The following is a 288,358-nucleotide window of genomic DNA, read 5'->3' as shown; positions in this document are numbered from 1 at the left end:
TTTAAGTAAGAGACATTCAAATATACATCAATGAAAATAGAGAGTTATCAGCCTATGATGTGTCCATGTCAAGACATTCAAAATCATACATTAAATGCAATAACAAAGTATCATTCCAAGCAGAATAATATTTGGGATATGTCAAATTGAGATCTTTACTGTACATTCAAAAGAAACATATATTCCTATCAAATATATTGATGATGATAGTGAGGAATGTGTAGCATGCAAAAGAAAATACATTGGATCAGTTAATTTGAGTTAATTAAAATCTGCCAATTACTTCTTTGTTTTGTATTATACATATTCCACTGTGACCTCAACTGAGCAAAAGTCATTTAAAAATGATAGAATTTATTCTTTGTAGCATCATATGTTGCCTGCAACAAGGCCACAACCTCATTCAATAAATCAATCAATTCCATTAATAATTAAACAAATAATACATTCTCAGAAACAAAAATATGGCCAAGACCTGGGGAAGACAAAGCTTTAGAGTTTGAACATTTAAATCAATAACAGATAAATAAATTTTGATTGAAGAAAAAAGTACATATTTTACAAAAAAAATATTCTTTTTATTTTCATGGCAGTTATGAGACAAATTGAAAAGGTTCTACAGAACAAATATTTAAATTCTAATTCCTCCTGACTTCCAAAGGAAAACTTAATAAGTTGAATACAAACTGAGAAAAAATTCCACCATTCCGAATATCTATTACACTTTCTCTTCAAATTGTGATCATAATGGAAGAAAAGTTAGATTTTTTCTTAAGGGCTGTTATTTCTACTCCTATTGATTCTAATCATGTTTACTATTTAACCTAAAATTTCATTTTTTATGAAACAGATGAGGGCTACTGAAACATGCATATAGCGGTGTGTATTTTTTTTTGGGGGGGTGGGGGTGAATCACCCCTAACCTCCATATTTTTTTTCCATTCCATCTTATTTATCACTTTTAGCACTAAAGAATATTTATAACCAACAAACATTTAGAAAAAAGAAAACATCTGAATACAAGGTGTATATGTAAATGAAAAAAAAATATTCAGCTAGCTTTTTAACACTCATACTAGTAATAGTCTAGTAAAAAAAAAGACAGGAGGCTTCAAATAAAAATATTTCAAATATCTAATGGTAGTTACCCTTCAGCATAACATCAGCACAGAAAAAAGAGAAAAGGTTTAAAAGATAAATTAATACACTAGAAACTATGTTTGGCATTAAAATGCAAAGAAGTAAACCTAAGCTAGCATCCTGGAAGTCAATGACCAAAACTAATTCAGCAAATGCAGTGTGTAGCACACTTCAAAATGGAAATGTGTGTTTCTTTTATACATAATGAAGCAAGGTGTATTATCAACATGAAAGGAGCATAAACAAATACGACAAATGACGATGTATATTCAATGAAAATGGATGGTGGGGGAGGGAATTAATAATAGTAAAAAAAAAACCCAAAGAGTGGAGTATCATCACATAAATGCGCAAACTATGGGTGCAAGTGTCAACCGAGCTTTAGCTTCTTGATTAGTTTTTTAACTATACATGTACGTGGTTTATCCATGACTATACTTTCAAAAACAAAAAATACCATGGATCTTAATTGTATTTTTCACAATAATATACACACGTAAACTAAATGATAAAGTCTTTCATGTATTTCTTTGAGATATCTGTAATTGTCAAAGATTTTTATTCAATAAATTTTACTTGCACACTGTATAAATATCAGGTCAGGTCAATTTGATAAGGCATCAGCATACAAGTACATGTATTGATCAAACTACAATGTTACACTTATCACTTCCACTAGATTAAAGGTGGTAAAAAAGGAAACATGTGCTAATCTCTTCAGTTTACCCATGTTTAATACTGAACAAGCATTTTAGTTCACCCTTTTACGGAAGGCTAGCTTTCATCTCCTATAATCAATATCAATGGCAACAGATGGTTATGAATCCAATAATTTATTGAAATTCTTTCGTACACATACTTTCTGTTATTCTAAATGGATCGCAAAATCAATTTAAGGGGAGGGGGTTGAATTTTTCACTGCAGGAATTAATTAATCAGAACCTGCTGAGTAAGCTACTAAAATGTACTCTATTAAGATTAGATTAATCCATGCACTAACAATACCAAACAATATATCCTTATGTTAAGTATTTGGTCCAATTTTATAATACAGCAGTCAAGGCCCTTTTCTCTAAATGATCTAATCTAATCTCATCTAGTCACTGAAAAATATCATCTATCCATAAAATACACTATTTTCTTGTGGCATTGTTTCCTCTAGCAATCTTTTTCTTTTGGCAAATTTGACTCAAGATTTGAAGGATCCACAACTATGTACATGTATAAAAAACTGTTTTAAGTACAAAGTGGGAAAATATCTTACAGAGACAGGGAGTTGCAGAATATTGGATCATAATAGTAAGATGGAAATATGAAGTTCAATATGGGCACTGAGTAATGAATGAATAACTATCACCCCACCTCATTCACACTCCCATAGAACATACATTACGCACATTACTTACAATGATAAAATATCTAGAATTAAAGTCGGTTATGTATCAGCCTCAACGCCTTTTTCGAGAGGGTATTTTCGCCACATATAGATTGTCAAATATATACATTTTCTGTGTACAAATAAGTAAAATACATTGCACTTCAATATTTGGATGATGTACATAATGATTAGCAGTATGTCTTTAGAATGACTGTGATAAACCAATCAACAGTGGAGACATATATCAAGTTGACTTGGTATTGCAAACATCTTCTACTTCTGGTAACCCATCAGTTGCTCCTGGGGCAATTGCTCTCATTTCTATGATGTCCATTTTCTATCAGAATATGGATCATGGTGAGTTCCATAGGAGCAATTTTTGCTGGATTCACAGTACTTTCCCATCTCTTTCTATCTATACTTGATTTAGGAAGAGATTCACAATCCGCAAAGGGCTGCCAAGAAGCAGAGAATCCTTCCTTTACAAGATCAAATTTCAATCAAGTTCAATAAATCAAAATCACCAATGCAGTCATATCAGTGGTCAATAGGGCATTGGTCATACCATAAAAAAGAATGCAATGTGTAACTGAAACTGTCCATAGTGTGACCTGGGAAAAAAATGGCTACTAGACATCGGGAAACCTCCAAACGTGTCATCTCGCTGGTGAGCATAAGCAAAAGCTCTTGGCGATTCAAAATCTTTCAGAACCGAGCTGAGCATTCTGTGACACTGTACTTTCCAATCCACAATGGGATACCATGGGTAACTTCCTTTGTCTTCTGAAAGTACTTCACTCTTCCAGATGTTGGTATAGACTGTACGTAATCTATGACAGCTTAGTGAATCCTCAATTAAAACCAGGGTATCCAGGATGCACTCTTAAACATCCACTTTCCAAGAGCACTCTGTGATGTTGACCGATAAACAGCATTTCTCCAGGAATGGTTTATCAAAATGGCAGCAAATGGTTATCGTCAATGACAAAGAGGAAAGTCTTACAATAGTCATCATTTTCAACAATCCTGACTTTGATAGTTATGTACGACATAAATTTGTATCCAGGATCTGCAACAATATCTACCTTTGGCTGACTAGTCAATGTTGAATATGACCACAAGAGTAGAGTTACAAGAAGCAATGTTGACATACATGTACTCCCTATTCCCATCACCTCTGGTAATTATGTAATGAAGTCAAATGTAACATAGTTCATCCTTTGGCAAACTTTGGTTGACTATGATCAGTGTTGACTGTGAAGCGTCAGCTGAATTCTGTCTGGCTTGACTAACTATGGTCGACGTTGAAATGGAGTCACATCCAGTATCGGCAACGATGACTAAGCTTAGTTGACTATGATCCATTCTGACTTGGACTTGCATGTAACATCAGCCTAACTCTGACTAGCTCGAGTGACTAGAGGCAGTGTTGAAATGGGTGCGCATGTAACGCTGGTGACTAACTCTTTCACTGACTAGGGTCAATGTTGAAATGGAGTCACCTGGTACATGTAGCATCTATTACACACTCTAACTGGCTTGGTCTGACCGAAGCGGGGAAGGGGAACAGAATTGGCTGAACATCTAGCACAAAATATCTGAACAGAAAGAAAAGAAATAAGATATGGTAAAAATAAAGACTTTCTTTGTTTAATGTTGGTATTGAAAGCACCATTTTAGATTGGCATCACAACAACAAACCTGAATGAACACACCCACAATATAGATTCAAACCACATTATTGGAAATTCAACACATAATGAAATTTATCCCAAGACCAACTTCATTTCTGGTTTGGTGCTATGCTGATGTGAAAAACAGCCCAACACCATAAGGTCAACACCTTGAAAACATCCATTGTAAATCTATATATTTCTCTATCATACTCAACAAAACAATATTTTGGTCATCAATGAGAACCCTATGACAATATTTGGCATGACAATATTTTACGATGTCAACTAACAACAAGCATACTGGAGACTTTGTCATGTCTTAATCAATTCACAAAATAAGATTCTTCAAAGAGAAGTGACAATGAGAAACTAATGCAGAAGCTTGTGACAGATATTACGATGAAAAAATAATCAGTGGTAATACTTGTGGTGACATTAGCATTGGTGGTAGTACAGTTGAGGCAGTGACAGAGATGGAATTTTTACTGGTGGCGATAAATGGTGTTGGTTTTAAAGGCTACTGTTCTATTTATGTCATATTATGGAAGTTGTATTGGTGATAGTGTAGTCACAGGTGGTGGGGCTGTGGCAGTGTTGTAGTTGTTCCTTTGCTGTGTCAGTTATCATGGCAGTTGTTTTGGGGTAAACTTTGAGAGGTTATTGTTGTGGTGTGGTCAGAGTGATAGCATTTCCTGTCACAGATCATAGTTACTGTGAAGGTGGTTGTTGTGTTAGTAAAGTGATGACTGATATAAATGATAGCTGCATTGTGATTGGTTATAAAATTGCAAAGACTGATATGATTATCAACGTGGTAGGTGTTGAGATGAACTGGGCAACACTCTCCTTACCTGACCGCAATTCCTGCAGTGGTGTTTCCTCCGTAGCACCGTAAAGGAAGATCTACAGGCTAGGCACTCATCACTGGTCTCATCAGGCATCCAGAGCGGAGGGTCTGATCAGGAAAGTAAAACATCCTTGGTAAGGAACATCCTAACCTATCATTTAATAGAGGTGCAGGTACCCAACGCTTAAGCCAGACCTTGCCTCACACTACACCATCAATTGGATTTAGTTACTACAGATAACTTTGCCTAAGAAAGTCAAATCTATGAGGACCATAGAAATCTGTTCTACTTCTGAAATTAGACTTTGGAGAAATTTGACTGAGAAGAGGTATATATAACACATGCACTGCATAACCTGGTCTTAAAAGTTACTTTGACTTTGGTGAATGTTTGAATTAATATAGAAGGTTGACTTATTCAAGTTAACCTGAATTTCGAAATAGATCTATATTTGCTATACAGAGAACCTCAAATATGTTTGTTGATGCTCTCAATAGTCATCCAGATATAGCAAATAGTAATTATAGCACCATAAGCCTTCTTGTTTAAAAAAAAAAGGTCAAAGGTAATTGGCGCCGAATCACAGTCCATCAGAGCAGTGTATAATTTTGATTTGATTTGGCCTTTATTTCAGATATGAGACTAACAATGCACAAAATCAATATGTAGTGCATCCATAGTATTAATTCGAATCTGAATCAGGTAGATATGAATGGTCGAAATACCTAAATTCATCAACATAGTATGAGGCGGCTTAGGAACTTTGTTGGGATTGTATATCATCAGCTGCACCACATTCATCTCAAAGTGACAAACCTATTGCCCAATGACAATACATTACATGATAATCTGATGCATGCATAATTAAAATAATGAGAATTAATCATTTGGTAGTACTTATTGTTCTATGATCATAATCAAATTTTAATGTTAACATGATGAATGATTTACAAATATGCAAAATTGAGACCAATGATGAGAATTATGTACTTAGAGAGATGCTTTATATATTAATGATCTTAATCAAATTAAAATGTTTCCATGGATGAATGCTTTGCAGATGGGTAGCAAAATGCAATATTGTTGAAAACATGCAGCTCAAGTTCTCAAGAGATATACATGTACAACTCACCATCATAATTTGACCTCCTACTCCTGTGGGAGGAGTTACTCCTATGCCTGTGCCTCTCGCGACCCTCTGATCCTGGACCCTGTCTGCTGCCTTCTGCAGTCCGGACTGATCGATGACTTCCACTGCTGCTCCCCGCTCTGTCTGGCCTCATTGATACCACCGAGTTGCTTGCTGAGGTCGGGGGAGAAGCAAACTGTTCGTCAGGGTTAGCAGTTGAGGTTGACGACGTTGGAGATGTAAAGACAGAATCTTCTGTAGCGAGGGGGTTGCAGGCACTCACTTCAAAGACTGTCTTGAGGATGCTACGAAGGTCACTGGCAAAGTTGGTCTGCAGCTGATCAGCAACACCTGTAGGTCAAATGTCAAACAATACGTTAGGAATGGGTGGCAATTTTGGGGGGAAAACAACCTGTTTTAGTCTCAATGACTACATAAATGAAGCCCCTACACCATGTCAAATTTCATGAATGATAATTTAAAAAAAAATGTCAGGTGTTCACAAGAATTATTCAGTGCACAAGGATAATACTGGTCTCTCAACATTTTCTTTGAAAGCTGAATGATGCAGTAATAAATCACGTGGCACAAAAATAGCCAACATGAAGACAAAATAATAGCAAAGTGTGTTTGGAGTTGTCATTTTGACTGTTAGAACTAGCAATTTGATGACACATCCTAGATCTTTAGTTTAATGATCCAATGCTTCTTACCTGCAATGCAGACAAAGAGTCTATGGACTAGATCACTTGAACTCCTGAACTGGGACCTGACCTTCTGCCTCGCAGCCAATTCTGCTGCTTGAATTGCCATTTTGATCTCCTGCTCATCATTGGTCTCAGATATCAGCGAATTTGTGTCACTACTGTTAATGAAAGCAATGAAAGAGATTGGAGGAATGATTTGTGGATTATTTCAAAGCTATTGGTGTAAGTACTGAAGGAAGAATGTTTACAGATAGCTTGTCATGGATGCATGAAATTTGAATAAATAAATATTTTTCCTTTACCAGGCAGATAAGAGCAGACAGATTGAACTGACCATATACATGTATATGTACACTTTTTTATGAGCCTATTTTTATTGTGTAGAGATTAATGGAATGGGATGCAAAATTTCGAACATTACATTTTTCTATTTCAAATACTTTTGAAGCGGCATTGTTCTCTTACCTATCATCAGATTCCCATTTGTAGTCTGTATCCCTGTCTCCATCATCAAAAGCATGTCCAGAGGAACAACAGGATGAACAGCATGAAGAGGAAGAGGAAGGTGAAGAAGACAGATCACTGGAGTCTTCCCCATCTGATCCAGACGTCACCGGAGGGCGAACTATGCCTCTACTACCGGTGACACGGTTCAGGGCACTGGGAAGAGTGTCTCCGGAATGAGAGTGGGGTGTCTGAGGATGTGTTCCAAAAAGCGGCAGTCTGAATGAAGGTTCGCTACGAGAAGGTCTGACAGTCACATGCGTCTGGATGCTAGGGTCAGTAGGGATCTGCACCATGGGGTCAATGGATATGCTTGAATCGCTGTGACGACTCACAACCGCTGGGATTTGGGATGTTGGTTCCACTGGCTCGCCGGATATCCTTTGGGTGGAGTTTCCGACAATTCCTGTCGTATTGAGCTCAGTGCTGGGTTTACCCTTTCCAAACATGGGGAAACTGGTGTTGAAGTCCATGGCTATCCTGGAAGAATTGCTTTGATGGGCACTTTTAAGGGGGTTGTTCTCTTTGGAGATGGGAACAATGAGCTCACTGTGTTGCATCTCAACAATGAGCATGTTATTCTCACTGATATCGCTGAGTTCTTCTTTAGAATTGGCTACTGATCCATGGATAGGACTGGCTGAAGGTGTTGCAATGTCACTCAAAGGGTAAGAAGTCTGCAGTTCTTGCAGGTATAACTCCATCAAATCTCCATTAGGTGCTGAGCCAAGACCACTATCTTCTCGCTTCAACACTCTAGGATTACTCTCAGACAACCCTTCTCTCCTGTTGGGGGAGATGGAGGTATTGTCCGATGCGGCTCTTTCGCGAGACATCCTGCAATGTCTTGAAGTTCTTTTGGACATTCTTGGAGACGAATCAACGCTACGTGATGCAAGACAGGCATCATGAAACTGCCCACTGTCCTCTAACCCTCCATCACTTGGCTGACTTGAATTCCTCCTACACTTCATGCATTCACGGGACTCACCCCCGGCAAAACCATCCAAAGAATCGGGACTCATCCTCGGCGACGTCACCCCCAGTGAATTTCGCGAACACTTCCTGATGCGGACAGCCCTGAACTCTCCTGAGCTCTCAGTATTGACTGCCCCTGGAATGTCCATCGCATCCTCCATGGAACATCGGTGACTGGAATCGCTGGCCTTTCTTCGCACACTCATAACTCTTCCATCTTCTGGCGTGAGTGAAAGCATGCTACTACACATGGTATCACAGTCTGTCACACAGCTACTGCAAGGTGATAGTCTACATGCAGCCTCGTCGTGGTAGTGACTGTCTGTAGTGTGTACGGGTCGGTCACGGAATGAAAGCTGGTCTAGTTCTCGCTCGATGTCTTCCCATGATTCCTTGGAGCTACACAGCCCCCTCTCTAGAAGGTGAAGCTCCTCCTCTGAAAGAGTTTGTAGCAGCTCACTGTACACCATGACAAAGAGAGAAAAGAAAAGTCATTATTTAATGATTATTCTAACACTGTTTCAACATCTTCTAACTACTCATTCTATCATGTCATGGATATGTCTTTTAGACAAAATCCTGACAGACTGGAGAGACAAAGTTCAGCCATATTTTTAATAGCCTACACACATGGTAAGACAAATACTTATATTAATCATTACACTTCAAGTATCAAAAATTTGAAGGAAAAAATTCAAGACATCAAAATGACTTCATTATGATGGCACAAGCTCATTGTGAGGTCATGAATATTCTTGATAATGTCATGATTTTATCTGCAAAACCTGTGCAACCTGTGTCTTTTTCATGCCAACTTTATAGGGGTCTGAATGGACAAGAGTACGCAGACCGAAGACATTTTTTTTACACCTTACATATATCCCATTGACTGTGCACATAGAATGTCGCTGAACATTGTCACATTATGTCTGAACAAGGATTTCAATGCAACCACTTTCACAAACTGCTCTGATAATATAGAGTATGTGAATCAAGTCAAATGTGAACATACCTGATTTTGATAAGAAGATTCTGGAAGGGTCTGAAGAGTTCTGAGATCTGTGAAGCAGGCTTGGCCATGTTGAGGGGACCATCAGAGAACGTCACCAACCCACTGGGGAAGGAAAAAAAGTCAGGAAGCAAGTAAACCAATTTAGTCCTACGTTCAAGAAATCAAGGTTTTGCTGTATACATTTATCTCATTCAATCTTTCTGATGATGACAATGCACTATGAATTAATTCAAAATAAATTTAAATCTTTGATATCTTTTTCTTCTCATGCCATAGAAAGGTATTTGGCACTTTGTATTTCAGGATTAAAACAATCTGTAATTGGTGTATGAATTTGCAAAATGACACTCCGTATTAAGGGTCTATATTAACTGAAGATGAAAATATCACCTAATATGATTGATTTTGAAATGATGATATCATCATTTACCTGACAATGGCAAGCCTTGGTATAGTAAACATCAATCCAGGATCATAATCATCTATCTGATCTTGGGTGAATAACTTCTTAGACAGAGCTCTGCACAGATGGATAGAGGGAGTGGGGAGATGAATGGATAGAGGGAGAGGGGAGAAAAGAGGAAAATAAAGAGATGGACGATAAGGGGAGGATGGAAGAAGAAATGAAGGATTGGTGAATCAACAAATGTAAAATTTCAGAGATAGCAAGACAGGACAGAGAAGTGTAAAACATACATGTAAGGTGCAGATGAAAAAAGAAGAAGAGAGAGAGAGCGAGGGGGGGTGGGTATCATCAGGCCAGAGGAAGGGGGAGTTAAGGGGAAACAGAAAGAGAAGAACAATAATTAATGATAAAATCAAAATCACAATCAAAAGCAATATCATAAACACTGAGCAATACACATTGATCAGTCCAATGTACATTATTGTGTTTAATACCAATACAGTATTGAGATGTATAGTATAGCATATGGATTCATAGTAACATGGATGCATGCATATACTGTAATGCACATGAAGGGTGGCCTTTAAAATTAACATTAATAAATTATGATACTGCCAACAACATGGAACAGTGGTATGACATTATCAATGCTTCCATTACTTTACACTGATATCCTGACTGTAATAATATACACGACAGGGATAATAAGCGGTGCTTTGCGCCAAAGTATGACCTACAAACACAGACCGCATCACTGCTTTAGGTCATTAATATGAGGAAAGGCAGGGTATGGATGAATGCATGGATGGTGATAAAACCCATCTATGTAAGCTTGGTAATGGTCCAAACTGGATTCGGTCTAGCTATTAAAACTAAAAGAGAAAAAGTCTCTTTTTTTTTAATCTCAAAATATCAAGTGTGATTTCTTTTACATCTGGTAATCATGACATATGAAATTACATTTTTTTTATTGTCAAACCATAATCATTAATGGTATATATGCTGCTCAAAGATGTGATGCTCTAATTCAAAGTACACCCTCGCATGAAATAAATAGAGAAAAACAAACAATGACACTGAAAATTTTAATACAAGTTGGATGCATATCAAGAAATTTATCTCTTTCAAAGTTTCACTTTAATGAAGTGTTGCAAAAATTATTTGCAATCAACTGCAAATTTATGTAATGAATACACCTGTACAATTGATCAATTATGAATTCTTGTTTGTGTGAAAAAATAGGTCCTAAAATTTCCTACCTGATTGCAGCAAATGAGCACAAATTTGCAATTAAATGCAAGACTTGTGATACATGTACATGTATATATGTATATTTGATTATTTGGGACTAAAAATTGAGTTGAAATTGATTGTAAATAATTCATTGCATTTTAAAGATATAAAAAACAAATAATTTAATTGGAATCTTCTACCTTATCTAATTTATAAACATTGATAGATTGGAAATGTTAAGATGTACTCTGATTAGTGAAGAAACTTCATATAAATTATTGTAAGTTCCATATATGTGAATTATGAATACCCCAGAGATTTTTTTTTAGAGACAATTCACATGCTATATACAGTGCGTATCAAAAAAAACCGGGACAGATTTGAAAAGTCTAGTAAAATTTTTGTTTGAAATAATGATGTCTATATTTTGGTGTTAATAGATGCTCTGAGGTCTTATCTTTGAAATGCAATTTTAAAAAATAAATTTTATTCATGCTTGAGCGAACACGGGACATTTTTGTTGGAGGTTCAAAAAGAGGCTTGCGCCAGAATTGCAGAATATGTGTAATACAATGATCAGACTTCTTGCTAATCAGGAGACTTCCTCTTGACCTTTTCATTATCTGTGCCATAATTTTCGAATTATGCTCTCAAATTTCATTTACAAAGTTATTTATTTGATTGAATTATTTCGTTTTTCATTTAATCTTCTCTTACCTTTTAATTTTCCTTCATAAGTAACTGAGAAAAGAAGATTTTTTGTCAACCCAAGCAAGAAGATTTGAATGATTAATTGGGAAAACTTGTGATTATTAAAATCGTTTTATTATGTGAAAAAAATAATGTTATGTACCTTTAAAAGACATGAATCTATTTTTCAATGGGTCATTCATTCCTTGACCAAGTTTAATTGCTTGACAGGAAACCAGGAAGGGATTCATGTCTTTCAATGACAATGGTGTATTGAGTCAATTTTGAAGGAGCTTGATATGGCAGATCGGGTAAAATGTATTAAAAAGTTGTGAGCGAGCGAAGTGAACACGCAAATACTTCCACTTTTTTAATTACAATATCAAATTTTGTGATAGATTTTGACATAATATTCAGAAAATAATATCATATTTTACTTTCTATCTGTACTTTTATTTCCTGTCCACTTTTTTTGGTCATGATTTTTTAATGGGGGGGGGGGGGGGAGAGCAACCCAAGCGCCCACCCATCTGTGTGGCTTTGTTCAAAAGGCACCATAATCTTTGTAGCACATAATGAAAAGATTTGAAAAAAAATCCATGCTCTCCCATAATTCGGTTGAAATTTTTTTTTTTAGCTTGAAGAAGGAATATTCAAAGCTAACAGAGAGCATATTAAAAAGAAATAACAGAATAATTCAAGCAAATAAATAGATCTGAAAATGAATTTTGACCGCATGATTTGAAAATTATGGCAAAGATAATGAAAAGGTTAAGAGGAAGTCTGCTAATAAGCAAGAAGTCCGATATCATATTACTCATATTCTGCAATTCTGGCGCAAGCCTCTTTTTGAACCCCCAACAAAAACGTCCCGTGTTCGCTCAAGCATGAACGAAACTATTTTTTTTAATAGCATTTGAAAGACCAGACCTTAGAGCACCTATTAATACCAAAATATAGAAATAATAATTTGAAACTAAAATTTTTTAGACTTTTCAAATCTGTCCCGTTTTTTTTGATACGCACTGTATAGCACATGTCTGTGGCAAGGACAGTAGCAATCAAACACATGGTATATTTTGAAAAAAACACTTCATTGTACGAGCTGCCTGAAACAGTAGTAAGCTCTTCCTTTCAATAACAAAGTCAGAACAAAGTTATCAAGTGATGTCATATTTGTCTAAAAAATATATTCAGTTGTTTGACTGAAGAGGCTGGCTATCGGTCTGTTTTCATTATCTAAAGTTTGACAGAAAACTATGGATTTGGATTTCTGTAAAACAGTAGTACAAATTTATAGACCTATCAACTAGATCAATTTCCTTTGCAGCAAAGATTGAAATGTGCATTAAATTGAAATAGAGGTAAAGTCCACTCTGGTAAAAATAGACCCCATCAAAAACATAATAACAAATGAAATAAATAAATAATAAATGAATAAATAAATAAAAAATAAAATAAAAAAATAAACAAATAAATACATACATGTAAATGAATAAATAAAATAAATACCCCATAAATAAATACACATATAATTAACTAGCTAAATAAATAAATAAATGAATGAATGAATGAATAGATAAATTAGTTAATCAATAATCAATTAATTAAAAATATAATAATCAATTCTGTTAAGATTCAAATACAGGGTAAACTTATATAGCCTACATGTATATATGCTCAGTGGACCAACTTTTTTTTTTTTTTTTTTAATATCACTCATGTCAAAACCTTCACATTCCTAGCTCTTTCTGTGTATTGTACCAGATTCACCTGAACATACACTATACATGTACATGCAATTTTATGTCATAAAAATTCAAGTTGCACAAAGTTATCTCAGCTTCAAACAGACTTCAAAATGAGCAATAAAGTAAAAGTCAGCAAGTACTGTACTCACAATTGAGCACAGTAATGCTATCCAACTAATCAAATGCCCATGCCATAGAGAATTTCTTACATTTGCGCTAATTAAAATGAACTCCAAAACTCAAATGTTTTGTGTTCCTCACAATTACTGATCAGTCTAATGATTACATTTCAGGCTAATGGAAATACATGTATACCTTATGATATTTTAACTGGTTTTGTACTCCAGTACTTTATCAGATTATAACAGCATTGTTACATGGACTTATACCGTGTTTACACATTGACTCGGCTCGAGGGTTGAACACGAGAGCCGTGCTCAACACGGCAATTTTATGCTGTGTAAACGCGATCAGAGTGATCCGCGAGCCGTGTCCAACACGGCTTTATCGATCCTACAAAATCGAAGGTTTCAACCCGCGACCCGAGTCAGACTCGGCAATTTTTTCGTGTGTAAACAGAAAGCCGTGTCGAACTCTCTTGACCTAGGTCACTGCGCGGGCTTTCACTTTTGGCATTGTTGTTGTTCGCACGGACAAGATTCGATTCCGGCGGTGAATTTCCCGCGTTTAATTTGCGACGTCATAATTCTTCTTCCGTTCGAGATCCGCGAGCTGTGTTGAACTCGCCTTTTTATATGTACGTATGAACGCGATCTCTGATCCCTTCTTCGCAGTGTTCAACCCGGCTCGCGGATTCAACACGCGAGCCGAGTCAATGTGTAAACACGGTAACTGTGGGTTTGTGGTTTTGGGGGCTTTAATCAATATCACTGTTGATACTTTTGATCAGGTCTATTATGAATTGCTTCAACCGCAGCAGGCATAGCACTTTTGGCCTGATTCTACTATTAAGTACTACCGGTACTACTATTACATGTACCATCAAATTAATATAAATTAAGAAATGATATTTATATTCGAGTAAGATGATGCTACTATTGATGATGATGATGATTATGATAATGACAGTGACGGTGTTGGTGGTTGTGGTACATGTATGATGATGATGATTGTGATAGTTTAATACTGGGGTAGTGTTTATGATGGTAGTGGTATTGATGAGGAGGAGGAGGATACAGACTTGTATGGCACCATGAGAGTGTAAGAACAAACACCATCCGAAAGGTAAACATGCAACCATCCAGTTGCAAGAGATCATTGTTATATTCCAGCACTCGCATTTACATTACATAGCTTGCCTCCACTTGAGTGCGAGACTCATTTGACTGAACGAAGCAAAGGATGTATTACAATCTAATATTGATGACATTTATACTCTTCATGCATGCCTGGACCATCATGATACATCAAAGCAAGTTAGAGTGACAATGCTTGACAGCCAAATGACAAGCAGTAAAGTTCCCATGACAGTTACATGTACATGTATTTATGTTTTATTTAAATATTGCAAGAGATAATCTTCATTAAACGACTATTTTTAAAACAGTCCCTAAACTTCAAAGGCCACACTACTCACTTGTTATTTACTTTATTTCAAGATCAACAAGAATATCTTAAGTTTTAAATAAAAAAGTTTGAACACTACTTTTTAAATTTAGATAATAAATAGGTTCTTAAAAACACATCTTGACATATAATGCCTCAGTCACATTTGCTCTATGGTGGCCATGCGGCGAGACGAAAACAGCCATTTTATCATTTCTGTAATAGCTACATTGCAGAAAATTCTCTGAATGTCTCGGGTTAATTTTTCAAAATTGAATTAAAATTGGGTTCCGCTTTTAGACTTTAATATGAAAGTTGTTGTTGTGGAGTAGGCGCCTGCATGTATTTCTTGATTTGCCCCTTCAAGTTGAAATAAAATGTTTGACAATGCCATATGAACACAGACAGTGGCACGCCTTGACAGCCATATTGCCAGGTGATAGAGGGAGGATTTCAACAACTTTCAAAGCCGAGATGAGAATGATTAAAGGTCATTCATTAGTATACTATTAGACAGACGAACAGACAAGCAGGCTTTATAGCTAAGTGCATTTGACTTGTGTTTAGTCATACATGAGTGGGTCACAAGCAATGCATTGTTTTCATTTCCACTCTAACAAAAGGGGAAAAAAGTATTAAGTGCATTTGTAAAAAAATGTAAAGTGCAAAGCATGAAGCAAATATATAGGCCTACATACTACAACTGTATGTAGCACAAATGTGTTGAATATAGTGAAACACTATTTAAGTCTAAAAATAAGCCTATATTCTATTCATCTACTATATGCATTTTTTCTGTTTTATCTTATTCATTCAATCAATCATAAATTCATAAATCTACTTTATGGTATGTTTTCTTTTTATTTGTTTCCTTTGTATAATTCAGAAAATTTATACTTGACTCTTAAAAAACATAACACATAATCACATGCGAATCTTCTGATAATATGCCAACATCATAATTTTATGCATAAAAAACATTCACTTCAATACAGACAGGTTTTAAGATCATTCAAAACATTGATTATGACAGTAATACAAAAGCTTGCATCCAAAAAAATTGAGGTTGAACCAACTAGGGGTGCGTTTATTCGACACTTTTTTACCCTAGAATCATGATTAGAATCATGATTCAAATCACGATTCTGCAGAATCACGATTGCGTTTAGTCGAAAGTGGAAATAAACGTCTTTCAAATCACAAACATGAAACACGGAAAAAGGGGCGTTTGGAAAGACGTTTCTGTAGAATCACGAACGAAAAGGGTCGTATAAACGATATCGTGATTTGAATCATGATTCTATGACGTCATTGTGTCGTGCTTCTTCCGGGTTCGACTCAAAGGCGCGCGCTGTGTTTCGTGCAGGTTAATTTTCGTGTAGCAGATTGCCAGTGTACTAGTACCGGTATATGCCAATTGTCATGTGCATTTAGGAATTATCATTCTGTGTATTGTACCCCGGGGTTGTACTGTAGCGTCATTTGTATATTTCACTCAGGGTGACCAGATTTCACAAAATGAAATACGGGACAATTGACAAACGAAGATCACCAAAGAAGCCCACACAGTGTGGGCTTCTGAGAATCCATAGTATAATAATAAGACTTTTGAAAAAAATATAAAGAATTAGAAGGAAAGGTGAACGAAAGAATGAAGGAGAGAAAGAAAAGAGATGATTGGGAAGGAAAGAAAATAAAGGAAAACAGAAAAAATAACAGAAAGTTAGAATAAAAGGATGAAAGAAATAATGAAAGAAATAATAAAAGAGATAAAAAAGGTTTCCGTCATTCTTTGAAATGAATATAGAAAGAAAGAAAGGAAGGAAGGGAAGATTAATAAATGTCTCGCAAAATAAAGGAGACAATTAAAGGGGGAAAGGTGAGAAAAAGAAGGAGGAAAGAAAGAATGAAGGAAATAAACATGTTTCCTTCATTCTTTGAAAGAAAGAAACAAAAGAAAGAAAATAAAAATAAGGGAAAAGAATAAGAAGGGAAAAATGAAGAAAGGAATAAAGAATGGAAGGGAAGAATGAAGGGGAAGAGAACGAAAAAATATAATGGAAGGAGAGAAAGAACGAAAAGAAACAGGAGACGAAGAGAGAAGGAAGCCAAGGTAATTATAAGGAAAGAAAGAATGAAGGAAATAAAAAATTGGATAAAGAAGGAAAGAAAGAAAAATGAACAGAGAGAGAGAGAGAGAGAAAAGAAAATGTCAAGGAAAGAAAGATAGGAAATAAAGATAGATGGAACAAAAAAGGGCAAGCAGAAAGGATAGGGTATATATAAAATAAAGAAAAGGGAAAAGTTCAAACTTCAAGTAAACAAAAAATCCAATCATCTAATAAAAATCATAACTTTATTTGGTGTTTTTTTAATGTATTTTTAAAATTTTAAACATAAAATGTTTTAGAAATGAATAAAATTTCAAAGTGAAACATATTGTCAAACTTAAAAATTAGATGAAACATCGCGGCATCGTGCGCACCAAGACTCAAAACGAAAGCTGAAACAACTAGATCTATGAAAAGCCAATAACATTTTCCTCCGATTACATCTCCAAATCATTAAACTGAGAATCCATAGTATAATTATAAGAATTTCCCGCCGATTTTGTGATTATTTTGGTGGAAAAACTGTTTATCATGTGAGGTGTTTGCACCATTGAGAATTTGCTTCGATCCTCCATGCCTAGCCTAGTAGCCTGCCACACACACAGGCAGGAGGCCAGTTCGTTTGCAATGTATTAGCAAGAAATCATCGCAGAACTTGCAAAGGTTTACAGTTATCGATTTAATTATTGTTGTCCCTGCTTCGTCAGCTGTTGGTTATTTAATGAAAATTCGTCACTTTTAAATGTATTAACTACATTTTGTTCAATATTCTGAAATACGGGACAATCCCGGGAAATACGGGACGTCTGGTCACCCTGATTTCACTGTTTTCATCAATCATGTCTTCAAGTTCCAAAGGCACAAATTGGACTGACGACGAACTCAGGGCTCTGCTTGTGCTTTGGGCTCAGCCTGAAGCACAAGCATCCCTTACCGGGATTCACAGAAATATAAGACGATCTACGAGTCCCTTTCAGCGGCGCTTGCGAGGGAGGGATTTCAACGGAGATGTGGCACCGCCTGTCGAGACAAAATTAACAGAATTCGTGCCCAGTACTACGGCTACCGAACACCATTTTTGATGAACCGACAAGATTGAATACAAGTAAACAAAAACAATACGAGGTACAATACACGGAATTCTGGAAGTAAAAGATTTATTTTTCGGAAGCCGAGTTGCACTTGCACAAACGATCGCGCGTTAGCTCCGGTGGCAGCAAAAATCTAGCAGCCGACGTGAAGTTAGAAACACGCGCGAAAATGTTGACCTATACTTCCTGGGTCAAACTGCGCACTGTGATGCGCACTGGATCGGCCCGAATTCAGGGAGAAACAGCGTTAGAAAGATGGTCGTATAAACGCTGATTCTGTCAGATCGTGATTCATGTTGCTGTTTTGAATCATGATTCAAATCGTGATTCCAATCATGATTCTGGGTTGAGGTCGCATAAACGCAGACTAGGTGACATCTTCAGAATGTGACCCTGTAAGGTCAAGCTTTGAGAGCAACATTTCATGATGCAACAGGTGTGATCTTGATATGTTAAAATTCAAAACTGCATCCAAGACTCTGGGGTCGGGGTATTGAGGGTCATTTAGGGTGTGTTTATGCTCCATTGCGAGGACAGAATCAGCGTTTTCAAACGTCGATTCAAAACGCCGATCGTAAACATGGTTCTGGGAGTGCTGTTTATGCTTAACTTTTCAGAGGCGAAATCACCATCTCCAGCTGGCTTCGCAGGAAAGCAGGTCAAATTGGGCGCGCCTTTTTTGAAAGTTTTTTTCCGAGGGTTGTTATTACGTGGAGATAACATGGAGCAATGCGACTGTATTTGCCCGCGGATTTTCATCTCACCGGAAGCATGTACCAAATGACGTCATTTAAACACGTTTACGATCTTGGTTCTGTTTATACTTCCCCAGAAAGCCTGATTCTGGTCAAACGACGTTTTACAAACGTACCTTTTTGTAAGTTTACGATCGATGTTTGAAACAGCGTTTATATGAAAGTAAGCATGGACGCAACCGTGTTTTGGACTAATCACGTTTGGAAACGCTGATTCTGGCCTGAAAAGTGGAAGCATAAACACGGCCTAAGTTTTAAGATTGTGATCAAAAAGCTTTTTCCAAAGTTGAGCAAGATTTTCCCAACAATTTAGAATATAAACTTTTTAAGTGTGAATCCAAAGCTTATTCTGATGTTGTGAAATATAATCCATTTTGAATGTACATGTACTTGAATTCAGGCAAATTTTCTTTGCCTAATACTGTAGGTCTACTGTGATAGCAAATTTTAATAGCCATCTTCCCATCTCAGCTTGGATTGGAAAATGATAATGAAACTAAGAAACACTCTCAGATTTGAACACTGACAATAGAATGTTTCTTCTATTTTGTAAAGCGGATCTTAATTAGGCTTGGGACTTTCGGGTTTTTTTCTTTTCGGGTACCCGTGGTAATTTTCGGGCGGGTACCCGAAAATCATGTCGCTCGAAATATGACTGGTGGAAAAAACCCATAGGTGACGTCATCAAGCCAATGCGATGGAAGCCAAATTATGAATGAAAATATAGTAAGCATGCGCATTGCAATCCTCCCGTGCGCCACGCAGTATTACATCGAAACAAGTCTGCAATACTCTGTCACCTCGTACCAAAATCGACCTAGAATTCCACTTTTCTATATTTTATATGAATTATAAAAGGTATTCTCAGAGGATCTGTTTTCTCACCGATACCGCACAGGTAAGCAAATTTTTATTACTTCTTGCTTTTCCGTCAAAATCTTACGAAGTAGCGTCGATATTACATCGTGTTCGTAAGTTTGTAGAATCTATCGCTACGTGAACAAAGTCAATTGATTTCCGGGTTTCGGAGCGTCAAATGCGCCAGCCAGCCAATCACCATCGTGTTACCATTTTCAGTTTATGATGAACTGAAAATGATATCAAGACCGTGATTGGCCGGCGCCTCGTATGCTCCGAAACCCGGAAATCAATTGACTTTGTTTACGTAGCGATAGATTCTACAAACTCACAAACACGATGCAACATCGACGCTACTTCGTAAGATTTTGACGGAAAAGCAAGAAGTAATAAAATTTGCTTACTTGCGTGGTATCGGTGACAAAACAGATCCTCTGAGAATACCTTTCATAATTCATATGAAATAAAGGAAAGTAGAATTCTAGGTCGATTTTGGTACGAGGTGACAGAGTATTGCAGACTTGTTTTGATGGAATACTGCGTGGGGCTGAGGCTTGCAATGCGCATGCTTACTAGGCCCGTTTCGGGTACACGTGTACACGCACGGTCAAGTCAGTGCACGTGTACTAAATTCCATCACCGTGTACACGGTAGCATCTGCATAAACAAGCTCACAGCCTCACATTAAATCTTAGTTCTCAGACACTGCACATGTTTTAATTACTAATATGTCAACATATTTTAATTAATCCAGAGTGAGTTCACTTCCAAAATCGCCAATTTAATCCACATTCTTTCTGGAGACTCACGTTTTTGTACCACGAAATCGGCACGAAATGGGTCTGCTCCGGTCTCAAAAGCTCGAAAGTGTTGCTCAATCACACTCAGAGTCAATTTGAGAATCACAAATTGCGATAGCGATCATCGCTACAACTTACGTGTTATACGCTCGCACACAAGCCTACAAACAAACGCTCTTCAAATTGGCAACATAATAATGAAAATTAATCGATAACTTCAGTTACACTTATTCTGCAGCAATCTGTGCATGCATGTACGGTACAGTATACAAAATGCGCATCCACCGAGCGTCGGCGATAGCTAGGGCCCTGCACTGATTTTCTTTTGCATTCTTTATTAATTTAATGCGCTGCTAAGCCGAGTAAACTTTTAATTTGCACCAATTTTTGTGGATTGATACTTCAAACTTCTCAGGTAAGCTTTAAAACCATGACTTAGGCTATATAGACCCCTTTTTATGACATATTGATGCGGGTCTGTGTCGACATGAAAACAGAACTCGCTCTCACAGTGTTTACAACGTGTACACGTGTACACGACCGAAAAACACGCCGTGTACACGTGCATCAAAAATGGACTTTCAAAACGGGCCTAATGTTTACTATATTTTCATTCATAAATTGGCTTGCGTCGCAGTGGCTGGATGACGTCACTGCGCTGCTAAAGAAACATGGCGACGATTGAACGATCTCAACTAGTATATTTATGGATATTTCGAGGGTAATTGGTGAGATTCAAAATGAGACTTGTGTACTTTTGTAATGAGTTTACAATCATGTCTTACACTACGCAATACAAATCAAATGTACGTTTATACTGGTGTGCAATTTTCGGGTATCGGGTATTGACTTTTCTATTGGTTTTAGTCCCAGCCCTAATCTTAATTTTGAGGATTTGAATGGCATTAAATCCAGCTCGTCTCTTTTATACTGGTTTCTACATTTGGCAAGCCATCAGTTTAAATGTAATAGGCCTGCATTGTACATGGCTACATGTGGCTCATTAGTAGTTGAATTGATACTAATTTCATGTAAAATATGTTTGAAATTTAGGACAACTTTGATTTCATTCAAATATTGAGCAAGTTCGTACATGTATAAAGTTTATGTCCTACAAATATGTAAGTTTGCAAGTAGGCTTAAATTGAATCTGCTCCAAACATAACTGTATTTTTCATAATACTGAATGTTTATCTCCAAAACATTTTGGCAAAAAACCTAGCGACAGATCTACTGGCCAGCTATAACAACTTCCATCTCTGGGGGTGTCTTATGATAGAACTTTTCCGCCAATTAAGGGGTCAGTAACCAGTCTATTTTGGGCTGGAAGGAACCTAGGCCAAGGTTACAGTAACTAGTTTTTTATTGGCCCAGGAGTGTCAGTTTTGACCTACTGTATGTATAGTGAGTTTGGAAACTAGAATAAAAGCACCGATATTGTAACTATTTGCAGTCTAGTACCTCTACAGATTTTATCCTCCAAAAATCTACCAAAAGCAAGTCTTTCCCATGCACTACCCAGATTTGGGAAAGCTAATACTACGAAAGCTTTTTCGGCAATGCTACATGTATATAAATTGTGGGCTGTCAAAGCAGCTATTGCAACTGATGAGAAAGATATGTGCAGTACAGTATATCCTGAAATTCATCAATACAAAAGGGACACTTTTGACACTGGGTATGTAGGCCCACAGGTGCAAGTTTCGTGTGCTGTTTAATAGCAAGGACTAAATTCTCACCGCTTATTTAATTATCGAGGACAGTAGGAAATAATCAGCTTTACCTAGGTTGTATTGGGTTTGATGACCCTGCAATGGCTCCAGGGTGGTTAAAAACACAAATTATTGGGTTTTCCTCATAGATTATGGCTTTCTTCATCACATGGTCATATACAAATCATGTGATTTGTCACATGACATACTCTTTTCACAGCCATGTGTTTCCTGTTTTCCTCCTAAATCTACAGATTAACAATGAAATGAAAAGCAGTTGATTAACAAAACTTTCTCAATCAATACTAATAATAATGAGAATTAAACAAAATAATGATAGCGGTAAATTATTCTATACTTATGAGAATTAAATAATAATAATAATAATGAGAATTAAACAAAATAATGATAGCGGTAAATTATTCTATACTTTTGTGACATGTAGGCCTACATGTAGTACACATTAGTAAAGTAGCACAAGTTGAACCAACAACAAAATCATCATCAAGATGATCATTGCTCTCATAAATCGTCATCATCATCATCATCACCATCACCATCACCATCATCATCATCATCATCATCATCATCATCATCATCATCATCACCATCATCATCATCATCATCATCATCATCATCATCATCACCATCACCATCATCATCATCATCACCATAATTGTTATCATCATCATCTTCGTTGTCACTGGTCATCACTATCATCATCGGCATTCTCTTTGTGCTCAATTCTCTCTGTAAAGCCCTGAATTTTTTTATTACTGAACCATTTCCTATTTAATACTCATGTACACCTAGGTGAAGATTGGCAAATGAGGATTACTTTCTGAGAATGTCATAAGAAGTGTCACTGTATGATTTGAACCAACACTATTTTCATCAAACATGGAGATTACCCCTATTTCATGTATTATATCAATCAAAATGTTTTTCAATTCTAAATTTATCAAAGGAAGTTGGCCAAGTCTCATTTCCTTCTTTGATACTGAACACTGTTTGACAAATTAACCACACAAAAATATATAAAACTTTAAATTCCCTGAAAAAAGACAGCTTTTTTTAGCTCCATCAACGACCGAGAGTTAAATGACCACATGCTTATTTTCTTTTTGTGTGCAGAGATTCTATGGAAACCTTGATTTTTGTTGTTTACAGACAAAAATACAGAGGTGAAAACACTTCCAACAGTTCAGGTTACTTCAATGCATTCCACATGGCTCTAGTATACTAACTTAGGCTCGAAAATATTTTATATGGCACTCAATCAACATGATCAATAGGTTGAGTCATTGTACCAATTCTTGAACTTTACAAAAGAATTAAGGAAACAAACTGTGGTATTCCGAAATCCTGAACGACTAATCCCACCACAAACAGTCATAAGTGACTAGATCCAAGTAAAACCACTTTGTGATGTGTCATTTGGCACATCTTTCAGAGCACATGTAAACTGATGTCATTAATCTTCGCAATGCAGTATTTAATGGGTGTGTGCTTTAAAGATACATGTAAATTCCAGTTTTGGTAATGATCTCAAAATGACTTTTTACAGAATCTAATATAATGACCACCCAAGTGTCTGTTTGTATGAATAAAAAATATGTGCCAAAGGATTCTGGAAGAAATTGTGTAATTGCTGAGAAATAAGCAAAATAAGCGCGGATTCGGTCACTTCCGTCGGGTCTTTATCCAGCAATAATAATACACTGTCCAAAGTGTGCCTATCTGTGTTGGTGATTTTCAGTGTGAACATTTTCAGCGTAGATTTTAAGATTTCACAAACTTCAGTTTATGTAACAGTATACCAGATCTAGATCTTCGATGATAAACTGACAATTAAGCCTGGTTTTACAGATTTTCTCATGAAATAAGTGTTTACTGCAACTACTGGTATTTCTCTTTAAGTCAGAATGATAAATCCTCAGACTTTTTAATAGGACTCAAGAGATTCATTTTATTGAACTCAAGAAAGAGGCTTATGGAATTAAGCTCTTGCAAGATACAAAGGGGGAAAAAGACAAAGTTGCAATTCTCCAGGATTTACACATATCAATTACCAGATATTCATTGTTAATATGTCAAGGCAATAGCTATATGTACACCCCACCCCTTCAAAAATGGTAATACTGCAAGAAAATAGGTGTTGAATTGTACTAAATTAATAGAAACAATGATTCATTTTGAAAGGACCTACTTAATACGTGGACCACTTCTGCCCCCCCCCCTCCCCTTGCATATTAATGTCAATCAATAAAATACACGTACATGTACATGTAACTGGCCACAATTCTATCTTTGAATAAAAAAGGAGAAAAAGATGGAGATGTCAGCCCAAACAATTTTATTCAAGAGTCAAGACCGACATTCTTTGCCCAAACTTTCTTTCTTATTCATTCTGATATTTCATTAACTTTTTTCACTCAGTAAAAATTAAGCAATTTATATTCCTAGGCAGATGCAGACAAAACATATGGGAATATTATCTTTTACTATGTCTGGCTTATTCCAGGCTTGCATCCTAATCTTCAAGAACAACATCTGGCTAACAAGTTACCCCTCTGAAAGAATTTTGATTGCGTTGCATAAAACTCATGAAGACAGAAAGCTTGTTTTCGGACTTGCTCAATTTAGCATTTTATCTTGGTGGAAGAGTGTATTGTGTCACTTCACGTTTCGATACAACCCCTTATCAATATCCAGTCAAGAAATCCAAGACACTGTTTACACATACATGTAGACTTGGCTGGGTTCCAGCAACCACTGCAAATATCTTGTCCCTATCAATTATACTGATAACTGATTAAATATGAAAGACAGACCAAAATAGTAAGGGAAGGGATTAAGGGAAGGAGTTATACCTGATAAATGTTAATATCAGATTATAAACACAGCAGATGTCCTACTGAGACTTACTTTCATAATAGATATCAGGGTATATGATTTTAGCTCTAACATACATGTAAATGTTTCAAAAATATAATTCTACATGTATCATAAAAGCTTCATGATTCATAATCACCAGAGAGTATACATATCTCATGAAATTTACAATTTGATTTAAAATGAAACATAACACCAATTAATTATTGTTCCACTGAGTTAAAATTGTAAACACGTACTGCCCGAAATGTGAGGTTGTGAGCACATGATATTTACAATGCACTTGGTTTACATGCAGCTGGGTACATAAAGTGTTGTTTAGGTAGGGTTTATGGATCTAAAACCAGACACACTGTTTCACTTGACATTTTCTGTTTTGAGGGACTAAGGACACTCTGATTTGCAGTCTATAACAGACTTGTATGTTACATGGAGAAAGTTTACGGTTCACCATGTGAAGAAGGGAAGGAAATACAGGCACAAAAATTGAAATGGAAAGACGAAAAGATTTATAGGTTTGTTTGATTTTTTACTGAAAAAATTGCACTGCAGCTCAGCCTACCTACTTGACATCATTTTCTATAAGGTATAGTCCAAAGCATATGATAATAAGTGCTCATACCCATCTTGCAGACTGCTCAGGGTGCTAATCATTATTACCCTACATGTAGCTATGACCTGTCTGCCATTCAGGCACAAACACATTTTTAACAATCAATATTCCTTGAAACAACTACATCAAGATTAAATGCAATACAATGCAAATGAATTTCCTGTGAAATCCAATTATCCCACGGCTAGGATTTGAACCCATGACCTTTCAGGCAAATTAGAACCACTAGACCATGATGCTACCTCTCCTATTGTACATACACGTAAATATATCCTGCATCAAGCTTTCCAAAACTTGGACGGATCCCAAGTTATGATTAAAATTGTCACCGAAAATCTTTAAACAAAAGCAAACTGATAAAGAGTTTAAATATTGAATATGTATCTTGGGCAATTTTTTTACCCGCAAGAACAAAAGCAAATCTCTGGGAAAAAGATCTTGACAGGAAAAGCAAGAAACATGACTAGATTCACACGTTCTGTCTGGCTCTCACGGTAGATACCACGCAGACAGGGCATGCACCTGTTGACACTCTTCACTGCCATTGAGTAAAGTTCATGCACGTATGACTTAGGACGTGAGAAGTGTTGTGGGAGCTAAGTGACGGCAAGCATTTCATGAAAGGACTTGTGGGATGATTTACCTGTTTTAACTGATAGTTACCATAGTAACCGTGCTTCCCATTCAATCAAAATCATGGAAAGTTGTCTGATCTGACAACTTGTCTGACAAGAAATGTAGATGATGAAATGCTCCCCACTTATGGGGTTAGGGTTGGATTAAAAACTATTAAATACACGTATGTCAACCTTGATATCATCTGTATCTGAAGCTACTTCTGCTTGACATGTTTAATCTCATTAAATTCATTAATCAATAAATCGATAATCAGGAATGATGCTTACCTGTTAATAGTCTCACAGAAAAGTACAATGACATCCTGCATAGTATCATACTCCAGGGCCGACTTCACAGGAACCATGGCACTCACATAACTCAGCTCAAACTCAGCAAATACATGGTCAAACTTCTTCAAAGCCTCTTTCACCTGAAGAAATAAATGAATATACATTATAAAAAAAATACATGACTGTTGTATTCAACACACTTTTTCCACAAGTTTTATTCTCTTAAATCGGTCTTTTTTGTTGCAAGTTTGGTTCATATTGCCATGAGCAGACATCTTAGTATTAAGCAGTAGTCAGCTTGTCACAAACCTCTTGGTTTACGATAAACTTTTCCAATGAGTATTTTACTACATGAATACTATTCAAATCTCAACATAGCATTAACATAATTTCAAGACACTTGTCTAAACTTGCCACTCTCCACCCAGGTCTGAATGGCCCATGGGTACCTGATCTGATATGCTTTGGAACTAATAAATATACTACATCCCGGTTTATGACATAGGTAACATGGTTTAAGCGGCACGAACATAGATATGAGTAATATATTTAGCAAACATTAACGTTATGATAATATACAAATCTTACTTTCTGTGGGTAAGAGTTGAGATTTTTATAGCTCTGATCTCTCAGCACAGCCCTCAAGCAGTCCAGACTTCTGGTCAAGCACCGAGCCAAGGGCCGCAGAGCTGCACTCTCTATCTCCCTGTTCATGATGGTAGATCCTGCAGCCAAGCACTGTTAATGTAAAAGAGGTTACCAATTTTAAACCCAAATCAGATCAAGCATGATGTCAGTTATCAACAGGTAATGTACAGTAATAATATCATCAAAGATTCAAAGTGACACAATTCAAGACTTTACAAAATTGCATTTTTAGTACAATTTTAGCCGTTTAAACTCAACTATTCAAGCAAGTTTTTGCCTATATTCTCAGAGGCATTAAAGAACAACAAAAATATCATTCCCCATTTGAGGGATGTTTTAGGATGCACTTTGTCTATGATTTTCACCTACAACTTTTATAAACTACTGAAATCATTGAATCTGAATGGCTATTAAAGACCAAATTGGTCACTTTTAAAACAATCAATGACACATATATAATCATAATGAAACACTCGCCTGAAACAATTTTTTTATTCAAGAATATGACTTTGAGTAATACATGTATGCATACCTCGGCTCCAAACCAAAGCTGGCCAGCCAGGCTATCCTGAAGCACATCATCAGGAAACTTAGCCCTGAAGTCACGGCTGGCTCTACCCTCAGCGATGGCCTCATTCATCAACTGCTCAATGATACCTGTTCATGAAAAAGAAATAAAGAATTTGTGTTTATAATAGTTTATAATAAAGTACAATAATAAATTTGTAAGTATTCGATAAACTTCATGATTAACACCCATCACAGAGATCATAGATATTAGAAAAAAAAATGTTTGGGCGTTACCCCCCAAGAGCTGTTATTTCAATTTCCCTTTTTCCGTGGCTGAAATGTATCCACAATGAATTATGCACATATGTTTTAACAAAATAAATATATGTAAATGAAAATTAAGGAAATGTAGAAAACTCTTGTTAAGCCTAGGAAGAAAAGGAAGCCTATAATCAAATGGTTCAATGCAGTTTGGGTGTGTGCACTTTAACAAACTTACTTTTGGTGTTTCCATCTACTTTTATTACATATATTGTTTTATGTTGATTTTAAGTTTCATTTGTATGCTCTTGTACATGTACAGTACATCATAATTTGTAAATATGTAGAGGGTTTTTTTTCTTTTATTAATGAATTAAAAATTAATACTGAATTTGGGCATTGGTCAAACCTTTTTTTTCTGTTTGCTCTGTAAAAACCAAAATCCTTGCCAAAATTATCAGACTTAACAACTATATTCATGCAGTGATCACTTCACTTAATTATTTAAAAAAAATACAAGCAGAATTACAAGATAGGAAACTTCCATTAACAAAGACTATGCTACATGTACAATTTAACAATCATAATTCAGAGTAATAAAAAAAAGATTGTAGTCAGGACATCGATTGAGAGTTTCATTTTTTTCTATATGTACTTGTATGTCCATATGGAAAGATACACAATGGCAGACAAGATATTAAAGTCTGAACTGCATAGCATCTGAAAATAGCCATTTGAATTTATGTTGATCTGAAACAATATATATAGGAAATATAGCAAAAATCAATACACCATGATGACAATCTTCATATTGAGGAATTCCTGTAGACATCTAAAAAATCTTTTTCAAATCAGATGAGAAACAGATCTTGTTTTCACATCATTTCTATCGATGTCATTGGCACAAACAAATTCATCCTCCTCTGACGCAAGCTTGTGTGATAATGATCGAATTGTTATTGGTGGGTATCAAATTTCTTGGCTATCTTCCACAGAGCTAAGTCAGGTGTTAGAATTTTATAAAAGTTTTAGATTAAACTTTGAATATTTTCATGGATCATGTGAAATGTGGAGAAAATGTAATAAATGTAGCAATTAAAGGGAAAGCTACATTTAAGTTGCTGAGGGGGGGGGGAGTGAAATCTTTCATCAGAGAGCGATTTCAAATTTGTACATGTCTCTTACATTGTAGGACAAACTTTTCAGCAAAATGTCCACTGTAGTATTATGAATGTTTGGAGTCCAATGATTACATGTAAATATACTCCCATAGTACATGTATGCATTTACTTGTATGTGTACCACACATGTATTATGACACTCTCAACTCTCAAGTGTCAATAATACAGCTATTCTATTATCATGTCAATATCAATTGTTCATTCTAAATTCTTATGGAATACTACATGTATGTACATGTATACAAATTAGATGCATATTAATCAACATTATCTCAGTCATCTAAAAACAAGAACTTCTTTTCATCTCAGCGCATGGAGAAGCAAATATTTCCACCCTGTATCATCTCTCAAGAAATCTGCAGTGATTTGAAAATGGAAGGTCATCATGACGTAAGAACTTCCAAATCGAAACTTAATCTAAGAAAAACAGGTCACCACCGCTTGTCATGATACTAAAACCCTGGGCAAATGGCCCATTTCCAATATCTGAAGATTAGAACATCATCAAAAACTCACCCCCCCCCCCCCATTCAGATTACATGTAATTTATGTTCATTTTAATTAATACCAGCCTGCTTAAAGAGTTATTCAAAATTCAAATTCATGGGTTTTCTTTGAAATTCAAATGTGTGCAAAATAAATAAATTGGGAAACCGGTCTATTCAATTCCTACATTGTACATTGTACATCATAATAAATCAATATTATAAGGATTCAAAACTGCAGAAAGTCAATAATCAACTATTACCTTCATTTTCTCTCACAAGATTGAGTTACTATATACATGAACATAGCTCACTTTAATTTTGTAGAAAACTTCTGCGAAAAGATTTTTTTTTACAAAATGAAAATATGAAAAAAAAACCTTTGTAAATTTTTTTTTTAAGTCACTTCATATTTATTGTATGACTCCATAAATGTTATCACATACTGTACTAATGATTGCCTTCATACATGTACATAGATGTATGTACCAGTAAATGTATTATGAACAAGCAAAATTTTGTAGTCTGAACGATGGGAAGGGTATCGTAGATCCGGGAGTCTGTCACCGGCGATAAGCAGGCAGCGATTGGACTCTTGATGATATCTCTTGGTATCCAGAGGATATTAAGAGCAGTACCTGTCCTTCCTGGAGACCCTCCAGACAGGCAACACTCTTCCTCCAGCAATGACACCCTCACAACTCTTTATTTGTACAGGCGTTTCCGATCTCCCTAAATTGCTCTTTCGTTATTGATCTTTGATTAATCTTGGTTACTTTATATTCATGTCAGGAAATTTTCCCCTTTTTGGAATGTTTCTGAATAACATTTCACAATTTTTTGTAGATTATGAAATAAGAGCTCACAATTTGAAGGTGTTCTTTTGTTTGACAGATACTCATGAAGGAACACTGAATTACCTTTTCTTTATATTCTGGGAATAATCAGACAATTGTAAAGCTTTTAATACTTCTTCTTAATCTTAGACCTTGCTCCAAACTGCATTGATTATACTATTGTTGTTTAACCAAAATCATTGATTTCAAAACAGAGACAACCACCTGTTTGTATGGTTGCTTAAATAGTTCTGGTATGAGTTATTCTTAGAAGAAACAACAGGGGTAAATATCAGGTACATGTACATACCTACATGTACATCTACATGTACATGTACATGTAGACCTAATGTACATGTATGTTAAAAAGGGGGGCTCATTAATTAATAGGGAAAGCAGCATGGGTAATACAAAATTACTGGCTTGTATTAAAGCTTGTTCAGAGAGATGTTACATGTACCCTGGATTCTGTATAAAATATAGCACACATTCAAACTGTTTGTATTCATAATTAATTTATTGTCCATTATTGTACTTGTACAAGCATTTGTGTCTGTATGGGCAATAAATTATAGAACTTAATTGTACGATTAATGCATTTTGTCACAGGGAATTACAATAAATTCCTTTGCAACATGTATGGTAGGGGGTCCTAAAGCTACGCGAGTCCTAAAGCTACACACCACTCATCACGCATGCAGTTTTTGATGGCAAATGCGAACTCTGTGTGTGGAACTTGGACTGTAGTGTGATGAACGATTCCCATTCAATTTTTTCTACATAGGCTACAGTAAATCTCTATATGCAGAGAAAACCCACAACTGTTTGGAATTTTTAAGTTATATGAATCGATTTAATTTCATATTATCCTATAACAATTTGAGCATATTTTAAAATTAAGGCGCAGGAAATACTTTTTTTTTTGCATGATAAGTTGAATGCGTAGCTTTAGGACCCCTTCTACATTGGCGGCGAAATCAAGAGGTGTTCGGAAAACACGTTGGGATTTTCTTATAAGTGAGTTTTGTGATATTTTCTTTTTGGTTAAGGATCTTTAGAATATTTACCACAAATTAGTAATAATTTGTTCAAATATCAAAATTGGCATATTTAATATCGTTTGTAAACAAAGTGCGTAGCTTTAGGTCCCCCCATCATACAGTGTATGAGGAGCAATATAGAATGCTGTCCTGGTACATTGTATTATGAAACCCCCCCTGCAATGCGAATGAAGTCCAACCATGGACCTACATTGTACCGGTCCATCTAAACCCCAAAACTGTACATTTACATGATTATATACTGTACACTGTACATATTGTGTCCATGGTAATGACATGAATTTGTAGAATACATGTACTTGGAACCTCTTGCTGGAACTGGCATTATGTTTCTAAACAAACATTTTAATAATATGTACTATAAAATGTGAATATACAGGCACCATTCTTATTAATATTATTAGAAATGGTTTTTAATTTGGTAAATCCATCAATGCACAAGTAACGTTTCCTGCATTTCTTGACCCTGTTTCCTGTGGTAGTCCAATTTTTTTCTCCTCTTTCCATGCTCTGGCTTCGTGATCAAAGTTTACTCTTTCAGAAATGCCTGGGAATTCATTTCACCCAACCCTTTTGCATTGATCCCAAAATAAAATTGTAAGGCCCATTTATACGAAAAAGTGTATTAAAAAATATGAAAACACCTGTCTGTATACATACAGAATTTGTTTGATTTTAACAGTATCACTATTTTGTACATACATGTACATGTATTTCTCTGAATTCCATACAACTGCAATAATTAAGTAACACAAATTTTAGTCAAATTTGAATTTTTTTCATGTACATGTACAGTAATCTATTAAGGTCCATGGAAAAGTTAATTTGTTTTTAATCATGGTCTGACTTGAGGGAAGGGTGGAGTTCTCGCAAATTTTAAGAGAAAAAAAGCAATAAAGCTCATTTTACCTGTGATATTTGCTTGCAATGTAGGTTATACTTTACAAGTCATTACGTCAATTTATGGCTTATACTGTACATAAATAGTCAAAGAAAGCAACAAAATAAAGATACATGTATGTTTGCATTTACAAGAAGTATAAACAAAAACAGGCATGCATGCACATGTACATTCCCATATTAAATTACATGCACATACATGTATGAAATAAAGACAAAGTTATAAATGAAATGAATACATGAAAAGGAGAGGAGAAATTTGAAAAACTGCATTGAGCGAGAGTGTAGCAGGAACATGAGTGGTATCTAATGACTTCCTATCAATACTGCTGGATTGTTTGTTCTAGCACCAGATGTACATCCATAGGAAAATCGTTTAGTGACATCAGGCGCGAATTCTTAAGTCTGAAATAACAAACATGAGTATGTGTGGAAGTCGCATTTGGAGTAAGGTTTAAGTGAGGTCATCCGGAGTTGAAAGAGTCCCTCTTTCTCAGAAAATAATAGGCAGGCCTGGATTCAGCATGGCACTCATACTGTACATGTACTTTGTATGTTGAGTAATGAAAAAGGTTTCAAAGGGATGTTCTGGGGATCTGGGCTGAAAATAATTATATCTAAATAAATCAGAGTAAAGTTCACAGAGCAAAATGCTGAAAATTTCATCAAAATCTGATAATAGCGAAGTTATTGAATTTTAAAGTTTAGCAATATATTGTGAAAACAGCTATATGCACGTCATCATGAATATTCCTTTGATAGGCTCATGATGTCACTTCCATCTTTACTTTTTCTTACCGGTATATGAAATCATAATTCTTTCATTTTTTTCATAATGTATTGTGTGAATGATATGTCTCCCTTGTAATGAATTAAGTTGCCGCGATGAATATCTAATGCACTTTAATCAGTTGTTCTTCCAACATTTTTGGTTCTTGAAGGAAATTTTTGAACAAACCTAATTTCATGTAATAAAATACAAAAAAAACCAAGGCAAACGCCAAGCGTTGTCTCGCCTGCATATTGCAGTCATGAAGAGACTGCACGTCAAAACTATAGGTCACGTCATTAGTGTAACAAACAGATAAGCATAAGGTCATGCCATAGTGGAACAAACAGATGCAAAAAGCATCCAAACATACAGTACCAGTCAGATATCTTTAATACCTGTTTCGAGGCTATAGAAAGTTATTGGCCCGAATTCACAAAGACGGTTTTGAAAACCCACAGTCGAGTCCATGGTTTATGCAGATTTCCTGTATAAATTAAGCTTATTTTAGCGCGTATCGGGTGCGTGTACATAAAACATGTCCAATGCTGATGAGCGCTTTTGTCACAGTGCGCCAAATTGACGCCTGTTACCACGGTTAGATACGCTATTTTATTCATGAGTCCACTGTTTTTATTCATGAGTCCACTATTCAAACAGTAGACTCATGAATAAAACAGCGTATCTAACCATGGTAACAGGCGTGAATTTGGCGCACCGTGACAAAAGCGCGCATCAGCATTGGAGACGTTTTATACACGCACCCGATACGCGCTAAATTAAGCGTCATTAATACAGGAAATCTGCATAAACCATGGACTCAACCGTGGGTTTTCAAAACCACCTTTGTGAATTCGGGCCATTGTGTGTACAACATAGCACAGTGCCAGTCATGGAAAGTTCATTGACCTTTGACCTTTTTCAAATTCAACTCACATTCGAACTTGACCTGTGCCTTCAGGAGATGGACCTCTGGTATGAATTTAGTGATCCCGCCTCGAAGCTATTGAAAGTTATTGGGTGTACAACACAATTGTGCCAGTCATGGAAAGTTCATTGACCTTTGACCTTATTCAAATTCGACTCATATTTGAACTTGACCTGTGCCTTCAGGAGATGGACCTCTGGTATGAATTTGTTGATCCCACCACGAAGCTATAGAAAGTTATTGGGTGTACAACACAATTGTTGACGACGACGCCGGAAATAGTGATACCTATGTCTCGCTCCGCTACGCAGGTGAGACAAAAACTAAGTGAAGATATGACATCATGAGTTTGCTCACTGAATATTCACGAAGACATGCCTAGAACTGTTTCACCCGAATAATGCAACTCTTTAATGCCATTAAAATTTGTTTAAATATTCTTTGTCCGATTTTGATCAAATTGTCAATTATGTTTTGTTTGTCTGATTTTTCTTAATCTGTTAAAATCATATCATTTTCAGCCTGGAGTAGGTACATGTACCCCTTTAAGTACATGTAGTATCCAAAGACACTATATGCATGTACATGTATTGTATGGGAGAGGATGTCTCCTACTACTGTATATATGCAGTTCCCACTGTATCAAACTACACGTAGGCCTACATGTACATGTATGCATTTTTTGTACATTAAATGACATGTATGCAACTATTTTCTCTCCATGTGTTCCTACATGAGCCTTACACATAAAGAATCAACTACCGTACCGATACTAAAAAACAATCCACCCCTCCCTTTAAATCATAGAGGCTATTAAACTGGTACAATGTACATACACATTCATTTATACTGGATACATTTGCTCCCTACTAAAAAAAAAAATCCCTCATATTCCTAATTAAACTGAGTATAACCATGTACATGTACATACAGTGGTTATATTACTGTTCATAAATTCCAATTTTCTGAGAATCTGTTCTATACATAGAGGCAAGGCGTGGGCGGGTTTGAGGACAGACAGCTACTTTGATCATCCGCATCTTGACTGTCTGCCTGCCCTCAATCATATATAGTGTCAAGTCAACTGCACAATGTACATGTATGCATGCTCGAAGCGATGTAGTATGTAAACAAACTCTTACTTAAAAGGTTTCTCATCAGACAAATCTCATCAGTACAGAAGAACCTGTGACATGTACATGGCTTTTACAAGTTTTGTCTATTTGTATGGTACATGTACATGTAGGCCTACATTTTAATACAATATTTTGTTTCAGTAGTCACAAATTACTGTAACCCTATGGAATTATACACAGAATATATAGATTGATAAAAGATGACTTTTACAAATTGTTATTAAATGATTTTTGCTAATTTAAAAAAAGTGTGATTTTCATATTTTGTACATGCATTATTTTAATGTGTATATGTACAGTTGTCCTCAAAATTATTCATACCCCTTGTGGAAAAACATTCTTTGGTAGATTCTTTACTTGTAAAAGCTATTATGATGTAACTTTCTTTGTATCTTTTGTCTGCTTGTTGCTATGCATGATTTGACATATGAGCTGGCAAGTCTTCATTAGCATAATAATAGATAGGGTCGAAAGTTATTTTTTGCACTTGTTCAGAATTATTCATACCCTTGCCAATACCTAAACAAAAATGTCCTTTTATGGCAATGCGCATTATTTTTACTGTCTGGGAATGTGCTATTCTTTGTCCTATAGTTATTTCAGGATGTTCCAATGAATTAAATACCCTCTTTGTTAAACAAGCCATTGAACAATGATGGAAAATAGCATCTTTCTTAAAGGGTATAAATAGAGGAAAGCATTCTGGATATTCTCAGTCTCTGATAATCATGGCCAAGAAGAAGGAGCTCAGTGAGGACCTACGGCAACGTCTTGTGAATGCCCACATAGAGGGAAAAGGTTACAAGGCCATTTCAAAGCAGTATGATGTCCCTGTGGCAACAGTCCAGAGCGGAATCAAGAAGCACAAGAGGTACAACACTGTGAAGAACCTTAGTGGGCGTGGCAGGAAGTGCAAGGTGTCCCCTAAACTTGCCAGGAAAATCTGCAGAGAGGTCAACAACAACCCCCGGACCACAACCAAGGCCCTACTTGAAACGCTTGACCGGGCAGGGACGAAGGTGTCCCGGTCCACCATCGAGCGAGTCTTGCACAAAGGAGGTCTCCATGGACGCAGGCCTCGGAAGACACCGTTGCTCAGGAAGAAACACCGGAAGGCTCGACTGGCCTTTGCTAGAGGTCATCTGAAGCAAAATCCAAGCTTTTGGTCAACCATCCTGTGGTCTGATGAGACGAAGTTGGAGTTATTTGGCCATATGGATGTTGAATACGTCTGGAGGAAGAAAGGGGAAGCATACAATCCAAAGAACACTGTGCAAACCGTCAAGCATGGTGGTGGGCACATAATGCTATGGGGATGTTTCTCTTCCAGTGGCACAGGGAACCTCGCTAGAGTCAAAGGAATCATGAAAAAGGAGGATTACATCCAGATCCTTGATGATAACTTGAAGGAATCTGCCGAAAAACTCCAGCTTGGCCCCAACTGGAAGTTCCAACAAGACAATGACCCAAAGCATACCGCCAAGCTGGTGAGGAAATGGTTCAAGGACCATGATGTCAACGTCCTAGAATGGCCAAGTCAGAGTCCTGACCTGAATCCGATCGAGAACTTGTGGCGAGACCTGAAAGTCAGTGATGGCTAGGAACCCGACCAACCTGACCCAGCTTGAGGCCTACGCCAAGGAAGAATGGGCCAAAATCCCGCAGGAGACGTGCAGGAAGCTTGTGGACACTTACAGGAATCGTCTAGAAGCAGTCGTAAAGAACAAAGGCTATGCTATTGACTATTAATGAAAGACATTGGACTCAGAAAACCTAGGGTATGAATAATTTTGAACATGACATTGTTTGAATATCTATGAATAAAATACCCCTGAAAAGAGAAATTTCTTGAATTGTGCATTGTTGTTATTCTTTCACTAGTAGGTCACACATAAATCTTAGAGAAACTTGATAAAATGCATTCATTTCATCACAAACATGAAAAATCACAAATATCAACAAGGGTATGAATAATTTTGAGGACGACTGTATGTTTCATAACACTAAACATTGAACAATGAATGCTCAAGAATGCAATAAATATGGACACAGTTTGTATAGAATTTAAAAACCTTTATTCTAGTGTATACAGTATTTGATTTTTAGGGCTTAGCATCAAAATATATTTATTTATAGTGAAATTGTCCGGAATGGGTTTTAAAATGCGAATACTGACCAAGAACTTTATCTTGACATATCCTGAGTTGGTTAACAAGTACAGTACACCGGTCTGGATCTTGCCTCCCATCAAAGCTATCAAGCTCATGAGATACACTATTCAGCTCTTCATCAGCATAATAAAACTGGGCTAGTAGCTGACTGTCATTTTTCTGTAAAATGAAAAAGGAAGAAAGATAAGGATTAATATTTACAAGTATCCTCATTCTTTATACACTAAAGAGAAATCATCACAATATGCACTACTGTACACATAATTAATGCAATTTTGAGTGCATTTATCATTTTCCTTTTATATCATTATCCTATTCATCATCCCCATCATCATTATCATCATCACTGTCATCATCATCATACATGTATTCATTATCATCATCATCTCCATTCTCATCATCATTACAATCATTTCTTCATTTGTACACCCTTGAAACTGGTATTTCTAGCTGCACAGTACAGTGTATGTACATGTACACTGGTATTTTAGATTTAGAATATGGTTGGAAATCATACACATTGTACAATATACATTGTTTCTGGTATCATGGCATGTACAGTGTTAAAACGCCCAATGCTAATTTGCTCTCTTTCTTTTTCCCACTCAAAGATATTATCATCATCCTATTTCCCATCAATCAACAAACAGATAAACCATTATTTCAAAGTGACTTTCACTCATAATAAAGTTCAATTTGGCTATCACACAGATGCCGACAGTGAATAAGATGGAAATTTCCCTCTGTTATGTGTGTCTGCGTGTGTGTACTGAGCCGATCAAAGTCCGGCATGACCAAAGGCACTGTATTATCTCCTGTTGTCTTCGCCAGACCTTTCTCAATGAAATATTCAGTGGCCATTCATAATTTACAAATCGTCTCTAGTCTGCAAATCTGCACTTTTCTGCACTGTACATTTACACATGCTCAGCCTTCATGTGAAGAGTACAGGAAAAAACATCATCCCAATAATAACAACTGAGACGGGGAGATTTAAAAGTCAATCCCATCCTTTACAAGGGTCATAAAACAGTTATGCACACTTACATGTGATATTTTAAGTTTTTTAACATTCTGCAATTGACTGAAGCCAAGTTCACTATTAAGTGAAGGAACTTTATGCACATGGGAGGAGGCCACAAAGGGGATCATATTCATCCATCCATCATTTGTGTAATTGTGTTGATATCTTTTTTCTTCAACTTGTTACGTTATACATGTACATGTATTTTTACCATAATTGCGCTATAATTACTTGCCTTCCCTTGTACATTATGTAGATGTACATGTATCAACATGCAAGTAAAAGCCTATTACCTACAGGGGTATAGAAAAAAGATAAGTATTCATAAACTAACAATATAACTTCAATATAACTTTAATTTAAAATGGCATCCATATACAATTTTAATAGTCAGAGAATTTAATATGACCTCTGGATAGTGCAAGTTTTAATTACCAAATAACTGTCGACTGGTCAACAAATTCTTACACAGTGCAATGATTCAAAACGTAGCTATATTTAATAATCAAAGTAGTTTAATCCATATTATCTTGTCATGTATGTCAAATAGAGTCCACACAGATTAGCGAGATAATCAACAAGGTGACAGACTGAACAATCCCTCATTTAGTAGAGATTACCAGATGACATTGTAAAAATGTGTTCAGTAGCTCAGGGCCATATTGTATGTGCATAATACTCCAGTATGAAAATGACACAATTTGAATTTTATCAAATCAAAGAAGTGAAACCCTATGATTAAAAGTTTGATTATCAGATAAAAAAAACTGTTTTCTTCATCTGAAATTTTTTTGTTTTGCTAGTTCAATTTTACTCCATCGATATAATTTCAAACTTATTTCAGAAAAAAATATATTGGAAATGTAAAAATAAATTGAAAATATAACTAAACAAATGTACATGTATCAACTATCATGTGCAAGTCCCTGTACACGAGGATTGTACATGTATGATGCAACAGCTTATCTGAGTATCTGAATATTGAATAATTAATGTAACATTGGAGTAGCTGACCCATAAATGATCATAAACAATTCCAATTCAAATGAATTTCATCTCAAAATGCAATTACATTACATGTATGATGTATTACATTACTACATTGTAGGGTCTAGCACAAATTTCAATATGAAGCAAGTCCAACAGCCTCCGCAGGCAACGAACCATGTAATTACAAAGCCAGGTAGCGGTGGGCTTTATGAATCCATAATAAAGGATAAACATTCATGGAGGTGTGGAATACTCAAGCATTGTGCTTTAATATTAATGAAAACCTAGCTGCTCAAGGCTGGGTGGTGCACCTATTCTCAAATGTGGGCTTGTATTGCACACTTTACTACAGGTACAGAACTACATGTACATGTATGCCCCATGATGAACAAGTAGGCCTACAGTACATTGTAAATTTCTGTAGCATCTCTACAGTATACATACATTGCACATAGTTTGGTTAGCACAACATCAATGTACATGAGCATTGTGCAAACTAAAATACAGTAAAATGTACATGTAGCTATCACATTCATGAGACAGGTGTACATGTATGTACAGTGTAGTCCGCTTTTAGTTTCTGATGCAAATCTGAAACTGTGCAGGATTCAACTATAACTTTTTTTTAACTGTCGGCACTCAGCAAGTTACATGTATGTACCTTTGGTAACCATGCAATAATTATGTATGCCAAATTTCTTTAAATAATTGATTTGTTGAATATCAAAGCAATACATGTACATCTGTATGCAAAATAAAATTGAAATAACTTCAGACATACTGTACATGTGCATACTACATGTACATGTAGATACATGTAGGCCTTTATATACAACATTACAAACTTGATTCAATTACTTTAAGTTTTAGTTTTATTACCCCGATTATTTTTTTTTAACCTTGGCTTTACATGTAGGTCTTGGCAAAAGCTGGCTGATAAAGGGGTACTCTGCGGAAACACAGTTCCTCTGACTCATGGAATATTGCTGATACAGTAAAAAATCTATCTCCTTTTCCTTGAACCACAGCCTTGCCATCCAAGAAACCATCAATATTCTCTCTCTTTTTTTTCTTTCCAGATTTGTAGTTTTAACCTCTTTCGTGTATGACTACATAAATAACATGTACATGATACGTATCACCATTGATACTAAGATAAAAAATAATGATGATAATTTACATGTACATGTATACTGATCCCAGCACCAATGATGCTCATTATTAAACCAGAAACAATTTTTTAAAGGGGAAAAAATGTCTGTAATTAAAATACATGTATGTACATTGTACCATACAATGTCGCTAACACTGTATAAAAATTAACTGATAAATGTGTAGTGACAATTTTAAATCACCATGATGAAGTATGAGACTTTGTTGCTTAATTATATTATTAAACATATTGGCCTTAACTTTCAAGTTTTTGACTGTTACACATAAATACAAACATACAGTATTTTGTATTAAAATTAAGAGGCTTTTATAGGAGGAAATTATAATTTGTTTAACAAATTAATTAACCACCAAACCACCACATTAACCACCAAATAACCTGGTGGTTGAGTCGCTGCCCGGGAAGCAGTAGATGGCAGGTTCGAATCCCACTGGTTCCAATTTTTTCTGACTTAAATATGATTTATGATTTTCATACAGATCGAGCATACTGATCTTATGATTTTCATTACAGATCGAGCATACTGATCTTAAACAAATAGGAGTAATGCCGAAAATTTGTTACACAAATTATACAGTATCTTGTCTACTGATCTACAATTTACTCACACACACCTGTATTGTGATGTCATTTTGAAGAATAAATATTGTATGCTTGCTGAAATCAAACCTGAAGCAATCTTTTCATCAAGATGTACTATACAAGTACAAGTATTATTAAACTTTATCAAAAATATGCTTTTCAATCCTTGAGCAATGACAGGTTCATTTACTGTCAAAAACATTGTGTTGGAAGAATTATAGACTTATCAAAAGCTGAATCATTTTTATCAAATGATTTACTTCAATAAAAATACTAATGATTACAAGTAGGAATTTAATTGGCAAAGACATCAGAATGTAGGTCATCTACATGTAAATTAAATTCATGCCAATATGAGAAAATTGGCATACCGTGTATCATTATTTTTATTTTAAAAGATGACAAACGATAAATTCAACTGAATAGCATTCCATGACATGATCATCAGTCATAAAGTACAAAAATCAAGATTGAAATTTATTTGCTGGCACCTTTTACCCAGCCATACCAGAATACACTATGCACACCTACATGTACATCTGTATATTTAACTTAAGTGTCACAACTACAATGTAGGGTCTATGGTTAATAAAAAACATAATTCTTTAAAGGTCAAGTCCACCTCAGAAAAATGTTGATTTGAATCAATAGAGAAAAATCAGACAAGCACAATGCTGAAAATTTCATCAAAATCGGATGTAAAATAAGATATGACATTTCAAACTTTCGCTTATTTTCAACAAAATAGTTATATGAACGAGCCAGTAACATCCAAAATGAGAGAGTCGATGATGTCACTCATTCACTATTTCTTTTGATTTGTATTGTTTGAATTATACAATATTCCAATTTTTACGAATTTGACCATTAGGACCTCCTTGCCTGAAGCACAAAATGTTAAAATATTGGAATCCCATGTGTTCAGGGAGGAATGAAACTTCATTTCACATGACAATGAGAAAATAAAAATATTTCACATTTCATATAATAAAATACAAAAGAAATAGTGAGTGAGTGATGTCATCAACTCTTTCATTTTGATGTAACTGGCTCATTCATATAATTATTTTGTTGAAAATAAGCGAAACTTTAAAATGTCATAGCTTTCTTATTTTACATCCGATTTTGATGAAATTTTTAGTGTTATGCTTGAATTTTTCTCTTTTTATTCAAATCAAGTTTTTGTTGTTGTGGACTTGTCCTTTAATAAAGGATAAAACCAATGACCAAAATTGCTAAGACTGCATATTTATGGCCCAAGAAGGAGGAAAAGGAAGCTCATAAAAGTCTGCATCCATGCCAAATTCTTGTCCTAGAAACATGACCTCTCGCTCTCACAGAGAAAACTACTGTGTCAACATTGGTAAGAAGTGGAATTTTACCAATAATGACATCATACCTGTACATAGATCACTAGGCCTTGTAACTACACAGCGATACAATATACTTTTCAATGCACCGTATTGTCACTATTTGACAATATTTAATAGTAAAAGATCTAGAATGAATGAATGATTCAATTCAACATGTACATGTACCTGTAGTTTACTTTTGAGTGCCTAAATTGTACATGTCATCAAGCAATCTGAAGATATACATGTACATTGTACTGTAAGTTTTGATTTATGTTCATGTTCAGAGAAGTGAAAACTGAGACTGAGAGGTCCATGGATCAAAAACCTTTGTTGACCTCAAGCCTCTCAGCTACATGTATGGTCAGACAACAAGTGGAAAGCCTCTGGCAGTCCTACCTGCATTTACATTACCTGATTCAAATATATAGCAGCAGTGCTGAATTCGATAACATACAGGTATTCACAATAAACACCATTCATATGATAATAAAATACTACAGTACATGTATGTTCATTGATCATAAATTACTTTTGACCTTGATCATATGACTTAAGACTTGTGCAAGACTATCATCAATACTTGATTCCCCTTTACATGTCCACATTTCATGAACTACATGTACGTACATGTCAAAGTTACTTTCGAAGTTAGGCTACATGTATGATGCCAATTCAAAAAATACCCACAACATGGCCAACGTTCTTTGACCTACACTGAACATTGTAAATGGTCATTGACTCTAAATGACCTTTGACCTTGGTCATGTGACCTGAAACTCAGTCAGAATGCTCAGTAGTACATGTACAGCTGATCATCCTCATGTCCAAGTTTCATGAATGTACTTTCAAAATACCTTTTAAAAGATTTTTTATTTACCCTAATAATTGACCTTTGACCTTGGTCATGTGACCTAAAACTCAGTCAGTAATACTTCATTACATGTGCCTTATGTCCAAGTTTTATGAACTACAAGTACGTGTACTAGGTCCATATCACATACATTGTAGTTTCAATGTTATGACATTTCAAAAATTTAACCTCTGGTTAAAGGAAACCAAAACTCAAGAAGAGAAGCAAATGTTGGAAAAAATAAAATGAGAGGACCAATTTAAAAACAGTTTCATCAAAATCGGTTATGCAATATTAAAGTTTATATGTTGTACTTTCTATGGGGATCCTCAAATTGACAGACGTGCTTCATTGCTGATTTTGTGGACAAATCTCCATTTGTTTTGTACACAAATTTTCAGATTTTCCTCATCTTTCTAATTGCATCTTGCCTCCTTCTGAGCACAACATATGTCATGGGAAAATACATGTATAATTCACACCATGTCAAGGTCAGGAGGAGATAATGTGAAATATGTAACACAAAGGGTAAAATCTAAAAATTTGTGTACAAAACAAATGAAGAGTTGTCCACAAAATTAGCCATTCTGAAGCATGTTTGCCAATTGAGGATCTCCATAGAAAGTACAAGACTTTAAATGTCCATAACATTTCTTAACTGATGTTGATGAAACTTTTTTTTAGTTGCTTTCCAATAAGCTTCTCTTCTTGGGTTTTGGTTTCCTTTAAGATTTCAATGTTTGGCGCCGCCATCGGTAAAGCGGCGCTTAATACAATACAAAGAAAAAGAAACCCTCTCTCCCCAGCCCCACTTGCATGATGATGATGTTTCAACTTGGTAAACTCTGAGAAAATACCCAATTATATGAAATAGAGGAGACATAGAAATGTTTTTGAAAATTCTTTTAAAATTGCTTACTTGTAGGAAATGACAATAACTCAGTCCCTTTTTACACAGGACTTTCTTAACCCCGGACTATCGCTAACCCCGTACTATCCTTAACCCCGTACTATTTTTCTTCCTTTTCACACATGCCAAATTGTTATTGCTAACCCCGGATAAGGAATGCTTGCTTTTTACACATGAAACTCGCTAACCCCGGACTAGTGGTTTTTGTCGATCATTCGTAGTACAAGTACTTCACTCGTACACTTTTTACACGCTAAAATTTCCTTAACCCCGTACTATAGGTGGGGCTAAATTGCTATTTAGCCCCACCTATAGTACGGGGTTAAGCTTAGCCCACTTTCGTTTTACACATGCGATCTTAACCCCGTACTATTGCTCTTAGCACCGCAATCGGTGGGATAACCCTGCTTTTTTGCAGGGCCAAATAATCCCGTACTATAGGTGGGGTTAGCCCACTTTGCAAAAACGCTGTGTAAAACGAAGGTGGGCTAAGCTTAACCCCGTACTATAGGTGGGGCTAAATTGCCATTTAGCCCCACCAATAGTACGGGGTTAAGGAAATTTAGCCTGTCTAAAAAGGGTATCAGTCTCAGTGAAACATAGCAACAGATAGAGACTGAAGTCTTCAGTCTACAATGAATGTTGCTTCAAACTGACATATTTTGTATTTAAAATTAAAGTAATGTAAATTTCAACTCTTGTCCCCATTTAAAAACTCACATATTTTTCTTTGCATTCTGGCAATTCCCTCTTTTAAATAATAGCTATGGTGACTAAGCTGAAAATGGGAAAGGAAGATAATGTACTTGAGCCTCTATCTCTATCAAGTAAATTCGCTAATATCATAGTATACACATTTACATAACAATTCATAAAACGCAATTAATCATTAGGTCAATTCCACATATTATAAAAGAGTACAAAATATTGAACATTGGTGAGGAAGAGTCTATTGTCGTGGCTCACCTTTTTTTCAATAGGGATCTATTTAATTGGTGGCATTCTCACAAATTCAATTAGGATTTTACATAGTTCAGGGCTGAATTTGTAACATGTATAATAAGACCAAGTCTAGGATGAGAGTAGTAACGATCAGCCCACGGAGGGAAACCAAAGTCAAGGCTTTTATTTATCCAAAACTAAATAACAATTAAGACGCAAAAAGGTAGGCATGTTACACCTAAAAAATCAATCCTGGCTTACCTTGACTCGAGAATCCAATGTCATGAATTGCTCGTGTGTGTGATGTCTTGTTCGCGTTCTAACAGTACACTACACTATAGTATGTACATAAATGCTGTACCCAATGAACATGATGAAGACATTGGATTGTAAAGTTACTCCCCAATCCTGTCATTTTGGCTAGGCCCTAATGCAAACTTAAATAGATCTAGTAAGTATAGGTCTAGTCCACTCACACGTATTACATGTACTAACCTCTAGTCTAGAATTTGACGATTGTGATGAGCCGCCTTTCACGATATTAAAGCCATGATTGGTCGACAATGCTGACCAATTTTGCATCATAACCCCCAAATAAAGAATGATTTAAATAGGCGTAATGAATGGTAAGTGCCTCAAAACCCAAGATAACAACTATATCAACTTCTTTTTTGTAAATTCCCAAACGCAACCACTGGCACTGGCGAGGCCACAGCCCACACCACACGTCCAGTACAGCTTCACTTTCACTCAATTTTCGAGATTGCCCAGTCAGCAAAGTATCTGGGCCCATATGGGCCCCATATGGATTTCAAGTGGGCAATATGGGGCCCATATGACCAATATGGGCCCCATATGGGCTGGCCCACTTAGAACCCGCGTGGAAAAAAACATATAGGCCCCATATGGGATATATATGGGCAATGTGGCATCGTTAATGGTTCTTTTAACCCACTTACATTCCACATGGGGCCCATATGGGCTGACCCACTTAGAACCCACGTGGCAAAAGCCATATGGGCCCCATATGGGATCCATATGGGCAATGTGGCATCGTTAATGGTTCTTTTAACCCACTTACATTCCACATGGGGCCCATATGGGCTGACCCACTTAGAACCCGCGTGGCAAAAGCCATATGGGCCCCATATGGGATCCATATGGGCAATGTGGCATCGTTAATGGTTCTTTTAACCCACTTACATTCCACATGGGCCCCATATGGGCTGACCCACTTCGAACCCGCATGGCAAAAGCTATATGGGCCCCATATGGGATCCATATGGGCAATGTGGCATCGTTAATGGTTCTTTTAACCCACTTACATTCCACATGGGGCCCATATAGGCTGACCCACTTCGAACCCGCATGGCAAAAGCTATATGGGCCCCATATGGGATCCATATGGGCAATGTGGCATCGTTAATGGTTCTTTAACCCACTTACATTCCACATTGGGCCCATATGGGCTGACCCACTTCGAACCCGCATGGCAAAAGCTATATGGGCCCCATATGGGATCCATATGGGCAATGTGGCATCGTTAATGGTTCTTTTAACCCACTTACATTCCACATGGGGCCCATATGGGCTGACCCACTTAGAACCCGCGTGGCAAAAGCCATATGGGCCCCATATGGGATCCATATGGGCAATGTGGCATCGTTAATGGTTCTTTTAACCCACTTACATTCCACATGGGGCCCATATGGGCTGACCCACTTAGAACCCGCGTGGCAAAAGCCATATGGGCCCCATATGGGATCCATATGGGCAATGTGGCATCGTTAATGGTTCTTTTTAACCCACTTACATTCCACATGGGCCCCGTATCCCACTTCGAACCCGCATGGCAAAAGCTATATGGGCCCCATATGGGATTCATATGGGCAATGTGGCATCGTTAATGGTTCTTTTAACCCACTTACATTCCACATGGGGCCCATATGGGCTGACCCACTTCGAACCCGCATGGCAAAAGCTATATGGGCCCCATATGGGATCCATATGGGCAATGTGGCATCGTTAATGGTTCTTTTAACCCACTTACATTCCACATGGGGCCCATATGGGCTGACCCACTTCGAACCCGCATGGCAAAAGCTATATGGGCCCCATATGGGATCCATATGGGCAATGTGGCATCGTTAATGGTTCTTTTAACCCACTTACATTCCACATGGGGCCCATATGGGCTGACCCACTTAGAACCCGCATGGCAAAAGCCATATGGGCCCCATATGGGATTTATATGGGCAATATGGCAACTTAAATGGTTCTTTTAACCCACTTACATTCCACATGGGCCCCATATGGGCTGACCCACTTCGAACCCGCATGACAAAAAACATATGGGATTCATATGGGATATATATGGGCAATGTGGCATTGCTAATAGTTCTTTTAACCCATTCACATTCCACATGGGCCCCATATGGGTTGACCCATTTAGAACCCGCATGGCAAAAACCATATGGGCCCCATGTGGTCTCTTTCTGGGTAAATATCAATTTAGGCCCCATCATATTATTGCCGCACCTCCCCCAGTGTCTAATACATTTTCACCCCCTCCCCCAATTTTCAGACCGATATATGCCCCTGTATAAGTTTGTATGTTTTTTTTTTTCTCTCTCTCTCTCCTTGCTTTATTCTGTTATTTCCTTTTTTTACTCTCCTTTTCTCTCTCCCTCCCTACCAAGATTATAGGGGTATATAGGCCTATTACCCCCCCCCCTCCTGTTTCAGATTCAGATTCATTTTTTATTTATTTACTTAATTATTATAATTATTTTATTTATTTATTTTTTTTGTTTTTTGGGGTCCTTTCAGGAAAGTCAGATTGTCGGCATGACATAGAATCGACATAATATACAGAAATATACAATTTCCTTTTCCCTCCCTGCATGTCAGGCCCGTAACTATGGGGGGGGGTTCGGGGGTTCGAGGGACCCCCGCCCCCCCACCGAGCGAGCAGAGGTCCGACCAAAAAAAAAAAAAAAGATAACATTAAAAATGAAAAAAGGTGACCCCACGCCACTTTTTGGCAGAAATGCAAGAACCAAACTTAGATACATACAGTATAGTTTCAGTCCTATACATTAAACTTCTTCAGCTCGCGCTTTGCTAGCAAATTTTATTTTTAAGAAGGTGATGATATAGAAATAGTATACGGCCTTGTTGCAAAACTTTGACACTTAATTTGCCTGCTTTCAGGTCTTTCCGTCTGAGGGGTAAAGAAGGCCATCACTCATTTACGTTCACGAGCTAGAGTTTGAAAACAAAAACAAAGTAGGTCTATCAGAGGTCCAGCTTTGCTGCGCATTTTAATTTTTTATTTATTATTATTCTTTTTCGCTACGCGCTCTCATTTTTTTAAAGGGAGATGATCATCAGCCTGTGAAAATTAAAACAAAGAAATATGGGGCAAAATGTGGGAAAGCCCTGCTTTCATGTCACTATACGAAAACTTTTTTGCTCGCGCTTCGCGCTCGCAATTTATTTTTGATAAAAGGGAGAGGATCGTCACCGTTTTGTTATAAGCCAAAATTTTCGGCTCGCGCTTCGCACTCGTAAAGTTTTCTTAGAAAAAGCCCATTGACAAAAGTAAAATTTTCGCTCGCGCTCGCAATCCATTTTTGATTAAAGGGAGAGGATATAGTCACCATTTAGAAGAGAATAATAATAATAATAAAACAACATTCGCGCCTTAAATAGGCCCCTACCGTCTCAAAAGTAAATTATATTCAATGGGCTGGCGCTTCGCGCTCGAAACATCATTTCCTTAAAAAAAGGTCAATTTTGGCAGATTGTAAACCTCCCCCCCCCCCGGTAAAATCCTTATTACGGGCCTGCTTATACTTTGATACTCTCCATCCACCTACCGGCCCCCTCATTGTACCCCCCCCCCCCCCCCCCCCCCCCTGTCGCGCGCCCTGCCGTTAAATGCTCGAATATGCCTGCATGCCGTACGTCAGAACAATCTATCGCTAGCCGCGCGCCGAGGCATGAGCTAGCTAGCTAGCTAGCTGACGCCATATGCCGCACACCCGCGCACGTGCGTACCGCATGGTACTATACACTCACGCGGCCATTTTACCTGATTCAAACGTTGTCACCTCTCACTCACGAAATTGCCTGTTCCAATTCATCTTTCTGCGCTCGTATTCCTCGATAGCTCTTTGCAGATCAATCAGGTAATTTAAAGCTCTTTGTAGTTTTTGATCAGCCATGAATATTTAAGAAAAATTCTTTGTTGATGCATTATAAGAGGTTGTAGCATTCAATTTTGTTTTATACGGTCGGCAGGCCAAATGACATGGACAGGTCTAGTTAGATGCTATGTATGGGGGTCCGATGACCGTATGGGGGGTCCGATGTCCGTCTTTTAGATTTGCTCAAATTTTGTGCATTAAATAGCTAAAATAATTGTTAATATTTGTGCTTTGTGGCTATAATATATCTCGAATTTTATCTCCTCTCTTGTGTCTGTATGCGAGTCCACGGTTGTAACTAGTTACATACAAACTAAGTTAAGTCAAACAACAATGGCGTGGAACGATGTCTCCGCCACTGACTAAATCAGTAAAATGAACGGGAGTGAATGAACTGGAGACTTATTCCAGGATAAAGCCCGCTTTGTTATGTTGTGTATTTTCACTTTCAATCAAAATATTGATCACAAAGTTCCTTAAATTAGGGTAGTACTAGTAGTAGAGGCTACTGGCATGAATGTGACAGGCGCATGCCTTTTGATGTTGACGGTGCATTGTGGGTACTAAGCTACCTGTGTGTTCGTGATTGTGTTGTCTTGACTCAAGTGACGGTACAAGTGTAGTCATGTCATGGTACTGGTAGTAGGGTGTCTGGAGAAAAAAATTATTTTTCTTATTTCAAAAAAATATCACATTTTTTTGGTGAATTTGGAGAGAAAAAACCTTCAGACTGACAGAAATGTAAGATTTTATGAAAAAATGTGTTTAAATGTTATTCTGAACGTGTATGAATAAAATAAAACTAAAAATTATGAATTTTGAAGAATTTTTTTTTTTCGCCAAAAATTTGATTTTCAGTCCGTTCAAATATTTCATTCCAAAAGGGACTAAATCCAAGAATATTTATAAAATTCTTAAAAATTAATCAAAATTATTCAAATTTTATTTCAAGATCTTAGATCAATATCTACAGCCTGTGTGCAAAAATCAGAATATATATCCGAAGGGAACATTGTTAAAGTTAAAGCCCAAGTATAGTTGTTGTAGAGAAAATTGCATTTTTCAAAAACTTACTCAACTTGTCCTAATATTGTCCCAATAACATATCAATACATGGGCAAGTAATATAACTATGTGCCATGCATGTCTATTCATGATATGTTATAGTTAGCATAAACATGGGGAGATATTCATCAAAATGAGGCCATACTTCCTTCACTCTCACCCCAGAACTCTGGGCATGCCACACCACTGCTGACTGGTATGGCGTGTGGGCATACTGTGTGTATCAGTCTGTGTATCAATAGCATATACTTTGCACACAAACCACTGCACATTGCACTCTCCCCAGTGTGATCCTGTTTAGGCACGGCCCAGAAACAAATCGATTTACACAGTTTTGTTGCTAAATTCAGGTCTCAGAGTGGATTTTATAACAAATAATTTTGAACACAGAGGTTATTTGAGGTATTAATTCATATTATTCTGCTATGGAAGTAAAACAAAAAATATGTTCTCCCAATACTATACATGAGCTTTAAGATGTTTAGAATCCACAGACTGGATTTAGTCCCTTTTGGAAACAAGCTCTTCATATATTTCATGCAATGACTGCTATTGACTTATTGTTTTGATAATTTTTCCACAAGAGAGCACATGGCCCACCCCAACGACATCTACAAACTGTAGGCCTAACGTGACACATCACCAAAGTTCGAGGCCCATTCAGCGGCAATCTGCAGAGACACCCCAAGAAAGCTCAAGTGCTTCAAGTGAGTTCTGTGTTTCCATGGTTTTATAGATTGTCCACTCTGGACATATTGTGTGAATACAGAGATGCCGCTAAGTATATTTTATGAATGCCTTTGGATTGATTATATGTGTCATATATGAAGAATGTGCTCAAGGTTGTAAGAACATATTTTATGTCCATACATCATGCAAAATCTCTGTAATAGGAAATATTGAAGCATAATAATAATTACAAAGATAGTTGCTGTTCATTTGAGATAACCTGTTCATAAAAGCTTGAAATATCAAGAAAAGCGGTTCAAATAAACGTTCAAGGATCCATTGAACTTCATTCCAATTTGAAAATAACCGTTATTTACCTTCTATGCACTGATTGGCTATTCTTGTGTAATGCATATGTGAGCTTTATATTCATTTCACATATTAGAAAATGTGTACTTACAGTATTGAATGGACTATTATCCATATTTTTTGGAGAAAAAATAAACAAATATGTGAATACATCATAAACGTAAACGGTTGATAATCAATTTAATCCATTTCATGTCTGATATCGTGCTGAAGCAGTCTACAGTTTTAAATCAGTTTATAAAACTGCTAAATATTTTACTTCAAAGATACAATGATAGCATGAGGTTTGAATGAACCATTTCTGAATTTGAAACAATTTTTTTTTTTCATTTTATTTTATGCTTGTCAATCATAATACATTTAGTACATTTTTCTCTCAATGAAATACATTTTTTCTTGTGTATTTCAGATGAGACGATTTTTGGTCTACTGGAAACGGCACTTCAAAAATTAGACCGTCATGAGCAGCTGCTCCTGGAAATTGCAAGGAGGCAGGCGGGGGCAGGGCCAGTACAAGCTGACTCGGAAGAAAATGATGCTGTGGATCTTCCACGCTTGCCATGTGAGTCACGGAGGATCTCCAGGAGCTTAACACACTCCTGGAGAATTCTGGAGCTGCCCGCAAAAAACTGGTAAGCCAAATATTCTTCATAACATAATTGTTTGTGTTTTTTTTTTGTCCTTTGTCATCTATAAGAGTATATGGCCATGCCTTTTAAACTTGCCCCATTTGTGTTACGGCACTGCACTAAAATCCAAAATTGATGCACCTATCAGAATGAAGGTGTTATTTTTGGAGAAAAAAGTCATCTTTGTCCCCATAAAAGTATACATTTCGTACAAAGAAATATCCTGAGGATTTCAATACCGGTAGTATTCAAAATAAAGTCAGGTGAAGTGGTAACACCTTCACCCTGTTGCATAAAACTTCTAACCGGAGTTTTTTCCGGTTAAAATCTGAAAACTCCGGTTAAAGTCCAAAAACTCCGGTTACAATATTTTTCTGGATTTTTTACTGTTTTTTCCATTGCATAAAAACATACCAGAGTTTTCAAAAGTATTAATGCAATAAATTTTTAGGGCGTTTTAAAACTCAGGTTGAATAACCTAAGAAATAGGTCTACATAAGCTGAGTTTTTTAACCCGAGAAAACTCGGGTTAGAAAAAGTTTTATGCAACACCACCCTTATGTGGGAAAATGTTTGACTTTTGAGGGCCATATTTGTTCACATTAATTTTTTTTGGTAGCCCCTGTATCTTTCCTCAAATCGCTCTGACCTGTAACTTTTCACCATATTTGAACATATGGCTACATATAGGGTGACGCACATAAGTATGCATATCCTTGGCTGGGTTGACATCTATAGATCTATTCGGCTCCGGTATTTCGGCCCGATTTGTAAGGGCACACAAATAGCAAAAATTGAACATGCCGCATTCACTGGCTGAACAATGCCATTTCCAAAAACTGGTTCACATTGGAGGGCACTACTTTAACCCTAATAGGCTTGGGGGGGGCCGAAAAGGCCCCCACCCCTCGACATTTTTTGCGATAAATTTTTATTGGAAGAAGCTGTGGCCGCGATTTTTTATGACTATTTTCTTTGAAGTCCATTTTTACCTTCCCAAAGAATTCCATTTACTTTGTACATAGAACATTTTTTCCGTCCCATCGCGCGACAGGACGGAATTGACGTGCCCTGGAAATCGTCTTTAAATCGTATCTATCGTATTGTTATCTATGGGACACTACAGTAACAAATAGACACCACCTGACATGGTCAGTCTTGCTTATCAACTTTGATAGAATTCTCTTTGAATCTTAAAAAACCAGTGATATTTTCATTCCGTCCCATCATGCGACTACAATTCAATGTTGCCATGAAAACAAAATGCATTTTAATTTTTTTTTTTGCAGAATGATACTTTCACGTGAGAGTCACATATTAGTGAGGGTAAATGGCAGCTAAAATATTTATTTTTGTGAGCATGAAACTCTGTCAAATTCCGTCCTGTCGCAGTCCCTTATTTTTGGCTTTGACCCTCGTGTAAAATACATCGATATATCTTTCAGAAAAATAATCAGCTCAGTCTTTTTTATTATATGGCACACTACCATCGTGCAAATTTTTTGCCATGCCCCCCCCCCCAGTCTTATTGCGGGTTAAAGGCATCAAGCATTTTTTTTAATACCAAATGCTAATGAATGTGCTAATGAACCATCTGATCGAAAATCAAGAGTACAATTCTATTTTATCTCTTACAGATCAGGATCATCAGCCTTGTAGGAGGTACTGGAGCCATAGTGGTCAATAATACTTTGAAATCCATTGTGGGACACAATGTCAGTAAGACATTTAACATGATCGGGACGAAGGGAAAGGAGTCGTTTGCGGCTCTGCAAAGCATCAACTCCGTTATCAAAAGTAAGTCTGCTTTGCTCTCAACCAAGAGTTTTTTTCATCCTTTTATATTTTCATCATGAAATCATTTTTTTTTTCTTTTTCATATATGACTACTTTTCAGTTCACTTTGCCACATTCTTCATTATTTCTATTATTCCTTGTGAATTTTAACTTCTCAGAGATTTATTTGATACATGGAGAATTACATTCAATGAAATTGTTTATGCTGGAAGATTAGCCTACTCCCGTTATAAGGAGTAAGATACAAGATTTCATAATAAGGCAGTACTTCCAGTCTTAAAGGGGAAGCTCACCTTTGAATTTCACTGGTTTTGATAAATGTAGAAAAAGAAAAGAAAAATATTAGTGAAGGTTTGAAGAAAATCACCCCCAAAATAAGAAAACTATGAATATTTGAATTTTTGGTTCAGTGACGTCACATGCGAGCAGCTCTCCTAATTTATTACTGTATTGTTTTATGAAATAAATATCTTATGTAGTTCCTCTTATTGATGATTTTTATCTTTATTCGTCAATATAGAGGGTGTCCGTGCTAACCGTGGCATGAAAGAGAAGACGGACAAGGACATTGTGTCATGGTGTGGACGATGGTTCACGAACGCGAGAGATCGCAAAGGAGACCGGCTGGCCAGGAGGCTGGCGAAGCCGCAAATTGCAGAAGATGTGCTACCTGTAGAAGATGTGCTACTTGTAGAAGAGGAGATTGTGGGAGCAGATTCCCACTGAACAAAGATTTAGAAATGAAGTTTATAAAGAAAGAGTATAAATTTCTCTACAGATTGGAGCTAAAATGATATAATTGGATAAGAAATTTAAAAAAATTTCAGGCATTTTGAAATTTTACATATTTCCATGTCATAACTAATTATTTTGATCCAGTTTTCATAACTTTTGCTCCAAAATGGTAGACATGTTTTAACTATTACTTTTATGAGTATGTAAAATCTGGACTGGGCATGTTTTTAAGTGCCTTTCCTATTTGAATAAAAAAAAAACATGAAATGGCAAAACCTTTTTGTTCATGTCCATCTCCTACTTTTAGTGTAATCTTATTTTTAGAAAAAAAAATAACAATTTTCAAACTTGCCTAAAAAAAATGTACTTGCCACAAAATAGTGCCTATGATTTTCGGTGCTTCACATTTTACTCGAGAGTAAACTATTACTTGCCAAGTAACAAAAAAAGGAAAAGAAAAAAAATTTTCACTTCTTGCCCAAAGAATTAAGTGGGCAATTATTGAGAACTGAGATAAATGATTTTCAACAAATTACAGTACTGCCATTCCATTCTTGCTCTATTTGTTTTGCAATATTTACAGGGTATTTTTATTACCAAAAATTTCATGAAATTAGGCTAAACAACTCATGTTGCCAGAATTCCATCACAGCTCGATCTTATTTTCATTGTAAGACAGATTTTGGAGCTAAAAGTATATATATATTTTAAGGAATTCGTGTTTTCAGCACACATTGGCTATAAGGTGGTACAGTCTACCCATGTTGTACAAGCATGAATAAATTTCGTTATAACAAAGGGATTTTCCAGGATCCAATTCGTGCAAAGGTATATGTATGTGTTCACTGTCCTGTATATTATAGCAAGTCAATTACCTTGTTGAAATGTGGTACTTGGCTTAGTCCCAAGTGCCTCGTCATATAGGGAGTAGACTGTACTTTGTTAATATTCCACCAGCTATAAGTTTTTGTTTTATGACATCAAAAAGTGTTTTATTTTTTTCTGAAGTAGGTTAAAATGGTCGTCAGCAGTTTCATTTGCTGTGAGAAACATTGTGTACGCTGATGTGATACACTTCAATTGTGATACCATATCGCTAAATGTGAACTACGCATGTTCTTTGGGGATAACTGCAGTGCACTCTTTCAAACATGGCTGCACAAACTTTTCCGACTTGAAATACTACAGGAAACTAGGCATATGCACTGAAATCTACACTTTGTGCGGATACATGACAACCTTGTGATTTTGTTTTGAAAAATATTTCCTGTGCCATCTTTGGCAGCAGAAATATTATGCACATTGTACCTTAAATAAATTTTAGGTACCATCATTTCTCCAAGAAGTTTAGTTACAAAAATTTACAGATGAGAATACTTTCTACATCATTTTCTATTTTAGTTCTTGAGTATTACCACATATGTGGTAATTATGAATGCTGGGTTAACTGGTCAGTTACTTACAGTAACAAATTTTTGTTTTTTTCATTTAAGTTGGTGCTCAGGAATTTGTATGTCGATTTTATTTCTTGATGGCGAATAATACTCGACAACCTTTTTTGTTTTAGTAAATTGTTGTGTTGACTTCACTGTTGTCCCACTATTAGTTATCTGTAGCTTTTACAATGCTAACTTTTCAACTATGCACATAAGTTTTAGTAATTTGTATAACCTGTAGTTAATATCTTTCATGTATTTTTTTTTATCTTAGTTGTAGAATATTTTTAGATAAGTGCCTAATTGCTGTTTGTTTGCCAATTTATGCTGCAGGTATTTACGATACCTTCTGTACTTGTATTCATATGCTGAAAGTTCTTATTATCCAACAGTTGTGTGAGGAAAAGAAGTGTGCTTACATGGTATTTGCAATATTTAAAAACTGTCTTTCTCATGTTGTATTCCATGGGTATCGCTGGCTGTAACGAACCCATCATTTTTCAGGTATTCAGGTATTCCAGATATTAGCTTTGTTATTGTGATAAGCCCAATGACTGCTCGATGACAATGTTTATCATTCTAAGAAAGACGATCTGATTGGATTTTAGAGTGTGTAGGTCTAAGGTTAAGGGTCACAGAGGTTAAGTTGGGAAATTTGCCTTGAGATATGAACTTTAAAAACTTACCGAGAGCACCATAATATATAGCAATACGATCTATTAAATCTTTTTTTTTTTGTAATAAGATGATATGTCAGAGGGGTTGTACTCTGGAATTACCTTTTATAGAAGACGGAGTCATATCTTTGTTGTATGTTCACTGTTAATGTTAGTGTTTTTTAATTCCATAATAAACCTTTAAAAATAATGTAATGTTGAGCTCTCTCTGTAGTTTCATTCTCTAGATAATACTCTGGATTGATGATACATGTAGTCATGATGCATAGAACTCCTGTCCATTTTGAAAGGTTGATTTAATATCTTAAATTTGTTCTGGGTTAATTTAAAAGAAAAAGAGAGAGAAAAAAAAGAATGATTTTGAAAAATGCTAACATGTTGGATATGTATTTCCATTCCAGATATTCGATTTGCATGCATGGTTGTATAGAATCCATATCTGCAGCCCTTCCAACTCCATGTGCCACAGATATTTTGCTCCATACAGTCCATTTGGGGACTGTATAGGCTATGCGAGTTTCATGTGGGCTTAACATGGACTGCTGATATGGGTCCCATATGGGCCATGTATGTTTTATGTGGGTTTAACATGGACTGCTGATATGGACCCCATATGGGCCATGTATGTTTTATGTGGGCTTAACATGGACTGCTAATATGGGCCCCATATGGGCCATGTATGTTTTATGTGGGTTTTATGTGGGCTTAACATGGACTGCTAATATGGGTTGCCCATATGGGACCCATACATGCAGCTGATATGGGCCCCATATGGGCCATGTATGTTTTATGTGGGTTTTATGTGGGCTAAACATCGACTGCTCATATGGGCCCCATATGGGCCATGTATGTTTTATGTGGGTTTTATGTGGGCTTAACAAGGACTGCAGATATGGGCCCCATATGGGTTGCCCATATGGGGCCTATATCGGCATATCCGGGCCCGTATATCCCATACGGGGCCCATATGTTATGTACGGTGCAGATGTCATATGGGTCCCATATATCCCATATGGGCCCAGATATGCCGATATAGGCCCCATATGGACTGCCCATATGGGCCCCATATATGCAGCTGACATGGGGCCCACATACGGAGCCTATGTGGGGCCCATATGGACAGCCCATGTTAAGCACGCGTAAAACCCACATGGCCCATACGGGGCCCATACGTTATGTACGGTGCAAATGTCATATGGGTCCCATATATCCCATATGGGCCCAGATATGCCGATATAGGCCCCATATGGACTGCCCATATGGGCCCCATATATGCAGCCGATATGGGGCCCACTTACGCAGCCTATGTGGGGCCCATATGGACAGCCCATGTTAAGCCCGCGTAAAACCCGCATGGCCCATACGGGGCCCATACGTTATGTACGGTGCAGATGTCATATGGGTCCCATATATCCCATATGGGGCCCGGATATGCCGATATAGGCCCCATATGGGCAGCCCATATGGGGCCCATATATGCAGCCGATATGGGGCCCACTTACGCAGCCTATGTGGGGCCCATATGGACAGCCCATGTTAAGCCCGCGTAAAACCCGCATGGCCCATACGGGGCCCATACGTTATGTACGGTGCAGATGTCATATGGGTCCCATATATCCCATATGGGGCCCGGATATGCCGATATAGGCCCCATATGGGGCCCATATGTATGCCCAGATGAACCCACATGTAGCCCATCTGGGCCCCAGATACTTTGCTGACTGGGTGAGTTCAATTCAATTGACACAAACACACTCAACAAAGAAATTATTCGTTTTGAAAAAAAAGGAAAGCAAAAATAACAAGGCAACACTAGTCAAAACAGACTGACTAGTTTGCCAACAACAACTCAGTCACAACACATGATGATGTACAGCACAGTACTGGCTGCATTGGCACCCCGGGGGGGCCACTTCCATTCACAAGTGGATACCATGCGCGACCATGGGGTCTCGAAAAGCACCCTAAACACGTAATTTCTATATTCCGAAAATGCACCCCTTAACAAGTATTGACGTGTGAAACCCTACCCTTAACAAGTACTGGAAACAAAACGATACTCTTGGCAAATATTCCCTGAAATGAACCCCTAAACAAGTACAGGAATGTTTTATTGTTACGGGTCCTTCGGTCGTCGGCTTTACCTTATTTGGTTTAGTACGACCCCACATTTTACACCTCGCGCAAATCGGACTCTAAACACGAAGTGTTGGGGCAAAAAGGACATCCTTTATAAAACATTTTAATTTTGTTTTATCATTCCCGCAAATTCGACCCTAAACACGTAATTTTCCTAGCGAAATAGATACCCTTTTTTCATTATTTTTGTGTTTTTGACACCCTTATCACGTTACGTACGTAACGTGCCCTATCGTGAAAAAGACATCCTTTTTACGTGTTTTTTTGGTCGCGCATGGTATCCACTCGTCAATGTAACTGTAAGTGGCCCCCCGGGATTGGCACTCAAGATTTTGTCACGCCACCGCTCACTTGTCAGCTCAGACTTCAGCCTCAGGCTCAGTCAGATTTAGCAAAATTACATCTGATTAAATTATTTATCTTACCTTGGGTTTATAAAACCATTTTCGTAAAGCAAGCATCCTGATTCATCAAATAGAATAAAGATACGCAAGTCGAATAAATCTCTTTCCCTGGGCCAGGCTCGGACGGTGTAATTTTATCCTGATTTGTCGTCTGCGAAGCTAGCTCAGCTAAAATGATCTCGCACTAAGTACAACTACAAGCACAAGCACCGGCCGTATACACCGGTACCGTATTCGTGAATGAAATTATTAGCAGTGCTATGCTGCTAGCTATCTCTGCATGCGCATGCATGCGATATGCAGACTCCTTGATGCAGATGATGTGTGTTTGTGTGTACGGTATTACGCGGTACCAATCAATTATACACGCAGCGCAGCCAGAGTTGTCTATTGATAACTAACTCTGAGCGCAGCTAGCTGGCTCGTCACAACAAAATCGGAAAGAATCTAGCCAATTCCCCCAAATAAATTTCAACCACCTACAGAAGAATATTTCGCCATTTACAGCTATATATTGGTAGATCTTTTTCATTTTTATTATCTTCCTGTCGAATTTCATGGGAAGCCATTTGGAAAGTATACGATAAATATATTATATTTTAGTCTGCGGATAACATTAGAATTGTTTTGGGTTTTTTTAAGTATTATTAAATCATGATTCCCTTTGCTCTCCGAAATGATGTTAGAAGCTGACAATTGAGGCGAACTGGTGTCAAATGAATTTCATAATGTAGAGGTGTACCAGATCTGTCTGCACCGGCCGTGCGTGGGGAGTGTTAATCGGGGTCATTGTTTATAAACACAGACTAGAGTAGGCCCTAATTAAAAGTCCTTTCTTCGAACACTCAATCAATGAAAAAAAATGGAGTACTGTACGTTGGTCAATTACAAATCCCCCATCCCCTCCCCCTGATATGTGAAAATTGAATTTGAGGGGGCTTAATTTTTACTCTTTCGTGATGGACTGGGGGCTGACTTTGTGGGCACAGGACATGTGTCTGTGCTAGCTGGGCGGTTAGGTGGGCGGCGGATGGGAGTGAGTGGGGCGATCGAAGGCTTTAATATAGCTTTAAAAAATAAATCTGAACCAAAATAAATCGATCAGAATGAAACCAACAAATGTAGATCATTATTTGTTCATTTTGTCTCAATTCCATCAATAATTTTTACAACTATCCTGGCGATGCTCGTCCCCAAAATTGAGTAGATAATTGTATAAAGTAAAAAAAAATCATGAATAAACAAATAAATAGATAAGTATAGACAGACAGACAGACAGATAAATAAATAGATAGATAGATAGATGGATGGATGGATGGAGGGAGGGAGGGACTGAGAGGGAGGGAGGGAGGGATGGATGGATGTATGGATGGATGGAGGGATGGATGGAGGGAGGGAGGGATGGGAGGGAGCCAGGGATGGATGGATAGATAGATAGATAGATAGATAGAGAGAGAGAGGGAGGGATGGATGGATGGATGGATGGATAGATAGATAGATGAATATGGATAGATGGAAGATGGATTGAATAGAAAGATAAACATATAAATGAGTATAAGATATAAGAAATATTTGAAAAAAAAGTAACTTCGATAAACAGGATTATTTGATGTAATGCAAAATCAGATTTGAGCCAAAGTAGGCCAACCTCAATTCATGAAGATTCACAGGCCTATTGAATAGGTGATTACTGAACAACTCTTGATATTATGACTCAATCACGCCTGATTCGGTTAATACAGACCTTATTATAACTTGAACAAATTAATTGTTACACAACAAAGAATATCACCATGCAGGTATCCATTATCCTAAGTGATATGAAATTATAATGGAGAAGATCGGGGCATAATTATAGTAATAATTTAGTTTTCACTAGAATAAAATATTGAGGTGTTGAATTATATTTTCCTCCATGCACCGCCCTATAGTTCCAGGTTTGGTCGGTGGAAGCATTAATATAAATTCGCTTTTGACGGGTGCTTTAAGTGTAAAAGGTTACTTCATCATTACAAATTTATACTTCATTGTCAACTGTTATCATGATTTTGATCATATCTAACCTAAAAACTTATATTTTCCCTCGTTTTCAACCGTTTTTCCTCCGGCATGTCCATTGCATTGATTTTGGGGCCCGTGAGATCTCACCTACCCTCCACTCTCTTTCTCTTTCTCCACGTGTATACATGTATGTCTCTCTCATCTATCCTTTCCCCATACGCGATATATATATTAATGATCGGATGACTTGCAATAAAAAATAATGTACATAATTAGTATCCACAGAGGTGTATCAATATTTACTCAGTAGTAGGCCTATTTGGATTAAGCAGTGGCCCGCAAATTGCTGATAATGTGGCTGCATGAATGGTATTATTGACAAAGCCTGAAGTTTGACCTTTTATTTATAGAAAACTTTATTGAAGTGTATGGGAACTTATACGAAAAATTCCTCTTTTTTTATAGCACATTCTGAATTGCTTAACACAATAAATGGCATCAGAGGATGTTTAAAATCATAATTAGCGCCGTGTTCTAGCCTATATAGGGGAGGGGGCTCTCGTATAGCGAATGTTGTAGAGCAGCTCACAGGAGATGGTCATCTCTCTTATTTCAGGAAATTAACGCGCATAATTGATGAGGAGCAGAAGAAGGAGAAGAGGAAGAAGGAGGCCGAGGAGGAGGTGGAGAATGGGGAGGAGGCCGAGGAGGAGGTGAAGGAGAAGGAAAATGGGGACGGGGAGAAAAGGGGGAGAAGAATATGGCAATGGGAGAGGAAGATGAAGAAAAAAGAGACAAAGAAGAATAAGGAAGAGAAAAGGGGGGGGGGGAGAAAATGCGTATGACCATGGGAGAGGAAAATGAAGAAGAGGAAGGGGAAAGGAAGGAGAAGGGGACGGAGAAGAAAAACATTGCATACAAATTTAGCTCTTACGTTAAAAATCATCTTGTTCAACCTATTCTTTATTTAAACAGAGCAGCAAAATATTCAGTCATTTTCCTTTAATACAAGAGGAACACCTCTGGCTGTCTCGCCTGCATAGTACGCGATACAATATGTGATGACTATTGAATAGCTATTGAATAATTACTCAAGAAAACACTCATATGATTAAACTTTTGAAGTTCTGATGACAATTCAACAAATACCCCCAACACGGCCAAAGTTCATTGACCTTAGATGACCTTTGACTTTGGTCATGTGACCTGAAACACGCGCAGGATATTCAGGGATGCATGATTACTCAATATGTCCAAGTTTCACGAACTAGATCTATAAACTTTTTAAGTTATGTTTTAAGTTATGACAATTCCACAAATACCCTTAACATTATCAAAGTTCGTTGACCCTAAATGACCTTTGACCTTGATCACGTGACCTGAAACTCGCAAAGGATGTTCAGTGATACTTTACTGCTCTTATTTCATGAACTAGATCCATAAAATTTCAAAGTTATGATAATTCCAAAAATACCCCCCCCAAAAAAAATCAAAGTTCGTTGACCCATAATGACCTTTGACATGGATCATGTGACCTGAAACTCGCACAGGATGTTAAGGGATACTTAATTGCCCTTATGTCCAGGTTTCATGAACTAGATCGATAAACTGTCAGTTATGATGACAACTCCACAAATACACCCAACATGATCAGAGTTTGTTGACCCTCAGTGACCTTTGACCTTGGTCATGTGACCTAAAATTCAGGCAGAATCTTCAGTGATGCACTATCACCCTTCATTCCAAGTTTCATGAACTAAGTCCAAATACTTTCCAAGTTATGACATTTCAAAAACTTAATCTTGGTTAAGATTTCGATATTGATTCCAACACGGTTTAAGTTCATTGACCCTAAATGACCTTTGACCTTGGTCATGTGACCTGAAACTCAGGCAGGATGTTCAGTAATACTTGATTACTCTTATATCCAAGTTTCATGAACTAGGTCCATATACTTTCTCTAGTTATGAGGACATTTAAAAAACAACCTTGGTTACGATTTCAATGTTGACGACGACAACGCCGCCGACGGAAAAGCAGTGCCTATAGTCTCGCTCTGCTATGCAGGCGAGACAAAAACACGATTTCCTTGAGGCTTAAATTTGTAATTTTTTTAAATATTATATTTCGTGAATCAGTTTACAACAAATGCAATCTCACAGCAGCAAGCGATGTATGAGAGCTATATTCTCAACATTGTGGCTCATTGGATACAAAATGCAGATTGATGCGTTCAAAGATGCAGTATGCAGATATGATTCTAACGGGAGTTAAATGCTTTTCATGAAACATTCTTTTTGAAAAGATATTTATACTCGATTGAACATCCCCGTGCTTCTTATTAGCGGTCATTGCAGACAAGAAATTAATGCAAACTAGCTTATTCCAACTGCTGCCCTTGAAGACATCTACTGTGTTTTATCTGGAGTGAAAAATAGTCAAACATGTTAGACTAAATAAGATTAGACAATCCTTATGTAAAGACATACCATAATTGTTATTTTGGCGTGGAAAATGGACAAAGTTGTGTGGAGAATGCAGGTTGTATACAAAAAGTGAGACCAGGGCCTCATATCTTTAAAGTTACTATTAAATCATAGTAATTCGGTCGTCCAATAGTAACTGTCATGGTAATAATACAGTCAATCAAAATCAAGTTGCTATTGGATGTCAAAGTTACAATTTAATGAAACAGGGCCCTGGTAGAGTTTGACCAATTATTACCTATAATATACAAACAGAGCTAGATTGCACCAAATCAGTTGAACAGAAAATTGGCAATAAAAACAAATGAATGCATGACACCATATATAAAATATGTACACAATTCTTTATTTACAATGAGTTTGGTAGCTGGCAAACTACAGCTAATAAGGCTGACATAAATAATTACAGCACTTTGAAAGCACATACATAATAATATAGATCATTAACACTTATACGTTAACACTTGCATTCAACAGTATACTTTATTTGGCCCTAGCTTCGGTTGTACTTTATACTTAAAGACTATTTTTTGTGATTCAATGGGGTCCGTTACAAAAGGTAGATTGCATTGCTGTATTGTGCTTTACAATAAAATATCACAGCAAGAGGGGGGTATTTCTGAGGTGGGAGACACTGTTAACAAAGGTTGATAATAAACTTGTTAAATTAGGGATAATTATAATGATATTCCACTTTCATACAGCGCTAAATAATAAGACGTCTCCAGGTATTTTACAAATACATTATCCCGTTCATCGAATCCTGGCTTGCTAAGATACAACTTGCCGTTTCTGAGCAAGAGGGACCTTCTGTACACAAGTCACTGTAGGCTGAGAATTCAGACCACTTTCCTTGAGTGAAGAGTTTGCACAGCAGACTACCCTCCATCTAGCAGCAAGCAACAGCTTAAGATAGAACACCATTTAGGGTGTACATTTATCCAATACATCTCTCAATGGGCACATGGTCATTTTCAATACAAAGGGTAAGAACAACATCTTGGGTTCTGATATATCTGGCAACTCTTCCTAAAAAAAGACTCTAAGCAGCATGACAATAAAATAGTGACTTCAAAGTCAACTAAAATTTACCCATAATGCACGTGCATCACATGCGCAGCATGTATTCCATTGAGAACGGAAAAATGTAAAAAAAATGAAATCAACCAATTAGAATCTCATGTATTTAAATTTTGACCAGGTATGTCGATCATCATGCCACAAAATGAAATCAGACCTATTACAATGTAAAATGATAATAAAACCAGTGTAGTAATTACATATATCTCTGCCCCTGTTTAAGAAACATGAAATCAATAACAATTGCTAAATCTCTAGCAAAGTCACTCTCTACATGTATCATTCCCTAACAGGTAAAACCATTTTGAAATGCTGCAGTATGTAGACCAATGACATATCAGATAATAGATTAAATGTCTAAAAACTGATTTTAGCACTTTCAGTGAATTAGTCCCAGGACATACAATATATGCCTAAGAAGATTTGATATCCCACTTGGTGCACTAGTGCCCTTTGGTAAGGAATTTACCCTCATTACCAGGTTCCTCAGAGAGGACATTAAGCCTTCAGTCCTCTGGTTGCTTTCTTACAAGCATTCACACAATAGCAACCAGGTAAACAAAGAATCACCAGCAAGAAACAGAATAGCCGGATTCAATCATAGAATTCATTGATACAACAGACTACCCGGATAAAAACTCATGAATATATATTTTTTTGATACATATTCACTGAAATAGAACATGTCATAATATTGATTGTGCATTCATTACATTGATATAAAAGTGTGACAAGTACAAAATAACATAGAATAAACAAACTTCATTGCATGATATTTCATTGTACATATGAAAGGGTGGATCTATACAGACGTAATCTGGACTATCCTACTGGAATACACTTGAGAGAAGATCAGTCATAGAAATTATATTTCAATCATCACAATGCCTCGGAGTTCTCTCCTCAAATTGGCAACACCAATATTTACTTTCCATTCATATTCAATCAGCAGTCAATATATCTAAAATAAAACTGGTATAATAAATATATTACATAGTGCATTACAACCTGCCAAATTTAGTGGAAGATTCTTTTTTTGCATCTGAATGAATTGGTTGCCAATTTGAGGATGTGAGAGTTTGTTTGCATTGGATAACTTAAATTTGTTTCATAATTGAATTACCCAAACATATAATTTCTTATACTAAGAATTCAAATCAATATGAACAGTTTTTCAACAAAGTGTGATCCGGGGTTTAAGAAATAGAGCATCGATAGTAAAAGTTTCACAAAATATATGCTACTAATCATATGCTACAGTCAGACCAATGAAACCAACTCTAGATCAATCAAAGCAAATACGTTACTTTGGATGGTATTTGATCAGTTTTGTTGGTTTGACTGTGGCATAATAGGCTTCTGGGAAGTGTTTAAATAACCATTTCTTAATGTTATAAATGGCTTTATGAATGAATTAAATATGGATTGCTGAATGGTATGGCCAAAGAATTTCCTCCTAATTTCTAAGTGGGACTGCATTTCCAGATATCTAACTTGAACTGAGGGAAAAAAAAAATCTTTGCATGAAATATCAGTGTTTATGATAAGATAGTTACTCTGCATCTGCATACTTCAATTTAAGCTGAAGTGATTATGAAATGATTGACCACACCCATTTGGCTTGTCATATTTCAATTCATTTGTAAAGTCATGCATAAATTTCCAACGCATTCATCCGACATACCCCTGGACCTAACAGCCTAAAGTCTGTTTGCAAAAGCCTCTGGTCCTTAACTGACTTTCTTCGAATTTAAAGAACCAGAAAACTTCTGACCACAGATTTAGGTGCTCATGGATTAAAGAAAAGGACGTTCAGGAATCTTACATAAAACAGTTGTCAAGGTGGGCAAGACTGATGAATCAGCAAAAGATGGAAAGAACACAATGGGTGATATCAAATTTGGTGTTGACATTAGTGCTGGCTGGTGTTTAAGTCGAGAGTATACATTTGGACACCTAAGATACCCCCAACACCAAATGCAGATTTACACCAATCATCAACAAAACTGACACCATCAATGGCTCAAAAGGTCAGATCTTGCATTACCTTTAATTAAAATGATGTGGCTTGCGTAAAAATCGACCCAACACCTATACCAGCTGTCAACACTGAAATTGAAATCACCATGTACATTGGAGAAATAGAAGAATGAACAGGTTGGAAGAAGGGGATCAACCCGATAAGTCACTTGAATCAAATTTGTCTTGGTCGTAGATCTCTGCCCGGACCATCCTGCCACCAAACCATCTACTGTTGAGAGCATCAGCTGCTTGCTCGGCTTCTGTTGAGCAAGAATGCAATATAAAAATGAGATTTAGAACAGGTTATGTTATGCATTATTTTTACGCCTTACCTGATCAATAATTTTGAAGTTACTCATAAAATCATATGACTTGCCAGTAATATATTTGGTTGTGTTCCAAAAGGCTGAACATCATTGATGTACAAATGGCTATATGAAGTACTGAGGCCTGTTGCATTAACAATTTGCCATGAAGAAAACTCTGGCAAAAAATAATGTTATTGAAAATAACACATTGAAAAATTCTATCAAAAAAAAAAAATGTAAAGTGTTTTTATTTCATGCAATATGCCCCTGATGTATGTATGAAGTGCCATTATGACAGCCCCAAGTTTGCTTAGATAAAAGCAGAAGAAATCAAGGAATATGTTTAGAGTAGTGAGTCTGTGTGGCACAGGCATGAGATATGTTCAAATGTAATCAAATTATGGTAAAATGATATCCTTGTTGCAAGGTCATTTCTGTACAATCAAACCAAAAAAAGGAAATTAATTCGGAATAACATGTTTTTTTAACAACAATTGCAACCAAATCATTTTTTTTTTAGGTGAGCCATTTTTCTGTAACCAGCAAACTCCACAGAGCTTTCTCAATCACACTTGGCTCGGCCATTCTCTGTTATGGTACAAGGTTCACATGTTTTCCGCATCAATTTGCTTATCTTGTTCAAACATGGCTAGGAAGTTTAGTCATGGTCATTGGGTGACACCGAAGGACACAAAGGAATTGATAGCACAGGGGGGATCTGACGCAATGTTTACAAACAAACTGAAATCTACATCCATCATCAATGGAAATGTACATGAAGAAATTGGATTGTGCACTTTGAAAGTAACCTTGAGCTGAGAGGAAAATGAACTAGGCTGGGTTACAACATCTCATCAACTATATTTGATGATTTAGGAAGTTCAACAGAGCTTATTCAAATATTGACTAAAATGACCAAATTCTTGAGATGAAAAGTGAACTAGTAAAGCTAATCAGTCACTGCAGACTGGTCAGTGAATAATTGTTTTTAATGAAGTAGGACAGTTCAAATGAATTGATAGCAATATATTTTATACAGCCATACTTTTATTCAATATCTACGATATAAATGATCCAATAAACAAATCGTAAATTAGATTCTTGCTATAGAACGGAAGATGGGTGTTGTCAAACAGAATACATCAAAATGAGATAAGCTCCACCTGTTGCATTAGTTGGGCATGTCCTCAGCACGCCCCTCCTGTTCCCCTTCCCATCTGGGTATACTCATTCCACCGTGTGTAAATTATACTATTTTTAGATGTTAACTTATCTACCACTACCATTGGTAAACATTGACAAACCAAGAGATAATATGCACCTCAAACAAGTCAATGTTTGTATTGGGAGTTTTTATTGCTCCAGGCTAAAGGGCAGACATAATAACTAACTGATTAAGTTCATTCATAACTTTATATTTCCCTGCATATAGTAAGATAGATATCAGTGTTTCTATTTTGATGTGAGAATTCATAAAGCTTTGTGATTGGCCTTTGAACAGCATAACTAAATACATCTGCTTTTTTGAACAAGCTAGACATTGCTTGTAATATCGTTTAAACATATTTTTTCATCCATCAGTTTATAGAATGAAAGAAATTGCTCTTGAGAAATCATCAAAATAATCATCAACTAAATTTGACTGCAAATCATTTTGATGAAATATGAAGCTTGTCCATCAAGCTAATTCTGTCACTACAGAAATGTGATAGATGTGTTAATATAATATATATCATGCTTTGGAGAAATTTTCTCTTCACTGAAACGTTACAGAAAAAAAGTATTTTTTGGGGGGTTCCTTGTTGTTTCTTTAATCTGGTAACTAACTTACAAACTAAGTTTACCTTGATTTAATTCTTCACAAAGTAGATTTACTTTGAACACATTTCAAAAACTCTTTTAAAGCACCTCACTGGTAGCTTTGATACACCTGGGATAATAAATATCCCTCTCAAAATAAGACAACCCCCAACAATTGAGTTCTAGGAAACTGCCTTTATTTCATATGTCATTCTGATCTTTTGTTTGTATAAATAAGTTAACTGAAATTGTGAGCGCTTTGGGCTATGTGAGAAAAGCGTGTTGTAAATAATGAGCATTATTATTATTATTAAATGTAGAACACTTAGGTTGCCATGTCTGAAAGACAAGAGAGTTATAAAAATCATCTATTACTATCATTATTCACAGATTATTTTGTGTATTTAAAAGGGATGATAATTTCTTTGCTTGTTAATTAGAGATTAAAATTTATGTAGACATGCTTTCTAATAGCATTTCAAATGGTAACAGCACATTGCTCAGACACAAAGCCCTTTTCATATCAAAGATACACTCATAAGGTGTCCTAAGTAGTAGCTAGGTCATCATTGCTGTGCAAAATCAATAAACTTTCAAAGTGTCGTTGTTCAGTCATAATTATCACTTTCATTCTAAAATGGCCAGGGGGTTAATCAACCCACTTATTTTCCCAAACATTTCCAATGTTGGAAATTTTTCTGACCAAGCTGTTCACAGACTTTTAACTTTAAATTTTGCATATCTTTTGAGAGGAACTTTAGGACACCAAAGAATGTTATTCAGAAATTACAGAATATTTTGTAAGTGTACGTTAGATCCATAATTGCTTCAAAATGAGATTTTTTTTGTACAAACTCAAAGCAAATTGCTTTTTTTCTCCTTATTCATAAAGAAATGACGATTTTCACTTTCACTAGCTGAAATTAATTGAGATTTTTATCCCGATGTAGCTGAGCACCGTAAAATGTGTTCCATGCTTAAAGAGTAAAGTCATTGATAATTTACAAACAGCTTTACAAAACATTACCCTAGTACTTGCAACAGAAAGTATAATACAAATATTATAAATTTGTAAGAACAATTGACAATGGTTATCATAATATACCTTACTTCCAGAATAAACCCTATGAGAATAATTATTTTTTTTTCTTACCTGCTGGATCTCCAAATTCCACAAAGATTTTGACGATGACCTCCGCATCTTCCTCCTCTCCCTGTCTCTCTTGGTAGATGACCACTCTGTTGACCGTTCCAAACTTGCCGCATTCTTCCGTCACCTCACCTTCCAGGTCATCGTCAAGGTCCTCTACGCCCACCATGTTGCGCAACACCATAACACATGACTGAAATGTGAACAATATCAGTAACTTCATTATTATCTATTGTAGAAACCAGTATTCAAGAGTATAGGCTGTTTTCAAAATCTAAACTTATTCAGCATACTCAAAAGTTCTATATTCACTGTTATAATTATTCCCATCATCAGCAAATGCAATATGCAGGGAGAAATGATTTCATAATGTTGAACTTGAAACAATAGTGAAAATACAACCAAAGAATTTTTTTTTGACAGGTACAATAAGATGGAATTTGTTTGTTAATGTATGAGTCAACTTTGTGTTCATTACAGTAATACATGTTTGAATGAAAAAAGTATGATTTATAGTGTTTAACATGCTTAGTTTCCAAGTGGTATTTGATCAAGGTTTGTATGCAGACTGCTCAGTTACAATACAAAGCTATTTCCATATCAAAGATACACTCATAGGTGTCCTAAGTAAAGCTAAGTCATCATAGCAATTTACTGCATTATTCATAACTTCACACAACCCCTATATCATACATGTAATACTTGGCTCGATCCATTTTAACAAACTGATTACACAGAGGAAAAACAAAAACAAATAGATGCTGAAAAAATTTCATGAAATTCGAAAGTAGAATCCACTTGGTCAACTAGAAATTTGGTCTATTGTTTTCTAACCATCACTTTGTCTAAATTTCATTAAGTTTAATGCAAAGATGGTCTAATTTCCACTTTTATCCTTTTCATTGGTGTTAGAACTGAAAAGGCAAAATAGCATTGCATACCTAGAAATAAGAAAAGTGGTAAATGGATTACATGCCAAATTAAACCAAATAGTAGATAAACTGGTTATAGACAAGTAGGAAAAGTGGATGTAGCCAAAGTAGCAATTTACTGCTTATATCACTCAAACTTACGTCTGATTTTCTGAGTAATTTCTGCATGACCATGTGCCTTGCGTTGCTGCCTGATATCGTCATGTTCTCCTGCTCGCTGATGGTCTGCGGAAGCTCTGCATCTTTCGTCTCCACCACTTCCTCCTTGGGTAGTTCCGTTGTGATACCGGCCGTTGCTGCGACTGCCATGGTGGGGGCCATCAAGCCAGCGGTCATCCCGGGGGCCGTCGTCAGGACACCAGGAGCTGCTGTGGAGATAGGGATCGTAGCAATCTGGGGTCTGACGGGTGTCACTCCTGCGAGGAGGCATGTCGATTTGCATCAATTAACTACTAAAGTCACATCACATGGTTATAGTGCATTTGAAATGCATTATAAAGGAACATGATGCATAAGGGTATTCTAGTTCTTATTGTTGCTTACATTACTTACATTTCTCTATCATTTTATCTCAATAATCAATTCAATTTTGTTAAAAAAACATACTCTAACAGGCTTTCTGTATGGTTCTAAGGAACTTATTTATTCATTTCTATCTTTCAACAGAATGGCCTCTTTGCTGTACATAAGAAAATATCTTATTGAGAGACCTTGGCATTAATAAAAAGAAAATATTATAGATGAAAATGAGTAAGTGTACATAAAATTCAAGTCCACAGAGTGAAACAATAGTTTCAATTCCCTTATTTTACAACTGTGGCAAATAATGGGTAGAAGCAGATTGCTCAGACACAAAGCTATTTTCATATCAAAGATACACTCATAGGTGTCCTAAGTAAAGCCAAGTCATCATTGCAAAAGTGCTGAAATTACATTCAATACAAATATTGTAAAATAATTTGTTTACTATTCAACCAGCTCCATCCATCTGTCTATCTATCTCTGTCAGTATGCATTTGGTGTTTACAATTTGCATTAATGGCCAAATAATTCCAATCCAGGTGCCTCACAGTAAATACCAATGTTACAAAACCCATAGCAGTGTTCCATAGGATATTTTATTTTTATTTCTTTTTTTGCAGAAGAAAACATTCACCTTTCCTCCAAGGCTCCAACAAACATAAGAAGCCAATGAACTTTGACAAAACTATAATATTTTTGACAAAAAGCGTAACAAACTAATGCAAAAAAATAACAATTTCAAATTTCTACCCACTCCTAAATAAACTACATTTGAACTATGACGAATCACAAGACGTGCATTAAGCATGAAAGAATTGAAAGATTAATCTCACCTGTGATAACTCCAGCTGCTGAACTTGCCATGACGGCATGGGGCATACCCAGGATGCCGACCTGAGGCGTTGCCAGAAGTCCGGGAGCAGCTGTCAAGGCGGTAGGGTTGATGAGGCTAGTCGGGGCTCCACTCACCATGCTGAGAGCTGCAGCTGCAGCTGGTGCTGTCACGGCATCGAGGGCCTGGTGTGAATATCAAGAAAGAGAGAGAGAGGTGAGAACAAGCACTATGCTTCATAGAGCAAAGAAAATACATTTCTTAAGGAATGTAGTTACAGCAAATTCTGAGAAAGCCTGTAAAATCACAGTCAATTGTCATCACAACACGGTACATCTAGATCAGCGGCCTATTTCATAAAAACTTTTATAATAACAAATTTTCAATAACAGTTTAAAGCTACTGACATCCATCACTTTGATTGGCTAATAGTAAACTTATATAGAAATGGTGCATTTGTTATTATAACAATTAAACAAGACTTTACGAAACTGAAGCAAGGTGGGTGTTTCATAATTTTTTTTTGTAAGTTACGAGCAACTTTACAAAAGACAGGTGATCCTTTCTTGTGGCAATGTGGTAAGCAATACATAGCGGTTTTTCCACTGGCATTGATTTAGTTCCTAAGAAAGGGTTACCAGTCATTTATAAAGACGCTTGTAACTTCTGAACAGCTTTATGAAACACTCATAAATGCAACTCTGAAATCATGATATCTTTGCAGAAAACTGACCAGACTGAAGATCCACCACTACTGGAAGGCGTATGCGCATTGCTCAGACACAAAGCCCTTTTCATATCAAAGATACACTCATAAGGTGTCCTAAGTAGTAGCTAGGTCATCACAGCAATTCACAATGTCTTTCTAATAACTCTAATCATTCTAGTGCTAACCCTGATATAGGATTATCTAATAAATTTGAAGTTTGAACATGCTTAACGAGTCAAGTATGCACTCTTTTGCAGAGGCACAATAAAATTTTAGTGCTTTTAAACTGATGACATTATCTAGCTTATTGATTCTGTTGACTGAGAATCTAACTCAAAGGTTGAGATATACGATTGCCCTAATACATTACATGTAAAAAAGGTAAGAGACTCTCTAAAGAGACAAGAAATTCAGAGACTGTTTAGCAGGTTTGAACATTCAGATTGTTGCTTATGCCACTTCCATTGAATTTGCATTACCTGTATCTTAGCTGTAGCAGCGGCGGCAGCAACAGCAGCAGCGGGAGGAAGACCAGTGCCAGTAAGAACAGCGGGAATCGCAGTCATTGTTGTAGGGGTAATCGCCTGTTGGTAGAGAGGAAAAAAGATGGTTAAAGTCTTTTTACCCTTTCATCACAACATACAACATTTTCAAGATGATTTGTTTTCCCCTTCAAATTGGGAAAAATGTATGTTTCTTGTATACTGGTATAATTGTTCTTGAAATAAACTAAACATCTCTGTAAAAAACATACACTGACACAGAGTTTAGAACAATGCAATTTTGAGGGGGGAATTTTCGCGCTGACCTTGTTCAGCGTACTGGGCAATATGATCACACGATATAGATTTAACTTCGGCAATGGAAGCCTGGTAAAGCCTGAGTTTAAACCTGCGCAGATCATTTAATGATCAATTTCATCATCATAGATGCATCTGTAGTGCTAACTGAAAGCTCTTCATTGTGAGGCTTGTTTTGGCTTGCTACTGGGCAATGTCCACCAAGCAAAAGTGACATAATGATTTTACCATAAAAGGTGATAAAATAAAACATACAGAGCATTACATTATTTCTGTTTATCTGTAATTGACAACACCTATTACAATGAAAATATCAGATGGTGACAGATTCCCCATGAAACCTCACGTTTCGGACTTCACAAAGCACTTACTCTTCCAACTCTAAGAAACTGGCCTCCGAGATCAAAGAGGTTCATCGATGAAATGGCATCCGAAGCTGACTGCATGTTCTCGTATTCAATAAACCCATGACCCCTACAAAAAGAAAGGAAAGTGTAACAATGGCATTTCATAATCAAAAATTGAAACTAGAGTATAAAGAATTGAGTTTTTAGGTATGCACATTTCTAATAGTAATAAAAAACAAAACTACAGGGTTATTCATAATTATAGAGTTTACACTAAGCAGTTAAGAAATGTAATACGCACGCAAAACAAGCAAGTATTCCTGGCTTGAATTCAAGTGAGTACTATCAGCATCTGCATCATGATCAAGACCATCATCACCAACACCACCATCATCAACACTACCACCACCACCACAGTCACAAACACAATCACCACCAACACCATCATCACCATTTTCATCATCATCATCACTACCACCATCACCATTTCCACCACCACCACCACCACCATCATCATCATGACAATCAGCACCATAATTTAGTCATCGGACCTGCACATTTTCCATCAAATCAATTTCTATTCACGACAAAACAATAAAAGGTAGAATGGGGCTTACTTGTGTTTTCCTCCAATAGAGTCTGATGGTAGATTACAGGTTACAATTTTACCAAAGGCTTCAAATACACTGCACATGAAAAAAAGGGAAAATATTGTATTATTACAATGGAGCAATGTGACCCAGTTAATTATTTGATAGACTTTGAAACAAGTGGGTCATTGGTTGAAATCCCAGCTATGCCGCAATTTCCTTCTGCAAAAAATTGATGCACATTGTACTGCACTCCACCCAGGTGAGTTAAATGGTTAACAGCTTCTTCAAATCTGGCATTTGTCTGAAATCCATCTTGACTTAATTTTTTTTTGCATTATACTAAAATTCCTGTATTTAAAAACAAGCCAATATTTGCATTACCTTTTCCCCCCTTAAAACACATTTAGCTTACCGTAGTCATAAGCTCTATTTTATGATCCTGGCATTATATAAATGTTCAGCAATAACTAACCAAGAGGAAATTTGGGCGATTAAAGAAACATTGAATTAGCCAAATAAAGTAACAACAAACCTTTTGATATCATCAGCTGAGAGATCTGAATGGATTGATGTGACAAATATCCTCGGCTGATTCTTGGCTTCTTCCATAATTTGGTCTACTACTGGCTGTGCCTGGGGCATATTGCTTGGTCGACCAACCTACAAAACACAAAACAGACAGGGAAACTATTACAGGGTCTCGGATGCAGTAGGGGACCCGGTTTCATAAACAACATGCACGATAGTGATGCATTATGGTAACTACTGTAGCAACAATGCTCAGAATAGAACAGAAGTTTTATGAAAGTTTCCACAGAGATAAAGTTAGAATATTCATGAGGTCTTTATGAAAAGGCCATAATACTCAGAAATATGTGCTTAATAAAGGACTCTCAGAATATTTCTAATTCCATACACCACTAACTTTGTGCTATACACGTGACTATCACTGTCAATCATGTCAATGTTACCACCGAGTTTTATGCAACTTACACCCCTTACCCCACTGTTCCTGTCACTGGTTATGACACAATCCAACTAGTTATACCTTAAAAATAAACATTTGAAATAGGCATTTAGACACATATAAAAAGACAGAATTTGGGCTGGTTGAGTAGGTATGCACTTGGATTCCATATTGAAACGTCTCACTGCCCCTCACAGTGGCCTTGGATATTTTCTGTGCCCTTTTTAATTTTTCCCCATTTGTGCCCTGTTTCTTATTTTTGCCCTTTTGTAAATGTGACTTGTGGAAAATTCATTGAAAGAATAAGACCTGGATTTCTTCAACCAGCTTTCTGGCCCTTACCTTGATATTCCTTCCACCTATCATGACACCGTTCATCTGCTCCAGGGCCAGCTGGGCTGCTTCAGGAAGGTCATACTCCACAAATGCAAATCCCTTGTGCTTCATGGTGATGGGGTCCCAGGACATGTTGATGCTCTTGATGGGACCGAAGGGATGGAAGGCTTGACGGATGGTGTCTTCCTTCAGTTCAAAGCTGATAGAGCCGACATACACCCTGCACATCAGGGCGATGGCACGCTGCCTCTGGGCTTGCATCTGAAGGTTGGACATTTGCTGCGGGAAAGGGAATAACCAGTTACGTTTAATTGTTAAGCTCCAACATATTCAAGCCAACAGTCGAGGGCCAAGAATGTGGACGTTGCTACAGAAACATATTCAAGCCTACAGTCGAGGGCCAAGAATGTGGACGTTGCTACAAAATCATTGATGTGCCCAGTATATTCGGCCATTTTTGTGCATGCATGACATATTCCATTATTTGGAACATTCTACAAGAGTGACATTGTTTTTTTAAGAACTTGGACTTTGTCACAAAGTATATTGATTCCTACTTACATCTGTCTGAAACATGTATTAACCAAAATGTATTTTTCATTGGGTTGTTTGAGAAGTTGGAGGAGCAAAAAGTTAAAGACGTAATATTGATTTCTACCTGTTGCTGGTGTGCTAATGTCTGTTTGACCAGCACACTCTTGATGCTCTGCTCCATGGCGTACTTCTTAGCTCTCATCACTGCCTCCTGCTGCTCCGAGCTCAGCTTCGGTAGCCCCATCATGGACGGCATCCCAGGCATCGACAGCAGGCTCTCTTTCTTAGCGCCAGGGCCGGCGAGCACCGGCCCCGTCTGCTCGGCAAACTGGAACTCGAAGCTCTGCGGTGCCGACGGGGGTGAGGACTGCTGTTCGCCTGCTAGGTCCAGGAGGGAATCGCCATGAAGGGAAGGAAAGGACAAACTGAGAATGTTAGAGACTGTCTTGTCTAGGAAGACTTGATGGTACGCACTGTGTGTATAACATGCATGTCACCAATGCATACTATCAAGAGCCCCTCCCTAATTTTTAAAAATTCAAATCCAAAGTCTAATCTGATTACAGTGAAAGAGAAATTGGAGGTAAAGGCCGATTGGCATATTGGAAGAAAAACACAAGAAGCAAGAGTTTGAATATCCTACTCCCTTTCCATTTGCCTTTTTTCTTCAAATTTATATTTTTTCCCACTTAAAACTACTTCCAAACCAAATTTATATAGCTTTGATTGTTCAAGCCAAAAGAGTGAAAGAAAAAAAAAAGCCCAACCCATTTTCAGTCTAATGTTGCTCATATGAGATAGCCTAACTTCTCCCTTGACAAGCAAATCAAAAGCAATCCCATCTATACAACATTAAGAGGTCACAGCAGACAACATACGAGAAAGGAAATCACATAAAAATGCTCGTTTTATACCAACGCTTGCCACAAAGAAATGAAAGAGAAAACATTGGTATAGAGATGAGTGGCAAACATCTAGAATTCAATCCACCATTCTATACAAACAGCACTGTTTGTTTACCACTAGAGTAGCGTTAAGGGGTGGTTGGACCGATAGCCGAATGACGGGTTGTGGTGCAGCATCGGGCCAATTAATTTTTTTACATGGGATCGATCCGACTGTCTGAAGAGCGGAAAGGTCAGCGACCTCACTGGCCATGGTGGATTGCTTGTGGGTCGACTAAGGTCAGAGGTCATACGTTTATATACGACCTCTTCACCCCCTTTCACACATGCTGCTAGCTGAAGCTACATGGCATAAAATAAATAAATAATGCAAAGAAGAAAAAAAATACAAAGACAGGGAAGAAAAACCTTGAGTCATATCCAACATCACCAAAAGACAAATATCATTTGCAGGAAAGGAGGGCAATTCTTGGTTATTATGGCTCCATGGTTTAATAGCAGGGCTCTAATGTCAATTAGAAGGGTCCTTAAAAATATATTCATAACATTTGGGAAATTCTAATTTACCAAGTAATCTGGGTTATTGTGATATCATTGGAAGGATTCCACATTCAAGTTTTAATGAAATTCTGTACATAAATTCTTGTCATCCTATAAACATGACCATAGAAAATTCATAAATAGACCTACAATTTCAACATGTTAAGATGACACATACACATTTTCAAGATTGGCCATATGGTAATAGCAAAATTATTCAACATTGAGTGAACTGGAAATCGCATAAAATCGGATGAGGGTATAGTAAGGGGAGCAAATTTTACTTCAAGGGATTAAAAATGTACCAATATGGCTGTCAGAGTAATTTTAATTTACACTACAGATCAAAGTGAAGGGAAATATGGGATGGGGAGAAATAAAGAGAAAAAATGTGATGATGTTGTCTCAGTCGCCCACTTCTGTCAGCTGCTCAGAAAGACAATGCATCACTCCCCGCTGCTTTCGCTTTTATATGCAAATAAAAGACGACCAAAAAACAAGAGAAGAAACAAACAGGTTACGGTACATGGGGCCTTGGAGCAGGCCAAAATAACTTCCTTCTCAATTTCACCCTTCACACCAACACACATAAGCTTCTTTAAAAAAAAAGAGATATCTGATATTGTCATAATAAAAATAACATTTGTCTATACTTGAAAAAAATATGTACCACTCTGGCTTTTAAATCAACAATGATGCTTTTTTTCTAACACATGGAGACACTCAATGCACTTCACCCATTTGGGACTATGAATTGCTCACATTTTATTCTTCAAATTGGCAACACAAGCATTTTTTTTCATTACTACATTTTCTTCCTTTTGGAATTGATGTATCAGAAACAGATTGATATTTTCTTGAGAAGTGTGAAGAAAGGAATTTTGAAAATTTGCACAAAAAACATTGATTTTGATGAATCCACCTGTTGCCAATTCAAAAATTGTAGTAATTGTTTTTTTTTCAATATATGGTTTTAGCACTAAACAAAACAACTGAAAAACGAAAAAAAGGGCATAGCTGAAAAAAATACCCCTGTATTTTAATGAATTTCAGGGCTTTGTCTGAAAAATATTAAGGCAAAACAACAATTAGTAGTCACTTTCCCAAATGGGTTGTCTGATCTCATATTCTCCCATACTAAAAATTGTGAAAGACTTATCCATATAACTGAAATTATCCATTACAACCTTCTGATACTTGTCAGTATTTTCTATATAATTGTATAAAAGGGCTATAGCATGCAGAAATCAGAACAAACAAATTCATGATAATTTCCTTTTCCCTACTCTATCAAATTAGTCGTGTTACTTTTGATTTTCTTTAATGCACACATTAGAGTGCCTCATCGGCAAGCCGCCTGCGTCAAGTGCATGGAGAAAGCGTCAACCTGGAAGAATAACGAACAAGGAAAGAGAAAAAAAGAGAGAAAGAAAGAGCAGACTATTTACACTGGTCTTAATCCATTCCTTTGAAATGTCTAGCAAAGATTTTGCCAAAATGTTTTGAATGTACGTGTACAAGGTATGGGATGGTAATACATTGGGTATTCTTTCGTAAAGCTGCTTGTAAAGTTACAAATGACTTTACAAATGATTTAAATATGGTAAGCCAAATAGGGTGCCATAATTCTGTTGGATATGAGATTGCTGGGGTGAAAACACTTTGTATCTAAATATTAATTATTTTGGGGCCTATTGCAGAAAGGAGTCCAATCAAATGCAAAGAAGATATTCAACCCACAAGAAAAGCGCATTTGGAACTAGCGTATGAACGCAACTCTCTCTGAAATGGGTGCTAGGACAGCATTAAAAACATGCAATGTATTCAACATCTGAACATCTATAATAGGCCAGTCTTTCCTTTGAGATAGCATAACTTAATTTCTTAAGATAGAAGGTAGAGTTTGACATGATATTACTCGAGGATTTAGCCACATATGTAGTCACTGGAATGAAAATGTAACATCCCCCATGTAAAAAAAAAGGATCTTGTTATCACCCCAACCAATTATACAGCAACAAATACTATGCTTTGCATTGAAAACAAGACCACAAGAGTGTAAATATCCATCAGAATTTCAAAGGTTCCACTGTAGTGGCCAATATTGAAAATAAAAGACAGTTTCATTTACATGTAGTTTGCAATATTCAGATCATTTGTAAAAGTCATGTGTAATTAGATAAACAGCATTATAAAAATACCCTCAGCTTATTCATTTAAGGACAAGACATTTGATCAAACTTTTAAGATATAAAAGATGAATTACAAAGGGTCCCTGGAAAAACGGATAGGTCATAATACATATGAACCACATGTATGCCCCATCCCCTTATCTAAATTGGATGCATAGCACACATAAATGTGTAAAGTAAATGAATTCACAAATGTGGTTATGTTATTTTATCTTTTTCAACCATATATTGGTTCCTACATGTAGCAATATTTATGTACCATTTTAACTTGTAGGTTTTTAAATTTACTATAGTGTTTTTGAAATGGATAGGATTTTTTAATCACAAGTAAATCTAAAGCCTTACAATATTCCTATCAATAGACATTTATACTACATGAGATTCTTGTATTCCACGAGTTGATTCTGAGTATAAAAACCATTCAGTTCTGCGGCCATGATGATGCTTAACCGAAGCCTATAAAGAACAAAACTCAAAAACAAAGAGAAACAGAAAAAAAGACAAATATCAGAAGCGGTCTTAATGATTGCATGAAACTCATACGGGTATGAAGTTGGCGAAGGAGTTCTGCTTAATGTGAAGGGGAAATGCATGAAAATTGGAAAAATTTTGAAAAATACAGTTTGCAAAACCTCCCAAGGCATTTCTTGTCACACGTTTGCACCATATAGCTCAAGCCATATATAAGTTAACTATTTAATTTCTTCAATGTCTAATTCAAATAAGAAAAGATGAACATTTTCAATAACAAATTTCAGTATGAAATTTTTGCTTTAAACTTTTATTTTAATTTCAATCTATTCTAATCACCAGTAAAAAGAGTCCCACATATATATATAAGATTAATAAAAAACAAAATGAAATGGCACTGACTAAAAAACACAGAGTTTCGCACCATCAAGGACTTTCTGTTCACAAATAATTACCCTTTTCTCCATGTCATCAATTTGTCAATTAATAGGTTAGCTTTATCAATATAAAAAACTTAAAAGTTTAAAGCTATTCTCTTGATGGTAAGAAAAGACATGTTTATTAGTCAAGGAAGTTTGAGGATCACGTCATATGATCAATTGTGTTTAACCTTAATAACAACATGACAATTTATTTTTTAAAATAGGTACTTCAACTAAAAAAAAACAACTACAGATGTTGCAAATGTAATGGATCATAGAAGTGCATAGACAATAAGTTGCACTCGTTCATTATTTAATAAAATTCCTGTGTTTATTACAAATACACAAGGAGATATCAATATAAGCAATAAAATAAGAATAAAGTATATAAAAAAAAAGTTTTCTCAAATATCACATGCACAACAACTCATACATCTCTTAAAATCCATTTTTTCTGTGGGCAAAATTTTTACTGGAGTATGACTGGCCTTGCTTAGGATTGTGCAAACTTTATTTTCCAGCATTTAGATGTATATATACCCACCAGGTTGTGACTCCAGCTCTAACTTGATCTTCTTAGGGGATGGTTCTTGTACATGGTTTTCTTCCATCAAGGGAACTGGCTCCTGCAAAAAAATGAAGGTAAAAAATGAAGGAAAAATGAAACCCTTGGAACAAATTAGCTTGTGCAAAAACAGGAAAACCAAAGAACATGATCAATGAAAACTTGCAATGCCAATTGAAGGATCTACATAACATTAATTATCTCATTCTCAACATTCAAATGCTCAGAACTATCTTGTTTGTCCTAGCCCTCTCAAACTTTCATTGGCCTTATTCTTTAATTTTGCTGGTTTCACACAAGCTAACTTGTCCCAAGCAATTCGTTATCATTTGATAACAAAAGCTATATAAATATATTTTTACTTGTTAGCACCTCAAAACAATTTCAATACGTTCCTGAATGTCCGTTTAGTAATCTGAGATATTTACGACTTCTATTCTATTTTATTTTCCTGTCCGCCACTGTCTGAATACTGTCTAATACGTCATTTAAATTTATTTTTTGAGAATGGGATTTCATAACGAAAGGTACCGGTATACACAGTGTAGAATATGTTTTCACTTGTTAGCACCTCAAAACAATGTTAAAATGTTCCTGATCGTCTGTTTGAGCAGCGCACACGCGACGTAAAGCAAGCACGTGTAACATAGTGGCTCGGCGCTAAATTTTGGTGTAAGAAAATAATTATCGATTTCGGAAAATGCACCATGCGTACTTCCTTACTTTGCGAGAGCCCTGATAGGGTGTACGAGAATTTAAAAAAAAATGTTAATAAAAAAACTCCTCAAAACAGACCGCTGCCAGCAAGGTTCAGCTAGACAGCTGGCAGCCGTCTGTTTCGAGGAGTTTTTTAACAATTTTAAAAAAAATTTTCCTCGTACACAGACGGCTCGCTATCGTGCAGCCACCATTAGGGGACTTGCAATGCAAATTCCCCCCGTCGGGCTCTTCAATTTTTGTCTTTAATGAATAAAAAAATTGAAAATTATTGTGACCAAAATGCAAATTAATATTCCCTCTTGGCATTATACACCTATCAATTGTAAGACGCACCCCTCGACCCCCGGGGATGGTGCGTCACTTGTCAGATGTGAGTCGGATTTTCATGTACCATGACGCACCTGTGTGTCTCGACTGTGACGGACCTTTTCTTACGATGACTGTGCCTGGACGAAAAAATATGACGCACCAGTGCTGGATTTTGACTGACCATCGACTGTCTCTATGACGCACTCCGTCAAGTAAATCTCCGGCCGCGGGCACGAACGTGCCGCTGTACTGTACGTACATCTCTCGCGAAGGAACCTTGCAAAGTACTATGGAATAATACCCATTCAGGGGGCGAATGCACGAGAGGGTCTTTGAAAGGACTGTCTTTGGTATCGCATTTTAATCATGAACTACCGTATTTGCCGGCGTCTATAGTATAGGCAGCACTATTTTTTGATGAGAAAAAGAAGCAAAGTCGGGGTGCGGCCTATACGTGACGATAGTCAAAAGCCGTGTCCCGCGAACGCTGAATACCGTGATGTTGCCAGTACTCGGTCCGAGCTGAATAAAATCCCCAAATGGCACTCGAAAAATCCCCAAATTGGAACCTAACTCCCCAAATTATTTAAATCACAATAATTTATGAAAAAGTGAGGATATTTATCATGGATACCGTAAGTAACGGTGTATTAACCGCACCTTTTTCTCGGCGGGATAGAAGCAAAAGTCGGGGGTGCGGTTTATACACGGTGACGGGTCCGAGCCAGCCCGCCGTAACCCCTCCCGTACATGTACGATGTCTGCCAGTTCACAACACGTCGAGTGGCCGGGCGTAGCCGCCCAGGCAATGTCGTTTAGAGGGGTATGAGCCGCGGGTAATGAGAAGCGAACGATCTTAATTAAATGATGTCCATAACAAACGCACCCACCTTCATGACACTAATTTTGACTTTATTCTCGATTCAAAGTAGTGAAGTTCCCTGGCTAATTTAAAAGGGACGCCAAGCATACTCGGTAATATTTTTGTCACCGATGAGCGAGAGTTGAGTGAGCTTGCTTAGATTGCGTTGGAATGTGGTTATAATGCGACTTAAGCTGGCGCTATTCAAAGTCCCGTTTCGCGCCAGCTTTTTTTTTGCCTTCCTGTTTGCTTTTCATAAGATACCATGTAAACCATGCACGAGAGAGACGGCACGAAGCCGAAAAAAACAACTGGACAAAATGTCAATTTCTTTGTTTCTTGAATCTTCCTGTAATCCCGTATCCAAAATTCATGCTAAGACATCAAATTTTCGAAAGTGATTGTGAGGTTGTGATGCAAGAAATGTGAATGTTTCTTCCTCCTACGCTGGGAAAGACACAGATCATAATTTGATGTACTGGCATGACTGGTACTGTATCGTAGTTTGCAATGTAATGGCAGTGCTATGTGTGTGCGTGTACACTGTGACTGTGAGTGTGTAAGTTGCCAATATTGGCGGGACCGTTCTTTCTTTCTAACATTTGTAGATGAATTGATCAAGAACAGCAGATTTCCGCATACCGGTGATCTCTTTGGATACTTTGAAATATTAAAAACTTCGATTTTGTTTCTTCGTACCTCAAATATGCATGTAAATGTAAGATTTTTTTTTTTTTTTTTTTTTAGTCCAAAGTTGGGGGTGCGGTTAATACACGGGTGCGGTTAATACACCGTTACTTACGGTATTGCCCCAAATTAGTTGATGTGTTCATACAACACACAGCAGATTTTTTTCTTTTTTTTAGGTTTCGATTCAAAGTAGATTGGCAACCCCACGTACCATTTACCGCATATTTTCAACCAATGAAGTTCAATGTAAAATGAATTCATCGGTTGAATTGCGGATGATCTACATATTTTAGCATAAGAGAGTGATATATCTCATGTATTTTAGCATCATATTACTGAAAAATAATGAAACAGTGCTTTTCATCAAAACCTTCAAAAATCCCCTAAACTGCATGAAAAATCCCCAAATTTCTTTTAATCCCAAATAATTTTTTTCATCCCCAAAGGCTTCTCAAAATCCCCAAATATTGAAAATTTGGGGATGGAGATCCCCAAATGGCAACACTGAATACGTGGTCAAAACAGCACGTATGCGTACGTTCGGGACTACACTACAGTGACGCTTCCATTGTAATGGTAGTTAAAACAGCGCGTTTATAGGATGAAATAGTAAAAAGCATGATTTAACTAAGAAAACATTTCAGTACCGGTACGTGATAACTTACTTTTCAAATTAAATTCTATTTAGGTCTAAATTTGTTTCCATATAACGTAGCAGAGCTCAGAGACCGTGCAACTCAAGCGATCTGACTCTGTCTGGGGGTCTGGGGCCGGCATTCCCCGGCAATAGCATGTGTAATAATACGTTTGCAATATGTATTGGTAGACTTATGACAACAACCCATCTAATTGAAATGAATGTCATTACTATTTATGAAATTATGTGGAACATTGATTTAACATGTTATCATTTTTATCTTCCTTGCAGGAGCCAGGAAGATTAGCAGCACCTCGCTCTACATTTTTAAATTTATTTTTACATCGTCATCGATCGTAATGGAAAATAAAATGAAAATATTTACCTTTTGATCTTTTCTTTTGTTTTGCATCTCCAAGTCTCATCGGCCAATAAATAATAATAAAAACCTACCTTGCGATGTGTGCTGTGGTCTGCTGCGGGAAATGGCGGTAGTGGTGATGATTGGCTGGTTGGTTGTGAATACAAATATTTTGGATGAATTATGTGATGATAATGCAAATGGTGACAATAATGATATTGTGTCAACGAATTGCCATAAAATGATAATTAAAGTTACAACATTGAGATGAGTGATTTAGATTTTTACTTGTTAGGCATTATGGATTATTATGATGGCGACGAGGATGATGATGATAGAGCACGTTTATGTTGACAATAGTAAATGATGATGATAGTAGATACACGATTTTTTTTGCGACGATAAAGATGACGCGGTGATACACGAAGTTTGCATGCAATTTAATATTCTATTGCAGGTGGAAAAATAGCGTAAGTATTAAAAAGAATCATGCCGCCTTCAATATTTTCCCGCTGAAAGAGACCGAGGGAACATGACAAGGTATGTCAATTACAATTGCTTTGTGCGTGAATTAATAACGGTCTTTTTCAAGGCCACGTAAACTTCCAAGAAAGAATCAGTGTTCATCTCCGGGGGGGGGGGGGGGGGGCACTTCCATTCATGAGTTGATACCATGCGCGACCATGGGGTTTCGAAAAGCACCCTAAACACCGTAATTTCCATATTCTGAAAATGCACCCCTTAACAAGTATTGGCGTGTGAAACCCTACCCTTAACAAGTATTGGAAACAAACGATACTCTTGGCAAATATTCCCTGAAATGAACCCTTAAACAATTAAGTACAGGAATGTTTTATTGTTACGGGTTCTTTGGTCGTCGGCTTTACCTAATGTACGACCCCACCTCTGTACACCTCGCGCCTGAAATCAGACTCTATCTAAACACGAAGTGTTGGGGCAAAAAGGACATCCTTTACAAAGCATTTTAATTTTGTTTTATCATCCCCGCAAATTCGACCCTAAACACGTATTTTTCCTAGCGAAATAGATACCCTTTTTCCTTATTTTTGTGTTTTTGACACCCTTATCACGTTACGTACGTAACGTGCCCTATCGTGAAAAAGACATCCTTTTTACGTTTTTTTTTTGGTCGCGCATGGTATCCACTCGTCAATGTAAGTGGCCCCCCGGGGTTCATCTTTTTTATTCATAGGCGGGGGGCAGGTCCCCAAAAAAATTGAGATGGGGGACGATCCCCCTAAATTTTTAGTTGATAACTTTTTTTTTTGCTTGTCAATTTTGTTTCCTGCATCCCCCTCCTCTAAATTCTGGTGGACCCCCCTAAAATGTCTCTTGTCCTCCCCCCCTAAAATTTAGGTTGATGACCTTTTTTTTTTGCTTGTGAAATTATTTTACTTACATTTGTCCATCACTAAGGTAGACCCCCTCTAATTCTTTGGGCTTCCGCCGCCAATATCTTTATTTCACTTGGTCTTTACCTCTCTCTCACTCGTTATTTATTCAATTCAATTCTGGTTTTATTGTGAAAATGGTACATGACAAAAGTCCGAAGACTCATATTATCATATTTACAAAGTAAAGATGTACATGTATATTATTAAAAGATTACATCACAATTCTAGTGCTTGACAAATAATCAACAAATAAAGCCAGAGAAAATAATTTGGACAATCTCAAAAAGATTATTGATTGAAATTATAACATTGTAAAACTGTCAAAATCACATCAGCAAAGTTGGAAGTATTAAAAACATATATAAATTAAGTTACACTTTTAAAATATCATATTTAAAACAAGAAAAATATGTACATGTATATAAAAAATTGTAAATAGCACTGGCAAGACAAATTAAATAATATATAAGTCCTATAAAAATATAAACCAAATCAATGTTGTGAATAATTGCAATTTCCAATTAGTTTGAGCCTTGTATGACAGTCATAAAACAAAAGCGAAATAAATACGATGTTACAATAAATTGGTATGAACTTCTGGAATTAACCATGTGATATGCTGTAGATAGTACACCACCAGTCACAATCCCTTGACCACCCGTTTACCATGTTTACCTGCCTAAACCAGAGAACAGCAAATTCAGTGCAATGAATCCAATGTTCTCCGGCCGAAACAGGCAAATAGGTAGTCAAAGAAATGTGACTGGTACAGTATATGCTTTATAGTAAAAAAAATAAATAAATGAACCAAAAAATCATTGAAGTTGGGCAGAATTACATATCGAATAGTCGTATTACATGTAGGTGGAACTCAAGTAAGTAAAAAAAAGAACATTGGAATAAAAAGGTGACAAACATAAAATAAAATCAATAAGATTAAAGATAAACAAAGTGGAGTACAAAAAGTGTTACAGTTGCTAAAAAAATAAAGCTGCATATAAAATTACATTATATTACAGAGTTCAACAATTGCACAAAGTGGGGGATTGGCGACTGTTGGTATCTTTTTGTTCTAGTCCGAGGAATCTCAAGATGATGTGCATTTCTTATGGAAAGACCAGTTCTAACCCTACGGGTTTCAGGCAAGAAGTGGTGATGTCGTTTCGATTTTAGCAACGAGCGTGCAAATCCTTCAAGAAGTTCACTCCGTCTGTCTTTAAGAGATGACACATTCATACTTTGTAGAAGTTCAATGTATGTCAAGACATTTGGCCAGGCAATGATACGCAGAGCCCTCTTCTGAACCCACTCAATGCTAGCGGATTGTTGGCAGGTAATGCTAAATGCCCAAACGGGCACGGCAAACTCAATCAATGGCATGTCAGTACATCTTGTAGATTATTTATCTCATGTGACATCACCGACTTCAATAAAAAAAAACATTGAAACACTGCCCGTGCTTGCGTATTTATTTAAAGGACAAGTCCACCCCCCAAAAAAACTTTGATTTGAATAAAAAGAGAAAAATTCAACAAGCATAACACTGAAAATTTCATCAAAATCGGATGTAAAATAACTTATGACATTTCAAAGTTTCGCTTCATTTCACAAAAAGTTATATGAACAGCCAGCTACATCCAAATGAGAGAGTCCATGATGTTATTCACTCACTATTTCTTTTGTTTTTTATTGTTTGAAATATGAAATATTTTTATTTTCTCGTCATTGTCATGTGAAATGAAGTTTCATTCCTCCCCGAACACGTGGAATTCCATTATTTTAACATTTTGTGTTTCAGGCAAGGAAGTCCTAATCGTCAAATTCGTAAAAATTGAAATATTGTATAATTCAAACAATACAAAACAAAAGAAATAATGAGTGGGTGACATCATCAACTCTCTCATTTGGATGTAACTGGCTCGTTCATATAACTGTTTTGTTAAAAATAAGCGAAACTTTGAAATGTCATAAGTTATTTTACATCCAATTTTGATGAAATCTTCAGCATATTGTGCTTGTCTGATTTTTCTCTATTGATTCAAATCAACATTTTCTGAGGTGGACTTGACCTTCAACTTTATTTGTACGAAAAGAAGACGTTAATTGAAAGAAATAAAATATATTCGCCGAGCTTGTTTACCGTCGCAGCGCTTGTTTATCTCCGCCACTCTTGTTTACCTCCGCAGCGCTTGTTTACCTCCGCAGCTCTTGTTTTCATCCGCAGCGCTTGATTACCTCGATCGGCCGTTTCTTCACGTCGATGGTGGATTATTTTCCTTGCGTCGCCTTCCGAAAAAGATGAAACAGTAAGAAGAATTACAGCATGCGTGTTTATTATTTCCCATTCCGCGGCGATTGTTGAACAATATTCCAACCAAGATTTTTTCCGACTTCGCCGGGAATTCTGTCATGCATTTTTTTTTCAAAGATGATTCGCAAAATGGGGGTGGGGCCTTTACGCCGGCAAATACGGTATTATTAAGCAACAGTTTTTGTTCACCAACAAATGAATAAAATATGTTGGCAGGCATTAAAAAAAAAACAATGTCCTACGGCGCATCATAAATCCGCAACACGAAAGACGTCCTTTGCAAAGAACACCCCCCCCCCCATGATCAGTTTTTGATCTGATGAGAGGAACGACGTACGAGACGCGCTGCAAGAAAAACTTGTTTTTCATCCTAAGCCATCGTGCGGGCTTGCGGGCTGGATATATAAAAATGGATCTAAAGAAAAGTGAAATAACTTCTTATGCAAGGTCACAGAAAATTCAAGACAAGATTTTAATCCAAGGATGAGCATCCCGATGAGCATGCAGGGTTTAAATACAAACGCCCGACGACGTGAGTAAAGTGCGCGGACAGAGCCGTTCGTACCATGCTGAGGCTTTATGACGCACCCCGGTAAAATGACTGACTACGACGCACCTATTCTCCATGCTCTGACTGACCAATTGCCTCCATGACGGTACCCTGAGTCACTAATTTGTTGGTAAATGACCCACCCATGACGCATCATTCCCGGGGTCGAGGGGTGCGTCTTACAATTGATAGGTGTATTAATTGCCAAAAAACGGAGAAAAATCAAGTTAAAAGGAACCAAAACAGTGACTTACCTCGGCTGTCACGCAAATTCACTTCCCCATTTTATCCGATCTTAAGTACAAACATATGGCCATTGAGTCCCCGGCCCTGTACTAGGGTCCCCAATACCTACGGCATTTTCTCTATCAAAATCCCTACATACCATTGCGAGTGCGTCGCGCGCGTCCGTTGATCCTACGAAGCCCCGGATGATGCTTCCTCTTGACTGATAATTTCACCCTAAATTGGGTTATTTCAGGTAGCTAAGAATATTTTGGTATCTAAAGGATCGGTAATTATTGGTCAGTGGTTCTTTAGATCTTTATTTTTTCGAATGGCTTACCTCTACTTGTCCACTGAATGGGAAAATATCGTACTTTGTCCTTGTATTCCACATGAATTGTGCAGAGTTTGTATGTGTATAAAGTCAATGGGAAATTCAAAGTTTTGCACACGAGATCCGTTACCATGACGTCACCACGATTGCGTGTGAGCGAGCCAAGTTCTTGATTTGGGGGCGGCGCCCTCCAAAATTTGACCAATAAAAATTCTGCATTTGCTGCATCTTTGGGGATTTTCCCTAAATTCTTGTCTCAGGGGCCGTCTTGGAAGTTCATGCAGAGCTGTATAATCTTTTTGAAGGACCCGCCCTTTTCTACTTCAAGATATTCACTAAAAACATCTTGGGGTCCGTTTTGGGACTTTTCATTCTTAAAAAAGATGGTTTTGGGACGAAGTCTTGCATCTAGATTAATTTAAGAAAAAAAAATTAGTGAACTGACTGATAAATTCCAAAATGCAAAGCAAAAACCTCCATATGACGTATACGTGACGTAATTTTCGTCATGAAGTTGAAGATCGCCCGAAGTGGTGGGAGGGGCCTATCACGAACGTAGACCATGTGATAGTCTTGATTCAGGCAATTTTTATGATTTGTAAAATTTGTTGAAACTCTGTAACGTTGTGAACGAATATCATAAAAATAAAATTCATAAAAATAATTTCAAAATGTGAAAGGATGAAGGCTAGCACAATTGTTCTCTTGGGAACATTCACCCCCCCCCCCCTTAGTTACATGTACAAATGTTAATCACGTGTAATCGCCATGATTTTGAAAGGTCGTGTGTATGAGATATTGTACTGGCATAATGGCGGTATACAGTTACTGTGTGGTGTGGTGTGAATTCTGTGCAAGGATGTTTACATTTGCGTGAGGTCTGTGACCGAGATGGTGGCATGGGAATAATTAGAGTGGATGAGAGACTGCGTGTGTAAAAAAAGCATGGACATGTTCGTTGTAACTGTACACTCGCTCGTACGGGCTAAATTAAAATAGGGGAATCCCTCGGTGTGTAGCTGAATACTTTTCAATTAGTAATCAATTGTTTAGGCCTACTAAAATATATTTTGTTTATTAAAAAATCGATGTTTTAATGGCAATATTTACGCACAATGCCCTCTCACAATCACACATATTTAAGATTTTATTTCTACAGAGATCATACATACTGATTGTTTTAATATTAGGCCTACAAAAATTGCTCGACGAGACGTCAGTTATTTTTATTTTCTAATGCAGGCGGAGGGGGGGGGGGGTCTCTTCGTTCCCTCGGTCCAAGCTGCGCCCTTGATATAATTGCCATCAACAAAAATAAATAAATGAATTAAATGAAAAATGATTTGCCTAATTGGAGAAACGTACGTATGTCCTGAACTACGATAATTATTCTGCCAATTCCTGCAAAGAACCTTTTTACGCCCCCCCCCCTGGAAATTGGAGGTCATTGGTATGATTGAGCGGATAGTTGGAAAAAACATGTTTCTCATAGAACCCCCCCCCCCCTGAATTATACATCCGTAATCTGCTTATTATGGGAATATATTTTTCAAACACTTCGTGTTATCATCATGCCCTGTCATGGATGAAAAGATAGTCAAAACATGGACCTGCGTTGACAAAAATATGGGGCTTTCATACCACTGCATACCCCATAAAAATAAATTAGGTATCCAATGCGACTGTCAAATTGAAATTACCATCTGATATCACGGGATGTGCCATATATTGATTTTTTTACACTGGGAGGGGGCCTACATGGCTCATTCACATTTCTCCATTTAATTGTCTCCTTTTCCGCGATGAGTCTCAACTTAAACCTGTGTTAGTGGAGGGTCGATATGAGGGGACAGGGATAGGGTGGGGGTATAAAGGGTATCATCATGTAACAACGAGTGACGATCGAAAATACTCACTTCTTATCTTATTGCCCCCTCCTTTGGTGTCCCTGGCTACTTGTGAGTAGTCCAAAAAGAAAAATATTCTGAAGGTTGCTATGTGGAGCTCTTCTCGTCAATTTTAAGATATGGCATTATTTCACAAGTCATAATCATGAACATTTACAAAAAGTATTACATCAGAAGAATTAACATGGTGTACAAATCAGACATCACATGGCATCATTTATTGAATAATACAGCGATAACATGAGGGAACCTGCATGAGAAAACGTTTTATTTGTTCAGTCTGCAAGATCCCCCAAATATGAACTCTTCATGTATGACAGCACAAAAGAAATTATTATTTGATTACGTAAAGAAATGCCAAAATATTACAACTGTCGGTATTTAAAGGGTGTACTTTAAAAGATCGATATCGAAAGGTGTTGACAAAAAAAGAAAGTAATTTACGGGGATTTTTCGGAATAAGGAGGGTGTGAAAGAATTTGTTTCTCTGATGAAGTTGCCGCGGTGTTGACAGACATGAAACCGCATGTCCGATAAGGTCTTGGAAGCCAGACATTCCGTCGCCATCGATGGGAACATTTCATGAGATGAATGATTTTTTTTCTTGCGTTTTCACTTCTGATTGGGTCAAAGCATTCATGTGCCGACCAGTGAAAAGCACCTCTTTCCATTGATCTTTTGAATGAACCCATGTGTGTTCTAGCCTGAAAAAACGAGAATACTCCCAGGGATCCCTGAGCTGGGCGTGCCCCCTGCCTTCCGATCCAGGGAATACTCCAGATGGACGAGGGCATCCGGGTAAGAATCATCCATTACAATTCATAATTAAAATCAATATGTAGGCGTTATTCAAATTTATTTTCCACTGCGGGAATGTTCAAACCTTATAAATTATAAAGACAGAATTCGATATAAACATCCCCCAAACCTTACTCAAATTGGGCCTATATGTACATGCAAAGATAATTTTAAATGTTCTTAATAACTTGATTCTATTCCATAAAAACATAAGATTAGATCACTAGCTTTTACTGGTATATGATTTTTGTGTGTGTAAGCATGTATATATTTCAAACAACGGATAAGGGGGGGGGGGCGCCAAACCCATAATCTCAACAAAAGACTTTATACACTTTTCCTTCAACCCTCATGTCCCTCAATGCACCCTTCGTATCTTTGTTCCCACTTGCGATGAGAGGGGGGGGGGGGGGGGAAGAAATATGAAAACATTGAGAAAGGTCGACATTAAGTCATTATCGTAAGTGGGAACAATAAAGGGGAACAATGTGCTCGCGGAAGAATGATCTGGTAAGAGCTAGGTGTGTTTTTCTTGGGGGCGGTATAAGATCGTCTAGAAGTCATAAAGAATAAATAATCATCATTATTTCGACTTGGTCTTGACTTACCCCCCCCCCCAACAAAAAAAATTGACAAGCAAGCAAGCAAAAAAAAAATAGGAGGGGGAATTTAAGGGGGTTAAGGTGAGCCCCTATACCCCCGGCCCCCCCCCCCCTCCGCTTACGCCACTGGAGCCTCTACCTCGGTCACATTTGTTAATACGACGGCCGTTTTATTAATTTTTATTCAAACCACGGAGCTATTTAAAATGTTAAGACGGGCGTTTTTTCACACCTCCGACGGCCTTTGCATGCTAAGCAAACGCAACCGAGGTATTAGCTAGGCTGCCAAAATAAAGAGACAGAGCTCGTGACATGATTATCTAAATAAGAAGAATTCACCATCCTCTAGATCATAGTAAGGAATGAAATCAAAACAATCTAACGATCAAATTATCTGTATTCTGCTCGTCCTCTTCGAGCTTGCCGGGCGAGCTTGATGACTTCATTATTACATAAATGACACACAAGCAATATCTGAAAACAATTTAAATACTCTCCCGATTGCCCTCTCTGTTTTCTCTCATTTCCTTGACTCACGCTTTCTTTCTGTTCAATCAATGTTCGATGGACGCGTACATTAAAAGTGAAATAACTGGGTGGAAATATTTCGGGATCGAGATCATTTATTGAATAACGGCGCGGGTTGACGACGTCTTTTACAAGACTAGATTTAGGGGTCATCGGACTTACGCGATGCGCCAGCGATCACCTGATATTTTCGCGCAGTTAGCTCCGCCCCAAACTGTCTAAAACTGGCCGCAAAGGCTATATTGACACAAAGCAGCGCGGACGGAGTCAATGGGGAAATTGAACGTTTTTGGCCAAGTTTGAACCCTTTTTTCCACATTTCATTTACATGTTGGAATAACAAGACCTGTTCCAATAGATTTGTACCACTTATTTCAATCGAGGTAAGTGCTTTTAATAGTGTAAAACGAAGGAGATTTTTGTTTGATTTTCTCGATTGGGGTCCCTACCTGTACAGATCGCGCTAGAACTTCGGTCTCTGTATTTGGTGAGTGAAGCCAACGGAGTTCAGCTAAACAACCAATATAACAGAGACCGAAGCTTTTGGTCTAGGTTCAGCGGACTTTACGTTCTCAACACCAACACGAGTCGAGGCGGGAGGCAAACACCGAACTTGAAATCACCCATTGTCATGAATGTACACACGCATTTGCACACCAACACACGAGACAAGCATACGAATTCGCAATCTACACGTAGTGGTGACGTCCATGACGTCAGCTGTTGTTGTTGTTGTTATTTTGAATAGGCAAACTAGTCAGTTTTGACTATTGTTGCCTTATAAATATGCTTTTCTTTTTTTCCAAAATATGATAATTTCTTTGTTCAAATTATGTCAGTTTGAAAAGTAAAAGAAAGGAAGGAAAGAAAAGTTCCCAGGAAATTGTGCAAGACCACCTCTCCTGCCCTGTATTAGTACGTTATCCTGACAAGCCCGCTCGAGGTGCATTTCGAGGGCGTCTCAGGAGTACAAAGAAATTGTATTCCCTATGTCTCTCAAACGTGAGCAGCGTCATCAGTCGCCCATTAAATTCACGACACTTGCACACGCACACGTACCGTACCGTACTCCGTAGATACGTACGGGCGGGATCGGGATTTGACCTTCTTAGTTTTCTTAAATTCCCATCACTTATTTCACGAAAAATAACCCAACCTCTCTTTAACTGAAAATGATAAACTATGCATTTTGGGGCTATACTCACTGAATCTCCATTTGTTTCTGCCATTTTTGAATACTAGTGTAATCGTTTCCTCTCGTTCTGTCGCTTGATTCACGTCTCACGATGTCGATGGTCTTCAGCAGCAATTCCTTTTTTCGCTTTACCTCTTAGTAGTTTTCCGTTCCTATTACGCTGGCCGCTCGCGCCGACGAGCGAGTGGCAAGGCGTGGAGCAGCAGCGCAGCGAAATGTCAATTTTTATTTAGCGCCATCTTTAGACCATCCGAGAGTACCGTATTTGTTGCTCCTCTTGCAAGCAATATCAAAGTCCATATTTATGGCAAATTCACAGGCAAGTATGATTATAAATTGTGTATGATTTGCAACTCGTATGTTTCTGTATTTCCTGCAATTAAAAAAAAAATCAAATTTGGAAGAAACGTGGATTAAAAGAAGAGTATGGGCAGATATGCCCCCGGCAAGACATACAAATATAAGGCCCAAACGAAGCAATCGCCACTGAATAATGTCAACGCAATGTTGGACGCTGGACAGGTACGGTACGGTAATTAAGCTCCTGCACTAATCGTATTACTTTATCACGGAATCGTGATGATACTAATGGGATATATATGTATAAGAATTACACTTTTTGGTGATAGAGATGTTGATATAATTTTTGAAGCTAGCCTAAATGCCTACTGTAAATAAACTAATTTTAGTTGAAATATATCTGAGACTGACCCACTGAGTGTGACTGAACATTATCTAACAGGTAGGATGGGGGTTGGGTGTAGTCTTGAGGACGCAATGATGATGATTTTTTTAGATATGTCATATTTCTTCATCATTGACGTCTTGACACTATCTCCATCAGCGTTCTCGCCAGGATTTTTCTTACGCGTGTCGCAAACCCGCCGATTCGGTGGTGGCCGATTTTACACGTGATGTTTTGATTTTCACATGTGCTTTGATGATTTGATCCCGGTAAAGTCAAGTTTCATTGCCAATCCGCGAAGTTCACTGTAATATTGTTCTAATCGGCGGCGCACACCAATACCTAACTTAGAGTTGATATCGGCAAAATGTTGAAATGTTAAGTTGCTGTTTATCTAAAAATGTATGGGTCTTTTTGTCTGGAAATGTTTTAAAGTGTTTTGAGCTGTATTGACTTAAAATATATTTGAAATACCTTTCGTTATGGACTCCCGTTCTCCGAGAAGAAATATAAATCACGCATCTATCAGGACATGTTTTAACATTGTTTTGAGGTGCTTGAGTTGAAATATATTTGATATGCCTTTCGTTACGGACTCCCGTTCTCCAAGAGTAAATATAAATCACGCATTTTTCTGACAACCGCGGGAAAGAAAAATAAAAGAAAATAGAAGTCACAAATATATCAGATTAATGAACGATCTATTAGGAATGTTTCAAAATTGTTTTGAGGTCCTAATGAGTTAAATATATTTTATATACCTTTCGCTATGAACTCTCTCAGAAATAAAATTCACACATTTATTCTGACAACAGCGGAAATGAAAATAAAAACAGAAGTCACAAACATCTAAGTTTAATGAACGATCTATCGGGACATGTTTTAACATTGTTTTGAGGTGTTAATGAATTAAAATATATTTGATATATCTTTCAGTACGGACTCCCGTTCTCCGAGAGGAAATTTAATTCACGCATCTATCAGAACATGTTTTAACATTGTTTTGAGGTGTTTCAGATGCAGCGTTCTCGCCAGGATTTTTCTTACGCGTGTCGCAAACCCGCCGATTCGGTGGTGGCCGATTTTACACGTGATGTTTTGATTTTCACATGTGCTTTGATGATTTGATCCCGGTAAAGTCAAGTTTCATTGCCAATCCGCGAAGTTCACTGTAATATTGTTCTAATCGGCGGCGCACACCAATACCTAACTTAGAGTTGATATCGGCAAAATGTTGAAATGTTAAGTTGCTGTTTATCTAAAAATGTATGGGTCTTTTTGTCTGGAAATGTTTTAAAGTGTTTTGAGCTGTATTGACTTAAAATGTATTTGAAATACCTTTCGTTATGGACTCCCGTTCTCCGAGAAGAAATATAAATCACGCATCTATCAGGACATGTTTTAACATTGTTTTGAGGTGCTTGAGTTGAAATATATTTGATATGCCTTTCGTTACGGACTCCCGTTCTCCAAGAGTAAATATAAATCACGCATTTTTCTGACAACCGCGGGAAAGAAAAATAAAAGAAAATAGAAGTCACAAATATATCAGATTAATGAACGATCTATTAGGAATGTTTCAAAATTGTTTTGAGGTCCTAATGAGTTAAATATATTTTATATACCTTTCGCTATGAACTCTCTCAGAAATAAAATTCACACATTTATTCTGACAACAGCGGAAATGAAAATAAAAACAGAAGTCACAAACATCTAAGTTTAATGAACGATCTATCGGGACATGTTTTAACATTGTTTTGAGGTGTTAATGAATTAAAATATATTTGATATATCTTTCAGTACGGACTCCCGTTCTCCGAGAGGAAATTTAATTCACGCATCTATCAGAACATGTTTTAACATTGTTTTGAGGTGTTTCAGATGACTTTCGTTATATATGGACTCCCGTTCTCCAAAAATAAATATAAATCACGCATTTTTCTGACAACCGCGGGAAAGAAAATAAGACAAATTAGAAGTCACAAACATCTCAGATTAATGAACGATCGATTAGGTATGTTGTAAAATTGTTTTGAGGTCCTAACGAGTTAAAATATATTTCATATACCTTTCGTTTTGAACTCTCAGAAATAAAATTCACACATTTATTCTGACAACAGCGGAAATGAAAATGAAAGAAAAGAAGTCACAAACATCTATAGTCTGGTCAGTTAGCGAAATTATGTGGACACGGTGGACAAAAGCGTGATTTTTTCTCCAGACCTTTGTTTATGTATAAGAATTAAGAATGGGGTATGCTCCAAAAAATCTGGCTGCAGGAACAGTGAAAAAATGGGTGAAAATGTCAGAATTTATGAGTTCAGATTTGTCTGATATATAGACTAGAGCTAGTGCAAAACTCAATAGCAGTGCATTATTTTGCATTGGATTAGTTCTTGAATTCAGACCCTTTTGGAACAGATCTTCTGTTTGTCCTCGCATCTCAATGCACCAAATATTTAAAGCAGATGCTAAACAAGCCGAAGGGTGATGGTGGAGGGGGTTGAATGTTGGTGTGTATGTACATATTTTGGTCTTGGGGTAAAGGTGTGCAATACACATTTTTTGCATGTGTTGGAAATTGTGTTGCCATGGTAACAGTGTATTATTGCAAAAATAAGGTACAAATCTTGCAGTTAGAACCACTTCCTCTGTTTTTAACCGATTCTCATGAAATTTGGCACACACATTGGTCTTGAGGTGAAGATGTGTAAGACACACTTTTGTGTGTCTTTCAGAAATCTTGTTGCCATGGTAACAACATATTATATGGTGAAAATTGGGAAAAACTTACAATTCAAACTGCTTCATCAGTTTCCAATCAATTCTCATGAAATTTGGCACACACATTGGTATTGAAGTAAAGATGTACTAGGCACTTTTTGTGTGTGTTTCAGAAACTGTGTTGTCATGGTAACAAAATATCATATGGCAAAGTTTAGGTAAAAACTTGCAATTTTAACTACTTCTTCAGTTTTGAACCAATTCTCGTGAAATTTGGCTCACACATAGGCCTTGGGGTAAAGATGTGCAAGAACTTTTTTTTTGCATTTGTCAGAGAGTGCATTACCAGGGTAGCCACATATGATAGCCAGAAATGTAGGAAAACTAATTGTGGATCAAACTTCTTCCCCTGTTTTTAGTCAGTGCTCATAAAAATTTGAAGAAATATTCATCTTAGGGTAAAGATCATCACATTAAATTCTAAATGTCTTCTCTGCATTAAAATGTGGGGGTATTAATCACCTTCATTAATATTTCTTGGTTTGGGGGGGGGGGGGAGGGGCAGGATTAGTCCTTTAAATCTGACATCAAAGAAGGTTAAAGGCAGTGGCCATTACAAACATAAAAATGATAAACACTCTTAATAAACGCATCCCCTTAAGGGCATATACGCTGGAGGTACACTGGGTGAATATGAAACCTTCCGCTGAAGCAGAGGAGTTCCAACACTGGCAAGCAAAACAAAATGTGTACCCCTTCTACTTTCAACAGCTGACTTTCCAAACCTTAGTTCCACCTCCCCAAGATGTGCACCCCTCCCCATACCACTTTTAGTTCTACTTCCCCATGCTCAAACCATTTTTAAAGCTAGACATTACTCTTTTTTTGGGAGACCTCTTAAAAATTACAGTTAAAGGATTATGACTAGGAACTTAACCCCCTCCCCGAATAAATAGGGGGCTGATATACTTTTTAGCAGAAAATGCCCCCCCCCTTCAAAGGTAAGAAGAGTCCTTTGCACTTCAGACCATTCATTTGAAGTTTAATGCATTCTGATTTGATGAAAAATTGTTTACAGTACTCAATTAACCATTGTTTATTTATATTCTCCTACTCAGTCTTTTATTCATATTCATATTCCGTTCCTACTCTTTCTTTTCAACTTTCACATCACTCTTGATTTTGAGCTTCACCATGCCATCTCCTTCTGTTTCCTGTCTCTCTCTCTAAGTATATTTTTTCTGACATATTTTAAAGTGTACCTCATGTAACTAATTATAGAAATATAAATATATACAAAAATCTCTGCACTAATTATTTTAGAAATTCACTTGCAAATCCATGACTCAGTAACATACCATATCAAAAATATACCTATGTGCACAATAGATTTTAGTCTAATATTTTCTTTCATTTAAATTTTTCAGTATATTTCTGTGACAGCCCCTGTTTCATGCTTCAAATGAAACATTGATTAATTGGACACCGGAAACATTTTTTTCAAAGCAGAATGTTTGAGGCTTTAAATTAATATGCTGAAGTGTAAAGGATTCCCCCCCCCTTTTTTTTGGGGGGGGAGGGGGAGGGTTAAATTCCTAGTCGTTATAATTTCCTTTTACTCTTTATGTGGCAATTTTCTAAAGCCCCCCCCCCAAATAAAAAATGTAAGTGGTGTTTTTTTTAAAGTGTTTAAGTTCCTCATGGTCATGGCCTTGGTCTATATTTTTATGTTGTCAGTTTTTAAGGACCTTCTCCGCCCCCCAAAAAAACCCTATGAATATTATTGAAGGTGATTAATACCCTGCGCTATTATATGACGTTATAAAGAGGAATCAAACCCAAATAAACACTTGTTTTTGGAGGAAAATGAAAAATCAGACGAGTTTATAGGTCAAAGTTTGAACAATATCGGACAAACCATAACAAAGTTGTGAACATATTAAAGTTATAAACATTGGTAATCACTATACCCAAGAAGGCTTCAAATTGACCGCATATGTGATGTCATAGTGATGTAAGAAGGCAAGGACCACTCTTCCATGTACTGGAATAATTAATTAGCTAAAATTTCTTTTTTTTCAAAAGTTTTACTTCAAATTATGTTTTTCTTTCATGAGGAAATAAAACATACTACCGGGTATATATTACGGCCCCAATGGAATAGGGATTTAGGAGAAAACCAAAAATCCTGATAACTAAGTACTAGTCTTATGGGAAAGTTGTCCTTGCAGCCTCACCCCTTGTCATAATTTACTTACCCAGTTGCCAATTTGAATTCGACATACTAGTAGCCTTAGGGATCTTAATTTTAAAGCAGCCATAACTTTATTTTGCTTGTCCGATTTCTTTAAAACTTTCACCATTCTTATTTTTCTCCTTTTCCATGCACACAACATTATGACCAAGGCTTGATTCCCTTTTAATACTGAATATGAATCTTTACCCGAAATGAATATTTGTGTCAACTTTTATGAGCACAGGCTGAAAACTGAGAAGTAGACTGATCCACAATGAGTTTTCCCCATATTTCTGGCTAAATGTGGTTACCAAGGCAATGCACTCTCTGACAAAAGGTTCTTGCACATCTTTACCTCAAGGCCAATGTGTGAGCCATAGTTATTCCATGAGAATTTGTTCAAAACAACAACAACAAAAAAAACTGATGAAGTAGTTTCAAATTGCAAGGTTTTTACCTAAATTTTGCCATATAATAGGTGGTTCCCATGGCAACACAATTTTGGAAACACACACCAAAATTGCCTTGTACATCTTTACTTCAATACCAATGTGTGTGCCAAATTTCATGAAAATTGATTGAAAACTGATGAAACAGTTTGAATTGTAAGGTTTTTTCCCCAATTTTCACCAGATAATGTGTTGTTACCATGGCAACAAGATTTCTGAAAGACGCACAAATATAAGTCTTGGACATCTTCACCTCAAGATCAATGTGTGTGCCAAATTTCATGAGAATCGGATGAAAACACAGGAAGTAGTTCCGACTGCAAGATTTTTACCTTATTTTTGCAATGATACACTGTTACCATGGCAACACAATTTCCAACGCATGCAAAAAATGTGTCTTGCACATCCTTCCCCCAAGACCAAAATATGTACATACACACCAACATTCAACCCCCTCCACCATCACCCATCGGCTTGTTTAGCATCTGCTTTAAATATTTGGTGCATTGAGATGCGAGGACATACAGAAGAACTGTTCCAAAAGGGTCTGAATTTAAGAACTAATCCAATGCAAAATAATGCACTGCTATTGAGTTTTGCACTAGCTCTAGTCTATATATCAGACAAATCTGAACTCATAAATTCTGACATTTTCACCCATTTTTTCACTGTTCCTGCAGCCAGATTTTTTGGAGCATACCCCATTCTTAATTCTTATACATAAACAAAGGTCTGGAGAAAAAATCATGCTTTTGTCCACCGTGTCCACAAGTAGGGCATTTTTGACGCTAACAGACCAGACTACTAAGATTAATGAACGATCTATCTCAGGACATGTTTTAACATTGTTTTAAGGTGTTGATGAATCAAAATATATTTGATATATCTTTCAGTACGGACTCCCGTTCCCCGAAAGGAAATATAAATCACGCATCTATCAGGACATGTTTTAACATTGTTTTGAGGTGTTTGAGTTAAAATATATTTGATATGCCTTTTGTTATGTACTCCCGTTTTCCAAAAAAAATATAAATCACGCATTTTTCTGACAACCGCGGGAAAGAAAATAAAACAAAATAGAAGTCACAAAAGCTCAGATTAATGAACGATCGATTAGGTATGTTTTTAAGTTGTTTTGATGTCCTTACGAGTTACATGTAAGATATATGTTATATACCTTTCGTTGAACTCTCTAAGAAATAAAAATCACACATTTATTCTGATAACAGCGGAATTAAAAATAAAAGAACAGAAGTCAAAAACATCTAAGTTTAATGAACGATCTATCCGGACATGTTTTGACATTGTTTTGGGGTGTTAATGAATTGAAATATATTTGATATATCTTTCAGTACGGACTCCCGTTTTCCGAGAGGAAATATAAATCACGCATCTATCAGAACATGTTTTAACATTAATTTGAGGTGTTTGAGATGCCTTCCGTTATATATGGACTCCCGTTCTCCAAAAATAAATATAAATCACGCATTTTTCTGACAACCGCGGGAAAGAAAATAAGACAAGATAGAAGTCACAAACATCTCAACGATCGATTAGGTATGTTTTAAAATTGTTTTGAGGTCCTTACGAGTTACATGTAAGATATATGTTATATACCTTTCGTTTTGAACTCTCTCAGAAATAAAATTCACACATTTATTCTGACAACAGCGGAAATGAAAATAAAAGAACAGAAGTCACAAACATCTAAGATTAATGAACGATCTATCTCAGGACATGTTTTAACATTATTTTAAGGTGTTAATGATTTAAAATGTATTTGATATACATTTCGTTACAGACTCCCGTTCTCCGAGAAGAAATATAAAGCACGCAATTTTCTGACATTAGTGGAAATGAAAATAAAAGAACGAAAGTCACAAACATTTTAGATTAATGAACGATCTATCAGGGCATGTTTTAACATTGTTTTGATGTGTTGATGAATTAAAATATATTTAATATAGCTTTCGGTACGGACTCCCGTTCTCCGAGAAGAAATATAAAGCACGCAATTTTCTGACAACAGCGGAAATGAAAATAAAAGAACGAAAGTCACAAACATTTTAGATTAATGAACGATCTATCAGGGCATGTTTTAACATTGTTTTGATGTGTTGATGAATTAAAATATATTTAATATACCTTTCGGTACGGACTCCCGTTCTCCAAAAATAAACATGATAAATATAAATCACGCATTTATTCTGATAACAGCGGAATTAAAAATAAAAGAACAGAAGTCAAAAACATCTAAGTTTAATGAACGATCTATCCGGAAATGTTTTGACATTGTTTTGGGGTGTTAATGAATTAAAATATATTTGATATATCTTTCAGTACGGACTCCTGTTCTCCGAGAGGAAATATAAATCACGCATCTATCAGAACATGTTTTAACATTATTTTGAGGTGTTTGAGATGCCTTTCGTTATATATGGACTCCCGTTCTCCAAAAATAAATATAAATCACGCATTTTTCTGACAACCGCGGGAAAGAAAATAAGACAAGATAGAAGTCACAAACATCTCAGATTAATGAACGATCGATTAGGTATGTTTTAAAATTGTTTTGATGTCCTTACGAGTTACATGTAAGATATATGTTATATACCTTTCGTTTTGAACTCTCTCAGAAATAAAATTCACACATTTATTCTGACAACAGCGGAAATGAAAATAAAAGAACAGAAGTCACAAACATCTAAGATTAATGAACGATCTATCTCAGGACATGTTTTAACATTATTTTAAGGTGTTAATGATTTAAAATATATTTGATATACATTTCGTTACAGACTCCCGTTCTCCGAGAAGAAATATAAAGCACGCAATTTTCTGACAACAGCGGAAATGAAAATAAAAGAACGAAAGTCACAAACATTTTAGATTAATGAACGATCTATCAGGGCATGTTTTAACATTGTTTTGATGTGTTGATGAATTAAAATATATTTAATATACCTTTCGGTACGGACTCCCGTTCTCCAAAAATAAACATGATAAATATAAATCACGCATTTTTCTGACAACCGCGGGAAAGAAAATAAAACGAAATAGAAGTCACAAAAATGTCAGATTAATGAACGATCCATTAGGAATGTTTTAAAAAATTTTGAGGTCCTAACGAGTTAAAATATATTTTATATACCTTTAAGCTTTTGCTATGAACTCTTTAAGAAATAAAAAAATGAAGCTACAGCCAAAGCAAGTGATACCTCCTTCGTCATATAAGGTACATTGCGTAATACCTTGGGTGAAGCAACTGGGATAGATCTGTCATCAGGACACTCGACAACAAATTTAGATAATCTGCCAAGATTTGCTGAACCATTAAATCAGGTAAACATGAGATGAAAATCGATGAAAATGGGTATTATTTGGGCAGCCACTGAGGTCATTTTAAAACATGAGCCATGAGAGCGATTGCTTTGGGTGGTGACGGACATTTCATTTATTTTTTTTTCAATCAGCGACTATACAAATAAAAAAAAATTATACAAATTCTAATAACTTTTAAAGTCTTTGATGGATTTTCGTAAAACTTTCATCAATGCTTATCATTATGTTTAAGTTCTGCTATGTTTACAATAAACTTTTTGTCAGGGTGAACTCCCGCTTTAATGTTTGGTCACTTGAAAATGACACCTACGTATCACGAACGTGTGTTAACAGTAAGTTAATTTTCAGTTGGGAAATATTGGAAATATATAAAATCACTTATTCATTTTTACCATGCTTTATTTTTTTTCAGGTTGAGACTTCGAAAATGTGTTGACCATTTTCATCATTTTGCAATTCAAATTCCCTTTAGAGAGATGTTGCAAAGTCTTAGGCATATTTCTGATCTGTACGATGCAGGATCTAGGGGCGGGGGAGTTGGCATGACATATCGATTAAAAATACCTAAACATCGATCTCACGCCACCCCCCCCCCCCCCCGAACATCAATCAATAGAACTGTACACACATGTGAAAAACAATACAAGAAATTATAGTCTGTTTTAGATGAAAAATAAATGGTGAATCCAGCAATTAGCTGTCATACAAATAACATTAACATCTCGCTCCCGGGATCTCGCTTTTTTCCTTTCACAAAATCATCCACATGTATATCGCAAACCGTTTTAACATTCATTCACATTTTCTAATATCAAGAATTAATTTCTTGATGTCAAGTATTAATTTCTTGATATTAAGAATTCATTTCTGATTTCGAGGGTCAATGTATTGCAAGAAATCATTCTGATTTTCAATCAGAAATTCTTGATATCAAGATCTTCATTTTCATTTCTGATTTTGTGCATGCATCAATATATTGCAAGAAATCATTCTGATTTTTATTCACAAATGAATTATTGATATCAAGAAATTAATTCTTGATATCAAGGTCTTCATTTTCATTTCTGATTTCGTGCATCAATATATTGCAAGAAATAATTCTGATTTTTATTCAGAAATTAATTCTTGATATCAAGAAATGAATTCTTGATATCAAGATCTTCATTTTCATTTCTGATTTTGTGCATGCATCAATATATTGCAAGAAATCATTCTGATTTTTATTCACAAATGAATTATTGATATCAAGAAATTAATTCTTGATATCAAGGTCTTCATTTTCATTTCTGATTTCGTGCATCAATATATTGCAAGAAATAATTCTGATTTTTATTCAGGAATCAATTCTTGATATCAAGAATTCACTTCTCATTTCGAGCGTCAATGTATTGCAAAAAATCAATCTGATTTTTTTAAAGAAATGAATTCTTGATATCCAGAAATTATTTTTTATATCAAGAAATGAATTCTTGATATCACAAGAAATGAATCTTTGATATCAAGAATTCATTTCTGAATTCGATCGTCAATTTATTGAAAAAAAATCATTCTGATGATTAATCAGTAATGAATTCTTGATATCAAGTTAGAAATTAATTCTTGATATAAAAATAAATGTTTTTTGGTACCATGAATTAATTTCTTGATATCAAGAAATCGTTTTATGATATCAAGAAATGAATTCAAGAAATTAATTCTTGATATCAATAAATCTAATAATTTTTGATATCAGAAAATGTTAAAATAGCTTGCCATACGCATGTCGCTGGCCGGCCGGCGGCCATTACAGTTCATACATCCAATAATTTCAACAATTATTTCGTTGTTACATGACAGCAGAAATTGAGAATGAACGTTAAGAATGTACTTAGCAAGTAATTACCAGGAAAATTATATGGAATAATGCATTTTAAAATCAAAATTTCTTGAAAGTTATCAGAATACGGTATCATGTAAAAATGAAAAGTTACGTCGCATCGCGGACAATTCAGTTCCAAACATTGCGTGCAGGTCCGGCTCGCGCTCTGGCTCAGCTAGCTACCCGCGCCAGTGGGCTGGCAAAGCTAGCGTGGCTGGCTAGCCGGCTGGAAGTGGAAATTCGCCAGTTAGTGTCTATGCATGGATATTATCCGGTCAAGTGATAAGATCGTAGTTTGTCTGTTATTTTTTTTTTGCCCGTGTCGCTCACTTTTTGCGCGTGACGCACCAGGAGCTTGTGGAATTTGCGTGTGTCGCATGCGACGCGTGTGTTCTACACTGGCGAGAACGTTGCTCTCCATAGTGCCTTCAGCGAACGACCAAAACAAAGATGGATTTCCCCAAAAAATCCATCTTTTTAAACCGAACTCACTAGAATTTTGTTAATTTTATTAATTCTTACACCTTCCTACGCCTAATGCGTAGGAAGGTTTTAAATATTACTTTAAAAAATGTAAAAAAATGAAGATTTCTTACCTAACTGATGCCGCGTAGACCTCTCGTTCCACATGTAAACAACGGAACTACGATAGCGTCGACCCTTGAACCGCCTATGTATGACGTACTTCCGGAAAGCAATGCCGTCTTAACGAACAATTTAGAGATAAAAAATCTTATTTAACAAACATTAAAATTTATTTCGTGATCATACATAATTTATATATATTGATATGAATCATCATCATTGCGTCCTCAAGACTAGGTTGGGTGTCCGGACACGTACCGTAAGGGCACTAGTATTCAACCCGGCATAATTCAAAGATTTTGACATATTTCCAAAAATATTTAGAAATATGGAAACTATCTTAATTTCATACCTTTGTTATTTCCAGGGTAATCTGTTGTCGGAATTTTCTTTATCAATCTGTCGACTGTATGCGCGTAGGATCGAATTATGCGCCGATGGCCTTTTGCACTGAATTGCACTAGTATTCAACCTAGTGAGGATAGATAGCAAATCTCAAAAGGGTTTATATTGCTAAATTAGATTTAGATCTATGTAAGTATCTGGCTTTGATTAATTCCCTGTTTGGTCTCATCTCAAATGGTCTAGTCCATAGTCGGATGGGACAAGGGCAGATTGAGAGACAGGACCATCTTTCATCGCTAGGTTGAATACTAGTGCAGACGGGTTGAATACTAGTGCAAAAAACCGTCGCCGTATAATTCGATCGCCCGCGCACACAGTCAACTGGTTGAAGAAAAAAATAACGGAAAAAGAATAACCAGCATTTGCTCTTGGAAATAAGACGGGTCTGAAATTCAGGTGAATTCTATATTTCTATATATTTGAGGAAACTCTCCAAACGGGTTGAATACTAGTGCCCTTACGGTACACTTATCTTTTTGAAGCCTTCTTTTTTGTCTGTGGATTACACTAAAAATATGAATTCATTACTTCTAATCATTTTCTATTTTATTCTTTATAATATTTCCTAACATTTTGTACTAAAAATTGATGAAACTTCGCTGGTAATTTTTTCCAAATGACATTCTAAAATTGATCGTCCGGACACACAACCCGTCCGGATACACAACAACTGGGTATACGGTAACCCAGGGAACTCCCGCCTGGGCACAAACTGGAACCTCAAAAAACGAAAAGTTCTCTCGTACCCCCGTCTCGATCGGCCATTTTTGTATGAATCGTAACAAAATGGCCGATCGAGACTGGGGTAGAGGGAGAGAACTTTTCGTTTTTTTTTAGATTCCAGTTTGTGCCCAGATGTCAGGAAACTGCCACTCCTTTATAGACCTTCATCCATATAATCGTGGTAAGTGCTTGATTTCTGTTTTAACTATTTATTCGGAGAATTATTTTGACCTGTTGATTTCCTCCAGTCCTGGAGAACTGCGAGATCCAGTGGATACGCAGAAAAAAAAATACTTCACGCTTGTCAGGTGGGTATGGTCAATTACACGTAAGGTCATGGGGCTGGGCTCCCGCCCGCTATGCGGGTGGGAGTTCCCTGGGTTAAGGTACGGTAGATCTAGAATTTAGTTTCTAGATAAATCTAAAGTTACTTAGACTGATATGATAAATCCGCTGTTTTCTGAGGAGGTTTTTTTTCAACATTTGCTGATTTTTGTTGTCCTCGTAGCTTGCCCTACAGTCACACAGAGCACTCATTCAATGAACAAGGTTATGATATAACCTTGTTCTCAGTTACATCTCTATGTGTGGCAAAATAAGGTTGACAATGTTTGGATTATTTTCTCTTTTTCTTTTGGACAAATACTTGATTTTTTTACACTGTCAGTTTCCATTACAGCTTTTCATTATATAACTTGGCTCTTAGGTAAATTTGATTCTTTAAATTATTTTTTCTTTATTAAAAATGGAGCTTGAAAAATGAAAAAGATTTCTTGCCATATTTTCTTCCACCAATAGATAGAGGGCGTACACAAACATATGCCCAAATTCAAGTTTTTGAGCGCTTTGGTCAATACAAATATTATTCTAAGTTAGTAATGAAAGTTGAGTTGCAACTGTATGGAAATTAATAACTTTGGTCCCAAAAGTGTTATTTCCCGGGGGGGCCACTTCCATTCACGAGTGGATACCATGCGCGACCATGGGGTATCGAAAAGCACCCTAAACACGTAATTTCCATATTCTGAAAATGCACCCCTTAACAAGTATTGGCGTGTGAAACCCTACCCTTAACAAGTATTGGAAAAAAATCGATACTCTTGGAAAATATTTCCTGAAATGAACCCCTAAACAAGTACAGGAATGTTTTATTGTTACGGGTCCTTTGGTTGTCGGCTTTACCTTATTTGGTTTAGTACGACCTCACCTTCTACACCTCGAGCAAATAGGACTCTTAACACGTAGTGTTGGGGCAAAAAGGAAATCCTTTATAAAACATTTTAATTTTGTTTTATCATTCCCGCAAATTCGACCCTAAACACGTAATTTTCCTAGCGAATTAGATACCCTTTTTTCATTATTTTTGTTTTTTTGACACCCTTTTCATGTTACGTACGTAACGTGCCCTATCGTGAAAAGGACATCCCTTTTACGTGTTTTTTTGGTCGCGCATGGTATCCACTCGTCAATGTAAGTGGCCCCCCCCCCCCCCGGGTGTTATTTTAATGATTTTTTAAAGTGTGTGCTCAATACAGCATTGGCATACCATAGTCCTACGTGTAGATTCTTCACAGGCAGGATGGTAGCTGTGAATAAGTGACACAGAGGAATGATGGCCATAGGCATTAGGCTGGTAATGGTCGAGCAAAGCGTCTATGGTCTGGAGGAAAGGCCCTCATGACATTGATTACTCCTAAATTTTGCTTTTGGATGGGGAAAAAAGGAAGAAATTATTTGTAAAGATAAATTTAATTACCACCTGTCCGAAAAATATGCTGGAAAATAGCAAAATTTGATGACGAACAGATCAGGATTTGACTTAGCCAGATTCTTCTTTGATCATCGTCAGCGCAGCTACAGCTGAGCGTACAAATGTGCCAGTCAATTTGCGATGAATTTGGATTGTAAAAGTTGTACTTTACGTGATCAAAATAGAGTTTTCAGTCAGTCTTTGTCAGTCTTGATCTGAATACTGCTTTCAGATTGGTTGAATATCGCCAGTCTTTTCCCACGATCACATGATCTAAATGGTGCTTCCTGATTGGTCAAATACCACCAGTCCTTACAGTACATGTATATGGCAAATATGTTTTGTGAATGGAAACTTGTAAACTCTGAGAAAGTTGTGAGTAGATCCACTCATTCAATGAACAAGGTTATGATATAACCTTCTCAGTTCTTAGTTACATCTCTATGTGTGGCAAAAATGTTTGGATTATGTTCTCGTTTTCTTTTGGACAAATGCTTGATTTTATTTTAGTCAAGTTTCCATTACAGCTTTTCATTTTATAACTTGGCTCTTACGTAAATTTGATTCTTTAAATTATTTTTTCTTTATTAACAATAGAGCTTGAAAAATGAAAATTTTCTTACCCTATTACTTTCCACCAATATAGGGCGTACACAAAAATATGCCCAAAATTCAAGTTTTTGAGCACTCTGGTCAATACAAAAATTATTCTAAGTTACTAATGAAAATTTAATTGCAACTGTATGGAAATTAATAATTTAAAGTGTGTAAGCTCAATGCAGCATTTTAATACCAGTCCTACCTGTAGATTCTCCACAGGCAGGATGGTAGCAGTGGACCAGTGAGTAGATCCAGACCTAAATACTTGCTTATGCTGCAGTCGGAGGTCACATTGTAAGGTCAAAGGTCATTTTCAGGTCAATGTTAAAGTTTACACGCAAGACTCTAATGACACCTAACTCTGCAACCGTATGACATATGACGCTTATTTTTAACAAAATAGTTACATGTATATGAACGAGCCAGTTACATCCAACTGAGAGTCGATGATGTCACCCACTATTTCTTTTGTTTTTAATTTTTTTAATTATACAATATTTAAATTTTTACAAATTTGATGATTAGGACCTTTTTGCCTGAAGCACAAAATGTTAAAATAATGGAATTCCACATGTTCATGTAGGAATGAAACTTCATTTCAAAATATTTCATATTTCAGTACAAAAGAAATAGTGAGTGATGTCATCAGTTCCCTCATTTGCATACCAACCGAGATGCATATAACTGTTTTGTGAAATAAAGCGAAACTTTAAAATGTCATAACTTTCTTATTTTACATCCAATTTCGATGAAATTTTCAGTGTTATGCTTGTTGAATTTTTCTCTTTTTATTCAAATCAAGTTTTAGTTGGGGTGGACTTGTCCTTTAACCCTAAATAGACTGGGCTATTTCGACGCCTAAGAAGACTGGGAGGGGGGGCTGATTCAGCCCCCTCTTATGATCTCGGCCGTCGATGGCGCGATCACGACGAAAATTGGCACACACGTTACCCATGGCATTATCTACGAAACCGTAACATCAAATTCTGCAAAAAATCTCATGTCTCATTAATTATGCTAATTTATGCGTAAAATCATAAATTTGCTCTAATTAATAAAATAATGCCCCTGAAATGCGAATTTTTGTTTCACATACTCTAGATAGGCATCTGATCAAATTTATTAAACAAGATTTCAGCATCACATTTATTTTCTTATGTATTCTATTGTTGTTTAAATTTCTTATGTATTTCTTTGTTTTTTTATTTCTTTGTTTTATTGTTTTTCAATGGAAATTGTCGGGGACTTTATTTTGACCATAAAACAAATAAAATTAATTGGTTTTAAGCAGTAAAAGGAAAAATAATGATACATTTATGAATTTTGGCTGAAAACACTATTTGCATTGGATTTGTACACAAATTCACGTTTTTGAGTAATTTTGGGTCTGCATGCACTTACAAAATGTTGCGTAATTGTGGAACCGCGTACCCGGGGGTCACAATTTTGGTCTCAAAAGTTGCGCGAGACTTGAAAGTAAAAAGTCAGCGAGCTACGCGGTCAAAAAAATTTGCGCGGCGGATTTCTCGCGAAAAATGACGAGGGGGGGGGCTGAATCAGCCCCCCCAGTCTTTTTAGGGTTAAGAGCCAGGTTACATGATGAATAGTTGAATGGTTGTAATGAAAACTGACAGGGTTAGAAAATCAAGCATTTGTTCTCAAGAACAAGAGATAATGAATAAACCAAACATTGCCAGCTATATTTCACCACACAGGGAATAGTAAAAGAGAACAAGGTTATATTATGAATGTGCCTGTGCCAGATTTAAGCTTTTCTACAATACATACATGTATGTATATTTTTTCTCTCAAGTCTTTAAAAAAATAAAATGTCTATTCACACACAAACAAATTGCATCAATGTTTGTTGAATTATTTGTCTCTTTTTATTTGCAATGTTTATTTTCGACTTTCATCTCAATATAAAATCATGAAATGTATCGCCATCTTTCGTGGCCTCGATTCAAGATTCCCTGCCCTTCGTTTTACATAGGGCATTAGTACACGCTCGAAAGTATGCTCTTGAGAACCAGAGTTGCGCTGCACAGCATGCGATACGCAACATGGAAGTTACAGTTGCCATTTACTCCCGCATTGCACTTGGCCCCTGTCGAATGAAGGCAACATGGAAGCATGCCGTTGACCCTATTTCTGTGCTAATTCAATAAATACATAGGTGCATTATGAACATCGAGATGGGCTTTAAATGAAAGAGGGGATGCATATCTTTTCATTGATGTACATCACATGAAGAAAATTTATGATTATGATGACAACAAAATTCACTAAATTACGGTTTCCTCTTTCTGGGATGCCCTGTATATATGTTAACATGTAGGTAATCTCTGTTGTATATTATTGCATGTATAATGTGTCCTTGCATTTTGATTCATGAAAGGTGACATATTCTCAAAGTGATCAGAGTTTTTTAACCCATGATGCACTTGCATTCACCATTGCAAAATTGTTTTTAATTTTGGTCAATTCATCACTATTCAGTGTACATGTATTTATTCAGCCAGTTTGAAATTACTAATAATGAACTTTTAAAACTTTGTAACTTAGATTATTATTTGTTTGATTTTGTTCACACATCCATGGATCTGCTTGTCTGATGTTTTACTTTTGGGACATGTTGCAATTTGGGTTTGATTCTACCAAATGAAAAAAGTTGAGTATTATTATGTATATTTGGAACAAAACTTCAGAAACTTATATCTAAATGGCCATTTTGAATCAAATTTGATAAGACAGGGTAAGCATTAGTATAAAATTAGTATGCATTAGTATAAAATTGCTGTTGGATGTCTGTGGTCTATATTATGGTTGTTCCACCTTATATGTTTGTCATTTTGCCTCCGAAGAAGATTCTGCTAGGATCAAAAGCTTAGGCCCCTTTTGACTCTCTTATTTACTCCATTGGCTCTTTTTTTAGATGAGCAGTTTACAGCAGCTTTTTAAATTAAAGTTGTCAATTTGAGTATTTTACCATCATTTCCCCTGTTTGTTTGTATAGAATATAGCCATGGAGAACATCACAAGGCAACTCCAAGGCAAGGTGTTCATTCAACGAGACTACTCTGAAGGCACAGGAGTTAAATTCCAGACGAAGCTTCCTCAAGAACTCATCGATCGGGTAATTATTCTTATCTTGGGCCCCATAACAAAAAATTCGGGAATTAATCATATGCTTGATTTTCACGGTTAACTATACATTGTAGTCAATGCAATCAATTGTTTAAAAAAATGTATGATAATTGCTATGTTTGGTGTTATGGGCCACTATAGGTCTTCATCTAATTCACAAAGCTTTGCTATTGATTGTACATGTAGGTCGGAGGTGTTTGAATGATTGTACAAAATGAATAATTCAGTCATTTGTAAAAATCGGCTTAATGATAGGTAAATAAGCCTTGTGTCAGAGCACAAAGGGCAGTAATGTCTTAATGTTGATATCTAGCTGAAAAAGTAATATGTATTAGATAAACAGTTAAAGCTAAATGAAAGTAGTTGCAGTAAAACACTTTTTTTGTGAGAAAGTCTGTAAAACCATGGTTAAGTATTACTATATCATCGTGGATCTAGATCTGGTACAGTTACATGAACTGAACTTTGTGAAATCATAAAATCTAAGCTGAAAATCGATCACACTGAAGATCGCCAACACAGATAGGCACACGTGGGATAGTGTATATTATATTGCTGGAATAAAGACCCAACGGCAGTGCTTGAATCTGCGATTTAATATTTTATTTTTAGTTTATTATTTTATTTCTTTATTATTATTATTTTTTTTTTTTGGGGGGGGGCTACTTTTCACAACCTACTACCTAAATCTGCAACATCGGAAGACATTGCAGTGAATGAGGATTTTCGGGGGCTCTTTTTATTTTCCAGGGTTCGGGGGCATAATCATCTTTAATTACCGACTCCCTGTGTAATTTTTTCCTACCATGTACTTGTTAATGCTTTCAACTTGGAATGATGTGATACTACATATATATGCTTTTCATACTGCATTTCTGTAACCCCATCGTACTATCTTTATTTTAATCACTCTTTTCTTTCTTATCACCCCATACTATTTGCTTAGCCTGGGTTAACATATTAACCCTGGACTATCACACAGCTCATGAATATTGATATTGCCACACTTGATTGGCTAATGCTTAGCCCCACTTTTCCTTAGCCCGGTTTCGTTTCACACTGCATCTTATAAGCCAACTAACCCTGCTTTTCAGCAGGGCCAAATGGTACCGTACTATCTACCATGCTAGCCCACTTTGCTAAAACGTAGTGTGAAACCGAAGTGGGCTAAGCTTAACCCTGGGAAATTGGTGGGGCTAAGGCCCCTGGGGTTAAGGGAAAAAAGTGCAACGTGAAAAGCATAATAGTAACAGATGTGAAATCATGAAAATTATTGACTCATATTGTTAAACACATGCTATTGTTTATCATAATTTTGCTAGAAATTAGATTATCTACCATTTCACAACCAAACTTTTTATTCTCTTGTTTATACTTTCTGTCTATTTCTAGATTGATCAAACCAGGTTCGAGTTCACCATCAACAAACTGAACGAGTTTTATGCAGAGGCTGAGAGGTTAGGTGCAAGGACTTACTGTGAAAGCTGCCTCGCATGTTTGACAGCCTACACAGTACTTGTCTGTATGACTACACATTATGATAAGGTACAGTTTTCACAAAGAAATTTTGAATTTCATCTTTTCAATAAGAAATTTCTTTTTTTTTGTGAATGAATGGTTCTGTGTTGTTGAAGACATCAATTAGATTTCAAGTATAGAAGCAGCTATTAACATGTATTTCAATCAGGGAGAAATTACACTTGGGCTTTGAGCAGTTTAGCCCCAAAAATTCTCAAAAGAGCCATAGAAACTAAAAATAGAAGCTCTTGAAATCTCCATTCAATGCAATGGTAAAGCTTATCCAATGTTGCAGAATTAGGCAGTAAGTTGTGAAAAGTAGCCCCTTGAAAAGAAAAAAATAGTCTGACATCAATCTGTAAGTTCCTTGCAAACTTATACATTATTTGTAGAGTTGAATATATGTGCGTATTCCCCAAAAGAGATATTCATCCTAACCGTAGTAAATTTAAATTTGATTTTTTTAATCTTTATTTGAAACTCATCTTTACCGGTTTAACACTTGGAGACCTGTGTGCGTGGGATTGCCAGCTTTTCATTTATTTTTATTTGATTTCTTTGTAAACTTGCTTCTTAGTGTGTAAAAAAGGCAGGACTATTCATACAGCAGCAGAATGATGAAATCTATGCTCCACGAGGTTTGGTCATCACAGACCCGTTTACACGGGGACTCAGGGTTGTATCCTTTTGAAATAATTGAGAATAAAACATTTTTTGTTCTGCTCGCAGACAGGAATTTTATCTTGCTTCTAGCATACAGTTGTGGAGACATCCTCACAAACAATATAACCTATAAGGCTATATCTTTTCATGACATGGTTTTAAAATGAAACAACAATGCCTGATTCAAAACTATTTGAGTAAATGCATATCATTTTCCTATTATTTAAGCAATTTATAGTTTCCTGCACATGTATATTAAAGTTTATCAATCAGCAAAGTGATTTGGTTCCAGCTTATTGGCAGATATCATCCATTCAAACTAAAGAATCATGCTTGTAATGTTGGGGGAAATACAACAAATTTATTAATGATTATTGGTCCATGGTTAAAATGATGAATCTTTTCTTTTCAGCTTAATGTACAGTATATGCCTTATGTTTGCAACAGGAATGAGATAATAATTAAACCAAATTTGAGATATTGATTTTTTTTCATAGTTCACCTCATGTCTGTACTTCTGTGTGACTTTTATGAACAATCTTTGTATATCCTTATTGCATCTTGCATTAAATGTTGATGTAATGACAGAAACATGAACATGTACATTCAGTCTTTTTACAGGAAATGTCCTCATTTTCGCTTCCTTCCTTGTTGGGGGTACATGTAGCTTAAATCTTTTGCACGAGTTATGTCCTTAATTCTGTTACTTCCTTCAGATCGAGATCACGGTATATGCCACAGACACATGATAAGAGTCTGGCCATGGGAACTCATGGTTGTATCTACTTCTGGCGTAATGATCGTCGATCAGGGCACGGAATACCAACATCTCTCATGTAAATAGCCTGACCAAGACATTTTCATACCTGTTTTTATGTAAATAGGAATATGACTATAAATATAATTGTATAGCGATATTCGTAACGTCTGAGAAATTTATGTGATCTAATGCTTTCAACAGTTATTCTTCATACTGCTGATGTGCTACCCACTAATGGCCAAATGAAATATAATTCTGAAAAGTATATTAAAAATATGTAACATTGTATTAAAGTATACATGTTAATTGAGATGATATTGTAATTCAAGAAGATTTGAATTTGAAAACTAGTGAAGCATTTGGTTTCTAGCATGATACTAGTGATCAGTGACATTCTGAGACCAATTTTTATCTTGATTAGAATATGAATAGCCTCTACATTGTATTTGATATTAGGGGAGGGGATGTATATTTTAAAAACTCATCTCAATGGAGATTTCATGAAACCTCCAATCATTAACTTGAAGTATCCCAGTTTGACCTAAGACTAAGAGATAGGTGATGATAGCATTAATTGTGAATGTGGCTCTCAAACTAAAGTTTACAAGTGGTATTGAGGTTCACACACGTTTCATTATTTGTACCCACATGAAAAAAAAAACACAGACGGAGATGAATCTTTCATGCTTGTACATTTATTAGCACAATATATACATGAGACTCTAAAAGCTATACATGTAAAAGCTAATTAATGCACAAGTTACTTGAAAGGGTGAAAGTTTATATATCATAGTAAAAATGGTACAATTAATAGGGAGACGAGACTAGGACTTTGTGCATTTGGTACTTGTAAGATGATAAAAGTGACTATGAAATATAAGAGATTTCAACTCTTGTATGTCTATTAAAATAAGACAATGGGGTACATGTATGTTCAAATTGCATTGTTCTGGCCTTAATTGTTGGTAAATGTGAATGGTGAACAAATATATTGATGTGTGTTTTCTTTCACACAAACATGCAACAATCCCCTTCATTTTCCCGACGTCACAGATATTGCAAAGTTGTAGCCAAACAGACCTGATGGGTGTTTCATAAAGCTGTTGGTAAGATACAAATGACTTTATGCATGGCTGGTGATCCTTTCTTGTGCTATGCGATATCTGTATGTAATTGAGTTATGACCTAAGAACATGTTCCAGTTGTGCGTAAAGTCGTTTGTAACTTCACAAACAACTTTATGAAACACCGACCTGGGGTTTTTCACAAAGAGTTAAGTGTGAGTTAAGTTATGCCTAAACAGCACCACGCACACATTATTCAATGCTTTTATAATCGGATTGAGAGATACGAGGCAGTGTATGTCCCATGATCTGACTGATGCTGCAATGCGCTATGTACTGCTCGCTATTGAAATGTATGTGCTGCTTTAAGTCAGACTTAGGCTTGTGAAACATCCCTCTTGTGGCTGTGATAAGGCTTTGTAACTTGTCAAGTTTAGGCCAAATAAATTCTTTCCTTTATAGATGATGGACATGACAGAAAAGGTTTCATCAAAGAACTCAAAAGAAATTGATTTCTTATTAACTGTCGATAATGGGTTGTACATACAGTAGTGCTGAAAAGTTAGTGAACCCCACCAGGGGCCCATTGCAGAAAGAGTTGCAATCAAACGCAACTCTAAAAATCACTCGCAACTTGATTTTCAACCAATCAACAGCGCGCATTTTTGACTTGCGATTGATTTTTTGACTTGCGTTTAAACGCAAATCTTTCTGCAACGGGCCCCAGAAAATGCACTCCTTCATGCCGAATGTTAAACGTAGACAATAATGTTTGGTGAGCACACTGAAAAAAACTATACTGAATGTAATATTCTGTCACTTGACTTCACAATTGAATATTTGAAAGATGGTAGAATTTGAACAATTTTAAATACATGTATGTCAATTTTCTGATGGGGTTCACTAACTGTTTAGCACCACTGTATGGAAAGTGATGAAAATTCTCACAAATCTTACTTGAAAATGCCTCTTAATCAATTATTTGACATCCGTTAAATGTCCACAAGAACTCATTTTATTATGAATTTACTCACTTTACATTGGCCTTCTATGTCAATTTCAGGCTACCTGATTTATTCTGGCATCTTTGAGACTTGTATGTTTACCCTATATATCATCAGAATGAGAAAAGCGTGCATTTCTTACATATGAATCAAACTTTTGAAGGCTCCTGCAGAGGTTTTTTTGAATTAATATAAAAGCCTTGGACACTCTGCCAAGTATGATTTAATTTCCAATTTTAATCACTGCAAATATGACAGATTCTTTGGCAAATTGGCATTGAATGTGATGACAACCTAATTGTTCCAGGGAGCTGGTGTTTGAAGCTCCTCAATTGTTCAAAGGTTTTTAATTCAATGTAGTAATCATGTAGAGAAACATGGGATGATATATTTTTGCACTCTTCAATATACATACATGTACAGTGTATCAAGGAAATAATTATTATTAATTTTATACAGGCTTTCTGAAGACCTTGGTTTGAAGAAGTACTTGGGGGGGGGGGGGTTTCAGAAAAGGGAACATTTTTCTACTATATTCTCTACATGAATATATTGGAAAGTGATATTAAAAGATGTGTTCAGTAAAACATTAAACGTTTTGTTCAAAGACAGGTTTCTACCTTAGTCCTGAATAGTATCGATAATTCAAATTTCATCAAAACTAGATAAAGTACATGTACTTTTTGAAACCAAGGTCTTAGTTGGTATTTTTATTTCCATATGATTTGTATAAATGGTATAAATGTCTTTGTTCTAGTGCATTTTATTTTTGTATATTTCAGTAGTTGTGAGTGTACATGTATGTGTTCAGAATTTATTTCTATGTTCCGTTGTGTAAAGTAAAAAAAAATTGAAGATATTATTAACATATCTTGTCATTGATAATCAATGTCTTTGCATAATCATCACTCTTCATGCACTGTTTTATGTATATTTGGGATGATAAAATCAATACTACAGTATGCAAAAGTGAACCTTTCAACACAAGATAGTTGATCGATTTCTGTTATTCCCAGATTTTTTGCCTTAGGCAGTTCTAACCCTATATCATGGCATACACACATATATGTTTAATGCACTATAGGAAATAGTTCAGGTCTGCTCAAATTGAATTTCTTTTAAAATTCTAAATATTTGTTAGTAATACCTCGGTCACATTTACTCTACAGCGGCCGTACGGCGAGTTGAAAACATCCGTTTTAACATCTTTTGTACCAGCTGTACATAGGTGGTTTGAATAAAAATGAATAAAACTGCTGTTTTTGACTTGCCGTACGGCCGCCGTAGAGCAAATGTGACCGAGGTACTAATCACCCAAAGTGGATATTAAATTCTTGTGAATTTTATAGCTTGTTTCCATGATAATGATTCTGTAGAAGAGTTCATTACAGATAATAGCAGGAGATAATGTACTCTCATCAATCATCAACTGCCATTTTCTCTTTTGATTTTTTTTTTTTTAAATGAACAAAAGGTCACATAATTGTAAAAGGTAATGAAATTGAATTGTGTGCATTGTGGATAAGATCAAGATTATTTGTAAAAAAAGAGATTATTTGTGTTTATATTTGCTATAATCAGGCTCATGTGCTATTGTATTTATAATGCCATTTCTATATCCAAATGAAAAATAAAAAAATATGTATCTAACAACACTGAAAATTTTTAAAATGTAATGTGTGGATTTTTTTAATTTTGTGGTGATACTATCATTGTATGCTCATATTAAGCTATCTCACATGATTTCATTTGTTACTTGAAGGCATATCATCAGTTTTCATTGGAAATTCAATACCAGTGGGGGGGGCAGGGTCTGACCTATTGTGATTTTCAATTAGTGAAGGAAAAAAGGTGAAGGGGGGGGGGAGCAAGAGAGGCCTAAATCATGATCATGTAATTCTCCATTATCTGTCAATTAATTGAAAAAACAAACAATTGATATCACTTTGAAGTCGCATACACTGGGGTATAATGGCAGTGGGTCATATCAGCAATTCCTAAGATATCATTTTCACCCATTCTCATTGACCAGCCAATTCTCCCTATTTTCTAAGCGCTCAATTTAGGTGTCAGTTCTTGCCCATCGGGGGGGGGGGGGGGGGGCAATTAAATATATTGCTGTACACACGCGTGACTTAAGGAATTTCCAAACACCCCCTAAACGAGTTTTTCTCTATGTGCAAAATAACCCCCTTAACAAGTTCTTCGCTGGCTCTATTTACACATTTTGGCTCCTAAACAAGTTGTTGCCAAAATATGACCTCGGGGGGGGGGAAGCATTGGAAAAAAAAACATACCCTAAACACGTTTGGCAAACTAGTCCTTAAAAAAAGCATACCCTAAATACATCGTGACCCCGCGATTGACCATTAACCAGTCTTTCAAAACCACCCTTTTTCTTTAAAATCTGTGTTTTTGATACCCTTAATGAGTCCACGCGCAGACCGTGTCCAAAACTGAAAAAACACCACTTTAACAGCACAGTGTACAGCAATATATTTGATCCCCCCGGGGGTTCTTGAAGACCCCTTGCGATATGATTGCACTGAGATGGGCTTGGCAATTTATTATAATCAGATCTTGGTGCAATATCATCGCATAGTGTGTGCTGGGCTTTAATACAAAGGACATAAATACGAGCAAATTAGATGAGAGATTGATATTAGGTGGCTATACTACCCGCCAATATTTAAGCTGAGTTAAGAATAATGTGAGAGTAATATAAAATGGCTATTCTGCTATATTACATAGCAGAAAGAAGTGATGGAATTCTAAGTAATGGCCATAGGCTGATGGACTTAATATTTTTATAACCCTTTTTCTGGAGGGGGGGGGGGGGGTAAAATAAGGGAAGTATACAGTGAAACAAGGAATGCACCTTATTTCCTGTTTGGGTTAAACTTGACAATACTCGTACTATAGAAAGATACATCGATCTTTCCCATGTGGTGCCCCTAATCATATGGATACTTTCCTAAATATCAAATGACAGAAGCTTTCTAAGCATGAGTCATCAGCAAACCGTGTCCTAATAATCATTCAGCATTTGATGCCTCTTTGTAATGAGTCATGTTAAATGTAATGTCATATGGGGGGGGGGGGGTGGAGGAGGATACTTGAAACATGTTTAGGATCTTACTAGTTCACTTGCTATCTGGAATCTGATTGATGTGAAAGATACTACTCCTCTATTTCAATTTTCTCCCCCCCCCCTCTTCCTCTTTCAGCATCTCTTCTCTATTCTTTTTCCTCTCACCTGTCTTTCCCCCTTATTTTTATTTCTCCCCCCCTCTCTTCTCCCTTCCAACAAATCTCATTTTCTGCAAATACAATATCTAGCAAACATTTTACCATTTCAATAACCCATGAAGTTTCTCTTTTAAATCTTACTGTAACGCTTAAAACCTCGCTCATCCTTTCTTGATTTTCTTCATTTTGTTGTCTTGTTTAAGTGTATGAAGTAAGACTTGCAATTATAGATGATGTGCAAGCCCATGAATTACCAATTATGCCATGTACCTTTAAATAATCTGACTTTAAGTTCCCACCCCCCCCCCCATCCCCACCTCCTATTTTATTGAAATTTCTCAGAACGATTTGAGCCTCAAATCATGCAGCTTAACATTACCGGGATGAGCATAATGAAATTCCATACAAGCCACGATCTCGTTGATAATTTGAGCCACTATTAAAGTTACTCCAGAAAAAAATGTACAAATTAATATCTCCGTCCATTACTATACAGAAGTGAGTAATAAATTTAATTAATCATTCCTTGGACTTCAAAAAATGCAATGACAACAACAAAAAGAAAACTAAAGCAAAAACTCTTTATAATTACACTTCATTGATGATTTAATATTCCTCCATAAATAATCCACTTCAATTTTATCTACATTTGGGATCATAATACCAGTTCAAAAATCTCATTTTGCACAACATCAATGTAACACAATACATACACAGACATTATAATAACTACGGATAGTTAAATAAAATCTTTGGAGTGATATGAATAAATCAAATTCAACATTTTATCAAGTCAAAATCCTCCTAAATATGACCCGGTGTGTGTTTCATAAAGCTGTTCGTAAGTTAAGAGCAACTTAAGAGCGACTGGTGATCCTTTCTTATGCGCTAAATAATCACCAATGAACATTTAATGGTAAATATCATTTACCATAAGAAAGGATCTCCAGTCGTTCTTAAAGTCGCTCTTAACTTACGAACAGCTTTATGAAACGGCCCCCTGCATCCACTTTACTGATGTGATTAGAAAATATAAGCTTGCAAACTTAATTCCCATGCATGAGATGACCCCATTTTTGAAATTATGTATCATATCATCACCAATTTGAAAAACTTTTTGAGTAAAACACACTTTCAGGTTAGCCTTCAGTTTGTTGCTGTGAAATGCATGCGATTGAATTTCATATTTGATAACATTGTGACTGTGTCTACGAAATTTAAGTAGACATGCCACAGTCTTGTTCAAATATTAATATGCAACATTTATATAGTGCTTAACACAAATGTTTCTAAGCGCTGCATACTATTGCCCCGTCTTTAGTACGGCTACCCTGATCGGATGCTCAAGCATTCAAGGAATTTCTTCCTACCAGATACCCATTTACTACACCTGGGTGGTGAGTACAGTATATGGGGGGGGGAGTTTCCCCCCCCAAAAAAAAACATCCCCCCCAAAAATATCTATTTCGGCCTCAATATAATAACAATATCGTAAACATATAATTGCATAATTTTTCAAAGATCTAAATGCCTTGAATATAACACGACACAAGTGTAAATTAAGTCATTTCCAAATTCTAGTGACAACGTAGCAGACTTGGAATCTCCAAATTACATTTGATTTCTTGAATACTTACTGCAGTTAATATTAAGTTTCTTGAAGGTGAAAAAATCTCTTAAAAGGTGAGGATTTATCAGAAAAATATATTAGATCATTCAATGAAAATTTTGAATGATCTATTTCAGATAGACAATTCTGCCTTCAAGAGTTGTGCGATATGGATTTACGACTTGCCATGAGAAATGTATGAAACGTCCACTAGAAGCCGATTTCTCATTCAAAATTTCCTCTTAAAAATTCTTCTACTTGTTTCTTTCAAAGATTTTGGACTGGCAAAATCCTAGTATTCTAGAACAATGAAGAAAATGGGATTTTTTTTTTCAAAAAACCCCCCACAAAAACAATTAAAAAAAATCAATGCAAAGCTTGGCAAGTGATGATCTAATAAATAAAGTTAACAGCTAATACCTTGGTCACATTTGCTCTACGGCGGCCGTACGGCAATTCGAAAACAGCCGTTTTATTCATTTTAATTCAAACCAGTTATATGTAGTTGGTACAAAAAATGTTAAAACGGCTGTTTTCGACTCGCCATACGGCCGCCGTAGAGCAAATGTGACCAAGGTATTAGGAGGAGGATTTAATGATGTAAAATCTGCAAAAATAGTTCCTCTGGAATTTTTTTAGATATATTATATATATATATATATATATATATATATATTCTGCATCCAATTTTTGCTTTGATAGTCACCCTCAATTAAAATACACCACAGAAAAGAAGCTTTCATTGAAAAAGTTGACACATCAAATGTATGTTTTCCTTTAGAGCATACATTTTAGACCAAATGTTAATTATATAGGTTTAGTGATACAGCATGGGTATTTATACTTAATTAAAATGAATTAAAATGAGTGATATCTTCCATATTTCTTTTCAATGACATGCATCATAGAATTAATATCGAGCTGATACAGTTAGGCTCGGTAACATAAAAAGATAAAATAGAGATCAACAATTTATGAAATATTCAATATTACATGTAGGTCACACACGTTCTGCTAGATACCAATTTTTTAGGAGAGCAATTTAATATACATGTAAATACACAAAATAGGATATTACAACAATTAAATACAATGGAGTATTGAATAAAAACCAACAACCAATGTTTTAATAAAACTTCATGCGAAGCAAGTCAATTAAGTACAATTAATACGTTATCTATTTGGTGCGGCTTTTTTGGATATTTTGATCCACCACAAAAATCAGACCAGTGGATATTATTATAAATTGTGTAGGAATGTAATACCTAACTGAAAGATCAATTTCATGTCTAACCTCATCTTCATAAAACTCCCCCCCCCCCAGTTACTCTGCATAAGTCAAATCCCTTAGAACCACAGATATCTGTTCAACCTGGTGAAATTAAACCTACAGTAAATACCACTTGTTTTGCACAATATGGTCTGAAAAATTGCCTTGACTTAGGCATTTTTTACATTTATTTTTTTTACACCCAGAAGGTTGAGTTAATGTTATCAAAAATTCAACCTACAAGTCCTTTTTTGTATTAAAAAATGGTTTATTCTTTTTCATAATGTAAATGAAATTATAATAAAATCAGTCTTAAAATCTAAATTGCAGTTCACAAATTATTTTCAGTATCTTTTAATTGATCTATATTACAATAAGCAGATAGAAATAGACTAAAAGTTACTCATAAAAGAGCCTTTAAATTCAATTTAGTTTACAGTTCAAAATGTTTGCCTAGTATTTTTTGTAAAATTCCAACTTCATTTCTGCCCAGCAGAGTGGAGGTGGCAGCATCAACCAAAATTCATATATACAGGCAAGACTAAAAATGACAAGACAATATCAAAAACTTTTCTATTCATTAATCAGTTGACTGAAATAGCATCAGAGATTCAGATTTTCCATCTTCATTTCTTCATCAATCTTCACCAAACAGAAAGGACTTAAATACACTGAACACATGAGCATTAACGCAAGTCTCTTCCATATTCAGTACTGCAATGGGTGACTTGAATACTTAGTCTCCATTAAAGGTTTTCATTTGCATAAAACGTTGATGGATGATGATGAAGAAAAAGAGAATGATTATGATTGTGATGATGGAAAACCATTCTCACAGCACAGACAATCGTTATACTCGTAAGTCTATAATCAGAGACTGTCAGAGAAAGAGGCAGATGATTGATGGGGGGGGGGGGGGACAGGAAGATTGGAACATAGCCCCCCCTCTCTATTTTTTTAGAAGTTTTCAGAAATAATCAGATTTTCATGTTCCTGCTTTTATAAATCTTGGTTCTGACTGCCCCTAACCCGAGTATAGAATGTACATTACATATATATTTCATCATAATCTTAATAATAATGTCAATTACAAATGAGAGATAACATCTCTTGTTTTATGTCTCTTTCAAGTTTGTATGCCATGTTAAAAACTTTCCTACCTGTTTATTTGAACGAATCATTATGTATGTATATCATTCTAACACATTTTCAGAATTTGTACCAACCTGAATAAGAAAATAAGTATCACGAAAATGTGTCATTATCATTCTTATTGTTGATGTAGATAAAAGAATAAATAGTGGTCCAAATAAAAGCAGCTGCCATGTGAGTCCAATGAGGCCCTTCTTGTCAATACTGCAAATAACCAACGCATTTAAAGGGCAATTCACATACCACCATAAGACTATATTAAACATTATCACCCGTATCAGACATCTGAGCTGGTCATTTACAAAACCGTATTGCCCTAGATTCATAGATATCGGGAAGGAATAGGTATATTATTTGTATTTTCCTCGGTCTCATTGCGCATATTTACTTTGCATGCTGAGACGACGCAAAATATACCTTTGTATTTTCCCTGGTCTCACATCCGGGCATTTGTGGATGCGTATAAAGAGATACGCTTCATAGGATCTGCGCGCCAACAATATACGTCATAATAAAGACACCACTGGATCCAAGCGCTTGCAAGTACGTCATAATGGTAAAGTGCAGAGCCTAGACCCTTATATTATTAACAAGACAACTATTTTAAAAGAAATATCACCATTATCACGATTTTTGCTCTAGATATCTGATTTGGATGATAATAAAAATATTGACTGGCTCTTCTTTCGGGGAACATCAAATATATTGCCCTTAAAAGCCCCATATTGCCCTCGTCTAAGGACTCGGGCCAATATGATTCTTTTGCTGGCAATATATTTGATGTTCCCCTCAAGGCCAGTCAATATTATATAAATATTTGGGAGTAAAATTCATAGTCCCTACAGTTATTTGATTATAATAAAAATTAGAATATTATCCACATGTTTGTACTATTATGGGTGGGGGGGGGGGGTGTTATAAACATATGGGAAATATGCAGTTAATAAATTGGGTGCAGATGAAAAAACTGTCTTTGAATTCATTAAATCACTTCATACATGTACCTGTAATTGCTGCATGTAACATATATATGCCTATTCAAAGTGACCTCAACAGAATCTGAATATATTCTACACATTAAGTTTTTAATCCGTAAACTTTCCTAAAATCAACAAATTTCACAGGTATCAGTTATTCTAACAAATCTCCTGCTAAAATTGTTCACAAAGCATGATACCAATATAACAAAGAACATATTTCAATATGGCCTGTAGCTATACAATGATGTTAAAATGCATATCATTTTTTTCACTATATATAGGATTTACAATGATGTATTTATATTTCTCCAAAATATATATCCTCTTTAACATAAATACATTAAAATCTTTGTACATTGAAAACTGTAACTGGAGTAAAATCTTTTGAAAGAGCATAATTAAACACATGATCTAGTCTAGATTAAGTAGATTTCTATACAAGGAATTTGATTTAAAAAATTCAACACCCTCCACATCATAGAGTTCAGCTAAAACAATCTTACAATAAAAATTATTGAGGGAGTTTATCAACAGTTATTTTCATTTCCACAGAACTGTCTCAACCATCAAGTCAACATAAATTTAGAAGAAAAAAAAACACCTTCACTGATTGGGGAACATTTCACTTAGGTTTATAAAAGGGGAAACATATCCATTTAGGGTGGGGGAGGGGTACACATACACAATATCTTGAAAGTTGGCATTACCTTTAAAGCATGTTTTATCACTTAAAAAAAACCCTGAATGTCTTCATTCAAGTTTAACCAGTATACATACATACAATTCAACATTCAGTGACAAGTACAATTGGTTGTTTGAAATGTTTACATTCATGACCTTAAAAGAATTTTAGGATGAATTTTTTTTTCGCAACTGCGACGGGGACAGATTCTATAACATAGGAAATGCCTGTCAAATCACAACGAACAGCTGAGAGGTCTTTGTCGAAAAATTGGTGAACCCAGACAGCTGATAGTCGTGAGATTCTGAACTGATAAAAAAATGCAAATATATTGTTTTCCACAGTCCAGAATGAAATTGCTGATTTGATTTACCAATTTTCAACACAGACTACTTTGACAATTAATTTTCTATGTAGTAGAATCTGTCGAGATTGTAAAATCTCCTAATTGAGAAAAGCCTAACAACCAAACTCTTGTGTACAAAGTCAATGGGATATGAGGCATAAAAGAAACCGATATTGCAGACACGGGAGATGAAATTATTTTTGTCACCTGACAACTGAAGTTTGTGGATCATTCAGATCCTCAACATGATGGTGAAATATTACATTTTTCCAAAGTAATCCATGGAAGCTAATTACATGATTAAAAATGTATGATTTTTGTTATTTCATACATTAGAGGCTTTTTTTATAGTTCATGCTGTAACAAGATGAGGCAGTCAATTTTGTCTCGAAGTATCAAAGTTGAAAGAGAAGTTGAAGAAGAGGGAGAAAATAATAACAATAACAATAATATTAATGACAATCATGACAGCTGGATTTATGTAGCGCCTTTTCCAGAAGATACAAACCATGAATATAATCACCCCAGCTTTATGTTTGAAGACTTTATAAAATGTTCTTGAGCTTTGATGTGCAATGCCTTAACACAAGTTTAAAAAATGATATCCAATTGAAACACAGCTAAATTCTTCACTACAGAGTGATAGAGAGGGAGAGAGAAATAGAAAGACAAAGACAATCAGCTAGAAACATTGTAAATCCTTATCACAACTCATTCAAAACCTATCTAAAATTAGGCTAATCAAACTGTTTAAACAAAGGCAACATATTCATTATTGCTTTCCTGGCAAGAGTTATTTTGTAACTGAATGATGTAGCTAGAGCCCCAAGCTCATACACACAGAGATTAAAAGATTCACATGGGCCTAGTCTCACAAAGAATTGTGACCGATCTTATCAATCAATTCTAATTTATGAAAAGGCAATGATGTCACTATTCTTCATTTACACAAAGGAGGATTATGAACTGTGCCTTTGCTGACAAAAAATGAGCACACTTAGCTATTGGTTGAAGCAATGATGCAAGCAAAATTTGTATGATTTGAGTACACTTTGAACAGCATACGCATTTTGAGAAGATGTTGTTATTGACTTTCTATAGTTGTGATTGATCAGATCAATGACATATCTTTGTGAGAGTAGACCCTGACCTAAAGCAACAGTGCCATTAAACTACATATCAAGAGCATTAGATGATATGAAACTGATTTTCTGATACACATAAGCCGGAAAGAAATACTGAAGAAAAAAAAGAATTAAGAAACAACCAGACTTATTTGTGCATTTACTACATTGCAATAACACATTTGAGTAAAAAAAATATTGACTAAGAGCACAACTTAAAGCAATATTCCACTAATAAAAGTATTATACAGCCATGTCCAAGTCTTGAATTTTCAAATCTTTGTGCATTGGGAACAAATAAGAATATCTCGAAATGAGACACTTGTTGGCAATTCAGTTTATGAGAATTCAGTTCAATTTTCAAATGTAAGTAGAAGTATTATTTTGACAAGATACTTTTCAAGGAGAAAAAAGAAAAGAAGTGTAGAAGGAAACAAGGGGATGGAGAAAACAAAGGTGAAATTTAAGAATAATGATGATTTATAAAACAACAATAATCTGACAAATACAGCTTCATCTGAGGTTTCTACTTTGCCAAATGACGGACAAAGCTCCAACTTCAGTTTCGTCTCAATGTGCATGTAATTGTGCGGTAATTGTGTGAGTTTTGTGCAACAAGCATAAAATCAGGTTAGCACAGATGCAATTCAATAAATTATGAATACAACACTTTCTTATCACATACATACTCATTAATGAAATGATGAAGTCACGCAAGATAATTATGAAGTTAAACAGCCCCTTGGAGCACCAATATTTTCAATCAATTTCCAATTTGTAGTGTGTAAGATGAAAAAATGTGCATGCAACAGCAAATTTGAGTGGCCAGTATAGTATTAGATCACAACACTGCTATCACTGAGCCCCGGGGGGCGTTTCATCAACATTTTTGTCAGACAAGTTGTCAGATCTGACAACTTTTCTGTATTTTGATTGGCTGAGAAGCACTGTTACTATGGTAACTGTCGGATAAAATGGGACTTTCATGAACGCTCCCCAGGATTTGCTTGTTATAATGTGTCCCGGTTTCATAAATGTATTATTACTTGTAACTGTCAAATTACTTTAAGGAAGGAATTGAAATGGGCTATTGGAAGGAACGTTCAAGGGAACTATGTCATTGAACTTGGGCATTTCTTCAATATTACTCGCAAACAGGGCTCTTATGCCTAGTGCATGTATAATAACACATACTACTCATTTATAACATCACTCTGGGGCTGTAACATTCATGAAGATATACAAAATACAGCTGGCGTCATTAAATGATATCCATAGAAAAATGATGAGCATCAATAATAAGCCTGAGAAAGTAGAGTTTGAAGGAAAGATCCAAAGAACAATTCTTACATTTTCCCCTCAAAACGGATTCAGCTGGCAGTACACAAATAATATGCAGCTGGTAACATTTGATTTACACACAAGTGCTCAGCGATTACCAATGATGAATAAATACTCTGAAAGCAAATTGCAGAAAAGTTTTTCAACCACTCCCATGTAAATAAAAATTGTAGGTTGGTGTTTGTAAGTTATGCATGACTGAATGCACGACTGGTGATCTGTTTTGTGTGAAACATGATGCCCCAAGTTTTTAATAATTGATTTAACACATTGGGAGGTGAACTTCCAAGGATCACTGAAATTATCAGAGCTGACAATTACGTGTTAAGTCAGTGCTGACAACTTGCGTGAAACAACATCCACGTCACCAGTCATGCTTAAAGTCATTCATAACTTATCAATACTGTTATGACACACCAGGTGTCCCGTGACTCAATCATGATCTTAGCTCTGAACATTGCAAAGTTATCAATCGGCATACTCTTCCATTCTAGCAGAATTACCACATGTAATAAGGTGTAAGATATGGATGGAGAGACTAAACGTCAACCAACATGATGAGCTACACCAACACAATATCAATTAAGGGGGGGGTGCCAAAAAGATTTCCTAGTTCCAAAGAGATGAATGTAGGTTCCTAATGTTGGTTGATAATCAAAGCTGTATAAATCTTGTTTTACACTCCCTCCTCATCTTCATCTCCATCTGCATCTGTTCTTTCTGCTGCTCAGCCCGAAGGTTCCCAGACCGTGTAAAGTTCATTGACCCCAAGGTACGGAACCTGAGAGCTATCTTGCTGATGGTTGCCTGAGCGCCTTCCCTTCCGATACTGTCGGTTTCAGTCTTCTCCGTTGACGTGGTGCTCATGAAGCAATCCTGCAAGGAGTTCTCGCTGTGAGCACGGTACTTCATCCGCATGTTTTCAGCAAGGAGGTGATCATGGAAGTTCTCCGGAAGTGGGTTGACGGTCAACTCCAAAGGACCAAAATTGTCATCCAAGGATGGCAATCGAACGACTGGATTCGCAAGTCGCTTCTGAGGAGACAGCTGAGTTGTCTGGGCATCGTTTGCAGGATTTGAATCTCTGGTTATATTTGCGTTCAATTCATCAACCTGGTTCTGTGAGTCTGCGTTATCCACAAGGACTTTATTAGAACCATCAGGTTCGTCTGTAGCGTCAACGGTGGCAAGAGTTCTTTCCCGTCCAAGGGTGCTGTACTTCCTACTATGATCTTCACCATCTGACATGAGCCTACCCCTCCTCACCCTCTCTTCATTAGCATTAGCATTAGCAATGATAGCGTTATCGGCAGCATCACGGTGGTGGTTCTTTCGAGGTGTAAGCCTACGTAGGCTTAGACTTCTCACATTGCGGTCCTGATCAACAGCAAGCACACCGCATGTCGTCAGGACAATCTCCCCGTCATGAGATATCATGCTTTGATTATTGGTATCATTTTCTGCATCAACTTCGGCGTTTCCTCCAAGGATTTCTAGACAGGCTCCCAGGCTCAGACCATCTAACGAGGTGTCATCGCTTGACGATGAATCAAGTAGGATCTCATCGTCACTGTCGTTGATGCCATCCAGCTCATCCTGACTCTCCTCTCCCTCTGCGAAAGCACGATTCTCCATTCCGATGGATTCCGCCTGCGGGTTGGAAGGTCGCTTCCGTAACCGCACCTTCTTCAAAGGGTTCAAGTTGGAGACCTTGTCACCCATGGACTGGAAGTATCTGCTCATAACCTGTGCTCTGATGGGCTTGATAAGCTGACGATTGCTTGGTTGATCAGAAGGACTCTCTTGACCACTCTGGTTGCCACGGTTACGCTTGGCAAGGACCGACTCCGGAACAAACTTGTCCTGTAGCCACATGGTGAAACGTTTCTGGGATGTGAGACGAATTACTTCTCCAGAGACCTTGCTTTTTTTCCTGTTTAACAAGTAAAGTAAAAGTATGATTATTACAAAGAACATGGATTTCTTTAAGAATTGTCCATACCATGGACTGCTTTCATACAAGGAAGCCAGCAAACAACCCCTTTATAAAGAAAGAGTTCCAGAAATTAATGCTTCATATAATACAGAAAGAAGATGTAGCATGTCAGTACATATTTTACACAAAGGGAAATATCAAAATTAAGAATATTTCATGAGTTATTTTACAAAACAATATGACCCTGAAAATGATCTTGAAGAATCGCCATTTTTCTTTTACTGCAATGTGAAGGGGAAATCTTGGCACACATATATTTGTACATGATAAGAGAAGTTTTGGAAAGGAGGGACGATACTAAAAGAAAATGAATACTAACTTTTCCATCTTGTCTTCAACAACCTTCAGACCGAGATTATTTGCTGCTCTGGCTTTTGCAAGGGCTTCAACCACAGAATGAAGAATATCTGAAAAATTATAAGAAATTGGAAATCAGGAATTTGTAACAGTCCAATGAATGAGAAAATGAAACAAAGACAATGTGAAAATTAAGAAACCACACTGTGAGTCAAAGACAAGTTTATATACAGAACTTTTTATTGGTCCATGTTGAGAAATTGTCATATGGATCATGGAATAGATACATATTTATGAATTTATGTATTTGATTTTATTCATATATATATATATATATATATACATCATTTTCAACATTACATGATATTCATAGTATAATCATTTATACTATATATATACATGTATATACATGATTGAAGCATCTTAAGCTCTATGAGCTTGAGAATGATGTTCCAAGTGAAGAAAAAAAATACAAAGATACATAACTATACATTGGCTAAAATAATACATTCAATGATGCGAACATCAACAAAGAGTTAAAAGAAGAGCAAGAGTGAGAAAGAAAGAGCTGAAAAGAGAGAGAGAAAAATGAAGAGTTTTAACAATATATAAAATACAAAACATCATGTTTTGATAACGAAGACTCGTTATCGTATTGTATTGTAATTTGTATGTCTGCATGTAAACAAAATGAATTTCCATCAAGTTGAACAATAAAAAACAACAAAATATATGTTTGATTAATACAGATTAGAAATTGAGATTAGAATTGTTGTGGTATTCAAATTTGCTTGAGCACTTCTTGTACAATTCATATTTGCTTTGTGCTTACATTTTTAATTGGAGATTAAATGTGGAAAGGAAATGCATTTGGGTGAAGCGTGACAAAGTATGGACTGACACTTTGCCAAAGGATGTCAGACTGTTTTGGAAATCAAACACATGACCTTCTGATTACAAGGTCAGAGTCAGAACCACTACACCACAGCTTTTCCGTCATCGCCTAATAAGAGATTATGAGATTAGAATTGTTGTGGTATTCAAATTTGCTTGAGCACTTCTTGTACAATTCATATTTGCTTTGTGCTTACATTTTTAATTGGAGATTAAATGTGGAAAGGAAATGCATTTGGGTGAAGCGTGACAAAGTATGGACTGACACTTTGCCAAAGGATGTCAGACTGTTTTGGAAATCAAACACATGACCTTCTGATTACAAGGTCAGAGTCAGAACCACTACACCACAGCTTTTCCGTCATCGCCTAATAATGAATGCTAGATGTTTGGCATCCCCCTACCCGATATCTACTTACCTTCAGCCGATTCTTTTGATTGACTAGGTAGTGCTTTGAGAGTGCTGAAGTAGCCATCATCACCCTGTACTGAATGGTAGATGCGCACGCAGCGCTGTTTGGCATGGGAGAAGAACGTAGTTGCTGATCCTGTAAAATATAATAATGATAATATAATACCTCTAAACGTATCTTTCCAATATAGCTCCACTTGAAGTTCACAATCAACTTGTTGAAATCTCAAAAACTGTCAAGGTATTCATTTGACTTTTATACGAATATCTCAAACACCCAACAGTCATCAGGTTTATTCACACAACTTTTCCATTCCAGGTATGGACTATTGTACCAGATTTCTCATCATAAACTAACATCACCATGTTCTGTATTCTGAAGTCAGGTCTAACTTAAACTCGGGTTTAAAGTTGTGGTTTAAGTATGGATAGCCAATTGTTACATAAATCCCTAACAGTAGAAATATCATATTTCAGCTCATTTGGCTCTCAAATCATTCATAATTATCTAGGAAGTATAAACAGATGATTGTCTTCACCATCGATGAATCAGGAAAGAGCACAGTAGACGTAAGAAACATACATGTACAACTTAATAAAGATTTTGACACTTTTGGCTTCCCATAATTTTAGCACAGAGTTAGACATGGTCTAAGTTAAACCCGACTTCAGAATACGGGCCTACGTGTTTGCCACTGTTTTATCTTGTCAGTGATTTTCACCGACTTACTCATTCCAAGCCAATCAGATACAAAGATTTCAGTAGCTTGTAACAACTGTTTCATGTAATGCTCCAATCAGGGAGCCTTGGTGGTATCTCCACTTCAATATTTGAATTAATATATTGAGTGTATCATATCTTGCATGTTACTTAAACAGTTAAACACACCTAAATCTAAATGAAAAGGAAAAATGATAAGTATTTGCTTACCTATGCCCACAGCAGTCATTGCATCTATCGGTATTCTTTCATACTGGGTGATCTTTTCAGCTTCATCATCATAGCTGGAGAAAAAAATTGCAAACATTATCATAAAGACAAGAAATCAGTATTTACAAAATTCAAAGCACACTCATACTATAACAAGGAATATGTAGGCTTATATCATCTGCCTTACAACAAAACAAGAAAGTCATAACACATCGAATGAATATGGTCATGGTGCTCTTTTTGGCAAAAGGCCAACAATATTTGGATCTTTAATTTTGGAGAAACCAAGAAACTGACAAAATAAATTTGTTACATGTCTAAAGCATTTCAATGTAAAAAAAAATATATATATATTTTTTAAACAGTTTCTCTAAACAAGATTACATCCATGAATGCACTAAGGTTGAAAATTTAGTTGAAATGGTTGATTTCATGCCAGAATTGTAAGTGGTCTAATGTACTATTTGTAGTATGTTCATAACTACCATTTAAGGAGGTTACTAAATCAGTTTCATAAGCCTCAAATCTCCTACAGGACACAGCATGCATTAAGAATTTATTACCAATTCGCTTGAAATAGTCCACACAAGAATAATACAAGAGCCTCTACGCATTCAAACAAACTATTTGCTATAAAAAAAAAATAATTGAATCATCGAACATGAAAATAAAAGATAGGATTATTGGATTACAAAAAGGAATCAATCACCTTTTTTAAAGATATCTAGGCTACCAAAGTAGTTTAGTTCATAAGAATAAACCTTTGCATCGAAAATGTTAAGTTCAATGAATTAAATCTCTTTTTGTCGAGTTCAGAATATAATAAAAGTAGACCTACCTTGCAATATAGTAAGCTTTCTCTGATATGATAAGAATGATGTCCCTATCATCCTCACCACTGTCATCAAGATCTCTGCATAATAATAAACATACAAGTAACATAATATATGGTTATCACACGCAACTCTGCAAACAAATGAATGCTCATATTTTTAAGTGCTTACATGGCGGTTAAACCACTTTTAAGGTGGTCTCTAAATATCTTGAGAAATAGCCATTGTCTTCTAATACGTATTGCTTGTAAAATCAAGACTTTTTACTTGTCAATACAGACAGCAAAATTCGAGCAACGACAAATGATATGGAATTATTCACTGAATCGCTTAAACTAGAATTACGGCCATGTTGAATATAATGCATGCTTTACAAATCATACATAAAAGAACAGCCATGTAGAACAGCCCCTTCCTCCCTTTAACTACGGTCTAAGTCTGGGCTAAGATTATGGGAAGTATCAAACATGCAGCTTGTGAATTTCATGGGATCATTCCAATATTTTAATGTTAAAGAAAACTATTCAAATGGTAATTTAAAGATGGTCTGTAATGCTTCGGTGGCAAATGTGATAATAATGTTATCATATAGTTAGGGAGCTTTGGGAAACACTTGGCTGCCCATGGTTAAACCATAACTTTAGACCATGGTTTATTATATGAACGTTTTTTCAGAATATGGCCATCGAGCTAGAACCAAGACATTATTACAACCAACAAGTCTTTTCCAGTATCAGCCTCAATCTCCATGATTTATTTTCGCTTAATTCTTTAGTAGTAGCATCCTGAAGCATTGTTAGACTATCCATAATAACGAGTCATAAACTTAGATGTACAAACAATTTTTTTCATCAGCATTTTACCATGAGTCCCAGTTAATAAGAGCCCATCCTCCAAGATTCATCTTGGCTTCATTCTTTGGTAGTAACAATCTAGAGCACTGTTGATCTATCCACAGTAAGAGGTAAAAAGCTTATACGTATTAACAATGTTCAATACCAATCCCGAGTCTTGCCTCCTAGATTAATCTTGGTTTCATTCTTTTGTAGTAAAACACTTCAAAAACTATCATGGCACAGACAGCAATAAATCATAAATAGAAGCCTTTACTGGAACATTCTACCTACCCTGAGTCACAATCGATAAGAGCCCATCCTCCAAGATTCATCTTGGCTTCATTCTTTGGTAGTAGTAATCTAGAACATTGTTGAATCCTTTGTTTGATATCCTCTTCATCCACACCGTCCCATACGTCCTTACCCATCTCAGCCGATGCCTTCTGCTCATCGATCAATGACAGATCCTCCTGGATCTCCTGGTTCCCTAACATCAAATCTAGAGGCAACAATGTGAAATTATAATATTTATCATTTATCCACTCAAAACTATTTCAAAATAAATTTCAGTTGAATAAAAGACTTTTGGAATTTGTAGAATTGCTCATCATCACTACCAAGTATATGTATTGTATCATTGGATTTTTTTTTAAATTAAACTTTAGATTAATATCAAAATCATTTTTTTTTTGTTCCAGAAATACCCTTCAGTCTCCTGTTTATAGGGGTATATACTGAAACTGTCTGAAAAGTATGTGTGATTGTTCTTTTCAAATCAAATCTTCATCCAATTTCAAAAAGTTTTCATCATAAATCGAAAATGGATCATTCTCACAATCATACTACAGATAAAGGATAGTTTTTTGCTTGGCCAAAAATACCAAAGACCGCAACCATACAGTGCAAGACAACCAATAAGAAAACTAGCCAAAATCAGAAGAACCCTTTCCAGAAAATCATGTATTTCCAAAATAAGAGTACAGAGTGCATTCAAATTCAGAAAACTAAAAGGATAAGGTGAGCCTTTGTCAGATAAAAACTGATTTAATTTTCATAAAATCAATAAACTGCAAATGATCAGTCTACAAAAATAGATTCCTAACGATGGCCACGTATTGGGACTACTACTTTTACACAGAACCTCAATATATTTGTGCGATAGATATGAGAACAGAAAAAGTAAAGTGTTGTCCAAACTGACCTATTGCCACTTGTCTGAATGCATCCTTGAACTGGTTCTGCACATATCTATTAGCGGAGTTATACCCATCCTTCATAAGCCCTGTTAGTTTCCTCTCTCCTGTCCTGGTGTAGTCTCCCTTCAGAGCAGCCGTCCCAGCGTACTGCCGGCTGACGATGTCCCCGTTGTTGGCCCACATATCTTGGTAGATGGTCCGAATGCTGGGGACTAGCCTTTGCTCGGGTAGCAGCAGACCCAACTTGCGAAGCTGTTAAGAAATCATTTTTATTATCAGTAGTGATAAAATTCAACATCAATTTTTTCATAAATGATGACTCTAAGAAATACTACTATGGTTGGGATTTCTCTCTAAACAATTTCTAGTAATCCATGAATGAACTTTTATTTCACAAAAATAAAAGAGCAAAATGTGTCTGACATTTACGTAGATAACCGGGCATGATAATAGCAGGATCATTGTTTTTCTATGAATTCTAGACTGGAAGAATTATGCCCTATATCTTTACATCCTTCATATCTTCACCATCCTTTCAAGGCTACCTGCATCAACCTGTGTTCTGAGTACAGCTCTTGCTAGAGTTGTCTGATTCACTATGGTCAGGTCCAGACAATCCACGCAGTTCACTACCCACCATAGTCCTTCTCAACAACGCTATATATCTAACACTGCTAAAGTATCCATGTTTTTATATCCTTATTCCCTACTTCCATTTCCTTCTGGAGATCCCCATCGCCTTATCCTAGCCTATCAAAGACCCTGTACATACCTGTGTTCTGAGTACAGCTCTTGCTAGAGCTGTCTGAACCACATTGGTCCTGTCCAGACAGTCCATACAGTTCACCCTGAACACCCCTCTCTGCTCCAGGATCACACCTTCTGCATCAGCCCTGGATGAAACGAAACAAATTTGATATTTTTAAATGAAAGTTATTACAAAAGAAGCTGACTAAAATGTTCTCACATCAAAAGATGTATTTTACTAGCAACTATGTGACATACTGCCAGAGCCAGCGCCTTTGAACAATCCTCAGAGATAAATGGTGCTGTACAATTTTCATCAGCAGCAGCAGCATATCCTTGCAAGAGATGACCTGGCATTCCACTCATGTTTTCTGGTGACATTACATAAGATGATTCAAATGATTATATAATAATAACAATAATGTAACATTTATAAAACACCTAATACAATGTTTATAAGTGCTGCATACTTAACCCAGCCTTAGCATGGCTAACCGGACCAGAATTACATATCATCCATTATTTTCTTTACTAAAGTTGGACACTGATGCAAGCTGTGTTCTCATACAATCACACATATATATTATTTTTGTACATAAATGGAATACTTGTGTTCTACACATTTGTGAATAACCAGCTGATCCTTTTTCACATCAACTCATTCACTTTAACTAAGAAAAAGTTTAATGTCCATAGTATAAGTCCTACTACAGAACCATATATTTATCATCACAATATGTTCAACATCGAGAACATATTCAAGAATATAGTCAGATTAACTTGAACTAAACTTTTTAACACCATAGATCCATGGTATACACAAGTTATAATGATGGCTACTTCCACAGAAACCTTGATGCTGATGATTAAAAAAATGTTGTCACCTACCAGCAATATCTCATTTCTTTGATGACATCACGGATGCTCTCCAGAAGAACAGACACTCTGTCAAACCGAAGACCTCGACTATAAGGAGATATTTACAACAAATCAAATTATAGCATTCGAGAGCCATACAATGGGACATGGAAATTGAATTATTTACGAAATCACACATACTTATATTATTATTGTTCTCTGTACACTTTCTGCTGAAGTCTATACATTGTGTACATGACTGCTATAGATGAATAAAAGTTGAGAAATCTATCTTCTATTCTATTGAGGAATCAGTCTCTGATTATGACAATTTTTTTGAAGTTTCAAATCATCACTTTTAATGAAAACAGCACACAATTTCTAGGGAGGGTTTCATGAAACAAATAGTATTTCTAACATCCTCTGGGCCAATCAGATGCAAGGATTTCAGTAGCTTATAACAATAGTCAGAGAAACTTTCTGCCTATTTGTTTCATGAAATGCTCTTGAAGTTTAGAACCCAAATTACCAGTATTCATGGAAGTCAAACGTGATGTAGGTCAGCTTAGGACTGTCGTACAGCAGAACATGCTTCATGAAGGCTGATCCTACAATAGCTTCTCTGCCAGCCTGTTCGATTAGACTGATTATGGCTACATGCCGGTATCGCTTCAGGTCCTCTTCAAAATGAGTCTTGAAAGCCTCCTGGGTCTCATCATCATCTACAACCAGGGAAAAAATATCATACTGAAATTCATTTCCATCAAAAGTAGATAACAATGACTGAATTATAATACACCACAACTATATTGGTGAAGACTTACTTCATCCAAAATTGTTGCATTCACCAGGGTCGTGTGGTCCAGTGGTTAGAGCACTGGACTCATAATCGCAAGGTTGTGAGTTCGAATCCCAACCCTGCCATTGTCTCCACTTTGATAAAAAGGCCCGAGAGTGATATCTGTCGTCTAAAATCAGCCACTATGACTGATTAACCTAGACATAAAACGTTTCAGAGGTATTTGGTTATATACCAGCTTGGCGTTTACTAGCAAAATGCTGTCCTTCCAAGTTCCCACAGGAGTTACCACAAACAGAAACAGCATTCATGTTGAAAATTCTTGCACAATTCATTTTGCGATGTAGAGCTTGCTAGATGATCAACTCTTAGCTAAGATTCTACCCTAGGTTATTAAGTGTTAGTTTAGTAATATCTTAAATACTATAATTTGGTAAACCTTTTTCTTCTGCCTTTTTGTTCTCACTTTACTCCATGATCGACCTACCTCTATCGATCCTTGGTGGGGGTTTGTACTTGATTCCCGGTTGGCTCCAGAAGACTGGTACTGACCCTCGGACTTGGACGAAGGATACCGAGTGTTCAGCGGTCTGCAGGATCTGCTCCGTCTCCACATAGTTTGCACAGGCCCCACTTTCATCAATCCCTCTTCTCCTGTATCTTGTTCCTTGAAAGATCGGAAAGAAAATACATTAGGTGATCAATGGGAAAAGACATGTAGCAAATATATAATAATAATGATGATGACAACAACAACAATAATAATAATAATTAACATTATTTATATAGCGCTTATCACAAAACATGTCTCTAAGTGCTTGGGAAAAAATACAAAGAGAGAAGGAAGCTTTAAGCAAAAAATTAAAGTAATTGTATAGTTCACAGTAGACTGTAGAAAGTTGAGGGGCTTCGCATGCAGAGGGAAAGGCTATTTAACCATAAAGCAGGTTTTCAACATGTATTTGAATTTCACTGTTGAATCTGTTGACACAATCTAAGTATAGTCCAGGGCCCTGTTGCACAAAGTTACTATAATCATACCATCCAATAGTGACTACCATGGTAACAATGCTCAATAGCCAATCAACATCAAGGATTTATGCAATGGGACCCAATTCATTCAACTGGTTATTTTTTATTAAAGACTTTCCTTAGATTTCTTCTCTTGTATATGGTTCCTTGGATGATAATTGAAAATGATAGAATGGCAGAAAAGGATGATGAAATATTTCACCTCCAGGAATGAAGAAAGCCTTGTTCTCATACTGGTAATTTTAGGAGGGGAGTTTATTGTCACCCCTCCCCCTGCACTTGAATAGCATTAAATCATGTATCCATGCCATGGCTACAGCACATTTTCTCGTGATGGAAAAGCTTGTTTTGGCTTAATGAATACGAACCCTGATCTATTGTAAATCAATGTCAAAGGAGTACAGCGATATTATTGATTTTTCCTCTTGAAAATGCACATGTGAGGATTCTCTAGTGAAATCATTAAAAAAACATAAAGAAAATGTTTGCAACATGTGATACCTGCTCTGAACTTGCTTCTCCTCGAGATAAGCATGAGATTGAATCTGATGTCCGAGTCATCGCTGTCTGCACCGCTGCCTCCGCTCTGAGCTCCTTCCTCTGGTGCAAACGTCATGCGACATTCACGAATCTGAACACACCCCTGAACGATAGGGATGATCCACGGCTTGGCTAGCTCTTTGTTCTGTCAGAGAAAGGAAGAATAGAAGAAACATTATTTTTTATGTATTGGTGAAGTATGGGAATATCCTACTGGAATATTCCCGGAGTGGAGTGGAGAAGGTGCATTAATTTTGTAAAAGCAAGCAGGATCCAATAACCAGGAAAGTAATAAACATATAAAGTACCGAGAGACATCTTTCAATGAATTAAGCGCTCTTCAAAAAGCAGATTATTATCATCATAATCAAATTTTACTCCCTCTAATAGAACATATGGTCAATTCCTTAAATCTGTATTGACCAAAAAAGCCTGTGTCCTTAAAATAGAAAAGAATTATTGTAAAGTTCAACGAAAGTTCAGTACTTGCTGATTAAACATTTTAATGATGGAAGGAAAATAAATTAATAATAATAATGCTAATAACAAGAGATAAATTTTCAAGAGAAAGTCTTGAAAAAGATGGTGGATTTTTCAATAATTCTAGGGCAAGATCAAGTAAGCTCTGACTCATTGATTGATTGATTTATATATTTGTGTATTTATTAATTCATATAATTACTTATATTCAGTTATCTATTCCTTCTTCTACTCATTATTGTGCAACATATTAATTCATTTAAATTCTTACATATAATTTGTTATATCATATATGTAATTATTCTCTCTGTAATGATCATCAATATTAATTTCATATTATGAATATTCTTCCCATCATTTTTATCATTATTTATATCATAATCACTTATGTTAATATTTACCATCATCAAATACCCATTTCCCCCTATAGGTACACAGATAACATGGTACACAGTGCGAAGTGGTTCTTAGATAAACAAATACATTTAAGTCTACACTACATGGCATGACAAATTTAACAAAATCTGAATATTGTCATCACCTTGCAATCTTGTGATTATCTTGTTGATGTGTTTCACCATCACCTGACGGGAGAATGTCTTCTTAGACTGTAATTAATTAATTTCCTTAGGATCAATCATATCCTGTTTCAATCAGCTTTGATCTTTCCTTGCTGTGTCCTTAAAGAGTCATCTGGTTGGGGTGCTCACTCTATTTTTTTTTTGTTATTAATGCTTAAATGTGGGCCTTCCAGTTAGTCTAATTGACACTTTAAGCGTTGATGTTTTCATCTTTTACTTTTACCTATCTTTTTATTGCATTTTGAGACATATGAAAATATAATGAGTACTAATTATCATTATTATTATAATTTATATCATGTGACAGTGAGCAAAGCTGAGTAAGATGGACAATTTGCTCTTTTGTACCTGTTTCAAGTAATAATGAGTATGGAGAATTCTAAATGACCAAAAGCTATTTTCTACTTATTTTTCAAAAGGGCTACAAAACGGCCATAAAAAAGGAGAGAAAACATTAAGTTGCTATTTTAAAAAGTGTGCCAAACTCTATTGAACTTGCATGATGAGGTAACTACTGAACAATGATATCATATCATCAAGTGAAGTTGAAACCACAGAGGTGCCAAAATAGCCTGAGATCTTACCATATACTAATATATTGCTTAGCAACACGACTCTACAACATGGAACTACAAGCTGACACCTTTCTTTTAAAAATATGTTCTTTCAAATGAAGGAACATTGTTTCAGTACTGAGTTCCTCCTTATAGGTCATAACACCTTGGGGTTTTGTTGATATACAATCACCTGAGCATCCAGGATGTCCTGTAGCATGTGTTGATTCCAGAAGAACCTGTCGTCATAGCCGGCATCTTTATGAGTGTGCTGCCGTTGGATGGAGTTCGTCAGGTCACCGGTAGGGCTGTAGTAAAACCAGTCTATTGAGAAAAATCCAAACAATTAAAATACATTTTAATCTTGGTACATTTTTTAAGTACATCCAAGAATTCTACAGAATTAGAGTGAAACTTTTATGTAAAGACCACCTGAAGGAGACAAGGAAAAGGGTCTTTACGAGCAGGTGGTCATTCTGGACAGGTTCCTTTTACAAAAATATTTTTCAATGGGAAATACTTTTCAAGGGAAACCAAAAATTGTAGAGTTAAGTATGCTTTACATACAAGTTATAACTAAAGAATGTTTGAATATAATAGACTGGGTACAAATCCCCCCCCTTCTCCCCAAACAAGAGAGAAACTAAAGATGATTTATCATCTGTGCTCAATGCCCTTGAGCCTTTTCATACCCTCTCACTTGCATTGTCATTCAAAATTCAATTCAACATTTATTTCCAAAGATAAATGTAAGCATTACATTTCTAAAATTCATGATGAATACAATGTATTAAAACAAAGATTGTAACAAGTGCGAAGAAAAAAAAATCCATACAAATTACAGTACATAACACAAGAAAAAACAAAACCAAGATATAATACAAAAGTCATAGTTCCTAACATTATTATTGAACATGACCTTTTTTCCCTCTCTCAAGTTCACTTTCTAAAAAAAGAGCCAGCAACGCCCCTTAAGAAGTTTCTGTGAAACTCCCGCTCATGGCAAGTTACAGGTCAGACTACTTTTGATTTATCCCACTATGTCATTACATTTTATGTATATCATTTTGATTAAAAAAAAACCATTCCATGAAACTGAATTCTAAAAATTTCCAAAAAAGTTATCAGGGAGAAAAATATTTATAACTAGTGATGACAAAATATATTGTTTCATCTACATTTCTATGTATGCATAAGGTACATTCACATGACCTACATGATAATCTACAAAAATCAATATTGTTTTCACAACACCATATATGATTGTAATAGATTTAAAGGGGGTACTCTAGGTTGAAAATAAAGACTTGAATTAACAGAGCTAAATCCAATAAACACATCAAACATGTAGCATATAAAAGTTTTGCATCATTTTACGCATGCCATCATAAATTTGCAATTAACAAATTGATGTCGTCTCTCAACTTTTCTTTTATATTTTTGTAAGACAATTTATTCAAATTTTCTGCTCCAAGAATGTAAAAGTAGGATTAGCTACTAAAATAATATTAATTATATTCATATGCAAAAATAAAAATATTCAGATTTCATGTAAAGGATAATGTTAAAAGGGAAAGTGTGCTAGGACATCATCAGCTCATTTACTGCATATTTCATGTTAACATACAAAAAATGTTCCCAAATAATGCAAAACTTTTCCTAATTTCTATGACATTTTCTAACAAGAGCATTTTCATTATATGTATTTATAAGCCAAATATTATGATTAATCACCAATAATAAAAATCCAATAAAAAGCAAGTTTTAAGAAATAACATGTCTATTCTTCAAAAGTTTTTCACTTCTAACATGTGCTCACTTCACGGAAATTTTCAGCATTTTTTTATGTTTAGAACTGCAGGTTTTCAATATTTCAAACTATCTGATCAGCTCCAAAAACATCAGAAATTATTGCCAAAAGATACCAATTCATCTTGATTTTGATCACTTTCTAACAAATTTAATGCAAGACGAATTTTGCTTGAAAAAATCTTAGGCCTTGGTAAGTAATTATGTTTTACTCCGACCCAACTCTGACAATGACATGCATGATGGGAACAAAGCCATAACGGCAAATTGAAATTGAAAAATCTAATCAAAGAAATGGGTGAGATACGTGAACCCTTGATTAAAATGTTATGGTTTATTGATGTTACCAAATGATGATTTCTGATGCCCTTTCAACATCTAGGACATTAATAAAACAAAGGAAAATAGGCACAGTACATGGTCTACATCAGCAGGAGTTTTCAAATTATATCTAGTTGCTCATGGGGAGTGTTTTATGAGGCATCTGGTCAGTGATTTTCACTAACAAATATGCTCTTTAATAGCCAATCAGATGCAAGGATTTCCGTAGCTTGTAACAATTGATAATAAAAATCACTGACTTTGAAACATTCCCTGTTCGCTCTCCTAGTGTGTTCATCAAGCATCTGGTCAGTGATTTTCACTTAACAAATATGCTCTTTACTACCCAATCAGATGCAAGGATTTCCGTAGCTTGTAACAATTGATAATAAAAATCACTGACTTTGAAACATTCCCTGTTCGCTCTCCTAGTGTGTTCATCAAGCATCTGGTCAGTGATTTTCACTTAACAAATATGCTCTTTACTACCCAATCAGATGCAAGGATTTCAGTAGCTTGTAACAGTTGATAATAAAAATCACTGACTTTGAAACATTCCCCTGTTCGCTCTCCTAGTGTGTTCATCAAGCATCTGGTCAGTGATTTTCACTAATAAATATGCTCTTTAATGGCCAATCAGATGCAAGGATTTCAGTAGCTTGTAACAACTGATAGTAAAAATCACTGACTGTGAAACATTCCCCTGCTTGCTCTCCTAGTGTGTTTATCAAGCATCTGGTCAGTGATTATCGCTGACAAATTTGCTCTGATCCAATCAAATGCAAGGATTTTAGTAGCTTGTAACAGTTGATGGTAAAAATCACTGGTTATTTATTCATTTTATGAAATGCTCTCCCAACCAAATATTAAAACTATCTGAATCAGGACAACCTCTACCAGTATATAATTGTAGTTGCAGTTACACCGATGAAACAGACTCCGTACTAATCAAAACTATCACATTATTTTCAGTGATATCATCAGTTTGGAGTCAATTTTTTTACTGTGACATAAAGATGCAACATGCAGGATGTTTCATCTCTCTACTACAATCCAAAGTCAACTTGGAGTATTTTGTGAAATAGCATGCTATAATTTGGCAAATTATGACACTAATTTGCAGGTGAAGATGCATGATCTGATTTAGGCTCGAGATAACTTAATCACCACACTAGAACCAAAGGATTAAAACACCGGGCCCAAAGTGTACATGCTTGGTATCCTAAGGTGAAGGTCACATTCCCTGCTGAAGCGAAGATTCTCCACTTGGCTAATAAAGATGGGATTTCTATGAAATTTGAGACTAAACTAAATGTGAGGGCTAATCAGGCTGAAATATTGAGGATTGAACAATGGTTGGGCTGATGAAGATCCGCCTCCTGCAGCATCTGCAATCGGCTGTCTAAACCAGACTTGACTCTCCCCCCATTTCAACCTCATTTCTGCTCAAGGGACTGGGATGAGATGTGGAGCAATATCTTGGATGGGATGAGGTCGTCCGACTTGATTAAACTCAGGCTGTTCCTTCAAATATCCCTTCTTTCAGACAATCACTACTCAGTGCATACAGCTGCATGTAATTATAATTTGGTACTGATTATTCTGTATCTTGAATACTGTGATCAAAAGCCAATTGAGAAAATGCACATTAACTTGCACTTCTTTTTAATACAAAAACTTCATAGAGAATCAAGGTCCAAACTCCCTTTTTTTCATGTGGTATTGTATGAATATAATAAACAAGGTGACTACGCCGGCCTACGTGTCCATGTACATGTACCTACCGATAACTGTCTGCTATGAATCATCTCCATCTTCATCGTAATAATTTCTTGATACACAATTACATGTATTTCAATCTGAAAGCAGCAGTACATAAAAGTGCAAATAATTTTTTTACGATGATCATTCATCAAATATTAACAGCAGCCTCCTCCCATAAAGTGTATCATCTATAAAGCAGATATAATGGATATGCAACATAAAATTTCATTGCAACTTCAAGGGACATACTCTAATAAAGCATGGTCCATGATTAAAGTAACTGTTCCCTGGCTTTACTGAGCTGAGCAACAATAGATGCTCTTAGTTTAAGGCCTGGTCACACCGCCCGAGCGTTGTTGGAGCGGTAGGGAAAGAGGGTCGAATTTCACTCTCAAAATTGGGGAAAAAAAAAACAAAACAAAAAAGCAACAATCGAAATCGAAAATGGTAAACGGTAGCGAGCGGTGATGATTTTTTTCTCTCTCTGCTCCTGGACCGATCCAACAACGCTCGGGCAGTGTGACCATGCCTATATCATACAATTTATGAAATTCCTTCTTTCAAATTGGTGCAAAAGTGGTGGAGAGAGATAACTAAAATCAATACATTGCCAACTGACGTCAGTGATGTGGCAAGCATCTGAACCCTGAACCTTATATTTGACAGGTCACTCAGACACTCACTTTCCCAATGAACCCCAACACCCTTTTATATGACGTTTCTTAATCCATGTTTTAATAATTATCTCTGCTGTCTGAATGAACCCAAAAAGAAACATGCCTCTTTGCACAATGTAGATGAGATGTGTTTACTCAGAATTGAGGCTATTTACCAAGAGAATTGCTGCCCTACTATACATGTACATCCTTCCACAGCAGCCATCGAATAGGAAAATGCTCCTTATTATTTCGAGGACTTAAATGACGCATCTCGAACATTCAAGTGTTGCAAATGGGTGCGAGGCAGAAACATGGTTCATTAAAGTTGAATACAAAGTTAGAGAACAGACGGTATTGCATACATGTGGGAAACACCCCCTCATTACATGAGAAACCTTAACATCTATTCCAGAAGATGAATAGTGGAGATGCGGTTCAGGGGTTCAAAGTCCATCACCTAGACATATTTGTCATTGGTATCCTGAAATTTTACATCAAATCTAAGTGATTGAGAGATTTGATTATAATCTAAGTGAATTTGAGGAAAGACTGAATAAAGTGCATTGTATTAAGCCATCATTAGGTGGTTTCAGACCGCCTCGAAGTTCGCCAGTTCCAGGTATTCTCTGATCGGGAAATTTACCCCGATCAGAAAATACCAGGTATTTTTGTAATGTGAAAGCAAACTACGCGTAATTTCCCCGAAAGAAAATACCCGCTAAATAGTAGGTACTTGGCGAAATTACGAGAACTTTCGTGGGGATTTTTCCAAGGTCGCAGGTATTTTGGCGATGTGAAAGCAAATTACGGGAACTTTTAGCCCAGCGTGTCGTTGGGCGCGGCGGCGTGGGTGGCTGCTGGGCTAGTGATTTTGAATCTCGCGCCTTGCCTGCTTATCAGAACATACTGCGCATGCTCGTAACTTCGGGAACTTATCCCGAAGGATGTGTTTCGGGGCGGTGTGAATGCAGGAATAATTAACGGGTATTTTCTAGCCTTAAAAAGTTCTCGTAATTTAACGGGGATTCTTGTGATCGAGGCGGTTTGAAACCACCTATTGTTTCAAGTTTCATTTATTTCTCAAGAGATCAAGATAAAAATACATAAAAAATAGACAATGTAAATGAACATCAAATTTAAAGAAAGTGAGGAAGGTAATGACCAAAAAGGAAGAAACCTTGTGTGAGGCCAACCCATTGTAACATTAAAATTTTTTTTTTAAAGTATTGCTTGATTATTTGCAGAAAATTGAATTCAAACAAACTTTTTTAGTAATATTTTCCTCAGTTGCTTTACCATTGAAATAAAAATATGTGGAGTTAAAATCTGTCACTTTTCCTAGCAGCTGGTTTCAAAAGAATGCTACCTTGTGGTATGCAAAAAGAACTAGGTCTAACACTATGGTTCAACCATTGTCTAGGGTGTTGCTTTGCAAATGTAGCACAGTACACTAGTCTGCCATCCAATGACAAAACGAGGGAGCAACTCTGCTGAATAAAATTCTTAGTTCTTCGTAAATAAGGAGAATTCGTCATTGCTTTATGAGTAAATATATAAAGAGAGATAGGCCTACCTGCTTTTGAAAAGTCTACATTTTAGATATTGGGGCTACATACATGTGATGGTGACACCAATTTCTTTATTATACAAGTGGAATGCCTCTGGCCGTCTCACCTGCATCACGCGGTTCAATATAGCAGCAGTGCTCACTTTGAATACTACTCTAACTCGCACAAGATGTTCAGTGATACATGGTTACTCTTATTTCCCTTTTTTTATGAACTAGACCAATAAACTTACAGAGATATGATGGTTATTCAACAAAAAACCCCAACATGGCCAAAGTTCATTGACCTTACATGACCTTTGACCTTGATCATTTGACCTGAAACTCGAACAGGATGTTCAGTGATACTTGATTACTCTTATGTACAAGTTTCATGAATCAGATCCATAAACTTTCAAAGTTATGATGGTAATTCAACAGATACACCCAATTCGGCCAAAGTTCATTGACCTTTGACCTTGGTCATGTGACCTGAAACGCGCACAGGATGTTCAGTGATACTTGATTACTCTAATGTCCAAGTTTAATGAACTAGACCAATAAACTTTCAAAGTTATGATGGTAATTCAACAGATACCCCCGATTCGGCCAAAGTTCATTGACCCAAAATGACCTTTGACCTTAATCATGAGACCTGAAACTTGCACAAAATTTTCAGTGATGCTTGATTACTATTATGTCCAAGTTTCATGAATCAGATCCATAAACTTTCAAAGTTATGATGGGAATTCAACAGATATCCCCAATTCGGCCAAAGTTCATTGACCCTAAATGACCTTTGACCTTGGTCATGTGACGTGAAACTCATGCAGGATGTTCAGTGATACTTGATTAACCTTATGTCCAAGTTTCATGAACTAGGTCCATATATTTTCTAAGTTATGATGACATTTCAAAAACTTAACCTCAGGTTAAGATTTCGATGTTGATTCCTCCAACATGGTCTAAGTTCATTGACCCTAAATGACCTTTGACCTTGGTCATGTGACATGAAACTCTAACAGGATGTTCAGTAATACTTGATTAACCTTATGGCCAAGTTTTATTAACTAGGTCCATATACTTTCTAAGTTATGACATCATTTCAAAAACTTAACCTCAGGTTAAGATTTGATGTTGACGCCGCCGCCGCCGCCGCCGTCGCCGTCGGAAAAGCGGCGCCTATAGTCTCACTTTGCTTCGCAGGTGAGACAAAAACCATTACAGTAAATAAATTAACTCAAATCAAGAAAAAAGCAAATTTTGAAGAAAAAAAAAAATGTTGCATCCTTTTGTCACAGGATGGCAGTAGTGCTCTTTCCTATTTTTGTCAGCCATTCATTAGTTAGTATAAAATAATTTCAATTTTGAAATGTGCGATTTAAAGTTTAGAGTCAATAATGACATATTGGCACTGCATCAATATTTTCATAGTAATGTAAACATTCAAGTCCATATCAAAGACACGGCAAAGTCTAGCAAGCCTGTCTGCTGAGCAATTATTGACAGATGATGATTCATCGTGAACAAAAATGGTATTCAAAAGGTGTCCAATTTATCAATCACCTAGACAGGTGTATTTCAATGTTTGCTCAGTACTATGCAAGTCTTTATGATATAGCATGGAATTTCTTCCATACCTATATTCGCAAGCAGGACCCCCTCCATACTCCACCCCCTGTCTCATCACTAAATCTGTTAAAAAGCTGTTGATATTTCAGCAATTGTTAGGCAGATAGCTTGCCGTGAAAATTTGTTATATAAAGAAAACTACAAATAGATTATGGGGATGAGAAAACTGTATGATGTACAGCATATATTGGAAGGTGGAATTGGGAAATTTTGATGTCAATACAACATTCACTTTATATTTCTAAATAGCTATTATACATATTATTTCTGTTTCTGAAAATCACTTTGACCCCCCCCCAAAAAAAAGTATTTCCACTTCTTGTTTCCTTATACTTTGTTCTTGCTATTTGAAAAATTCATTAAATAAAATGACTGTTACTCATGCACCATTGGTTACATGTATATAATGTTCAACTTCTCAATGAAAGTCTTTGGAGTACATGTAGTTGCATGATATGAAATGTCAATTACACAATGGCTCATTTCAGAAATACATTAACATTTTCATTACATCAATGAACCATAAATAATGTGGGTATTAGGACAATGTTAATTATTATCATTTACTGATATTGAGAAGTTATTATTCCCATTTATCCCAGGAGTTTTTAAATTCATGCCACTTGAGCAAGTTTCGACAAAAGAGGTTCTCGACCATACAACTAGAATTGTTCTAAGAATAAGATTTGATGCGGGCTTCATGCAGGTGCAGGCCAGGGGTGGTGCTACAGGAGGGGGGGTTCAAATAGTGAAACAAAAGCAGGTATGATATTCCCCTCTGAAAAATAGCCACGGGTCGCTAAGTTACCGCCCAAGTCCGAGGCACCCTAATCGGGGTTACAAGCTCTTGGATAGTACAGAAATTGAAAGTGATTTTTCAAGGTGAGTCTGCATGATAGTTTTATCATTTGACTTAAAAAAAAAAACAGTAAAAAACAGCATGAGAATGTTCTTGGGCAAAGGATTTTCACATTAAAAAAAAAAGAATTTTTTTTTTAATCTGAAAAAAAAAATTAAGAAATCGGATTTCCGATTTAAAAGGTGAGAATATCATGCCTGCAAAAGGGATAGGAAGACAAAATAGGGAAAACAATGAAGAGAAGTCTGTCATGTTATCCTATATTAAATTTGTTATTCAATGGAGAAGGGATGCCACGTTCTGGCAATTTTGTCCCCCCCCCACCCGCAATTAAAATACCACTTTGGTGCCCCTCATACAGGGTAAATATTCTCAAGCAGAAAGCCTTGTAATAATCATTACTCGCGAGAGTGATGAATATTGCAAGACTATCATTAAATCTCCTCAGTGAGTCACTGAATTTAACTTTTCTAAAATGATGAAGAGCTACATGCATGGAGTGGATGAATTGTGCTAAAAAGACGATTTAATTTCTACACTGATATGAATATTAGTGATCCCCATCATCATGGATAATCTCACAATCACCACCATTATCACTATGCTAGCCTACCGTCACCAACATTAATTATCATCATCATGCTGATTATCATCATCAGCATCATCATCATCATCATCAGTATCATCATCATCATCACCAACATCGTCGTCATTATCATCATCACCACCATCATCATCATCATGCTGATTACCATCACCAACATCATCATCGTCATTATCATCATCATCATCATCATCATCATCATGCTGATTACCATCATCATCATCAACATCATCATCATCATTATCATCATCATCACCATCATCATCATCATGCTGATTACCATCATCATCATCACCAACACCATCATCGTCATTATCATCATCAACATCATCATCATCATTATCATCATCATCACCATCATCATCATCATGCTGATTACCATCATCATCACCAACATCATCATCGTCATTATCATCATCATCACCATCATCACCAACATCATTATCGTCATTATCATCATCATCAACATCATCATCATTATACTGATTACCATCATCATCATCACCATCATCATCATCATCATCATCATCCTCATCACCATCACCATCATTACCACCAGCACCACATCATCATTATCATCAATCATAATCATCAATCATGATATCACCATCATTATCACAACCACTACACAGTAAACTATTGTAAGCATTATCAGAGTCAGCATTTACAGCCACAACAATCCTTTTGACCTAAACCACAACCAACATAGTCATCATCAGCATCACCCCCTAAAGCCACAATGACTATGACTGTCATCAGTAAATGTGCATAAGTAATACAGCTTGACAGAAAAAGCTATCCTGATGGAATTCCCTGATAATAATATGATTTCAGAAGCAAAGAGTTCACTGGCATAAAAATCTACTAAAGTATAATTTTGAAAATATGTGTGTTATCTAACAATCCAAAATTAGCCTTCAGCTTTTGAGGAGTTAATCTGCAATTTACGACTCCAATGAAATAATTTTACACCTATATTTGATAATAAAAAGCCTGTAAATCATAATATCATGTACATGAACTCAATTAAAGGGGAAGTTCACCCTGACAAAAAGTTTATTGTAAAAATAGCAGAAAAAATAATAAAAAATATTGCCGAAGGTTTAAAAATTCTTTAAATAATTAAAAAGTTATTAGAATTTCAATTATTTGATTTGTGACGTCATATGCGAGCAGCATTCGTACATAGCGAATGGTAAAAAATCAAATAAATGTCATTTTCTCAGAAAATTGAAAATGTTTTTCACTCTACTTTTTGTATATCAATAGACAAATCATTTCACACCCGATCATGAATAGAAAACAAAATTAAGTCATCAGGAACCATACAAAATTTGAAATTCATGCATTTTATATTACATAACAAATGGGGCAGCTGCTCGTCTATGACGTCACAAATCCAAAACTTTGAACTCTAATAATAACTTTCTTACTTTTTAATGGATTTTCCTGAAAACTTCACCAATATTTTTTACTAATTTTTCTGCTATTTTTACAACAAAGTTTTCTTCAGGGTGAACTTCCCCTTTAAGAAAAACTCATCCACAAGAGACAACACATTGACATAATTCTACTTGTACTCTAACGGGCTAGTCCACCTTGATATAAAGCTGTTGCTCAAAAAAGCAGAAAAATAAGAGAATTATGATTCAACAAACTTTTGATAAAAAATCAAAAGACTAAATTCATAAAACATAATTTCTGATTGAAGTTGTTGTATGCATCAATTATATGATGAGATGAATTTTTCATATAAGTTTCTTAAAAAAAAAAACCATTATATTCATTCATCGCAACCCCCAAATTTATAAAATTCGTGATAAACCGCAAATGAGGGAGTAGCTAACAGGTAGGGTCACGAAAATTAAAATGTAACATTTCCTTACTCTGTTTATTAATAATAATAATTTGATGGATTTGGGCAAAGCTTCTATAGTGTTTTACTTTCTACTTTTATCAAAACAAACTGACTTACAAGGTGGACAGCCCCTTTAAAATTCAGCTAAGCAAGGCTTACCAGACTCTGTAAACATGCGATTCAGCTCTTCCAGAATACGCCTCTCAAGTTTCTCCCGCTCTTTTACTTCTTTCTGAAAAGAGAAGTACACAGTGAAACAGTTCACGGATATACTAAGGATAGGTTGACAGAAGAATTGATAAGGCCTTGTTCAGATACGGCTTACAAAAGCTCAGAAAAGTTACTTACTGAACGATGGGGGTGTTTCACAATGAGTTAAGTGTGATTTACAGCAGACATGCGCATAATATGTAACACACAATCTTACTGCTTATTATGCAGTATACATTGTGCGTCCTCTTTATAGCATGATCTGACCAATGCGGTAATGCCTTTTATACAGCATCCAACTGGGCATTTAAGTGTGACTCTAAGGGGGTTTTGCATGAAAATATTTGCAATTTAGGTTCAAATTTACAAGTGATAGATCAATCTTAACTAACAGCTAGTCAAATTTATTTTCACAAGACGCAGACCATCAATCAATTGCAAATTTCCAATGAAATATATGACTTTCAATTGACTTGGGAACCTGAAATTGACTTGTGATCAATTGAAAATTTCTTGCAACATGCTATAAGTCACACTTAACATTTTGTGAAACAATCCCTGGGGGGATTTTCACAAAGATCAAAGTATGATTTAGAGTCACACTTAAATGCCTAGTTGCATGTGGTATAAATGGCATGACGAATTGGTCAGATCATGCAAAGAGAATGCACACTACTGCGTATTGATCAATTAGATTGCGCATTACATTTCAGATACACGTCGGCATTTAAGTGCGATATAAGTCATACTTAAATCTTTGTGAAACACCCCCAGGTATACTGCTGATATGCCTTAAAGCGCCAATATACATGTATGTCATATCTTTAACAATACATGTACAAATTATTTTTTACTTACGATAACTCTTAAAGAGTTTTAGTAATACAAGGAAATGTCTTACTACAGTACATGTACATACCATACAAATGTAAAATAATCAAATTAGAATGAAACATGAGTACATCTCACACAATACCTGTAAGAATTATTATCATTGAGAACTAAACACTGAATTTTAAAGACTTGTTCATCAATATCCTCTCTTCTTATTATTACTTGTGTTTACTTACAAGGAATGACCTAAAATACACTGCCACAAATTTATTTCCAGCTCGCACCGAGTTGCATGGCAAATCGACTAAATGAACAGAGGAGGTGGGAGTTCGGTGCAGCAATTGGCAATGTAATCACACAGGATTGAAAAACAGCATAGGAGTAATCTGCATGAATATTGCATTCTTGCATATGATAGGGGTTGATGGAAATTACATTTGCGTCAATAATGCAAAAGCCACAGGGTATAATTGAATTGGTGTATACGTACGATTTGTTCCAGTCTTAGGCACATTGCGTTCATGTATGCTTGCCTTAAATAAGTTAATTAACAAGGATGGAATACAGCTTTTCTGCATTTTATGATATTCACAATAAATTGTAAAATGAACCAAATTTCAATTACATTTTCAATATTATCTTAATTTATTGAAATATTACATTGTGCCCGAATTCTATCAAGATCTCGGTCCAATGAATGATATAATTCACATGGTTGCAAGCATTTTCGAGAGCCTTTTCCTTTTTCTGCATCTATCTTTCATTTTTTTGTGTATTTAAATTAAAACAAAAGTCCAAATTTGCTCCAATAATTGAAATTAACAAATTCTTATTTGATTTGTTGAAAACAGTTTGGCATTCAAGTAGGTAAGCTTCTACTTTATCACTTAAAATTAAATAAAAAGCAAACTTAACGAAAACAGTGAAACAATACAAAAATATTACCTTCTTGACTTGTGCTACTGACTTGATGCTATTCCATGTCTTAGCCAACGCTTTTTGTTGGCCCTCGGCCGGACCTAGTATCAAGTTAGCCTTCTGACGGATACCAAAGTGGTGCTTGTCGCATCTCTGAAATAAGAAATTTTAAGAGAAATCACTAATTAGAGAAGTTATCCATTTCTGAGAAAAAATGATTTCTGGACCTTCTGTCAAGTTCGCTATCTTTGGCAGAGGTCACAGGGATGATACATTTCTGGAACAAAATAAAGATGCCTGCAAAATAGAAACTCTATATATATATCAAAATGATAACAATATCATGGAATTTATTAAGTGCATAATAATCAATTCTTAATTCTGAAGAGCTGTCTAATCATTTCAGTAAAATCTATCAAAACTTAACTTATTCAAACCTAGCCTATCAAAAACAGAACAAAGTATTACTTCTACGAACCTTGCATCTAAATAACACAAAATGTTAAAGATTCATACATGTATATATGTAAGTCTTTTGTCATGTCTTTATCATACAGTATATTTGTCGGTATATGAGGTACTTTAATTCACTTGGTTCAGACCAATTTCAAAATTCTGCCATACTCTCTACAACCCAACTGCCTTGAAAACCTTAATGCCCAGTTATTGCACACCCAAAGTCAATTTGGAATCAATATCTAATTATGTTGTCATAAAAAGTGATGAATCACATCAATCATCACACATAAAATGTATCTTTTATAAGAAGCATCAACATAGCTTCTTCCTTTTTGGGAGCCCAAATGATGCAATTATATCTGATGATATTAATCTGGAAAGGCATTATGAAGATGTATGGTAAGTGGCTCTTGCAGAAAGAGTTGTGATCAAACATAAATCCAAAATCAAACTCAACTTAGTCTTCAGCCAATATAAAGCGCTTGATGTTTGGGGCTGCATTGAAATTCAAATCTTTCTGTATACACTGGATGTATATTTTCTGGGAAATATTTAAAAGGATAGAGAAGGTATATTGTGTGTTTGTTTGTTTTTTAACAAAAAAATACAACTATTCATACTTGGGACCAACTTTTAATATCACCATCCCTAAGACCTGACAGAGCAATGATCGTAGATAAAAAGGAGTGGGCCAGATATTCATGTACTATGGCTGGGTTTCAAACCATAGATTTCATGAGTTTGAATTCAGGTACTTAATATGTACTTGGCCATGGCACCTACACCACGAGGTGAAGTTGGTTAAAATGAAAATATTGAAATTTCAAAATGAGTAAAACAGAGAATATTGAATCAAAAATGGAAGAAAAATAACAAGTTAAGGATATAACACCTCGAAAGCAGACTTGCAATTTGCAACAACAAGAAAATGACAAATTCAGATCAATCTGTCACCTCCCCCCCCAAAAAAAATGGATTCTGGGAATGAAATTTCATTTAAAAATTGCAGATGTCATTCATAAATATCTTATCAACTCCTTCATAACATTTGGTCGTCTTAAGCCCCCAAAATCGGGAACTGCACATTGAAAGGAAATTTGAGTAACTTGAATGCTCATTGCTGTCAGAATACTCCCCATAAGGAGCAGAGATTGTACATACACCTCAGATAAGCAGGGGTGTGATGATGATATCTGTTATTAGGGACATTGCTTCAATGTGATAGTGCTATACATAAGCATAAGGAATCATTTAAACTTGCCTTCCATTTATACCATATATACATTCAAAACATTCATTGCGCCAATGAAAAATTGACTATCTACAGACACATGATGAAGGCAATGATGATGACTAAGTTGTACGACATGGCTTGATGAATGCACACATCCATCATTATTTGAAATACAATATTCACAGTATGTTGAAGAGGACCATTTATCAAAAGTCATATATAGAACCTGGGGAGAAAACGCAGTAGTCGAGAGGACTAAGGCGGAATATACATTTTGCATTTTACAACGACTGTTTAATATGCGAATGAATATTCTGTCACCGCTGGCTCTTAATGTCTGCACATGAATGTTCTATGGCAATTCAGTGACTCAGACCTGCTCAAAGTCAAACATGCAATCCAGGGTCCTATTTTTGTTTCTAGATGGTACATGTATACACCAAGTAGATTTAAACGTGTCATACTTCAAGGAATTTGCAATGATGATTTTATTAAATTTTGATGTCTGTGGTATTATGATAATGTTCAGTTGGTCATTTTTACTGGTCTGATCATTTTTTTTTCTGCACAATTGCTTATCAATAATATTATCTATGCTATTATTAATAGTATTATTATCATTACCATCATCATCATCATCATCATCGTCATCATCATCATCATCACCATCACCATCATCATAGTAATAATAATCATCATCATTATTGTCAGTACAATTTAGAGTTAGCAGTTTTAGCAGCATTGTTATCAATATTAGATGTAGATGTAGGCCTACAGATAGAGGACCATTTTTATGGAGATTTTCCAAGAAAAATAATCAAGGTATCTATCAACTGAATATTGTCATTCATGTAACTGCAAAGCAGTACACTTTCATAGGCTTACAATCTTTTTTAAATTAACAATGACGTAGATGGAAAGTTTTAATGAAGAGAGAAAAAAATATAGAGGTTGCTCCACCCTTATCCATTCTACATTTTTGTGAGCGTTGTGTTCTTGTAAATATTCACAAAATGACACCTGTTTGATGATATCCAACTCTGCTGGTGAGATATAAAAGCTTCATCTATTCACAAGACACATGAAAGTATGAGAAAAAAATATATCACTATCAGATTAAAAAGTTCTATGACTTCAATATGAGGCAGGCATTGATCCAAAGAGGATGGGGGGGGGCACAAGAGGCATGTCTTTGGCATTGCTACTTTCCAGTTAATATGAGAACTCTCCCATCTTTACCTGAGGAAAAAAAATCAAGTCAAATTTGGAGATTGATACCCTTTTTTTCCCTAGTCAAAAAAATCTACCAAAAGCTGTATCTTTTCACAAGACAAATAAAAGTGTGGGGAAAAATATATCACTCTCAGATTAAAAAGTTCTATGACTTCATACAATGATGCAATCTCATTTCTCGATCTTGAGTACTGATCAGACAATCAAAGAAAGCTCTGACTTAAATTGTTCAAATAATGCAAAATCCCAGTCACACACTTAAATACCTGCAAAATGAGAAATTAGATATAAGCACTTAGAAAAAACAATGATTATGACTTGCCCAAGTGTCGAACAAACAGGTATAAAATTAGTTTCACATCCTGGTGCTTATGTAATTTGCAATGTTATTTCATGTTTTATTTTCAATTCTCGACTGTGTCTTGATTGAGTTAATGGCATTATGATGGCTGTGCATTATAAGATAGAATCTCTTGATTTTGTGTAGGTTTACATGTAGTTATTTATATCAATTAAAATTTTTGATTTAATGTATGATAATATCTTTCCTTTATTTCCTATGTTTTTCAAGAGTGTACACATTTCATATCAGGTTTCATCATTTTAAATAATTATCAATCTTTGAATTATGAAATTGTATAATTGTCAGCCATTAAATAGAAATTTGTAAATAATCCAACTTTTTAAAATATACAATGTGGTTGCAATAAAGATTAAATATTGAATACCAATAGAAATGGATCAAGTTTCTATGTGCCTCATTTGTGAAATCATAGACAAAGAAATCATAGAGCTCCACATATAAATCTTCAAATCTCATCAGTCTGCTAACCCTTGCCACACCCCCCCCCCAAAAAAAGGAAGATAAAATACTCTCTGGAGAAAACTTCAGCATTTTACAATCCTAATTTCATCTTCTTTCAAATGTAAGGGAGTGTAATATCAAATACAAATGTGCTATGAACCCTATTAGACTGCAAATCAATATCATCTCCCTTGGGAGAGCACGAGAGAGAGAGAGACATATTAAACACTTGTTATTTAAAATCTAAATCAAATCATGAACTGAGAACTTTAAGAGCGAAGTACATTTCATTGGGTAAAATCAGGGAGTTGGGAGTACCTGGTAAAATATTCATACAGGATTCTATTGTCTTCAAGAACATCATGGAAATGTCGAGCATTTGGAATACACGCCAGACTGACTGATATCACCACTTCTTCAGGTGACAGAAATATATGATTTCACGCATAGGGACTGACACAAAATAATACAAATCTTTTGGGGAGATGTACAGGTAATCTACATGAATATCATTATTGATTATTCATGGTAGCCCCTAAAGGTTAGCCTTAGCTCAAGCTGGCATGTGAACCCATCTTCAACGACGATGAGGTGGACTTTTCAGGGGTTCGTTTTACGTCACAATGCAATTTGAGATATTCTACAAAGCATGATCAAAATAGAAAGTGCACTTGACGGCCGACAGGCTGCAACAGGCAGCGATGTGCTTGTTTACTTGCGCTTCATGAACCTCTATATTGGAGCAGCTTTTCAATAAAAATACAATGTTTGGTTCGTTTTATTAGCTTTGTGGGAATGCCTTTGTTTCAAGCATGAGTAAATATTGGCTTTCCAACTAAACGAGACGATGTATAGTACATGTATATGTACTTTCAAATAACAACTTCTTGGAAAGAGAAAGAAAGAGGAGGTCTACATGATCTTGTACATACTGCAGGCAATGTCAATAAATCCTCGCTTTGATCAATAAAGCTTCATGTACACTGTACATTTGTACGTATTCTATTTGTATCACCTGTGACTATTGGTACTATCAATTCCAAGTTAAGATCAATCTTTGGTTTAAGCATTAATCTATCTTCATACAAGTATGACATGGCCATGCAGTTATTCAAAAATGCTTCATGACAGATGCATACTCATACAAATATCCTTGATAATCCTTAAACATGTAACACAAATATTAAAACATACCTGTACTTTCGTAATCATGAAAACTCATATAGAGTTCTATGCAGTATAGCAAATTCATTTTTTGATCTCATGGAAGTTTTCATGGACATTGCATGATATACATGTACAATGGATGCGAATCCAAGCAACAACTGAGTTATGTCGTCTAATCCAAAATCCAAACTTCAAATGAGATTACCTCAGGAGTATTTGATTGTTGATATTTTAGTACATGAAACAAGGGTCATTTGATCAAAGACCAATGTGTGTATTGTTATCCAGATCTTCAAGGTCCAGTATTTGTGTGCAATAAATTAGAAATACACTGAACTATACAACTGTACACATGCATAAAAGGAGAATCTGATGACTGGAAGTCAAGTACATGTATATGGCTTGATTTGAATTCAATTCATTATCCAATGATTTCATTTCAATGCAAAATGTATCAAATTCATTTCAATTTCATATATTCTGAATTTTCAATTCAATGAAATTCATTTTAATTTAATGTTCAATTCATTTTATTATCACATCATTAAAAGGATTTTAATTAATTCATCTGATTTTTTACTCCCTTTATTCTTCAAAAATATGTATTGAAAGCTTTAACTATTAAGATAAGTGCCCCAGTATTAACTGCAAATTTATTTTGTACAGCCACAGTCCAGGGAGGCTATAATGCTATAAAGAGATTACAAATATTGACTGACACTGCTTTATAAAGCCAAGTTCAAGGCCCTATAAAATGTACAACCCTTCCTACCCCCCCCCCCCTCTCTCTCTTTCATTATATTAACAAGTTCATTTCAGTATACCAAGGCTATTTCTAGCTAAACCCAAATCCTGATGATAATATTAGATTTGATTCCATTTACCTCATTGGTAATCCTATTTGGGTTTTAGGAAAGAGTTCATGACAAGTTCAAATACATGTTAGAACAGCTGACTGCCAGTGTCAGGTAGCTCTGGTAAACAATGCTTTGTGAATTCAGCTTCACAACTTGGGACTTTGTACTTGCAATTACTGAAGAGAGTATGAAACTCACTGTTTTTCGCTGGGGGACAAAAATTTGAATCTTGATTATTTTTATTTTTTGGAGGGGGGGGGGGAGAATACATATTACATTAATTACATACATGTAGGCTTCATCAACATTAATGCATCAAGTCGGTATACTAGTATACAAAATTCTTATTCTCTCACATAAAAGACACTGCAATGTCAAAAGGGACACTCTTTCAATGAATACAGCTACAAAGAACAGGATTACAGGAAGGTTCAGATGCATACATGGTTTTGTTCCTTGGTGGACATAATGTGGTATGAATGCATAGAGCAAAAAAGTATAGTGCAGGGGCCACGAAACGGTTTTCAAAGTGGGGGGGGGGCTGACCATGCTAAAAATCACAATCATATGGTAATTTTTTACATTTTTGTACACGGTTTTGGAAAAAAGTGGGGGGGGGGGCTGAAGCCCCCCCTCTGGTTCCATGGCCCCTGTAGTGAACAACTGGATGTACATGTAGATGTGTGATATACACATGATGTAAGACTATTCAGGTTTGTAGAAGGCCAAGGTGGGGGGGGGGGTGTTTCACTAAGATTTAAGTGTGACCTTCGAGTCACATTTAAATCTCCAGTTGCGTACAGTATAAAAGGCATCAACTCATTGGTCAAATCATGCATATAATTTACATATCATGTATGAGTTGGCATTCAAGCATGACAAAACACCCCCAAGTCTTTAGACTTTCATGAAACAACATCTACAGGGTGAACATAAGGATGTTTACATGTACAATGTATAAGTCAGGCATGGCTTTAAGCAAGGTAGACTTTAATACCAGAATAAACACAAACTATTCAAAATTACCCACCATGATTTGGAAGAAAAGTTTTTGGACAGAGATCAGTTTCATGGGTGATTATAATGGACTCTCAATTACGATAATTCCCATCAGAAGCTATAAAGTTGAAATCCAATGTTTGTAGATAAAAATTCTTGCATCTGAATGAATGGAAAGTGCATCAAAATTGATTAGGGTTATACTAAGATTCAATCCCTAGTCTTTGTTAAAACACAAGGTTAATTTTAATATGTTACCATAAATTTATGCATGAAGCCATGCATTACATGTTTACTGAGCATGTTTTATTCAACACCCTTCAACAAAGGAGGCAAGCCATTCAGTACCTACATATAGGCGCTTTGCCTTTTACCTCACTCTTGAAAATGTCATACTCAATCATACCTACCATTTTTTTATTACTGTGAAATATCACATTGTAGTAAGAATATGTACGCAGAGCTAGCAGAGGTAGATATGAAATCATTGAAATTCAAACAAGGAGAATAATAATGCACATACTGTACTGCATACATAAACAAGACCCTGCATATAATTCATCAATGCAAAGATGTTTGATTCAAAAGCTTTGATTAATTAGAATCACATGAAAATACAGTACCAAGTAGATGCCATCCGAGAAGGGAGATTGTTTTTGAGAGTGTGCAGTGATTAATTAAACAGGCTTGATTGAGAGTGTACAACAGTGTAAGACAGCAAATAAGGTTCTAAAATCTGAAGGTTAACCTGTAGACTTCTGAATTCTATTTTTAAGTTACATAAGCTTTGCAAAAAGGACCATCCGATTACAGTATAGGAGGGTATACTGATTCTTCTTCTTCAAAGTTAAAATTACCTTTTATAAAACAAAACAAAGTTTGTCCTCTATTTTGTGTGTGTGTGTAATGAGGTTTTCAACGGAAGAGTAACAAATACATAAATGAAATTGTTATCATCACTGGCAGTGATCATCATAGCTTTGCAATTTGCTCTTGTTTGATAAGCCCCTTCATCTATCTCTTCCTATATATCTCTTCACCGAGCCTTTCCCAATGCTTGATATGACAACAATACCAAGACCCCCGGGAGAGATGGAGTCCTTCACTTGAAACATGAGATGGTTAGATGAAGACGAATAGTCTCATCAATCATGTCAAGTAGGAGCCAAAGTCGAGCAAAGGCTCGATGATTATTAAGAAAGCTTTTAGAGATTTTACATGGAGACAACATATCATTTTCTAAATGAAATGTATAAATGTTGCCTACATTACATGTAGATCTATGCACGTGGAAGGGATAGAGAATCACAGACATGGACAATGCAGGAAAAACATAAACAGAGCAAAGTGTTCCCAGGCATTTCTAAATCAACGCTCATTAGCTGCAAAAGGAGCCCCTATAATGTGCTTCTGGATCCAATACATACATGTAGGTGCAATTCTGCATGAACAGAAATTCTGTATTTCTCTCTCTCCCCCCCCTCCCTCCAAAAAAATAGTTACAGGGTATGGTATGCCACTTGTACATATTCAGAATTGATTTCTGCCACTTGGTTGATTATTAAAGTACACATTTAAAGACTGTAATCATGTGTTAAAGTAAGGAAGCCATAGCATAATTCTTCCAACCAAAGCAAACTACATACATCCTACCATATCCCTTCAAGGTTTTAAAAGTATAATCATTACATTCAAAGAAATACAAACACACTTCAGATTTCAAGGTATTATGCCTTTATACTTCACAATTAGCCCGGAAAAAACAATGCTCTCAGAACATACTTTCTATTAATACACAAAGTATACAAAGGAATTGTACAGTACCTACATTATGTTATTACAAGCCAAGATGGAAACTAAAGTGGAAATTGAGTACATTGTATATCCTTAAGGGCTCTCAAACAACTATTAAAGAAACATGCAACTATTGTAAAAGAAATGAAAGTACTTGACATGTTATTTAAATCTTATATTTTCTCCCACAGATATGGGAGGGAGTTATTTTCAACATCAGATGCTATATTACATTATCTTTCTTTTTCTATGACAATGAAATAAAATTTATGAAAATTAGCATTTTTAACATTGAAAAAAAAATAATGTGAAGATAAATTTTACTCAAAGTAAATTCACATGTAAATCAGGCCTGTGTAAATGTACTAAAATTTTACATGTAAATGGGTTCTTGTTCTAGAGCAGTTGCTTCAGTCTAGATTATATGCTGACATTTATAGTAGTATTGCCAATTTGAAGCTTAGCTTGCGGGCAGGACAGATCTTCTTAATCTGGATGAATGAAAGCACTTTGCCAGTTCTTTTTCTTCTAGCAAAGACATAAATTGCCAAAAAGAAAATTTCGGTTTAATAGAGAGAAAATGGGCGGATGAAATGCTATGTCAATGCCAAATATGGCAAACTGCCGGCCATGTTATACAGTTTAAATCTACAAGGTTTCAGAGACCCCTTTAACAAAGTTTTAACCTTCACTACCATCCCCCATCATCGAACTGATATAAAAATCAAGCCGTTTTTACAAGTACATGTAATAATATACACATTATATCAGGGGCGGATCCAAGATTTTCCCAATTGTGGCTCTCAAAGGGGGGGGGGGGCACAGCCCGGTTTTGCCCCCTCCCTGGATCCGCCAGTGCATTATATAAAGACAAAGAATATTTTCAGTACGAAGCCTTTTCTTCCCCTTCATTCTCTCCATAAACTATTACCCTTTGCATAAAACAGGCAATAATGCTGGGCTTTTTTTTACACCTTAAGACTGTTCTTTCATATATATATTTTGTGAACAAATTGCATTTTGCCCTCACATAATTTTTCAGTGTTATAAGTTATTGCTAGATGTACTTGTTGATCTTTTAGACTGCAAAATACAACATGATTTCTTTTCGACCTGTATTAAGCAATATATGCTTTTCTAAGCAAGAGCAGTCATACTACATGTAATTTCTGCAATCTGCATTATGAAATCTTCTGCAAATATCAATGTGTACTGTACTAATATAACTCTGAATGCAAGCAATATCGCTGTCCAGCAAATTACAAGTAAAATCTTTTATACAGCCAAGAAAGTATTACAGGGTAGAAAATCAGCATTTCAAAAGAAGTAGTGCATATGATATGACTATCAATGTCAGAATTTACCGTATTTCGCTTCTCTATCTAATATTAAAGTGGAAAGGTCAACATACAGAGCAGTTTGTAGGATCATGGTAGCTCCATGGTAGGATATTGGATATTTTTCTGTGCAATGTTCTAGAGCGGAATTATTGTGTCATCTGGGCCCTGTCTCACAAAGACTTGTAATTGATTGAATCAAACTCAAATTGCGATTTATCTCAAATTCTCTTAACTACATAAATTAAGATCAATCACAAATTGAGATGGATTTGGATCCATTGAACTCTTTTGAAGATGGGACCCGGATGAGTCCATGAGTGTACCTCATGGGCTCATGGTATTGATGAAAGCATCATCATTCCTTAAAAAGGGTTTTTATTGACGATAAGAAAAACATTGAGGCATAAACACTCTTATTAAATAGACAGTTTTGTGTGAGCACATCTCCATGTCTGTTGGTCCTCGTCTTACAAGAGAGTGTGAGTAAGACATCGCTCTCATTACGCTTTCTAACATGAGTTTACTGAAACCTATTCAGGAAACCAGTTTGGAAGATCGTTTTGCTTGTGTTCCCACTCGATCACACGAAAGTGGTTTTCAAAATCACTTCACATAAAGCGATCTTGTTGCTATGAAAACGCTCTGAGTGTGGTGACACGTTTCGTGCAAAATTCGAAACCATAGTGTAGGCATTCTACACCTGTCATGTGGAGTAGCGCGTTCAAAATGTGCCAAGATCGCTTCACGAAGAACGGTTGTGTCCTCACTTGCGCTAAAACCAGTTTACCAAAGCAAAGCGATCTTGAAAACTACAACGCGAGATGGTTTTCCGAACTGGTTTGGAAGAATGCTTCCAAGACCATTCTCACTATGCATTAAACTAGTTTCCACTAAACTAGTTTTAGGAACGTAGTGAGAACGGTGTCTAATTCAATTCCAATCAATCTTGTGAGAGCCAGTAACACCATCACCTATTATATTAATAAACTGTACTTTAAAGTTTATCCTCAACATACCGGGATTTTGTCATTGTGTGGTCCATCAGCATTATGATCCACAAATGGAGAAGGGCATACATGCCAGACAATAAATAATGGTGCTGATGGCTTTTTAGAAATGGTTTTATGAACCACACCCCTTCAAGAAGATGTGGCCCTGGGGGGCGTTTCATGAAAGGACTTGTCGGACGTTTTATTCGACAAGTCCCATTTTATATGACAGTTACCATAGGAACAGTGCCTCTCAGTCAATCAAAATCATGGAAAGATGTCAGATCTGACAACTTGTCGGATGAAAACATTGATGAAACGCTCCCCTGGTGTCAAGTTTTCAAGCATTAAATCTCTAGCTGGTCTAGCAAGTGAACTATAATCAGCTATTAATAGTGCAGGGATGTCTGACTTGTGGCCAGATTTCCTGATTTGCTCCAGAAAATGATAATTTTACGTGAAATACTTAAGGACTATTCGCTCAAAAGAAGGTCACTTTAAAAACAATTTGAATGATATTGGATTCTGCTATGACTGTGCCATCCAGAGTCTATAGTGTGTATCTTGCAGTAGGTAAAGTGGAAGAATTATTCACAATAATTTTACTGGAAATGCTCAATATGGATTATGGTTCTGCATGATAATAGATGTTGGACATGCATGATATCGTATGTTTTCCGGGGTCATGTGCATCTTGTAGTTCATACATGTATCTATACAAGGAAACTTGAATGGACGGTGAGACACATCATTGCCCTATAAGAGCGATACAAAATTACTGCAGAATTTAAAATAATTCATCAAAACATGAACCAGATTACCCCCTTCCCCCCCAAAAAAGGGGCAATCAAAGTACCTCAATGTCAATATCCGGGTGTCCATTTTGAGAGAGCGGTAAGACTGCTATGCGGGTAATGCAGTAGACATCATGCCCCTTAGGGAGCTGGCCAACTAGACGATGGCTACGGATGAGAAGTAGTCTCCATTCCGACTCTGAAATGAGATCACAAGAAACATTAGTATGATTAGGCCTGCTTTTATCAAACCGAAGTAAACTTGTAGATGAAGACTGCATAAGGGATGTACATTAAAGTGGTCTTTACGGCTCCATCATAAAACAAAATCATCACAATATACATGTACTACTCAAGCAAGATATTTAGAGAATGTGGTCTTTATACACAGGTATTCTTCATGAACAGGTTCTCTTCAATACATGCCAAAAGGAGGAAGCCCATTCAATAGCGAAAAAAAGAACAGGATTTATGTGGTATTTGCTTTCCTTATCAGATCGTTATGTACATGTATTATTTAATTCACACAAGAGAGTTAAAAACTCATGAAGATATGAATGCATTGCTGAATAAGACCATGACCTTCACATGGTCTTTTCATGGCCCTGTATGGTGCTGTACAATCTTTATCATGAAGGTACAGTATTCTGTGATGTTTTCGAGTGGTGCTATCAACTTATTTCAAGTACCCATTATTGATGTTGCTCCCATTAGTCTCGGATGTGAATGCTCCACTTACTATTAAACACAACCAAGCTGTTTTTACATGCATTATCGGTGTAAAGCGATCTTTTTCTTAATGTATTTATGCAGTATAATTATATTGCATACTGTATAAATACTCAATAATATAATTATTAAACCTCTGAGTGGTGCTATCCATAACATGTATACAGTGTAGTGATATACACTGTAATCTAATGAAGATATGAATGTTCTTCTAATTACCCTATAAATTGGTATTATCAATCACATTTATTGGCAATATGGATCTAAATCAAATGATTGGCTGAATTAAATCATGTGACCAGTAACTTATTGCAGTTAACAGTGAAATTTGCTGCTGGCTGGTACTACATGTAATGACTTGTTATAATGACAGGACATGGGTATGAGAGAAGGATGGTTTATCAAATAACAAGGATCCACACACTTTGTTTGGCCATTAGAATATATTACCATTGAAACAGTCCAAAATAATTGTTACAACTGTTCTAAACATACCTACATGTAGTAAATGTAATTCTTACTGATGCATTGATGATGTGCATTTAATACTCGTATAATGTGTATAAGTGCTGATGAATGTTATAATCTTATGAAGATATGAATGTTCTACTCCATAAAACCATTCTCCAGTGCTTTCACTTGTGTATGGCGTTGATGAGAGTTGTACTCTTATGAAGGTACAAATGTTCTGTTAGCTTAAATTGTTGATAACACATACATGTATGAATGTGTGATGCTAATGAGTGTTACAATCTTATGAAGATATGAATGTTCTACATGTACTTCATAATACCATTACCCTAATACATTGGTGCTACAATATACTTGGAGTTGTGCTGATGATTCTTTCTTGATATGAATGTTCTATCAATATAAAACCTTTTGCCCTTTGCTTTTAGTGCTCACAATTGCCACTGAGTGGTGCTAACGACACAATTTTTTATGTATCGGGTGGTGTATGGGAAGATGTGGTGATCAGGGAAAGACATAACAAGTATGTACAGTACAATGTAGAAACTCCTACACTCTTTCAAACACTTACATGTAACACTGCATACATGTATGTGTGCTATACACGTACTACCGGTAGGTTCTAGCACTTTAAATGAGCATTTCTAAAGATAAATAATAATCAATCAACAAGGACATTCATGTACTAGGGAATAATTTTCATGGTATCGCATGGCAATATGCTCCACATTTTTGAAAGACTGCTATGCATAAAAGTCTTTTGTATAGCATATCTTTACATACCGGTAGAACTGCACATTACTTTAGTTGAGAGCTTTTCTCTTATGTCCAAAAATGCTATTCAAATTTGTTAAGCCAAATTATTCCCTGTATACAGTACAGAATAACATGAATAATTATATTTATAGGTAATGCAATCATAATAATACCCTGCAGAAACATGTACTTTTCTCTTCTGTAGTCAAGAAAATATATGAACATACAAATGTACATGTACTTGAAAGTCTATGTGCTGGCAATTTCCCCGCTGCACTTGTAGCACTTCAAAGTCATCTAAAAAACTGATCTGTCAGGGCAGACGTCATGCAAAAAGGCTTGTTTCCATGACAACTGACAGAGGGCTTCAAAACAGACTCTCTTTATTTGTACTCTTGCCTAAGGGCAGACAGATCATAAATGTGAATACACATATACAGATCTACTGCACTACACAATAAAAGTATGAATATTTCATAAATTTTTTTATTCTCTGCCTGAAATACCTCTTCTATGTTTTATACAGTACTATTAAATTTACTATGAAGAGCACTGTAAGTTTCTTTTTTAATCCACCTTTACACCAAATTGGTTAGAATAAAACCAGAGAAATCATACCAAAAATTACATTTCAGTGAAGATTTGACAACAGCTCACATTTGATTTGGTATGTAACAACAGTACTAGCAAGTACTGTACAGCCCCTCAATATACTGTGTATCAAAAATTCCAATTATGACAAATTTTGATGCCTTTATACAGAATTATGAATCAACATTTCCCCCATTTCAGCATATACAATATAGATACATGTTACTGTACAATATTCTGATTTCATATAAATGCACAAGTTAACATGTAGCAACTTTGGGAAAAAAGGAAATTTATTGAATTTTAATTCATTACACATGTACATAATATATGGGGAAGAAGTCCACAAAAAGTGGTATTTATCTCATATTTCTGCTTTCATTCAAGAACCAACTTGAGCAGTTGAGTCAGGGCCGCTACCTCAATATACATGTACCATCTAAAAATAATTCCATTCTAATTTTGAAGGTTACTGAAACACAAACACCAGAGCAGAATAGGCTTCAATATTAATCTCATGATAGCAAATTCTGGTCTACACGACAGTCGCTAAATTTGGGCTGCAAAATCAATTTACTTTTGCCAATGACGTACAATATTCATGCGAGGAAAGAGTGCAGTTAAGCTACTAAAATTGGGATGATTCTAAATCAATAAATTTATCACTGACAGTTCTAATGGATTATGCATACAGTTCTTTGTATCTGTACTTCAGTATTAAAGGTACTGTTCAATGCAAGGGTTTTTTAATGATGATACGGTGTATACTAGTACATGGGGCATTTTAAAAAGGCAACGAGGCAAAATAATGAGCATGTCCATGGAGATGTAGATAATCTCATTTTCCTCAATCTCTCTCCCCTCTCCACACAGATTGGAAAGATCTTCTTTTTTTTTAAGAATATGTTTCTAGCATTTTTTTTCTTCATAAGGTGCATGTAAAGTAGCACGGTTCGGTCAAAATTTAGCTGTGATTATGGCAGGGTCTGTGTGGTATATCTTTTTCTGGTAGCAGTTGTCTAGTCACCAAGGAAAATCATACTAGGTTGTATTCAAGTAGCCATTTCTTACCCCAGAACACAGGTTTTCAAAGACACTTCTTTTATAAGAACATGGTTGTTTTCAAGTGAGTAATTTATCGATCTATCATCTCAACAAAATACTAAATATGAAAAAATATCTTTCTGATATGGAATAAAATCATGCAACGATGAGAGGGTCCATTTTGATTCAGCATGATTTTTCAAAATTATGGTGGTTACCATAATAAACCTTTGACAATTTTTTTACACTCAATAATAATAAAGACACTTATTAGTTAATATTGATTCTACAAGTGATCTGCTTAGCACTTAAAATTGGTAAGATACAATATACGCTGAGACCAATCTTTAGATGAAGTGAGACCTGGGTCACGCAACACAAAAGTAAGTGATTAATCATACCCTCGATTTTCATGATTAATTGTACATAGTAGTCGATGCAATCAATCATAAAAAAAACTTTATAATATGATGATTGTGAAGCTTTGTGTTGTAGGCCCCTGATCAACAGTCAACACTGATAAAAATTCACTTGAATGCAATTCTGCATTAACCAAGTTTTGTGATACCATTTTAAGATATTCATCTTTCTATTAACTGTCTACAGATGTAGCTTTCAGAAAATTGCATGAACGCAACCCAAGTGTCGCTTACAGAGGATCATGCTGTGTGCTAATTGATGACGGTGCCTGCAGGGATGCTAGAGGTACGGCCGGCCGTAAGCTGGTCATGAATGTGATAATGCCAGGCTCTCCTGATTTATCATTTTAATAAATTCAGGAAGCAACCTGCTTCCACAGCGAACTGAGAAGTGGAAACCTGTCCTAATTTGCATCATGTATTACTGTAGGACGTGTACAGTAGCTGGGGCTTTAATATCAAGGGGTAGCCTGTAGGGGTGCTCAAATATTAAGAGCAAAGGCTGGATGAACAAGGCTTTCCAAATTTCGATACTCAAAGAGCTGCAAGCATTTCCAGGAAAATGCCCATGGGATGTCCAGGTGTTGCGGACAGTTCCGTAGCATACTTTTTCCTTGATTCTTACCACTCTCCTCCACTTAATTTTTACTGTATTTCTTTTTTACAGGTAATATTTTTTCAGTATTTCAGAGTACATGTAGTTAATCATCTTGAGCCATATTTGACCATATTCTACATGTACTTTCAAAATTAGCATCAGAGGTTTTTGTTCTAATGTTTTCAGAAATGTGCAAAAGTGCATCAAGTGACAATGTCCAAGTAAATGTAGATGTAGACATTAATTTTTCATAACAATTCATGGATTTTATAGTAAATATCTTCCTTCTGAATATTTTGCTAACATTGATTCTGACACTAGGAATATTGTTATTCCTTGTTGTCACGTACAGTGTACATGTATTTTGTAAAGTGGTTAATCTTCAACTTTAAATACATATACATGTATGTAATTTCCCTATCTTCCTTTTTATTATTACCTAAAGTAATACATGTATGTACAGGTATGTTCTTTTGGTTATTTCTGTTAAATTAATAATACAGATGAAGTCATGAACCTAACACAAGCTTTTCTCCTGGTATTTTAATTCATTTCTGTATCACGCAGTAATCGATAAAGTAGATATGCTTTTATTGTTTGATACACTGTATATATTGTTTAAATTTTCACCTTAATGTTAATTTCACCTGCTCTAATATATGATCGAAGATGCAGGGAGATTGTTGTGCTTGTTTTTGTTTTTGATTCTTGTTGAAACTTGTAGCCATCGTCTATCTTCTATTTTTTTCCTGTCTATTTCACTCTCATTCTCACTCCTCTCATTTAAAAAAATATATTCTCAGGCAATATATTACATTAGTAATATATTACATTAGTATAATACATTAGTATATATACTCACCTCTCCACTGTTCTCCCTCATACATGTACAGTATCTCTCTCCTGCCCTCCCTTGATTGTTTTTCCACATTCCTTCTTTCACTCTTTATATGGCCCTTCATCTTGCTCTGTCATTTTCCTCCTCCTCCTCCTCCCTCATTCCCTATCCTTCTTCCCCTGCATGTATCCCCTCCCTCTCCCTTGAATAAGCTCATTGTTTTTCTACACAACATACATGTACTTTACAGGTAATATGACCTTTTGATGAACAAAAAATGCTAATTACACATCCCGTTTTACCATACCATAGTGATAACAAAGAGATTGGGAATATTTCGCTGAGAATGTTCACTACAGAATACATCTCTCTCTCTCTCTCTCTTAAAACAAAATGGTATGATAGGGAATCTAGTCTTACTAGTATGAATGAGGAAGATATTTCTTAAAGTAAGAGTCCCTATTGATAAGAATCCTTCTCTGTTGGAAGGGTTCCAAAGCACAGACTTTAATTGCACACTCTATTAATTTCAGAGTGAATTGATTAGCGCACGTTTGACTGAACAGCTTTATGTAAAGCAGACCTGGGAAGAATGTCATGAAATAAATAGTCAGTGATTTTCACTGAAAACTGAATTTGTAATCCTTGGATCTGACTGGCTCAGAAATTCAGAGAAAATCCCTTTTCACTTCATGAAACAGAAGTTTAGAGGGCCATGGGTAAACTCAAATTTTAAATGAATTCTATCAAAAAAGTATACAAATGTCATTATGTCACATAAAGTATGCAAAATACTGGGGGGGGGCTTTGTTATTCAGTGTAAATCAACAAATGATTCAATTCACCTTTGACATATTCCTTCATATTGATAATCTTGTGCTAAAGCCAAGGCAATAACAACATTATCATTTAAAGTAGGGCCCCCTTAGAGAACGGTTTTCAGAACTGAAATGGCTACCCTGGGTAAAATATTATTTTTTTTTTCGAGAAATAGTCAAAATTGAACTGCAGAGCACTTCAGACAAGATGTATTACATCAAAACATGATGTCACAATACCTGAAGATGTACATGTACGGTACATGTACTGTACACAATACACATACATGTACATGTTTTTTTTTTTTTTTTATTCTTGTGTAATAATGTACAGTTAATCTTCCCACATCAGTAATAAAGGAGAGTGAATGTAATGAGAAATCATTTCTGTGCTTCAGTTTTAAGTCAGAGACTAACAACTGACTTAGAAATTTCCACTTCAAAACATGAAAGCATGTGATGTGATATATTACAGTGTTTTGCCATTAAAACCTGCAAGGAAGCAGTTTATTTGTTCATCTGTGTGTCAGAATTTGTTCTTTATTATGATATTTGAAGATATATACAAAATGAAGGTGATACATGTACATTGTACAATTGCAATATTTTATACAAGTGAAATGCCTCTGGCCATCTCACCTGCATCATGCGATAGCAGCAGTGCTGACTTTGACAACTACTATAACTCGCACAAGATGTTCAATGATACTTGGTTACTCTTCTGTCCACGTTTTATGAACTAGACCTATACACTTACAGAGATACAAGTACGATGGTAATTCAACAAATACCCCCAACATGGCCAAAGTTCATTGACCGTACATGACCTTGATCATGTGACCTGAAACTCGCACAGGATGTTCAGTGATACCTGATTACTCTTATGTCCAAGTTTCATGAGTCAGATCCATAAACTTTCAAAGTTATGATGGTTATTCAACAGATACCCCCATTATGGCCAAAGTTCATTGACCTCTGACCTTGGTCATGTGACCTGAAATGCCCACAGGAAGTTCAGTGATTACTCTTATGTCCAAGTTTTAACTAGACCAATATCCTTTCAAAGTTATGATGGTAATTCAACAAATACCCCCAATTTGGCCAAAGTTCATTGACCCTAAATGACCTTTGACCTTAATCATGTGACCTGAAACTCATACAGGATATTTCGTGATACTTGACTTGATTAACCCCATGTCCAAGTTTCATGAACTAGGTCCATATATTTTCTAAGTTATGATGACATTTCAAAAACTTAACCTAAAGGCCTGGTCACACCGCCCGAGCATTGTTGGAGCGGTCGTGGAGAGGTAGGGAGGGTCAAATTTCACTCACAAAATTGGGGAAAAAATTGAAAACAAAATAAAAACAATCGAAATCGAAAATGGTGAACGGAAGTGAGCGGTGATGATTTTTTCTCTCCACTCCACGACCGCTCCAACAACGCTCGGGCAGTGTGACCAGGCCTTTAGGTTAAGATTTTGATGTTGATTCCCCCAACATGGTCTAAGTTCATTGACCCTAAATGACCTTTGACCTTGGTCATGTGACATGAAACTCAGGCAGGATGTTCAGTAATACTTGATTAATCTTATGGCCAAGTTTCATAAACTAGGTCTATATAATTTTTAAGTTATGCTGTCATTTCAAAAACTTAACCTTCGGTTAAGATTTGGTGTTGACACCGTCGACGTCGGAAAAGCGGCGCCTATAATGAGGCAAGACAAAAATTGATCAAAAGCAATTACATGTAGATTAGACAATTACATGATATTACAAATCACAATGAAAAAAGTGCTATTTAATGGGGAATCCAGCCTTGGCCATAAAATGTTATGTCGTGAAGGAAAAAAATAAATTAAACAGAATGGTGAAAGTTTGAAAGAAATTGGACAAGAAATAAGAAAGTTATAGCTGGTTTAAAATTGAGATCACTAATACTATGTAGATTTCAAATTGGCAACTCAGTAAGTAAATTATGACAAGGGGCAAGGACAACTTTCTCATAGGCCATGTACTTTATTATCAGGGATTTGTGGTTTTCTCCAAAGTACCCATTCCCCTGGGGCAGTAATCTAAATATAACCTAGGAAGTATATTGTTTTATGTCCTCATGAAAGAAAAATATAATTTGAAATAAAACTTTTGGGAAAAATGACATTTTAGCCAAAATATGTATTGGAGTACATGGAGGAATAGTCCTTGCCTTACATCACTATGACATCCCATATGCGGCCAATTTGAAGTCTCCATGGGTATAGTGATTACCAATATTTACAACTTTTAAAAATTCATAACTTTCTTGTTGTTTGTCCAATATTGTTCAAACTTTCACCTATCAACTTGTCTGATTTTTCTTTTCCTTATAAAAACTATTTTTTATTTGGGTTGGATTCCCCTTTAATGCATGAAGTTTGAGAAAATCTAGAGCAAAAGATGATATAATGCCCCCCCCATTCTACATGTATGTCATACCAATACTTCTTTTGCGTTTATCAATTCAATGTTAAAAACACCGTAAACTCTTTGTACAGTATGTAAAAGAGGAGTACAATAACTGCTTTAACGTTAATACACTCTCATCTGTTAAACCACTTGGCATAATACTACAAACAGCTGAATAAACATACATTGTAATCCAATTCCAATGGCCCAACTGAACTCCATTATTACCGTGTTTACACATTGACTCGGCTCAGGTGTTGAATCCGCGAGCCGGGTTGAACACTGCGAAGAAGGGATCAGAGATCGCGTTTATACGTACATATAAACAGGCGAGTTCAACAGGGCTCGCGAATCTCGAACGGAAGAATTATGACGTCGCAAATTAAACGCGGGAAATTCACCGCCGGAATCGAATCTTGTCCGTGCGAACAACAACAATGCCAAAAGTGAAAGCACGCGCAGTGACCTGGTCAAGAGAGTTCGACACGGCTTTCTGTTTACACACGAAAAAATTGCCGAGTCTGACTCGGCTCGCGGGTTGAAACCTACGATTTTGGCGCACGGCTCGCGGATCACACTGATCGCGTTTACACAGCATAAAATTGCCGTGTTGAGCACGGCTCGCGTGCCGAACCCCCGAGCCGTGTCACTGTGTAAACACGGTATTTGTTTACTGTGACATGAACATTTAATTCCACCACTTTGTCTCCTTATCATTTCTGATTGTCATTACTAGTTTATCCAATTTTCAGCTGACACAAAATGGTTATCAGACCAATTTCATGTAATAATTAGACAATGAAAATTAGCCACAGGTCATTAAAGGACAAATCCACCCCAACAAAATTTGATTGACATAAAAAGAGAAAAATCCAACAAGTATAACACTGAAAATTTCATCAAAATCGGATGTAAAATAAGAAAGTTATTATATTTTTAAGTTTCGCTTGATTTCATAAAATAGTTATACAGGTATGCAGATCCCGGTCGGTATGCAAATGAGGGAGCTGATGACATCACTTTAGATACTCACTATTTCTTTTGTATTTATAAAATATGAAATAATCTCATTTTCTCATTGTTCAGTATTCAAAAAAAAAGTTTTATTTCTCCTTCAACAGGTGGAATTACCATTGTTTAACATTTTATGGTTCAGTCAAGTTGGTCCTTATTGTCAAATCAGCAAACATTGTATATTGTATAATTCAAACAATAAAAACAAAAACAATAGTGAGTGAGGGACATGATAGGACATCATCTATTCTTTCATTTGCATGTGACTAAATTGTGCATATAACTATTTTGTGAAAAATAAGCGAAACTTTATTAAATGTCATAACTTTCTTATCTTACATCCAATTTTGATAAAATTTTCAGCATTATGCTTGTCTGATTTTTCTATGGAAAATACTATTAGACCAATTACTCATATTCTCTCCCATCACAAGGAAATTTGATAAAAATCCCCAAATCCAAGAGTGAATGCCAACGAAGAACGGATCGCGAGAACACAATGACCTTCCTCCTTTTTACAAAACTCTAAACCAGAAAACTCAATCTTGCCCTGATCTGTAACAGATGTAGTGTGGCAAGGTGGGGGGGGGGGGGGTGGGAGGTGGTGCACAGATTTGTGGAGAACAGGTTTCAGGGGGCAGATATGGTTGGCTTATGCAGTATTCTTTTCCATTGTTGCTGTTTTTCATTACAATGTCAAGAATCTTACTTGGATATGTAATTTTATTTTTTGTCACGTACAATAACTTTTAGGTCTATATGTTCTGGCCCAATGAAAGAACAGCTTTGATATGAACAAAGCTGAGTGGGTTTATCTTACTTTATCAAGCCATTTCACTACACAATTTTAAGGAGTATTGTTTTTGACATTATGATATGGAAAATAAATATCAATAATTGTGTAATGTAGACCAAACATGCACACTGCTTTTTACAAAACTCGTAGGTCTACAAGAAATTATGCCTCAGTTGAATCCTTCGGGATTACAGAAATCTGTTTCACTTTATAGGTGAGGCACATATATTTTCTATAATCTGTCTATAAAATTTAATTGGGTGAATATTTTAATGGAAGGTTGACTTAAATCCAAGTTTACCTGTATTCTTATACATGGAGATGGCATAGGTTAATATTGTACATGTACATTACACATGTTTTTTGGTTAGTCAATATACCTAGTAAAAATAAGATGCAAAAGACTTGAAAAAAAGTTGATGAACAATAAAAGAAGAAAATCTAAGAGATTTGTTTATTCTACAAACCTGGATGTATGCGAAGTTTTCCAATCACTCCAAACACTTTACCCAGACAGACAGGGTTCCATGCATTACCAAGAGCTGACCCTGTAAATATGATGGAGAGAACAAGAAGAGATTCTATGATCCATAAAAAGCTCAAGAAAAGAAAAATAAAATACACACTAACACATACATCTATCAAAGATAAAACTCCTATGAACAGTATCAAAATAAAAAAAACCTGTAAAATAAAAAACACTGTACAGTGTACACTACACACACATTTACATATCAGTGTTCAAAGTATAATTTCTATTCATGCTACTTTCAAAACCATGTCAAAAGTTCTAGTTTCTCAGTTTTGATGTGCAAGATCTACATTGTAAACTATATTTTCTAATTCATGAACTAAGCAACTTTAGCAACATGCTGAATACATTTTATGCTGCAAATATGATGTTGTAAATGTGTAATTTTAGATCATAATTATGGTGGGTAACAATGTTTGAAAATCTCACTCCTAATGAGTCATGGTTGATCAACATGTGACATATAAATTATTTTCAATATGATATCACACTATAAACTTCCTTGAAACAGTCTGAGTATTCTCTTTTATTGTTGGTTATCACTGTTTTCACATACATGTATTTATTTTGATGTAAGTTAAACACAATCCAGGATTTATTGTATATGTGCTGGCCAGCCTTTTTGAAGTAATATTCAAAATAAACATCAGTGCAGCATTAGTCTTTTTGTCTGGAAGACCTGTTTTGGTGTATCTCTTACTAACTCGTGGCAGCAGTGGGATAACTGTACTGAAATTTTGAAGAAAAAAAAATTAAGGTTGAATTTTATTATTCTTGTGTTAAGCTGGGCTGAATTTCGATACAGTGCAAGTCTTTTCTGGGTTATGGTCTTATGGAGGATCTGTCTGTTTTGTCTCTTACAAATTGTAAGATGTGACATCCACTGATTTCATGTACATCACTGCATTCTTTAATTATGAGTATAACATGGTGCATCTCTATACTTATATGATCAAAACTATAATTCATTTCGATAAAATCAGCATAGCATACATATTGTATGATTCCTGACAAAGTTGTCCAGTGGTTGGACATGTGAAAAGCAGGTGTCCAAGAACATACCCTTGAGGTACACCACATTCTAACAGGTACCTATTAGACTTTTCATTCCCAAAACAAACACTGAAATGTTGGCCATTTAGGGAGACTAAAACATATTTACTAAAAATTGCTTTTATTTAGTTGGAAGCTATCAAGAAAATGAAGAACAATCACTACCGTACATGTACTTTCTTGACTCTGAAAGATTGTTTTAAGATATTACACTTGGTCAACACTGTCAAAGTCTTCATGTGGGACTACAATATGGCACTATCATGGTCCCACATGTAGACTTATCATCTTGCAGCATCAAGAAAAAAGTGAATATTCTTTATTGATTTGATAGTTCCAAACTTAATCAAAACAATTTAAAGGAATATAGAAAACCAGATGGTCGTTTCAGCAATGTAAAAAATGTAAAATGTGAAATTTTAGCAAATTTTGGGGAAGGGTTTGGGTTTTTTCTCCCTTACAGTCAAAAGGTTGTCAAAATGGGTAAACAGTTGCTTTTAATGGTCATTTGAACAGCGTTTAAACATTTTGACTCAGCCCTATTAAACCACTGCAGTGCCATACCAGAGGCAGAGAAATCTTGAGCACAAAGTCACTAACTTTCCAACAGTAGAAGTATTTTAAGATCAGCTGTACATATCAAAAGCTGACTTTGGATTCATATGGCCATGCGTCTTGAACTCGCCCCATTTTAGTTACCGTACGTCACTGAAATCCAATGAATAGGCACCGACACTGTATTAATATACATGTTAAAATGATCATAAATTTATATTCTATCCATACAAAAATATATTTTTCTACATGTAAATGGAACTTTCATGATTCCAAAAATGGCTTTAAAAAGTAGGTACATGTAGGGTGAAAGACTCACATCTTATGAGTGAAAGTGTTTTACTTTTTAGGACCCCAGGCCCAAATATACTTCATTTCAAACATTCAGGACTATTTTTTCTCTTTGCCCATGTACCAATAATTAATTAACATATTTGGATTGCTTAGGAAATGTCCTTTCAGATAACAAAAAAGAATTAATTAATTTAATAACAGTCATTTTGATATGTAAATGAATTATGAAAATCCAAAATTTTTATTATTTATAAGTTTGTTTTTTTTTATTTCAAAGAAATCAAAATATGCATAGAGATATATTGTTATACCTGTAGTGGTCTATAAAATGCGACAAAAATCAAAGGACTAGCCCCTTGAAAAATAAAGTTAGCATCTTTAATTATCTAAGTAACAACACAACAAACCAATAGTCACAGGTAATATTTGTTCATCCTCCACCATCCCTCAACTACCATTGTTTTATTAATTTTTTGTAGCAGTGTAACAAATTGATATTTATAAGCTTTTAAACTTAAATATCAACCCTTAACACAGCTTATACTAAGTGTTCAGATGATACCAATATCATGACACTCTGTCTCCAATTTGCCAATATTACATGTACATGTACATCATAACATGTTCTGGCCTGTGCAAGAAGTTTTGGTGTTTTTATATACAAAGATTCTTCGATTTTTTAAAATCATAATTACAATGAATTAATTCAAATGAAATGTGAAGAGTATTGTTTCTCACATTGTATTCACAGCAAGCTTTAAATTGTAGCCAAAATTATATCTCTTGCCCCTTTTATACCATTATTGCACAACTTAAGTTTTGTCTGGAGGTCCTGTTTTGTGACCTCTTACAAGCTAGAGAAAGTGGTGGGATTGTTAAATATTGAAATGAATCTATGTTTTATTCTCACTCTGAAAGCGTATTGATTTCAGACATACTATTCATAAAAACTTTGTGAGTTGAAAATCTGTTAAACCGGGGACACTGAATGAAGAATCTAGCACATCAATGATGTGGAGCTCATCCAGCATCTCGCAATGAAATTTAACATACATGTAATTTTGATTTCAGCACAGTTGACACTGTAGTGAATTATATTGGTGACATAAATTGAGGATATAGAATTAATTTTTACAGAAATTTTTTGTGATCTATGAATAAATTTCCTATAAATTAAGCATTTAATTTTCTAGTCAAAATTTCGAAACTCTGTGTAGAACCTTGGTGAACCTCATGTATTGTAGCTCTCAGATGGAACAAAAATAATCAAAATCAATCAACAAATGAATAAGAATTTTTTGTGAGTTTTGAAATATATGAATAAATTAGCATATTTAATGAGTTTCAAAATTCTGTGTTGAAATTTTGTATCACCACCTAGAGCTATCAAATAAAGCAAACAAAATTCAAATTGATCAACAAATAGAGAAGAAGAGACATTTTCTGTGATTTCTGAATAAATTTTGCATTAATTAGCATAAATAATTCTTTACTGAAAATTTCAAATTTCTATGTAAAAGTTTGGTGAACCTCATGAAGTTCTACCAGATGGAAGAAAAAAATCAAAATTGGTCAACAATTAAAGAAGAAGCATTTTAAGTGAATTTTTAAAAATATGCATAAAATTTCATGAGTTTCTAAATTCTGTGTAGAAGTTTTGAATCCCCTACCTAATGCTATCATATAAAGTAAACAGAATTGAAATCAGACTTGAAATGACAAAGAAGAAGCATTTTGAAATTCAGTCAACAAATATAGAAGATCTAAGCATTTTCTGTGATTTATGAATTTCGCATAAATCAGCATAAATAATTTTCTACTTCAAATTTCAAAATTCTGTGTACAAGTTTGGTGAATCTCATAAAGCTCTACCAGATGGAAGAAAAAAAAAAAAAACGGTCAACAAATAAAGAAGAAGCATTATATGTGAATTTTTTAAAAATATGCATAAATTAATTTCGCATAAATTAGCATAAAAATTGTTCTAGTCAAAATTTAAAAATTCTGTGTAGAAGTTTTGTGATTCTCATGAATACCAGATGGAAGCAAAAATTTAAAAATTGGTCAACAATTAAAGAAGAAGAATCATTTTATGTGAATTTTTTAATTAGTTTCAAAATTCTGTGTAGAAGTTTTGAATCCCCCACCTAGTTCTATCATATGTAGCAAACAGAATTGAAATCGGACTTGAAATGGTGAAAAAGAAGCATTTTGAAATTGTGGACTGACGACAGACGACGGACGCCACGGCACAAGCTCATCTGGCCATTCGGGCCGGATGAGCTAAAAAAAAAACAGTCATCTCTACATCTTTTTTAAAACACTTTGTTCCTCTGTTTTTACATCTTCAATTGCTGCTTAATGTCTCTCTACTTCAAATTTTGTTTTATGGGGTGTATTTACACAAAACTGGCATGATGTGTCTTAAAGCCTGTCTAAAGCTATACTTATTATTAAAGGGTTAGTTGTTCAATGTTTCTATTAAAAGCATAGTAGTCACTGGATATTTTTAAACCTATTATAATTCAAAATTACATTGTTTCAGCCATTATTGCCATCTAGCACCCTCTCTTTGTATACATATACACACTACAATTAAATCATAAAAATTTTCATTTTGTATATTGAGATTCTTTTTGGAATAACTTCCAATTTCGATTTTTTTTTTAATGTTTGCGTAATGCATTTTCCCCTACTAGCAGTTTACTATTTAAAGCTATAAAACAAAAAACTTGTCAGTTGGTGAAAAGGAGGCTTTTACAGTAATAAACATTACAATGTACACTTAAAAAACTGTTTATAGAAAGCAAAAAATTTTCTATATGCATGAAAAGTCATGATGAGCAGGCATCAAAACAGGCTTTGCATCTAAATACAAATTTAATTTAAGTTAAAGGTCAAGTCAACCTCAGAAAAATGTTGACTTGAATCAATAGAGAAAAATCAGACAAGCACAATGCTGAAAATTTCATCAAAATCGGATGTAAAATAAGAAAGTTATGACATTTCAAAGTTTCGCTTATACAAAATAGTTACTGGACGAGCCAGTTACATCCAAATGAGAGAGTCGAGATGTCACTTGCTCACTATTTCTTTTGTTTTTTATTGTTTGAATTATACAATATTTCAATTTTTACGAATTTGATGATTAGGACCTCCTTGCATGAAACACAAAATGTTAAAATAATGGAATTCCACGTGTTCAGGGAGGAATGAAACTTAATTTCACCTGACAATGACAAGAAAATCAAAATATTTTATATTTCAAATAATAAAATACAGAAGAAATAGTGAGTGAGTGATGTCATCAGTTCCCTCATTTGCATACCAACCGAGATGTACATTTAACTGTTTTGTGAAATGAAGCGAAACTTTAACAATTAACATGTCATAACTTTCTTATTTTGATGAAATTTTCAGTGTTATGCTTGTTGAATTTTTCTCTTTTTATTCAAATCAAGTTCTTGTTGGGGTGAACTTGTCCTTTAAGGATGCACATGTACATATTTTTCTTTTTCACAATGTGACAGATCTCACCTTATGTTATACCTGCTTGGCTTTTATCATATAATTAGAAAACAATTGCACAACCAAATTTTATCATTTAACAAATAATAAAATTTGAAACTTGATTATAAATAATTATTATCATAATAATAATTTACATGTATAATCAAGTTTCAAATTTTATTTTTGTTAAATGATAATTTTTATCTATAAATTGTTCAAAATGGCACTTCGTATTAAAAAAAACATAGCTCATCGAAGCTACGTCATATCGAAGCAGTTCAAGGGTCAGTTTGTGGTGTTTACAAATGGATAGAGGGATCTACACAAGATTGGTTTGGTAAGAAACGTGTAAGCTTTAATATTTATACTAACATATTTCTTGTACTTTTATATGCATTAGGCGAAGGTTCACATACAAATAAAATCAAGAGAAACTAACCAATTTCACCCTCTAAATATGGATGGATTTCTCCATCCGTGTTTACAAGTTTTGTTTAGGCATGTACATGTATGGCAACCATTTCAAGGCTCTGTGATGTAAAAGTATGTAAAAACATTTTTAAATATCATCATGGAGTCCTCCCGACCTCGCCTCAAGGCTACCATTGCCTATTAAACTTAGCCTTAAGTCAATATTTGATGGAATAAAGCCATATTTTGGAAGGTACAAGTGGGGCATAATTTTATTTATGTATTTCCACTCTCTCTCCCATCATATGTTCTCCCCTAGGACTAAATCTATATTATTTTGAACATTCTCCATATTTTTATTTTCAAATTTGGGTGGTGTCGCAATAGGAACTCTTCCTCTGCTGCTCCACTTTTTTTACATGTAAGATGGGGGGTCGGGTGTCCTAACACTTTATATTTTTGGAGCCTTTTTTTGTCTTTGGATCACGCTAAAAATATGAATTCACATTCAATAGACCTCAACTTGTAATATAAGTCTTAAGACTAAGTTGTAATCATCTTCTATACATTTCCCAACATTTGTACCGGTACTAAAAATTGATGAAACTTCGCTTGTAAATTTTTCCAAATGACTTTCTAAAATTTGAACACACAACGGGGTATACATGAGTGTCTGATCCTGGCCTGGCCTACCTCGTGCGAAGTTCATGAAGGCTCCACTCCACTTCACTACCACTACACTACGCTCCACCTACCCGAACTTTGGGATGGTGAACTCGATCGGAAATTCCGAGTCACAAAGGTAGGATGGAAATCATATTTATTGTAAAAATTGAAGAAAAAAAATATAACAACAAAGATAAATAACGCAATTTTGCCCGAGGTAGGCCTGTCCTAGACCAAAAGCTTTGGTCTCTGTTATGTTGGTTGTTCAGCTGAACTCCGTTGGCTTCATCATCAAATACAGATACCGAAGTTCTAGCGCGATCTGTACAGGGGACTTAATGGCCATATGTTTATTTAGGCCTACTTAAGATCGGATAAAACGGGGAAGTGAATTTGCGCGACAGCCGAGGTAAGTCCCTGTTTTTGTTCCCTTTAACTTGATTTTTCTCAGTTTTTTGGCAATTAATGCCAAGAGGCAATATTATTATTAATTTGCATTTTGTTCGCGTTTAATAACTTTCAAAATTTTTATTTATTAAAGACAAAAATTGAAGAGCCCCGACGGGGGAATTTGCATTGCAAGTCCCCTAATGGTGGCTGCACGATAGCGAGCCGTCTGTGTACGAGGAGAAATAATTTTTTTTTTTTTTAAACTCCTCGAAACAGACGGCTGCCAGCTGTCTAGGCCTGGCCCTACCCCACTCACACATTGTACGAGGTTAGTATGTACTAACCTCGTACAATAGACCGTGTTTGACCCTGGATTTCGAAGTAGTCGGCAAACATCGCTTCATTGCTGAAGTAATATTTGCCGAAGCTCCTTCTCGCTATGCACTGGGGCTCTTGCCGGTAAGTAGCAAGAGTTTGTTGAATATAAAAATAATAATAAAATAATAATCCGATAAAAAAAGCACATTTTGCTTACCTCGGCCTCGAAAGTGACTTCGCTTGTCTCTTCCACGGAAATACAAGGAAGCCCGTTGGTGGTGCTAATAATTTCACAACCTTGATTCAGCTCCTCGGTAATTTTATAACTGTATTTAAATTCTTTGAATGCGCAATCCTCATGATTAATTTACTAATTATGGGCACCAATTAATGAAATGCCTTCAAAAAACATAATTAATGATTATTATTGGTGATGATAACACTCATTTGCATTAATTTAAAAAGATGACTGATAAAAAAAAATGAAAATAATATACGTGCCTGGAAAGAAACCAGCAGTACAAGCTTTGACGAACGTCAATAATACGTATGGGTCATTCCATGCCAATTCACCCAATGAATGTGCAATTTTGCACCCGACCGTCTCAGAATTCGTTGTAATTTGGTATACATAAAATTCAACATGGCCCAAGCACAAAACAAAAAAAATAGTCCAATCGGTCCGTCGGTTCTCGCGCTACGGCCCGCCCTTTTCTCCTTGTTTTGACAAAAATGGGCGTGACCTTCAACTTTCAATGGCCACTGCGTCGTTACGTGTTGACCAATTTTCATGAAACTGGTACCATTTGATAGGAAATTCAGAGAGGAATCCAAAACATGCATCGAATAATGTATTGAAGCAATTTATAAGGTCATGACCTTTGACTTTAACTTTGACCTTGAGTTTGACCCCCGGACAAATAATTTTTTAACTTGATTTTCGTGTATGTTAATTATTGGTATGATATTGACAAAATATGTTAAAATCAATGATGATATTTTATTTCTTCACCTTTAAAAACTCTTCCAAAGATACCATGAAATTTCACTCTAGTCCCACACACTGATATTCATGTTAGTAAAGTGTTTACCAGTTACATGATTTCTTCCAATCTTAAGTTACAGTATGCAAGCACATGAAAAGAAATTAAGCTTAATCAGTTCACAAATAAAAGATTAAACCTTTATGCTCATGAATAGGTATCTGTTTAGGCATTTTGATGTTCATCAATATATATTCATTTTGATGTTCGGCAATATATATCATATATATTCATAGTAGTAAAGTCTTCACTTTTATCATCAAAATAAATACATTTATATATATGTATATGATATATATTGCTGAATCATAAAATGCCTAAACAGATACCTATTCATTAGCATAAAGGTTTAGTCTTGTATTTGTAAACTGATTAAGCTTAATTTCTTTTCATGTGCTTGCATACTGTAACTTAAGATTGGAAGAAGTCATGTAACTGGTAAACACTTTACTAACATGAATATCAGTGTGTGGGACTAGAGTGAAATTTCATGGTATCTTTGGAAGAGTTTTTAAAGGTGAAGAAATAAAATATCATCATTGATTTTAACATATTTTGTCAATATCATACCAATAATTAACATACACGAAAATCAAGTTAAAAAATTATTTGTCCGGGGGTCAAACTCAAGGTCAAAGTTAAGGTCAAAGGTCATGACCTTATAAATTGCTCCAATACATTATTCGATGCATGTTTTGGATTCCTCTCTGAATTTCCTATCAAATGGTACCAGTTTCATGAAAATTGGTCAACACGTAACGACGCAGTGGCCATTGAAAGTTGAAGGTCACGCCCATTTTTGTCAAAACACGGAGAAAAGGGCGGGCCGTAGCGCGAGAACCGACGGACCGATTGGACTAATTTTTTTGTTTTGTGCTTGGGCCATGTTGAATTTTATGTATACCAAATTACAACAAATTCTGAGACGGTCGGGTGCAACCACTGGGTGAATCCAGATGGAATGACCCGTATACGGTATACCAAAGTCTATACAATGAAAAGATTGGACACTTCACGGACTTTGCGTAATGCCTTGCGTCGATATGCATGTAAAATAGTGTAGGTGCCTATTCTTTCCCTTGTCGTGTCTTTGATATGAATATAAATCGCGCGCCCTCTTCAGAAAATTGATATCAACGCTGACTGATTTCTATCTCCGTAAAATCTTCACTAAAGATCAAGAAAATATACATATTTTTAGAAAGAAACTTCAAGGAGAAGTCACGGAAGGATCTAAATGATTCGGTAAGTGTCATAGCAGGATGTGGAATATTTATTTATACATAATATTTTATGTGGGCAAAAGCCCACTGTATTTTCGAAGTGTAGTGGTGTGTCGCGTGCTAATGACTGATAATCCTTCGCTCGCGAGACGATATGAACCCATGGGTGGCCCTACCCTGGCCTGCATCTCTCCCCAACCCGGCCCTGTCTGTGTCATACCCCGGCCCGGCCCGCGCCCCGCGGTAAGCTTACCTGGTTGTGGGATCAACTTTCCATCCACTCGACTGCACCACAAGCTGGAATCCTTATCCTGTATGATGTAGTTATCCTCCGCTTGGTATAATTCCATAATTTACTCCTCTTCGATCAGATTTCGTGTAGCATGATGACAAACAACACCATAACACCGGTGATTTCAGCCTGCAGACTAGCTCTACTGTTTACAAAATATAATACTCCCCTTCGGAGTATCGGATCGATGTGTAGCTAGAGTCGGATACCGGTACTGGTAACCGATTTTTCACCGGGCAATTCGCAATGAGCGAGAGAGGGCGAAATTGCATCAATCAAGCTGAATTGGGTTGGGTGCCGATGGAAAAATAAATGCATGCAACTCCAGCAATTTTGTAGATTTTTAAAAAAATTTGTTTCGCATTGTAAAAAAAAAATGCTTTGAGCATGTTGGATGAAATGTGAATTTCGTTCTTTTTATGCATTCATAACAAGCTTACCAGAAATTTAGGAGGAAGAATAACTCATTAAACTTAAAGGGGAAGTTATAACAAAAAAGTTTATTGCATAAATGGCATAAAACATATTGGTGAAGGTTTTGGGGGAATTTCATCAGTGGTTTATATAGCTTAATTATAGTTCTATTTTTTTATTAGAGACGTCACATGCGAGCAACTTCAATTTATGTATCGTATGAATTTGAAGAAAAAAAATCAATAAAATGTAATTTTCTTTAAAAAAATGAAAGGGCTTTTCTTGTACCTTCAGTCAAGATTCAAAATATTATCCCCCGCACCTGAAAGAAGAAGTATTTTTTGTTATCATAAACCATTAAACCATACAATCCTTATCCGTAAAATGATTGATCTTGATGTACGACCATGCTTGATTCAGTGGGTTGTTGATTTCCTACAGTGTCGTCAACAGTGTGTTAAGTATCAGGGTAAAATATCTCAATGTTTGGAAAATAATACAGGAGTACCGCAAGGTACAAAACTATATAGGTCCGTTACTATTTCTGATTATGATCAATGACGCAAGTAATTCTTCAACTATTCCTTACTTCAAATATGTTGATGACCTAACTTTGGCAGAATGTAGAGTAATATCATCACCCCCAAAATACAAGAATGTCTCAATGAATTGCAAAATTGGTCGACAAAATAACCATATGAAATTGAATCCCTCCAAGTGCTTTGGTATGAATGTAACTTTCATGAAAACACCCCCTGTTCGTAATGACCTACACATTGGTGAATCTGTTCTAGCATTCGTCACTTCCGCCAAGATACTGGGTGTAAGTACAATACAGTCAAATTTGAAATGGGATGAACATGTAGGTGAAATTCTAAAGAAGTGTAATAGGAAACTTTATATGTTCAGATCACTCAAGCAATATGGAATGCCTGTTGAAGATCTAAAAACTGTCCTTGTTGGATATATCCGTCCCTTATTAGAATATTGCACACCGGTTTTCAATGGGACTTTGACCAAACAACAGATCGCTGACCTAGAAAGAGTACAGAAAAGAGTCTGCAGAATTATACTCGGACGTTATTACTCGTCGTATGAAGATGCTTGCCAAACAATCAACATTCAAACTCTGGATTCTAGACGGAAAATTCTTGCTAAAAAATTCGCTAAATCTCTTACAATTAATCCACACTGCAGAACTTTGCTCCCTCCTCCCAAAAGGCTATACATTTCGCTAAGGAAAATCCCTAAGTACAATCAATTCAAATGCAAAACCAGTCGATTCCGAAATAGTCCCATCCCCTACTTCATAGATTTACTAAACGAGAACTAAATAAATTTGTTGCCCCCCCGACGATATGATTGATATAGTTTTCTTTATTTGCTAGGATAGTCATCCTCATTCTACGCCTTGGCCCACTCAGTCTACTCTGTACATAATTTCTTGTCATACATGCATACCTTTTGTTTAATCTTCATCTTTCTGGCCCAATCCTCTCTCTGTACTTTCTATTTATATCTCCGTTTAATTACCCTTTCCCCTTTCCCACTTTTTCTGTCTGTCTCCCTATGCTGTCTCTATCCTTCCCCATCTTCTCTTTTCTAATACTTTTTATTCATGCATGTACAATGTGCCTCATTATAGTGTTTATAATTTGCATACTTAATATTTATTATGTTCAATACAATTATGATTTAATTTACAATTGATTTCCTTGCAACAATTTATTTCCTTGCATTACAATAAGAAGTTCTAGTAATTTTATGTCATTGCATGTTTGTATTTAAGTATTTTTCTATTGTAAATTGTACACATGTTTTTATTCAGCCTTTGGCTGCGAGGCATGTTTTAAATAAACCATTATTGAATTGAATTGAATAAAATTGAAATGCATTCGATGTATTTCATATAATTATTACAAACAAAGAGGCCGATGCTGACGTATTATGAGATCACAAACAAAACAATATCTTTCTTGATCTTTGATGGATGGATTTTCCACAAACCTTAACCAATATTTGTTAAAAAAAAAAATCCTGGTATGTTTACAATAAAAAATAAGCTGGTGGGACGATCTACGTTGGGCTTTGTTCCCTTTCATGGGAAATCTGATATAGGCCTATAATCATGATAATTGCTTCGAAACCAATTCAGGAACAAGGCATAAGTTTACCTGACAGGAGCAAAAAGTTCAAAAATTAATATATTTCTGGGGAACTAAGGCTTGCAGACGCCGAGAGCATATCTTTCTAAGAGAAAATGATGAAGATCTAGTGAAGCAAAAAGTGTACCAAGATAATTACAAAATTGATTTACGAAATGGCAATAAAAAAAAATGCGCAAGAGTTTCAGGTGAAACTTTGCAAAATGCACAAAGTGTATCTGTTAACTTGTGAGTACACGGGAATACCCAAACCTCGGCCATGTGTCGGCAGGATTCATATATTATTCAGAATCCTCGAAGTCTTATATCTTTAGTAATACGTATATATTATAGAGGACTTTTTAAAAGTTTTCTTATTTCTTCTTGGTGAAAACCATAATCGTCATTTAATCGTTTAAATATATATAACACGAAATGTAAAATATTTACTTTGACACACAAATTACTTTTCTATAGTGATGCCACCAATAGTTAAAGATGGGATCAATTAATTAATAAATTAACATTTAATTTTCTCGACATTGGAATGAAGGTTTTCATAGATAGAAAGATTAATTTACATTTTGATGACATAAACTGTAACAGTCAAGAAGCAAAAATTATTCAACAAAAGTTAAGCCCTTATCTATTTGATTTTTTACATCTTTCTATTTGAATGGTTTGCCATACTCATCCAACATCTGAGACACTTTTAACATTTTTTTTGCTTAAAAAATGATTTTCCATCTTGTTATATGCATTTATTATTCCGTATCATTTGGTCACATATTCTTACGTTTTTTTCGGAAAAAACTGTATTCCAACTAATAATATTTACACCATTCAGGAATTGTTATAGGTTTAGAATATTAAGATCATAGTTGAAATGGAATATGAAGTCACAACAATATATTCTCTCCCCCACTTTAGTAATTTTCTTTTATCATTTGAAACTGTTGAACATACCATAGCACAAAGGAAATGCAAATTAGGAAAGCAATGCTGCAAGTGGGCCATCATTTTGAATACCATCATAAAAAAAGGCTATCAAAGCAGAAGGTTGTTTTGTTATGTTTCTTTCCCCCCTTTTTTATAATAGGTCAAGCGCCTTATTATTTTTTTGTAAATAACAGTTGTCTTCTGAGGATATTTTACAGTGCGTATCAAAACAAAGTTTACACTTTGAAAAAGCCATGGGAATTAAAAAAATGTACAACATGTGGGTAATTTTTTTCACAGATAATCTTAGGTTTGGGTCTCATCTATCCAAGTAAAAGTTTTGACAGAATTTTACACTAGAGTGAGCATTCATTTTTGTAAAGTTCACAGAAATCTATTTGCGCAGAAATGCTCGTTTTCACGCTGATTGAATGGGAAAGGGCGAAATCAAACTTACCTTGAGAAAAATTTATCATACATTTCCCTTGCACTTTTAGTCCATTGATATAAAACGGATACGTTCAAGCATTTTGTAACAACTTTGCCACCAAAATTGAAATTTCAACACATAATAAGCACAACCTTTACCCTTTTTGTGCCAGCTGGATCTGAGGACATAACTGAATCTGAACAAAAGTTTGTATCAGACATCTCCATCATTTTTTCACTAAGTTTTTGTCATTAAAATTGGGTTTACATTTCATTTTTCATTTAATACTCGTTTCTCCATACTTTTCGAAAGCTTGACAATGATTAACAAATTTAAATCAAGCCTAAGCCTTTTCATGTAAAGCACAGCTTAGTGTAAAGCAAATATCGTCATGATGGTCTCGGTGTGTGGGGGTGGGGCACAATGCACTCTTCGAAGTGTTTTGGGCAAGGAAACAAGTTTTAAAAGGTAAAGAGATCTTCAAATTAATTCTTCTAGCTAAATTCCACGTCTTCTTCATGGTTAAGGTCTACTTTTATTCGCATAACTATTTCAAATGTCTGCGCAAATCATTTTTCACTAACTTTTCAAAAGTAAGTGGTACTCATTCAAGCGGAAATGTTTTTCGACAGTTATATCGCCATTTGCTTAAATGGATCTATACCAATGTTAAAATGTATAAAATATCTTCAGGTTATTACAAATGTATAATTCTACAGGATTTTTTCTAAGTGTAAACTTTTTTTGATGCGTACTGTATAGTCTGTATGTTAGACATGTTATTTTATATGCCAACGTCATTTGAGTCTAACTAGTGATCCGTTATATCATGGATCTTTTGTTATGACTACTCTGGATGAACAAGTTCAATAAAACATGAATTAAGGAGAGTCTTTCAAACCAAACATTCCTGGGTTGAAATATAAATAAAACAGGGGGCTTTGTCACAATTAATAGTAGGCCTATAGTGAGCTGATTTTTGTCACCGGGTACGTACTACAAGTAAGGACATTTGGGCTTTATTTAGATGGTAAATAATATGATTACACTTAACTAGCTTAAGGTGTTCCTCGAAGCTTAGATTTCAATAATGTACTGGCTACTTGTCTCGTTTATCGTATATATATCCAAAATTATCATTTTATCAGATATTCATATTTCTATGATGGCATGATGCCAATCATTCAATTGACTTTGTTTGAATCGAATAAGAGTAATATTAGAATATTGTGGGATTCCCTATTGGAATTCCTCAGAGACTTATTTATTCAATTCATTTCCATCATTCCAAAAATATTAAAACGAAATCATTGACGCGAAAAAGACAATTATGTGAAGGCCTCAAATGAAGTAAAAAGTGACATCATTATGTATAACTTGCACGAAAATGATAAAAAATACAATTTTGAATTATATCATCAATCAGAGTAGAGATGGACATTGACAGAGAGAAAGGGAGGGGGTAGGAGGAGAAAGGATGTGTTCTAGGAATCTATATTCTTATCATAACTTTATCAGATTTTGTCACATAATGAAAGCTTACTTCATCATATTTCATTTGATTGAGCGAGTGAAACAATTATCGAAATACTAGATTTTAATGTTAAGATAACATTTAGAAAGGATATTTATGATAAAGGAAAATAGGTAGTAAATTCAATACTATAAAGTCTGTATGAATAAACGCGCGACAGGTTCAATTAATGTTTAGTTGTTGTAGCATTAATCATTCATGTGAGAAATAAGAACAAAGTTGGCCCGTATACGCTTCTGTATCCATGGGCCAATGAACGATTTTTTTAGAGGGGTGCTGATTCGGAAAAATGACAAGCAAACAAGCAAAGGGGTTTTCACTCCAAAATGAAGGTGATTTTGGTCAACTTTTTACATTTTAGGACATCAACCCAGGGGCCGCGGAAGCGGGGTCTGGGGGCTTCACCCCCACACTTTTTTTTCCATAACTGTGTACAAAAACGTAAAAATGACCATAGGATTGTGATTTTTTGGCATGGTCAGCCCCCCCCACTTTTTTTTTTCAAAACCGTGTACAAAAACGTAAAAATGACCATAGGATTGTGATTTTTTTGCATGGTCAGCCCCCCCCCACTTTTTTTTTCAAAATCGTGTACAAAAACGTAAAAATGACCATAAGATTGTGAATTTTCGCATGGTCTTGGAAAACTTTGAAAACCGTTCCGCGGCTCCTGCTTCAGTAGTCCCGCTTCCGAGGGCCATGCATGTTAGTAGGCCTACCCCATTCCCCCTCTCCTATTCCTTCTCTTTGCGATGAAAATAGATCACCCGTCTCTCTGTATTTACATATCAGAGTAATGCCAGCCATCTGTCATGTCTGTGTCACTGGTCAGATATTAAAAGATTATTATTCTTTAATCATTTTGTTTGCTTTCTCACACCGATATCCGTTCTATTGCGTTGGTCTGAATTTGTTGAATCCATTTCCGCCTTAAACATAACGTTCAAGAAAAATAATCGTTGATCAAATCATTTTAAAATATACGATATGAATATGTATACAAATGGTAAAGTTGACAAGACAAAACTAAAAAAAATATACGATACAATTTGCAAACTTTGGTTTAATCCATAGTATTTCTTGAGAAAGTTTGGAGAGAAAGATTTAAAACGCATGATTTCTCCATCTTTAAGGAAAATTCAAATCTATGATTTTATTGTTGGAGCTAAAAGTCAAATATCTCAAATATCAATGCTCGTTTGCATACATAAAATGTTACGTAAGGCGACCGCACACCTTACGATTGGTCTGCGACCCGATTTCAGAATAAAATGTAGTAGAATTTGATGCTAATATCGAGACATGGAATATCTTACTGTGTTATGTTCTAAATCATCGTACGAAAACCTATGTTCAAATCTGTGACTATGCTATCATCCTTCTTAGAATAAAAGCGAATTTAATATCTAGTCGTAATGACGTCATAGCAGTCGTACGACTGGCTACGATTTGAAACTAATTTGGCCTTTACTCCAGAATAAAGGCTTGCAATCTTTCAAAATGGTTATATTACTATTCTTTCAATTTATTTTAACCTCAAATGAAATGATATGTTCCATTCACATTTTCAGAAAAAGAGCAAAATGCGATTTGTTCCAATATCGGATCGCGAACAGTCGTAAGGTGTGCAGTGGCCTTTAGAGGCAGATCACCTTTCTAATAATCGTACACTGTGCATGCTGTTAGAAAATGTCTACTCATAAAACACCCAGAATTCCTGCAGCAGAATCTCGAGAACACCTGTAATCAGTGGCGTAACTACGGGGGGGGCATGGGGGGGCACGTGCCCCCCCCCCATCGGCTGACCAAAAAAAGGGGGGGGGGAGGAGAAAAAGAGGGAGAAAGGAAGAGGAACGTAGTGGGAAAGAAGAAATTATTATTTATTATAATGGTATATTACATTATAATCATGTCATGTTATATTACATAGGAAACATTTTTATCATAACTTTATGAAACATAATTTGCTCAGGGTCTATGTTTTCATTGTTCCTGGTGCTCGCATTGTCTGTTTAAAGAGATATATAAACCTGTTGTATGAAAAACTCCCGTTTCAAGTCAATATACACCAAATATATTATTGTTTTATGTAGTGACATACGCTTCTTTTTTCATGACTACTTAAAATGATTGCCCCATGTTAAGGTCTTAATATGAAACATTTCCTGTCCGTGAATACGTTCGCATCAGTGGAGTGGTGAGATAATTCCTAAAATCAGTCTTTAAAATGTTCCTTTTTCTGATCTGAATATCAAAAATTTCAGCTCGCGCTTCGCGTTCGCATCATTTGGTTAGTGAAATACGTATGGTCTAAGTGAATTCCTACTAGTAAGCCTTAGAATGCCCGCTTCATGTCTGAATTATCTAAATTTTCAGCTCGCGCTTCGCACTCGCAATATTTGTTAGTGAGATGCCTATAGTAATCATGATTAAAATGACTTCAAAAAGTGCTTCATGTCTTCAGATGTAATTCTAACAAAATCAGCATGGTGAGATATGTACTAGTTTACTGTTAAGGGATTCCTAAAATATAGTCCTTAAAGGACAAGTCCACCCCAACAAAAACTTGATTTGATTTAAAAGAGAAAAATCAACAAGTGTAACCCTGAAAATTTCATCAAAATCGGATGTAAAATAAGAAAGTTATGACATCTTAAAGTTTCGCTTCATTTCACAAAACAGTTATATGCACATCTCGGTCGATATGCAAATGAGGGAACTGATGACATCACTCACTCACTATTTCTTTTGTATTTTATTATGTGAAATATGAAATATTTTGATTTTCTCATCATTGTCATGTGAAATGAAGTTTCATTCCTCCCTGAACACGTGGAATTCCATTATTTTAACATTTTGTGCTTCCGTCCTAATCGTCAAATTCGTAAAAATTGAAATGTTGTATAATTCAAACAATAAAAAACAAAAGAAATAGTGAGTGAGTGACATCATCGACTCTCTCATTTGGATGTAACTGGCTCGTTCATATAACTATTTTGTTAAAATAAGCAAAACTTTGAAATGTCATAACTTTCTTATTTTACATCCGATTTTGATGAAATTTTCAGCATTGTGCATGTCTGATTTCTCTCTATTGATTCATATCAACATTTTTCTGAGGTGGACTTGACCTTTAAGATCTCCCTGTTTGGGGTCAATATATACAAAAATTTCGGCTCGCGCTTCGCGCTCGCATTGTTTAGCGAGACAAGTACGTATCATGATTACAAAATCGATTATAATGTCCCTTTTTAGGTCTGAATATCAACATTTTTCAGCTCGCGCTTCGCGCTCGCATTATTTGACTGTTGAGATGCGTATTTTCATTCATAATTACAATGACTATAAATGCTTCCTTAAAATGTCTCTATTAGGTCAGCATACCTGACAACTGAGCGCGCTTCGCGCGCTCACTAAGTGACTCAAAATTTTTGCTGGTGCCCCCCCAATGCCGTGACCCACGGTACGCCACTGCAGCCTGTAATCTTACCGCACTGTGTAATTTTACATTCATTTGTGAAAATTTACAGAAAATTGGTATTTGATGTATGTAACCAAACAAATTTATTGTAATAAAACTGTTTTCTATTTTTCTAAAACAGACATGGGTCTCTGGGGCCTTACAAAGAGTTGCGACTGATCCGATCAATCGCAACTATGGAAAGCCAGCAAATTCAACATATAAAATGCATGTTTGTTCAAAATATTCTCTAGATATGAAAGTATATCCATAAATTAATTAATTTCTTCTGACAATTTGGTGTGTTCTCCTTTGTTTACAAAGGACATTTTGCAAATTTCCTGTAGAAAAAAATATGACACTAATGGATTTCCATATAGTTATGATTGATTGGATCAATCTTTGTAAGACGGGGCCCTATTCTGATATAAAATTATAGAAAATCTTTCCTGTTATAACAATTTACATTATGATTGGTTATTTCTTTCAGTAAAATTTTCTGTTTTTTCTCACAGTGTACAACTAATTTTTCAAAACTCTTTTTGGGGGATCTATTCAAATTTTAATGTAATTTCCATTGTTTTTAAGGGTAACATTTTGGTTAAAATAACCTATGACATTAACTCTTGAATCGTTTCCCTTAAAGTTTAGGGAAGCCTCAAAAGTGTCAAAACGAGAGGGGGATAAAAGATCCATATTATAACAGTTTTAGTATATAGCTGCAGTTCAAAAAGTCACGCAGTGTGTTCGCACTTATTTAATAATGATGTCTTTTGTTACTTCTTAGTGTACAATATATTTCTCTATCATTCGTGCAAAGTGATAAATAAATGTACTTATTATAAAGATGCTACATCTATTTGATTAATATTTCACGTGTAATAGCACAAGCAAGACACTTAATAACATAATCCTCTTATTGATATCTGTATGTTTTTATGATAATCCTTTGATGACGTACACAACAGCTTTCCCGATAAGGCACCATTGATCTGGGGCATCTATATAAGACGATGGCAGTACATGGATCTAGCATTGGTTCCAGTTTCCAGACAAGAGTACCATTAGACAACGATAGTGAGTTCATTTTCTTCGTTTTTGCTCTTTTTTCGTCTTGAGACTGGCCAAAGTAAAGGATATCTTCTTGTAATTATATCATTCCGAGCCTGGGTGTCTATTGATCATCATTTCCAAGCAGAAATTCGTTATATTCTGTTCCATATTTTGCAATATTATAGGCGTTCAGATCGAACTTCATGTGAAGAGGAATTGCTATAAACAACGATAGAATCAGTCTGATTTCTTTTAGTTTACATTTGCAATATGTACTGCATGATCATCTTACAATTTATTTTAAAAGAAACTGCAAAAAAGGAGCCACCAATAGCTACAACTCCTTTCTTTATCATTAATGCTTGATTTTGAGATCTTGAAAAAGATTTTTTTAATGGATCACCAGTAACTTGCTTAGAGAGAGCTATCGAGTATTTCATCTTTTTTGCAATCAAATTAATGAAACCATTATGGGGCGTTGCGAGAAACTTATGTTCAATTCCAAATCAAATGTAAGTCCAAAGTCATGGGTATGTGCTTTGATCAAACGCAAATTTGTTGATGCATGCTTTGCATTCGATTGCAACTTAACTTTTCATTTTGAGGTCTATTGATTCGGGGACTAAAATCTGATTTGTAACTGATTATGTTTCTCGTAACGCTACATTGTCTATTGCTTTTCAACAATGAACCTCCTTTGCCTATACAAATAACTGTGTTCTTTTCTTTTGTCTATTCAATGAACATTATATTTTGATTGCTCATTTTAATAGACCATTGAAATATCATAACTTATTTTGAATCATTGTTTCTTTCACCAGACCATGCGTGGATTGATTGTATTTACCGCCCTTTTGGCTGTTGCCTATGGCATCGCTCCTCTTCAGCGTGCTAAGGAGAGCATCAAGGACAAGTACCTTGTCATGATCGACGTAAGTTTGCATTTTCATTTTCTGTTGGCAAAGTTTCCAAATGCCTTAAAGATTTAGATGACATAATTCTTAAGAGTTTTACTGGGGAAGAAGGTAATAAACTTAACGCCGTTGTTGGAGTCAAATTGAATAAAATTACAGCACGAATTTTAAAAGAAACGCGTTACTTTAGCAATGCTTCAATACTTCCTCAGAATTGTTCTTTAAAACAAAAAATCGACATTCAAAGTTAGGAAATATAGTTCACTGAATATAAAGAGAACTAAAATGTAATTTTGAGTGTACATACTACATGCTTTACTTTGCGAATCCTTATCAGGACAACGTCGACGTGAGTGAGTTCGGTGCCCGTCTTTCTTCAGCTTTCTCAACCCGCCGTTTCAGGCTTGCCAAGATCCTCAAGACTTTCAAGAACATGCAGACCCTCTCCCTTGAGCTCAGCGAGGATGCCGTCGAGTTCGTAAGTACACAGCTTTGAAGTTTGGTTTGTTTTATTTACCGTAAAAATCAGAACAATGTACAGTGTGCATAAATGAACAATAACTGAGAATTTTAACATTATATGAAAAAGAAAATAGATATACGGACGGATCATAAGTTAATTTTTTACCATAACTAAAGCTGTCATGGTTCACTTTAGAAAATTGTGCAACCTTGACTTTAACAAACGCTACCATGCAAAATAGATCTTGTATCAACACAAAGTACATTAATTTTGATCGTTAATGACAACCATGTATTGAGTTTCTGCTTCACTGATTTGGCAATCATGAATAATCTAATCATTATTTGCTCTATTACTTAGACACAACCACCAATTACCTTTCAAACATAATGATCTAACAAATTAAAGAATTGGCACCATTTCTATTAAAAAACATCGCTTGGTAGAACTGCATTTGTAGTTTGTCCCTTCTCAAATTTAGACCTCCAAAAAGATTGTCGAGGAATTACTGTCAATTTTTAGGATCAACCAAAACATTAAAAAATGTTACTAGAATTTTGAAAGCCCCCCAAATGATTGATGCAGTACATTGATAATTGAAGAACTTTGAAGAACATCTTTGACATTTGTTAATGATGTTACAGCTCCGCAGGTTCGATGGAGTCGTACACGTTGAGGAGGATGGTGTTGTCCGTACTCAGGCCGTCGCTTCATGGGGTCTTGACCGTATTGACCAGAGGAATCTTCCTCTTGATGGCTCATACAACCCAATGAGTAAGTTTTTTTTTCTAGTAACGAGAAGGTTATATTTTAATGTCGTTTGATTGAGGATGAGTAGCACGTTGTCTTGTGACGGTTAAATAAAGATGAGGCGAAAAACAGCTGATAATCTTACAAGACCCTAGATTTAAATGATGTGGACTTTCATAATTGAAGCTCTTAGCGGTTCTCAGATTCTAAATCATATTTTCATAAAAAAATAGGGACCATAATCATGATGATATCGCCTCAATAATTGGGTCTTATATCACTGAGCTGAGAAATACAAGAGGTATACTAAAGGATATGTCAGAAAGTCTCAAAACATTTTTTTTCAATGGTAAATTATTTTCAGACACTGGTGCTGGTGTGAATGTGTACGTGATCGATACCGGTGTATGGCCCACTCACAACGACTTCGGAGGCCGTGCTGTCGCCGCTTACGATGCCGTCGGCAACAACAACGTAAGATAATTTCTATAAAGTATGTTACAGAGCCCCTAAGCTGTTTCTCTCTCTATCGCAAAGAAGAAGTCAATCAAAATTCCTCAGCTTGTAACAGGGGAAGTTGCCATAGATAGTGTCAATTTTCACAAGCCCATCTAAAATAAATGTAGGACTGTTGAATTTCTTGAAATAGAAAAGCTACAAAAGTTCATAAAATGCAAAAATATAGGCCCTCAATGGGGCCGTCGTAGAATCTCGCATAAACTCAAGTGACCGAAGCGAAACATAATTATATTTCTTAATTTCCGTTAAGGGGTATTGCATCGTCAGAAATGGTATAATTGATCACATCAAATGGTAATGTTGAATCAAAACTTTTGCTTCCCCTCATCTCAAAGGGAATCGACTGCAACGGTCACGGTACCCACTGCGCAGGAACCGTTGCTGGAACCGACTACGGAGTCGCCAAGCGATCAAACATCTACGGTATCCGTGTTCTTGGATGTCTCGGATCTGGATCAAACTCTGGAATCATCGACGGTAATTCTATTCCTACTTGAAAATGAGATATTTGATTTGAATGCACATCAAAGTAATAATATGTAATCAACAGTTTAAGTTGCCAGTAGAGGAAACTACATCTGTCCTCTGATTCTTGTTGATAGTTGAACAGTCTTCTATTGACTGCAATAGTGAATTCCCTTAACACAAAAGGATATAGAAATGAAGACGTCGTTTTATCTCAATCATTCGTTAAAATTGATCGTCATTAGAGAGATAGATGCACTGGGATGTATTATCATGTTACTTCACAGGGTTTCCTTCTTGGTGGAAAGACTAAAATGCTTTTTATTATACTATTAATATATTTGACTTTCTTAGACAAATGTCGGTCTAACAAACTTCTCCTTCAACTGATTCAAGAGGACAATGTTATCATCCTGTCAGGAAATAATTCAGTTACACTAACGACAGCAACAAAATATATTATCATTTGCTTAAAAAGATAAGGTCAAACAGTCAAACACTCTCCATTACATCTCTGTAAAACTTCAAAAACATGACCACTGTTATTGCAGGAATGGATTGGGTTGTCTCTAACGGTCGTCGCCCAGGAGTTGTCTCCATGTCTCTTGGAGGTGGTGCCTCCAGCACCACCGATGCTGCTGTCAAGCGCATGTACGATGCTGGCTTCACTGTCTCCGTCGCCGCTGGTAACAGTGATGAGGATGCTTGTGGAACCTCCCCAGCCAGGTCTGGATATGTAAGTAGTCATCATTCAATCACGGGTTGTTTGTTCGGTTTCTAAGTTTGCCACCTGTCAGTTTTAGAAGAGTCGTATCGTGATTGTAATCACCGTTGAAGACACTGACGTGTAGTACAGTCACACCAACGAACGCCTCAAGGCCGATATTTCGAATGGCATCACAGCTCGATTTGGGGTTTGAAATCGGTGTCATTGATTTGATTGTAGCATAAATTGATCTTTTATGGGACATAAATACTGACACAGATTTTGTAAAAAGCACTGGAATATAGTTGTATCGTTGGGGCTCATCCGACCTTGCTGGGGTCCTATTACGATAGATCTTCATAGATTTAAGAGGGTGAACAGGTGAAGGGCCTATGCTATAATGACGAAAGATATTTAGTTCACCGTTTGGTTGAGTGCAGCAAAATGGTCAAAATTTAAAACTTTAGGAAAACAACAAAAGCAGGGCCTAACAGAGACGAAGACTCGGTACTGTTTGGACGCTAATGACCCGTTGATTTATCATTAATTTCCAATGTAAATTCAGGCCCTGACCGTTGGTGCCACCGATGACACTGATGCCCGTGCCTACTTCTCCAACTATGGCTCCTGCTTGAACATCTTCGGACCTGGAGTTGACATCACCTCTGCCTGGAAGGGATCTGACAGTGCTGTCAGCACCATCAGCGGTACCTCCATGGCCTGCCCACACGTCTCAGGTAAGTCGATTGTATACATTTAATATGGGGTGTGTGTCTAATGGGAGGGGGGGGGGGGGGTAGTGTTGATGTCTTATATGCACCCCAATACTTCAAAATGCGTCATAAAGGCATACCTTATTATAATGATTAAAATCATATTTGATTGTCTGTTAATCCTGTTTTGGCCAAAAATACATGATCTGCATCATAAAACTGAGACTGAAGATGGAAAAGGGGAGTATAAAGGAGGGATACGTAGCCGGGTATACAATAATTATTAACACTTCTTGGAACGTTTTCGTAAATTCAATTCTTCTCTGAATGTCAAATACTCGTGATTACTGCATTATTAATCTCACGGATTATAATACTTTACTCGTCTCCAACTTTAACATGATTTTTTAAAATCTTATTGTGTTGTTTATTTGTTTGTTTTATTTTCGCAGGAGTTGCTGCTCTTATCCTTGCCGCCAGCCCAAGCATGTCACCATCTTCTGTCTACAGTTCAATCCTCAACAGCGCCACCAGCGGTAAGGTTAGCAACAGGGGATGGCTTTCACCAAATCTTCTCCTCTACACCAACTAAACTACATGCATGGCTGACACGAAGTTTAGAGATTAATGATTGATATGATTGCAAAGTATTATGACAGAATCATTTAATAAAGTAGATACAAAAGAATAACATTTAATGATGATCTTTCTTGTCTTTTTAAAATTTGACTTGTTAGCTTAAATCAGTTAAGTGGGTGTGACAATAGAAAGTGTGGGTCATTGAGTGACCGTCGTGTTTGGGTGATAGTGAGGATGTGTATTTGTATGTGACTGAGAGAGAGAGAGAGGGAAAAAGAGGAGGGGGGAGAAATCATTTAACTGATTGAGAAATAGACAAATGATCAGTGGAGATGTATAATAGCATAGCATGCATATAGAACGGGATGGAGAGAGAGAGACATGTAGGGAGATGGACATCGATCGAGGATGTATGTGTGTGGGTGGGTGACATGTGTGACGTGTGTGTGTGTGAAGTGTAAGAGGGTGGTTGTGTGTGTGTTATATTATGTTATATTATGTGTTATATTATGTGTTTTGAAATGTTAAATTGAAATGTTATATATTTTTGTTCATGGAATCAGAATAAAACAGTATATGGAAAAAAAAAAAAAAAGTGTGTGAGGGGGTGAACCGCATAACCTCAGAGTAAATCGGCCAGTGAAAATATTTAAGAGAAATTGAGATCGAAGAAAACATTTAGGTAGAAGCGATAGAAGATAATATGATATGAGCATTAGATGGAATGAGAGAGAGAGAGAGAGAGAGGGGGGGGGGGGGTGGTAGTGTTAGTTAAACATAATGATGTGTGTGTGTGTGTGTATATATCTCCGTAAATACATATGCAAATAACTAACTAAATGAATTCATATTTGAATGAATAACTAACTAAACAACTTACTAACAAAGTAACGAATAAATGTAGATGAATGAATGATTATATAAATGAATAGATATAAAGTTCTCTAGCTAAAAAAACAGTTCTAAAAATAGGGTTTAATTTGCTTTTGAATATTTTCAACAAATGAGAGAATGGCATGGGCTTTTAATATATTTGTTATCACTTCAATACTATAACCACTTGACATAGGACAGTGTACAGTGGTATTTAATTTTTCAGCTACATTTTTAACTTTTAATCCCGCTTTTAATATCACTTTAGAATAAGTATAGAAGTAACCGTTGTAAGACTCCCTTGCCAGTCAATAACATACATGTACTACCATTGTGTGCGCGTTTGCTATAGTGGTATCATTGGAATGTACTACAAATAAGTTTTGTTTACATTACCTGATAATGTAACGATTCACTCTATATAGTTTTGAAAATGCAGAGTCATCGGGTGTGTGAATGCTGCGATCTCCGCTGCTGATTTGGGGTGATGCAAATCACACAATACACAATATTACGCCTAGGAACATTATCTTAATACATTCACCGTATAAACAGACTTGCAAAATACGCAAAGAACCACAACAATTTTCACGTTATAGAAGTAAAACAAAACAAACAAACAAACAAACAGACAAGACAATTTATCAGTTTGCTTTGGTAACACTGTTTCAGCATTGCGATTGATTATGCAAGTAGCGTTCAACAGGATAAATGCAAACTAGTATAAGAATTGGAATTTATACCGGTCATGGTCTTAACATAATATACCTTATTCAAACTAGTTTATCTTTAAGCAACATTTATAAGAAAAAATCATAAGCACACAATCAGGCCTAATATTTTTTCCATTCACAATGACAATGTTAGAGCATGTTTTGAATTTCATTAACATTCATGTAATTTTGTAATAGCTATTATTGTACAGCTGATAAACTTTAAGAGCCCAACATGTGTTTGAAAATTCGAAGATATAATAGGTTATTGAATATTCCAAATTGGTGTTCCTTGTGATCCTAGAATGTATTTTGTTCGATTATGTAATCAATTAAATAGTAATAGAAACAAAACTTTGAAAGAAATATAAATCACACACTGATATATATCATATGCATATTATAGGCATATATTTACAAGCAGTATGTAAAAATTAATGATCAAATGCATGTAGGGCTCACAGTCAAAGTTCAAAGAAAAACAAATCTGTTGGAAATGGTTTCCTGCACATTTGAAGTTATTGTAATCGCAACAAATATAAATATTATTGAAAAATGATAAACTGGAAATGGAAGTAAAACTACATCTTTGAGAAAACGGGCTCGACCTATTTTTGGAATTGGACATCTCTGCCATGTTGACTGTTGAAGTCGAGGTCTGGACCGATGGCCACAATGCGGTGTGGGTTGATGCTATTATGGCTCACCTGGTAGTGCTTCTGGATGTGTTCTTGATCTACAGTCTCACTTACTCCTGGAATCTGAAAGATATCCCTGGTGAAACCCCAAAGATTTGGGTAGTCAACGATCCGTTTCTTGTTGCACTTGAAATGATGGGCGTAGACCGTATCGAACCTGACGAGAGTTGTGAAGAGTCGAATATCGGCTTCTGTCAGTCGATCTCCACAAAGGTATCGGGATTTAGACAGCACTTCTTCGGCTCTATCAAGGGCGGCAAAGAGCTTGACGGCAGCTTCATCGTAAGCTTCCTGACTTGTTGCAAACCCGCATCGGTAAACGCCGTTGTTGATGTTTTCGTAGATCCAGGAGTTGACTTCATCAATGTCTCTCAACAGATCTGGAGGGCACAGATCCAGTGCTTGCTGTTCCTTGGAGGCAGAAAAGACATTGAATTCCTTGTTGAGCATGCGTATAATTTCTGAAGACTCATTGTTGACTATGGTCTTGTTTTTCTTATCCCAAAGGACTGGCACTGTGATGCGTCCAGAGTAGTCAGGACTAGCTGTTTCATAAACTTCCCTCAGATATTTACAATTGTTAACCGTATCGAGAGATGTCTTTGGTTTATCGTCAGAGAAAAACCACCCTTTATCTCCCATAAACCAGTCTACCACAGTGACTCCAATAACATCCTCTAGTCCTTTTAGTTTTCGGAAGATGAGTGTACGGTGGGCCCATGGACAGGCGAGGGAGACATAGAGATGGTAGCGTCCCAACTCGGGCTGATATTCCCCATCGGCAGTTATCCAGTTTCGGAACACAGATGCACGGCGTTTGAATTCACCTTTCTTCGATATAGTGTCTTTCCATGAAGGTTCTACCTTCGGTTTCTTTGCAGAAGCCATTAAAAACTGCTACTTGATTAATTAAGCAAGGAATAGACTATCATTCAAGTAAAGAACTATCGCACCTCGCGCTGAAATAGGGCAATGATTCAACTCTACGCTCACTCGCTAAGTTTGATTGGACTTGCCTATATAGCTATAGGACATTGTGCAAATAGGGACGTGGGGCAGCATGCATCAATAGTTCTTTTCAATCACTAACTGAGAAGAATGATTCAGCATTTTCTACGCCCCCTTTCACAAAGAGGGAGTTGGGAGTAGTTTCCAGGTAAACCATGCAGGATTAGTATTTTACCAAACAGTACTTGATGCAAGCGCGAAGCACGAGCCCAAAATTTTGTAAAATCTGTGATTTTGTAACCTGAAATGTATTATGGTTTATTTCAAAAAGGGTATTTCTGAACATAATGTTTGCTTATACCTATGTCATTCAATCTTTTTTTCTGTCTACTATATATCTGAATTTGAAATGTTTTCTGGATTTTCTTTTATATCTTAGTTATCTTTATGTCAACAGGACCATGTTGAAAAACAGTGTATATATTATCTGAACATGTTTATCCTGTATAAAGTTTTTTTCAATGAATTAAATAAATTTCGTTTTGAAAAAGGGCACATTTCACTTTAAAAAAAGTGCATTTTTTACTTTGAAAACGTCCCTTTTTCCTACGGGGATTTTTTTTTTTTTGGGGGGGGGGGGGGCGTAGGGGGTGCAAGTGCCCCTGCCCCCTGGTCTAGACTGAAGACTATAGACTCCAAAGACTGTCAAATAGAGCCAGCCACAGTGCATAGTGAATCTCGTCTCACTACTTAAAGGACAAGTCCACCCCCCAAAAAAATGATTTTGATAAAAAGAGAAAATCCAACATTAGCGTAACACTAAAGATTTCATCATAATCGGATGTAAAATAAGAAAGTTTTAACTTTTGCTTAATTTCACAAAACAGTTATATGTACATCCTAGTGGGTATGCAAATGAGGAGACTGTAGACATCATCCACTCACTATTTCTTTTGTATTTTGTTATATGAAATGGAAATATTCTATTTTTTCTCCTCATTGTCAAAGTGAAACAACGATTACTTCCTCCCTGAACATGTGAAATTAGCATTGTTTAATACTACATGATTCAGTCTATTTGGTGCTTTTTACCAAATCTATAAAAAAATGAAATGTTTTATAATTCAAATGATAAAAAAACCAAAAGAAATAATGAGTGAGGGACATCGACTCTCTCATTCGAATTTTACATATCACTGTTTTGTGAAAAATAAACAAAACTTTAAAGTGTCATAACTTTCTTATTTACATCCGATTTTGAATAAATTTTCAGCGTTTTGCTAGTTTAATTTTTCTCTTTTTATTTAAATCAACATATTTCTGAGGGTAGACTTGACCTTTAAGATCGCATTATGCACAATTAGAATTGCGAAACCAATGGTCTATGCCCGCAGACTAGAAGTGAGCAATCCAATCTCTTGAAGAGGAAAATCTAGAATTTCCAGCCGAGTCAGGTATTGTCAATGCTTGTATTGCACGAGTCGTACAAGCCCAATACAGGAGAAAAATATTACTGTAATATCGCAAAGAAATGTCACCCAATATAATAATAAATCATCTTTTCATGATTAATGAGCATATACATGTATAGCATGAACCCGTATGAATCAATGAATGGCTGGATTTCGCTCATTGGGGTATCGCATCATGCACCATTGTAAAATTCATTAATTACTTCTACATGTATGTTTGAGCTCTCGTATAACTTTCTGGAATTCCCCAGGAATAAACATATACATAACAAAATGAGAAATTGTTGTTAAACGCTCAGCCTACATCAAGGGTACGTGGAATTATCAGTACGATGGGAATAATCATAATAATAGGAATTCATCCGCCAAAATAAATAATTTTGCCATGTTAAATATAGTCATATGACTCCGATACAGTATGATAAATGTCCTTGTGTCCCTGTACAATAATGCGTGATTATCATTAAATTAAAGAAACACGTAATGAGGTAGTTGGAACATATTGCAGCAAACGTCTGCATTAGAGAATATAAACGAAATGATTACTGCTGTTATTCAATATTATGATATGCGTTATAAGAGACACACCCATTTTAGCTACAAGCATATATCACGAATAAAAGGCCCTATTTTGATATTTTCAAACCATATTTGCACTGATCTCAACTGAAACATGGCTAGTAGTAGAGCCACTAGCAGAAGCTACGAGGTTCTGGGAAACTTCTCGATCGGTGAGGATAGAGAATATCACAATGATTTGAGTCAACGACGCTTCCTGGTCGAACCGGACGATGATTGTCCTAATTTCGATCTCGTGCACGGGCTTTCAGAGTACACAGACAGGAAACCATCTGGTAGCGAACCGACGTCGATGAACCCCATGCTGCACTGGCTTCGTGATCATCGAGACGAGCTCATCGACAAGAAGATTTTAAAGTCGGGAGGTTCTTCAAGAAAGTAAGAAAACGAAAATTCTGAGAGTCTGGTGATGAGGTCTTCGGTTCATTTACCCCCTATATTTTTTCTCTTCTCACGCACCGAGCCGCGCCCCACCGCAAGTATACAAAACATTTTTTTTAATGACTTACACTTTTCTCGATCCCCCTAAATAAGAAACAGACCTTTAGGAAATATGCAGAAAATCCATATAACCACCTTAAAGGAATTTTTTACATGACAGTTTGACAATGTTTGACAACATGAAGAGAGAGGCTGCTCATTGTTAAATTAAGCTGATGTGAAAATCAGCCCACATACAGTTTAACGGGGGTACTCCGGTCTGAAAATATTTATATCTTCATATATAATGTAGAATTCACAGGGCAAAGTGCTGAAAATTTCATCAAAATCGAATGACAAATAACGAACTTATTGAATTCGAAAGTTTAGCAATATTTTGTGAAAATAGTTTGTGAAAACGTCATCATGAATATTCATTAGATCTGCTGATGATTATACATCCCCACTTTCCCTTTTTCCTTATTTTATAACATGGAATCATAATTGTTTCATTTTTTCATACATGTGGGAATAATAATGTCTAGAAAAAAGTGAATAAACCTGATTTCATATAAAAAAAAATACAAAAAACAAGTGGGGATATGACATTATCAATTTGCTCATTGAATATTCATGAGAACATGCCTAGGACTGTTTCATCGGAATAATGCAAATCTTTAAAATGTCATAACTTTGCTATTCCGTGTCTGATTTGGACTAATTTTTCAGTATTTTGTTTGTCTGATTTTTGTCTCGCCTGTATAGCAGAGTGAGACTATAGGCGCCGCTTTTCCGACGGCGGCGGTGGCGGCGGCGCCGCGGCGTCGTCAACATTGAAATCTTAACCAAGATTAAAGTTTTGAAATGTCATCATAACTTAGTATATGGACCTAGTTCATGAAACTTGAACATAAGGGTAATCAAGTATGACTGAACATCCTGCCTGGGTTTCAGGTCACATGATCAAGATCAAAGGTCATTTAGGGTCAATGAACTTAGACCATGTTGGGGGAATCAATATTGAAATCTTAACCAAGGTTAAGTTTTTGAAATGTTGTCATAACTTCTAAAGTATATGGACCTAGTTCATGAAACTTGGACATAATGGTAATCAAGTATTATTGACATCCTGCATGAGTTTAGGTCACATGACTAAGGTAAAAGGTCACTTAGGGTCAACGAACTTTGACCATGTTGGGGGTCTTTTGGTGGCATTGTCATCATAACTTTGACATTTTATGGATCTAGTTCACGAAACTATATAATCGTGATAAGTGCATAATTTCTGTTTCCAAAAATCTTAACCTGAGGTTAAGTTTTTGAAATGTCATCATAACTTAGAAACTATATGGACTTAGTTCATGAAACTTGGACATAAGGTTAATCAAGTATCACTGAACATCCTGTATGGGTTTATGTCACATGACCAAGGTCAAAGGTCATTTAGGGTCAATGAACTTTGGCCGAATTGGGGGTATCTGTTGAATTCCCATCATAACTTTGGAAGTTTATGGATCTGATTCATGAAACTTGGACATAATAGTAATCAAGCATCACTGAACATTTTGTGCAAGTTTCAGGTCTCATGATTAAGGTCAAAGGTCATTTAGGGTCAATGAACTTTGGCCGAATTGGGAGTATCTGTTGAATTACCATCATAACTTTGAAAGTTTATTGGTCTAGTTCGTTAAACTTGGACATTACAGTAATCAAGTATCATTGAACATCCTGTGCGCATTTCAGGTCACATTTTTTTTCATTATGAAAAATACGAGACATTTGACTTCCTCCTGCTCGTACGCACGGGCGTCCGTCGATATAACACATGATATTTTTATGAAAATATGCACCCTTTTTCTTAAAAGTTGATGGAGAGGGGGAAAAATTAATCGTATCAAGTCGGGGTATTCAGTAATGAGTACAGGAGAAACTATATTTCACTGATTTTCATGATTCATCCCATTTGATTAACTCATCTATTCGTGTTTTGGGGCTAATCTTTCCCTTACGCATTGCTTTTTGGCAGAAGTTCTATGGAAAATGCATCTTTTTTCACACAAATTTTGAGACACTCTGTATTCATTCCCCCATTGCTCGAGAATGAATGGGTAGTTAACGACGGGGTGAAAGATTTATTGAAGAATGGAATGTATATTTCATGAAAATGAAAGCCATTTCCCCATTGGATGTTATCTTCAATACGTGTTTTTAGATGAAGTTAGTTGTCGAATAGGCTCTCCTGGCATTTGAGGTCTCTATCGGTGACGTCACTCAGGATCGTCATGCCTGAACCATCGGCCAGGCAGGGGTCGCAATGGTAGTATGATTTATGCATAATGCACTCGATATATACAATAATCTTGTCCTCCCGTTCAAATGAATGTGAAACTCATATAATTTTCATCAGAGCATTCAACAGGAGTACTGTAGTACACATTTCTTTGTTATAAGTGAATTAAAGTCCCTCCAGTGAGTTTGATCACCCCTATTGTGAAAATGTATCACCCCTAAGTTGTAACACAGTCAGCTGTTTGCACTCAGGGTCACTCCGTGACCTGTGTGTGCGTTCAAGAGTTGTACACGATTTTCTGTCTCATTTAGGCAGAAATCTTTCATAATGTGCCTCAAAATCAGGGGTTACACAATAAATCACATTCAAATCAAAGGTTACACAATCATAAATCATGAAACATATAAGTATTATTACAATAATTACAAAGTCATATCTACGTTACATAGGTTTTTTTACATGAATCGTAACAAGCTCTTGGGCAGTTCATCTTTTTCTTTGGTCTTTTTACTAGCAATGTTGTACATTTCTATCCGTTTTTTAATTTCTTTTATAAATACATGTTTCAAAACAAAATTTCTTTTTTCAATTCCTGATTTGTTCCTATCCAAAATAACTTTATATATTGACCAAAATGCAATAGTTACAAAGATATTTTTTTACTATCACTTTCAACTTTAAGTAATTGTTTGATGTTTACTTCCACTTTTACATTGTAAACTTCTCGCAAAATAATTTTGATATATTTGAAAAAGGATTTATTTACTTCACAGTCAATAAAAGCATGTATAATATCTTCTTTAACCTTGCATGTTGGACACAAATCATCTGTTGCAAAATTCCATTTGAACAGGTTACTTCTTACTGGTAAGAGATTATATAATAACTTAAGATTGAACTCTCGTAATTTATTTTCTCTAACTTGAATAAGATTATTTTTAAATACATTTGCCCAATTTACATTAATATCAAGTTTGTTCTCCCAATGTAAACAGCATTTATTGGTGAAAGTATTTTTTGAGGGAAACAGGTTATAGTATTACTACTCAGATCACTGATGCATTTCAAACTTTTTCCAATCATTACCTGGGGAGCAATAAAACCATGAGGTCGGATAGTGATGTCACTATTATCGCTCAATCTTTTTATCCAAATTGCTGGTATTGCCTTTTTTAATTTTGTATAGTCGAAAATAACAGTATTTTTACTTCTTTTTATATCGATCTTTCTCTGAATGTTTTCCATTAGTATGTAACCATTTCTCCCAATAATATCTGTTAAGTAAACTATACCACTTCTATACCAGTCTTTATAAAATAAAGACTGGTTATCAAATATTATATGTTTATTATGCCAAAGTATTTGATTTCGAATATCATTACAGTTAGGGTTAGACATACACACACCTTTCAATGTGGTAACAGATCTAAAAAAATCCCAGGCCTCCAATATTTCTTTGTAAAAAGTTGGTATTTTTCTTTCGTTTATAATTTTCAGTGTTTTAATACTGAAATTACAATTTAAAAGGAACGAGATACCTCCTAGAAGGTCAAACCAATATGAAAACATTTTTTTTTCCATATTTCTGTTTTGTTATTGAAAAAACTTCCTAACCATTTCAACTGAAAGCTTAACATTTGATGGTGAACATCAGTCATTTTTATTCCACCATTTATATAATTTTCTGTTAAAGTACATCTTTTAATTTTTTCTACTTTTCTGTTCCAAATGAATCTATACACTATATTATTTAAAATTTTCAGGAATTTCGTTGGAATGGAATCAACAATGCTCAAATGTATTATTTGACTAAGTGCTAAACATTTAAGAATAGTTACCCGACCAAAAATAGTTAAGTTTCGTTTTGACCAGCTGTCAAGAGTCTTTTTCAATTTAGTTAATTTTTCTTCCCACTCTAAGTTTAGCGATTTGTCATTATCAGAATGAATATAATGACCTAAGTATTTTACAGGTTTTACAGTCCAAGATAAATTGTATTTTTTAATATCATATTTCTTACTTGTATCTCCTAACCATATCAATGCTGTTTTTTCTTTATTAATCTTTGGTCCTGCTATTCTACCAAAGGTTTTTAATTCATTTAATATTTTTCTTAACGATTTTTCATCTTGAACAAAAAACAGAGAATCGTCAGCATATTGTAAGAGTTTAAGTTGAACGTCATGTTCTGTAATTTCAATAGGTTTAATCTTTTTATTTTCTCTTGTACTAATTGCTAAAAATTCGGCAGCGATGATAAACAAAAAAGCTGATAATGGACATCCCTGTCTTATACCCCTTCCAATATTAAAACTTGTTGAGATCCTACCGTTTACCAAAACAGAGCTTGAAATGTCTTTATAAAGAACTGAAATCCATTTACGGAATGAATCACCAAAATTGAATTTTTCCAAACACTCCACCTTTAAAAATTCTATATTCAAAACATCGAAAGCTTTCGTGAAGTCTGCTAACATAATGGCACCTGTTTTACAATGCTTATTGAAAAAACCGATAACATCTTTTGTTATCCTTACATTACAAGCTGAGACGTTCCTTTATATACCCAGTTTGATTTTCATGAGTAATTTCGTCAACAACCTTATGGACTCTGGCAGCTAGGACAGCTGCTATTATTTTGTAATCACAGTTCAGCATGTAATAGGTCTCCAATTCCTAAGTTCTTTACAGTCACCTTTTTTGAATAATAAAGTGATAAGACCTTTTCGCTGAGTATCTGACATAATTCCTGACATGTAACATTCATTCAGACTTTCTACAAGAAGGTCTTTCAACAAAGGCCAAAACATTTGATAAAATTCAATCGAAAGTCCGTCTGATCCAGGGGCCTTATTTTTGGAATGCAAATATAGCACGTTTACGTTCTTCATGTGTTAACAATCCTTCGCACATCTGTTTACTTTCATTTGTTAATTGATGCACAGTTTTAGATGATACGTAATTTTTCATACAAATAATGTCATTTTCTTCACACGTTTCTTTTCTATATAATTCTGAATAAAAATTTACAACCTCTTCTAAAATATCTTCATTTTTTGTTATAACTTTCTGGTCCTTTTCACGCTTCATTTGTGAAATTTCTTTTTTCTTAGCATTATTTCTTTCTAATCCGAGAAAGTATTTCTTACTTCTTTCTCCTTCTTCCATCCATCTTACTCGAGCCCTAATACCAGCTCCTTTACAATCATGTTTATACATTTTCTCTAATTTATCTTTTACATCAATATAGTTTTTTTGCACATTTTCATCATCAACATTAACATCCATTTGTTTACTTAACTCACACAGGTCATTTTCTAATGATAACTTTATGTTTTTTCTCTGAAATGATTTTTCTCGACAATATTTTTGTGTGAATTCCTTTACTCTAATTTAATAAAGTTCCCATTTTACAGCTGCTGGTAAACTCTTGAGTTTTTGAGTTGGAGCATATACATTTACTAACATTACATCAATATCATTTACTTTTGCGTGCAATATTAACAATTGCCCATTCATTCGAGTTTTAATAACAATATTTTGTACATTTAGTCTGTCATTAAAGAAAATAGAAAGACCTCGAGAGTAATTGCTTCCATGATCGAAAACACATGGCCCACACCATTCGCTTCTTATGATATTTTCAATGTCTGATGACCAATATGTTTCTTGTAAAAATAAAACATCCACTTTTTGGTTCTTGACCCACTGAAAGATTTGATTTCTTTTTTCCTTATTTCTTAATCCTCTCACATTTAAACTTAGAATGTGACAATTTGACATGAAGTTTAAATGATTGGGGGGGAAAGTAGTTTAACAACAACAAAAAAGAAAAGAAACAAAAAGTGTTTATCGTTCTTCGCCTTATTTCTTCTTTGGAAGTTTCTGTACAGATTTTAGTTTTCTCATCTGCTTTACGATTGCGCTCTTTGTCTTCGTTGTATGCTTCGGTAATACGGGAGATTCGGCAGATAACTCTGACAACTCATGAACAGTGACGTCATCCTCGCTCAGCGTAACATCACTGGAACTGTCATCCGTTGCTATGGTTGAATGTGAACGGAAGACTCCACGTGTATCGTAATCAGGTGCATCAGAAACACCGGCTGACAGAACTGTGGCATTCGATCCGTGTGTAGTCAGCGTCACTGTCATGACTGTAGTGGCTGGATCTCTCATTGCTGTACTGCGATCGCGATCTCCTGTGAGGTATTGCGTGATCTTCGCTTGGGATGGCGTCTGGTTGTCATGGTGCAGCGAACTCGCTTGACGTTTCGAAGCTAGAAGCTGGTCTATGGCTTGTTCCGCTGGGCTGGCTGTGGCTGCCGTACGATCTTCGACGTGGCTATCAAAGGAACTGCTCTGCGAGGTGGGCGTGGCATCAAAAGGGCACTGCATTTGGAGATGACCTGGTTGTTTACATCGACGACAAACGACAGGATTGCTACACAGTGATCGATGATGACCTTCGCTCAGACATCTTGAACACACCACAGTAGATCTTTGGGTAGATGGGATCTGGCCAAAGTGAAAAATCTTCCCTTTGAAGGGGCCAAAGGTCAAGAATCTGGGCAAGGGTTTGGGGGGTGGCTGTATGTACACAACCCTGTCACCAGTGAAGCAGTCCGTCAATTGACCATCCACCCTTAGCCTCTGGTAAATTATAGGTCCAAGTATCTTACAGTTCAATTTATCAAGTTCATCAGCTATCAAAGTGTCATGTGCAGATAGAGGGATATCTCTAATCACGGCATAGGCTATTTTCTTTCCCAGCGGAAAGAAAAGGGTTTGTGTCATACACTGTTACGTTTGCGTTTCTCATATTTATTCCATTTGTAATGAGTTTTATTCTAGAGTTTTGACTCTCGATATAGAGTCTCCAAAGGCCTCCAATTTTCTGCACTCCCTTTATTTCACGTCCTTGTACGCTACTCAGTAGACATTTGTATACTTCCTGGTTTGTTAGCGTATTTTCATTAACCGATGGTATGTCCTTATGTTTAATGAAGATAGGCTTACCTCCGATTGGTTGTGAAGACGAGACGGGAGATCGATGATCAAGATCAAAGGTCATTTAGGGTCAATGACCTTAGACCATGTTGGGGGAATCAATATTGAAATCTTAATCAGAATATAGGCACCGTTTTCAGCAAATTTTTAGCCTCACCATGACCTAGGTCCATGGCCTAACCGACAACCCTATCAGGAACAAATTAAGTTCCTGTCCCCTCCCCATCCAACAACCCATGACCAAATCATTTTTTTCCCCAAATGTCAGATTACCATAATAGGTGTCTTCTACCAGTCAGATTGTTAATGACACACTTCTTAGCTCATTAAAGATGTTATGTCCTGATAATGGTACAAGATCTACATGTAGCTTTCCTGTGAAAAGAATCGAGTGCAGTGGCAAAGGCAGTGGCAGTTCAAAACTCTGGTAGGAGGGGTATGTCAAAAAAGTGTTGTATCCTATGATCATCCTTACAGTTGCAGGAAGTTTCTCCATTCCTATAGTAGCCCCATAGCCGGTTTAAACAAGATCAGGTAGGCCATTCTTCACTTGGACCTGGAGAGTGATGTACTAAGTCCATAGGTGAGATTGTGCATCGCAGACTGGAGATTGTTAGACCAGTGGGTGACGCTTTTATGCGAACAGAGTCATCAAGGGATTCTATTGAGCAGAGAAAACTGTGTCGAGAGTTGAGTCTCATGATTGACGAGTGAAATACTATGTTCTTGAATGTTTTTTTCTTTCATCTGTGCTGATGACTTCTCTTCTGACGTACGGTGGGGCAATAATACCTAGTAGGTAAAGATTACTCACTTCTTTTAGTCACAGGTAGTCAGTGATGGCTTTGCAAGCTCCATTCAAGATTTGGGGTCAATATTTAGCACCAAGGGCTGCGTACTCAGCAGTGCAGATGCATAAAGTTATAGCTGTGGTACAGAGAGATTTGGCATCTATCAATTTCCCAAATGTTTCCCAGCTTCTTCAGAATGATATTCCTTACTCCAAATTTTGTATTTGTTTTGGCAGCATGTTCTTTGTATGAAAAAAGAACGGTCTACAATGACGCCAAGGTAGGTTGGCTTGTTACCACCTGACCCTCAGTTTTTGATCTGCTGTGTTCTTAAGGTGGAATACCCTAAGTTTGAGTCTTTCCGGATCGGAACAGAGATGATTTATAGCACAAATAAGGAGTTGAACTTGCCAGATCATCACTGAGTCCGTTTTGGCCCACTGAGGAGTGATTATTACTTTAGAGATTATTGTTCAATTCAATGTTTTTTCTACTCCATTCAAGTAGTGATACAAAATTACGGCTGTAATTTAAATGTTCCAGCTTTATTGTTTGAACAAATCATCATTACAAATGCAGATGCATTTGTATTATTAGCATTAGCATGTTTTACCAATACTGTCGGGTTATCATCCCAATTACATCAGTTTCAGAGATTTTCTCAGACATATTTCTTATACCATGGATGTGTTTGAAGATTTACATTGATCTTAATCTCCATGGAACGAACAGTAGCGTTAGTTTAAGCCCAGCATTCATGGCAATAGAGGCATGTGTACCTGTTTACTGAAGCTTTACCCATGTCAACGTCCTTTACATATGTATGCATGTTGAGAGGAATCCTTGTCTTTTCTTTCAGACATCTTTTTTAAACTGAGTATTTAAGGCATCAGTTTTTAACCAGCGGAGTCACTGACACTCGCTGTAGCAGAAAATACCCGAAGGACAACATCAAAGACTACATAAGCTGATATTCCTCCTCTCTATATTCCGGGACTTTTATTGTGTGCCCCACCCAGGTTGTCTCTAACCAGCAGATTTGTGCAAACCTCATGACATATTACATAATGACACTAAGACATAGGAAACATCTCCCACTTTAATAAGCCTTTCTATTTCTTGTCCTTTTCTTGGCCTGATCAGGAATGATATCTCAGTCGATAGAGCGGGGTTTCGGATTCCGGTGACCTGGATTTGATTCCCACTTGTTGCATTAGTGCTCTTCTTTATGATTAAAACTTTAATCAGGGACCGTGACTGAAGAGTAGTGTTGTCCATTTTATTATATCATCAATGCTTTACCTACTGTAGCAAACTAAAAAAGAAAAAAAAAATGCTATTTACCCAGCAGCTATGAATCATCCAAACCATATTATTCCTTTTTTATCTGCAAAAACATAAAAATTTCTCTTTGAAGCTGCTCTTTCTTAAATGATAAAGTTTTAATACCATGCTCATTTTAAGAATTGGTAGACAAGCAATATACGTACAAGGATAAATTATTTTTTTTAGAAATAGGAGAATTGAAGCGGAGTCATTCAATTTACCATTGAGCATACATGTAGGTATATTATTGAACAAATGGTACTGTACACTTAAAAGTGGATTATTTTCCTCAAGATTTATTAAGGGAAAAATATATCGTTGCTAAGGTAAATAGTGTTGCAAGGCAACGAAATTGTGTCAGTACATAATGGTAAACTTTGGAATGTTGTTTGCTTATCGATAACAAACTATCATACGTTAATTTTCTCAATATTTTTACTCTAAGTCACAACTTCGTCAACACATTTGGCCGAGATAAAGAGTGGTAACATAGCCGTTGCTAGGGTATATTGTTTCTGGGCAAGACATTTGACTCCATGGAAGCTATAAAATAGTCAGTTTGTTGAATGATTACTGAAAACGAGGTTGTAGACATTATGATAATTGTGTCAGTATTATTTCTCATAATGGACTGTTTTTCCACAGATTTGTCCATGGAAAAGAGTGTTAACATAGTCGTTGCTATGGAAAATAGTCGTTGCTAGGCAACAAATTGGTATCTATGGGTAATGTAAAATGGTCATTTTGTTGTTGTTCCATTGATGACAAGATAATTGAACAGGTTTTTTAAACTCAATCAACTTTTTCACCAAAAAATAATATAAAGTATGCAACTTGTATGTACGTGTGTCAATGTAGTCAAACTGAACAATAATATTGCGATTTGTACGATGTGAAGGGGTATGTCAGGTACAGCTTAGCAAATTTATTTGAGGTTCGCAATAGCTAAAATGGGGGTTTTCAGTTCTTTTTATTATTTTTTCAATAATACTTTATATAATTTCACTGGTGTAACTTATTTGGTTTAGTTCAACCTAGTTAAAAAGTTAAAAGTTAGGTTTGAAATGGAAAAATAAGTGGTTTACTTAAGGAGCTAAGGAAAGTAATGTTGCTAGGCAACAATTTCTGAGAAAATGTTCATAAAATTCAAGCTAATTTTTTTTAAAGTAATTCTTCTTACAATATATAGTAGATCTAGCCTTTGAAAATAAGAAAAATACCTTATAATCTATGTTAATAAGTAAAAAATCAATATTCATCGTAAATATTCAATAAGTATCTAAAATGGGCGTGGCTTATTCAAGGCTGGTTTCCATGGTGATGCTACACATAACGGCATTTTTTATGCCCAATTCCGAAAAATACAGAAAATTTCCTTTAATCTGATGTATGATTTTGCTTTGATCCAGCCGGGGGGATTAAAGTCAAGAAATAAGGCACTTTTTGGCTTCTGGCCGCTCACCTATAAGAGATTATCTGTGTGATATGGATTACAATGACTATTTTTCTCTTTAATTGTTTTTATCAAACATCAACAGACAATTTCTATTTTCTGTCCCCAGTACGTGTATTATTTTCCAATCATTTCATATGTTTTGCTTTTATATGGCATCAGTATCAAGCAAGTTTTATGATTATTTTCAGTGCATGTTTAGTTATCATAAATTTTCCAGTCTTTTTTATATGTTTAGCTTTTATCATTGATTAATCATAACTTGTATTCATTTTCTTGTGCTCGGTTGTCCATTATAGAAACATGTATTTACTTTGACATTTTACTTTACCATGTACACATTTACTATTACCATGTATGCACCGATTTGTTCCAATTTACAGATAGATATTTCATGTTGTAAGTTATTGATGTTTTTGAGAACGGTATATAATTTCTTCGTCTTTTTCTTAATATCATTATTATTCTTTTTCTTCTTCTTTTCTTCTGTTATCTTCTCTGTTTTCTTTTTCTTCTCCCTCTCACTTTTCCCTTCTTCTTCTTCCTTTTTTTCTTCTCCTCCCCTCCTCTTCACGTTTCAGTGATTGCCTTGTAATATTCAATTGATGCTTAATTCTGTTCCATATATGTTATTCGTTAAACACTGATTTTAAAATGTTTACTTTGTCAATTGTAATGTTCGACACTGCCCCAATGGAAATCAGTCTGTGAACTGTTTGGGCTTTTTAACCGTGTATGAATAAAATAAATCTTATCTTATCTAACATCTTGTGCGAGTTAGAGTAGTTTTCAAAGTCAGCATTGCTCCTGTATTGAACCACGTGTTGCAGGTGAGACGGCCATGCAGAGGCATTCCACTTGTTAAATGTTGTCATAACTTCTGAAGTATATGGACCTAGTTCATGAAACTTGGACATAATGGTAATCAAGTATTATTGACATCCTGCATGAGTTTAGGTCACATGACTAAGGTAAAAGGTCACTTAGGGTCAACGAACTTTGACCATGTTGGTGGTTTTTTGGTGGCATTGTCATCATAACTTTGACATTTTATGGATCTAGTTCATGAAACTTAGATGTAAGAGCAATTAAGTATCCCTGGACATCTTGTGCGAGTTTCATGTCACATGATCTAGGTCAAAGGTCATTTAGGGTCAACGAACTTTGATAATGTTGGGGGTTTAGGTGGAATTAAAGTTATAGAGCTAGTTCATGAAACTTGGGACTTAGGAGTTACCATGTATCCATGAATATCTTGTGCTTGTTTCTGGTCACATGACCAAAATCAAAGGTCATTTAGGGTCAATGAATTTGGCCATGTTGGGGGTATTTGTTGAATTTGCATCATAACTTAGAAAGTGTAAAGATCTACACATGTAGTTTATGAAACATAGACATAAGGGTAATCAAGTATGAACGATTGTTATGCATATCTTAGGTCACATGATCATGGTCATAGGTCATGTTTGGTCAATGGACATAGCATTATTTTGTGAATAATTGTTTAATAGCTGTTTTCAAAGTCAGCACTGCTACTAATCGAATCGCGTATATAATGCAGGCGAGACTGCCAGAGACGTTCCACTTGTTCTCTGTTTAAATCATATAATTTCCCGCCTCGAGTACCTGAGTAATAAGTTGCTGGTGGGCCTAATAAAAATGTCGATTACTGTGAACATAATTGTACACCTAATGTTTTATTTATTCTTATTTTCCTTTTTTTGCACCATTGTGCAAGAATAACGCGGATTGTGTAAGTTTTAGGTTGTTGTTTTTGTATGTTTTTACAAAGGGTCATAATTTTGTTCAGCACGATATTACAACTTTGGAAAAATCTTGTAATACGAGGAGATTATTAGATAATTTTTTTTATCTTGTCTACAAGTGACCCTAGAAATACAGATTATTATATTTCTGTTAACGTCACTTCACATTGGAAGGGGGGGGGGGGGTAACCAACATTCCTTGAAAGATCAGAATTAGGCTTTACGAACAGCTTTACCCCTGTTTTTTTCTCTCTCTTTTTCATATAGACTTGACATAGATTTCGTAGGTCGTAGAGGATTTTTCTGTCGCCTCCTCCGTGCTGCAGCGAGTGCCGACAAACTTGAAATCCTTGTAACACTGTGTAAAGGAACCTACTACATCGAGAACGTGAAAGATACCTACAAAGAAACTGCAAAGCAAATAGAAATGGGTTTTGCTGGCAAGAAATTTGCCCAATACATCACAAGTTGTAAGTGTTGCTCTTTTTTTTCTTTTCAGAAAATTGGAATTTATGAATTGTAATACAACCACTGCATATACATGGTATACTCATTTTAGTGAGGATTATGAGGGATTTTTTTTTTAGTAGGGAGCAAGTGTATCCGGTATACATGTACATGTGAACGTGTACATGTACCAGTTAGCCTCTATTCATTCATGTGCCATGTGGACAATGATGTATGTATATTAAGGGGGGGGGTGGATTGTTTTGGATTACCGGTAGTCTATTCTGTCTGTTTGGGGCTCATGTAGAAACACAAGGAGAAAATAGTGCATACATGTAATTTGATGTACAAAAAATCATGCATCACTCCATATTGCCGTTTATTACTGAACATTTAGAGTGCAGAGTTGTCTGGTATGATTTATTAGCACATGCGCTCCCCTGGCCTGTGGGTTTTTTTTTCATGTCATAGTTACTATTACCTGATTGAATTGTTTGATATATGAAATGTTTAGAATATTAGGCGTATATCAATGAGTTGAACTACATTTGAAAATATCAAGCTTATATGAACAGCAGGTATTGCGAGATTCAGGCATAATTCTAAAAATGTTCTCCCTGAATCTAAGGATTTAATTCTTCTTTTGATAAAAAAAGATAAACCCAATATATCATAAAATTCATGTATAAGAGATGCAATCTACGATAGGATATTTATGGATAAAAATGACCAAAAAATAAAATTATTTTCCCGACCACCCCAAAGGTATTACGCTACTTTTTTCATTTAAAAATGAGGATCTATTCTTCAAGATGTAGTGAGTTTTTCTTTTTAATTTACGACAAACAATTTTATGATAGATATTTAAAGGGAAAATGAAAGCTCCAAATTCAAATTATATCAAAGGACATCCAAAACGTTTCACGACCAAGAAAAAAGGGGAGAAAAAAACGAAAACGGTGGATAAAATATCATAGTAATGTCCTTAATATTATGTAAAAATATACCACAATATCATCTTTTCGTATAAAAATTCATTTTTGCTCGCTCAACTTTTTTTGAAGTTTCCCCACATACATCATGTCTGGCTCCGTCAAACATAGGATTCGTTACGTCACCATGGCTACTGGCCCCTATTATCATGCTGATAAAAATAAGTATATTCGTTCTATTTGAAGCATATTTTTTTATGTAGTTTTGTTTGATTTTACGAAGCTGACGGGAGCAAGCCCGATATCAACGAACCGGTGAATGCATACAGCGAATATGTAGCAGTGATGAAAGCTCAGTACGGCGATCACCGCATCATTCTCAGTACCGAAGTTCAGGCAGAACGAGAGGACGCGGCTCAGAGACCTCCAGAGAACTATGTCTGCATTAAGACCAGAAGGGATGATCTTGTAGGAAAACAGTTGACTAATTTTAACAGGTCGTTTTTTTTGTACATTCTTTCCATCTTTTCATTCCCCCTCTCTCTCTCTTTAAAGGCCTGGTCACACCGCCCGAGCGTTGTTGGAGCGGTCGTGGAGCGGAGAGAAAAAATCATCACCGCTCGCTACCGATCACCACCGTTTAACCAAAGTTGGCCTCCATTAAGGCAACGCCGAATACGCTCGGCCACCGCTGATGGTCCCTCCTACCGCTCCGAAAGTTTTGAGTTGCTCAAAATATTGCGAGAGGTGAGGAGCAGGCAATTTTCCGCTCCAGCAAAGTTGACTACCGCTCGAACAACACCCAATCAAAGTTTGGCACCGCTAGACAAAGTTCATGAACGCTTGGGTCCGCTAGGCCAACGCAGAAATCTTGAACGCTTGGCAACCGCTGCTTCGCCAGCGTTGCACGGCCGGTGATTAAACGGTTCACAAACTTTGGTGGAGCGGTTGTAAGCGTTTTCAGAGCGGACACGGGATTGCTGGAACGGTGCTGGGCGTTAAAGTAGCGATCCATTGCGGTGATGAACCTTGGTTTAGCGTTGGTATGGAGGTGTCGGAGCGGTACCAGAATTTGGCTATAAATACGGGGAGAAATGAATAAGGACCTCATTTGGAATCAAGCTGCAGGTTAATATTTTTCAGATTTTAAAGCATTCTTTTAATCTAATGATCATTTTGATGCCATAAAATTATTTTTTTTTTCAATTTGTTTCCCCTCCACAGGGATTTTATTATTATTCAAACATAACAAGATATCTTTTCAATGACAAATCAAATTAATAACAACAAAATACAGTACAACAGTAATTGCAACAAATATATAAATTGAACTGTCAGGTTCACATAATAGTAACAATTTAAGAAACAAGCGAGGAGTAAATGAACAATAATATTCATATGTATAATTGTACATGGGAACTGAACAGACCACCTCATGTAAACATGGCACGTAATTGAAACCATTTCTTTGTAAACTTTACCATTTTACAATTTGACTCTGCGATATATTTTTCATTCTTGAAATAGTTCTGAAGTGCAAATTTGATATTATCAAAAACAGGTAATTGATGTTTTACTCTGGAAGTGTAAATCATTTGCCGTATCACTATCAATAAACAATTTAATGCATGATTACTTGAACCTCTTAAGCCAAATAATTTTTCTTTATTAGAGAAAAATATTCTATTTCCAGTTTTAAGAAATATCCATTGTTCAAACTTGTCCCATATATGTTTAATACATGTACATTCACAAAGTAGATGAGTGACTGTTTCACGGTGTACATTACAAAAAGTACATTCTTTTTGTTGAGCTAAGTTAATTTTAAACAATATTTCATTTGTATATAAAATGCGTTGCATTATTTTGAACTGAAACCAACGTAAATTCACATCGGTAGTATACAACTGAATCCAATAGAGCAATACGACTGCCATTGCTTATCATTCATATCGAATATACACTTCCACTTAAGAAAACTTTTACACTCCACTTTTCTTTTCTTTTTAAGAATCGTATAGATGTGTGAACAACCTTTATCATATTTCATAACAAGTGCTATTGTATCAGGGATAATAGGTTCTTGGAACTTGCTAAAGTGTGTGCCATTGCTAAAACCGTCTCTTATAGCATCACATAATCCACGGTAAAAAAGAAAATTTATTTGAACATTGTATTTTTCCTGAAGGTCATTCAAAGAGAGGAAATTGCCATGTACATCTAAAATATCATTAACAAAACGAACACCCCTATTATTTAGAGATCTACTGTGAATTGAGCTATTACCTATTTTGATAAAATCATTGTTCCATAAGGGTTGGCAAGGTATATCATTACAGTGCATAGATAACAGTGTGCTATACGCTAAGAACATTTCTTTCCAAAAAGTATTTTTAATTTCGTGTGCCAGTCTAAAAAAATAGCTATTTCCCATATAAAGATCCAAGTTTTTAGTTTTATGCAAGAAAGAGTGGAGAAGACAAATAATATTACCGTCAATGGAACCGTTTATCATTTTTTTCATCCAAGAAATTTTCAATGACTGGCAATGCAGATTTATGTCTATCATTTTTACTCCACCTTCAGAATAACTCTGAGACATTTGATTTCTACTTACTTTATCTGGTTTCTCTCCCCATATGAATCTATGAAATTGGGAATTTACATCTTTTAGAAATAACTCACTTGGATTCGGGAGAGAAAGAATTAAGTAGTTCAATTTAGACACAAACAATGACTTGACAACCGTAACTCTTCCAAGGACCGTCAGGTAACGTCTCAACCATGAAGTCATTTGACTTTTGATTTCTTTAAACTTTTCATTGTAATTATGCACTGTCATTTTCTGAAGATCTGTACAAAAATCTATACCTAAATATCTGAAGTATTCATCAAATACCCAATTCAAATTCCTGTTGGCAAGAATACAGTCTTTCTTGTTCTTGTATCCTCCAATCCATATTGCATGTGTCTTTGTTATATTAACAGTCAAACCTGAAATTGTTTTATATTTTTCCAAGATGTCAAAAGCACTACTCAATTCTCTTTCTGAACCGTTTAATGTCAGAAGAGTGTCATCTGCATACTGTAATATTTTATGACATTTACCAGAGGGCATCCTCAAACCATCTATTGACATTGATTGTCGAAACAAAACGCCAAGTATTTCAGCACATAATAGAAAAATATATGGAGACAATGGATCTCCTTGGCGACAGCCTCGCTCTATTGAAAATCTGGGAGACAGGTGTCCATTGATTAAAACACAAGATTGAGCATTTTCATAAAACACATCAAACCATTTAACAATGGTCGGACCGAATTTAAAGAAGTGTAGTACATTGCGAATAAAGTCATGAGGAATTGAATCGAATGCCTTCTCAAAATCTATAAGTAACAATAAACCGGGAATATCGTTTAATTCAGTAGGGGAAGGCGGGGTAAGTTGTGACAGTTTTTGCTTTTTGCATGTTAGAATTGATATGATTAATAATCTTGTCGAAATAAGTACCTTGCCTTGAAATTCAATTCTTCTGAAATATTTTCCACCTATTTATAACTTTGTATCCCCACACTGAAAGTCATCGTGACCTTTGAAAAAAACGATGTCAAATGGCTCAACTTGCCCCATATATGGGGTAAGTTTGAGCCACCTTCTGGGGTAAGTTGAGCCACAAAAACTATGTACAAAATGTATGAGGGGAGAACCAGCATGTCAATTTTTTGTTTAAAGTCTTTTCACTTGTTAATTCTCCATAAATACATCCTTTAAAAGGAAAAGAGCAGTCATGTATTTAAATTTGCTCCTTTCAGCCAGCATTTCAATTTATTTTTATGGTTTGTTTGTTTTTTAATATACATTACCATAGGAATTACCATGGCTCAACTTGCCCCATGCTGTTTGGCTCAACTTACCCCAGTCCCAACTCAGTGCGATAATTTTGTATCCACACATTTATTGTGCATCCATCATATAAAAGACTATGACAAGAATGAAGATCCATACCTAGACTAATAATGTTGTTATAATGTCTTTATTATAGTTAAAGACGTGTGTGTTTATAAATCACTTATCTATTTCACACTCTTTTTTACTTTTTTGGCTGAAATTCATATTTTCCCCTCTAAAAAAATACTTTTTGTTTCAAAGTTGAAAACAATATGGTGGGGTTAGGGGTTATGCTATGGGTCATCAATACATGACACCACCACAATGTCTGACTCATTCATTATTGGCCTGGGGCTGGTGGCTCAACTTGCCCCTATGCTCAACTTACCCCGCCTTCCCCTATATAATAATATATCATATAACAAGCGGATGTTTTCTCCGATAAAGCGTCCGGACATAAACCCTTTCTGATTTTCATGAATAAGAAGAGGGAGTACATTCTTCAATCTATTAGCTATACAAGTAGATCCTATTTTGTATACGACATTTAATAATGATATGGGTCTCCAATTTTTTAAATAGTGTCTATCTTTATTTCCTTTGGGGATTAAAGTAATAACTCCCAACTTCTGTATGTAAGGCATACCAGATAAAAATGAAGAGTTTAAATATCTAACTAAAAATATATGGATTTCCTTCCAAAAATGTTTAAAAAATTCAACAGTGAATCCATCTAGACCAGGAGATTTATTGTTTTTCATATTTGTTAGGGCATAATAAACCTCGTCGATGGAGAGCTCTCCTTCTAAATTCCGTGACATAGCATTTGTTAATTTATTTAGTTCATCATTGTTTATCATTGCATTTAAATCAGTATTTATAACAGGGTGCCTTTCATATAGTTGTGAATAAAAAGAAACAATTTCTGATGTAATATCCTCATGTGTTGTTACTTCCTTATTTTCATTGGTAATCAATTTGCATATTCTTTTATTAACAACATTTTTCTTTTCTAAATTTAAAAAATATTTGGATGGTTTCTCTCCGAACTCCATCCATTTAGTTCTGGATCTCATCTTTATTTCTTCATTATTTTCTTTTCTCAATGACTCTAACTGAGCTTTCTTCTCATTCAAAACAATTACCCCCCTTTCTATATTTGTATTTAAAACCAAATTCTTTTCTAAATTTACAATTTCTTTCTCTAAATCATTTTCTAGATTAACGGTTTTTTTCTTTTTTGCTGCAGCATATGAAATTGTTTCACCTCTAACAACTGTTAACAACGTATCAAAAAACAGCTGATCACTTACATTAAACTCATACAAAGGAATTTGACCATCGACTACATTTCCACCGGATCTTACCGGTCGATTTGAGTAGGTATCAATTGTTTGTTGAATAACACCTTTTATCAGTTCTATATAAATATCATCTTTTAACAATGAATTGTTAAATTTCCAGTAACTCGGTCCTGTCTTACAATGATTTAGATTCAATGATAACTTCACCAACGAATGATCAGTTCTATATCCCGGTAGAATTTCTATTCTGTTGACAAGAGACATTAATTCATGAGATACAAGAAAATAATCCAATCTGGCTGCCTTAAATGGAGTGGGTTGGCGCCATGTAAATATCTTTTCATGTTCATGTAATTCTCTCCATGGATCCACCAAACTTAAGTTAGTTTTCATTTCATCAACTCTTTTCTTTGCGTTTGGATTATTCAAACGGACATAATTAAATGTGTCTTTATCAAAATTTTGGACCAAATTCCAATCACCACAAAAAATTGTTAAAGGGTTTTCAAATTCTAATGCAACATTTTCAACATCTGAATAAAAGTTAACATTGTCTTGGTTAGGGCCGTATAAAGATATCAATGTTATATTATAATCATATATCTGGAGATCTAACGCAACAAAATTCCCTTCGGTTGACCTTTTAATTTGATTTATATTAAAAATAACACCCTCCGCAAAGAGAATGGCTACACCCCTAGCATTAGACGTTTTATGACTAAAAAAACAATTATCTCCCCAAATACGTTTTATTGAAACTTCGTCTTCACTTACAAAATGAGTGTCCTGCAAGCAGCAGATATGAAACTTTTTTGCCTTAATATATTCTAAGACATCATTTCTTTTTTTACTATTTCCTAAACCTCGACAGTTCAAAGAAATTATACTGAAACTACCCATCATACATTGAATCTAGCATTAAGTTATGAATAACAATTCCTGTGGAGGCTTTTTTATTTTTTTTTAACACTGACAACACAAACACAAAACAACAAACATAAACAAACATAAACACTTGACACACAAACAAGACAACACTAAACATAATTTCACGCGAAACGAACAAGAAAGACATGGCGCATACCATCGCGCCTAGGTCCTTATCCAGGCCTTCCATATTATGCCAAGAATAGAAACTGAAATCCACTACTTTTTAGGCACTGTAAAAATGTCTATGTACATTTCGTGCAAAAATTTCGTGCGCAAGGCAACCAGAAATAATCTACATAAAACAACCAGTATCTGAGTGAAAGAAGTATGCATTGTTAATGCCAGGGCTCATTCTGCATTATCAAAATTATAAAGATTATTTAGTCAAATGAATGCACAGCCTTGCATATACATGAAAGTCCTTTTTTTAACAGCATTTTAAAAATATCATCCAATAAATAAAACAAACTTTCTGAAACCGTTGGTACATGTACTTATTCCTTATTTTCTCGCATACTTACTACTTTTCCATAGATATACAAATAACATTGGTGAAAACTATACCAGTTTACTTGAACTACACGTTATTCACGTTCTTTCTTTTATATTACTTTCCTTCCTTTGTCTTTCATATTATTACAAAGTACCCAATAATAACAAAAAAACAAACAAAGAAAAAAAAAATAACAAAAGAAACTTTAAAGTACAGCCACATTTTTTTCATATCAAATACATAACTGAAAAACTTAAATCATTAGGTCTTGAACATGTTAAAAGGTTTAACCAACTCTAAAGGCCTTAAAAACATAAAATTTCCTTCAAAGGTTAACCACCTCCTTATTTGATATCTCTATTATTTGGAGATGCATAAAAAATATATATCATATGTATAAAGGCAGCAACTAAGTCTTTATCATCCATACTATGAATAAAAACCATGACATAAAAACACTCAATTTTCTTTATTTGAGCAGTACAAAAGAAGCAGAAAGGATTTTTTAAATTTTAATACCTGGTCTCGTAAAAACTAAAGTATTCTCTATGCCCTTTCCATTTTGGCACAAAATCCCCCTGCAAGTTCTTTTCTATTTTTTCAAAACGTTTTGTTATCATCCAGGTAAATTGTTATCTTGTACTGGAAAATAGGCCTATTCATTTTGTTTCATGTAATAAACAACAACAAAAACATTCCATTGCCCATCAGTTCATTTAGGCAAAAATCTGAAAACATGTGCTTACTTTCTTTAGTATGACATGGAAAAAGCAATGTATTAAGAACTAAAAAAATGAAAACCAAGCACTAGAAATGGAATGGATGTAGTCCAAAGTTAAATGAAGGTAATATAAACCGCTTGGGATGATTCTTTTTTTTCAGGAAAGTCCGAAAGTCAAAAGTATAATGATCCAAACTTGATGATGATGAGTAAATCTGCAAAGCTAGCCATTCACAGTTTTCCATTCTGAGTGGATTGAGCCCCTTTCTCTGGTTTGTAGATACAACTTGACTCCAATCAGTCTGATTCTAGTCGACTTATTTTCCTCTTTACGGATTCTGTAGGCCTCTTTCTCGAGTAGGTATCGATGCTTTTTCAATTGAGGAGGTAAATCTACGACGAATCTCCATGGGAATTGTTGTGACTGCGTAGGCGTCTTGTCTCCTCTTCTTGATGTCCTCTGCTGGTAGGCGTTCAAGACCTTGTTTCGATCCATCATCGAGACAAATCTGATGATGACTGGTTCTGGCGATTGTTGGGTGCCGCCTTGAGCACGGCGGGGTAGGCGGTGAGCATTACTGAGGAGTATATCTTGCTGGATACCCATTTCTTTGAAGACCTTTCCCACCACATGGACAATGTTCTCATCAGTTTCTCGTTTTGCCCCATATAGCAACAGATTCATTTTTCTATCGTAGATTTCAAGTGCACTAAGCTTCACATTCAAGTCAGACTCTACTCTTTGTGTTTCCTTTCGCATGCTTGGCAATGATTCATTTTCAATTTTTGTTAGCCTATCAGAAGAGTCAGTAGCAAATTTCTCTAAATCAGCTATTGATTTCTTGATGTCTATGATCTCCTTTCTCAGAGAAGAAACATTCGAGTTCATATTATCAATTTTGTCAATAATTGTGTTTGTGACCTTTAGAAATTCAGCATGACTCACCGGTTCGTTTTTGTCCGCCATGTTTGATTCTTGCGTATTTGTGTGTGAAGTTATGGGATGAGCAAACGTCGCCTTTTCTGCGGTGTTTTCTGGTGTAATGCTGCCTGTAGATGGGGCGTCTGTGTGTTGCGGTGCGGGTGCACGTGGTCGAGTAGTTGAGTCCCTATTTGAGTCACCTTTATCACCTTTTTTTTCTCTTTTGACGAAGAAAATATGGGTCACGTCCTGGATTATGCTTTGCAGAGTCACTCATACTAGATTAGTTTCCAAAGTTTGAGGTGTATTACATCCTGAATTTGGGTCCTAGGCGAGATTTTCTAGTCAGAAGACAACGGGTTGCGGCCGTCCTCCATGACGTTGCGCGAGAAAAAATTATTTTCAAGATCTCATACACACGTTTAGGCATGTGAGAAGCATAAACCAACATCCACTCTGATCAATCTTAAAGTAACACATAACGCAAAGTATATAAACTTCACATTGTTTAGCGTAATTTTTCTTTTCTCAGATAGGTTTTGAGCAGCCAATCAAAATTTGGTATCAAAGTGACGTCATATGGGCTTTAAATTATTTTTTTTCAATTTGTTTCCCCTCCACAGGGATTTTATTATTATTCAAACATAACAAGATATCTTTTCAATGACAAATCAAATTAATAACAACGAAATACAGTACAACAGTAATTGCAACAAATATATAAATTGAACTGTCAGGTTCACATAATAGTAAACAATTTAAGAAACAAGCGAGGAGTAAATGAACAATAATATTCATATGTATAATTGTACATGGAAAGGGAACTGAACAGATCACCTCATGTAAACATGGCACGTAATTGAAACCATTTCTTTGTAAACTACCATTTTACAATTTGACTCTGCGATATATTTTTCATTCTTGAAATAGTTCTGAAGTGCAAATTTGATATTATCAAAAACAGGTAATTGATGTTTTACTCTGGAAGTGTAAATCATTTGCCGTATCACTATCAATAAACAATTTAATGCATGATTACTTGAACCTCTTAAGCCAAATAATTTTTCTTTATTAGAGAAAAATATTCTATTTCCAGTTTTAAGAAATATCCATTGTTCAAACTTGTCCCATATATGTTTAATACATGTACATTCACAAAGTAGATGAGTGACTGTTTCACGGTGTACATTACAAAAAGTACATTCTTTTTGTTGAGCTAAATTAATTTTAAACAATATTTCATTTGTATATAAAATGCGTTGCATTATTTTGAACTGAAACCAACGTAAATTCACATCGGTAGTAACGTAAATTCACATCGGTAGTATCGGCTTTAAATTATGTTCAGTAGATTCTACGGCCAAAATTACCCTTAATCTACATTTTAAAGTAAAAATATAACACGAAAAATAATTTTGGCGTACTTTCAACTCATTCTGGTCCACTGTGCGACGCCTGCATGCGCAGAACTCCGCTCTATCAACGCTCGAGTCACCGCTAAACCAACGCTCGTGACCGCTCGCCACCGTTAAACCAACGCTAAAGCTACGCTGGCTTCAGCGGTGCACCGCTAAGGCAACGCCCATGTTTTCGTGAGCGGTGACGAGCATTGTCGAAATTCGACCGTCTCTCCCTACCGCTCCACGACCGCTCCAACAATGCTCGGGCGGTGTGACCAGACCTTTATCCGTTTGTTCGTCCCTGTCTCTCGTCTCCTTTCTTTGCCTTTTACATCTTTCATAACATTTTTAAAGTTATTTTTGGAGGTTTCTTTTATGCGCCCTACCATCGAGGGATAAAGAACAACGCTCTTATTCAAGTATGCTTAATTTTTCTCTGTGAAAAGGAGAAGAGAAAATAATTAATGAAGTCTTTGAAAATACCAGGTTCCCCGATTCCCCGATCGATCGACGGAGACAAACCCTTTGTCTTACTAAATGTCTTGAAGGATGGGACGACACAATATTTCCTCTTCGGAAACCGGGTACGTGTTGAGCGCCCAATTGTCAAAAGAGTGGTATATTTTGATTTCACAACCTTTATATCCATTATAACGAATTTCCTTAAATATCATGTTAATTTGAATTTTCTTTCCCCAAATCAATGCGAAAATTAAATTTTCAGTTTTATTCGTATTTTCTTTCATATTTTTTTTTGTTTAGAAAATGGTCCATCTTATCCAAAAAACTAAGTAAGCCTCTAAAAACCTTTTTGCTCATTACGCTACTGACACCAGACGTTATCTCTTGATTATTCAGGTACAAGACGTTGCAGTGGTGGTCACAGGCCTACATGGCCGGCATTCCTGAAGTGATTTGTGGGATGAGAAATGATAGCCAGCGAATTATAGCATCAGTCAAAAACATGAAGACTAATCAAATGTCTTTGAATTCAGAGGTATATCGTGCTTTGTTCTTATTTTACACATTTCATATTCTCACCCCATCATCTATCGCATGTACATGGATGTCAAATGGGGCGCCGTAAGATTGTGCATTCAGCTTGCAGGGGCCACGGAACGGTCTTGAAGGGGGGGGGGGGGCTGCATTGTAATTATTATGGATATAATATAGTTGGGCTTGCCGCGCTAAAGTGCAACCAAGAACTCTGAAATTCTGACCACGCGGATTCCTGTGAACAGTTTTTGCATTCTATATTTTTTGTGGACAAAGGATTACAAACAGTTATTTTCATAGTTGGGTTCATACATCATCTCGTTCAATCCATGTTCGAAATGTTGATCTTACTTTCTAACACTGGTTATTCTTTAATTTGCCACATTTAAATGGTGATAATATGTAAATCTTTGAAGTATAGTCAGGGCCGTAGCCAGAAGTTTTTTTTTTTTTGGGGTGGGGTATGACTAAATTTGGTATACGAGCGCGCAACGTGTGCGTTTGTGCCCACAGGGAGAGCCTGGTGTGGCGTACCGTGGGTCACGGCCTTTGGTCACGGCATTGGGGGCACCGGCCAAAAGTCACGCTGAATAGCCAGGTATATTGACCTAATACCGTGTGTCTAAAAAAAACCGTAACACTTTTGAAATAGTTGCCAAATTGAGCATATGTAATTTTATGAAGAAATGTCGATATGTACAGAAAGCTGAAGGACCAACCTTTCATATATATGATATGAAAAATTGGAAAAAAAATCATGCTTCGATGAACAGTGTTCACTTATGTTAGAGGTATGAAAATGTGCCTGCGCAGGATTTTTCCTTCCAATTTTGGACAGGTAAGTTACTTGTAGCTTACAAAATAAGGTCGATATGAGATATTCATGATCGATGGATCAACAGGATATTTTGAATACCATTCCCTTTTCTCTGTTATTTATCAATCCCGAAACACCACCGCCCACCCCCCCCCCCCACACACACACACACACGCACACACACTTCCACTCCCATCTTATTGTATCATTGATCTGGTAGATGTGAACGGGATTAAGGATGAATGGGAATTGGCTAAATTGAAATATTCCAAATCATAATTAACATTACGCAACCCACTGTCCTCCCCTCCCACACACACACACACACAACCTTCTTCCTATCCTCTCACCTACTCCTTCCTTTTTTATCACTTCTGAAAGTTTGGTGGATCATTTTTTTCCATTAATAATCAAATTATTAACCAGTCACTCATTTTGATCAATGAAATCAATCGATAAATCACTGAAACATTAATTCCATCAAGCAATTGCTCAAACCAATTATCACACGCACACAAACCACACACACACCCGCACGTACACTTTTTTAATAATATTTTATTTTCTTCCTCTTTCAAAACAATAAGTTGACAATCACAATTCATATAAATAAAGATTCTTTGCATGTATACAATCAATTAACAATCAAACAAATAAATATATCAATATCAATTAAATTACAAATATTTTAAATATCATTACAAATGAAATCAAACCGCCATATTTCTCTTCTATCATGTCTATAACAATATGAAACTTTTTTTTTGTAAGAGAAAAAAAAAATTACTTCAATATCATGGTAATATCAAAATTATGTCAAATCAAATAAGAAACTCTACAAGCCTTCAAGGGGAAGATTACATATATATGTTTCACTCACCCACGCACCCCACACTCCCTACCACACAATATACCCCCCCAAAAAAAACACACACACACAGAAGACCCCCCCTTCCAGGCAGCAAACATACCATTGCACACTCGCATTCACACGCGGACATACCATTACATACTCACAACACCAGCAGACACATCACACCTGTTTGCATTCAATGTCTCATTCACCTTCAGTTCTTCCCATTTCTGTACATGCAAACTCAATTTGCCCGATTTTATAGCCAAGCATTTTTCTTCCTCCCTCCTTTCTGCAATATATTTTTGTATTTTATGGCAGGAAGGAACCTGACTATTGGTTCTGGATTGGAAAATGGCGTGTTTGATGAAAAAGATTATACTGTTAACACAATTATTTCTATTCGTACTTCCAGATAATCCCAAATGTATATCTCTCCATTCTAAATCTCTTAATTCAGATATACAAAAATATTTAATAAAAAAATCCCATAAAGGTTTTACCTTAGAACAATTTAGAAAAATATGCATGTATGATTCGATTTCCCTGCTACAAAAAGAGCATAAACTGTCTTTAACATACCCAAATCTCAATAACTGTTCTTTGGTATAAATCGCCCCGTGTAAAAGTAAGAACTGGAATTCTCTTTGTTTCCTAATCAACGTTGTGCTCCTGGTTTGGGAAAACCTATTACACATTTCAACATCTGTAAAATTCAAATTCATGTTTTTATCTTTCAATGTTAAATTATACGTTTCCCGTAAATTTTCAACAAAACTATTATATATCGTTTTTGATTTTATCACCTCAAAAGTAGTTTCCAGCTTAACCTGATATTCAAATTAACATTGAAGTTCTCATCGTACACACAAACGCACGCGCGCGCGCACACACCCACACACACACACACATTAGGGCAGACATGACAAAAACAAGTAATTTTTTTTACAGATGTTCATGTTTCTTTTATTTTTTTTCTTATTTACAACAAATTTACGGAAGAAAACAGATAAAGAAAAGGCAAGGGGTATGTGATGGGATGGGAAAAGGTTTTGGGGGAGGAGAGTGGGTTGCATGTCGGTTGTGATTTTGAATATTTCAATTAAACATTTTCCAATTCTTCCTTCATCCTGTTCACATCTACCAGATCAATGCTACATTAAGATGGGAGTGGAAGTTGGTGTGTGTGTGTGTGTGTGCGTGTGACATGGGTGGTGTTTGAGGATTGATAAATGACAGAGAGAAAGGACTGGTATTCAAAACCTCCTTTTAACTCTTAATCCATCGATCATGAATATCTCATATCAAATCTATTTTGTATGCTATACCTGTCCAAAATTGGAAGGAAAAATCCTGCGCAGGCCGATTTTCATACCTCTAACTTGAGTGAACCCTGTTCATCGAAGCATGATTTTTTTTTCAATTTTTTCATTTCATATGAAAGGTTGGTCCTTTAGCTTTCCATACATATTGACATTTTTTCATGAAATAATATATGCTCAATTTGGCAAAAATTTCAAAAGTGTTACGTTTTTTTGAGACACACAGTATATTGAAAGGCCATTTTACTGATCAAATAACGCGAGTGCGAAGCGCGAGCTGAAAATTTTTGATTTACAGACTTTAAAAGGGACATTATAAGCATTTTTTCGTGATATGCATTTATTTCCTATAAAATAAATTCACAAATTGCATTGTACCCTGAACTCGCCAAACAGATTTGACCAATCAGGATCCTTTTTCAAAATATGCCACATCCTAAGACTCCTAAGTCCTGATAGTGATTGGAATACAATTCACATGTACATACTTATGTCATGGATGTAGGCACACTCATGAATAGGGCTCTATTACAAACATGACAAACAGGCGCAAGTATGATCACACCACTCAAAAAAGTCAAGTGGTTGATTACAGATCCACAGGTCTATGGCTCAGATGCCCCCTCCCTTTAACGAATCATTCTGAAACAAAAGAATGGACTTCCAGATAACAATTTCATTGATCTACACACACCCATGCCCACATAGACATATATAGTACCCAACAAAGCTGATCTAGGTGGTCATTCTGAAACAAAAGAAACCAAAAAGCACTTGAAGGGTCAATAGTCAAAATTAATTAACTCGCCCATTTTCAAGAGTGGAGAGAGCTTACCAGAAGACACCTGAAGTATTAGTAATCGGAGTGGAGAGTGTTTAGCACACCTGTTTCAAGAGTACACGATGTTTACCTGAATGGTGATATAACCAGGACGATTAGTGTTTATCAAGATGATTAATGTTTACTCAAGGATTGGGGATTTATTTTCTTATGTATTCCACTAAAAAAAAAACCTTGGGGCCCAACCGTGCTGCTTTGTCCCTGAAATAAATCCACAGAAGTTCATTTTATGTTATAGTTGTGTACATTATTTTTCAACTTCATAGTTGTCATGGACAGTGGCGGATTCAAGGGGGCATTATAATTTGCTGCCCGTGTCCCCCTTTTGAGAGTCATAGTCAATATTTTCAATGTAAATATATCGTTCATATACACAAGCGCCCCACCCCCTTGAGAGTCACAGCAAGTATTTATAATGGGAATATGTTGTTCATACACAAGTGAGGACCTTTTTTTTGGCTTGTCAAATTTTACGCGGGGCATAATGATCTTCAATTTTTCGTGAAAACCGTTATTTGTCAAATTTTCCTTGGGAAAATGTGATCCTCCCTTTTGGAAAATCCTGGGGATCCGCTCCTGGACATAGAATATCTTTTTCATTCTATCCATAAAATGGTTGAATGATATACCTGTAGTCCAAGATATATTCCTCTTCATGCATCGTCCGTTTATTATTTCGTTTGTAGGGAATTTGGGAGCCCGGAATGTGTGTGAAGAAGTTCGAGTCGTATCTCTCCGAAATAAAGCGTTTGGTTCAAGATGATAATCCACGGTAGGTCATTCACAGTACTACCATCTTCAATTTGAGGCCACGGTTTGAAATATCTAACGAAATATCTACACTGTTAGAAAATTTATCCTTGAAATAAAAGATGTTCCTGCAGCAGAGTCTCGAGAACACCTGTAATCTTACCAGATTGCGTATATCTTACAGGAAATTGGTATTTGGTGTATGGAATCTTACAGATTTCCTTAAATAAAACACCATTTTCCCCTTTTTAAACAGACCTGTTCTGTTAAATTGCAGAAAAATCCTGTTATATGAATTTACAGATTGATTCTGTTATTGCTTTCTGCAAAATTTTCTTTTCTCTTTTCTGTAAAATAACGGTATTTTTAACAGTGTAGTTTTATTGGGTCTGTAGATGCACGGGGCTTTTTGGTCAGTTGATTTTTATAGATATTACCTGTATCGAACATATAACAGATGGAATATTTTTCTGTTATTTTTGCTTTCTCATTCCAAACAACGGTGGCCAATGCGGGGGCCAATGCTTGGAGTCCACTGAGCCGGTGCCAGTTCGTGCCAGTTCGTGTCAATGCAAAGCGGCTGCAAAGTCCTGTGCCGTCAATAAGTTGCCTACTGACTGGCAGTACTGGCTCAAACTGCGCAAAAATGGATTTGGCACGAACTAGCAACAGCGACGCCCAAGTGGACTCCTATACGTGGAGAACATCCGCCTTATGAACGGCAGGTTGTGAGTTCCGGGCCTTACCAAATTGCCTATAACATTCAAACAAAATAAAAAACTTCTGTCTTCTTGTCAGACGCTAAACGCATTAAACTGGGGAAGGGTAATAATAACATTATTTTATGTAGGGCCTAACTAGGAGAATATTTAATGAATGCTGAAGTGGCTATCCAGTGTTGATGAGTTAAAAAAGTAATTATCACGCAACCAGTATATTGCAATGACTGACACTCGAGTCTCTCTGTCTAGAATGTGTAGAAAGAGTTGGGATCCTAATATTGCCAATTTCTTGCCACCAAGCGAGGTTCAAATTCTTTCTACTGAGGACGAAGGGCGGACCTAAGATTTCTTAATAAAATGTTGCAAAGATAGGGCAGATTTGTTTTCCCATATCCTTAAAACATTTCAATTATTCAAATTTTAGTAATTTTAGCTTCAATTTCAAATAGAAAGTATCACTTCTTGAAGAAGAAAGAAAGAAGACACGTTGCACAAGAGTTTTGAGAGGGGGGGGGGGGATAAATGCTATGCCCAATTATATTAGTGCGAGTATACTACATTATAATGTTGTAACCTAATAGGCCGGAGAGAGATCTGCATTTTCTCTGTTCTACAGTGCTGTGTACCGCCTTCAGTTGCCGGAGTTCGAGAAGGGAAGGCGGGCGAAGGACAGACTACAATACAGAAGATTCCATCTGCTTGGGAAAAAAGATGATTACGTCATCATACCAGAGGAGTATATCAAAGAAGTCTTGAACTTGGAAGAATAAGAAGTTTTAATGGTAAAATGACCCCAATTAACGTAAAAATGGCCCAAATAATGCTCAACATTCGATCAAAATTCATTAGAAAATATTTTCAAATATCACTCATATGGCATGTATAGGTATAGCGGTAAAACATATTAGAGTTATATCAGATTATTATAAGTTTCATTCTAATTTATAATGAACTAAGCTATATATATACAATATTCTTGAAATTCTTACTAATCTATGAAACATAAAATATATTGATCATGCACCATTTGACTGATTAATATGAATATCCACTTATATCTTACAAAAGCGTCTGTATTATATATTTTGGTCTATAAACAACAGTGTTTGCACACTTTGTTTATTCGTCAATTCTCGGTAATGCTATTGAGTATAAACTATGTAATGATTTTCTTTTTTTTGTTGTTGGAAATGAATACGAATTTGAATTTTGAATTTATGTTATTCCAAACTTTCAATTTGTAAGTGAAATGGCCGTTGAACACTTAGTATAGAAATGAACTTATGACATTAGTATTAGCGAAAATTTGTTATCATAAATATTGTAATAGTTGGCAAGCATATTTTGCTATCGTTGTTATGAGGTCTAGATACAGTTTTTAAGTTTTTATGACCTTCGCTCGTATAATCAACAGTCACTCTACACGTATTTTGAATTCTTTGTTATAGTTCAAGTTTCGACTGTTGTTCACCAATCATTTATGCCAGGGCACTTGAAACGATTTTTTTAAACCAAGGGTGCTGGTTTAAAACGAAAAAATGACAAGCCCCCCCCCCCCCTCTCAAGTGTTTTCACTACAAAATGAAGGTGATTTTTTGGTTGAATTTGTAGTTTTTAGCATACCAATCTGCAGGGGGCTGTGAACGATGTTTTTCAGGGGCTGAAATCTCATGGGCTGAAATCTCTCCTCAAATGTTGGGAGGGGGGCACAATTGAGTTTTCCATTGTTGCTTAATATACACACACCCATACAAGGGCTATATATATATAATTATATATGAATTTGGAAATTTCATGTATCTTGTCCTGAAAATAAAATATTTTGAGCAATGTTGTGATCCTGAACAAGATGCGTATGTAAGAGAGCAGAAATATTTCATATACGTTCTGGCCTGATCGAAAAGGGGACTGTTACAAGGAATGTTTGCAGTTACCCATAAAGACGATACATATTTCAACAATTAAATGATGCGAGCGCGAAGCGCGAGCTGAAAATTTTTGTCATTCCGATCTAAAAACTGGACATTCTAAGCAATTTTTGTAACCATGAACAGGATAGGTTTATAACTATACAATTAATGCGAGCACAACGCTCGAGAGGAAACAAAATTGACATTTTAGACCTACAATGGGACGTTCTGAGCAATTTGTAATCATGAACAGGATAGGTATATAACTATACGTACAATGCGAACGTGAAGCGGAAACAGAATTGAGATTCAGACCTAAAAACTGGACACTGTGTTCATGTTTTGTAAATCAGGAAAAGGATGGGAAGTTGGGTTATCTTCCTACTATGCGAAGCGCGAGCAAAATTTTGTTTAAATTCTGATCTTAAACTTTATAATTTAAGCACGTTAAAAAAGTTGGGTATTTTTAAGCATGCCTGCGCGTATTTATATTCATACCTCAGTAGAATCTGGGCATTCTAAATACATTTTTAAAGTATGAAAATCAATAAATGCGAGCGCGAGCTGAAAATATTTGATATTCCGATCTGAAAAAGGGTGAATTCAAGCACTATTTTAAGCACTGTGCAGGAAAATTCTGAAATGGGGGGGGGGGGGCGGTGCCTACAAAGCGTCTTTCATTTTCATTACATTTCTGTCATTTGTCATACATACCAGATTTCCAGGGGGTTTAACACACGCATCGTCCTTAAGGAAATTTTGGGGTCACCCCTAATAGGCCTAATTGATTTGGTAGCTTTATGAATGTGCACAGTTGGATTTTTTTTAAAGATTAATCATTACATAACGTGTTTAAAACTTTGGCATTTTATGACATTTGTATTAGTATTGGTGTTGGTTGATTGAATCAATATGCAGCCAGAGGCTGTTTTGCAGAATCTTTTACAAATAAGTACAAGAATATAAACATGATTAATTCCATGTACAATTTCTAAAAAAAAAATGCCTAAATAGGGATGGATATTTTATTTGAACAAAACGGAAACATCGTAAGCAGTACAGTGACCATGACTCAAATCTTATTCAAATTTATTAATTCGGTTTAAATTTACTTTGTATTCAGTTGATCTCTTTTGTCATTATGTAGAGTTCTAATGTCGGTATAGGATTTTTTTAATGTGTATGAGTCTTTTCAATTGAATTAAATGCGATAAATAAAATCTTAGTGACTTGGTGACAAGTGAACAGTTGACGAAGGACATTAGAGTATTTAACTGAGAACCCCTCACCCGGAAAACAGGGTGTTAAAAGGGAAGAATGACATTAAGATCGAGAAAAGATGAACATGTGTGTGTGGGTGGGTGTTGTGAGAGAGAGAAAGAGAGGGGGAGGGGGAGTAAAAGAGACGTCCCAGGTTCAAGAATCCATGTCAATCAATTCGTCATATCATTTCAAACCGTTTCATAATAACGCACTATTGTATTAAACAAGTTCCCGTTCGGTCAGTTAAAACTCAAGTTAACGTGTGTGCAGGGTGGTAAGAAATGTCCTCGGTGAGCGAACTATTCTCACCTCTGTCCGAAAACGATCCCGGTTAGTGAATTGAATTCAATTTTGAGTATGAGACCGACAGCCGACACATCACTAGTATACCGTGTGTCTCAAAAAAAAAACGTAACACTTTTGAAATGGTTGCCAAATTGAGCTTAAAAATTATGTAATTTTATGAATTTTATGAATCCCGAAACACCACCGCCCACCCCCCCACACACACACACGCACACACTTCCACTCCCATCTTATGGTATCATTGATCTGGTAGTTCTGCAATATATTTTTGTATTTTATGGCAGGAAGGAACCTGACTATTGGTTCTGGATTGGAAAATGGCATGTTTGATGAAAAAGATTATACTGTTTACACAATTATTTCTATTCGTTCTTCCAGATAATCCCAAATGTATATCTCTCCATTCTAAATCTCTTAATTCAGATATACAAAAATATTTAATAAAAAATTCCCATAAAGGTTTTACCTTAGAACAATTTAGAAAAATATGCATGTATGATTCGGTTTCCCTGCCACAAAAAGAGCATAAACTGTCTTTAACAAACTCAAATCTCAATAACTGTTCTTTGGTATAAATCGCCCCGTGTAAAAGTAAGAACTGGAATTCTCTTTGTTTCCTAATCAACGTTGTGCTCCTGGTTTGGGAAAACCTATTACACATTTCAACATCTGTAAAATTCAAATTAATGTTTTTATCTTTCAATGTTAAATTATACGTTTCCCGTAAATTTTCAACAAAACTATTATATATCGTTTTTTATTTTATCACCTCAAAAGTAGTTTCCAGCTTACTGATATTCAAATTAACATTGAAGTTCTCATCGTCAATCTTTATAAATTTAATAGAGCTGTAGGCATTTTTCCAAGTAGTTGGAATAGCATGTACTATATCAATAATGTGGAGCAGTTCATCTGCAGTTACCCCAAGATTTTGAAAATAAGCCACAGGTCTCACAACCCCGTTATCAAAAATATGATCTACAGTGTAAATTCCCTTATTATAAAGATCAATGTCAAAAATCATTTTACCTCTTACACATATATTCTTATTATTAAATATAATCGGATTTACTTCCTCTTTTGTATATCTATATTTTCTCATATCTTGCCAAGCCTTCAGCATTTCAGAATAAAATTGTGGCATTGTCTGTGTTAATTTGCAAAAATCAAAATCGCATAGAAATAACAATCTCCCACCAAGTGATCTAAAACAGAAATCAAAATACAATTTCCACCCAGCATCGCGTTCCCCGTATAATAGACGTTTCAGCCACATTAGACGTTGGGCCTTTATGAACAACTTAAAATTCATCATTCTTAACCCACCGTGTGAGTAATCCTGATACATAATGTTTTTCTTTATACGGTCTTTACCCGACCATAAAAACTCAAAAGTGATCCGTTCCACCTCAACGAACAACCAGTTAGGAACAACTTAAGCCCCAGTCACATATAGAGCCCGGACCACCCCGGACCATCCCGGATCTGATCCGGGGTGGTCCGGGGAGAGATCCGTGTTGGCGCCTTGGGCATCCTTGGAGGTCCGGGGTGGTCCGTGTTGGTCCTTGAACGTCCGGGAGGCCAACACGGCAGTTTTTGACTGTCAAAAACATCCGGCGTCATCCGTGGACTGCCGGGTTGGCAAAGCCATCCGGGATGGTCCGTGTAGGTCCGTGTGGCTGCCGTGTAGGTCCGTGTAGCTGCCGTGTAGGTCCGTGTGGCTGCCTGGAGTATCCTTGGCAGTCCGTGTTCTTTTTTCCCCATCAAAATCATTACAGCGCTATTTACTTTATGAACTTTTCAGTAGTTGTTAAACAGTTGACACAAACATGCTTAATTTATTCAAGTGGATGATTAAATGATTCAGGATATTTTCTTACGCTTTGGAGATTGGCCCCAACCTAATATTTGTAAACTTAGTGCATGCATGAATTTTTTTTTCTCTTTTTTCCCTAATATTTACCCACTACTTTGTCTTTTATTATTATTTCACATTTCATTTAAAAAATATTTTATATGTATATGTTTTATGTTATGTACCTCTTACATCGAAATTGTACATTAAGTTTTATACTACTGCCCTACATCGACAGTAATATGCGTCATAACCTGGGCCTATCTTAATTGTTATCATGTTTTGTATGGACTTTGCAAATATCTTTCCTTTATTGTGATTTCAATGAAGTGATATCAAATCAAATCGAAATTACATTTGTCGTTCAAGATTTAAAGTACTTAACATTTAACAACTACTGTTAAAACAGTAAATTGTGTTGTATAAAAAACTGCGTTTCTACTGGTTAAGGAAGTTTTGATATATTTTTAAGACAACATGATAATTTTGCGACAAGGATGAGAAATAATTAACAAATAGATAAATAAATAAATAATTAGATAAATATCAGCTCATTGTTATGAACAGATTTTCATTTGCCGTGCTGGTCAATATAGCTGCCGTGTTGGTAATTGAGCTGACGTGTTGGTCCTTGTAGCTGACGTGTTGGTCCTTGTCGCTGACGTGTTGGTCCGTGTTGCTGACGTGTTGGTCCGTGTAGCTGACGGGTTGGTCCGTGTTGCTGACGTGTTGGTCCGTGTTGACGACGTGCTCTGCCGGCATGGTCCGTGTAGATCCGTGTGAAGCTGCCGTGTTGATGCCGTGTTTACAGTCATCAGGGGCAAAACTATCCCGGACCTTCCCGGATCATGCCGGCATTGCCGTGTTGATCCGTGAGGATCCGTGTCTATATGTGACTGGGGCTTAAAAGTGACGAGACGTAATTTAATTTTGATAATGCATAACTTTTCAACAGATGTATTTTACCCATTAGGGTTAGATCCCTTTGTTTCCACCATCCCAAAAGTCTTTTTATTTTGCTAAGTATCTCTTTGAAGTTTAGATCTTCTTTTATTATTACATTTAGAGAGAAATAAACGCCTAAGATTTTAATTTGCTGAACCAAATTTCCAAATAGTGGAGTTTGAGGTCTGTCTTGATCTTTTCCCATCCAAAAAAAATTTTCCCATCCAAAAAAAATTATCACACGCACACAAACCACACACACACACGCACGTACACACACACATTAGGGCAGACATGACAAAAACAAGTTAAATCTTATTTTTAAAGAGGTTCATCTTTCTTTTATTTTTTTCTATTTATAACTGCTTTGTTCATCTTAAAATCAAAGATCTGACAAAAGTAATCAGTCCATAGTCCACATGGCTATCTTTTCTTCTTGACTGAATATCACGGCTTTCAAAGAACCGATTGAGTACCAGACCAATGATACATTAAGATGGGGGTGGAAGTTGGTGTGTGTGTGTGTGTGTGCGTGTGACATGGGTGGTGTTTGGGGATTGATAAATGACAGAGAGAAAGGATTGGTATTCAAAACATCCTTTTAACTCTTAATCCATCGATCATGAATATCTCACATCAAATTTATTTTGTATGCTATACCTGTCCAAAATTGGAAGGAAAAATCCTGCGCAGGCCTATTTTCATACCTCTAACTTAAGTGAACCCTGTTCATCGAAGCATGATTTTTTTTTTTCAATTTTTTCATTTCATATGAAAGGTTGGTCCTTTAGCTTTCCATACATATTGTCACGAAATGGGTTTTATTTCGTGTAAGGAAATTATTTTTGGTTGATTTATAATGATTCTGTCGTAGCTGGCGAGATTACATGCATGTTTCTACACTAATAATGACGTAGACAAGACATTGAAAGTTATGCATGTTTTGAACCGTTTTTGTGGAATAACAATTTCCTGGAGATGTTTAACTGATTATTATGGTTATCTCTAGCTTGATCTAAATAAATGCTTTAATTTGATATGTCATTCATGCATATCCGGTTTTGGAGACCAAAGTTATAGCTGTTTTAAGATTGTAACAGAGGTTAACTATAACAGATATTGTATAATTAATGCATAAGTACAGTAAGTTGGTGTGCGCGTGAGGCTTTGCCGATGATCTGTTGGAATACGGCGTCCACCGGGTGCATTGCACGTAAAGTATGCAGATTGATTTGGATTCGCTATCCAATAAATAAAGTTGGTGGATGCGATCGAAATGATTTATATGATCATTCGCATGTCTTTCCACGGGGAAACCTAGAATTCTAGGCGACGACTGTGGTTAGATTTCCTTGTATGTTGGGTCTGTTGTACGCCAGCAAGAGACTTACCAGGGCGTGCTCTTTTGGTAGTCTGGTTGGTCTGGAAGCGGACGGTTCGGAGTCTGGAGCAGACGGCTGGTGGTCCGGAGCAGACGGGTTGGTCTGAAGCGGATGGTTGCTGGTCTGGAAGCAGACGGTCGGAAGTCCGTGAGCATGGAAATGTGTAACCTTGCCGAGCCAACTGAGACCAATACCAACGAAGACATACCAGAACATTTGAAGGACCTCTTTGATTGCAGTACTGACGAAGTTCCAGCCCAATGCCATGATTTGATAAAAGAACTGCTGGTTGAGAATGCAGATGTTTTCTCTACAGGACCTTCAGATCTTGGACAGACCAGTTTTGTCCAACATGGCATAGATACTGGTACTGCGAAACCAATATGTCAAGCCCAGAGGAGACATTCCCTGACGCAGAGGAAAGAAATAGACGAGCAAGTAAAGAATCTACTAGCTCAAGGCCTGATTGAGCCAGTGACCAGCCCATGGGCATCCAACATCGAACTGGTCAAAAAGAAAGATGGCAGCCAAAGATTGTGTGTTGACTACCGTCAACTCAATGCTGAGACCATTAAGGATGCCTACCTGCTGCCTAGAATTGATGACATTCAGGAACAGGTACAACTGGATGAAACCATCACTGACCGGAGCTCACAGGAAAAAGCTGACTGGCAGGAAGAAGACAAGGACATACGTCCTATCTACACGGCCAAGAAACTTGGCAACAGGCCAGATCAAGATGAAATATGCACGTGTTCCATGGCTTCTAGACATCTACTGGAACATTGGGATGCTTTAGAACTGACGGAAGATTCTACATGCCGTCTTGTTCGAATAGACCCTGTTCCGCCGGACCGGGAAGATAGGGAACTGCGACTGAGTCGATCTCTTAATAGGTCACTATGTCGCACTGACTCTCGCTCACCACGTCAGTCAGAACGTGGAAGCTTGGCTCGACACTCCTGTTCCCGATCACCAAGACGGAGGTCCAGGACACCACAAAAGGACGTACCTAAATCATCCGTTCCAGATCGTCCAAAGTTTCCTCAACCTGACCGACCAGAAGTATCTCCAGTGCATGGTCGGAATTCTACCCTTGAACCAGAGAAGGAGCTGGACTATGATGAAAGGTCACCGTCACTGCTTGATGTGAGATACGCTTCTTGGAAAGTGGAGTCGGAGATGCCGTCTACCAGTGACTGGATAGAATGCACCGGTAGGAATGCTGAGTCGCAGACTGACAACCCCTGCCAGAGAATTCAGGCATTCTTACAAGAGACGACAGCCTGCAGATCAGAAGAGAAGGTGACCCTGAACCAGTCAACCGACACATTCCAGATTCCACTAGATGTCACCTAGCTTTGTTCGTACCACGGAGCATTACATCACTAAGGAAGGAGAACTGTTAGAATGACGGTGGAACTCTAGAAGGAGTCGTCTTGAACAGTATCTCTCGTGTTCTCTGGAGTTATGTTGTTAAAACAAGGACACTATAAGAAGGCATGTCACCATGTACCTTGGACATTATTCTTCATGCCGAGTTATTTAAGAGTTTACTTTGGACTTTAGCTGTTGTGTTTTGTTGAACCTCAACACTAGTTGTTTTAGGACTCCTTTATGCATTTTTGTTTGTGGAGAAAAGACACAATGCATAGTTTGATATACAGATATGATTTATTTTCGTGCTGCAGTGTCTGATGTTGTTAAATGACGCTCGGGGGCCGAGCTTTGAAAAATAAGGGAGTTGTGTCACGAAATGGGTTTTATTTCGTGTTAGGAAATTATTTTTGGTTGATTTATAATGATTCTGTCGTAGCTGGCGAGATTACATGCATGTTTCTACACTAATAATGACGTAGACAAGACATTGAAAGTTATGCATGTTTTGAACCGTTTTTGTGGAATAACAATTTCCTGGAGATGCTTAACTGATTATTATGGTTATCACTAGCTTGATCTAAATAAATGCTTTAATTTGATATGTCATTCATGCATATCCGGTTTTGGAGACCAAAGTTATAGCTGTTTTAAGATTGTAACAGAGGTTAACTATAACAGATATTGTATAATTAATGCATAAGTACAGTAAGTTGGTGTACTCGTGAGGCTTTGCCGATGATCTGTTGAAATACGGCGCCCACCGGGTGCATTGCACGTAAAGTATGCAGATTGATTTGGATTTGCTATCCAATAAATAAAGTTGGTGGATGCGATCGAAATAATTTATATGATCGTTCGCATGTCTTTCCACGGGGAAACCTAGAATTCTAGGCGACGACTGTGGTTAGATTTAGATTTCCTTGTATGTTGGGTATACGACTTAAAGTTTGGAAATCGACGTGGCGTCACACCCGCCGGCGGCAGGCATCCTGACAAGAGTGAGCTGCCGGCGGACCGAACCAACCGCCCCGCCGAGCGGTTCCGTCTCAATATTGACATTTTTTCATGAAATAATATATGCTCAATTTGGCAACCATTTCAAAAGTAATCGCTAGAGGGTATTCATTTGTCTCGCAATCTACTATGGTCAACAAGGAAATTCGTGATCACTCTCGCAAAAAGTGTTCACTGGCTTTCTAGAAAATTCGTGATCACTCTCGCAAAAAGTGTTCACTAGCTTACAAGTTCACGAGCATTCGAGTGCCGCTGCAACTCTTTATCAAGTGACACGGATTGTCCGATATCGTACTGTATTTATACTAACCTCCAAGACCGTACGCACAAACGCGAGAACAATAGGTGGGCACTGATCCGTTGTGTGATTGGTCAGGAGTTATGCAAATAAGCCGGGGGTATATGCAAATACGCCGTGGGTCGGCAATATGCGTGATGCTCTTAAGACACTCAAGAATGATGATAGCATCACAATCCTTCCAGCGGATAAGGGCAGTGCCACAATCATTCTAGATAGTACCTCCTACGAAGACAAAATGACCGAGCTTCTGAGCTCTGGTCCGTATAAAATGCTAAAGAAAGACCCCACAGATCGAATGTGTCGCAAACTGACCAGTACGTTACTGGCACTAAAGAAAGACAAAGTTCTAGATGAGGCTACATACAAAAAGATAAAGCCCACACAGAAACAGCCACCTAGAATATACGGGTTGCCCAAAATACACAAACCCGGGATACCTCTCAGACCAATAGTTTCATGCATAGGTTCTTTTGCCTATAACCTATCAAAGTACCTGGCGGACATCCTGTCCCCTCTCACTAACTGCTCAGAACACACGGTTACCAACTCCAGTGAATTCGCTGAATTCACATCGGAGCAGACAATTAACGAACAAGAATCCATGATCTCTTTTGATGTAGTCTCCCTCTTCACTAACGTACCGATAGAGGGCGCATGCAGTACGGCCCTGCAACGCATGCAATCCGACCCCACATTATCAGAACGTACCGCACTTATGCCTGAACAAATAGTCGAACTCCTCGAGTTCGTCCTCAGATCCACATATTTTCTGTACAGAGGCTCTTTCTATGAGCAAACAGAAGAGCAATGGGTAGCCCAGTCTCAGCGGTTGTGGCTAACCTATATATGGAAGGATTTGAACAGAACGCTTTGCCCAAGTGTCCTTCCACATGCCGCCCGCGGGTGTGGAAGAGATACGTCGATGACACTTTCATAATTGTAAATAATTCCGAAGCAGACAGCCTACTCGCATACATGAACAGCCAGCAACCGTCCATCCAGTTCACTCTGGAGACTGAACAAGGAGGGAAATTAGCATTCCTTGACACGCTAGTCCAAAGACATGAGGGCGGGAAACTTTCCACCTCTGTCTACCGCAAGCCCACTCATACAGACCAATACATACCATATGATTCTCATCTTTTAAAATGTATAGCTGGCACCGATTGGGGCCAAAAATCTGACATCTTATTTTTGGTGTATAAAGGTTTAATTAGATCAGTAATGGACTATGGTTGTGAAGCCTATGACGGAGCTTGTGGTAATCTGAAAAAGAAATTAGACTCTATAATATCAAGCCTTAAAAATTATCACGGGAGCAGCACACCAAACATCGTTAAATGCTCTACAAGTGGAATGCAATGAAATTTCACTACAAGCGCGAAGAAGTATGTTTGTAGATAAATATAATTACTACCTAAAGGCGGCAAAAGAAACGCATCCCACAAAAAGAATATTATTGCCATGTTGGCAGTACGAAATAATCACAGGAAAAACAGGAGAAGGTCCGTTTGTCAAAAGGATAAGAAATCAAATAAATGATGATATTGAAAAACAGGTAGACTGTGCTCCAAGAAGACCTTTTTGGCACTACAAAACACCAAATGTTTCTACGATTATCAAAGAACACATTAATAAGAAATTCACATCACCGATAGAGTCTAAAACATATGCTAATGAAATAATTACTAAGAAATGGTCTCATGTCCTCAGAATCTATACAGATGCTTCTAGGTTACAAGATGGAAGAACGGGTTCGGCCTTTTACATACCGAAGTTACAAGTAAGAAAAAAGTTTAGATTATGTAAAGTAAGCATTATGAGAGCTGAATTGTCAGCGATTATTATGGCCTTAGAATGGATAGAGGAATATCTTCCAATAGCAGTAGTAATTTTATCTGACTCAAGTTCTGCTTTAGAAGCCATAAAAAATTTTCAGGAAAGTAGTATGATAGTCGAAATATATGAACAATTAATGATAATAAACAGATTTGGAATAGAAGTGAATTTCGAATGGGTACCAGCACACTGTGGCCTAGCAGGCAATGAGGAATCAGACGCTTTAGCAAAACAAGCGGCTTCAAAAAATAAAATTGATGTTTACATTAACAAAAACAAACAAGAATACTTGAGTGAAAGGTCAGATTTTTATAAAAATGAATGGCAGAGTTCATGGGAAAACACGGAGAAAGGAAGGCACCTTTTTAACATACAACCAGAGGTGAAATATAGTTGTATTATAAAAGGTTTTTGCAGGAAAGATGAACGAATATTGCATCAATTCCGTCTTGGTAAATGCAGATTAAATTATTATAATTATATAATGAAAAAACACGATACAGGACTTTGTAATAATTGTCAAACTCATGAAACCATAGAGCATTTCATGTTATTATGTCCTTTATATGCCAGACAAAGGGATCGACTTTATCGCAAATTGAAAGTTACGAACCCGAACCTAACGACGTTATTCGCCAAAGAAGAAAATTTCCCGGCCATTTTAGCCTTTATAAAAGGCAGCGGAAAATACAACCAACTCTAGAGAATATATAAACATACATATATGTACATGTCCTAATACATGTGAATACCTATATATGAGGCTGTTTATTATTTTGTTGTGTGTATATATTCAGGCTTATTTTTTAGGCTGACTTTAAAGTAGTATGTCGCATAATATGTATATATGTAAATAGAGAGGAGGTGAAAAAAAAGAGAATTAAAAAAAGACAACAAAACATAATATATCTGGATATTATATTGGGAATTCCATATAGATACCATTTTCTTTCTTCTGTTTCTCTCGGATTTTTAATAAAACAAAGGTACGGCAGTACAGCGCTTATATGCTTTCGAAAGACACTTTATTAAAACCAATAAACTAACACCCACATCCATGAAAGGAAAACATAAGCACGAGTACTAACTGTTAAATCTAACAAACGATGTTTAAACAAAATACTCATAAGATTTGAATACTACACAACGCCTTTCCTCGGTGAATCTATATCTCACAAACAGTGCAATATAACAAAATCGAATGTCGAGAGCTGTACAGGGGAGGGTGAAATCCCTCTCGTTTAGCCTGGCGGAAATCATCGGATATCGATGGAAAGCGCCACCTCTACACTAAACTCAACCAACCAACAATGACAAATCGGTCAAGAAGGGTCTTATTAAATGTCTGTTCGACAGAGCAGCACGTATTATAACTCACCCGCCTGAACTCCCGAAAGAAAGAGCACACATACGTGGCGCCTTATACAGTAACGGCTACCCACGCCGTTTTATCAAGAATACTTTCAAGAAAAAACAACCACCAAGGGATCAGAAGGTTTTCAAGACTTGTACAGTCTTGCCATACATAGATGGCCTTTCACAACAACTTAAACGCCGATTAGAAGGTCACGGTATCCGAACGGTTTTCCGCTCGGACACCACCTTACGCAAACAGCTTGTACGCCCCAAAGACCCTATCCCTGATCACAGACGTGATGGCGTAGTATACAACATTCCTTGCCAGGGATGTGACGGGTCTTACATCGGAGAGACAGCCCGACCGATAGTTGAACGCATTTCTGAACACAAGCGCGATGTTCGGTTACAGCGAACCGACACATCCGCGGTGGCAGAACATGCTTGGGAGAAGCAACACCACCCAGATTGGGAGGGTGTACATTGCATTGCCAAAGTAAGACATTGGTATACACGCAGGATTAAGGAGGCTATTAGTATATGTCTTTGTCCTAACAATTTCAACAGAGACAGCGGGATCGACATCCCCGATTTCTGGATGCGAACCATCCGACAGCACAATACCCCCTTACCAGGCAGTGCACGCCGACCCGATCGTTCCCGGCCCCGATCGAGGGACCGCTCAGCCAGTCAACCCCCGCCCACGGGAAACTAGCGAGCCCGCCAATTTTGGTCTTATTTGCATATTGCCGACCCACGGCGTATTTGCATATACCCCCGGCTTATTTGCATAACTCCTGACCAATCACACAACGGATCAGTGCCCACCTATTGTTCTCGCGTTTGTGCGTACGGTCTTGGAGGTTAGTATAAATACAGTACGATATCGGACAATCCGTGTCACTTGATAAAGAGTTGCAGTGGCACTCGAAAGCTCGTGAACTTGTAAGCTAGTGAACACTTTTTGCGAGAGTGATCACGAATTTCCTAGAAAGCCAGTGAACACTTTTTGCGAGAGTGATCACGAATTTCCTTGTTGACCATAGTAGATTGCGAGACAAATGAATACCCTCTAGCGATTATTTCAATCCGCAATAATGAACCTATTTAGTATCATTTCAAAAGTGTTACGTTTTTTTGAGACACACGGTATAGTAAGTCCCTGATTGTCAAATGTGCGTATGTGCGTGGGTGGGATGGGTGTGTGTGTATAGCATTATATAATATTATGATAATGAATATAATTGGGTTGGTAATATTAGTTAGCTATAGCAAAAATGATTTAGGATTTAAGTCCTGTTTAAACCACTAGCTTGGGCAGATTATTATTCCATATAGAAGAATATACATCGATTCCTGAGTTTCATCCAACATGCCCATACACTAAAAAAAAGGTTTACCAAATATTGTTTAAAATGGGAACATGCATGTTGGTTGGGTAAAAAGATACCAAATATTTGTAAATTTTACGCAATGTTGCATTGAAAATCACCCTTTACACATCCATTTAGCCGATCTGGGGTAAACAAAATACCCAGCGAACATGCATGTTCCCTTTCTACCCAATTTCACTCAGTGTTTTGAGAGTGATATAGGAACCTTTACCAAACATTTGCGCTTCTTGATTCATGTAACAAGTTCTTCAAAAAATGCATACCAACGGAAATCATTTAGGTTCAGACATCATCGTTTCTTTAATAACCATCGTCCTTTTCCTTCTTTCTCTTTCTTCTTCTGTCCCACTTTCTCTTCCTATTTTCTATCTTTGTCTCCTTTTTTATCATTTTTTCTTTCCAATTTTCTGTCACTGTGACTCTTTCTTCTTTTTCTCCTCTCTCTCAATCTCCCTCTGCCCTTCTCCCTCTCTCTGTTTGCCTCCTTAGATGTAACGAACTATTCAACATGACACTGCAGGTGCATAATTAAGGGGACAAATATATCTTATTTTAATTTCATTCTAGACCAGCTTTCTACAAAACATAAATTAACATACGTTACGAGCATTCATTATGTTTTCTTGTGGATTCGTTATTAATTAATTAAAGCTATTGACCATTTTTTTAATGAACTAAATAAAAAAAACCTTCATTACAGAGAATAAGATGCCCTTCAAACGAAAACAGAGTGTGTATTTGAAAATCTCAAATATGTAGGGTATGCTAATGTTAAACAAAAGTTATAGTTATTGCGAGTTGAGCAAGGATCGATGAACTACGAGCGATTTGAATCGCTGCATGCCGGTACAGGGGTGTCGGCTCGCAGATGTATCAACTCTTCTTCAGTTTATTTGAAGCCATGCAGGTTAGTATCGATCAGGGAGTCCTGCTGGACGATATACGTTGGGGTCTCCACCGCTGCGCCCCCATTGGTTAGCCGCCTGATCAGCTGCAGTATCCTGGGGTCCTTGACCGCTGAGGCCAGATTGATAATTTTCACGTGCATTGCTGTGTTATGATAATAAAATAATGGTAATTAAACACATGAAAATTTCTTAAGATAAATCAAAGCCGTTCCAGTTAAAGGGATGGTCCAGGCTGGAAATATTTATATCTCAATAACTAGAATAAAATTTAAGTAGAGAAAAATGCTGAAAATTTGATCAAAATTGGATAACAAACATACAAAGTTATTGATTTTTAAAGATTTGCATTGTTCCATGCAGTGAAACAGTTCTAGACATGTCTTTATGAATAAACATTAGGTGGGCTGATGATGTCATATCCCCACTTGTTCTTATGTATTTTACTATATTAAATTAGGTTTATTCAAAACAAATTCTAAAAACTAAAACTATTGGATTGACAACTGATTAAGTACATTACACATTTATTGCCGCAACTTATTTCATCACAATGGAGAGATATCATTCACACAAGTCATGTATGAAAAAATGAAAAGTTCATAATTTCATAAGAAAAAGGAAAGTGGGGGATGTGACATCATCAGCCTACCTAATGAATATTTATGACGATATGCATATAACTGTTTTCACAAAATATTGATAGACTTTATGAAATTCAATAATTTCGTTACTTTTTATCCAATTTTGATGAAATTTTCAGCATTTTGCTCTGTGAATTTTACTATATTTACTTAGATATAAATATTTTAGCCCGGACCATCCCTTTAACACTGACTCCATAGGAGACTCTGTCAAACCAACGTCGTATCATGATAGATGTAGATGAGTTACAGAAACTGAACTTCGTGAAATCATGGCATCTATAAGCTGAGAAGGGATAATTGATTTTCAACATGACAGATAAAGTCATGGAGCGGTGTATTATAATTATTGCTTGGAAAAGACCCGACAACTGTTTGAAATACCACGCTTCACTTTTTTAATTACACATAATAATATAGCATTTATAAGGCGCCGATCTATCTAGTTGCCTATTCAGTGGCGCACTATATATTACCCCCGGCTGTAGCTCCAGCTGCTAATAAAGGCGCGTGGTGCATTCAATGAACTAATCCTGCCGATACCCATTCACCTCACCTGGGTCGAGTGCAGCACAATGTGGATAAATTTCTTGCTGAAGGAAAACACGCCGTGGCTAGGATTCGAACCCACGAACCTCTGTTTGAAAGGCGAGAGTCAGAACCACTATAGACCACGACGCGCCCACATCAATAATTACATACTTTCTTCAAGAATCCTTTGGCACATAATTGGTGGTCAATTTATTGAATTCTATGGGAACTCATTTTAACTGGCATTTATCTTTAAACCACAATGCAATTATTGGTTTCAAAGAAAGATGTAACTGATTATGACCCAAATGTAGTCCAAAATATGCACTATTTATAAAATATTGATGGGTCCTATATAGCTTTCAAGAGATAGAGGTTGTTCCACATATAGATTGTATTCTAATATCTCTAAGGACTATAGTATGGTATTTATCGTCACTGCCTAAAGTGATCAGAGAGCATTGTCTTAATGCAATGCCGAAGTTCAGTCCCCATTTTTCAGTTAATGCAATAATGAAGTTTTTTTGACGGAGCGCCCACAACCCACTCTACTTAACCGCCTACTCGTAATTTCGCAGTCCCCTACCTGATGACGCGAGCTGCCCAAGCTCCTCCGGGTCCTCGCTGTGCGGCATCGTAGTTTCCTCGTGCATGGAAGTACTTGTCTGAATTCCTCCAGTTGGCTTCACGCATGTCACTGTTAATAAAAAAGAAAAAAAAAACAAGCCAGTAATTTTGCTGTTTCTTACACTGTCAATTGTATTAGTATCTTGTTTTCTTTTAAAATGATAGACCTATCTTTTTTCTGTTAAAAGGTTGTGAAGACAAGCTTTGAAGTTGAGTTTTAAGAAAAAATCAGATACATACGAAAGTAAAACCAGAACTAATATGTTTTCCAGCAATGAACTATCTAGGCAATTCACATTATGGGGATCAGAGGATGCGATTTCGTCAAAAAGAGCAAATTCGATAAACCCGACTGTGGTATGCACTGCTATATTGAAATGCATTCTCGCATCACAACACGCTCTATTTCTATATATTTCTATAAATTTGAAGGTAACACTGTTTTTCTGCCTCCTTCATTTTTGTGGGGCCAATCATGCAAGGGCCCGGATCAAGGGTCACACAAAATTTGTGGGTGTGCACGTGCTCCCAGCCCCCCCCCCCCCGGCCTGTAGCTACACCCCTTGCCTGCATGTGTAAGAGCGGCACAATCTCATAGGAGCCTTTGTACTGTGCGTCAATCACAATGCATGCGAGTAAAACGGAATAAATCGATATAAAAAAATGCCTGAAGGTCAAAGGTCAACCCTCAAACTGCGCCAGTTTAGGAATTAAAAATAATATATCCCTTACATAGCGCAGGGGATAATTGCATATGCGCTTGATCATTATTACCCCGGATGTTGCTGAGCCGTCATTTATAAGCGCTGAAGCATTCAAGGAATAAATCCTATACCGGGTACCCATTCACCTCACCTGGGTCGAGTGCAGCACAATGTGGGTAAATTTCTTGCTGAGGGAAAACACAATGCCTGGGATTCGAACCCACGTCCCACTGATTGAAAGACGGAGTCGTAACCACTGAACCACGACGCCCCCATTGACAGTGTAGCGAATTGTCACTAACTATTCCCTGGGTATTTATAAAGGAGTTATAGCAAAAATGTCACATCCAAGGTATCACGAAGCCTGCTATCCGCCGTCTAGCAAGAAGAGGTGGAGTCAAAAGAATCTCTGGTCTCATCTACGAAGAGACACGCGGTGTACTGAATGTGACAACATTTTTTTATCAATACAACACAACTGTGGAGTATATTAATACAACTTGGAAAGAGAATCTCCATATTTACACTGATGGTTCTAGAGACCCGGCGCACGGCAATGCCTCTGCTTGTTTTTACGTGCCTGCTATGCGGGTAATCGAAAGTAAAAGAATGCAAAATTTTACATCATCGTATAGATCGGAATTGGTCGCCATAGTCTTGGCACTGCAGTGGTTGGAAAATTTGAACGTTTATAATAAAGTGGTAATTTTTACCGATTCTTTGAGTGCTATTGAAGCGGTGAAGGAAAACAATGAGGATAATTTCGTTAGAGAAATCATAATTACCGCTACTTGTCTAAAATATAAAGGTATATTAATTTGCATTGAGTGGATTCCATCTCACTGTGGAGTTAGTGGAAACGAAACGGCTGCCTTTGCAAAGTCAGCCCTAAAACAAGAAATAGAGATTAATAATGGTTTGAATATCCAAGAAACAAAAAAGATTGTAAGAGTTCTTCCAAGAAAGGAATGGCAGAAGAGATGGGACAAGTCAACTTCAGAATTAAAAAAATACCAGAAAGCTGTCTCCGAAAAAACTCCCTTTGATTATCTCTGCACAGATAAAAGAGGTGAAAAAATGATCCACAGATTACGTTTGGGAGGTTTGGGTTTAAATGACTTCCTTTTTAAGAAGGGAAGACACACGACTGGATTGTGTGAATTTTGTAATGAAAGAGAAACGATATACCATTTCTTATATGTTTGCCCTAAATTTATTATTCAACGAGCCCTATTACTTGCTGAATTAAATGTTAACAATATCCCTGATGCGGAACGTAAAGTGGAGAATCTCACACTTAAGACACAAAGTGCTCTAATCAGATATTTCAAAAGGACTCATAGATTTCAAATTGGCTGCCCGGATGGCAACCATCTTAACAGGGTGTAGTCAAGAGTAAAGAGAACTTAACTTTAGCAAATTATTACTTTCGTGACCAGAATACCTTGCTGAGCAAAGTGTTTATAATTATTCATATTTTTCGGGGGTAATTCTTTATGATGTTTTCACCGAATTAATCTATGTGTGCACCTTTATTGTCACTTTCACTTTATCACATGGCCCTTAAATGTCAGTATTTACTCTACTATAAATGTTTTCGCTTTAAAAAAAAAGTAATGTTGATATGGTTCCGATCGATTTGACATAAATTTGCACCTGCGGAATTTAAATCAAGTTCCACGAGGTATTGGATAGAGCGCCCCCTGCTTACGTTTGAGAGACATAGGGAATACAATTTTTTGTACTCCTGAGACGCCCTCGAAATGCACCTCGAGCGGGCTTGTCAGGATAACGTACTAATACAGGGCAGGAGAGGTGGTCTTGCACAATTTCCTGGGAACTTTTCTTTCCTTTCTTTCTTTTACTTTTCAAACTGACATAATTTGAACAAAGAAATTATAATATTTTGGAAAAAAAAGAAAAGCATATTTATAAGGCAACAATAGTCAAAACTGACTAGTTTGCCTATTCAAAATAACAACAACAACAACAACTTACTTGTAAGCTCGGTGCATATCCTGAGCTCCCTGGAAGGCTTCCCTTGTGCGGTCCCACCAGTTCGGCCAGGCTCTAGATGGCGCCACCAGGAGGCCTAACATCAGGAAGGCAACCACAATCGTCGATGCATTCATCTTTGATCGTTCCGGGAATAGTAGGCACTGCTGGAAAAAATACAAAACAGCAAACAATGGAAAATTAGCTTCCAACACAAAATAACCCTGGGATTAATTTAAAAAGGCCCTATACTAACGATGCACTGACATCAAGCTAGGTTAATTTTAGATCCCGGGGGGGGGGCCACTTCCATTCACGAGTGGATACCATGCGCGACCATGGGGTCTCGAAAAGCACCCTAAACACGTAATTTCCATATTCTGAAAATGCACCCCTTAACAAGTATTGGCGTGTGAAACCCTACCCTTAACAAGTATTGGAAACAAAACGATATACTCTTGGCAAATATTCCCTAAAATGAAGCCCTAAACAAATACATGAATGTCTTATTGTTACGGGTCCTTCGGTCGTCGGCTTTACCTTATTTGGTTTAGTACGACCCCATCTTCTACACCTCGCGCAAATCGGACTCAAAACACGAAGTGCTGGGGCAAAAAGGACATCCTTTATAAAACATTTGAATTTTGTTTTATCATCCCCGCAAATTCGACCCTAAACACGTAATTTTCCTAGCGAAATAGATACCCTTTTATCATTATTTTTGTGTTTTTGACACCCTTATCACGTTACGTACGTAACGTGCCCAATCGTGAAAAAGACATCCTTTTTACGTGTTTTTTTGGTCGCGCATGGTATCCACTCGTCAATGTAAGTGGCCCCTCCGGGTTTTAGATTCACTGCAAAATTCCTGTCCAAGCTACTCTACGTAGGACTATTTCTAATTTCTTTCGAAAACCCTGCACTTGGCACAATTACCTCACAATTACATGATTACATTGGCGCTCAGCAATTTTTGACTGTATTCAACCCGATCTACAGACTGACCAAGGCAGAAAATTGTTTTACATAATGGACAATTTCTTTTGTTCTGGCAAAGTTATAATGTTGTTCGTCGAGAAGTATAAAATACCTCCATGAGTATACAGACCTTGATGAACGACAAATCTTCTAGAACATCGATCGCATTTTAACGAATAAACAATAATGAACAGATTGAGTCTTACCTATAATAATCAGCATGTGAAGTAAATCTGATGTTGGCTGAAGTCTGCAACAAAACGGCCGAAAGATCGTTATTTTATTGACTTTTTGCCGGAAACCAGACTTGAATATGTATTTTCAGGGCATATCCCCTCCTATAGTCTGTTGTCCGGACACAAGATAAACTGATAAAACCGTTCCAAACAGATTACATGCATGGAATACAGTGAACTTTGTTTTATCCGGATTGTTCTCCGTTGGACAAGGGCATGAAGTATATGGAGTTACATTTATGTTTGTTCTGTCTAATTTCCGATTTGCATCAGATGATCCGGTACGTGGTTTCTTTTCATTGTCCTATTGACTTTCTCCTGGAAATCAATCTTGAAGTGGTATTTTCTGGGCCTGTCCCCTACAAAAAAAATCTACATAAAATCATACATAAAGTAGAGCGTTGTGGCACACCAGTGGATTAGTCTTGTGACTTTGAAACAGAGGGTCATGGGTTCGAATCCCAGCCATGAACCCATGGCGTTATTTCCTTCGGCAAGAAATTCATCCACAATATAATGCTGCACTCAACCCAGATGAGTATTCCTTAATTTCGCGCTATAAGAGCTAGCTGCCTTGCTAAAGCCAAGGTAATAATATCCAAGTCCTTTAATTGGAAGCTCATAGAGACGTTATGTCAAAATGTGATATGCGCTATATACAACAACACCAACTGCGTTATTATTATTATCATTACTATTATTATCATTATTATTGTTATTATTATTATTATTATTACTGTTATTATTATTATTATTTAATTTAATTTGATATTATTTGATTTATTTATTTCCACATTCCAATAACAAAAGCATAATACAAGTGTAAATCATTTTTTTCTTTGCATAACATAATAAGCAAATGATATAATTAATAACATATATGCATATGCACAATCTAATTGAAATATATTTATACCTGATATTTTTTTTAATTGTTAAAATGAATAGCAGAGAAAAATATATATGTATCAACATATAATACATTTTGAAATGTGGGAAACCTTCTTCTTCAGCTTTTTTTTTTATTTTAAGGTTAAGCAATATTTATATTGCGAAAACATATAATAATCAAATGCGTCATCATGAATGTTGAGGAGAACAGTATATAGGCCCTATATTTGCCAATGATGTCATGTCCCCCTTTTCCCTTTTCTTATGTTATTTCTTATGTTATTATGAAATTGTAATTGTTTCATATTTTCATAACTGCGTGTATGATATCGAAACAAAAAAATGCAGCACTGATTATCTATTCTGGGATGACAAAATAAAAAATCTATAATTTCATGTAATGCAAATACGAAAGAATTAAGTGGGGATATCAAATCATCAGCTTGCTAATCATGCAGACATAGGTTGTAAAAGTATTTCACCCAAATATTGCATATAACAGGGGCTGCGGAACCGGGAGGGGGGCTGGTGGGCTTCTAAAATCGTGTACAAAAACATAGAAATTGCTATCTGATTGTGTTTTTTTCTGCATGGTCAGCCCTCGGCTCAGCCCCCACTTTCAAAACCATTCCGCGACCCTTGTATTATAACGTAATAACTTTGTCATACCTTGTCCGGGTGATGATAATTTTTTTCAGTGATTTGTTTGTCTGCTTTTATTTCACACTTTCGTTGTTATATTAACTTTCAACCGGAACTCATCATTTACTTGGTATTTTAAGGGCCTGTCCCCTAAAATGTCTGCATGTCGTCCGGATACTACATGAGCTGATCATGCTGATAACAACCTTCCGAAAGGCATGACACCGAATCTAACATCCGATTATTGTTTTCAATGACTGTAATATGGCATGTACGTTACATATCTTTTCTTTTTTTCATTTCCAGTTTGGTTCATGGTAAGATTCGGTGGTTTCTTTTCTCATTCCTTGGCATGATTTTTTTTAATGTGTATATAGTTCTGCTTCCCCTTTTGTTTTCCTCGTGCATGCATTATGTTTAGGACCTATCTCATTTCGACGGTGCATAAAAGCAAAATTGTTTTAACAACAAATGTATTGTATAATCATTTAGCAGAAGTTACACAGGTTGGGAATATTGCTTCATCACTTATGAATAACATATTTTTCATCCTTTGCTCATTACACACTTGCCTTGTATGGTTGAAACTTTTATGCGGATTGAAGGTTAACAAAACAATAATCCAAAGTCGGAAACAATATTACGCAGCCTCAAATTCCATTAAAATTTGAGCTTACGCTAGTGACCTCTTCCAAGAAGATGATGCACAGGCCCTAAGTTTCAGATTTGACTTCTATATAAACTATTTGAAAAGTGATTTTGTTTTTGCCATGTTAACAATTATGTCAAAACCTGACACGAGATTAAAAAAAATCAAGCAGTTATCTCATACATAGAAATTACATTTTGACCTTACACAGAACTGTAGTTTCATGTTTTTACCTTATAACATGGTCATTAAAAATTTTCTTATTGGTTGTTGGAGTTATACTTATAATTTTCCGTATTCATGTATAGGCCTACTTTCATTTTTCTGTCAATTATTTGAGTTGTTCTTTTTCTTGAAATGAAATAGGCCTATATACTTGTAAACTTGAAACTTGTGTGTTAGAATGTTTGGTATTTTAATAGTAAAATTGGACTCCAATATTGTGGCCTAGAAGGTAATTTAGTGCTCTAAAATGCGATTTTCGCATGTCAATTTCTTTAAAAATTCCCTACCGTGGGAGGGGGCTACCCCCTCCACCATCCCCGCTCGGTCGCTTCGCTCCTTCACCGAGAATCAGACTCCACCCATCACAAGAAATCGACACATATGACCAACACTGCAGTGAGTACATTAGACATTTACAATGTAACAAATAGGATGTGTATAAAAAAAAACGGAAACTATAAAGACAAAAGACTCACAGATTAAAAGTTCACTAGAGGTAAGTGGTCTTGTTGATCAAAGTTTTTTTTATTAAGGTCAGAACCTGCATACTAGTACAGCGGTGCTCAAGAGTTAGTGAACCCCTCCAGAAAATAAATATATTTAAAGTGTTTAAGTTCCGCCATGTTTTAGGTAATAAGTTGTTAAGTCAGGTGATAAAATATTACATTCATCAGTTTATGAAAGTTGTTTTTCCGCATGGGTTCGCTGGACATTGTAGCGTTGTTGTCTACACTCAACACTCAGCATGAAAGAGTACATTTTGATGTGGGGCTCACTCACTTTTGAGCACAACTGTTAAATCTGTGCATGTATACCGTACATTAAAAAATGAACTAAAATAAAGAAATCAGAAATGATTTATTTTATCCTACCTCACTTAATATACAGTGTGTAGCAAAAATAGTCACTCATGACTTATTGCCAAATAAAAACAAGGAAGATTTTTTTTTAAATTGCGGTGAAGCGTAAGTTGACATTTTTTAATGTGTTTTATTGAATCAATATAATAAAAAAAATATATATCAGAGATTTTAAACAACAAAAATAAAACATGACAACGCAATGTATATGAAAAAGCAGCTTATATCCATGTACAGATATACGAATACATATTACAACCTAATGACAGTCATCTTGTAAACTTCTATACGTTGAAAACGTAACATGATAATAAATTAAAAATTGACATTTTTTGATAAATCGACTTGAAAATTAAACTTGAAGCATTGATGATTCCATTCCTTTCTTTTTCTTTCTCTCTGTCTTTGTTTGTATTTTTCCAGAAGGGAAGGGGGGGGGGGTACTCCATCCCTTGGTCCGTTCCTGAGTAGGCCTACGTACCGGCCCCATACACCGTCCACCCCCTCCTCTAAGGGGATCGAGGACAGGGATTATAGACGTGAAGGAGGGAAGATCCGCCTATCGAGAAGGGGCGGGGGCCGTGGCGTTATTATAGGTCAGATCCGTCCGGTCAGCCCCTTGCAACTTCAGCTATATCCGACTCCAATTAGTATAGCTGCCAATCAATCTAATGATTATCAGTCTTTCGAGCTTTCGTTGGTTATTCCCGTAATTATAAATTAATTGTGATTTTTTTTTACTTATCTTGTTGATTAAGTTTTTAAGTATTTTAATGCGAAGTTGAGTATATACATATAGAAATTGCGCAATATAAATATTATCATTATCATTATCATCGTTATTATTTGTTATCTGTCTAAGCTTAGGGGCAAATTAAGCCCCCCCCCCCCCGGGCCGCCTTAGTTCACCGTGACGACCCAAAAAAGGAATAGGAGAATCATGTCAAAATCAATCCGGATGTTGTGATAAATAAATGATTAATCATGATCAATTTAGACTAGGCTTTGCTATAGCTAGGGTGGGCAGCAGTGGCGTACCCCGGTACCTAGGATTTTCCACAGGGGGGGAGGGGCAGAATCGTCCGCCCAAAAAATTTGACAAGAAAAAAGAAAAAAAGTCTTCAACCATGCACAAATATAAGATTTCGTACCAGAAAACAAGCAAAAAAAAAGGTCTTCAAGCTCGTCAGGGGGGGGGGGGGCAGGGATACGTCCTTTGCATGGGTTGGGTTGTGACTCGTCTAGGGGGGGGGGGCAGATCTAGACTGCTAGGAATTGTAGTGTAGCATTTTAACTATGTGGATCATAGCAGTGTGTTTGCGAGAGTCACAGTATGTGATGATACCTGTTGCATGCACCCCCTTACCTCGATGGTGAAAAGGACCAATGATTAAAGGGTCTGTTTTGTTTTCGTTATTACTAAATTGACTGATTATGATGATTTATGAAATAATTAATTTTAAAAGCTGAATATGTTATGCTAATTTATTGAAAAGGCTCATGTTTAATATGATGAATTAATTAATGATTGATAGGTATATGGGTGAAAGTTGATTTCAGAATTTATCATCAAATTGAAGGCTCTGAACTTCAAGCGTACATCATGCAGTCTCAACAGGGGGGGGGGGGGGTCCTCAAAAACTAAAGAAAAAGTCCTGCCCAGTCTAATCCTGCCCAGTCTAATTTCATACCCTTTGTTTAAGTGGGTAGTGCTCATCACTCAAGCATAAATAGTTTTTTTTTACTTTTTGGTGTCATTTGAATAATGACATAATTTTCGGACTTAAGGTTTTCGAGAAGTCTTTTTATCTGTTTTCAGTGAGAAATATTTCATCGCGATTGGCCGCGCCGGCCGCGCCGACCGTCGTCCGGCCTGCGCGCGCTGCACGACCGGTCGTCAATCCTCAGTTCAAGATGGCAGTAGTAAATATCAGCGGAAGTGTCTGGAGTTCAATACATTTTGACAACAGTTGCCGTGATGGCGATCAGGTATTATCAAATATTGATATAAACAATATTTTTGTGATTTGGAAAGGGGATAACAGGATGTATAAGTGACAACGGCCATCGACTTTTGAATGATTGAATTGTGAAAATCAGAGGCGGGGCAAAGATCTTAGTATGCAGCCCCACACGTTGAAAATCGTGTTTGTGTGTATATAATTAGAGACTAAATTAGTAAAATATAATAACTAACTTAAATCCAGGCCTAATAGTACTTGTGTTGTGGGAAATTCAGCTCAGCTGGATGCACTATTCACGTGACACATGAAAATATCTTTATCCTTGGTTTAACTTTCTCTCTAATTGTTTCACAAAATTGTGTAAATGAATGTTAAATGATCCTGATCATGCCCATTGGCATTGACAATGACATTGTATTAAAATTTGTCAAATTAATAAGTGGTTGTGCACTCCGTAAGTTGATGTCAAAATTCGTCTTGAAAAGTTCAATGGGGATATTGATCGTGGGTAGAGCCGCTCCTAGTACCAATGAGGTCCAAACATTACATGTATGGACCTCATAGGCGACATCAGTGCTAAAATTGGGTTAGAGATTTATGTGGATCTAAATTTATTGTAATTTCAACAAAAGTACTAGCTAAATTTGAGGCTTTTGTTGAAATTTTGCTTTAATGATACATTAATGCTTCAATAAGTAACAAAAAATTGAAAGAAATGAAGGGGAACTTACATTTTGACGACTTTTTCCTGATTTTCTTGGCAGTTGTCCTTCACTTCTGACTCTCGATCGGACCTGATATGCAGATCACGTATACGCGTTCTCGTCAGGTGATCGGTCGGTTATTCTTTTCGCCAGATGTTGATAATTATATATTTCATAACGCAGCGTTCATCGCAAATTTAGCTGAAAGAGATTGAAGTTGAACAGCGCAAGCTTTAATTTATTCAGAAATAACGTTTGATTGCACAAGTTTCGCCTCGGACATTTAGGATCATTTGGTCCCATATTGGCGTAACTACGGGGGGGGGGGTGTCCCTACCACCGTCCACACCGGGCGTCCACAAGCCAGCAATTATCTTTTTTCTCTTTTTTTAACCAAAATGCTTCCCCCCAGAAAAAAAGAACCAGGGTTAAAGAGAAAGACAATTATGATAGAGGAACACAAAATACTTTATTTTTTCAGCTTTTAATGCATCGACTTATAATCAAATATTAAATGGGGCTTAGAACATTTTTTTAAAAAGTCAATTAATAAAAATATTCCGCTCTTCGGGATTTGAGCTTTCATGAAATATCCGATCTTTTTCATGATTACCGAAAATACTTCAAATGTCAAAAAAAAAATTATCGGTGTAGTAGCTGATACCTTGCGCCCGCCTTAATTATTTTAATGTTGAGATACTTTGCTTTAATTTAATGAATTCCTAAAAGCATTAATTCTCAGATCATTTGTCGCAATCGAATGATTCGATTGGTAAGCTAGTTGTATAATTATTATGATTCATGAATTGTTTAAAATGTGTCTCTCTATCAGTTTTGAATATTTAAAAAAATGTCAGCTCATGCTTTTTGCTCGCAATATTTTGATTAGTAAGAAATTCTTGTGTATGCGAGTTTGATACATAAATAACTAGAGAGAGAGGGGGGGGGTGTCCCTCAGCTACTTGTCCTTGCTTATTCCAATTTTTTTTATTATGCTCGTGTTGTGAGTATTTCAAAGTCTTTTCTTTTTCTCACCCTTTTTATTGTCTCGGAGCTTCCCTCTATTTCTTTGCTACGATGTATAGCCCATCTTACTTGTTTCATTTTTTTATGTTCTCATTTCATTGAAAACATAATTATTAAACTGACGTAGAAGACTTTACAACAAAATTTTGATATTGTTTTTTCTTGTTTGTTTGGCTTTCTTTTTTCTTCTCCTCAGTCCTTTTTCTAATTAGTTTCCCTTTCCTTATTTTATATTATTTCATTTCATGAGGCATCCGCCAACTTATATACAACAACAAACGTTAGAGGCGGATATCCAGTAAGGGGGCGTGGTGGTGTGCCCTCTAAAAAGAGGAAAATAGGAAGGAAAAAAAGCAGGATTTATCTTGGTGAAGATGATAGTGGTGGTGATGGTGGCGGTGATGATGATGATGATGATGATAATAATGATGGTGGTAGTGGTGATAAAGATGAGAATGAAGTTGGTGACGATGATATGATGATGATGTAATTTTGTCTTTAAAAAAATAATAGTGCAAAGGCGAAATCATTTAAAGTTTATTATGAAAATAGCAGAAAAAAATAATTTGAAAAATTGTACGTATGCGTATGGAAAATCTATCCCCCACCAAAAAAGAAAAAAAGTGAGATTTTGTTTTGTTATTTGTGACGGCGTAGGCCTATGCGAACAGCTGTGTGATATAATTATGGTAAAAAAAGTAAATGAAATGCCAAGAAATACATGATAATGACTTTTATTGTACATTCAGTATATCAGTAGATAAATTCATACTCGTTCCAAAAAAAGAAGAAAGTGGGTATATTATGGACCATTAAAAATGGGCAGTTGCTCTATATATTATATTACATAGAATATATAGAGCAACTGCTCGTGTGTAGCGGTAAGTTATTCACCTGATCTACATAATTCATGCGGCGCACGGCGCGTGCGCAATGTTTAATAATTATTGTTGTGAATACAATGAATGTCATCAAAAACATAATAACACAGATCAAATAGTGCCAGCTCGACGCGCAAAATGAGAAAAAAATATATATTTTCTGCCCTGATAATTTGATAACCCTAACCTAACCCAATTTCTAAGTATTTTTATCATAAACAGGATAACTATATACAATGATTGAAATTAACTTTATATTCTTTTGCGAACAAAATGAATATGAAAGACAGCTTTTTGATAAAGAACACAGTTTTAGAGCGTTAGAGCGCGATTTATACCTACAACCGCTAACATAGGCGGATCCAGGGGGGCCGAGGGGCCCGGGCCCCCCTATTGGCGGAGCAAAAAAAGAAAAAAAAGAAAGGAAAAAAGAAAAGGAAGGGAAAAGAGAGGAAAAAAGAAGAAAGGCAAACATAAGAGGAGGAACATGATTAAATGAAATAACATTAGGGGAAGACTCTGAAAATAATTTTTTTTTAAATCTATTTGTTAGGATAAAAAATTTTCGCTCGCGCTTCGCGCCTTATTGTCTTTTAGGGTATTTGCATATCTTGCTCAATATGGAGCTTGAAAAATCAAACTTTGAAGTCATTATACAAAACATATTTCAGCTGGGAAATTGAACTTTCATTATTTTGTTTCATTTACAAATTGATTTTTAAAAAGTGCTCTGTAAAAATGTCTGTGATATCATCTGAACATTATCATTTTCTGCTTGCGCTGCGCGCTCGCAAAATTTGAATTTTCAGGTACGTATTATTTTCCTGTATTCCATAAAGTTCTCAAAAAGTTCCCTATTCAGGTCAGATTGTTAAAACGTATCAGCTAGCGCCGCACGCTATAGCATTTGGATTAGTCGGTTATGTATATCCCAATATTAATTCTAAATCAAACTAATTTGATGACAGTTTATCAAAAACTTCGACTCGCGATTTCTGCTCGCATTGATAGATATATAATGCCTCTTATGCATAATTACAAAGTGCTTTAAATGTCCAGTTTTCAGGCCATAAAATTAACACATTTCGCGCTCCCATGCGAGAGAAATAGGAAGATGGTCATCAATTTCATATGATGACATAATGCCCTCATAGCATGTTCCGGTCCTATGTAAAAACTCAAAGTAATAAAAATAAAATACATCAGCTCTTTTTTAACTGTGATCCATCACAATTCACAATTTTCCCACAAAGTGTTTGCATTACAGAGCTTAAATTCACCCTTTTTTATATCATATATTTTTAGCTCGCGCTTTGCGCTCTCTTTATTGATTTTCATGATAAGAAAGTTACTTAGAATACCCAAATTCTAGGTCGAAATCTACAACACACGTTAATTCAGATACGCAGATTGTTCTCTATTTAAATCATTATCCAGTTTCAGATCACAATATCAAAAAGTGTCTGCTCGCGGATAAATAACTTATCCTTTTCATGATAAAACATGAATAGTGCGTCCAGAATCTTTCCCCATAATTTTGTTTACCCATCACATTTCTCCTATTTTCTCCTCCCTTTTATTTTCCATTAATTTTTCTTTCGTTCACTTTTTTTCTGTCCTCTTTTCCCATAATTTATTTTACCCATCACATTTCTCCCTATTTACTCTTCCCTTTTATTTTCCATTAATTTTTCTTTCGTTCACTTTTTTTCTGTCGCCTTTCCCCTTCTAAGTTCTGTTTTTTTTTCTCGTCTCACCGCTTTTCCTCATCCCCAGCCCTCGATCGACGCCCGTGCAGATTCGCAAACAATATCAAGAGTATATGTCTACTTGCAAGGGCGGAAATCTCTCCCCAAAGGTAGGGGGACCAGGGGCTGGAAAATTTGACAAGCAAAAAACAAACAAAAAAAGAAGGTTTATCACCCTCTAAAGAAGGTCATCTTGACCAAAAGAAATTTGACAAGCAAACAAGCAAAAAAAAGGGGGCATGCCAAAAGTAAGATCGTCTCTTCCAAAATACATTTCGAATTTGAACGACATGACCAAAAATAGTAGGGGGACATTTCATAATGTGCCCCCTACTATTTTGGGTGAGGGGACATGTCCCCGGCCCTGGGGTTTGCGCCCATGTGGGTGGGGGTGTTGCGCCTCCCTATCGGGATCATATCACAGCGAGTATACACTCTTCCATATTGGAAGAGTGTTTACTCGCTGAGATTTCGATCTCACACATAATTTTATAAAAAAAAATAGAACAGCTACGCCTTGAACACAGGCCAAAATGCCTAACGATTTCTCCGCGGCATTAACAACTCTCGTAAAGGGCGCTCCATTTATAAATAACGTTGCATGAACAGCTCTCTATGGCGACGAAATTTACCGCGGAATTGCAGCCAGCAGCGTGGGAAATTGGCAGAAAATTCAAGAAGAGAACCGGTGAGTACCGATTTAACAGTATTCATGTATTAATTAATATTTATTTAATCATAAGAATAATTTTTTTTTACGGAAAGAAAGCTTAGTTCTAAGCTAGGGCGGCCCAAATGCGCGTGAGTGGAGTCCCAGTTTCTTAACACGGGTAAGTATTGCGGTGTCGCCTAGAGTGGGTAGAGCATCTGCATGCAGTCTATTTACAGAAAGTACTGCTAAAAATTAATCATGTGCCAAAATTTAGACATGTCAAAACATTTTTTTATTGTTCTTTTTCTTGCTTAATCCTAGCTTTTATATTTTATTGTAATCTTTGCTTTTCCCATACCTTTAATATTCATCTTAATTTTGTTCTTGTCTACATGTACTGTTGTATTTTGCTATTAATTTCCCTTTTCCCTTCATTTTTAAAAAAATACTTGCTAATATTTTTTACCATTTATTCTGTCTTAATGAATATCTCATTTCTTTTCCTATAGATCTCTTTGCTTTATTTTGTTTTCTAATTGAATTTTAGCTGTTATTTTCATTACCTCTTTTCTTTTATATATTTGCTCCTTTCTCCCCTCCAGTATGTTATCCACTTATTACATTACACTGGATTTTGTGCCTTGTATAAAAACAAACTATGCACACACTCAAAACTAAACAAATTTTACATGAAGTGGCAATCTAGAATTAAGTGCTCAACTGTGTAATGCCAATTTATTAAACATTTTTACAAATGTGTACTCTTCATATTTATTTACAGCTACCCCCTTAATATCATCTCAAGTCTTTTGTAATAATCATTTTCTATCCTTGTTTTGTGTGTAAAACTTAAAGGGCAAGTCCACCTCAGAAAAAAGTTTATTTTAATAAATATAGAAAAATCAAACTAGCATAATGCTGAAAATTTCATCAAAGTCGGGTGTAAAATAAGGAAGTTATGACATTTTAAAATTTTGCTAAATTTTTACAAAACAGTTAACTCTATGACATGCAAATGAGAGAGTCGATGATGTCTCTGAGTCTCTCACTATTTCTTTTCTTTTTTTTGTTGTTTGAAATGTAGAATATTTCAATTTTTACAGATTTGACAATAAGGACCAACTTGACTGAACCCTAAAATGTTAAGGCGATGGTAATTTCACATATCCTGGGAGGAATGGAACTTTGTTTCTGGGACAATGAGGAGAAAATGGGAATAAATCATATTTCATATAATGAAATACAAAAGAAATAGTGAGTGAGTGATGTTATCAGTCCCCTCATTTGCATACCAACCAGGATGTGCATATAACTAAATTAAACGAAACTTTAAATTGTCATAACTTTCTTATTTTACATCCAAGTTGATGAAATTTTCAGTGTTATGCTTGTTGGATTTTTCTCGTTTTATTCAAATCAACTTTTCGTTGGGGTTCGTTGGGGTGGACTTGTCCTTTAAAAATTCAAGGTGCCAATGTTCTGAATCTAGTCAGAACCCCAAATTATGACTAGTTTACACTTGAAATGTGAATACTCTATACTATTATCATCACCAACCCATGTCCTGTACGTGCACTCCTGTGTACAGATTGGAGTATTTAAGTAGGATAATTAAAGTTCGTAATACTGCTACAGACTTGAGATATTCTTTTTTTTATCTTTCCTCATTTTCCAGGAAGGGTTTCTCATTGGTGAAGTCACTTACAGAGAGACAACAAATATCAGTGATTCTCAAATCAACAGGAAAACAGAAGAAGTGGATATAAGTAAATATCCTTGTTTGGCTTTAGAAAGATTGTTTCTGTTTCTGTTATGATAACTCCTGTAGGCACTCGGTAGGACAGCTTTTTGTTGGCATAACAACAAGCTGGTATATAGGAAATATGAATCAGGCATAATGGCTGAACTTACAGGTGATAAAAATTACACTTGGGTCTTTTTTTTTATCAAAGTGAAGACAATGGCAGAGCAGGGATTCAAATTCACAACCTTCCAATTGTGAGTCCAATGCTCCAACCACCTGACCACTATTGTGTGTGGGTATTGGAGACAGTTTCCATCTAATTGATTGAAAGCTAATATGAAGTTTGTTCTGGTGGGTGTTTCATAAAGCCGTTTGTAAACTTAAGCACGACTTTACTCACGACTTTAGGATGAATGACTTGAAACATGTTCTTTAAATGTTGGTTCTCAGTCAGCTACATAGGGACTTATCATTTTGCACAACAAAGGGTCACCAGTTATGCAGAAAGCAGTTTTTAACTTACAAACATCTTGAGAAAACATATATGATTATTGATACATTAAATTATAGGAGAGTCAGGTATGGACCATGCAGTGAGTGTCCTGAAATTACTAGTCTTTTAAATTCACACTTTGATATCCTTGTAGGTCTACATGGATCTTGGATGAAAGTTTTTTGGTTGAATTAATGAGTTCACTCTTCAGAAAGTGGACTCATGAATATAATAGCGTGGAGAACCACAGCAACAGGCGTCAATATGGCGCACTGTGACAAAAGCGCGCATCAGCATTGGACGTTTTTTAGTATTTGCAGTAAATAAGCGTAATTAATAGTTATCAAAAGTAAAACTACCTTTGTGAATTCGGGCCATTATGGTGTAATTTTGTCATGCATCTGCCTACCATACATGTTCTCATTTTAAATACTGTCTGAATTTATTGTAATTTCAGTTCTAAGTTAAGAAAATGAGAAACAGCATTATGTCTAGATGAGTCATACATATTATATTGTTATGCTTGATGTAGATTATCCATATTTTCTCCTTTTTTTATTATCATTGGATGGATCTTTTGTTTGAGCCAACTCCCTCCTAACTACATTCTGTTGCTAAGTATAATTTTAATAATCTAATCTCTTTCTTTCTTCTAGATGTCACATCCCATTGTCCTTGTAGAGAGCCATTAAGGTAGGTGTTATTTAATTCAGCAAGTTTGATGTTAGAAGATAGAAATTTTCATTTTCAAACTTGATGGAAATTAATGTTGTACACGCGATGGCTTTGAATCTGTTTTCCCCCTGATTTTAGTAGCTGAATTAGCTCATACCACCTTCCACCATTACACTTTATTCAATGCATCCTCCTTCAATACCCCACTCTTCTCCACCACTTATTTCTTCATATTATCAATTGTTTTATTAAGATGAACAGTTTGTCCTATTTCTGTATTTTCTGTGGTTCCTTTCAGCTTCTATGATTCTTCAGGCCATGTTGATCAAGTTAAGATGTTAGCTCTACTCAGAGCAAACTATAAGGTATTTACATTAAAAGACTATATAATAGATTATTTACACGTTTTTTGTCATTTTATCAGCATGAGCTTGTAATATTTTGTTTATTGGAAAAAAATAATTATTGTAATCCTTCAGTCAAATCCTGTCAGGTTTATTGCCATTGTGAGACGTATTTTATTCATCTCATATGTATTAATTTGAAGAATGAAACACCAACATATTTTTTTTAAATTCCAGTCGCAAAAGAGTTCTGCAACATTAGTTTCTGAAATGTGACGGAAAATTATATTTAAAACTTTTTAGAAGTCGGTTAGACATTTTCACTTCAATTTAAGCTAGAAATTAAAGAGTGTTTGAATTGAAAACTTGCTTTGTCTGAACAGTTTGGGATTTTGTATTGAATGAGTATTTGTTTTGAATTTAACTGTGCAATGAAGAATGCAGAAAAACAATATCTTCAGCAATGGACTCTTTATAAAATACAGAAATACAAATTAACACAAATAATTTGGAGTGGGTTAAACACCACAGAAAATGGAACTTCAATGGTTTCATTGAATTAGTTTGTATCCACCATTCCTGACAACTTGCAAATGCTTGGGGAAATAATTAAATTTTGAATTGAGTTTGATGATAATAAATGATGATATTGGTGAAGGTGAATGATGTTGGTAGTGGTGATGTAATTATAATGTAATGATGATATGATTTTGCTGGTGATGATGAAGAAGATGATGATGGTGGTGATGATATTGGTGATGATGATGATGATTACAATGATGATGGCAATAGTGATGATTGTGGTAATTGCAATTATGAGAATAATGATAATGATGCTGGTGGTGGTAATGGCATGCCAATGATAATGGTGTTGTTCATGACAATGATGATATTGATGATGATGATGATGGTAGTAATCATGTTGATGATGGAGATGACAATAGTGATGATGACAGAAATGATGGTGATGTCGACAAAGCAACAACAACCTGCATGATTTGAATAAGAGTTTGACTGTTTCATTCCTACATGTAGAATGTCATTGGTTTCTACCGGTTCCGTCGTAACACGATACTACAGCCTTCTCTCAGAGAGATCAACCTCTATCGGCGTCTCCTTGCCAGTCTCCCTGGTGACCTTCAACCAGCAACCTTCATCTTGGGAATCTTCTCTGGCAACAGCACCCCTAATCTAGCCACTCACTCTTTTCCTTATCAACTTTTCACTTACAACTACAAGTAAGCCAAATGAAATCTTGTTTTGTCTTAAACTATATTGATTGCATTTAATGATTGATGATAACACTTTATATGAAGCTTGCTTATCCGGGACTTAAACCAAGACATCTCTCCTTGACACAGTAAAAACATTCTGAGATCAAATTTTACAGGTCAAAGCCAATGTTGGATGTAGGAAAAAATGCATTAAAGCTGTCTCTACAGTGCATATCAAAAAAAAGTTTACACTTTAAAAAAGCACTGGGAATTAAAAAGTATACAACATGTCGGTATTTTTTTCACATAATATCTTGGGTATGGGTCTCATCTATCCAATGAAAGTAAAAGTTTTGAAAGAATGTTACACTTGAGTGAGCACTGTCCATTTTTGTAAAGCTCGCAGAAATCTGTTTGCGCAGAAATGCTTGTTTTTACCCTGTGTCAAGGGGAAAGGGCGAAATCAAACTTACCCTGCGAAACACTTCCCTTAAATTTCCCTTGCACTTTTAGTCAACTGAAATAAAACGGATACATTTTGTAACAATTTTGCCACCCAAATTGAAATTTCAACACTTAGTAAGCACAACCTTTACCCTTTTTTGTGCCAGCTGGATCTGAGGACATAACTGAATCTGAACAAAAGTTTATATCAGACATCTCCAGCATTTTTCACTAATCTTTTTCATTTGAAATGGGTTTACATTTCATTTTTCATTGAATACTTCTTTCTCCACACTTTTCCCAAGCTTCACAATGATTAACAAGATGAAAATCAAGCCTAAACCATGTCATGTAAATCACAGCTCAGTGTAAAGCAAATCACGGTGGCCTCGGTGTATGGGGGAGTGGGGTGGGGCACAATGCACTCTTCAAAGTGTTTTGGGCAAGGAAACAAGTTTAAGAAGGTGCAAGATATCTTCAAATCAATTTTACTAGCTAAATTCCTCGTGTTCTTCATGATTAAGGTCTACATTTATTCTTATAACTATTTCAAAGTTCTGGGAAAATCATTTTTCACTAAATTTTCAAAAGTACTGTAAGTGTTGCTCACTCAAGCGGAATTTTTTCCGACAATTATATTGTCATTTGCTTAAATAGATCAGTACCAATGTTAAAATGTGGAAAAATCTTCAGGATATTACAAATGTATTATTTTACAGGACTTTTCTTAAGTTTAAACTTTTTTTTTTTGATAGGCACTGTATATGCAATATCTTGCTCTTATTTGGGGCAAACATGCATAGAAATTGACTCTGAGACTGAACACAATACAAGTTATTATGTACCAAGATCCAAGAAAATATATGCATGGTTCTTGAGAAGTAATAGATTGCTGTAAAATTTTCATAACCTATTAATTTATTTGTACAGATGATTTCATCTGATCAGTGTTCTTGTTTATGTTTCAAAAGTGAATTTAACATTTGATTCCAGGTGGATTAGGGTAGCCCTGTGTTTTATGAGTTTTTTATTAATAACTTTGAGCAGCACTTGAGATAAATATTTTGCTTATTTATTCAGGTCATCCATGGAGCTACTAACAGATGGAGATCTGGCTCTCCCGAATGCTTTGCCCCATGCGCAGCACCGATAATCCCCTCACAATCCCTTCACAGCAGGGTCCATCACAGCGCATTGCACAGGCCGCTCGTAAATTGGTGCTCCCGTCATCACACTCACCTTCAACTTACACAAATAGGAGTAGGTGGGGCACCGGAGGATACTTGACAATGCGACAATCGCGATAAAAATGCCCCTTAGATTCATTGTTATATTATCAAGGCGAACAAAACTGAACAAATCATCTTAGCATCAAAATCAAGTTTGAAGTATGCTTTTTCCCCTCATTATAATTTCTAAGACAGGAACATACAGTATAAGGTTTAACTTAAGCAAGAAAGACAGACATACCTAAAATAACCAATCTTCAACTTTCTCCGTACGTACTGTGGCTATGTCAAATCAGATTGTAACAAATTTGGTATATATGCAAAGAGGATTATCTTGGAAGTTCAACCATACATCGAAGACGTTCAGCAGGAATCCGTACGAAGAGATATGGACGTTGGGAGAACAGCAAGTCTTGTTTTGATTTTGAAAAAAAACTAGATTTCGAAGGGAAGTTATGTGGGAGAACACTTCATTTACGGAATCTCTGACCTCAGATTTTACCAGTGGGCTTATCGGGTTGCGTAATAGGGCTCTTACTTTCTCTTTGCGGCTTGCCAATTGATATTAGATCTTGTTTCTTCGCATGAAGGAAGCGATAACAGATGACTAAGGGAAGAATTGGAAGATGGATCTCCATTAGTAGCTTCATGGTTCATATCTACTGAATTAAAGTTTGAAAAAGAAATACTTATACCACGATAACTCTAGATAACCAACAAGCAAATAATAAATGCACATTTTATAATAATTATTGTCATCATTATCTTTGTACAGTGGTTTTTCAGCGAGAAAGGTGTCTGTGGTAAATTTGGGAGACACAGCAGAATCTGAATATAAGCTCTCGCCCGTGCAATCTTCACTTGCTTCCAACAATGGTGGCTTTCAACATATTCTTCAAAACTACAGGTTTGTTAACTAGATTGACCATATTGCTAATAGTATAGAGGATGAGTAGGAGGAGGAGGAATATATGATGAAGAAGATAAGGAAGGAAAGAAATTAGGAGGAGATGAAGGAAAAAAAATAAAGAAGAAGGAAGAGAAAGGTAGAGAAAAGAAGGAGAATAGAGAAAAGATGAAAAGAAAGGAGAGGGAAAGAGAAAAGAAGAGTAGCGGAAGATGAAGTGTAATGAACCCCCCAATAAAAAAAAAAGAGAAATAAGTTACCTATAACAATGACTATGAAATATGTTTGCTGTCTTTACTTCTGTCCATCATCAATATTTTTCTTGTCTCATTTTGAATGATCCAGCACACAATTATTAGGTCCAAATGATACTCTTTCTGGCGTTCAGACAGTACGGAACCTGACACATGACATCCACAACAAACTACAGGTATTTATAATAGGGGAGGGGGCAAAGACTAAATGGCTGTTTCCAGTGGAGATACAAGTAGCTTTATTTGCCATAAATTGAAAATATTGACTTGTTCAGTATGGAGGCTTTATGGTACACCAATATGTATTTTGTGGGCATGTCCTGTAAAGGACCACCCAAACTCAAAACAGACGTACACCCAAAGGAGAATACATGGTGTACCGTAGAGCCCCCATAATGATTTGTTCTTTGCCATGGAAACCTTAGCAAATTAACTGCTGACAGTTGTTTATTTATTTTCAGTTTTATTTAATCAGGGTGGCCTCATCAGTTAACAAACTGCTGTCCTTGAGGGCCCTGAGATAAATATCAATATGTACAGTATTTACAAAGAATGAATACATAAATCAAAATGGCATACACTAAAACAACAAATAAAAACATTAAAAATACAATCTAATAAAAGATCAACATTGAATTTCAAGAAACAAAGGAAAAAGAAAAGGCCATTGGAAACTGCATGCATACGATTTAACGGGAAAAGGATGGATGACTGGTGACAGAGTTATTTTCACTTGATTGGTAATAATTTGAGTAGAGATTGTAATGTTTGCCAAATTAGAATATGAATATGATTGAATAACACAATGTTACTCCTCTTCATTGCATTCATTTGTTAAACGAGGCACGGAATGAATTGAGGGACATAGCCTGGCGTTGATCTTTTCTAAGATTATTCCTTTCTGTGGTCCCGATGTACTGAAAATTCCTCTTGCCACTATTATTATGTAGAGGAGCAATGTTTACCTGCAGGGAGGCAGAGAACATTGATCTAGCTCTTATATCATAATTAGGTTTAATAAACCGTTCACTTAAATATGGGGGAGAAATACAATTAACACATTTAAATACTTCACACATTCGATGGAAATGCCGTCTGGAAAAGAGATCTTTCCATTTTAGAACGGAAAATAAATCACAAATGTGAGTTCGCGGATGGGCCCCCAATATCATCCTTGCCATTCTGTTATGCAATTTGGTAAGTCTATCAAGGAGACAGAGAGAGGAATTAGACCAAACTATCTCACAATAATCAAACTGGGGCATGATCAAAGCATTACAGAGTAGTTTTAAAATATCATCCGGGATATAAAGCTTTGCGGATCGACGTAGAAATCCAATTTTTCTCGAAATCTTTTTAGCAATGTGATCTATGTGTCTTTCGCATGTCAAATTTTCATTGAGTATAACACCTAGATAGTAAAAAATCGGATACTCTCAATTTCCTTATTTCCAATAGAAATCTCAACATTTTTTTAATTATTGAGTCGCTGTTTGGATCCAAGTATCATGTACAGTCCCACCTCTCTTATCCGGACACGTTGGGACCAGCACCAATCCGGATAAGGGATTTATCCGGATCTGGGAGACCCAATATTAAATACACGCAGCTGCGCTGCCGGCTGCCTCCCCAGGCCACCGGCGGTAGCTACACTGCACTATTGTAGTGGGCGTACGGTAAAGACAATATTCACTGCAGAGTCAGTGCAAATTATAGGCAGTGTTTTTTATTGAAATGAAATCGATCGATGGCCAAAACTCTTGGATAATTTACCTGCTAAAATGACTGAGGTATACATCGAGCATACTTCGAAAGAAAGTGAATGACTCGATGAAACCAAGTTTTAAAATTAGATCATGTCAGCCATTGTTCCACTGACTGTAGGCTCAAACATGATAGATGGCGCTGTCCGTATTGAGGCCTAAAGTTAGCTAGCAAGACATGTGTTGTTTTTCCCGCGAATCAAAAAGAGAAACGTGATGAAATGTTTGCGCTGCACCCTGATTTACTGGAAATTATCATTCCTAAAGTTCTTTTGGTGATTTGGGTGAGATATTTTCATGAAAAATATGTTTGGTGTAGGGTGACTATGTTGGGAAATATATGTAATCAGAGTGGGTTTATGTATAGGATTGAGTTTAGATTGAAATCTCATTTCCTCACGTACCTGTACTAGATTTAAAAAAAAAAAATCTCGGCAAGTGTGCGTCCGGATAATAGAGAGATCCGGATAAGGGGAGGCCGGATAAGAGAGGTCGAACTGTATTTTGTTTTACTAGTATTTAGTGTTAACTTATGAGTTAATACCCAATTAAACACTTCTAATCCGGCTTTCATATTTGATTAGGTGACCTGGCTTTGAAAAGTAAGAATGCGTCATCTGCATACATGTTGATTTTACATTCAATACCTGATAGTGATTTAGGAAGAGTATTTATGTACATGATAAACAGCAATGGCCCTAAAATTGAGCCTTGGGGGACTCCATATTTAATAGCTCTCACATTAGATAATTTATCATCCACTTTTATCTTTTGTTTCCTGTTAGTGAGATATGATTTAAACCATTCATATTCAACACTTCTCAAGCCCGCATTGCTTAAAACATCCAATAAAATCGCATGATCTACAGTGTCGAACGCTTTCTTGAGATCGATAAATAGTGCACCAGTTACAAGACCATCATTCATATTAGTTAATACAAAATCAGTTACATCAAGTACAGTGGATTGAGTCAAGTGTTTCAGTCTGAAAATTTGAATTTTGCAAAAAATGATACAACTGGTTGTGGACTGCTCGGTAAGACCGAAATCGGTCTATAGTTTTCAATTAAGTTACGATTTCCGTCCTTGAATAGCGGTGTAACACAAGTTTCCATTTTTCAGGAAATTTTCCTGATGAAAGAGAAACATTTATTATGTGTGTTAACGAAGGGAGTATGGCCGGGCAGGCAGCTTTCAGGAGCTTACATGTTATATTGTCAATCCCCGTTGCTTTTTTACTAGGCATGACACGAATTTGTTTTTCTACAAAAGACGTAGATATCGGCTGGAATTTGAAAAGTGAATCATTGTTGCCATGATTAATTGACAAAACCTGGCAATCACGAACAAAACTTTTGGCCAAGTTTGCTCTAATTTCAGTAAAGTGGTCGTTAAAATTGTTTGCTAAGTCTACTTTGTTATCTGCTAAGGGTAAAGTATTTGATTTCCGTATTTTCTTTTGTCACATTCCATAATCAGTTAATGTTATTTTTGTTTTCTTTCACTTCTTTGCTGTAATATTGTTTCTTCAAATATTTCCCCATGTTGTTAACTTTGTTTCTAACTAGCTTAGCTTCCTTCCTATCATTGGTGGTTTTTGCATTTTTGAAAAGATAATCTCTATGTCTCCCTCGTTCAATCATTTCCTTTGTCACCCAGGGTGCCATATATTTAGTACGAATACGAATTGATCGAAACGGAGCATGAATATTGCAAATGCCATCAAAAAGACCTTTCCATATATTCCATGCAATATCTACGTCTTGACACTCAAGTACCTCATTCCATGGCTGTAGCATCATGTCACATAAGAACTTTTCATTTTCAAAATGTTTATAATTTCGGAGTTTAACAATTTTACATACATTTTCTATTTTATACTTCATTTTCCTATTCAGGAATAGCATAAAATGGTCACTGAGACCATACGGAATAACATGTGCTATCACACATTCTGGATGTGACACTAATGCAAGATCAATGCATGTACTTGACCTCTCAGTGACTCTAGTAGGAGAATTTACAATTTGGGAAAGCTGAAATTCACAACACATGTCATCTATCTTAGATTTATCACTATCACAAAATATATTAAAATTGAGATCTCCTACGATCACGACCTCACGATTGTTCATACATGTATCTATTTCAGATATAATGTTTTTTAATTGATGCAGGAATTCGTTTTTCTTTTTTGGAAAATAAACAACACCAATTATAAAAGGATTACTTTCTTTAGGTGATATTTCAATCCAACATGATTTGATTTCAACCAAACTATCACCAAGGTCCAAATATATGAAATTTAATTTATGACATATATAAAAAGCAGTACCACCATGAGTATCCCTACCTGGACGATCATGGCATACAATACAATAACCGGGTATATTTATCTCATTATCATCAATCCCATCATGAAGCCAACTCTCGCTGATTGCGAGTATATGGATTTCATTTTGAGCTAAAAGTATTCGAATTTGATCAATTTTCGGGGAACAAACTCTGTGCATTTAGATGAACAATTTTTGTAAACCAGATATGTTTCCGATACTATCAAGAGGGTTGGTAAAATTGAGATGTTCAGATAACGAACTGTTAATGCAGTCATCATGAGTATCAATAATATCACGTTTCATAGAGTCCTGTTCAATAGGTTTCAAAACATGTTTATTTAGTAGTTCACAGTCTCCGCATCGTTTATATAACATTTTGTCACAAGAATCCGCCTGATCATATTCACTTATTTCGCTGCATATATTAGGTTCAATGCAGGGAAAACTTGGTGTAACATGGTTTAAGTATGGTTGAGTCGGTTTCTCACTGTATCCAACCATTGTTCCCAATTTGTAATTCCCATATTCTATAGGGATCATTTGCTTCCATTGGTCAATAATAATAGATGATAAAGATATCACTTTAAAAACACTAGGGGTTAAGAAAGGAATTTTTATTTTGTTTGGTTGTTCATTTGAAACCAAAGTCATCAAAGTATCCCAAGGGATTTGTAATATCAAGCATTATGAAACGAGTAACAGGATAATAGATAGTAAAAAAAGTCTTAAAAATACTGCGTAAAAAAGAGAAGATGTTTGCTTTGTTTGGTTATGTAAGACCAAGTTTAATGAAGCAGGGGTGCCCCCCCCCTGGTATTATACAGATTATTTCATGGAGTGGTTTTCACTGACAAGTGACAAGTGAAATTCTGGCTTAAGACTGAGCAAAATCTTGGGAAAAATGCCCGGCAAGGTGAAAGGGAGACACTCTCATGGATGGACATGCCTTTGTTTTCTAAAATAACTGTACCTGTACAGCAAAACAATTACAGCAAAGTCACATCCCATGACTTCACCTTTGACCTTTTCTTAATGATTTACAGGAAGTAAAGCAGAAAGTGACTGATACAGAAGGAAGACTAGGGACTCTGAGTCAAGAGGTCAGCGAGCTAAGACGAAGAGCCCAGAGGCAGAAACATGACAAGGCAGAGAGACAAAGAGTGGCTGGGCAGGTCCTCAACACCAACAATAATGCAGGTTTGTGTTGTCAAGGAAACCAGTCAGTTTGACACAAGCAAGTTGTGTAGAACTGCCAATTAGTAGGATTTGTAAGGGGGAAATGACACTAAATTGCTTTTTCCCCTAGAAAGAGGATTTTTGAAACTTGTATGACAGAGGATTTGTAGTATGTTTTCAAAATTTTAAAGAAAATAACATAGAGGCTTGAAAATAGGATAAAAGGAAATAAACATAAGGATTTTTTTCACAATAAAAATATATTACAACTTCAGAGGGTTGTGAACTTACCTTCTATTGAAACTTTGCGAGACTTTCATTGACGGGTTCTCATGTTCTTAGTGTGTGTGTGTTTTCCCTGTCCTATTATAACTAATATATCTGACTTTGGGATGTGATTGAGTTTGATTCTGTTGTACAGAAACTCTTTATTTAATTGATAAACATGTTTCATAGTGCTATTCGTTTTGGCCTGAATATTAATTGTAACATTTTATTTGAAGAATTCACAAGTTCAATGTCAAACTTTATTTCAGTGTTCCTTTTCTTTCTTCATTACAGGTCTTCCTAGACTGCCGCCTTCAACATCATATGAGCAACAGTTGCCTATCACATTGGAAACAAAACCCACCTCTACCGTTTCTAATGCACCATCGTCGGCATCAAGCGATTGCCTTGGATTAGATCCTAAGATATCAGAACAATCTGCAGAGAAACATTCTTCTGTAGGAGCCTCAAGACCTGACAACTCCACGATAGAGGAACCCATGGAAGCAAAATCATCCGATCCCTTTGCTGGACTTCTCAAAGACATGAAACAGAGCCTGTCCAAAAGCAGATCATCCAGCGTCAACTCCACAGGGAAGGACAGTTCATCTACGGAAGGACCTGCGCAGAGCAGTGTGAATGGAGGGGATAACAGGACTCTGGAATCCAGAGAAGCCGATGGGAAGAGTCGGGAGGCGACTGAAAACCCTGACATGAACAATGAAATGAATAACGACGAAGATGATGATGAGACACAGATCCAAGATGGACAGTACTACAATGCCACCCTCTCACCAACATTTTAGTGAAGCAGCTTCCGAGTATAGTTTTTATGCATAGATGACATATGGCAGTATTGGTATGTTTGATGGTATGAATGGTTTATATTCACTTGATCCATGATCAGTTGTTCTACTTCTATGATAGTCTGATACCACATGGGCTAAACCTGTTTGGTCTACTAAATGGTCGAACTGCCATTCGGTCTACCCCACATTTGGTCTAATACCCACTTAGTATCATTGTCATTTAGTCTAATGCCCAGTTTGTCTAATTTCCATCTCGTATACTTCTCATTTTTGGTTCATATACAGGTCATTTAACCATAAACACTCAATATGGATATTAGACAAATGGGTATGTCCTATGGAAATCAGATAAAATGGTATATGGTCTAAATAACAATTAGACCAGTTGTACATGAACAAGGATTGGACCATGCGGGATGAGACAAAATTGGAAGTAGACCAAGTGGATGTAGACCAATTGGCAATAACTGTCTGAACACATGGTGTGGAGAGAGATAAGACCAGTGGTTCGAGATATTCCAGTTTTGGGAAAGACTGAGAAATATTGTGAGCTTTTAGATTCTTTTGGATTATATCTATATGTTACTGGGCCAATTTTGTGGTTCCTCTTGTAGTGAATGAAATTGTCAAGCCTCATTACAATGAAAAATAAGACACTGGGTGATTAAATTGATCTGCCTTCATTTAGTGCCATATTGTGTAGAATAGTGTATTATCAATATCTTCCTAGTGATGAATTTGGAGAAACTGCATGAGGTTTCAAGTTGGGTACCGAGGAGCATTCCATCAAGCATCTGAATCCGGCAATTGTAGACAAAATCATCGCGCATCAACTTTTTAAATGGAATTTATCTCACATCTTTATGTTTAGTTCTATTTACGTTGTCAACAAAGGTGTTTCTAAGCGCTGCATACTATTACCCAGGCATTAGTATAGTTACCTTGATCAGACACTCAAGTATTCAAGGTATTCCTTCCTACCAGGTTTCCATTTACTACACCTTGGTGGAGAGTGGCAAATGTAGATAAACGCTTTGCCAATGGACGCAAGTGCTGTGATATGATTTGAACCCCGGACCTTGTGGTTCAAAGTCCAGAGACTTCTGCACCAAACCACAGCACCTTAACAAATAAGTGTTGCCATTTACTTATTGATGTAACCCCTTCCTATCTTGCATTTAAGAATATTTTTTCAGTGATGGATCTGATGAATCCTTAAATGCATATGAAAATGGTGGGGTATATTGCTCAAAAGCATTTTTACCCCCAAAATGTGGTTTGTAAAAAGTGTAGATGTCTGTTGCCTGGAAAATATTAGATCCACTTGATTATCTGTGTTATAAATGCTGCAAGGTAATAAGTCGATATTGAACAATAAACATGCAAAAGGAAACCAGTACAAATTAAAATTCTGAAATATGTGTACATTATATACAGTGTGTCCAAGAAAAAAAAATTAAGGTGATTAATTAATGTCTTTTGTCAGCATAGGCAAATTATTTATGAATATCTGTTAAAATCATCATAAAGGTCAGAATTTTTTAATTTTTTATTAAATATGATATGAAATGTGTAAATATAGATAATCATAAAGAGTTTTGAAATTTCAATTTCAAAAACAATTTGCGCTAAGAATTGGTTGACTTTATCTGATAAGATACGATGACCTTTCAGAAGAAAGAGATTCTAGTTAACATTTCTTTTGGCGATCTAATTCATAACATTCCTTTCACTGGACCTCTAAAAGAGAGTGGATGCAGATCTAAACATATGTTCCCGCACAGAGTGTTTCTCTTAAAACTCAGTTTTGCGACTGGTCATCATTGGCGGCGGAGCAGAAGATTATCTTTTGTGTTTGGGGGGGACGGCTATTGTTGCGTCCCCCCCAAACACAAAAGATAATCCTCTGCTCCGCCGCCTATACTGGTCATAGCCTGCCATGCGTGTCTGATTCTTGAAAGAGGAAATTTCATTCATTGTATTTGTGTAAAATTTGAAACCAAAAATTTGGTGATGGTGATGCGTAACTCTGAAAATGGGTTTTCCTTTTTTTTTTCTGGGATGCACTGTAGAATTGAGATTTGCTTAAGCAGAGGCATGGTATCTGTTGCTTGATTATGACTTATTGTAAGGATTTGTCTGTTATGTAGGGCAAAGTTAATTTCCCTTTTTAGTACTGAAGGCATTTGTAGATGAAAACATATGCTCCAAAAGCTGGTTCCGATATTGCAACTGTTTTCATATGCATTAATAACTATTATGGGATAACCAGTGTAGACATGTGTATTTTGGAATTTTTTTTTAAATTATATATGCAAGACTGCATAGAACGTGATATTGTAATATCAAGGATGAATATTTAATTGTACACCTTGTTTGTTCTTGTACCACTGTGTATCGACCTTAATACATTTTAGGGTTTTATAATGTATAGAAAATAAGATATTTCATTCTTTCAACTATGTTTTATGCAAATATGAGACATAAAATTTTACAATAGAGACTCTGTGCATCAGCACTTATAAGTTTTTGCTATGCAATGGTTAGTTCTAAAGAACGCTGACTTTCTTGATTTCCTGCAGTCACATAGATTAACTCTTATCCCCCTTTCCCCTTAAAATGATAATAATAAATAACCCTGCTATTGTTAGAAAATATGAAGAATGTACATACAACACATGTATACATGAGGTTGTAGAAATCCATAAGTTTATGATAATTTCATATCCAATTGATATCTTCTTTATGAAGTTATCATTTTTCAGTGGTATTGCTGATTTGAAGACTGGGAACTAGAGGTTCAATTTTCTTCCACCCATGTGCTATGTA

General features: G+C 36.0%; 9 protein-coding genes and 1 long non-coding RNA gene across 24 annotated transcripts; 5 read left to right on the top strand and 5 right to left on the bottom strand.

Moving 5' to 3' along the window:
- Nucleotides 1-569: 569 nt before the first annotated feature.
- On the bottom strand, nucleotides 570-59,834 carry LOC121425035 (lateral signaling target protein 2 homolog). 2 transcript variants are annotated; one of them, XM_041620975.1, is made up of 12 exons: nucleotides 59,627-59,832; nucleotides 37,653-37,806; nucleotides 27,942-28,066; nucleotides 27,350-27,499; nucleotides 26,759-26,901; nucleotides 9,803-9,892; nucleotides 9,373-9,474; nucleotides 7,344-8,819; nucleotides 6,885-7,036; nucleotides 6,175-6,522; nucleotides 5,046-5,149; nucleotides 570-4,116 (listed from the first exon to the last, which is right to left on the bottom strand). In XM_041620975.1, exons 1-12 carry the CDS (start codon nucleotides 59,660-59,662, stop codon nucleotides 4,000-4,002), a joined length of 2,997 nt encoding a protein of 998 aa, XP_041476909.1. In that variant the 5' UTR covers nucleotides 59,663-59,832; the 3' UTR covers nucleotides 570-3,999. The 2 variants fall into 2 exon arrangements, with proteins under 2 accessions (XP_041476909.1, XP_041476911.1); XM_041620977.1 differs by lacking the exon at nucleotides 5,046-5,149 and having other exon boundaries at nucleotides 4,007-4,116; nucleotides 59,627-59,834.
- On the top strand, nucleotides 49,515-55,650 carry LOC121425036. Of its 2 annotated transcripts, XR_005971468.1 has the most exons (5): nucleotides 49,515-49,667; nucleotides 51,337-51,457; nucleotides 52,198-52,420; nucleotides 54,055-54,214; nucleotides 54,735-55,650. It is a non-coding gene; the product is annotated as an uncharacterized LOC121425036 (long non-coding RNA). The 2 variants fall into 2 exon arrangements; XR_005971467.1 differs by lacking the exon at nucleotides 51,337-51,457 and having other exon boundaries at nucleotides 49,517-49,667.
- Nucleotides 59,835-64,417: 4,583 nt separating the features above from the next.
- On the bottom strand, nucleotides 64,418-95,721 carry LOC121424857 (poly(U)-binding-splicing factor PUF60-like). Of its 11 annotated transcripts, XM_041620691.1 has the most exons (14): nucleotides 95,574-95,591; nucleotides 81,007-82,180; nucleotides 79,778-79,856; nucleotides 78,045-78,271; nucleotides 77,149-77,405; nucleotides 76,497-76,769; nucleotides 75,720-75,847; nucleotides 75,212-75,280; nucleotides 74,619-74,721; nucleotides 73,927-74,031; nucleotides 72,740-72,923; nucleotides 71,526-71,800; nucleotides 70,456-70,645; nucleotides 64,418-67,454 (listed from the first exon to the last, which is right to left on the bottom strand). In XM_041620691.1, exons 5-14 carry the CDS (start codon nucleotides 77,287-77,289, stop codon nucleotides 67,345-67,347), a joined length of 1,578 nt encoding a protein of 525 aa, XP_041476625.1. In that variant the 5' UTR covers nucleotides 77,290-77,405; nucleotides 78,045-78,271; nucleotides 79,778-79,856; nucleotides 81,007-82,180; nucleotides 95,574-95,591; the 3' UTR covers nucleotides 64,418-67,344. The 11 variants fall into 11 exon arrangements, with proteins under 11 accessions (XP_041476625.1, XP_041476615.1, XP_041476617.1 ...); XM_041620681.1 differs by lacking the exons at nucleotides 78,045-78,271; nucleotides 79,778-79,856 and having other exon boundaries at nucleotides 82,099-82,180; nucleotides 95,574-95,721; XM_041620683.1 differs by lacking the exons at nucleotides 78,045-78,271; nucleotides 79,778-79,856 and having other exon boundaries at nucleotides 71,526-71,752; nucleotides 82,099-82,180; nucleotides 95,574-95,721.
- Nucleotides 95,722-95,784: 63 nt separating this feature from the next.
- Nucleotides 95,785-117,651, top strand: LOC121424858 (golgin subfamily A member 7-like). 2 transcript variants are annotated; one of them, XM_041620694.1, is made up of 5 exons: nucleotides 95,785-95,882; nucleotides 113,937-114,056; nucleotides 115,460-115,612; nucleotides 116,163-116,264; nucleotides 116,965-117,651. In XM_041620694.1, the coding sequence occupies exons 1-5, from the start codon at nucleotides 95,868-95,870 to the stop codon at nucleotides 116,995-116,997; spliced, it is 423 nt and encodes a 140-aa protein (XP_041476628.1). In that variant the 5' UTR covers nucleotides 95,785-95,867; the 3' UTR covers nucleotides 116,998-117,651. The 2 variants fall into 2 exon arrangements, with proteins under 2 accessions (XP_041476628.1, XP_041476627.1); XM_041620693.1 differs by lacking the exon at nucleotides 95,785-95,882 and adding an exon at nucleotides 95,913-96,085.
- An 11,817-nt stretch (nucleotides 117,652-129,468) lies between these two features.
- On the bottom strand, nucleotides 129,469-189,476 carry LOC121424683 (phosphatidylinositide phosphatase SAC2-like). Its single transcript, XM_041620427.1, has 18 exons — nucleotides 189,268-189,476; nucleotides 179,487-179,567; nucleotides 168,563-168,699; nucleotides 156,857-156,982; nucleotides 155,027-155,099; nucleotides 144,009-144,139; nucleotides 142,162-142,345; nucleotides 141,116-141,295; nucleotides 140,359-140,551; nucleotides 139,860-139,937; nucleotides 138,997-139,117; nucleotides 138,230-138,476; nucleotides 137,320-137,527; nucleotides 136,198-136,272; nucleotides 135,360-135,433; nucleotides 134,436-134,564; nucleotides 133,145-133,232; nucleotides 129,469-132,762 (listed from the first exon to the last, which is right to left on the bottom strand). The coding sequence occupies exons 1-18, from the start codon at nucleotides 189,362-189,364 to the stop codon at nucleotides 131,484-131,486; spliced, it is 3,501 nt and encodes a 1,166-aa protein (XP_041476361.1). The 5' UTR covers nucleotides 189,365-189,476; the 3' UTR covers nucleotides 129,469-131,483.
- Nucleotides 189,477-199,203: 9,727 nt separating this feature from the next.
- Nucleotides 199,204-204,466, top strand: LOC121425055 (aqualysin-1-like). The gene is made up of 9 exons (XM_041621010.1): nucleotides 199,204-199,304; nucleotides 200,102-200,212; nucleotides 200,532-200,672; nucleotides 201,302-201,431; nucleotides 201,772-201,881; nucleotides 202,262-202,403; nucleotides 202,943-203,127; nucleotides 203,663-203,834; nucleotides 204,263-204,466. Exons 2-9 carry the CDS (start codon nucleotides 200,105-200,107, stop codon nucleotides 204,400-204,402), a joined length of 1,128 nt encoding a protein of 375 aa, XP_041476944.1. The 5' UTR covers nucleotides 199,204-199,304; nucleotides 200,102-200,104; the 3' UTR covers nucleotides 204,403-204,466.
- Nucleotides 204,467-204,989: 523 nt separating this feature from the next.
- Nucleotides 204,990-207,709, bottom strand: LOC121425056 (glutathionyl-hydroquinone reductase YqjG-like). Its single transcript, XM_041621011.1, has one exon. It carries the CDS (start codon nucleotides 207,559-207,561, stop codon nucleotides 206,584-206,586), a length of 978 nt encoding a protein of 325 aa, XP_041476945.1. The 5' UTR covers nucleotides 207,562-207,709; the 3' UTR covers nucleotides 204,990-206,583.
- Nucleotides 207,710-209,481: 1,772 nt separating this feature from the next.
- LOC121425162 (decapping and exoribonuclease protein-like) lies at nucleotides 209,482-241,899 on the top strand. Its single transcript, XM_041621163.1, has 6 exons — nucleotides 209,482-210,050; nucleotides 222,996-223,198; nucleotides 224,391-224,604; nucleotides 234,625-234,763; nucleotides 239,282-239,367; nucleotides 240,684-241,899. Exons 1-6 carry the CDS (start codon nucleotides 209,767-209,769, stop codon nucleotides 240,835-240,837), a joined length of 1,080 nt encoding a protein of 359 aa, XP_041477097.1. The 5' UTR covers nucleotides 209,482-209,766; the 3' UTR covers nucleotides 240,838-241,899.
- Nucleotides 241,900-255,544: 13,645 nt separating this feature from the next.
- On the bottom strand, nucleotides 255,545-261,703 carry LOC121425622 (serum amyloid A-5 protein-like). Of its 2 annotated transcripts, none has more exons than XM_041621746.1 (4): nucleotides 261,603-261,703; nucleotides 260,422-260,585; nucleotides 257,679-257,789; nucleotides 255,545-256,062 (listed from the first exon to the last, which is right to left on the bottom strand). In XM_041621746.1, the coding sequence occupies exons 2-4, from the start codon at nucleotides 260,553-260,555 to the stop codon at nucleotides 255,921-255,923; spliced, it is 387 nt and encodes a 128-aa protein (XP_041477680.1). In that variant the 5' UTR covers nucleotides 260,556-260,585; nucleotides 261,603-261,703; the 3' UTR covers nucleotides 255,545-255,920. The 2 variants fall into 2 exon arrangements, with proteins under 2 accessions (XP_041477680.1, XP_041477681.1); XM_041621747.1 differs by having other exon boundaries at nucleotides 260,422-260,582; nucleotides 261,603-261,681.
- Nucleotides 261,704-266,794: 5,091 nt separating this feature from the next.
- LOC121424898 (BRISC complex subunit Abraxas 2-like) lies at nucleotides 266,795-287,340 on the top strand. The gene is made up of 9 exons (XM_041620763.1): nucleotides 266,795-266,888; nucleotides 273,550-273,640; nucleotides 274,768-274,804; nucleotides 275,085-275,151; nucleotides 276,166-276,368; nucleotides 278,793-278,924; nucleotides 279,270-279,354; nucleotides 284,321-284,474; nucleotides 285,015-287,340. The coding sequence occupies exons 1-9, from the start codon at nucleotides 266,814-266,816 to the stop codon at nucleotides 285,524-285,526; spliced, it is 1,356 nt and encodes a 451-aa protein (XP_041476697.1). The 5' UTR covers nucleotides 266,795-266,813; the 3' UTR covers nucleotides 285,527-287,340.
- The last annotated feature ends 1,018 nt before the right edge of the window (nucleotides 287,341-288,358 follow it).

This window comes from Lytechinus variegatus, chromosome 12, assembly GCF_018143015.1.
Source record: "Lytechinus variegatus isolate NC3 chromosome 12, Lvar_3.0, whole genome shotgun sequence".
Lineage (NCBI taxonomy): Eukaryota > Metazoa > Echinodermata > Echinoidea > Temnopleuroida > Toxopneustidae > Lytechinus > Lytechinus variegatus.
Note: the sequence above shows the minus strand (reverse complement) of the source record. Positions and strands in the feature narration are given on the sequence as shown.

Excerpts from the sequence above, each read along its gene's own strand:
- LOC121425035 (XM_041620975.1), bottom strand. The coding sequence starts at position 59,662 with ATGCTTGCTTTACGAAAATGGTTTTATAAACCCAAG. Across the intron at positions 27,500-27,941 it reads AGCTTTGGTTTGGAGCCGAG|TGCTTGGCTGCAGGATCTAC; the intron begins GTATGCATACAT and ends TTACATTAACAG. Across the intron at positions 26,902-27,349 it reads TCAACTCTTACCCACAGAAA|GTGAAAGAGGCTTTGAAGAA; the intron begins GTAAGATTTGTA and ends TTATTTCTTCAG.
- LOC121424857 (XM_041620681.1), bottom strand. The coding sequence starts at position 95,597 with ATGGCAGAAACAAATGGAGATTCA. Across the intron at positions 70,646-71,525 it reads AATTACTCAGAAAATCAGAC|TCATGTGTTATGGTGTTGCG; the intron begins GTAAGTTTGAGT and ends TTCACATTTCAG. Across the intron at positions 67,455-70,455 it reads GGAATTTGGAGATCCAGCAG|AAGCCGAGCAAGCAGCTGAT; the intron begins GTAAGAAAAAAA and ends CTTGCTCAACAG.
- LOC121424858 (XM_041620693.1), top strand. The coding sequence starts at position 95,990 with ATGGGCAGATATGCCCCCGGCAAGACATACAAATATAAGGCCCAAACG. Across the intron at positions 114,057-115,459 it reads CTCAAGAACTCATCGATCGG|ATTGATCAAACCAGGTTCGA; the intron begins GTAATTATTCTT and ends GTCTATTTCTAG. Across the intron at positions 116,265-116,964 it reads TTACACGGGGACTCAGGGTT|ATCGAGATCACGGTATATGC; the intron begins GTATCCTTTTGA and ends TACTTCCTTCAG.
- LOC121424683 (XM_041620427.1), bottom strand. The coding sequence starts at position 189,364 with ATGGAATTATACCAAGCGGAGGATAACTACATCATACAGGATAAGGAT. Across the intron at positions 140,552-141,115 it reads CCCACCAAGGATCGATAGAG|ATGATGATGAGACCCAGGAG; the intron begins GTAGGTCGATCA and ends CCCTGGTTGTAG. Across the intron at positions 133,233-134,435 it reads ATCAAAAGAATCGGCTGAAG|ATATTCTTCATTCTGTGGTT; the intron begins GTAAGTAGATAT and ends ATAATTTTTCAG.
- LOC121425055 (XM_041621010.1), top strand. The coding sequence starts at position 200,105 with ATGCGTGGATTGATTGTATTTACCGCCCTTTTGGCTGTTGCCTATGGC. Across the intron at positions 201,432-201,771 it reads TGGCTCATACAACCCAATGA|ACACTGGTGCTGGTGTGAAT; the intron begins GTAAGTTTTTTT and ends AATTATTTTCAG. Across the intron at positions 203,835-204,262 it reads GGCCTGCCCACACGTCTCAG|GAGTTGCTGCTCTTATCCTT; the intron begins GTAAGTCGATTG and ends TTATTTTCGCAG.
- LOC121425056 (XM_041621011.1), bottom strand. The coding sequence starts at position 207,561 with ATGGCTTCTGCAAAGAAACCGAAGGTAGAACCTTCATGGAAAGACACT.
- LOC121425162 (XM_041621163.1), top strand. The coding sequence starts at position 209,767 with ATGGCTAGTAGTAGAGCCACTAGCAGAAGCTACGAGGTTCTGGGAAAC. Across the intron at positions 210,051-222,995 it reads TCGGGAGGTTCTTCAAGAAA|ACTTGACATAGATTTCGTAG; the intron begins GTAAGAAAACGA and ends TTTTTCATATAG. Across the intron at positions 234,764-239,281 it reads AAATGTCTTTGAATTCAGAG|GGAATTTGGGAGCCCGGAAT; the intron begins GTATATCGTGCT and ends TTTCGTTTGTAG.
- LOC121425622 (XM_041621746.1), bottom strand. The coding sequence starts at position 260,555 with ATGAATGCATCGACGATTGTGGTTGCCTTCCTGATGTTAGGCCTCCTG. Across the intron at positions 257,790-260,421 it reads GATATGCACCGAGCTTACAA|TGACATGCGTGAAGCCAACT; the intron begins GTAAGTTGTTGT and ends TTTTATTAACAG. Across the intron at positions 256,063-257,678 it reads TGGGCAGCTCGCGTCATCAG|CAATGCACGTGAAAATTATC; the intron begins GTAGGGGACTGC and ends ATCATAACACAG.
- LOC121424898 (XM_041620763.1), top strand. The coding sequence starts at position 266,814 with ATGGCAGTAGTAAATATCAGCGGAAGTGTCTGGAGTTCAATACATTTT. Across the intron at positions 274,805-275,084 it reads CCTTGTAGAGAGCCATTAAG|CTTCTATGATTCTTCAGGCC; the intron begins GTAGGTGTTATT and ends GGTTCCTTTCAG. Across the intron at positions 276,369-278,792 it reads CTTTTCACTTACAACTACAA|TGGTTTTTCAGCGAGAAAGG; the intron begins GTAAGCCAAATG and ends ATCTTTGTACAG.